The following is a 243,793-nucleotide window of genomic DNA, read 5'->3' as shown; positions in this document are numbered from 1 at the left end:
CCTGTGCAAATCACACAGGATTTACCGCACCGCTGTAGTGTGAACCTAGCCTAATGCAGGCCATAGATGGGTCGAAAATCGGCCGATTTTTCGGCCGAAAATAAAATCGGCCGATTTTCGGATCGTTAGTGGGCGATTTGGTCGGCCGTTTTTCGGTATTTTGGCCGGTTTTTTTTTTCGGTAAAGTTGGAAAAAAATCGGCCGATTTTGCCGATCGGCCGATTTTCGCGGCAATTAGTGGGCAAATCGGCCGATTTTTTACCGATAAAAAATCTGCGCATGAGCAGTGACCTGCAAGAGGAAGACAAAAAGAAGAAAAAGAAGAAGAGGAAGACGATGAAGAAGAGGATGAAGAAGAAGAAGAGGAAGAAGAAGAGGATGAAGAAGAAGAGGATGAGGAAGAAGAAGAAGAGGATGAGGATGAAGAAGAGGATGAGGATGATGAAGAAGAGGATGAGGATGAGGAAGAAGAAGAGGATGAGGATGAGGAAGAAGAAGAGGATGAGGAAGAAGAAGAGGATGAGGATGAAGAAGAAGAAGAAGAGGATGATGAAGAAGAAGAAGAAGAGGATGAAGAAGAGGAAGAGGATGAGGATGAAGAGGATGAAGAAGAGGAAGAGGATGAAGAAGAAGAAGAGGATGAAGAAGAGGAAGAGGATGAAGAAGAAGAAGAGGATGAAGAAGAAGAGGAGGATGAAGAAGAAGAGGAGGATGAAGAAGAAGAGGAGGATGAGGATGAAGAAGAAGAAGAAGAAGAAGAGGATGAGGATGAAGAAGAAGAAGAAGAAGAAGAGGATGAGGATGAGGAAGAAGAAGAAGAGGATGAGGATGAGGAAGAAGAAGAAGAAGAAGAAGAAGAAGAAGAAGAGGATGAGGATGAAGAAGAAGAAGAAGAAGAAGAGGATGAGGATGAAGAAGAAGAAGAGGATGAGGATGAAGAAGAAGAAGAAGAGGATGAGGATGAGGAAGAAGAAGAAGAAGAGGATGAGGATGAGGATGAAGAAGAAGAAGAAGAAGAGGATGAGGATGAAGAAGAAGAAGAAGAGGATGAGGATGAGGATGAAGAAGAAGAAGAAGAAGAGGATGAGGATGAGGATGAAGAAGAAGAAGAAGAAGAAGAAGTAGGATGAAAATAAGAAGAATTCCAGTCCAGCAAAAAGTGTCTCTGCAGAGAGCTCCGCTATTTCTGACAGTTCTCTGACAGTTCCTTGACATTTACAGCGGTTGAAACATTGTATCTATTTGTTTCCGAATAAAAACATCTGTATCCTAAATGGAAACAAATAGATACATTGTTGCAACTTCTATAAATGTCAAGGAACTGTCAGAGAACTGTCAAAGAAATAGCAGAGCTCTCTGCAGGGACACTTTTTGCCGGCTCTAGACGGGTAGAAAATCGGCCGATTTTTTTTACCATTGGTGGTAACGTCGGCCACTTGAACAACCGATTTTTCGTTTTTTAAAAGAAAAATCTGCAGTTTTTCTCCCCATCTATGGCCTGCATTAGGCTAGCTATACATTTTAAGATTTCTCTCGTTTAGCTGAACAGGCTGATGGCAAATTCCCGATTGAAGTTTGTCAAGCCAGGTGGTGTTGGCAGGGCCATACACTGCTCGAATTTCAACTGATGCACAGGAATTGGCCGAAATTTGAGCCGTGTGTGGCCAGCTTTACTGGAACAAGCGGAATGAGGATTATGGAATATCCTTTCTACAAACAATACTCTTTTAATGGTTACAGTGGCAGAAATGGAACTTTGAAAACCTTTGCTGGCTGAGAAATAAAACCGAAAGCAATTTTATAACAATAATCAGTTGTAAATATAATTTTTTCACAAAACCATTTCTAAGGCAGTGAATATAACATTCACTCAACTTTCTCTGCAGGTGATTCTTCCTGGTGCATGTGTTTGACATGACTGTGATTGAATGTTTGGTGAGAGTCACATTCACTGCTTTATAAATATTTCCTGGGACAAAAGAGATCATAATTACTTTTTGTCATAAATATATAAATACATCATCAATTGCAATGTTTTTGTTTACAGATAGGATGTTTAATTATGTAATACAACCTTGCTGAAACCCTAAAATCAAACTTTTTTTTTTTTTGCAGCCTGCAGTTTCCCATAGGAATGCATTGAAAACCAATTAATCCGTTCCAGAGGTCAGAAAAAAGTAAAAAAAAAGTTTTTTATCTGTTCAAAACTCTTTATAAAGTGCACTTTAAAGGCATAAATACTGTACAGGGACATAATTAAAATTTAATTTGTAAATGCATTGAAAACCAATTAATCCATTCGGGAGGTCAGAAAAAGTCTTAGCTGTTCAAAACTCTTTATAAAGTGCACTTTAAAGGCATGAATACTGTACAGGGACATAATTAAAATTTAATTCGTAAATGCATTGAAAACCAATTAATCCATTCGGGAGGTCAGAAAAAAGTCTTATCTGTTCAAAACTCTTTATAAAGTGCACTTTAAAGGCATAGTACTGTACAGGGACATGATTAAAAAAAATTTGTAAATGCATTAAAAACCAATTAATCCCATCGTACTGCGAAAAAAATTTGTAAACCAGTGGATTTTTATTTGTAAACCAAAAATTACGTTAACCGAGGTATACCTGTAAATTGTAGCTGCTTCTTTGCCCATGCAGCGCCAGGAGTTCAATTCCCAGCAGAGACAACACGTGCATGGGGTCTTCTGTGAGGTCTTCTGTGTGTCTATGAATACACCGATCTTCACCCACAATTCTGACTAAATTGGGTTTAAGCTGTCCATACACATATAGATTTGTTTCATTTTTTAGCTGGATGAAAAAAGTCGCACAGATTCTTCATCTATTTCTGCCAAGCTCCTTTGAAATTTCATTTGAAGGATGTTGGACGGTTGGATGTAGACAGAGCCATCCATTGAGTAAAATTGACCTGTTGCCTGATGAACTGGATGCGTATGGACAACTTTAGAATTTTGCGTATTTGTTTTACTGCTGCTGGGACATCAGTAAACATGGAAAAATGTAATGTTTAAAAAGCAACTCAACTTCTGTTAAGAAAAAACATTCCCCTCTGGGTGATCTATGTGCATTTCAATTTTAAGAAACTTTGTTGTAGATTTCTACCTTTTGTTTTTCTGAAGAAATAGCTCTTTGTATCGATGTGCAGAATGAATCTGTATGGGAGTGACTTCATCATTATCTATCAGCTGCTGCACCTGCAGAGCTCTACTGAGGAAAGTGGCAGGGTCTGCATCCCTTTAGGCATTTATTGCCTTTGGGAGTATCTCAATAAAAATGCTATTTTTGTTGCAGGGATGTCCAAACTCTTACTTGTATCATAGTGCAGACTTCTGGGAAAATCAGCAATGCAATTACACTATCAGGAAATGACATTGCTGGGGGGCATTCTGTAAACCATCTGTGTACAGAATGCCTACAGGTTGCCATATTGCTTTGCATTTTAAAGAACATCACAGTGCTGCAGATTAAAAAGGAAATGTCATTTTTAATAACATTCAATCACAATATGACTTGCGTTGCAATTGTATACGTTATATTATTTTTTTTTTTCACTACTTTTTTTCCCACAAAAGTAGGGATACCCTTTAAATCAAACAGCGGAAAATTTAGGTGACATTCATATGGGAAATACATTTTTTTCTATGTCCTCTTGGACTTTATGACAGGTGTGGGAGTCATAGGAGTCATCAGAATTGCATTATGAACACAGTTCAAGTTCAGATCATATGCGTACTCCAGAACTAAGACTGTACTTCCCATATCTGACACCTTGAACTTTGCAAACGGCACAGTTGCCTCTAAAACATATTGGCGTGACTGTAGAATGGTATGTTGTGCCTCTCTGATCTCCTGTGTTCTACTCATTCCTCAGCCTCCTCCCTCCCCTCTTCAGCTTCTACATAGGAATGCTTCCTTTGCTATTGTACAAAGTCTTCCAGTGGGTGTGTGTGACTCACAAATGGAAAGGCAGACTCCAATGAGCATAGACAATCCTCCCTTCTCTCTTGCCCTCCCCATCCAACGTGCACTCCCCAACTCACTTTCCACAACTTTACAGCTATTGGAGACGGGAAGAATGTTCCCTTTCGTCGTTAAAAGCTAACTTTGTCATTTCTTCTGGCCATTTCAATGCTTTGACATAGTGCTTTAGTGGCCGGCAGTATTTTAGACCTGCTGTGATTTGGATTTACAAACCTTCCTGGAGACTTTGACACTCTTCTGTTGTGTTTTGGATTTTGGGGCTTATTTGAGTTCATTGAATACATCCTTTTTTGGAAAGTTGTTGAGGATTTTTATGGATTTTTGTCTTCGATGAGGAGTTAACATTTGCCGAGCTTAAAAAGGGAGAACGGCTGGTCTCCAGGATGGGTTTAACGTTTGGGGTGCTGTTTCTCCTGGGAATTCTCAGGGCTGTGTTGGCACAGAGTGGTGAGTACAAACAAAGCTATTGTGAACTGATTAGAGGACCAGTGACAGCGAGACAGTGCGAAGAATGTACTGTCTGAAACATAGACAGATAAAAAAAGACTGCTTTATGTTCCAAAACTACAACCCCTACCTGTTTCTTGTATGTGGATTTCAGGTTACGAAGCTGTCAGTTGCTCAGGTACAGACAGATATAAACTTTCTACACATGGCAAAATTGGACCACCTTTTCTCAACAATGGGCTATTGGGATGGCCAATCTGACAGATATGGGCAATCCAATCAGATGATGACTTCCAATAGCTTTAGATTAGTTATCTCATATATACAAACCCATACAATCCTCAAAAGATCTTTCATCACTTTGAACAATGGTTGTGTAGCAGGGAAGTGAAATGAAATGTATTAAAACAACCTTTTGTAGAAAAGGTTTGATGACTCATCTTTATAGATAACGTAAATATGTGTGTACATCTCTAGGGTCCATACCATCCTTTGTCAGCCAGGGTTCTTTGGAGCACTTTGGTTCCTCCAGTAGTTGCAAGGGTTCCTTGAGAAATGCCAGACTGATTTCCTGTCTGCACTGACCACTTCTACAATGACCACCAACATAATAGATCACTTCTACACTGAACACAAATGTAAGGGGTCGCTTCTACATTGACCACCAATGTATGGGTCACTTCTCTACTGACCACCAATGTAAGGGGCAATTCTACTCTTACCACCAATTTAAGTGTCACAACAATTTCCACTTTCTTTTCTGGTTATTATTATTATGATTATTTTTATTTATTTAATTGACTAATTAAGTAAACTTAATTTTTTATTATTTTATTTAAGACTCTCTACAGCCTACTGTTGACACTTATGGGACATGAACTGTAGGGCTAATAATGTTAGTGGAGGTTCCTTGATAATGAGACCTAAAACCTATTTCAGGGGTTACTACATGGTAAAAAAAGGTTGAGAAGGGCTGGTCTATACATTTATTTAATGCTTTTCTATTGAAAGAATTTTAGGCATTTCACAGTAAGTAGGGTTGGGCTAGATGATCGAGTCGAACACAAGTTCGACTGGAACATCGGCTGTTCGTATGTTCAGCAAACACACGAATGGTAAGGGCGTTCGGCAGGCTATTCGCCCACCGCGCCCCCCCAATCCACTGCACCCAGACCGTGCATTGTGATTCACCAAAGCAATGCACCTGACCACAGATCAGGTGCAATGCTTTGGCCAATCACAGCACATGATGACATCACAAGGGGGCAGGAAGACCCTGCCCCCTTGTGACGTCATCACAATATTTAAAAATTGTCAGGCTGGTGCAGCTGTCAGATGGCGGGAGCCAACATTGAGGGTGGAGTGTTTTTTTTCTTTTGGGTCGGCGGTGGCGGCGGTCATCGTGAATTGTTCCTGTTCGAAGTTCGCGGTCGAACTTTCGTTAGATTCGAATGTTCAACCACGAACCGAACAGGGGGGTGTTCAGCCCATCACTACCTGTAAGGTGAAATAGAGATGACTTTATTGACAACTAGCAAAGGTCACCTTCTTCGAGTCATGCCTTTTTCTGAAGAAATTGGCTGTGTTCTATCAAAACATTGATTGTCACTTTAAACATCACTATTTCATCTTACAATTTCTGTAAGTACCTCAGATTCCTTCATACCAAAAGTTACACCCAGGATGCTACTATTCAACTTTGTGTCAATGTTATTGCATCTAAGTCAGAGGGGTTTATTTACTAAAACTGGAGAGTACAAAATCTGGTGCAGCTCTGCATAGAAACCAATCAGCTTCCAGGTTTTTTGCCAAAGCTTAATTCAACAAGCTGAAGTTAGAAGCTGATTGGCTACCATGCACAGCTGCACCAGATTCTGAGTGCTCCAGTTTTAGTAAATCTACCCTTTTGTGTTTACATCTAAATATAGTTTAAATTGACTCTGTAGCTAAAAAAGAAAGAAAGAAAGAAAATAAGCTTACTTTTACTTCTATTTTGCCAGAATGTGCCACTAGAGTCCTCAAAATTTCCCAAGCAAATTCCAACTTACTCAGAAAATCAAAATTTGCTCAAGACTCAGCAAGCTGCCCTAGCATGTCGGTGTGTGGGTCTAGGCCATTCAGTTCAAAAGTACTACATTGAGGGATGTCATACACAAATACCTTCATACTTGGAAGTACAGGGTGTCTGTGGAGGCTCTGGTGGCAGATCCTGGTGGCATGGGAGCAAGACAAAGGATAGGGCAGGCATTGTATAGTGTGGGATAAGTTTTTTCTTTAAGGATGGCAAAAGGTATGCAAACTAGAACACTTTGTGCAAGAGCTGTCCTGTGATCAGCAATTGTTCCAGTAAAGACAATCAATGTTCTACCATAAATATGCTGCATCACAAATTGAGATGAATCAGGGAGAAGCACAGTGTTGCCCTTGGCATAGTTCTATGTTTAATAAAACAGGCAGATTTCTCATTGTCTGCCATTCTTGATAAGAAATCTGTCAACCATAGAATAGCCATATATCCACCAATATTTACAAGTGTTATGAGTAATTCAAGCATCTTTTGTGATAATCATCAGCCTGCACTGGACACCAGCATGTGCACTTGAAGCACTTGTTGCCTTGGGCAATTTTCCAGCAGGTTGGGAAATCTGAGACCAGTCTGCAATTGTACTTCTGTTTCCACAGAAAAAAGGGAACATTCACTGTTTGGTTTCAGGATTGTCTCAAGAACAAAAGGTGAATGTTTTACAATGGCCTTGTCAAACCTTGAATTCAACCGAGAATCCTTGGTATTATTTGGTAATGCTGGTGCACAACAAGCTTCATCTGCATAACCTGAACAACCTGGAATAAATCTGCTTGGAAAAACAGGTCAGAATCACTCCTGGACAGGAGTTAGTATATATATATATATATATATATATATATAGGAATTGACAGCTTAAGCACCCCTATACCTCTAACAATTATTGATGGTATACAGGTAGACCTCCCCTCGACAACAGATGTACCCACTAACATGGTACTAATAGTGCTTTATCTCTACGCTTAGGTGAGTTCTCCTTTTCAGTGAGGTTTGTTCTATTTTCTAAAGGGGTAAGGGGAACAATAGTTCCTACAATGATTTTCCAGCTAGGATAACTTCAACCAACCTCTTGGAACCCGCTGTGATATTTACCCGACTTTTACAGTGGCAGGAATGCAGTTTTCTGATTATTCCCTCAACTCTAAAGCAGAAGTAAGGATTGGGCCTGCTTTAAAGAAAATGGGACATTTATAGCCAATCTAACACAAGCTATGCCTGGACAAGTGACATTGATAGGAAGAATAATGATTGCTTTGCCTTATACACAGAGATAAAGGTAAAATATTGTTGCCATTTTCCATGTTGGGGAAATGAGGCTCTTAATACATAGACATTCACTTTATTGAATAATACCATCATCTTAAATATGAAGATTAAGAAAGATTAACAAAGATTTCTCCCTTTCTTCAGCACATCAGAAATCACATCTGATATCACATGGACCTTTACTTTCTCTAAATGCACAGCAATTAGACACCTGATCGACTTATAACTCAAGGACTGCAATTTGATCTTATAGATCAGGGGTCTTCAAACTTTCTAAACAAAGGGCCAGTTTACTGTCCTTCAGGCTTTAGGGGGGCCACACTGTGTCCAATGGGAGTAGAAAATGCCCCAGCATCAGGGGGAGTAAACAGTGCCCCATCATTGGTTTTAATGGGAGCAATAGTGCCCCATCATTGTGGTCAGTGAAAGGAATTGTGTCCCATCACTGGTGTTAGGGGAAGGAATGGTGCCCCATTGTTGGTGTCAGTTGGAGGATTAATATTGCCATATCATCGGTGTCAGTGGGAAGAATAGTGTCCCCTCATTAGTAATAGTGTGAGGAATAGTGTCCCATCATTGATGGCAGTGGGAGGCAAAGTGCCTCATCATTGGTGTCAGTGGAAGCAATACCGTTCCATTATTGGTGTCTGTGAGGGGAATAGTACCCTATCAGTGGTATCAATGGTAGGAATAGTGCCCGTCATTGATATCAGTGGGAGTAATAGTACCCCATAAATGGTGTCACTGGGAAGAATAGTGTCCCTATTATTGGTATCAGTGGCAGGAACAATGCCCCATCATTGGTGTTAGTGGAAGGAATAGTGCCCTATCATTGGTATCAGTTGGAGGAACAATGCCTAATAAGTGGTATCAGTGGGAGGACTAGTGTCCCATCATTGCTGTTAGTGGGTAGAATAGTGCCCCATCATTGGTATCAGTTCGAGGAACAGTGCCTCATAATTGGTATCAGTGGGAGGAATAGTGTCCCATCATTGTATCATTGTTGTTAGTGAGTAGAATAGTGCTCCATCGTTGGTATCAGTGGGGTGGAATCTTTCATATAGACCAAACATCAATACAATATATAGGCAAGTGCATACTTTTATAGACTTTTATAGTTGCACACACAAGTACAGCTTAGAAGCTAATGGTCCATCTGCACATCACATGTGTGGTCACTGGTGCTTTGAAGATTAGATCATAAAAAAGCATGTCATGCAAAAGTGAACACAGCATTTTCAACTGTTTATTGCCTTGCTACTGTTCTTTCATTAATTTGAGTATTAATGTATATATTGCATACAATATTGAACTTTTTGACCGTTTTTTTCTTTGGCGTCTTTATTGTAATTCACAAATATCTAAATATCTTTTGAAGCTTTTTTGTCTGATTTATTACTATTTAAGACAAATTCTAATCTAATTAATTTTCGGTAGTGGCCAAAAGTTAATCCACCTGCCTGCTGTATAGCTCTCTCAGAGGCTTTAATGCTGTGCTCTCTAATAGTTGGTTTCCTTGTACCTCCTTTAAAACCACTTGCCTACTGGGCACTTATACCCCCTTCTTGCCCAGGCTAATTTTCAGCTTTCAGTACTGTTGAACTTTGAATGACAATTGTGTGGTCATGCAACATTGTACCCATATGAAATTTTTTAATTTGTTTTCACACAAATAGAGCTTTCTTTTGGTGGTATTTAATCACTGCTGGGTGTTTTATTTTCTTGTGCTATAAACAAAAAAAGAGCAAAAAATGTTGCAAACAGGTAATTTTTCTCCTTCACTGATGTGCATTGATGAGGCGGCACTGATAGGCAGCACTGATGGGCACTGATAGGTGGCATCGATAGGCAGCACTGATGAGCTAGCACTGATGATGCTGCACTGATAGGCTGCACTGATAGGTGGCACTGATGGGCAGCACTGATGGGCAGCACTGCTGGGTGGCACTGCTGGGTGGCACTGCTGGGCAGCACTGCTAGGCACAGGTGGGTGGCTCTGCAGGGCACAAGTGGGTAGCACTGATGGGTACAGGTGGGCAGCACTGATGGGCACAGGTGGGCGGTACTGCTCATCAGTGCCGATCACTGACAATTTCAGGTTATCAGCAGTACTTTCCTCATGCTGTGACAGCGTGAGGAAAGTGCAGCCGATAACCAGCAACTGTATTTACCCAGCGATCAGCTGTGTCATTGGACACAGATGATCACATGGTTAAAGGCCACTGTGATTGGCCATTTACCTTATCACGTGATCAGTTGTCTGCGTAGGACACAGCGATCACTTGCAGCGATGGGTGCACACCGCTGAGGGCGTGCAGGGGGCGTGTTCTGGAATGACGTCCATGGACATCGTCCCAGAACTAGACAACCGTGCTGTAGCCCTCTTTTGGCTATAGCACGGTAGGGAAAAAGCTAAGCCCCTAAGATGACCCTGTTGTAACTAAAATAAAACAGCAGCACCCTGTAGAAGATGTTGATTCATACTTTGCAGTGAGCTGTGTGTTAAATCACACCTGTCCTGAAAGGCTGTGTTGGATACATGTTTCCCTGCTGTACACTGTGGTTTCTTCTGATAGCCTATGACAGTACAGGGCACAGTATAGATATAGTGGCTGGCAGGAGAAACCACAGATGCTAGATGGTTTTACTCTCCAGAACAGCCATTCTCAACAGGGGTTCCATGGAACCCTTAAGTTCCTTCAGAGTTTGCTAGGGGTTCCTTGAGCTGTGGATGATTGACCTCCTATGTGGTGATGTCTCCATAGTTTCGGTTCTAATGCCACTTGGCAGAGCAAGTAAAATAACACCAATGATTTTTGTGGCCATCTGTAAGGGTGGCATTCTGACCACCATGGTAGGGCGGGCAGACTTCTGATAGACCATTACTGTAAGGGGTATTTTCCAATGACCCCTACAAATTTTTTATTTTTTTTGTCAGGGGTTCATTGAGACCTGAAAATTATTTCAAGGGTTCCTCTGGGGTAAAAAGGTTGCAAAAGGCTACTCTATAAGCTGTAGGCCCCCGTCTGAATGATTCATAATACCATCATTTGACTTTGGAATGGTCAAAGCAGGCACAACAGGCAGTATAGATGGGGTTAGGTTGATGGTGGAGTCATTATGATATACACTCACCAGCCACTTTATTAGGTACACCTTGCTAGTACCGGGTTGGACCCCCTTTTCACTTCACAACTGCCTTAATTCTGCATAGCATAGATTCAAGAAGGTGTTGGAAACATTTCTCAGAGATTTTGGTCCACATTGACATGAGTTACTGCTGCCTTTCCCATTCTCCTCTGATGTCTGACATCAACAAAGCATTTTCATCCACACAACTGCTGCTCACTGGATATTTTCTCTTTTTTGGACCACTCTCTGTAATCCCTAGAGCTGGTTGAGCGTGAAAATCGCAGTAGATCAGCAGTTTTTCAAATACTCAGACCAGCACATCTGGCACCAACAACCATGCCACGTTCAAAGTTACTTAAATCCCCTTTCTTCCGCATTCTGATGCTGGATTTGAACATCAGCAAGTTGTCTTCACCACATCTAGATGCATTGAGTTGCTGCCATGTGATTGGCTGATTAGCAATTTGTGTTACCAAGCAATTGAATATTGAGTACCTAATAAAGTGGCTGGTGAGTGTAGAGTAAAGGAAGGTAACATTATTCAGTTTGTTTGTATCCACACAGAATTGAAATATCAGTTTTTGGCATAGTTGCTCTTTACAGAGCCAGTTACAATATTTAAGATTAACATGGTAGGAGACCAATATTATATAGATGTGCTTCTTGTGCTACTTGCGTTGTGCTGCCCTCTGTGAGCACAGATCATCGTTGCCAAAGAAGCAATCATCCAGAGGTTTCTTATATCTCTTTGGCACAGGTCGCTCCATGAGAGAATTTAGTTCTGCCATCCCAAATATGGACTTTCACTCTTCTTTCTGCATTTAACAGGGAAAATGAAGGTCCTTTACAGCAGTCAAAGTCTGGAACTCAGGTTTATAGATCATGCACACATAGAGACTCTAAGGCTTCATTCACACGGCCGTAAAAATTTTACTGATGTTTTTACACATATGTTTTCTAGGAGAAAAGTTCCTGTGTATGATCAGTAAAATACTTGTGCATAAATGCAGATAAACATGTAAAGAAGCATGTGCATATATAACTTGTTATTATGATCATTTATTTTATGTTTTGATTTAATTTACGCACATACAAATGCGCACACATAAGCATGTAAAGCATATCAATCTCATTTTCTTAAACGTAGATTTTTGGATTCTGTCTTACAGATCTGAACGCAGCTCATGTTTACGCACCTATGAGAATGGCTCCATTGAAAACAATGTGGGTGTGTTCAGATCTGTAACTTGTATGTGCAGATTTTTACTACCCTATGAATGAAGCCTTAAGGCTTCATTCACACGGCTGTAAAAATTTTACTGATGTTATTACACATATGTTTTCCAGTAGAAAAATTCCTGTGTAATGATCAGTAAAACACTTGCGTATAGATGGGTATAAATGTGTAAAGATGCGTACTCATACATAGCTTGTTTTTATTTTCCCCTTTGTTTAGATTTAATGTACTCAAATACAAATGTATATACATCGCATGTTTTTAGATACAGATTTTTGTATTCTATGTTTCGGATTTGAAAGCAGCTCATGTTTTTGCACCTATGTGAATGGCTCCATTGGAAGCAAGTTCAGATCCATAATTAAAAAATATTTGTATGTGCGTATTTTAAGTCCGGGTGAATGAAGCCTAAGCCGGCCATAGATGGTTCGAATTTTGGCTGGTTCAGTAGGGACAAGCAGAGATTTGAACCACCTATGGGCAGGCTGATTGTACCCAATTTGATTGTTGTATGACTTGGGTCCAACCAGCCTGTCAGATTTTTCATGCGATTATTGCCTGTAGCAATAATCTGTGCTTAGCAATGGACATGAGTACTCAGCAGGGGCGGACTGACAACTCATGGGGCCCCCGGACAATAGGAGATCATGGGGCCCCTTTGACCTTGCCCAAACTCAAAAAAGCCTATGAAAAAGGTACCAGGGGCATCTCATGGGGCCCAATACTGACCCCAGGCCCTTGGGTAGTGCCCGAGTTTCCAAATGGTCAGTCCGCCCCTGGTATGCAGACTACAATAACATTGTGGGTCCCAGATATTATGCAGAGCAGATGTCAATTATTTAGCATATATCCCACCAGTAGCAGTCTGGTGAAAAGGAGGAGATTTGTATACCACGGGTAAAAAGAAGGTGCAGTAACAAACATTGGGGGAGATTTACTAAAAGTTTTGCACTCAGAATCTTGTTGAAGCTGTGCATAGTAAACACTCATCTTTTAACGTCAGCTTGTTCAATTAAGCTTTGACAAAAAAAAACTGGAAGCTGATTGGATACTAAGCAGATATGCACCAGATTCTGTGTGCTCCAGTCATATTAAATCTCCCCCATTGTTTCTAAGTCATGATCTACTGAAGATGCTGTCTGTTGCACCAAAAATGTTGTCTGCCCAAAATGTCCCACTGACTGAATGCTATGAATTTCTTTTTGTTCAAAAGCTTGACATGTCACCAAACCTGTCTGTAGATTTAGTCATCACCTTGTCCCTGAAACACTTCACATTACATTCACAGAGACAAGATGATTGATGTGGTTGAAGTCCACTTGGGCACACAGGCTGTCTTCACCTTAAGCTGGCCATACACCAGGAGAATTCCAATTCACAATTTTAGTTATCAAAACATTTGTTTGATTTTCTAATGGTTATGGGGCCAAATCAGCATTTGTTTTTCATTGTAGTTACGATAAAAATTGAATGAGCAGGTGGAAATTTTTTCTCAAATGTACAAAATTCTAACTGTGAATGGAAAAAATGTAGCACTACCCCTTTAGTTGCTGAAGTTTTGGGTCCCGCTATAGTCCTTTACAGCCAGGCAACACACATTTTTCCACAGACTTGCATTCCAGAGACAGTAAACAGTCCTTGAGCTGTTTTTGTTTTTAGTTTTATTAGGGGTGTTGAACTTGGATGGAGCAAGGGGTGTATGGGGTGCCCAAGGAACAGTAAACTGAGAACAACTTCCTGGCAACTGTATACAAGTCAATAATACATAAGTCAAGTGAGCATTTCCAAAATTAGAGCAGCTAGCATAAGGATAAAACCCCTAGATCCTTTAAACCGTATGTAACAAGAATGCAGCGCTAAAAAATCAGTTAAATATAAAGTGATAAGTGGTACATTCAAGCACCAATGATGAGCGCCATAAAGTGACAACAGTGTATCGTCTTATTTAAGATGAATAATGTGACATAAACGTAAACTATAAACGTATGATATAACGTAAATGCAAGTCCAAAGATAATCGTGCTGAAATAAATATCACATAAGTGTATCAATAATCCAGTGTCTAGGGATACAGGTCATTCTCATTGGTAATGCATGGATAATAAGGTGTTCGTGACTTCCATGGTAAGGAAAATGAGGTATGCTTGCACTCACCGGACGCACAATAATATTGCACATGTATGTATTAACCAGAAGGGCACTGGTGCTCATTTAGGAACTGGTAGGAATGAGTCCCTCCACTGGTACTCAACACACCCGGGGAAGGACTCCAGACCTCTCGGTAGGACCCTTACAGCATGCAGGAACTGCTCCTTGGTGTCACTTACACCAGGCATCAAAATGTATCAGCAACGGTAGGTATCCACCTTGAGTAGCTCAGAGAAGAAGCCTCCAAACAAAAAGCTGATATAGTGTAGTAAATTTATTGAGCCAGTAGTGATGTGCTGACAGTAAGTCAGCTATTGCAGCATCAGTAAAAAATATACACATGTGCATTCATGAATGGACAAAATATGGCCGCCAGCATAGCATGTGGCCTCAGCAGTGAGTGATGTCAGCGTGGCAGACTCCTCACTGACGCGTTTCGTGCGAAGGCACGCTATCAAAGGGAACTTTGATCCCTTTGACAACGTGCCTTCGCACGAAACGCGTCAGAGAGGAGCCTGCCGCGCTGACGTCACTCACTGCCGAGGCCACATGCTAGGCTGGCGGCCATCTTTTGTCCATTCATGTATATTTTTTCCTGATGCTGCAATAGCTGACTTGCTGTGAGCACAAGTATGCACTCATAGTAAGCAGCTTGCTATGGGGGCACACAGAGAAGAGGAGAAGCCTGGCGCACCAGCAGGTGAGCCCAAAAGAAGTTTTGGGGCTGTTATGTGCAAAAGCATTGCACAGAACACTTAATATAACAAATTTGGCTTTGCAATCACTTGAACTGTTTAGAAAACAGTCATCTTCTTGGGATTTGATGCACATTTGTTAAGTGGATATTTTTGGATAGAGCAGCGAGCAGTTAGAATCTCTGTCATGTTTTAATTGCTGTGCCCTAGCTGGCCAGGATTTCACACAAAATTATATCAAGTGCCAATAGCTCTCTTAAAGAGACACATAAAGCAATAAAAACACATTTGTATTAGAATAGAGTGGCAAATCTATACGCTTTATGTGATCCCATTGGAAAGATTTTCCCTCTCTTGGAAACAAAGCAATGGGGAAATCTTCCCTATGGAGCCCCAGATAGCAGTTAATACCTAAAATGGGTTCTAACGCTTCACACTCCATACAAAACAAAAAAAAAATGGTTGTCATGGAATTCCACTTTAACTGTTTCAATAACGTTTTTTGGCAAAGATCCTCTTATCCATTAAATATTATGGCACCTTTTAATATTCTCTGGTTTTGATTTTTTTTTTTCAACATCCCTTATAATAAAATAATCATCCCATAGAATGTCCTACTGTAGCAGTACAGAATAGAAAGTACGTTTTCATGGCCAGCTGCTTTCTTTGTACCTGGTTAGCACGCTCTTAGTGGTTAAACTGTAACAAAAGATAGGCATAGTGAGATGTGGGGGGGCCTTTGTCCTTGGAATTGTTTCAACATTGCTAAATATTTTTGGAGAAAAGTATGCTGGAAGATTGGCACAGCTACAAAATGATACATTTGCAGATGCCTCTCGAAATAAAGTTGCCAATATACTGAGGTTCTATTCATACCTTGGCATATGCATATCACTTTTTATGATGTGTGTAAGGGTCCTTTTACATGGGTGTTCTGTTTTTTTCATCACTTCAGTCACGTTTTTTCAAAGAAAACAGTTTACATCCATTTTTCATCAGTTTACATCTGTCATTTGTTTTACTTCCGTTTTCATCCATTTTTCATCCGTTTACATCCATTTACATCTATTTGTCATCCGATTTTGTCCGTTTACATCCATTTTTCATCCGTTTATATCCGTTTTTCATTCATTTCATTTTTTTTATGGAAGAAAAATATGGTTTTCTTCTGTTCAAAAAAACAGATGTTAACTGATACGGACATTAATGGATGTAAACGGATGATCATCCGTTTACATCTGCTAGCCCATGGAAATACATGGGGATCTGTTTTTCATCTGTAGATGGACAGATGAAAAATGGACATACGGAATGCCCATGTGAAAGATGCCTTAGGGTGAGCACGCTAGAATGAACAGTATATGTGCATTGCTATTTATTCTGAATTACACTCCAATGCACATATATAATGTAAAGGAAATATACCTTCCCTTCAGCACATCACAGATGTGAATGCATTGTGAATCGTAGTGTACTGTGTTGCCCCAATATAGTGTAGTCCAGCTGTTCCATTCATAGAATAAATGCATGATCTATGAATGGAGGGGGCAGACCTTTCAATCATTCGTCCATCCTCCATTCATAGATCCTGTTTCATTCATAATAGCTATAGTACGGCTTCTATGAATAGAGCAGCTGGGGAGAAAGGGTGGGCATAATCAGACACTCTTGATGAAAGCCTGTGACAGCACTTTAGCTCTATTAACCCTTGCGTAGATGAGGTGTGAAGGATGGAGGAAAATTTCACAGAAGGGGCATCAGCACAAGGGGCACATCGTGCAATACCAACTGTCCATTGTGCTGATTTTTGTGTTTTTTTAACTTGCACTTAGGCCTTAACACCTGACTGGAAACACATACTGCTTTAGGAGATCCAGCATCCCACAGCTTTCTTCTACTTTCAGCATTAAAAAAGTTTGACAGGGGTGCTAACTCTTCATCACACTGTTGAAAGCCTTGTACACATGATGAGAAAACCAGACAAATGATTGTCCTTTTTTTTTGCATGATAGTCTCATATCTAAAATGAAGAGGTTACTAAAGATATGAAAATTCTCGTAAGACAGAATACAACTTTGGAATTGATGTAATTTATTGTAATGTATTCTTTCATTTCCGAGGATCTTGGTCAGTCGATTTTTTTACAGACGCATATTGTGCTGATTAAATGAAAATTATTTGTTCTGTTATCGCACAAGAAAAATTTTCATGCTTGTCCCTGTAGGATATTTTCACAGGAACTGTTGTGATCGGCTCTCGAAAGCTTTGTACTAATGATCAGATTATCGGGCGATCATTCCAAAAGCAGTATTTTTCACCCATTTTTCTTATCGTGTGTACTAGGCTTTAAGGGAAAAAAAGAAAAGTTTGTGCCTTAGATACATTAATGAATAACAAGTAATATGGTGTTAGTATGGTTTTATTTTTTTAACTACAGTAGTTGTTTATGTCAGATTCATATTGGAGAGCCAGACTATTGCTCTCACACAGAGTCCAGCGGTCCGGCTCTCCAGCATTCTGCTGTCACAGGGCAGCTTATAATACAGTATTGAGCATAAAAACATAGTAAAAAAGTAATAATGCCACATTCTCTACTTTTTGTGCAGCCTGGCAGTATAAAATATAAAATAAGACTTCAATTGGGCTTTCAGGAACTGACCTGATTGTTCAGAAATGACCCTTAGGCAGTCCATTGCACATTGCTATTTGGTTAATGTTCGGAAATCTCTGCATCCTCCATTAGTAGTAGGGGGAACTGGGTTAGAGCATTCCATTCTACTTTATTAACACAGATATTTACAAAGTTGGCTGAAAAAGCCCAACCCACCACATCCCTGCCAACTTTTGTGACCCGCCAGCATAACCATTCATGCTCCATACAAGGGAAGATTGTTCCAAGGTTGCAAGAAAAGTTCATGGCTGTTGAAAGTCTTCACCAATGCATTTCCTTCTGGGATGATCAAAGCAAAGTGCTGCATGTTTTCACCTTGTGATAAATTGTTGAGTTTAGTAATGTTATGAATTTGTCTTTTTTCCTTTGTCCTGTATTCTGTGTCATGTTACAAGCATGTCATGTCACCAAACCAGTTTGTATCTTGTGTCATTTTTCAAAGCTGTGTGATCATTAACAGAACTGGAGCTAAACAGATTGTTAGTTTGGGCGATTGTTACCTCTCTTGAGCAGTGAATTGTTAGGAAAATGGCACACTGTGAAATGGGTGTATGTACACTTTAGTGTCTATTTACAGTAAATATAGCTTTAGGCATTAGATCATCTGAAACAGGGGACTATAGTGTATGTTTAGTGAGCGCACACTATAGGTTAATATTGTAAAAGTCATCTGAAAGTAATTTTTACTGTAACTTTTAAATTTTTCTGTGTTTTCTATACTATATTTTATGTTTGTAGTTCAAATTTCTCTCTAGTGGCTAAACTGTATATTAGTCATGCACTCAGCATCAGTGCTGCATTTCTGCTAATCCACAGTATAAATGGGTATGTTACACTATATTGCCAAAAGTATTGGGACACCCCTCCAAATCATTGGATTCAGATGTTCCAATCACCTCCATGGCCACAGGTGTATAAAATCATCACCTAGGCATGCAGACTGCTTCTACAAACACTTGTGAAAGAATTGGTCGCTCTCAGGAGCTCAATGAATTCAAGCATATTACCATGATAGGTTGACACCTGTGCAATAAGTCCATCTGTGAAATCTCCTTGCTACTAATTATTCCACAGTCAACTGTTAGTGGTAATATAACAAAGTGGAAGCAACTGGGAACAACAAAAATGACAGAGCACAGAAGTCACCAACTGTCTGCAAAGTCATTAACTAAAGACCTCCAAACTTCATATGGCTTTCAGTTTTGCACAACAACAGTGTGTAGAGAGCTTCATGGAATGGGTTTCCATGGCCGAGCAGCTGCATCCAAACCTTATATCACCAAGTGCAATGCAAAGCATCGGATGCAGTGGTGTAAAGCATGCCGCCACTAGACAATAGGGCAGTTGAGAAGTGTTCTCTGGAGTGTCGAATCACACTTCTCTGTCTGGCAATTAGATGGATGTATCTGGGTTTGGTGGTTGCCAGGAGAATAGTACTTGACTGCATTGTGCCAAGTTAAGTAAAGTTTGGTGGAGGGAGGATTATGGTGTGCGGTTGTTTATCAGGGGTTGGGCTTGGCCCCTTAGTTCAAGTAAAGGGAATTCTTAAGGCATCAGCATACCAAGACATTTTGGACAACTTCATGCTCCCAACTTTGTGGGAACAGTTTTGGAATGGCTCCTTCCTGTTCCAACATGACTGCGCACCAGTGCACAAAGCAAGGTCCATAAAGACATGGATGAGCGAGTTTGGGGTGGAGAAACTTGACTGACCTGCACAGAGTCCTGACCTCAACCTGATAAAACACCTTTGGGATGAATTAGAGTGGATACTGCGAGCCAGGCTTTCTCATCCGACATCAGTGCCTGACCTCACAAATGCACTTCTGGAAGAATGGTCAAAATGTCCCATAGACATACTCCTAACCCTTGTGGACAGCCTTCCCAGAAGAGTTGAAGCTGTTATAGCTGCAAAGGGCGGGGCCAACTCAATACTAAATCCTACGAACTAAGACTGGGATGCCATTAAACTTCATGTGTGTATAAAGGCAGACATCCCAATACTTTTGGCAATATAGTGTATTTCCAATTACCTAGGTTAGACTGACAGAGAAAATTTGGCCATATACTGTTCAAATTTCCCTATTGAAACAGACAAAATTCCCTCTGTGGGTGGTCCTATTGGCCCTCTCCCATGCAATATCCTTTGAAAAATCGAATTGACCAGGAGTAAGATTTTCATTCAAACAGTGACTACATCCAACCACCTATCATGCTAATCAAAGAATGGCTGCAGCTCCTGTTTGGATATTCTGATCAGAATTTTCCGAATGCAATAGCTTTAATTGGGAGTTTGGTCCATCTGTGCTGAATATTGTGGATGGAGTAATCTATTAGATTTTTTTCATTTAGCCCATAGGCTGAATGACAAAAGATTAAGGCTATATGGATTACATTACTGTGCATCACTTCAAAGAAGATGTTCAGCCGATATTCTGTATACAATGAGTAAGCATTTATGCACACACCTGCAACAAAAATACAGCATTTTTATCACTAAAGTTTACTTTAGTGCAATTTATTGGAGCTGCTTGCATCCTAGGAATAGAAAAACACTAGGCAGCTTTATTGGGGAACCATCTACATCCTTGCAATGGAAGTATTCTAGGTGGCTTAGTTGAAAATCCATCTGCATCTTAGCAATGGAAGGACAATAGATGGCTTAGTTGAGAAATCTTCTACATCCTAGCAATGGGAGAATGCTAGGTGACTTGTTTTGTAAGTGGTCTGCTTCCTAGACAGCTTTATTGAGAAACCATGTACGGATGCCTGCATCCTAGGAATAGAAGAATGCTAGGCAGCTTCATTGAGCAACCATCTACGTCCTAGCAATGGAAAAATTATAAGTGGCTTAGTTGAGAAGATATCTGCATCCTAGCAATAAGGGATACTAGGTGGGTTTATTTAGAAAACCATTTTTGTCCTAGCAATGGGATGATACTAGGAAGCTTTACTGGAAAGCCATCTGAATTCTAGCAGAAGAAACTAGGCAGCCTTGGTAAGCAGCTGACTGCATCTTAGCAACGGTAGGACACAAAGCAACTTCATTTAGAATCTGTCTGTGTCCTAGCAATGGAAGGTTGCTAGGAGGCTTCATTATGACGTCACCCATGTCCTAGAAATGAAAGGATGCCCGGCAGCTTCACAGGGAATCCATCTGAGTTCTAGCAGTCAAAAGACAATAGGCAGCTTTGGTGAGAAGCAGGGGCGGACTGACCATTTGGAAACACGGGCACTGCCTGAGGGCCCGGGGTCAGTAGGGGGCCCCATGAGATGCCTCTGGTACCTTTTTCATAGGCTTTTTTGAGTTTGGGCAAGGATACAGGGGCCCCATGATCCCCTATTGCCCGGGGGCCCCATGAGTTGTCAGTCCGCCCCTGGTGAGGAGCTTCCTGCATCTTAGCAACAGAAAGACTCTAGGCAATTTAATTGAGAAGCCACCTGCTTCCTAGCAAAGGAAGGATGCTACTAAGTAACTGCATTTGGAAGTTGTCTGAATCCTAGCAATGGAAGGATGCAAAGCAGCTTCACTGGGAAGCCTTCTGCATCTTAGCAGCTGTAGAATGCTAGGCAGCTCCAGTGAGAAGCTGCCTGCCTCCTAGCAATGGAAGGATTGTACATCGACAGATGTTAGTAACATTATTTATATTAAGATAACCAGATTCAAATAGATATGTCTATACAGAACTTTAAAAAAATAATAGTGTGCTTTTGCATCTATGGTCATCTTTAAATCAGAGCACATACCCATAGCTAAGCATTGTTACAAGCGATTAAGATTATCAGTATTTTTTTTCTTAAAGCAGATCTCTGCAGGAGAGAGGCCTTACAAATCATGCAGTGGGTGTGTTTGGAAATAGCTCTACAGAAATGCCCGCAGCGATAAAAGAAGAAAAGAATTAGCGAAGGGCAGGCATGACTAGGCCCAGAGTGGGAAGGAAGACGTGTGAGGGTTAATGATTGTTTAGAGTTGGTAAAGGATAGCTGGGGGATCTGGTTGGTAGAGGAGAGTGTAGGTGGGGTCTCCTGCACTTTAGGGTGGGGTGTTCTGGGGAGGGGCGTCAGTTGGGAGCTGGACGTGGGAGAGAGAGCTTCCCTCCCGCCCGCCCTGTTTGGTGAATGTTGTGTTCCTCCTGGGGGGGGGGGGTTATTTTGGTTCCTGGGTGGTGGTTGGTCTTTGGAGGCGGTTCTCATCTTGGAGGTACAAAATTGTGTGGGACCCATCGTTGGTATGGTGTGCCCGGGAACATTCCCAGTTAACCGAGGTTTAACTGGAAGGTGGTGGTGCTGCACTGCGGACGGTATGGTTGTCTCCGAGCTGGTTGGTTGCGGCTGGAGGCCTAGTGGAATATGGTTGTCCACAGGTGCATTTCGTTTTGGGGGTGCCTTCAAAGACCAACAACAACTCTTTATGTTTTCTGTTATAAGGAATGGTTGATGTGTTTAAACTTGATTTGTTAATAAAAGGCCGTGCTGGCCATTTTACTCCAAAATTGGTGTTGTGTTTTCTGTAAGTATAGTAAGTAAAGGGGATTGGTATGGAAGGGTAAAGGGTAACGGTGGTGTAGTGGGGTCTGGATGAATCTATCTTGGGTGCACTAGTCATGCATCAAATTCAGGGATTCTCAGGTTACAAGGGGATCCAAGAAAGTGAATAAAGCAATATCCTCTCCAAAAAAACTGAAAGACTTTTTGAATCAAAAACTGAAAGACTAAGCAGATTCTCTGTGATCCTTGTAAGCATCTTTAACCACTTGCCTACCAGGCACTTATACCCCCTTCCTTACCAGGCCAATTTTCAGCTTTCAGCGCTGTCGCACTTTGATTGACAATTGCGCAGTCATGCAACATTGTACCCATATGAAATTTTGATCATTTTTTTCTCACAAATAGAGCTTTCTTTTGGTGGTATTTAATCGCCACTGGGTGCTTTACTTTTTGCGCTATAAATTAAAAAAAGTGCAAAAAATTTGAAAAAAAAAAAAGTTTATTTGTTTCTTTTATAAAATTTTTCAAACAGGTATTTTTTCTCCTTCACTGATTTGCGTTGATGAGGCGGCACTGATGGGCACTGATAGGCGGCACTGATGGGCACTGATAGGCAGCACTAAAGGGCACTGATAGGCTGTACTAATGAGGTGGCACGGATAGGCGGCACTGATAGACAGCACTAATTAGGGGTCACGGATAGGCGGCACTGATATGCAGCACTGATAGGCGGCACTGATAGGTGACACTGATGATGGGTACTGATAGACGGCACTGACTGGCATCACTTCTGGGCACTGACTGGCGGCACTGACTGGCACAACCCCTGGGCACTGACTGGTGGCACTGACTGGCAGCACTGCTGGGCTGCACTGGTGGGTGGCACTGGTGGGCAGCACTGGTGGGTGGGCACAGGTGGGTGGCACTGGTGGGCACAGGTGGGTGGCACTGGTGGGTGGGCACAGGTTGGTGGCACTGCTGGGCACATGTAGGTGGCACTTCTGGGCACAGGTAGGTGGCACTGCAGAGTGGCACAGGTGGGGGCACTGCTGGGCACAGGTGGGGGCACTGCTGGGCACAGGTGGGGGCACTGCTGGGAACGGGTGGGCGGGGCTAGTGGGCGCACTGCTGGGCGGAACTTGCGGGTGTCACTGCTGGGCACCGATCATCAGGGCACTGATCATCAGTGCCCTGATGATCGGTGCCGATCCCCGCTCTGACAACTGCCGGTTCTCGGCAGTACTTTCCTCACGATCTGACAGCGTGAGGAAAGTGCAGCCGAGAACCGGCACTTGCATTTCCCTGTGATCAGCGTGTCATTGGACACCGCTGATCACGTGGTAAAAGGCCGGTGGGATCGGCCTTTCACCACATCACGTGATCAGCTGTGTCCGTAGGGCACAGCGATCACGGAGATCGCCGGGTGCGCGCCCCCTGGGGCGCGCAGGAGAGCGCGTTCTGGGAGGACGTCATATGACGTCCACTCAGAACTGGCCAGCCGCGGTGAAGTTAAGAGACCCAGGCACTGGGAAAAAATATTTTATCTAAACATTTCATACAACAGAAGAAGTGTTATACTTACACAGGAGCCTGTGTCCTCTACCTACCTCTTTTGTCTGTCTCAGAGCTACCAAATTTTTAACATTCATCACTTTCAGGAGTTTCGGATGGCCATGTTCTGTGCCGCACATTGGGGTTCCATCACCCAACTCCTACATCATTAAAGAACACAACAGAAATAGAGGAGTATGGAGACACGGCATGCAGCAGGAGACACAGCCATCCAATATTTCTGGAAATGTCAAAGATTCTAGTAAAGGCTGCAGTGCTATATTGGAGCAAAGGTAGGAGAGGTTATAACCTTTCTTCTATCACAGAAACTTTCAGATGGAATTTCGCGACTGATAGGGTCACTTTAAAGTGTTTTCTTTTTAAATATTATAATTGTAGAGGTTTACTCTACCTTATCCCTTTCTCTTGAGTTGGGTTATTGAATAGGTTCATTGACTTTTCTGCAGTGCAGTGGCCTTTGGATAATACAGTTGTGTATTACGGCACAGTAGATTCCTTTTATTAATGAAAACGACTCATTCAGCTGCACAGGCTCTCACACTTTGCATACAGATGGCATTATCACAGAAATCTTAGTCATTTTTGAGTAATGCAAACAAGCTGAATGAGTGTGCTGCCATGGATCTGAGTCATTCTCCCAACATCTCCAGTTCAAAGCTCCTTCAAGGTTTAGGGGAACTCCTAGTCAGTCTAACAAAAAGAGACTTTCAACCTTATAGGGTACTGAGCATTCTGCTTTTCTGTGTAATGGGCCAGAAATCACGGAATAGAGAATGTGAAGAAGAATGTTATATAATCTCTGCAAGATTATTCATTCAGACACTGGAAACTGGACGGAACAATGCTCACTTTTATACACAGCATAATTATTGGTGAGGTCTGACCTAAAGTAGCCATACCTGCTGTTAAAGTGTTTGTAGAGCACAAACGTTTTGTTTAGTTTTGGATGAAGAAGGAAGAATTAGAACCCCTGCAAAATGTTCATTACTATCTGAGTCCCTGTTAGGTATATTCACCCTTTCAATTTGCCCTGTGGATCTTTTTCACCAAGACAGTAAATACTGGAAAATCCAGAATTTAAAGTAGAACTCTAGGAATGAGACTATTTTAACTTACTTGGCCAGCTTGGCTCACACTAATTAACCAGATGCCATCTCGCCAATAGTAAAGCTGTAATTCACCATGGTAGCCCAGGCTGCATACAGTAGGTAATGTCCTGGTGTCCTCCTCCGGCAGGAGCTCAAGCAAACTCCCCTTTGTCCACTAAACATAGCATCGCTCGCTCCCATACCTCCACCACTCAGGTGAAGGTTAACTCAGGTGTAGGCTGCCAATCACAATGCATTGTATTTTGCAAAGAGGCACCGGGTATTGTAATATACTAGGATACCTTGCCTGTATGGGCCATTATATTCATAAGGTGGACTATGCCTTTAAAGCTGTAGAACAAGGTAGAGAATAAAGCTGGCTATAGATGGATTAAAATTCAGCCTGTTCAGCAGGGATCAGCCTCATTTCAATCCATCCATTGTCATTCTAAGGATCAACTCCACCCTAACAGGACTGTGGTAAGTTTTCACCTGATCAGCACACACAGTCAATTGGCTACAATGTGGATCAGTGTATTCTGACAGTGGAAGAGTCCCACTGGCAGGATACAATAGCACAGTGGGTAGGACTTCCCCATCTGCCTTGTAGGTGTGGATGGGGTAATCCATTCAGATTTTTTGATCAGTCCACTTGTTTAAAGATATCACCAGCTTAAAGGCATCCTTAAAGTGGTTGTAAACTTTTACATACTGTATACCGAGTGAAGTGGCTGGCCTAAGATGATACACAGGGATGAAACAAATCCTCCTACTTAACCTTTACCTGTTTAGTTGCAGTCTTCTCTTCTCTATATCCATTCAAAGTTCAGACTTTATAAAGCTTGTCTGAGCTTTCAGAAAACTAGGGGCGGAAAACTGAAATAACACACTGCAGGGCTCAGTGAGTGGTGAGAGCTCTGAGAGCTGATTAGAGGGAATGGACATGTCTTCCCCTTTACACGGTGCAGAGGAAGAGGGCTGAGGCTATTAATCACAGGTTGTGTGCTGGAACTCTATATATCTATGGGCTTCAGTCACCTCCCAGCTATGCATGCACCCATAATCTGAGTATTCTGGGGAAAAAAATCATTAACCAGAATAGATTTTCTTAGGAGATCATTATTATTGCTGATATAAGTTCAGGGATGCAGGCACAAGGCATACTGTAAACATGCACACTTGGCTGGCATTCAGAACATAAAGAATGTCCAGCAATCTGAAATTTTAACCACCTTATATCTATTGGTATGTTGGTATGCAACGTTTACCTGCAGTGAGCTGTATATTTAGGCATAGGTTCATCCAAGGACCATTCATGCCTTACTGTGACCCTGTAGTACAAGAACATCCTCTCTAGAAAACACTCAATGTGTGACAGGGTCAGATCATTACTTTCATGGCATAGCCATTAGCTCAGTTAGGAATTTGCATGCCACAGTTATCAGGTTCAGGCATCAGAAGCTCCCATGTCGCCCTGTCCTTTGTCCAACAAGACCAGTCTGACAAGCCTTGTCCCTTGGGGGGGCTGAAAAGTTATATGTGCACCATATTTTGGACAACTTTTATATATTCTTCTGACAGAGTAGAGATAAGCCAGTGTTGGCGTCTGCATTCTCCCAGTAGAAGATGGGCAGTGCAAAGAAAGACAAAAATAAAACTTTTAACATCATTAGAAAAAATCAGCCTGAAAAAAAAGTACTAACAATGAAACTGACAAAATTGTGCAAGAGATACTTCTTGTTTCTGATTTTTATAGATGTTGTTTTTCTATTTTTTAACCTCAAAATTCCATGTGACTCATTTCCACTAAATTGACTATATATGCAATATTGAGTTTTCTCTGCATAAGCTATATTACCATTGTAAACATTTCAGAGTGAAACGTCTATATTTTATTGTATAGCTGTCATGAAAGACATATAAGGGCTGCCACTACTGTCCTCCTTCTGAAAATGCTATTTACTGGCTGTTTTATTAATTCTCAGGTATGGCCGTTTTTACATAGTTATACTGATCCAATCCATTTCTGGCATTTTTTGTTTACATTCAACAATTAGTATTTTTCGCTAGAAAATTTATCAGAACCCCCAAACATTACATGTTTTTAGGGCATAGTTCCTAGAGAATAAATTGGTGGGTGCTGTAATTTTTAATGTCACGTGGTATTTACGCAGGGGTTTTTCAAATGCAACTTTTTGGAAAATATAAACTTTTTTGAATTTTAATGAAAAAAAAACACAATACATTACCCAATTTATGGTAACATACAAAAGATGATGTTACACCAAGTAAATAGATACGCTTTAATATTTTGCATGCTCATGCAACAGTAACAATCAACAAAAATGTTACTACCCACAGGCAAGGCTTTAAAAACCCTTACAGTGTATCACTTTAGATTTACAGTGGAGGTCTGGTACTAGAATTACTGTCATTGATTCTGCTATGCAGAGCCATACAAAGCAGCATGCTGGAGCTGACAGGGGAGCAGGGGCGGACTGACAACTCATGGGGCCCCCGGGCAATAGGGGATCATGGGGCCCCTGTGTCCTTGCCCAAACTCAAAAAAGCCTATGAAAAAGGTACCAGGGGCATCTCATGGGGCCCCCTACTGACCCCGGGCCCTCGGGCAGTGCCCGAGTTTCCAAATGGTCAGTCCGCCCCTGCAGGGGAGAGATCTGTATTGTTTACATACAGACCTTTCCGCTGTCAGTGATACTCGTCGATCACCGGGTGCTGGTGGGGAATCTCCTGCTGGGACCTGGTGATCGACAGCTGTAGCCGCCAATGTACTGGATAAAAAGAAAACAAACAGAGGGTGCACCGGCCTAGTGCATTACCTTACAAAAACATTTATTGAAATAATAAAAATAGGTAGCATACTCACAAATGACATAAATATAAAAGGCACATCATAAAGAACAGCACTGTCCAATCCACACTACATGTCCATCCGCAATGGGAACCCTGGACTTCCAACAGGCTAACACATTTCAAGGACTTGCCTCTTCCTCAGAGCCCTTTTACGGTAATGCACTGACCGCTGCGCCCTCTGTTTGTTTTCTTTATATCCAGTGCATTTGGACTACCCCGGTCCATTGAGGGCAGCAAGGAGTGCACATACCAGGACATCCGGGATGTAGCCATAGCCCAAGTTGAGTCCATCCCCAACCGCAGGAGTAATTTTTCGGATCCGCCAATGTAGCATACCCAGAAATACAAAATCACATATATATTCATGATTTTGCACAGCCCTGCCATCCTGTAGCAGTAGTTCTGCTATAGGGTGGTCAGGATGCTGTTAAAGTACACGTAAACCCTAACAATGAACCTCTAGTGATTGTAAAGCATAGTTTTTTTTTCAAATTAAAATAACAAACATGTTACTTACCTGGTTTGTGCAATGGTTTTGCATAGAGCAGCCCCGATCTTCCTCTTCTGGGGTCTCCCGCCAATGCTCCAGGCTCCTCATCTCCTCTCTGTGCCCCCATAGGAAGCGGCTTGTTATAGTGACACACGTGTGGCTCGCTTCCGAGCCATGCTGCCTGTGTACATTAACACAGACATGTGGCTCAGCCTTGCCAGCTCCCCCCTCGCACCATTTGATTGGCAGCAGGATCTCTGACAAACTCAGGTAAGTGGGGGTTTTTTGTTGGGGGGGGGGTAATAGTTGGTGGGGTGTTTTTTACCTTAATACAGGTAATGCATTAGGATGAAAAAAAAACACCCTGTCTTTACAACCACTTTTTCTTTTTTTTTTGCTTTTTGGACTGTTAATTATACCAAACTGTTATATGGGTTCTATAAGTTCAAAGCGGTAACTGTTGATCCTGACGGAAATCTTGTGTTGATAACCTCCTATGTTCTCTGTTCTTGCTGACTGTTATGAGTTAGCGTTGTTCCAAGTTCTCTTCTCATCAATACCCCTCACCCTATGTTATAGAGATGAGCAGAGGTGGAGGTGTTTTGTAGTTCTAGCACACTTGCTGTACTATGGTGACAACGCTGCTTCTTCAAAGAAACAGTGCAGCAACTGAACATTGTTGCCTTAGGACAGGAAGTTTGCTACTGGAAGGATTAAAAGGTTAAAATAAACAAAAAAAAAGACTAAAAATTGAAAGCTAATGCAGACACCACATCTAAGGACCAATAATTACATAGCATTATTATTATACAGGATTTATACAGTGCAAACAGTTTATGCAGCACTTTACAACATAAGAGCAGACAGTTAAATTACAATATAAATTAGTACAGGAGGGATCAGAGGGTCCTGCTCATTATAAATACAATATGTTACATTTTTGTTCTTGGAAAGTATATAGAATAAATATATATTACATCCATTTCCAGGTGGAATTTATGTGAGGCCTCCCTAATATCCAGTAACGGACCCTTGTTCTATACCAGGGTCTCTCAACTCGGGTTCCTCCAGAGGTTGTTAGGGGTTTCTTGAGCAATGAGCAATTTCTGCCTCAAGTTCCCACTGACACCACTGATCTTTTTTTTAATTCAAATTCTTTATTTATACAAATAAAGTAGCCAACAAAGCAGTGCAGGACAACACAGCAGCAACATTTTAGATAAGGTTAATGATCATGCAATAAGAGGACAGACAATGTATGTACACAGAACACAAAGTGCAAAAGTACAAAATGAATGTCATATAACAGATGCCAGAAAGAACAGTGTCTTCAAATGTGAAGAGGTCCATTTAATGAAAAGAACAAACCTAGGGGTGGGGAGAATATCCTATGCATCAGCTATGTGCCGCAGGTCATTGGAATTAGAGCACCCCTAAAGGGAGAGTGATAATCAGAGATGTCACCAAACTACCATACTGCCAGTTACCAGACACAGTACATGCTCAGTTGGATACCCAGTTTTCAGGGAAGGAGAAGAGAAACTTGGAAGAACAAGAAGAGTACAGAAAAGGGCGTAGAGAAGGAAAGAAAAAGAGATAAAAAAAGGGGGGTAGCAATAGGAGGGGGAGTGCTATGCATGGGTGCGTGTGTTAAAATGAAGGGCAGAAAGAGGTCAATCACTAGAAGAAGTTTACAGTAGGGCCTTGCCCTCATCAGAGTAGGACTAAATCTTCCAACTTGTTGCTGTCCTCAACCTTGTTGAGTCACAATGAGATGCAAGGGAGGTTTGGATCCTTCCATCGTAGAGTGATGTAGGCTTTGGCAGCATTAAACAAGTGATGGAGGACCAATTTCTTGTAGGTCTTAACAGGATGTTAGAGCAATGGAAGAGGAAGAAGGAAAAATTGTATGAGACCGGGAAATCCGTGAATTGTCGACTGAGTCTTCAAACCTCTTTCCAGTAATGGCCAAATTTCGGGCAAGACCAAGAGTTGTACAATAGCATCCCCCATTCCTCTTCCCAATGGCCAAAAGTGTAAGGAGCTTTCTTCTCACTAACCATCACACTAATGTATCACACGTTGTATCACTAATGTATCACTCGGTTCCCCGAGACAAGAAAGTTATTTCATAGGTTCCTCTGTGTTGAAAAGATTGAGAGAGGTTGCTCTATACATGTATAACAATCAAAACTTTTCCAAAGTCATTATCTATATAATGATAAGATTACACCATATTGTATAGTAGTAGAGCATATCTGTGCTGATAATCATGACTCTGTTCAATGTATTAACAAGATAATAACAGCCTATTGAATGTCCCAACAAACACGCTGCTTTGTCACACAATGAAAAGTCTTTGCATTTGTTGTGCTCATAGTAATCTTTCCTAAGGTAGAATTGTGTGGAAATTAATAGACAATCAGCTCGCAGTGTATGTTGAATGAGTCAGTAGGTCTTTGGCAAGGCGCACACAGCCAGTACATGAGGAAAGCCATTCATTATGGCAGAGAAAAGAGTGATTCAACTACACAGAGTTATTGGTCAAAGGCTTCGGCTGTCTTCACAAAGTTACTCCAGGACAATGACATCTCTACACACAATGTCCTCACAGGGAGCCTGCTGTTAGAAGTTCATATGAGTGCAAGACAAAAGGACATGAATAGAAACATTCCGAATACGGTAAACCCAAGTCTTGCTGAGGAAATGCTAATGTTCAGCTCAGTGGGTACTGATTTATTATTGGAAATTTTTATCTTTGAGGGAAACGGTTTAGGATTAATTTTCCTTTGCTTAAGCATTTTTACATTTATATATTTTTAAACTAATGTATGAGCCACTGTACATCTCTGTGCTGCTTATATATAATTTTTGCTTTAAAATAAATACACAAAATAAAGTTGATCTAAATGCAATTACTAAAATTTCATATAAGCACTAGCATTTTAATGTCATTTCAAAAGTTTATTTTTTTTATCTGAAATCTTACAAAAATCAAATAATAAGTGTATTCTATGCCCTCCCTAACTATACCCACTATGATAGCTGTTGTAGTAATAGCACTGAAGATATTAAAGTAGCTCTAAAGGCAGAACATTTGGATAGGGTAAGTCAGGGCTATAACTCATTTCAGCTTGTTTTTTTGCCATGTGTGTCCCATTGGGGAGATTTCCCTCCCCAGGGAAAACAGGAAGAGAGAGGAAATCCCTCCAAAATAATGGAATCCCTGGTTGTCGCCAAGGCCACCAGAACTAGAGTCCCCATTATAATATTTCCCCTTTATTCCTATTCTGGGGACAACTCTAAATTTGGGATTTCTTTTACTTCCAATGATAATTGTAAACAGGATAAGCAGTGAGGGTGAATCTCCCTAATGAGGACACAGACCATAATAAAAACCTGACAGGGGTTCTAATGCTTCTCCACACTACCCAAAACTAGAAAAAAAAAGTTTTGCCTTTAGTCATACTTTAATTAAGTATTGTGTTTGCAATTACGCATTACCCAGACATCCCACACAATATAAATAACTACAATAACTAATATAAAATAATTAAATAGCGAATAATATATATAAAAATGAATTCATTTTGTGCTATTTAAATGTTATTTATTCATTTAATTTATTTTTTAGTTATGTTTATTGTATTTATTTATTTTATTTCATATTAGTTATATTTATTGTATTTATTTATATTATTTAAAATGGAGTTCCACTCAAAAGCGGAAGCTCTGCTTTTTTGCCTCCCCCCCCCTTCATTGCCATATTTGGCACCTTTTGGGGGGGAGTGGATACCTGTTTTTGACAAGTACCCGCTCCCACTTCCGGCTCAGTTTGCCACGGCGAAGTGAGCTGGACGTTCAGCCCCCTCCTCCCTCCCGCAGGCTCCTGGGAACTTTCACAGGTCCCAGAAGACTGCCGGACCAATTAGGAGGCACAGTGCGACTCACGCATGCGCAGTGGACACCAGGCTGTGAAGATGCAAGCTGTCACAGCCTAGTGACCACAGTTGAGATGCTAGCGCTGTGAATGAGAGGAGGAGAGAAGGGACAGCAAGGGAAAGAACATCACTGGACCCTGGTACAGGTAAGTGTGTGTTTATTAAAAGTCAGCAGCTACAGTTTTTGTAGCTGCTGACTTTTAGTAAACACAAAAATGGCTGGAAATCCGCTTTGAGGTTTATGGTTTCTGGGTAGCAAAGTAATTCCATGCACAATACCTTATTGAAATAAACCCTGGTGGCTCAGCCATGAGGTTCCTTTCAGGCATTCCCTGTTAAAAGGTAACAACTGTCCCTAAGTTGTGCTCCTACATTGTCACCCTGTCACATGGAGACTAAAAACAGCCAGTTGTAAAAATGGTGAAAAAAGTATTTTATGAGAAAAAAGGCAATTGGTTATGATACAGAGAGATTTAGCAAATTAAACGTCACCCAGATACAGGGGCGGACTGACCATTTGGAAACTCGGGCACTGCCCGAGGGCCCGGGGTCAGTAGGGGGCCCCTTGAGATGCCCCTGGTACCTTTTTCATAGGCTTTTTTGAGTTTGAGCAAGAACACAGGGGCCCCATGATCCCCTATTGCCCAGGGGCCCCATGAGTTGTCAGTCCGCCCCTGCCCAGATAGAGTTTAGCTTTACTAGTTCAAGTTGTACAGATGACACAGGATTTACAGAGCATAATGGCATTTCTAAACAGAGAGGACAGCAGGAGCTCTCTTTTGATTGCATGTATTTTGTGAAAGGCAGATGCCAGCCTGTAGCATGAGGAGTCCCCTTTCAACTAGTTCTCCCAGTTTTAGTGGTGCAGCCTCCTGTTGTTCATATAAGGTAGGAGCAAGGTAATTAAGGGAGATGAGGTCAAAGTGTGGGGGTCAATAGGAGAGTGGGAGAACTGAACAAGGCAAAATGTGGACCATGGAGCTCCCACTTGCTTTCCTTTACCACCTTTTGGAAAAATTCTGCATATCATTGACTGTCCATTCATGTAATAAACTATGCAAAAAACCCCCCAAAAAGTAAATGTTTTTTTCTGAAAGTGTCTATGTGATTTATTTGGTGAAGCTATCAGCACAGGTAGGCCAAGCTTGACTTGGCGGGTGTCTATACAGTAGGATAATGCTTAAGGCCACATACACATGTAAAGTTTTTTTTTTCAACCCAGTGGACTGAACGAAAAAAACTGAGAGACTGCTGTACCAACACAAGCATTGCTGGTGTGGCAATCTCCCCCTCTGTGCTTTTGTGTTCTGAAATGGGAACTGACACCATCACCCCCCCACCATTGCTTGCCAGCACTGATCAGATGCTGGATTTCCAGCAGGTTCCTTCAACCAAAGCCGGTTATTAGACCAGCTTCTTTTGGAAAGACAGCTGTACAAACTATCCAAATGTCGTCCGGGTTCTGTTGAATTGGCCTATATTTTGGTTGATAGTCAACCCGTGTGTACCCAGCCTAAGGCTAGCTACACATAAAACCAATGTTAGTGCGGCGATCTCCCCCACTGTGCTTTTGTGTTCTGACAGGGTGACTCCCCTCCCCACCAGAACAAACTGATCAGCACTGGCAACTATTGGCTGCCAGCAGCGTTGAATGCTGGTTTGATCTGCCATCACTGAAAACTTTAACTACGGGTCTCAGTGCAGGAACCAGCTTAACAATCTAAAGTAAAAGGGCATTACAAGGCGGCTGGCAGAAGGGTTAGAATATGAATATGTCCTGGTTGCTGTTGAACTCCCCCCCACAACATTATATGAGCGAGCACTGGCATCACCATTCCACTCTCCTCACCTCGAGAGACTTTAATTTTGTAACATGTTGCTTTGCACATATAAATCATATAATATTTGTTTGAAATGTTGAACTGGAGAAAAATGCATACATTTTGTGTCTCAGGGGAGAATCCCCTAATAACATTGCCTAACCATCTATCCACCAAACAGTTCATTGACATCCAGATAGTATTTTGGTAGAACTACATGGGCCAATACAGTAAATCTAACTATTAATTTCTGAATTATAGATATCTATTTTACAACGAGTCCACTCAACGTCACCTCCTCACTTGGGAAGGATATTGTTCTTCGGTGCACTGTAAGTGGAGAAAGGGAGCCTCCAGATGTGGAATGGCTGAGGGATGGAGTAACTTTGGCCTATGCCGACACTAACCAGATCCAGGTGCCAGAAGATGATGACAAATGGCTGGTCATCAGTGAACTGAGGTAAGTGGAACTCTTAACACCAGAGTTGGGTCAGTCATCCTGGTGAAAATCTGGTGATGAGTGAATAGAGGCCATCTTTGTGGTTAAGCAACCTGTCATTCTTCTAAAACACTCTGCATGTCTAATAATAAACTGCCATTCTTGGAATTTGGAAGAACCTTCATTACATTAAAAATAATCTATGTGTGTTTATAGACTGCTCTTTTTTGGCAACAATTAACATAGGCATATCGTTTTAGGGGTTCACTTGGTGTTTGAGAAATTATATAGGATGCCATTGATACTTGATCTGACATTGATACTAAACATGCCAATACTAGTTGCCTAGCTGTCATACTAAGCCTTTTTGCTTCTGCATTTTCAGTCGATTAAGGACTTCAGTCGATTAAGGGCTTTACTCATCTAAATATCTGTACCATGTCAGTGACACAGAAGACAATGAAACCATTAGGCCAATGCAAAAGCTAGGTAAATAGCATCTTCATAATTTGGCCAGAAATGGAAACTTCTGATCTCATGGCTTTAATACTATTTGAGGCACAGACACACAGCCAATAAAGTCAAAACTCCTGATTAGCATATTTACTTTGTTCAATGACTCTAAAATAATCAAAGCTAGTGGAGCACATGGCTGTCAAGCAGCTAGCATTTTTAAAATGCCGGAACGACTGCCTGTGTTTTGATCTCCAATCAGGCTTCCTTTAAACCACTGGTCTCCAAACTGTGGCGCGGATGTGGCCTTTATCTGTTTCGTAGTGCAGTATTCCACCAAGTGCCACCAATGATGGGCATGATTCCCCCTTCAGACAACATCAATGGGGCCATATTCTTCCCATTGATACCAACAATGGAGCACTATACTTCCCATTAATAGGGCATTGATGCAGCGACATTTTCTACTCCCACTGGCTACAGTCTTGTCCAGTAAACTGGCCCTTTGCTTAGAAAGTTTGGAGACCCCTGCTTTAAAGTGTTTCTAAACCCAAAAAACTAAATTTAATATATGGCAGCTCTTCAGGCTTTAGATGTGAGGGCTGCAATAGTTTCTTTCTTTGTAGGCTTTTTTTTCCTTTATTTTCACCTTGTGATCCTGCCAGTAACACACTTTCTGTCCTAGGGTGACAACACTTATATGGACTGTTCCTGGATTAGAAGTGTTGTCACCCTAGGACAGAAAGTATGTTAGTACTACAGAATACCTCTCCCTTTCCCCATCTCCATTACATAGATATCTTTTAAACCCTGCTTATATACAGTAAATCAAAATCAGATAACCACAACCATATCAACTTTAAAAAAAACAAAAAAAACAAGAAGGCTATGGGTAATTTAAGGATATCTATTTAAATATATAAAAACATGTGAAAATCATCTTTGAAGTCTTTTTATTTCCTGGGTGAAAAGGTCGAGTATCAGAAATATCATTCAATATCTTGTTAGGGCAACTATCCTAGTGACTGGCACATAGCATGCTATAAATATCAACCTGACCAGTCACCACGATTAGCTGTATGTTATGTGGAAATTCTATAATCTGGAACTGGAATGCAAGTATTAACATATCTAAGCGTGGGGAATTTCAGTTCTGTAAACATAAATGGTTTGAGTAAGATGTTGGGACTTGGATTTCAGAGAAAGAAAAGGACACGAGGTCAGAGCAGAATGTGGAAGGAAAATTAAGTAAGCCTATGTGAAGCAATGGGAATAGCTGAGTCTGGGCTGGTCCTGCCATACACTTTTGACCCTATCATTCCGTTCTATTCATATGCCTAAACCCGAACTGTTCAGCTTTTATATTTCCTTCCACGTTGATGGTCATACAACCCAAGCACAACAATATTACTGTACTCCCAAGCTGCACTGCAGATATGTCTGTGCTAGCACACTCCATGTTTTTATTGTCTTAGGCCCCTCACATGGAGTGGACTCTGTTTGGATCAGCAGGGGATCTGCTCACAGATCTGCTGCTGATTGGAACAGAGTGGGCGGATGACAGGTCCATGTCCGCTGAGTTTATGCAGAGTGGACATGGACAGAGACTTCTCTGCCCTATGGGTGCTCGGGCAGGGTCATCTTAATAGCATCATGGGCCCCTGGGCAAAGTAATGCACTGGGGCCCCTACCATCCTGCCCCAATTTACGCACTCACTCTCAAGAATGAAAGTATAAATAGTTGATACAATTAAACATATATGTATTAGTATTTTCAACAAAATTGATTTTAAACAATAAGAAAACATGCCATAAATCAAAGACCAATCACCACAAAGGGCACAGTATGGGGTGGGGGGGGGTTAAGGGGGAACACTACTGGGATCAGGAGGGCACAGTACAGGTTTTGGGACAATGCTCAGGCCATCCCAGGACAGATTAGTAAAAAGCATGACTGTCCCGGAAAACTTGGGAAAGTTGGCAAGTATGATGTAATGCAAGATTATCATGGGGCTCTCATGAACTTGGGGCCCCTGAGCAGTGCCCAGGGGTGCCCATGCATTAAGACAGCCCTGTGGTCAGGTCGAAATGGACTCTTCTGTCCATTTACGCCCTACTGCCCTCTGACCCGATCCACCTAGATGGAGGGGACGGATCCCTTTGCATTTTTTTAATGGACTGGATCTGATTGCAGGTAGGTGTAAACAGACAAAAGTCAGTTTACACCCGCTGGTCCTTAGGGATACACAGGCAATCTAATCAGGTCCAGCAATCTAATCAGGCAATCTGATCAGATGGTCTATGTATCCCTATGGATCCCTTGTGTCCGTTTACACCTGCCTACCTTCAATCCAATCCGGTCTGCTAAAATGAAACAGAAGCTGATCTGTCCCCCTCTGTCTAGGCAGATCGGAGGGCAGTCAGGTGTAAATGGAATCCATTTACATCCAACTCCATCCAGTGAGCTCTGTCCGTGTTTGCTCTGCATAAACTGAGTGGACATGGACCTGTGATCTGCCCACTGTGCTCTGATCAGCAGGGGATATGTACGTGGATCTGCTGATCTGAATGGAATCTGCCCCATGTGAAAGGGGCCTTAATATGGTCAGAGGTTTGACTATCACTTTGATGTACCGTGGGCTTCCATGGTCAGATAATCCTGTGACTTTATTGGATGTAGCATGGCTCTCATTAAGACCCAAAGTCACCAACTACTACCTCCTTCCAAAATCAACTACTGTTCATGTGCAAACACTTATTCATTTTGAAAATATATCTTTTTTTACCCACCCTTTAAGACCTCAAAAGGGGGTTTCACCTCAAAAGGGGGACCAACATCTAGCATATATGGACTTCCAAGTTCCAGAGGACCCTTGTGAAACTGATCCCACATTGATCCAGCCATACCAGCAAAGTCTCTAGCAACAAAATTTTTGGAGAAATTGGTCTGATTTGAATATTGCTTTATGAAAAAGTTCCAGTTTTCCTAAGATGAAAGATTAAATAAAATTATAAAATCACACATTTCTTAATGAAACCTTTTCCAGGCTGTAAATCCTTGAGACTAAGCACCACAATGCAAATAATGGAACTCCAGATGTCTTCATGTACTGTTTGACAGCAAAGTCAGCCTCTCAGGACTCCCCAAACTCTCTGATATGCACATCTTGACTTTCTCTTAAAAAGTCAAAGATTGTTCTGCTCCCTCTTTTTTCTGAAAATCTGTTGTTTTTTCAAAGTCAAGGTTGACCTCCACATTAAACAGTGGGGATGGATGAATCCCCCTGCTGGGCTATAGTATTCTAACAGCCCAAAGTGGAGGCTGTCAGAATGACCATCTAATTGTAGGTAGCTTCCATTCATGAAAAATTTTCAGTTCAATTATCAACTTTTGCTGAATGGAGCTGGTAGGGTCACCCACTAAGAGAATTTTGGCCAGTTCATCAGGAACTGGCCAAAATACACCCAGTGTATGGCCAGAGGTGTGGGGTCCTCCCCTACATCCGGGTCCCCATCAGTTCCCACTTGCATCAGGGTTCCCATTAGAGTCTCCTTTAAAGCAGGGTCTCCATCAGAGTCCCCTCTTACATTAGGGTCACTATCAGAATCCCTTTTATATCAGGGTCCTTATGAGATTCCCCCTTACATCAGGATCCGCACCAGAGTCACACTTATAGCAGGGTCCCCATCAGAGTCCCCTTTATATTAGGTCAAAGCAGAGATCATAGGCAGCCTCAGTTGACCTGAATCCTCAATCTCTGCATATTGAGAATATGTCACTGAGCCTAGCCATGGGCTGGATAAAATCTTTTAGCGGGCTGGATGTGGACCATGGGCCATAGTTTGGAAACACCAGCTTTAGAGAGTTTATAGTGCAAAAAGGGGTACGTTAAAACTCCCCCTATTTCTGTTGATAGACTTATTGGCTGCTTGCCACCACTCTAATTGCCTTTGTAATCCTCCTATTGTGATTGTTTTTTTTCATAAAACTGATTGTCACTGTTTTCTTTCCTAAAATGTATAAAGAATTCTGAATTTATTGAAATTTTATTTTTATGAGCAGTTTACTGCATTTAAAATTTTTTGTACAGTAATCATACTATAATAGGCTTCTATCAGTGGCAACCCTCTCCCATAAAAGTAGCAAAGTCTCTGAGTGCATTTGGTTCTTCTCTTCTTGCTCGCGTCCCTGGTTGGCCCTCATATTCTTTTATTGTTAGTTTAAGAGCTAAACTACATTTGCAATTTTAATCTCACGATTCAGAGATTTTTGGTAATGACCTCATCTGCAGCACATTGAGTTCCATGTGTTGTTAATTAAATGTTTGCTAAAAACAGGTTTAATCTCTCAGTAGTGAGAGATTAATAACTCTTCTAGTTTTGCCTTTATGCTAAATGACCTGCTATATACGGGCATCATGTTGTAGTGTCACTCTTTATTTTTGTTACTGCTTTTTTTTCTTGTTTTTTTTAAATAAGCTCCCTCTTTTAATGTGCCGGTTGATTTTTAGGGCAGCACTTCACAGACAATGCTCCTCTGTATTAGCCTAATCTCCAAGTAAATTGGGGTTTCATGTGTTTGCAAAGAGCACATGAAAACCGTAGAGCGCCATTTTTCAGCAGTGATAAAGTTTCATGTCTGTGTGGTCACTGACCTTTTCAGACTACCCTCTTCTAGTCTCTATACTGATTCCTCCATTGTATTATAAAAAAAAAAATCTATGTTTATATAACACATTTTCATTTTATTGAAGCTATTTAATTTGTTCTTTTTCAGCATTCACTCTCTTTCGCTGTCAGACGCAGGCTGGTATCAATGTTCTGTCTCTGATGAGGAAAATACAGTGCTGTCTGATGCAGCATTTTTGCAACTAGAAGGTAAGATAGGACCTGGGGTCTGTTTAAAGTACAATAAAAGGCTCCTGTACGACAGTCTAAACAAGAGCCAAATCCAGTTACTCTGTGATGCACAAGCCTTAAAATGTGAGCAAATAATTTCCTTTACCTCCCTTGACTGAGCCAAATTCTTCTTCATGTCCTTTTATGTCTTACATGCTCACCCTTCCAGACACTGCTACCCACATTGGGAGGGTTTTAGAATCAAAGGGAGTTCTGCCAATCATGAAAGCAGTTGGTGGGAATAGGGGTGGCCAGATGCCAATTGGCAAACTGCAGGTTTGTGAGCGGTGACAATGCTGAAAACTATCCCCATAACATTTTTTTCATCCTACTGTAGTACAAGACACAGCCTACATGAAATATTAATCTCTGCTCTGAATTCAAGAGCAGTGCAGCATTGTTGCCACTTCATTACCAGAATCAACAGTTGTTTTTGGGAATTTGCAGGAGGCGAATAGAAAACTGTTAGAGCACATGTACTTCCAGTTATGGGTTCAGCACATATTATATTTTCAATGGGATAACCATACTTTTACTTTAATCTGAAGCCAGTGGACCCAACACTGGGCCTAATATATGACAGTGTCTTAAATTGGAGGTAGACCCATCAATCTACCAGTTTCCCAAAACAGTTACATTGAAGACATGCCATGAATGATAACTGTCACAGTTGCCTGTGCTGTCAACTGAACTGAATGAATTTGGTGGATCAAATGTGCAGCATGGCAACTGCAGATCAAATAAAGGCTAAGATGGCAGCTTCCTTGGTTGTAAAAGGATAATGAAAGTTTAGTTTCACTTTAAGGAAGAACTGACTATTGTATTTCCCTAATCTGCTGAACACACGTTAGCCTGTATGGGTTAGTGTACCACAACACACCACAGCAGTGTGAATCTAGCCTTAGGAAGAGCCTGGAAACATGAAAAGGCTATTCTGTTTGGTTAACCTGGTGGGTTCAATTGTCTATTTTACTCAAACAGTATTACTTCTTGTAATGCCACTACAGATAGTTTGCATGTATTCTCCAATAATAAGTGTTGGACTGCTAGGCAAAGCTTGTACTGTATTAAAAACACACGCATTATAAAAAAGATTCCTATGCACTGAAAAAAATTTGAGTCTTCAATTGAACTTTAACTTGATGCGAAATCAAGGACACAGGAAAAGAAGAGAAATCTTTCTATGGGGATACTTGTTCTGGTGACAATTGTATAAGAGGGGATTTCCCATAATTTGGAAAAGTTTCCTTCTACTTCCTGTTGTGGCCACTGGGTGGGAAGAGAGGAGAACTCTCCGGTACAAAAAAACCTGATAGGGATATTAACCATTTCCCAATCTATTACATTGAATACATAGAGGAGGTGCAACTGTATATGTAATATTTGACTATACTTGTTTTAATGTTACATTTAAAGTAACATTGGATGTTTTATACGTGATGCTGGATGGGACTACAACTGCACTTCATTTTATGAATTTTAGAGAATGATCATAACTATCTCTTGATCTCTTAAAAAATCATCTGAATAAAGTGATGTAATGCTTTACTATGTTTGTACTGAATTTTGTTGTAAAATTGGCTGTCCTGCAACTCTTAGGCCTCATGAACACTGGGCGTTTAGTCCCAGTGCGCGAGGCTCTGGTGTTTAGGGTGAGTGGTATGAATATTTAGGGCACCCTAAATATCCTATTTAATGACCTTTGAATAGTATCGGCTATGTTTTGTATTGAGATAGAAAGAGCTTAGGTAATAGAAAGAGAGACTGATTGGGAAATAATAGTCTGAAGAAATAAATTTTAATTTATATGGTCTTTAGTTAATGATGTTATCCAACTACAGCATTTACATTGTTTTAAAAATGAGATATTTGTTTTAAAGAATTATGTGTCTGTGTAATAATATTATCACAATTTGTTTCAATCAGGTTTACCGATCTTCAGTGATGAACCAGAAGACATGCATTTCTACTCCGATCTCCACTTTAATCTGAGCTGTGATGCTCATGGACCTCCTGACCCTGTACGGGTAATATGGCTGCAGGATGGTGTGCCCCTGAACTCCTTGGCTGATGAGCTGGCACTTACACCTTCATTGCTTCAAGTAAGAGGTAAGAAGCCTGAAAAACAAGTCTGATCATAGGTGTAATAAAATGAGGTGGACAGAAATTCAAAGTCTATCTAGTTGTGCATAGGAGTAATACAGTCTTGCATTGGGTTACTAACTGACTACTGTAGAAAGCTTGGAGTTGAATGAAATGCATATTTGGACAATGTAATTTTATTAAATATGCAAGCTTTTAGGACCCAGTTGGTTCATATCATCAGGCTTCATACAATTCTGAAAATTATTCTGAAACTCACATATTTAGACAGTGAGTTCTCTTCCCTTTTTAAGTGCATGTGCATGAATATGTAGTTTATGGAACCCTTTTCAGAATTGAAGCTCGAGGAATGGATCTGTGAAGAGTTCACAGGTTCACAAAAGGAAGTTTGTTTTTACTTGGGTGGGTTGCAGACTGTCTGAAAGCCTCCGAAGGGATGCAGAGAGCTCAGCATGTTCCTTGTTTAGCAAAGGTGATAACCCTTGGAAGGGCAAAGGTGCAGGGTCTAAGGAACTACCTGGTCTTCACCAGAGCTCCTGATGGTGGAGATGTGATTGGCTTCTTATGACTCCCAGGTTGCGGCCATCTGACTTATCCAAACAATCAGGCTACTGGAGACAAAGTATGATTAGGTAGGGACCAGTCTTTTGAAAGCACAGGGATTCGCAGAACACAGGCAGCAGTAGAAGGGGTCACTGGGACAGGGTACAATTTGGAGTGAACGGGGTCACACTGGAGGCAGGTTGCTGTGCACTGAATCACAAGGTGGCACTGGAAGCAGGTTAGAATGCACTTGAACACACAAAGTCAAGGAGAACAGGCTGGGATGCTGTGAGTCACAGGAGGTCACTGAAATCAGGTTGCAAACAGAACTGCACAGGGTCCCACTAGAGTAAATTTTAAGCAGGGGCACATGAGATCACTGAAGCAGGGAGCAAAGTGGAGTGCACAGAACCACAGAGGAGCTTGAAGGACACAGAGAACATTGGAGGCCACTGGAGGCACACGGGAGCTGGGTACAGGCTGAATAGACCTTTGGAACACTGGAGGTCACCAAGATAACACTAGGAGGATCTGAGAAGTCACTTGGAAACACAGGGAGTTTGGCTGCAAGTGTATGAATGAGTTGCTCGAAAGCTAGCCCTTTAGGACAGCACCCTACTGTGAATAGCTTTGGTGCTGGTGTAAGCAGGAAGCAATCGGTCATACACAGAGGGTAAGACCTGGCGCTGGAGCATGGAACAAGAGTGTGAGAGAACCCAGTGGGTCCTTGCATTTCTAATAACTTAAGTTAGCCAATAAACAATATCACTCAAACTCCAAACTTTCTGGTTGTGTATAGAAAATAATATGAGTACTTTAAGCTTTAGGATCATAACAAATATTTTCCATTTTAAGAAAACAGTGAAATAATGGATTTATTTTTGGTGATAGTGTTGAAGATTCTCTGAGTATTCACAAAGCATGAAAGTCGATAGTGTGTTAAGGTCTGATAGCTTGCCATCATTCCATTTAGCCTTGCAGGAACATGTCATGCCATTTAAATAGACAATAGCAAACTAATTAGTGATCTCACATACACTGGCTTACAACAGATTTGCTTCAAGCAACGTATTGTCAAGAGGAACTGTGAGCGCTCAACAATTGTGTTATTGTTACGTATGTGGAAAGGAAATGTTGTTTTAACATGTCTTAATTATTATGATATATATTTGAGGTTATAAAGTCATTTCCCCTGCTACGTCTGCAATTTTTTACTGTAAGGTAACAAACACACATCAAATGCTTTGGTTACTGACAATGAAATCTTTATTTTTTAAATATGCACATTCTACAGAATTTCTTGTTATTTCAGTATATTCCAGTATGAGTCATTACTTAGAGTAGAGCTCCAGCTTTCTCTATAGTTTAGGGTAGATTTGGTAAGATTAGGACTGCCAGGTCTTTACAGCTTGCATGGGTGTGCCAAGCCATAGGGCTGCCAGACATCTTTCAATAAGCAGGCTTCTAACTATATTGTACACAAAATTAAAATCTAGGATTAACCACCAATCTGGAGTCTTCTTGCAATGTATATTCCAAGCCCACTTTTGACAGACCCTTTATTGCAAAAAATAATGATTCCTTTATTGCAAAATTATATCTGGACCAATCCCTAGGAGTGTTGCTCTCATCATTTTATTCTCTAAAAGTTTATTCTCCCAGGGGCCCCTTTGGGGCTCTTCCAAGTAATAGAGAGCTCACACACTATGGCAAATATTTGATTTATTTAGATTTATTTAGATTCCTGGTTTAAAATTCTTGGTTTTTACTGCCATCTGTGCAACAGGAATGTTTCTCTCCAGTACAGATGAAATTTGAGAGATTTAGATGGAGGAAAAAGTGACCCATGTAATCCCAAATAGTGGCTGGATGTAAGTGGATGTGTATCTGCCTACCTCCGGTTAGGTCAGTAAAATGCAAACTAATTGAGTTCAGCCAGACATATCTGAACAGATCCAAATGTGTGCAGATACAGTAAATTTAAAAAGTATTCATACCCCTTGAAATTTTCCACATTTTGTCATGTTACAAACAAAAATGTAAATGTATTTTCTTGGGATTTTATGTGATAGACCAACACAAAGTGGCACATAATTGTGAAGTGGAAGAAAAATGATAAATGGTTTTCAACATTATTTACAAATAAACATCTGAAAAGTGTGGCGTGCATTTGTATTCAGCTTCCCCAAGAGTCAATACTTTATACAACCCCCTTTCACTGCAATTACAGCTGCAATTCTTTTTGGGGATGTCTCTACCAGCTTTGTACATCTAGGGAGTGAAATGTTTGCTCATTCTTCTTTGCAAAATAGCTCAAGCTCTGTCAGATTGGATGGAGAGCATCTGTGAACAGCAATTTTAAAGTCTTGCCACAGATTCTCAATTGGATTTAGGTCTGGACTTTGATTGGCCCATTCTAACAAATAAATATGCTTTGATCTAAACCATTCAATTCTATCTCTGGCTGTATGTTTCGGGTCGTTGCCCTGCTGGAAGGTGAACCTCCACCCCAGTCTCAAGTCTTTTGCAGACTCTAACAGGTTTTCTTCTAAGATTGCCCTGTATTTGGCTCCATCCATCTTCCCATCAACTCTGACCAGTTTTTCTGTCCCTGCTGAAAAAAAGCATCCCCACAACATGATGCTGCCACCACTATGTTTCACGGTGGGGATGGTATGCTCAGGATGATGTGCAGTGTTAGTTTTCTGCCACAGATAGTGTTTTGCTTTTAAGCCAAAAAGTTCAATTTTGGTCTCATCTGACCAGAGCACCTTCTTCCACATGTTTGCTGTGTCCCCCACATTGCTTCTTGCAAAATGCAAATGGGACTCCTTATGGCTTTCTTTCAATAATGGCTTTCTTCTTGCCACTCTTCCATAAAGGCCAGATTTGTGAACTAATTATTGTACTGTGAACAGATTCTCCCACCTGAGCTGTGGATCTCTGCAGCTCCTCCAGAGTTACCATGGGCCTCTTGGCTGCTTCTCTGATTAATGATCTCCTTGTCTGGCCTGTCAGTTTAGGTGGATGGCATTGGCCTTGTCTTGGTAGGTTTGCAGTTGTGCCATACTCTTTCCATTTTCAGATGATGGATTGAACAGTGTTCCGTGAGATGTTCAAAGCTTGGGATATTTTTTTACAACCTAACCCTGCTTTAAACTTCTCCACAACTTTATCCCTGACCTGCTTGGTGTGTTTCTTGATCTTCATGACAAAATATGGAAAATTTCAAGGGGTATGAATACTTTTTTCAAGGCACTGTATTGGTGGATTCACAACCACTTACATCTGGCCACTCATAAAGATACATTGCAGTCTGTTTTGGATTGGTGTAATCACAGGTCAGATATGGACTACTACCCATGTAAAATAGACTTTAGAAAGATTTTATTGCTTCCTGATCTTGTAAAGGGGCAATAGTGAGTGGAAGTATCCCCAGTGGGGACAACAATAACCTGACAGAGGTTTTGACCCTTCTCAATTGTCAATGGCTTTGGGTTTATGTTGATGGCCAAATGTGCCTGGCCAAATTGAGATAATTCACACCTTAATAATAGGTGTATGTGACCTGTAGTAGTCCTCCTTCTAAGCTGCTTCAACCTGCTTCAAACTGCTTTTGCATATCAGTTGACAGTTCTGACATAAACAAAAGGTCATTCTTAAAGGGAGACGCAGATTTGGTTGATTGGTGAATTCACCTACACTCTGCTCTCTCCTTCTATCAGCATTCTGCTGTCAGTATTGATTGGATCCTACTGGAGATCCACCCACTCCAAGCCTACATGCTGCAGTACAGGTGATCGCAGGAGGCTGATATCAAGGCAAATCCATGTATTTACTCTAGTTTCACCTAATATGCCTCTACATTTGTGGTTATGACCTTATACAACTTCATTCATATGTGGTTTTATATATGCTTGAAGTTCAGCTTTAAAGTATTTTTTAGTTTTGGATATAGTAGGCTGAGTACACACTTATAAAGAAGAAAAATTTGATGCTTTCGATAGTCGATTCTGACTGTTCGGACAAAAGAAAAACTAAGGTGCAAGATAGAAAATTTTTATCGTATGTGAACACAACGTTCGATTTTCATTCAATGTGTACAGTAATCGTACAGAAATAATGGAACAGAGAAAATTGTACATGATCAGAAGCAAAGAATGACCTAGAAGAAAAGGGCAATATAGAAATCATACACAATAAAAAGTTAACACCATTATCAGGTACATCATAATATGCACCTTTGTGGAAAATCAGATTATCTCATTTTCTCATAGTTTGTACCCAATCTAGCCCCTGTTAGATTTTTTTTTATCTGTATCCCATTAGGGAGATTTTCCCTTTAGGGCTTGTGAGTTTAGGAGCTTTTAGCATTTTTTTTGCCAAAGCCCCTGAACTCAACTCAGTAAAAGCCTGTATGTCACACATAGGCTTTTACCAGAGTATAGGAGCAGCAGAATTAAGGGGCAGGTAAACGTCCCTCTGCTGAATGCAGAAGAATTGCGTTCAGGAGAGGAACGTTTTGGCCAAAAAATGCCAAAAGTGGCAAAAACACTTGTAAACGCACCTAAGCACTAGCAGATTATTTTTTTATATGTCAAGTACTCTGGTCAATGAAATGAATAAGCGTATGAGCACAGATAAATAGTACTGCAATTACTTGCATTTTTGCCACATTTAGCTTTTTTGCCACATTTAGCATTTTTCTGCTGCCAGTAGACTTAACGTTTCTGGCAGTTCCAGTGTACATATATAGCCTTACTCTCCAAAGAAAGGGAAGTCCTCTCTCTGACAGTTGTCACTGAAACAAGTATCCTTTTAAGAAGATTTCCTTTCTGTTCCTATTCTGGTGACAACGTAAAATTTCATCTTTTCCCTCACGTAAAGTTCTAGTAGCAGTGATTACTAGGACAAAGAAGGCACTTTCCTAATCTATCCAAAACTATTTGGCTTTGAATATAATTGAAAGCTTATATTCATCTTTTCACATTTTCTGTCTGTGATCCATTTGTCTTGCACTCTTCATGTTCTCAGATATAAATCCTGCACTTGTATTTGGCTCCAAGTCTCCAAAATTAGTGAATTGATCCTTTATTGTGCACTATAATACCTGTTCCAGTAAAAAAGGCTCCTACCTGTTATGGCTTTTAGGACTTCAGAAGTCATGGGCTCCCACTTGGGTTATTTTCAAGTCTGTCACTGCCTTGATTGCCTCTTTAGATTTTTCTATATCTATGTTATTTTCCTTATGCATAACGTACTTAAAAGAATGATATAATTTCTACTTGGGTTTGTAAGTGCCAGATCTAGCGCAGGTAAAGACAAGAACAGCCAAAGAGATTGCAATAATGGAGTTCCCCTGAGTTCTATGAAGGCTTTGCATTACTCAACTCTCCTTTTTCACCCTAAGTTGAAAAAGTTCTATTTCATTTCAGTAATACATGAAACATTATCCCCTAAGTGCCCTGACAGAGGCCTGTGGAAAGGGTCCATAAGACTTCAACAACACAGAAGGCAGAATCATTTTGGCAGATTCTTTGAGCATCTTAGTGATGTAATACTCTGGTTAACATTGATCAGCTGGAATTATCTAACTGACTGAGGCCATCACTTTCCTGGGGGATTTACTAAATCATGACCTGCTGGCAGTCATTCTACAGGGCTGAGATCTAGAGAGATGCTAACAATTAGGATGGTCAGGGAGGACAGGAGAGCGAGCCTTTTATTCTCCTCTCTTGTTACTTCTTCCATGTCGTGACTGCCTTCCAGGGACTTTTCCATCTTATCCTATTCTTAGAGCTCGTATTTCTTTGACTGTTTTTTTGGGGAAATTCACGATTTCCACTGACATCTGTCTCCAGGGAATAAGAAAAGCAGAAAAAAAGCAGAAAATCTGCAGAGCTGGCAAGTTGGTGGGAGTGAAAACCCAAAATGTAAACCAAAAGCACATTGTCTGTACAGAGGATGAGACACGTTAATGTACTCTAAATCTTTTTATTTACTGGGACTTTACCTTGTTTGTTATGGTGATGAGCAGTTTGTACCATTAACAAGAACGCCTGAGTCTTTCCAGAGTTTATTAATAAATGCAATGTTTACTGGGACAGACCATTGTCTAACAAGCAACCAGCAAATAATTACAAATACGCAAATTCTTGTTCCAAGGAAGAACAATGGAGCAGTAATTAATAGCAGCCATTTAGAAATCAGCTTTTGATTTTTTATGAATTTGCTAAAAACTGCATTACTAATTGGTATGATTGTCTGTATGTATGAGGTAATAAGACAACAACAAAACAAATGCCGTCTGTGCAGTACAAAAGATTAAAGCTGAACTCCAGAAATTATTTGCACTGTATACTTACATTACCACTTCAGTGGGCACTCTCTTGGCACCACTCAGAGAATGCCCCTTTTTTTTAGGATAAGTTCACCTTTTAGAAAAAAAAAAAGAGCTCTGTCTCCTGTAGTCCTGTCTGCCACCGACAGGACAGAGCTCCCTTGAGAGCCAATCCCGTTTGCAGAACCAGCCATATTCTTTGTGAGGAGACCCCATGGGAGCAGGCTGTATCCATTGAGTGGGGATCCCCCATGAGTGATAACAGCGCCAGGGAATAAGGATCAATCGGACCTGATCTGACCAGACCTATCTGGATGACATCTGGATGACCAGAGGCTACTACTATTTATGCGCATTTGAATTGCGTATCTGGTGAGTGCGCAATCTCATTATTTATCACCAAGATCCACGGTCCATATCACTGGACACCCTGAGATCATCTGAAATCTCATCAGCACTTCTTCTCTCTGGACTTTTAATGGAGTCAACACCCTTTAGCACCTTTGACCACCATCTAGTGGCCTCTGTATTTGCACCTTGTCACTTCATATATGCATTAGTGTCATTGTTGAGTTTAGTAGCGCTGCACCCCCTCTTTGTATACATTTATTGTTTTTGTCTGCAAGAGCCTGTAAATCATTGCACCAGCAGTCAGCAGATTGCTGGTGCCATTCAGATCTCCTGCAAAGCTGTCAGAATAATGAACTACCACGGCGCTTCATTGAGGACTGCAAGCTGACAACTGCTAAGGCTGTCTGGGCCAGGAGTCTCTTATTCACAGATAAATGTTTTTTTTTTTTTATTTGACAGCTAGCGATGGGGGAGAAGATCCTCACTACTTGTCAAAACGGGGATCGGGGGGGAGTGGGGGCCGGTCTGATCGTAGCATGTTACATCCTGAATATGGGTGTAACATGTAACATGTTGAGAAAGGTGAACTTATCCTTTAAATGACTACAAGGCATCCTGTGATTGGGCGAGGAGGAGATCGTGATGTCATCTCCCCTCCTCTCCACTTTGTCCACTCAGAGGATTAAAAATAATGAAAAAATACAAGGCATTCTATTAGTGCCTGTTCACATATATGCAGATTGGATGCGGTTTGAACTGTGAAATAACATTGCTTCCTATGGTGCCTGTTCATATATGTCCTGTGCACTGGCAGTGTGGATTCAGTGTGGATTCAGTGCAGATTGAAAAAGAGTCATGTCTGATTTCTGAGCAGTGTGGTTCAGTTCAGGTGCAGATTACAGGCTATTGACTTCTGTGGGAACTGTTTCTGAACTGCACATGTCATCAGTTATGAACAGGTTAAAATCCTGACCTGAACCTGAACTAAACTTGTCCTGAAGCTAATGTAAACCTGGCCTGAACTGCTGAATAACTGCTGTATCAATTAGTTGTGAAACCTGAGCTTCAATCCTCACCAAACATGTGTGCGTCAGCAGTTAATGTGCCTGGTGAGCATCCCCTGTGGTCAGTGTGCAGTGGAGCAGCTGCTTGCATAGAACCCCGAAGATAGTAGTTATTACTGTAGTAGCCCTGAATACTATAGTGATTTCTCACTTCCCAACGATCCATCAGGTATGAGTAAAACATATTTACATTGTATAGTGTCTTGGAAATTCGCTTTAACGAATTTCTCCTTACCGTGAGTACTCGCAGTTGGATGCGCAGAAATCCCCCATAAAGCTGTGCGAATCTCGCTTACCACGACTGCAGCCAAACTACACGATTCCTGCCCATCCAAATACTTTGGTTCTGTTGAATTTGTGGGTGATTGGAGCTCCGTTACCCCAGAATGATCACACGACACTCTAAGGCTGGTTGCAACTCACATAAGGGCCGGCTTTAGGCTCAGCTCTCTGTTTTTATTAAAAATACACACATGCCCCCCACATGAATAAAGTCAAACCCTCCCACCGAACAATACAATGGGGATTGCCTATACAGAGGATATACATTCCAATTGGAGCATAGCCTTTGCTATTATCTATCACTGGTCCTCCCCCATGAGTCTTCTGAGGTCAGCAGACTTCCTCCCCTTCCCCCCTATGAGCCATCTGAGGTCATATTTCCTGTCCTACTAGCTTCTATTGGTATGTAAAATTCTCTGCACAAGCACTCCCTAAAAATATCAGTCTGTAGATTAAGAAGTCACCATCAACGATGTACTCCGATTCTTTCCTTAAAGAATGGACTGACATCCTCACTCAATGCTCCATGAACCTCATGAAACTCATCTTATATGAAGAAAAATCATTAGTTGAAGTGAATCAGAATATAACACGACTGAAGGAATTGGTTGCACAATATCGTTCCCTCACTACATATGAAGACCTCAACCAGGAACTCATGTCTAATATTAAAAATCTTGAGATGGAAATAATGGAAATGAAGAGGTCAAAATATCTACAGGACCTGAAGGATTATGAGGAAGGTACTGTGTATTTAAATGAAAATAGAAAGTTTCCACAGTCTATACTGAAAAAAAGACCAGGATCATCATTAGACAAAAGGGTTCATTTCAGCTCACCTGAGGCCTCAGATATTCAATCTGAATTCTTGGATACAGCTGAGTTAAGGTCTCCCAACCCTTTTAGGAGTTCAGTGGAATCATTTTCCAGATCCACCGAGACAGCATCCCCAAATAATGTCCAAGCAACAACTACAAAAAGGAAAAAAAGGACAAGACAGGAGAGGGCATGTCGACAAAACAGGGTACAGATAATATCCGGAACGCACAAAGAAGACCAAGGAATATGTACTAGTAATGTTGTTAATCTATCATCTGCACCATTGTCTGATCATGAACTCTCCCTTTGGTCTAAAGGACTATCTTTTGCTCCGACTCACCAGTTTAATGTCTTTTCCACTTTGTTAGATATCAATCAGTTTGTTAGAACCCTCATGCTGAGGAAACATTTCAGTAACGAACCGATCAATACGGGCATTGTACCACATACTGTGCAATCTGAAAATCGTTAATCCTTTTCTTTTGAAGACTTATTCATGGTTTTGGTCTTGGTCAGCCTTCAATCTGAGACTGGTATGGGTCAATGTGGGAAATAGTAAAGCTCAGTCACTATTGGCGATAAAATAGTGAGGTTGTAGACTCGTTTCAAAACATCTTAGAGACAGAACTAAATAAACTGAAAGAGTCTTCCAGACTGCAAAACCGTTCTAACAAATAATTTAAGTAAGTAGGAATTTTTGGCTTTGAAGAATCTGAAAACTAGAACTGAAATCATTTTTCGCCAGGCAGACAAAGGGGGTTCTGCAGTAGTCCTTGACATGAATAGCTACAGATTGGAGGATCTTAGGCAGTTAAATGACGAAAACACATAACATGTACTCAATATTAACCCCACCTCCTTTTTCGAACAGAAGATGCGGCATCTTCTGGATGAAGGAAAAATGATGGACTTTTGATGGCTGAGAATCCAATCACTCCCATCTTCCATCACCTCCCAAAAATACACAACATACCTCTATCCAGGGACATCCTTTAGAGGCAGAGACCCTACTGGAAAGGCTTAGAGAATAGGTTGATGAACATTTTCAACCCTTAGTTACTCATCTACCAGGATATTTGAGGGACACTGGTCATCTCCTAGCACATACACGTGAGATAGAGTGAACTGTAGATGTTAACGCATTGTATTTGAGTACACCACATCAGTTAGCCTTGTTAGCTATCACACATCATTTGACACATTATAGCAACTATAGTTTGCAACTATGTGAGTTTTTATGCATGACACTGGAATTTTTGCTCAAACACATTTTTTTAATGTTCAACTAAATATTACATCCAATGCCAATGGGCATCAATGGGAGCCAAGTTCTCCCCCTCACTAGCAAACTTGCATATGGAATGTTGAGAGGAGACATTTTTATTCTCCCATAATAATGTGTATAGATCGCTATAGATCACTTCGTACTGTTGTTTCATTGACAATCTGATTCTGGTGTGGACGGGTACAGCTTTGGAGATGGAAGAATTTATTGCATATCTAAATAACAATCATCTTAATTTGGAATTTACCTATAACCATTATCCGAAAATTATTGATTATTTAGATTTGACTCTAACAGGACATGTGGAGACTGGTAATGTTACTACTAAAACCCTTAGAAAACAATGTGCGGGTAACTCTCTACTACTTGCCGCCAGCTGTCACCTGATCCACACCATTAAAGCATTACCTATAGGTGAATTTGTCAGGGTGAAAAGAAATTGCTCCACGCATTCTGATTTCCTTAGGGAATGTGACATAGTTTCAGATAGATTAAAGGAGCAGGGTATAGTGAGCATTTGGTAGATCAGGGGAAGACTGCAGCCCTAGAGAAAGATCAGGACAATCTGATCAACAAATGTTTAAAGACCTACATATCCAATAAATCTAGATCAAACCAAAAGGTTCTTTTCTAACTACATATTCCGTGAAGTATAATCAGATTGTCAATATTGTTAAAAGATGTTTACTGATCTTATATGCTGACAAGGCTTTATATGATATTCTAAATCATTGCTGTAACTTTTACTGAAGAAGGGCCCCTTCTCTGGGTGCCTTATTATCACCTAGCTTATTTTGTTCGAGAGCCTCTTGCCAACATAGTGAATGGTTGAGAACTAAGGGTTCTTATCCGTGTAGTGCCAATATGTTCAGACAATGCAAAAGACATAGGAAAAGCACCACAATCAACCTTTTTTTGCACTGGGATAATATATCCTTTGAAAGGCTACTCCAATTGGAACTCTAAAAATGGTTGTTTATATCTTGGAATATAGTGCCTGTTGTCCTCAATACATGGGGTGCACTATTCACCCACTACGTGTTAGAATATCAGAACACTATAATGACACCAACAACTTACAGTACATGCCAAAAATATCTCTAATGTCACTAAACATTTTAGGGAGGAACATGGTGGAAACCTTGACTCTTTTTCCTTTTTTCAGTCTCGAACAGATAAGAAAGCCTATAAGAGGGGGTGATGTATATCGCATACAGCTCCAGAGCAAGGTGTAGTGGATCCACACGCTTAACACCAGGGCCCTCTCTGGCTTCAACAATAGGATCCATCCTATTATCTTTACATCTAGGATCCATCCTATTGTCAACCATTCATGCCAACCATCTTTTGAAATAATTAACGAAAAATGTTTTTTACATGTTCTAATATATTTTTCCAAAGGTTGTCTAGTCTGCATATTTGTGATGTATACATCTTTGATGAGAATAAGGATATTGTACAGTCTGTAAGGTCAATGATTAATGCTTAAGATCAGTATTTTATTGAGGGTTAGGGACTGATGTGAATGTACAATATATATGTACCTTGGGCCATAGACAATCCAGCATACGGTTATGCCTGTATACTTGTGTCAGTGACGAAACTGGTCACGAAAATGGTGAATGCTTTTATATGTTTTTACATAATAAATCAGTTGATGTTTTTTCTGTATGGAAGCTCCCCTCTTCTTTTTTCCTCTTGAGTGAATGAAAGATACTATTGCCTAGAAAAGTCTGAGATAGTAGGACTATGGCACTGTAGAGTGTTACTCCCAGAGCAATGTGCTTTTTAGCTGGATTATGATCTGACAGCATATCGCTCTGGTGAGTTCATTCAATTCATTTGGTGGTGGAACAGCACAGTTTAGTGGTGTTAAGAAGACCTAAGAAGTTTATTTTGTGCTGGTGGACTGTATTTTTAAAAATTATTTTGCACTTTAGTTGGATATTATTGCACCTTATGTGAGTTGTTATTACTTTGCACAATGTAATGGGATGTTATATGATACTGATATTTTGTTATATGTGTATATATTGCACTTTATTTGTATTTGCATTTTAATTTGCCTTATTGATATATGATATAGTAGGGCATGTTAGATGGTACTAGGGATTTTTTTCTGCATATACTTGAATAGTAGAGATAACTGAATAGCATTTGCACTTTATACTAGTGAATGTTTACCACACTTTTTATATGGTTTGAGTGCAGGGAATCCCTGGAGTATATTATAGACTCAGTTGCACATTTTTGTATGGAGGTAAGTGATTGGTTGCATTGTTGGATGTGGTTTTAGAGAAGGTCAGCGCTGTTCCATAATTTGACAGAGGTAGAGGTGCCTACAGTAAACTTACCTAATATTTAATGTCCTGAGTGCCCTTGAAACCAAGGCACTTAATTTTCAAATGGCAGCTTCCACCTCCAAAGTCTTTACCATGACACTTTCCCTTCTTTATCTTGCATCTCTTAGTGAATGCTCTGAGCCCCTATATCCAACAAACGCAGTAGTAATCTCCTATCATGTTTAGGAAGATCATTTAATAAATGTGCAGGAACCTATACAAAGTTTGTGGACACCCCGTTGAAATGATTGAGTTCAGGTATACAAAACCAGGTCCTCAAACACATGATTTGATGAGTTTCGTGTGGAGAAACTCAATTGGCCTGCACATATCCCTAACCTCAACGCTGCTGTACACCTTTGGAATGAACTGTAATGCTGAATGAGAGCCAAGTCTTCTCATCCAACATCAATACGTGACTTCACAAGTGTTCTTTTGGCTGAATGAGCACAAACTCACACAGACACATGGCAAAATATAGTGGAAAGCCTTCCCAGAAGAATGGAGACTGTTATATATAAAAGTTGGACCAACTCCATATTAATGTCAATGATTTTGGAATGGGATGTGCATCCAAATCATATAGGTGTGATAGTCAGGTGTCCTCAAAGGTTTGCTCAAATAGTGTAACTGGATGTGGGTCACCAGATGACAAAAGCTGGAGATCTATATTAAATTTATTATCTTACCACCACAAATTGTTCTGGCCAGTGTCAGCCCTTTTAATGGCAGACAGACCAACAATATTATATAAGAGTGTAGGTAAAGGGATGCTGGGAGTTCTCCTCTTTCTGTGACGTAACTGATCTGACCTCAAGGCAGCTGTGTTGTTGTCTTCTTTGCTCGGCCTCGGGAAGGGAGGAGGGTAAACCAAGGTCTAATCAATTCAAGATGCTCCAGTTTCTCGTTGACACATCTGGCAGAAAGCAGAGAATCTGGTGCCCAGCTGATGGGAGGATTGTGTCTCAGTTACTGGGATTGTATGTTACGAGCCCTATGTCCAGTACAGGTGATAAGATGGGTGTGAGTGATGCCGGCCTCCCTTCCCTTTGTGCCTTCCCTCTGCCTCTTGCCTTTCTGTATCTCTTCTCTCCATCACTCTGCACTCCCTGCATCCATCTTCAGTCATTGTCTGATCCACATTCCTCTCTCTGTGGTATTTTCCCTTTTCTCAATCTCACGCTCTTCGGGCAAAGTTATTATTAAAAGCATTTCCTCCCAGCTAAAAATACATACAGACAATTGTTGTTTATTATGAAAAAAGTAAAAACACTCACATTAACTTGAAATATTCCACATGGCAATAATTAATGTAACAATGCATAAGACAGACAATATGCACATACCACAACAGCACTATAGTGACAGATTTATTTATGGAGGAGCTCCTGACAAATATGAAAAAACTTATTTAATACAGTTATGTATTAAAAATGATTAAGTGTATTTTTTTTTTTTTAAAAGAGGATGTCTAAATTGTTTTTTATTACCGGGTTCCATTCCCCATGGGATAAAGTCTCATTTTGTATGTGTTGTGGAATGCTAGCTTTGTGGTCAGACAGAACAAACTCCCCCCTCCCCATGGCCATCAGACACCGCAGCTGGCAAGGAGATGGCTGCCTTGGCAGTGGGCACTAATTTTTAACCTCCCTAGCGGTATTCCCGAGTGTAGCTTGGGGTAAAGTTTTTAGTACCAAAAGCGGTAACCCCGAGCTACACTCGGGCATACCATGCAGCGTTGCTCTGGGATCCCTGCAGCGCTTCCCTTGTCCTTCGCTCCCACGATGCATCCTCTGTAGCGTCCCCGGCCATCTCCTCCGGCCGACGCCGGCATCCGTGTTCCGGTCCCTGTGACGTCGGGACGTACGGACGCCGGAACCGGCGGCAAATTTGAAATTTTTTTAAAAATGTCATTTTTTAAAAAATGATTATTACATAGTAAAACATTGCTGTTTCAAAACATTTCACATACATTTTGTCCCTACTGCTTTGCCTGTCCCCTGTCTGCATTTTGACTGTTCTTTCTGCCTGGAAACTTAGAAAAGTCCATGGCATCCAAAAAGCGTCCCTTTTTGTCAAAAGCGGTTTTAGACCGGCTAGAGAACAGCGATAGTAAATCAGAACTGAGAAGCAGAATTGAGTGATAATGATTCGTGGGGAAATTCGTCATCAGACACTGAAAATGATTTTGCGACTTTGCTCAGTAATGTGCGAACTTGGCGCTATATTTAAAATTTCATTGTTTTTGGTTTGATTATATTATTTAATTAAATGTATTATTATATTATTATTTTTTATGATTATTTATTCAATTATAATTTTGATTTTGTGTTTCAAGTTTTAGCATATCCGGAATGTTTACTAGACTCTTGTTCGGACAGATTTCAGTGAGTTATTCCTAAATTACATCCTACAATAAAAAAAAAAAATATTTCCATGCAAAAAAAATGGTATTGCTTTCAGCACCAAAAATCTGAAATAATCATACCGCCAGGGAGGTTAAGCTCCAAAAATTTGCTCAAAACAAGCGCCTGCAAGAGGAATGCAGTGGGAGAGTGAGCATGTCAGCCTCCTGTCCTTCATTCCTCTTGCCATGCTTGTCTCAGGCATGTGCTTGGAGCCAGTGTTAAGCGCTAGCTATCAAAGCAGCCATCTCCTTGTTAGCTGAGTTGTTGGATAGCTATGGGAGGAGAGGAAGTCCTATCTGACCACATAGCTAGCCATCCACAGCACATAGAAATTTGGTACAACGTGCTACAAAATATAAAAAATAAAACAATATTTTTGACTTTTTGCTATTAAACATGTCCAGTAAAAAAAAGTTAAAAATCAAATTTCGTCATAACTTTAGGCCAAAATGTATTCTGCTCCATGTCTTTGCTAAAGAACATCCCAATACATGTAAAGTAATTGGTTTACGTGAACGTTATAGCGTTTACAAATGGCGGTATAGATACTGGAATTTTTTTTTTTACATGTAATGGCAGCAATCAGCGACTTATAGCAAGACTGCAGAACTGTGGCGGACATTCTGACACTGGGGGGAACTGATTTGGTGTCACTGACATCCCCAGTGACACCAATACAGTGATCAGTGCTAATAAAAAGCACTGACACTGTACTAATGGCACTGGGCAGGAAGAGGTTAACATGTGGGTCAATCAAAGGGTTAACTGTGTGCTGTGTATGTTTTACTACGTGTTCTGTGTGTGTGTGCTTCAATGTAAGCACACTACTTTGTATGGCTCTGTATGCTATGCAGAGCCATACAAAGCAGTGTGCAGGAGCTGACAGTGGAGAGATCTGTGTTGTTTATAGACATGTTTCTCCCCTGTCGGAGAAACTGGGCGAGTAATCACTGGCTGGGACCCGGTGTTTGACAGTCGAGTCTGCGAATGGTGGCGAGCACCTCCTACCCGGAACTGCAAAATCATGTGTGTATATATACAGTATATATATGTGTGATTTTGTACATCTGTGCCACCCTGTAGCAGTATTTCTGCTATAGGGCGACGCAGAACCGGTTAAATTACACAGAGGCGGACTCTATTTACTAAATAGGTGAATTCTGAAGGCAATTGGTTCCACTAGATTTTAGTTAGGGGTATCAGATTAAAGGGGGCTGAATACAAATGCACACCACACTTTTCAGATATAATTTGTATTATTTTATTTATTTGTAAAATAATTTAAAAAGGGAAGTAAAAATAAAAACCTAAAATAATTTGTTAATTTGTCAGTTTGTGAGGGCATCTCTTGTGCAAAGCCCTCTTCAAATCACCCCACAGATTTTCGATCAAATTCAGGTCTGGGCTCTGGCTGGGCCGTCTCAAAACTTTAATCTTCTGCTGGTGAAGCCATTCCTTTGTTGATTAGAATGTATGCTTTGGGTCGTTGTCATGCTGAAAGATGAAGTTCCTCTTCATGTTCAGATTTCTAGTAGAAGCCTGAAGGTTTTGTGCCAATATTGACTGGTATTTGGAACTGTTCATAATTCCCTCTACCTTGACTAAGGCCCCAGTTCCAGCTGAAGAAAAACAGCTCCAAAGCATGATGCTGCCACCACCATGCTTCACTGTGGATATGGTGTTCTTTTGGTGATGTGCAATGTTGTTTTTGTGCCAAACATATCTTTTGGAAATATGGCCAAAAAGTTCAACCTGCTTTTCATCAGACCAGAACACATTTTCTCACATGCTTTTGAGAGACTTCAAATGTGTTTATGCAAAATTGAGCCAGGCTTGGATGTTTTTTTTTTGTAAAAAAAAGGCTTCCATCTTACCACTCTACCCCATAGCCCAGACATATGAAGAATACGGGAGATTGTCACATATACCACACAGCCAGTACTTGCCAGATATTCCTGCAGCTCCTTTAATGTTCCTGTAGGCCTCTTGGCAGCCACCCTGAAATAGGAATCCTGGGGCAGTTATTATGGCACCAACTTAAAAAGGGAAAATGGTAAGGATTAAAGAACAGAGAAGCTGCATACTCAGTAAGTGATTCAATTAGCTGGTAAAATTGCTTTAGAAGACTGAGGGTTTAATATAACTTTAAAGAGAAACTGAACTGGAAGGCTGAGGGCAAAAGACTAGGCACTAGTTTTACCTGTGGTCTCTTGCAGCTCATCTTTTCCCATTACTGATTTACCATACCGTGTTCTGCACTGTGTCTGTGTGTCAGAGCGGCCATCTTCGTAAAGGAAGGGTTTTGCTTCCTGATTACAGAGCCTCCAGAAATGAGAACAGTGAATAGTACAGCAGTAAAATCACCGAACATCGCTCCAAATCTAAGTCTAGCAATCAGAGGCAACAGTGCCATAGGCCTCACAATGCTAGTCTAAGCATCCTCACATACCAGTGCTCTTCTTTTTCTAAGTGGGAAACCCAGATAAAGGTACATTTTTCAGAGAATTGTTTGGAACAATTAACATTTTGCTGTAACTTAGCAAATCTTTTCTTTTTGAGTTGAGGTGCACTTTAACTTGTAGAGCTTGGCTAATGATGGAATTCTGAATAGGTTTATTACTTCACTGGCTAATGACCTAATTTCTATTTATAGTGTTTGACCTGGGGTGAAAGAATAGTAATACGTGTCCTATAATTATGTCATCCAGTACTGAAGGACCAGCGCTGTTTTTCACAGTTTAATATATTGGAGTTTTGAAAGAAGGGCTGCGTGTTGCTATTGACAAGCAATCAGATGCTTACCTTTTTAAATAAATATAATTAGTTTAATTCTGTATTTTTTCTAGTAGTATAGTATAATATAAATAGTATATTAATATAAAAGAAAGCACTGTGCAAAGTACTTAGCACTGTTGCCTAGTAGCGCTGGTGTCCTGACTTTAACAACCAACAAAGATACTTTCTGCATTGAGTTTTCTATGTCCTTGTTTGGTTTGCATGGTTTTCCTCCAATAATCCAAAATGTAATGTGAACCTGACCAGGCCCAAACCATTGCTAAAGTAATGACAGTTCCCTCTGGTGTCTGCAAAAACATATGTTAGTCTTACAATCTTTCCTTGTTGCCTTGGATCCTGGGTCCAGGCTTGAAGATCCTAGACCTTGACTTCTGCCCAATAGTGATGAGCTTGGGTTTGGTTCAAAACCAAGTCTGACCAAACCCAAAAGTTAGCTGTCATTGCTGGGCCAGTGAGATGTGAGCAGGAGATTCCCCTTCCCACAGCTGATGAACACAAAGGGGGTGAGGATGCTTGTGACCTCATTGATCTAATAAGGGCATATGGCTGTAGGCAGGCACAGGCTGCACTATAACCTCCATCCTGAAGGTGCGATTGTGCCATCTCTTCAAGTTGGTAGGAGTCCAATGAGGAGGAAATGTCTCCTATCTTGGGCTCCAGATGGCCACCTTGGGGTGGATGGTGACCCGGTTGGATATCGAAATCCCACAAGATTTGAGCAGGTGATCTTCATTTGAGGTGCACACAGTGAGGCAGTAGGCAGGAAAAAAGCTCTGTTTGGTAGGGAAAGCTTAGGAACAGATTGGATATAGGTTATGGACAAATATGGATGTAAAGGTTTCCTTTCCAGGGTGTCCATGCTGCTCTTTTCCTGGACAGATTGCTTTGGGGCATCTTATACTACAGTAGCCTGGTGTAATCTAGCAGCAGTTAACCTTGACACCACCTCTCAATGGAGCACTTTTCCGGCACAGGGAAATAATAAGTGAAACTGGTATCATTCAGGAGTAAAGTCTATCTCATTACAAGTAAACAGTGTTTCTCACAGCTTCTGTGGTGCCAAGACTTTAATTGACTGTTGTGCCTTGTGGTTGACTATTGAATTTGTTAATCTCTTATCATTAAAAAACTGTGTCAGGCCACCCTGTGTCTTGGTTCTTCCATTAGTCTTGTACACCACCTAGATGACCTACATGGCCATATTAGGTCAATGTCATTGACCTGATATGGCTGTGTGGTCATCTTAGGTCAATGACATTACAAGCATCACTGCCCCTGTGGCAGCTGCAGGATGGAGAATCTTCCGCTTGCAGCTCATTGGTCCAGCAATGATTGCTAGCTTTCTGGTTCCTACTGATCAACTTAAGATTGAACCACACACTATCTGGCACTACATCCGTTCCCCCCATCAAACTCTTGGGCATCTACAGTTTACTTATTTTCTTCCATTTAACAGCCTAATGATGGGGTGGTGCATAATACTGACTTGAGCAGAAGTCAGGGGCCAAAAGTGTTACCCTGTCCTTGGGTCTAAGGAACTCCACAAGAATATGAGGATTTATTTCAAAACTAAAATGGGGGACGAAAAGGTACCCACACCTCAGCACTGTTGCTACCAAATTTAAAGCCAGATCAGGATGAGTTTAACTGTCTTCTACCCAAACTTTGGCAGGGATGGATGTAATTGTTTTTTGTTCTCTATAAAGCCCTCTAGAAAAGTGTCACTGCCACATAAATTAATAAATTAAACAAGAGAAAGGTAAGAAAGACTTGGCATGTTGGTTTTATTGATACTCATTATTTGTTGCACTTTAGGCCTCAGCAATCAAAGATTTATGCTTGTGATTCTTTTATGCTGCAACAGTTAATAACAGAATGAGAATTATGCAATAAAGTATTAATAAAAAAGAAAGGACCAGTGTTGATAACTGTCTCGGTATATAGGGAACATAACTAGGTGACTATGCCACACCAAGCGAACATAACAAGCACTGTCAATTGTCAGAAAAACTAATTGAAGATTTTCCAACTTGTTTAGAGCTAATGCTAAGAAAAAAGCAGACTTCATATTTTGTGCATGCTCTGTTTCTCTCCCGAGGATGCTAAGAGCTGTGCTGTGCATGGCTGCTAGCTACTGTCAGGTTAGAGGGATTAAGTTACAAAATAGCAAGGAGCAAGCAGAACAAAACAGTTATGTAAAGGTGAAAAGTAACAGAATTAAAAATAGAAAAAAGAAATAATGTCAAAGGTAGAAATTCTCAGAAAAGAAAACTTTATGCAGCTGGAAATATATAGGCTACAGATGCTGACCTCCTTTCTAAGTCTCTGAGCTACACCAAGAATGCAGCCAAAGAAAAATTCCTGATCTGTATACCTTTCTAGGTACTTCACTCGAAAAGTAATGAAGTCATTGGATAACTAAGACAATCAGGCAACTAGCAGCTTAATAAGAAGGTCAGATATTGAATGCCATTGAAAAAAATCATAGCCAGGCATCTAGAAGTTTCATAAGGAGGTCAGCGATTGAAGTAATCGGATATGACTCGCAGCCAGATAACTAGAAGTTTGATAAGGTGGCCAGCTATCGGATAAGACTAGGCAACTAGCAGCTTCATAAGGTCAGCTTTTGGAACCATTGGGTAAGGATGACAGTCAGGCAACTAACAGTTTTGAATGAAGGTCACCTATTGAAAGCCATTGGATAAGACTCGAAGCCAGAAACTAGAACGTTGATAAGGAGGGCAGCTATTTAGGCTATTGGATAAGACTCGCAACTAGGCAACTAGCAGTTTCATAAGGAGGTCAGCTTTTGGAGGCATTGGATAAGGATGACAGTCAGGTGACAAGTAGTTTCATAAGCAGTCCAGATATTGAAGCCATTGGATAAGAATCACAACTAGGAAACTAGCTCTTTATACAGAGGTCAGTTTTTGAAGCCTACATCTTTTCGGCTCAGGTTTCCTTTAAGGTTTTCTTCTATGCATGTCTGGTCCTCCCCATTCCTCGCTGTGGAGGCTGATACAGCCGGTGACGTACTAGTAGTTTGTCTTTGAATGTTTAAGCTATTAGATCATATTTAATGGAACAGTTAGACTTGCCCTCCTAGTGAAAGATTTGGAAGCGATATTTCTTCCCCAAGGAGACCTTATATTTTCATGGCAAGCCAAAACTAATATTCATTCAGAGAGCAGGGCAGGGATGGGTGCTATCTGTGCCAACCTCCCACTCATAACAATGTACAGGAGAGAGTAACTGGCCCCAAGGCTCCAATGTTCCTAGAAGATGATATGGATATATTTTGTGATCTCAGTGCTGTTGTGATTGTTTGAGTTTTCTGCACATGTTCATGTTTCTCTGGCTGATTATAATATATATATATATATATATATATATATATATATATATATATACACCAAAGGAAGTGTTTTTTTATATCTGTTTGATATGTGCAAAAAAATGTCTGTTGAACCTGCCACAAGTCTTCTAAACTGCAATGTACATGTGCTGCACTGTTATCAGTTAGCATGGTTCCCAGTTCTCTCTATGGAACACTTTCCCCTTTGTTATGGAGAAGAACAGATGAGAAGCTTTTTTGCAGTCCTAACACACTTTCTGTCCTAGAATGACATTACTGCTCCTGCATAAGTATAGTACGGAGGGAGCACCTTGTCAGACTAGGATGTGAAGGTGTTAGTATAAAACAATTTAAACTAGAATAGCTGGACTCAATGCTCAGCTTTCTTCAAATACAGTTTGACAGTGGTTCTAAACTAATGCAGCCAGCACATCCATGGACCAGTAAGTTGCAATACACTTCATTTTTGTTCTTTGCTTTAAATGAGCTTGATGGGATGAATATGAGTGTATATTTTGGAATTATTCCTATATGTGTGTGGTGACCCTTTTATGTTCTTGGTTCTAAAGGCCTATAAAATAAGCATTTTTGGAGGTTTAAAGAACAAAGGGATTATGGTCCAAATGGGGACTTCCTTTGATGAATTGGATAGTTGGGAGTTTGCGATATTGATCACAATGCAGTATTTTAAAAGATTCATTCTCTTCTCTCTAGGTCTGAATAAATCATCCTTATTTTCCTGTGAAGCGCATAATAGAAAGGGTGTGACCACATCCAGGACTGCAACAATTAAAGGTATACTATATAGGCTAATGGAAGATTGTACAATGTACCATACTGTATAAATTGTTCACTGGTTGATAATTCACCTAATGGGGGACAAAATAGACTTGGTATTGTACAGTGTGTGGCTCTGTGGGATTGAGATTAATTATTGTATAGAGTGTCACAGAGGACTCAGTTGCTAGATTATACCATGTGTGAGTGTGGGACTGGATCCTTTACTGTACACTCTCTGGGGGTAGGTGGTAGCATTAGATCATATATTGTGGTGAAATTTTGTCATGTTCCGTATTGTACTGTCTGGATGGGTAGGTGGTGGTGGTGTTAGATCCTAAACTTTACAGTTTGGGTGGAGGTGAAGTTGTGCCATGTCCCTTATTGCACATTGTGGGTATGTAGGGGTTAGGTTAGATTAAGTTGTGTTGCTTATTGCACAGTGTGGGAGGGTGGGGGTTAAGTTGGGTGATGTCCCTTATTAAATAGGGGGGTGAGTAGGTGGTGATGTTAGATCCTCTATCATACAGTGTGGATGGAGGTGAAGTTGGGTCATGTCCCTTTTTGTACAGTTTGGCTGGGTAGGTGGCGATTAGAGATGAGCGAATCGAACCTGGCGAAGTGGAATTCGTTTCGAATATCAGGAAAAATTCGATTTGCATCGAATCCGAATTTTAGCAAACTTCGGGTGCACGAATCGAATTTTTCCCGATCAGCCGGCAAAAGTGTCACTGCAGAGAGCTCCGCTATTTCTGACAGTTCTGACAGTTCATTTACAGCGGTTGAAACATTGTATCTATTTGTTTCCATTTAGGATACAGATGTTTTTATTCGGAAATAAATAGATACAATGTTTCAACCGCTGTAAATGTGAAGGAACTGTCAGAGAACTGTCAGAAATAGCGGAGCTCTCTGCAGATACACTTTTTGCTGTACTGGAATACTTCTTTTCATTCTTCTTCTTCTTTTCATTCTTCTTCTTCTTCTTTTCATTCTTCTTTTCATTCTTCTCCTTCTTCTTTTCATTCTTCTTCTTCTTCTTTTCATTCTTCTTTTCATTCTTCTTCTTCTTCTTTTCATTCTTCTTCTTCTTCTTTTCATTCTTCTTTTCATTCTTCTTCTTCTTCTTCTTTTCATTCTTCTTCTTCTTCTTCTTTTCATTCTTCTTCTTCTTTTCATTCTTCTTCTTTTCATTCTTCTTTTCATTCTTCTTCTTCTTCTTTTCATTCTTCTTCTTTTCATTCTTCTTTTCATTCTTCTTCTTCTTCTTTTCATTCTTCTTCTTCTTTTCATTCTTCTTTTCATTCTTCTTCTTCTTCTTTTCATTCTTCTTATTCTTCTTTTCATTCTTCTTCTTCTTTTCATTCTTCTTCTTCTTTTCATTCTTCTTTTCATTCTTCTTTTCATTCTTCTTCTCATTCTTCTTTTCATTCTTCTTCTCATTCTTCTTTTCATTCTTCTTCTTCTTCTTTTCATTCTTCTTTTCATTCTTCTCATTCTTCTTTTCATTCTTCTTCTCATTCTTCTTTTCATTCTTCTTCTTCTTCTTTTCATTCTTCTTCTTCTTCTTTTCATTCTTCTTCTTCTTTTCATTCTTCTTCTTCTTCTTTTCATTCTTCTTTTCATTCTTCTTCTTCTTCTTTTCATTCTTCTTCTTTTCATTCTTCTTTTCATTCTTCTTCTTCTTTTCATTCTTCTTCTTCTTCTTCTTCTTTTCATTCTTCTTTTCATTCTTCTTCTTCTTCTTTTCATTCTTCTTTTCATTCTTCTTCTTCTTCTTTTCATTCTTCTTCTTCTTCTTTTCATTCTTCTTCTTTTCATTCTTCTTCTTCTTCTTTTCATTCTTCTTTTCATTCTTCTCATTCTTCTTTTCATTCTTCTTCTTTTCATTCTTCTTTTCATTCTTCTTCTTCTTCTTTTCATTCTTCTTCTTCTTCTTTTCATTCTTCTTCTTCTTCTTTTCATTCTTCTTCTTCTTCTTTTCATTCTTCTTTTCATTCTTCTTCTTCTTCTTTTCATTCTTCTTCTTCTTCTTTTCATTCTTCTTTTCATTCTTCTTCTTTTCATCCTTCTTCTTCTTCTTTTCATTCTTCTTTTCATTCTTCTTCTTTTCATTCTTCTTCTTCTTCTTTTCATTCTTCTTTTCATTCTTCTTCTTCTTCTTCTTTTCATTCTTCTTCTTCTTCTTTTCATTCTTCTTTTCCTTCTTCTTCTTCTTTTCATTCTTCTTCTTTTCATTCTTCTTCTCATTCTTCTTTTCATTCTTCTTCTCATTCTTCTTTTCATTCTTCTTCTTCTTCTTTTCATTCTTCTTCTTCTTCTTTTCATTCTTCTTCTTCTTTTCATTCTTCTTTTCATTCTTCTTCTTCTTCTTTTCATTCTTCTTCTTCTTCTTTTCATTCTTCTTTTCATTCTTCTCATTCTTCTTTTCATTCTTCTTTTCATTCTTCTTCTCATTCTTCTTTTCATTCTTCTTCTTCTTCTTTTCATTCTTCCTCTTCTTCTTTTCATTCTTCTTTTCATTCTTCTTCTTCTTCTTTTCATTCTTCTTCTTCTTCTTTTCATTCTTCTTTTCATTCTTCTTCTTCTTCTTCTTCTTCTTCGTCGTGCCCCGTGACTGCCCAAATGAGTGAGGTGTGCGGTGATTCTAAGATCGACGGCACTCATCTGCATGTCATACTGACTGACAGTATTATTTCTCTTCCCCAGCAGACTCCAAGGGCATTTAAATTAAAGGTACAGTGTTCTGCACTAATATAAAGGCTCTCTGAAGCCTAGAAACCCTTTTAAATTCGCGGCGAATAAATTTGCATCGAATCGAATTTCTCCAGCAAATTCGGCGAATCAGCCGAATCGAATTTTTGAATAATTCGCTCATCTCTAGTGGCGATGTTAGATTCTGTATTGTACAAAGTGGGTGGAGGTAAAGTTGGTTCGTGTCCTGAATTATACGCTGAGTGTGGGTAGGTGGTGGTGTTAAAATCTATATTATACAGTGCAGATGGATGTAGGTGAAATTGGGTCATGTTCCATATTACACAGTGTGGGAGGCTGGGTGTTAAGTTAGGTCATGCCCCTTATTATATAGGTGGGTGGATAGGTGGTGATGTTAGATCCTATATTGTACAGTGTGGGTGGAGGTGAAATTGGGTCATGTCCCCTATTGTACAGTTTGGCTGGGTAGGTGGTGATGTTAGATTCTGTATTGTACAATGTGGCTGGGGGTAAAGTTGGTTTGTGTTCTGTATTATACACTGTGTGTTGGTAGGTATATACAATATATTATACAGTGTGGATAGATGTAGGTGAAGTTGGGTCATGTTCCATATTGTACAGTGTGGGCAGGTATGGGTGGGTGAGAATAAAGTTTTGTTATGTAATATATTATACACTAAGGATGGGTAGCTGGTGGCCTTAGATCCTATATTGTACAATGTTGGTGGATGGCATGAATTTGGGTCATGTCCCGTATTGTACACTCTGGGTGGAATGAAGTCAGGTCATGTCCTGTATTGTACAGTGTGAGTGGGTAAGTGGTGGCATTACATGCTGTACTCTACAGTGTGGGTGGGTGGTGTGAAGTTGGGTATATCTCTTATTGTACAGTGTGGGTAGGTGGCGTTAGATTCTAAATTGTACAGGGTAAGTGGTGGCGTTAGGTCCTGTATTATACAGTGTAGGTGGGTAGGTGTTGGTGAGAGACCCAATATTGTACAGAGTGGTTGGGGGTGATGTTTGGTATATCATTTATTGTGCAGTGTGGGTGGGTAGGTAGTGGTGTTAGATCCTATATTGTACAGTGTGGGCAGGGGTGAAGTTGGGTTATATCCGTTATTGTACAGCATGGGTGGGTAGTTGGTGGCATTAGATCCTATATTGTACAGTGTGGGTGGGTAGGTGATAGTGTTATGTAATGTAATGTCATGTAAAGTACACAGTGGTTGTGGGTGAAGTTGGGTCTGATCCTGTATTGAATAGCAGGGGGATCAGATCCTTGATTTTATCAGGTGTTTTAAGCTACCCTCACTCTTTCAGAAGCTAAAAGTTAAGCTTGCCCAAGAGTTGGGCATTTAATGATAGGCTGGCTCTCACTGTACCTCTGTACCTTGCTTGTATCCTAATACAGCCCAGAGTGTACAGATGAGATTCTGGACCTTACATTATGGAAGGAGATGAATCAGGGGTCCAGCTATGGTGGACACACTAAGCCCTTTGTATGAAGGGTTACACAGTAAGTTGCTGGTATAAAGACCATTTCATGAACCCACGACCTGCAGCTTCACGCTAATCATTCCCACCTGTCGGCAGGGCTGGTGACACATCTCTGTGGAAGATTCTTGTAGGAAGAATGTGGCTGATTCATTTGTTTAGATCCACCCTGGTCTGACAAAGTGCCCACTAACTCCGTTGGCATCTACGGGAGGACAGGAAACGGGGGCCAGCCTCCTGTTAACTTCTACATATCTGCCGTGATTCATTGTATCACAATTTCCTCTCAATAAGGATTTGTCTCAAACCATAATACGCTCCTTCCCCACCTGCTGTCTCTTAGCTTTGAAATATATTTGTATAACTGAACCAGCAGAAAAACAGGATTGACTTTACTGGCTACAGTGTCAAATATTTTAACACCAGTCAGCAGAGAAGAATCTATCAAAAATGTGACCTTGGCAAATTGTATTAAATAATTCATAATCAGAACAATGTGTGGGTGTGTCTCACTATCTGGATATATTAGATGTTAGGGCCAAACTCAATTTTTAATAAAACCTTCCATTTTCCATCTGTGTGGACACGGGTCTTTCTAACAATGTGGCGCAACGTGTGGCAAATATTGCAAAAATATTAAACATTTTCATAGAGATAGGTGACAAGTGAAACGTGAAGGATGCCATTAGGATCTTCTGAAAATGCTGATCTACTGCCGGACCTCCCTCTTTCCAAGCCTCAAGCCAGCTGCAAATCCCCTAACCTCCCACAGTACCTCCTAGCTCCTATAGTTCCCCCCAACCTCCCATAGAAGTTCAGAGTCCCCCTCAGTCTCCCACAGTACCCACAGAGCCTCAGAGAGCACTCAGCACCACAGTGCCCCTTAGGTTGCTACAGAGCCTCCACCCCTCCTTCCTCCATAGTTCCCCTAATCTCCCACAGTTACCCCCAGCTCCCTCAAAAACCTCATCCGCTATAGGGCCAAAAAGTCTGCTATAGAGATCCCTAACTCTCCCCATTACCCTCCTCAGAGTGACACCCAGCATCCTGTAGTGCCCCATAGCTTGCTGTAGAGCCTCCAGTCCCTCATAGTTTGCCCAGTTTCAAACAGTGTCCCCACACTCCCCAGAGCCCTACACTACCCCACAGGCACCCCCATCTCCCCCAAGCAACCTCAGTTACTGTAGGGCCACAAAGTCTGTTGTAAAGTCCCCTAACTGCCTCCAGAGCACCCCCCTCCACACCATGACACCCTGCAGTGTCCGCTAACCTGCTGTAGAGACTCCGATGCCTCCATAGATCACCCCCATAGATCGTCCAATTTCTAACAATGTTCCCCTTCCCCCCAGGGCCCTGCAAGTTCCCCACAGTTACCCCCGGAAACCTCATCCCCTACCAGGCCACAAAGTTTGCTTCAGAGTTCCCTAACTCCCTATAGAACTTATATCCCCCACAGTGACACCCAACCCCATCTAGATTCTTCCAGCATTTCAATACATACTTTGTATTCCCATACTTTTATAGTGGGAGTATAAACTTTTCAGGAAGAATTGGCCCTGGTCTCAATATGGCTGAGAACCACTGACCTAGAACAAATATTCAGATAAGGGCATCTGACCTTCCTCTGACTTTCCTAATCTAGATACTTGTTCCAGGTTAGCGGCTATTGAGAGGTTTGGATGGGTCAGTTAAGGATGTCAGCAATAGCAGCCCCCCATAAGTCTACTTTAACTCAGTTGTTTGCAGTAAAATGATTTGTGATTGGCCAAGTTGGGTTAATAAGCGTGGAGGCTAATTAATTAAAACTCCTGTAAAAATGGGTGCTGTTGCCTAAAAAGTTTCAGTAAAATGAAATGTGGCACCTGATTGGCTGTTATGGGCAAAAACTACACCTTTTGCTTAGTTCCTTTTTCTATTAGCCACATTGTTCTTAGAATTGTTTTATCGAACTGATAAGATTGTGTTGCACCAGTAAAGTTGATTTTGTTAGTGATGTCTCAGTGTTACTAAGTAATTAAACGTATGTCTGCTAATTCCAGTTCTACCAAGGAAACCAGTGGACCTACAACTGGTGACACGGAGTACAACAGAATTGGAGATATCTTGGCTTCCTGGAGAGAGTGGAGCCCACCAGGTGTACGTGTGTACTGTGCAGGTAGGAGCATGATGCTATAGATGCTATATAGCTCTTATATATATTAACATGCAATTAATTCATTGTTAGTATGTTTAAAGTATTCCAGGTATAGATATTTTTACATGGACCAATATAACTATGTACAGTGCTGGGACAAGATCAACCAGCACCCAGGGCAAAGATGCCAAACTACGCCCCTCATCCCCCATTCATGATGTGCAAGCTTGTCATTCACTTATCAAAAAATTAGAAAATGATTGCGCCCAGGTCAGCTGTCCCTCCTGCCCATCGCTTGTCCGGGCCCTGACTATGCACATGCCATAGGTCTGGGATCCCTCTAGAAGCTGGAAACCATTGTGGAAAGCACAGCTACTCCAGTGATCTCCACTATCTTCTGTGTCCCATGCCAAGAGGCTGCCCTGAACACAGGAGAATTTTCTGATTGGATAAGGAGGAAAGTGTGATGTCACCACCGCCCCACCTCTCCACCTCATCCAATCAGAGAAGGCTTTGCATTATTTGAGAAGATGCAGAGCAAACTCTGAATGGAGTCCATGCTTACAATGCAGCAGGGCACCCACTCGGCACAGAACCTGGCAGCTAGTGGACACCTCTGGAATAGTGGTGCCTACTACATGTATTTCCTATTTCTAGACTGATTCCACTGGTATGGTATGTACATAGGTACATAAAAAAAATCCATATCTGAAATTCTTCTTTAGATTTGCGAGAGAAATAATAGAAAAATAGTGCAGCGCTCAAACCAAGGTAAAATATAATATATCAGATGGCATATATATATAATTGAACGTGACCCACACAGCCGTACCTCTTATATAAATAAATGGGCTGGTGGTGACATAATCTCAAGCAACTTATTCATGCACTATAGTGACTATAAACATAATGCAGTAAATAGTGTCCATGTGCATAAAATTCCATGCAGGTGAAAACTGTAAGTGCCAATCCTCAAATAGGTGAAGTGCCCCCTCACCTTCCTGCCCAGGCCCCTAGGGACCAATGAGCCTTTTGATATATGGTGGGTCTTGGGTAGATCCTTCAGATGGTGGATCCCTCGGGAAGTAATGGTGGGACTCTCCTCCTCTAATCTCCTATACCAGAGCGTTGGTGGTATCGAAGGTACCCCTCCCACACGGTCATCAATAAGGAGAGAGAACTTATATAGTGTAAAATCGCTTTATTATATGAGTGATAAAACCAAAAAACTACTCACACATTCAATCGTAAAAAACGAGCCTTCACACCACTCAAAGGGTGTACTGCATTAAGGAACTGGGAGCACCAAGATGGCGCCCACGCCGGATATGACGTCAGAACGTTCGTGTAAGCTCCTCCCACTGGCGTATCTACGCGTTACGTCACTTCAATCACGTGACTTCATCAGGATATATATTTAGATTTGCAACTTTCATTAAAATAATACCTGGTGATCCTGTCCTTGATCAGGCACTTCCTGTTATAGGGGTGATGTCTTCCAATTGTGCTTCTGTGTTGTCACCCTGCCATAAAGACCTCAGATGCAGACAACACGTGGACATATCAACACACATTACATAGGCATGGCATGGTTTACTGTTGCCACCTGTCCTGAGAAATGGTGAGCAGCCATCGCTGCAGTAAATAAAGACAGGAAATAGCTGCAAAGAGGCTGCAGGAGACCAGCAGGGGTGGACTGACCATTTAGCCCCTCGGGCACTACCAGAGGGCCCAGGGTCAGTAGGGGGCCCTATGAGATGCCCCTGGTAGCTTTCATAGGCTTTTTTGGGTGTGGTTTGAGTGTGGGCGAGGACACAGGGGCCCCATGATTTCCTATTGCCCGGGGGCCGCATGAGTTGTCTGTCCGCCCCTGACCAGCAGCATTTACATATAACAAAGTATGAAAATAACTCTTTTATTAAATAAATAAAAACATGTCAATTGTTTATGATACAGAGTGCTTTAGCATTGTAACCTTCATTCAGTTAAAGCACTGGTGTCAAACTGGTGGCCCTCCAGCTGTTGCCAAACTACAAGTCCCATGAGGCATTGCAGGATTGACAGTTACAAGCATGACTCCCAAAGGCAGAGGCATGATGGGACTTGTAGTTTCATAACAGCTGGAGGGACGCCAGTTTGACACCCCTGAGTTAAAGTGTTACTAAACCCAGGACCCTGCATTCACTATATCTGGTCTCCCAGGACACTGCATTCACTATATCTGGTCTCCCAGGACCCTGCATTCACTATATCCGGTCTCCCACAGTACACAGGACACGGAAATGCAATTATTTTAGTACATATAAACTGCTAAATTCCTTTTCTCATCTGCAGTACAGAGCAGTCTTGTGACTTCTATTAGTGTTCAGCAGAGCACTGGTAAGGCTTGTAGGAGTTTTCTTTCTGCTCTAGGATGCAAAACCCCTGACCTCTGTCTGGACAGTGCTGATTGGTCATGTGCTGATCACATGCACTCTCCCCCCCAAAAGAAAAACCTCTCTAGCAATACACACCAAACTGAGCATGTGCAGAATGGCTGCAGTTCAGATATGGACATTTGAACATTTGAACAAGAGGAGGGGTAGAGAAGACAGGATCAAACAGCCTTTTTACACATTGCAGAGGATTAACCCCTTAGGTGCCACAGTGAGTATAACAAGCATGCTTTACCACATATAAAGACTGATTTTACTGTTGTGGGTTTAGTATCACTTTAAGGTTTGCTTACACGTGTGTTGTCTGTCATTTTAGCTCCAAAAAGTTTTCAAATGCTAAAAAGTAACATCACATTTAAAAGTAATGTATTACACCTAAAAAGTAATAGTAAGTTACCATCATCCAGCACCCAATCATAGTCATTACACAACCCCTAAAGGACAGTTTCCTATAAGGGTTGTGTAATGACTATGACAGGACACATTCCAGCAGTTGAGGGATGTTGGAGTTCAGCACTTCTGCTGTTTCATCCTCTATTGGGCCTTGCATCAATCATAAGAAGCACATTGGAGGAAGCCATTGAATATAATGGCTCTGTAGTATGGGAAATATCCAACCTCCCAAACTCGAGTCTTCATATATTTTATTATCGTTATTATCATTCATAAAATGAAAATCATAGTATTGCCTTTTTTATTTTGTTTTTGTTCTGAACTAAAATTCTCAAATTAATTAAAACAATTTGTTGATATTTTATCTGTTTGACTACTGTTCTAATGATTGTGACACATTGGGGCTGATTTACTAAATCTGGTGCCGCTCTACATAGAAACCAATCAGCTTCCAGGTTTTATTGTCAAAGCTTAATTGAACAAACAGAAGTTAGAAGCTGATTGGCTACCATGGACAACTGCACCAGATTTTGCATGCTCTCGTTTTAGTAAATCAATCCCATTATATCTAAACTCAGATACAAAAATATAATATATTGTAGCTTGCAGGTCCTTAGATGTGGAGGCTGCATTAGTTTTCTTTTCTTTTTCAGCCTTTTTTCCTTTATTGTCACCCAGCGATCCTGCCAGCAACCAACTTTCTGTCCTAGTGTGACAATTCTCACTCATTGGACTGAATCTGTAAAGGAGCAGCTTTGTCACCCTAGGGAAGGACTACAGAACACCTCCCCCTCAACTCATCTTCATGCCCTGGGGAAAGGTATTCTGTAATCCACAGAGGTAGCTGGAAACAGTGCAAACTGATAAGAGCGCACGGCAAGTCATCAGCTTGCTAGATTCATGGCAGGATCAACTGGTATTTTTAGCACTAGTTGAAAAAATACCAAAAAAGTTAACAAAAATGTCAAATGTGTATTTAACCCCTTGCCCTCCTGAGGATTTACCCTCCTTCCTGACCAGGCCATTTGTTGCGTTACAGTGCTGCGTTACTTTAACTGACAATTGCGTGGTCATGCAACGCTGCACCCAAACGAAATGTACGTCCTTTTTTTCCCACGAATTGAGCTTTCTTTTGGTGGTATTTGATCACCTGTGCATTTTTTATTTTTATAAAAAAAAGGCCAACAATTGTGAGAAAAAACAATATTTTTGACTTTTTGCTATTAAACATGTCCAGTAGAAACATACAAATATTAAAAAAATCTAATTTTGTCATACATTTAGGCCAAAATGTATTCTGCTACATGTCTTTGCTAAAAAAAAAAAATCCCAATAAGTGTAAATGAATTGGTTTACATGAAATTTTGTGGAATTTGTTTTTTTACAAGTAAATGGTGGTGATCAGCGACTTATAGCAGGACTGCGGCAGGCATTCTGGCACTGGGGGGAACTGACTTGGTGTCACTGACATTGCCAGTGACACCAATACAGTGATCAGTGCTGATACTGACACTGCACTAATGGCACTGGGCAGGAAGGGGTTAACATGAGGGGCGATCAAAGGGTTAACTGTGTGCTGTGTGTGTTTTACTGGGGGGCAGTGGGTTGGTGGTTCACTGTAAGCACACTGCTCTGGGTGGCTGTGCTGTCGCGAATGACAGCGTGGGTAGGGCACGCGCGTGCATGCCTCGCGCTCGCCCCCTACCTGGAAATACAAGATCCCATATATATATATATATATATATATATGATTTTGCGCACCCCTGCCACCCTGTAGCAGTATTGCTGCTACAGGGCAGCAGAGAAGCAGTTAAAACACCAAAAGGGAGCAAACAAGGAAATTGTTGGGATTTACAAAGTAAATCTAGGGTCACAGCATACACTTTCATTTTATAACATCAGCATTGTGATAACAATACAAACAATAGTTATAATTCACTATGCTATATAAACTTACTTGAAAATCTTTTTTCATGTTCTGATTGCTGCCTGTCTGCTGCCATCTCGTTCCATAAATTCATGTATTCCCTGCATGCTTTGTAGTTGCGTCTCAATTTCTAAGGACTACGTGCCCCACGGTACCTTGCTGCCTGCAAGCAGTGATTCCTGTACTGACTTTGCTTCCTGAAACTCCTCCTATCAGCTCCTCTGTAGTTCAGAATTCAGAAAGCAGGCTTTGTGAAATGTGTGACACAACAGTGCCTACTTACAGGGTATAGTGAGTACATGTGTAGCACCATCCTAGTTTAGCTAGAGGGAGCTAGACTCCAATGGTTAGACAAGGGCTGAGCAGCCCAGATGTCCTAGCCAGAGAGGGGTCAAATTGTGGTCAGGGCTGAGAGACTCTGCAGGCCAGCCCCTTTGGAATTTCACCCTGCTCTGGGGCTTTTGGAGGAAGGCTCCAGAAGCAGTGGGTGGACCTGAGGAGTGGCTGGATGTACTCTTGAGGGGTCCTAGCCAATCCTTAGCAAGAGGTTGGCAAGGGGCTGGACACCCTTAAAAGAGCCTGCTTAGTTGGAGGAGAGTAGAAGGAGAGTTCGGGTGGAAAATGTGAGGCTGAGAGCAGGAGGCTGTGAGGAGCCTACCTGCAGGCCTGGAGCTTGAAAGGAGGAAAACTCAGAGCTCATCGGCCCCCTGAGAGAGGATCACCTGTATGGCAGGGAAGGAGCTGCCCAGCTGATAGGCCTGGTAGCAGCCACCAACACACAAGCTGTACAGGAGAGGATCTGAGTGAGTACACCTAAAAGCACACTGGTGGAAAACTAAATTAGTCACCTACCAGTGACTGTGCATCTTTTAAAGTGGCAGGAACTGGATCCCCTGTTCAGGAACAGATTGCTGGGTGAAGAGGAGAAGTTCATCTAGGTTCTGGGGGGATACACTAAGGAGACACTGGCTAGCTCTCCAACAGAGACTGTGCTGCAGAGGAGGATTGTGAATAGTTCTATGGCGTTGTCCTCAGTTATCGGTATCCTTGGGCATCCTGTACACCCCAGACCTTATCCCAATTTAAATCCCTCAAAGACTGATTTCTGACTGTGGATGCAAGACTGTGTGAAGATGCGTGATGCCCAGCTGTGCAGGGCTATAGGGGGACCCAAATCGTCTAGCGACTCCTAAGGGGTTAGTGCTACACATGTTACACAACTTAAAGAAGTAAAAGCGTGGAGGCTCTTCGCAAAATAAGTTTACAAACCTCAAGATCGTTCATTGGAAATATGAATGAATATCAACAGCACTCTACTTTGCCCCTCTTACAGTATTTTTTTTAATAATCAATGAATTTACTGTATACAGCAATGTCTCCACCCAACAAGCAACCTTACTTGACGCGTTTCACTACTCCTGGCTTGCTCAAAAGGATGGGGGATATTTTCAATGCAGATTGGAGATGGGCTATAATGGCCAGAACTCAGGTTGTCCCTGTACAAGGGAGACCAGTCTTGAGCGGAGCTATGGATCTGTGTGTGTTTCTGGTTCGAGATCCTTCAGATTAATAGAAGTAGGCTAGAAATAATTGAAATACAGTGTGGAAATTAATATAGGATTTTACATTTTGACCATAGATACACTTTAACTTTTTCCAGATCCTCCTAAATCTGGAGTATACTGTAGTTCTAGGCTAGTGACAGTTTAATGGGTCAATACTTCCTAGGAATAGAGTTCACTAATTCCAGCGAGTGACCTCCCATTAAAATTCATAACCTTTGCCTTTTCTATTTCACACATCTGTACTGAGTATCTGCTTGCCACATAATGGGAGGTAATGGCATTGTCACATTCCTTGAGACACATTTCTGGAGAGCAGTGAGGGATAATATTGGTCATATATGGGACATCATTACTCACTGGTAACAATGGTGTCTGCTGAGTGTTCCGGAATACCTTTAGGTGATCTGTCTTTTATCACAATCCATGCAATGTGTAGAGGAGGGTGATGACATAGCAGCATGCTGGCATTTTTAGTAAGTAGTGGTGGAATGAGTGTGATGAGTGTAGCCTGAAGGATCTTTACATACCAATACAAACCTGGAGTAGGGCAATTTTTTAGATACATCAATTCATTCATTTTAGTTGCTAATGTAACACTACCCTCTCGAGGGCCGATTAATTTGTTTTTGCTTCCCCTATGCTCTGCATAGCCAGGAAACACACATTTTCCACACTTACATACTTGTAGTCAGTAAACAGTCATTGAGCTGGTTTTAATTTTTTTTTTATTAAGGGGTTAAAAACTTGGATGGGGTCTAGGGGTATATGGGATGCCCAAGGAACAGCAACTGGAGGACAGTATGTGAATACTTATGTAAAAATCTTATAGGAAGATTTTTGTGGAAATAAATAGGCTGGTGATAAGGTCTTCTTGGGACAATAACATTAAACACACCTTGGGAGTGTCATCTACAGCTCTGTATCTACAGCTCACGGAAAATTAGCCTTACCCCATTGGGAAGCATGCCCATACATTGACAGTCACTAGAAAGAATCTTAACCTTACAGACAGCTAAAAAGATATTTGGTGTCAGTGGGAACCTATCTGAGAAGTAGAAATTGCTCATTGCCCAAGGAACCTCTGGTAACCCTGGTTGAGTACGGGTGTTCTAGATGAAGATGAACATTGTCAAGCAGCACCCTTCAAGAGCTCATCTGTATGGTTTTGGCAGTTTTGTGGCAACCAAAAAACGATATTTAAGCACAAAAGTTCTCTTCTCTGGTGATTTTGCAGATGGGTTACAATATGGTAATCGAATACTACTGGCCTTCTGTGGGATATGTGCTTGATGTAGCAATTTTGAGCTAATGACCTATAGTTCTGTTGTGTTTTTTATCCTATCTGGGTACAATAGGGAAGCCTCAAAAGACCTGCCATGTTTTTATTTTTGTGTATACCCCTGATATATAGATTCACCCTCTCCTGGTCAATATCATCACCAAAAAAAGAATTCATAAGAAATAAACCATTTTAAGGCTGTCATAAGTATAGCTGAGAGGATATCTTCCAAATAGGACAGCTGTTCAGGTGACAACTGTATAAATGGGATTTCCATTCACTTTGGAGAGATTTTCTCTCACTTCCTGTTGTGACTCTGGGATAGGAAGTGAATAAAACTCCACCAAATGTCCACAGACAGATAAAAAACACACAGAGGTTCTAAGCCCTACCTAATCTATTCCTAAAACGTACAAAACATTCTAGCTTCAGTTCTACTTTAACTTGCCTATGTATAGAAGTATAAGTGATGAGCTGACCATATTCTGCGAAGTTGTTGACTTCATAGGGCCATAGGTCCTCAGTGGGTAAACAGACAATGAAAGAGGAAATGCTTATTGCTGAATGCAACTTCTTACTTCTGCATTCATTCAGGACATGTATAGAAACGAAACTATTTCTGGATATTGTTTTTAAGAAAACTCTTTGTGTAATAGGTAACACAAGTGCTTTCTGATTAGGGTCACTTAAGGTGGAACATTTAGATTAGACTATAAAGAATTAGCAAATTTGCATTACAGTCATATCAAGTGGACAGGTCATGTAGGTTATAGATGTAATGTCTGGTTTAAATACAAGAAAGTGTACATCAACAAAAATAAAAATGAGACAGAGCTACAAACACCTGCGTGTTTAAAAATCAATCTAAACAGATAAATATATATAAGTGTTGCACTAACAAAAATGTGAAATAACATAGAGCTATATATACTCATAAATGTGATGATTATTGACAAAAACAAGTTCAAAACACGGTGGAGAAATAAAGTCCAATCTAAATTAATCTGTATAGTCTATAAACAATGGTCCAGTGTTCAAGATCTAAAAGGTCCTTGTGTAACGTGAAAAATCCACCAGTGCAGAAACTTGCAGACCCCTTTGGTTATGGGCTCACCTCACAGATGGACCCCTTAAATGGGTGAATAGAGCTGGAACAATAGGTTCCTCCCGTGCATTTCATCACCCCTGATGTCACAGTGAAATGCAGAGGACGGAGCTTATTGTTCCTGGAAAGAGTTGTTATATGGCAGGTCTCTAGCTTCCACTGCCCCTTGCATAGTGTGGTTTACCAGTTAAGCTTTTTGGGACCGGAGGAGATATTTATTTTTATCAATAAAATTTGCCTGTACAGTAAACACTATGAAGTGTTTTTTTGAGTGGGGTGTTTGACAACTGCTCCTGAGGCTTGGTTATCCTTGCCTTTTATGGTCCTGGGTCCACAACAATAAAAGAGAAAAGAGAGTGTGATCAGAGATTTACCCAGCTGCAACAAAATTGTAAGTGGTCAATTCATATTGGAGGAGTAATATTTGATGGTGCTCGGTATACAGAGAAACAGCAAGGAAACAGCAGCAGTAGCAAAGTAGATGAAGGTAGAACAGAGGTGGTGTAAGAGGGGCTGTGGGAAGTGGTGAGTCTAAATCTAAAATTTAAATTGACTTACAATGTTAAAAGGAACTTTTGGGGGGATCACCTAGTGGGCCTAGAAGGGGTAGAAGAAACGGTTCAAGAAAGAAAAGTGGTATAAAGAGACCCAAGGGAGGAAATTGGAAAAGGGACAAACTGGAGAGCTAAGTGCTAATATTTCTACAGTATATGCCAAATAAAAGAAATAAGAATACTCACAGTGAACTATAACCCCAATCTATTCTGTGGAAGTAACCTTCTGTCCTTTGAATTAAAAAGACAGATATATTATATGAACATTATGAAGAGTAAATCTGCAAAAGGGGAAAGGACCAAAACATCCAAAATAAGTACAAGTACAATTAAGAAATATATGCCCCCACAAGAGAAAAGTCCAGAGGGTCAAACCCCAGAGAGACAACGTGGAGCAAGTGGAAGACGGGAGACAGAAAATGTTATCGGTGACCGCTCTAGATTGTCCTTGGGAGTATCCAATCTAAGTCAAATTGAAGAAACTGTAGATATGGAAAAGGAATTGGTTATAGAAATTGCTGAAGAACAAGAGAAAAGTTCACAAATGCCTACTAAAACTGAAATAGCAGAAATGTTTGTGAGATTAGAACGCTCCATAAAAAAAACGAGATGGTGGTAATACATAAGGATCTGGGGCAAGTCCTATCACGAGTAGAAGAAACGGAGGGAAAACTGGATAAACATGGCCAAGTAATAACCAATTTGGAAAAACAAATGGAGGACATGCAAAAGGAACAAATAAAGCTGCTATATAAACTGGAAGATCAAGAGAACAGAGATAGAGGGAATAACCTGAGGATATGGGGTTTGCCCGAGACATCACAAGGAGATTTGATGGAGATAATGAGGAAAGTGTTTCACACAATGATGGATAGATCAGTAACAGATCGATTGAAAATTGACAAAGCACACAGAATTGGAAGACCCCAGTGAAAGGTGAGTGAACATCCCAGAGATGTGATTGTGCGATTTCATTATTACAAAGATAAAGTAGATCTATGGAAGAAGTTAAGAAGGATGCCAGCCATAAAATATGAAGAAATTAATTTACAAATCTTTGCTGATATAACACCAGAGACAATGGCTAGAAGGAGAACTTTGAAACCATTACTGGAACAGATGAGAAAACAAAACGTACGATATACAGTTGCAAGAAAAAGTATGTGAACTCCTTGGGATTACGTGGAGTTTTGCATGAATTGGGCATAAAATGTGCTCTGAACGTCATCTAAGTCACAACAATAGAAGAACACAGTCTGCTGAACAGAATACTACACAAACATTAGATGTTGCCATGGTTTAATTGCACATAACATATAAACATTCACAGTGCAGGGAGGAAAAAGTATGTGAACCTTTGGATTTAATTACTGGTTGACCCTCCTTTGGCAGCAATAACCTCAACCAAACGTTTCCTGTAGTTGCAGATCAGACCTGCACAACGATCTGGAGTAATTTTGGACCACTCCTCTTCACAAAACTGTTTCAATGTAGCAATATTCTTGGGATGTCTGGCGTGAATCGTTCTCTTAAGGTCATGCCACAGCATTTCAATCGGGTTGAGGTCAGGACTCTGACTGAGCCACTCCAGAAGGAGTATTCTGTGCTGTTGCAGCCATTGTTTTGTTGAATTACTTGTATGCTTTGGGTCATTGTCCTGTTGCATCACCCATCCTCTGCGGAGCTTCAGTTGGCGGACAGATGGTTGTTTGTTTTCCTGCAAAATGTCTTGATAAACTCTGGAATTCATTTTCGCATCAATGACAACAATCCGTCCAGGCCCTGAGGCAGCAAAGCAGCCCTAAACCATGATGCTCCCTCCGCCATGTTTTACAGTGGGGATGAGGTTTTGATGTTGGTGTGCTGTGCCTTTTTTTCTCCACACATAGTGTTGCGTGTTCTTCCCAAACAACTCAATCTTGGTTTCATCTGTCCACAGTATATTTTGCCAGTAGTGCTGTGGAACATCCAGGTGCTCTTTTGCAAGCTTCAAACGTGCTGCAATATTCTTTTTGGACAGCAATGGCTTCCTCCGTGGTGTCCTCCCATGTACTCTATTCTTGTTTAATGTCTTCCTTATTGTAGATGTGTCAACAAAAATGTTAGCATGTGCCAGAGATTTCTATAGGTCTTTAGCTGACACTCTGGGATTCTTCTTTACCTCATGCAGCATTCTGCGCTGTGCTCTTGCAGTCATTTTTACAGGACAACCACGCCTAGGGAGAGTAGCAACAGTGCTAAACTTTCTCCATTTGTAGACAGTCTGTCTTACCGTGGACACATGAACATCAAGGCTTTTGGAGATACTTTTGTAACCCTTTCCAGCTTCATGCAAGTCAACAATTCTTGATGGTAGGTCTTCTGAGAGCTCTTTTCTGCGAGGCATGGTTCACATCAGACAGTGCTTCTTGAAACCAGTAAACCCAAAACAGGTGTGTGTTTTTTAAGGGCAGGACAGCTGTCAGCAACACATCCAATATCATCACACTGATTGGAGTCAAGGTTGGCTCACTCCTGGCTCCAATTAGCTCTGGGAGAAGTCATTAAGCTAGGGTCTCACATACTTTTTCCTCCCTGCACTGTGAATGTTTGCATGTTATGTGCAATTAAACCATGGCAACATCTAATGTTTGTGTAGTATTATGTTCAGCAGACTGTGTTCTTCTATTGTTGTGACTTAGATGACGTTCACAGCACATTTTATGCCCAATTCATGCAAAACTCCACGTAATCCCAAGGGGTTCACATACTTTTTCTTGCAACTGTAGCTGGGGGTTTCCAGCATGTTTATTTGGATGGAAAAACGGTCACCCTGCAAGATTGAGGTTCCCAGAAGAACTATGGTACTTTTGCGAGAGACTAGAACTACAGATAATAGACATTCCAGGATGGGAAGAAGGGGTAAAGGAAAATATGGGAATAGAAAAAGAGAGATGGCAGTTAGTCCCCAAAAAGAGAACTCATCAAAGATAAAATAAGAGGGGCAGAGGAGGAATTGCGTGGTGACTTCTTTTTTTTCTCCTCCTCTCTCTTCTTCCTTCTCCTAGGCAGGTTAAGAATTTTAGAAGACAGGCGGGGAACGGGAGGTCACACATGTATCTGGATTCACGACCCAGGGATTGGGGACACGGGTCTGGTTGGGTGTATGTGGTCAGAGTTTCACCCCAGATTGGAATCGATAGTGGGACTAGGACCACAAATGATTCAAAGACAAGACATGGGCCAAGGGGTTGCTAGGGGGATGGGAGTTGGGTTGGGAGAAGGTGGAGGGAATGGTATGGGCGGGAGAAGGGAAGGGATAGGGGATATGGATTATGGTGGAGATATCTTTGTGTTCCTGATGATAAATATCTGTACTTCCTTCGGGACGAATATAGTAGGAGAAAAAGGAAAATATAGGAAATGGAAGAGGTTAGTTTTATGACCTGTAATGTAAAGGGATTGAATACCCCGGTGAATTCTTAGAAAATTACAACGTTCTATTGAAGTAGTGTTTTTACAAGAGACTCATTTATCTCAGGAAACAAATGTTAAGTTATACTCTAATTATTATCCAACCTGGTATTATGCAGATTCACCAACTAAATGCGCTAAATTGGTATAGCAAAGAATTTAAGATTTAATATCGAGGATAGGTGGGTGGATCCTGAAGGTCGATTTCTGTTTTTGAGGAAGAGATTACAGGAAATGGAATGTGCATTATCAAATATTTATTGTTCTAATAAAAATCTAATGGCTTATCTGAAGAATACACTAAGAAAGCTTTTGGATTTTAAGAAGGGCAAACTAATTGTGGCAGGAGATTTTAATTTTTGCATGGACCCCCAGGTGGATACATCGTCACATGCGCAGCAAGATGGAGGTAAATGTATAAAATCTATCCCAAAAATGCTATATCAGTGTCAACTCATGGATTCCTGGAGAATTAAACACTCCAGAGAAAGAGATTATACATTCTATTCCCCTGCACATGCAATGTACTCTGGGTTAGATTATATGATGATAGAACATAGACTCTTGGGGGTTTATTTACTAAAGTTGGAGAGTCCAAAATCAGACTCCCTTCTGCATAGAAACCAATCAGCTTCTAACCTCAGCTTGTTCAATGAAGCTTTGGCAATGAAACCTGGAAGCTGATTGGTTTCTATGCAAAAGGGAGTCTGATTTTGGACTCTCCAGCTTTAGTAAATAAACCCCTTGGAGTCTCTGGTTAAAGTAGATATAGAGGTTACATCAATATCAGATCATACACCTGTCCACAATGAAGTTACAATAGGGAAGAGAACATACCAAGATAAATATGTGGAAATTGAATGAGATGCTCCTCTAGGATCATGAGACGGAAGTGAGAATAAAAAAAGAAATAGCAAAATTCTTTAAAGCAAATGAGAAAGTTTCAATTGCTACAGTGTTGGAAGCGCATAAGGCATAAATCAGGGGAATTCTGATTGCAATAGGATTGGAAAAAAAGAAAGAACAGCAGAAGAAAATAAACACGTTAATAGGGGAATTATATGAACTAGAACAATCACATAAAGAGAACAGTAAAAGATATTCAGCAGAAAATAATTAAAAAAAGAGATGAACTAAACAACTTAATGGAACAAGAAACGAGGAGAATATATAATATGATGGCAAGAGAAAGATATCAGTGGGGGAATAGACCTGGTAAATATTTAATGAGAACATTGAGAAATAAGAAATCGAGGAACTTTATAGAGAAAATGAAAGATGATAATGGAGAATTGGTATATTCAACCACTGATATCGCTAATGTATTTCAAAAATACTACAGGAAGTTATGCGATGTAAAACTGAAAAACCTAAAAGAAGGGGATGTAGAAAGAACTAGAAAAAGACAGATGCATTTAAAGGAGGCGGGATTACCGAGATTGGGAGAAGAAAATTTGGCATTTTTAGAAAAACCAATAACACAGGAAGAAATTCAAGGGGCACTGAAGAGTACAGTCGCAGGGAGGAGCCCTGCACCAGACGGTTATACAGTGAGATAATATAGGAAATTTAAATAACAATTAGTTCCTAAATTGAGTGTATATATGAACGCACTAGGAGATGAGATGGAAATGAGGGAGGAGTCATTACAAGCACACATTATGGAATGGATTCATTTAAATCAAGTGGAGTTTATCCCTGGGAGAGAAGGAAGAGATATTGGGTTAAGAGGAGACACACTGGATGGAACTCTGCATGTGTAAACAATGCAAAGCTATGTCCTGTCAGTGGGGATGTGCTGGATTTTGTTTCCCTGAAAAGCAGGGAATAAAATCCAGCACATCCCTTAGTGAAAGCAGCACACTGTACACACAAAAACACTGGTTAGGCACACAGTTAACCCTTTTATCACCCTAGATGTTTAACCCCTACCCAGCCAGTGTCATTAGTACAGTTACAGTGTATATTTTTAGCACTGATCACTGTATAAGTGTCACTGGTTCTCACAAAGTGTCAGTTAGTGTCAGAGTGCCCACTGCAATATTGCAGCCCTGCTATAAGTCACTGATCACCGCCATTACTAGTGTATGAAATAAATAAAAATTCCAGTATATATACACCATAGTTTGTAGATGCTATGACTTTTGTGTAAACCAATTAATATACACTTGGGATTTTTGTTTTACGAAAAATATGTAGCACAATACATATTGGTCTAAATTTATGAAGAAATTTTATTTTTTAAATTTTTTTCATTGGATATGTTTTATAACAGAAAGTAAAAAAAAAAATTTTCCCCAAAATTGTTGGTCTTTTTTTGTTTATAGCGCAAAAAAAAACCCCAGTAGTGATCAAATACCACCAAACGAAAGCTCTATTTGTAGGAAAAAATGACATAAATTTGCTGAATAGCAAAAAAATGGCCTGGTTATGAAGGGGGGTAAATCTTCCGGAAGTCAACTGGATAATTCTTGTATGTAGATTTCTCCAAGGCACAAAAACAGGAAAACATTATAGGCTCTTACACGTGGACGCTTCAAAACACCATGTTTTTAGACATTTGTGCTTTTTTTATGATCTAAATGCAGTCCATTGTTTTTATTGGGCCTGTAGACACAGACACGTAAACTTTTGCTGAATATAGATCAGTTTTGGAGAATTCGGAATTCCACTTCTAAGTTTTGATTTCCTTTCCTCTCGTGTTTCCTCATTTGCTGAACCACTGAGGTTTCTCTGGGACTTTTCTTTGTTACAGCAATTTATCAGAGCACCGGATGAGGAAGAGTGAAAACAATTACTTTTGTATTCTAATAACAGGGAGTAGTCAGAAAAATGTTGTGATCTAATACATAATATACAAAATGAATGATAAAATATGAGTTAAAAGGGCATATTTACAGTGTATGTGCCCCTAGGTGTTAACCCATTCCCAGCCAGTGTCATAAGTACAGTGACAGTGTATAGTATTATCATTGATCACTGTATTAGTGTCATTGGAGATGTCAGTGTCAGTCAGTTTCCACCCAGTGTCAGTTAGTGTTAGATAGCCCACCACACTATCACAGTCCCACTGCCATTACTAGCACACAAAAATAAATAAATAAATTAATAAAAATTCCAGTATTCCGTCATTTGTATATGCTAAACCTTTCACACAAACCAATCAATATACATGTATTGGGATTTTTTGTACCAAATCAAAATACAAGTTGGCCAAATTTTATGAAGAAATTAGATGTTTTTATTGGATATGTTTTATAGTAGAAAGTTAACATTTGTTTTTCAAGATTTTTGGTCTTTTTTCATTTATATAATAAAAAATAAAAAACCCAGAGGTGTTCGAATACCACCAAAAGAGAGCTATATTTGTGTGAAAACTAAATAAATTAATACATTTGTGTACAGTATTGCATGAGAGCTGAAATTACACTCTGCAGAGCTCAGGGAGAAGAGCTCTAAAAGAGCTGACTGGAGGGAAGAGACAAACCCCCCTCCACACAGCTCACAGGAACAGAGCTGAGGCTGTCAATCTGCTGGAGGTCCCTCCCCTGTGAGAAGTGATTCATTCAGATATCAGAGAAACCAGCAGACAGAAATGACATTTAGTGCTCTGGATTGAGCCGAGTACACACTATAGAGGGCTATGCTTTGTTCATATTTCATGTCTGAGGTTTACAACCACTTTAATATGTATATTTGAAGTACTCATCAATAAACAAATATGCAACCTCAAAGAATATTGCTATCTTCTTCAAAAAAGTATAAAACATCTTTTGTACAGAATTGTTTGTGGCATGTATCTAACTGTCAGTTTTATTTCTTTAGGCTACTACACCTCACAAAAATCTTGGTCTAGTGCCCCATCACAAGATCTATAACCAGAACATAAATGTACCCCCTTATAGCCATGTGATCAGCGGCCTGGCTCCCTACACAATATATGATGTCCGCGTGGCCTGTCTGAACAGTGAAGGGGTGTCCCACTGGACAGAATGGGTTGCTATGGAAACTATGGAAGGAGGTATGAAGGTGTGGCCTATGCTGAAATACTGTATACTGGATATATGCAGGGGACGTCAAAGCATCTATGATGCTTTTCTAGTGGTATTGACCTTTTAAAACATCCTGAGCCAAATTCATTACAACAGTTCCAGTAACAGTTCCAACACACATGACAGATTCAATTTTATAATGTGTTGTTTTGGCTGCAACAAATAAAAAATAAATACCACTAATTCATAGATAACAAAATTGGAGGTAATTAAGACCAACTTAAAATTGGACAGGCAGAGCTTTGGGGGGTGGGGGAAGGTGTTCTGTTGTTTATTTTATTGTGTTTTGTATTTGCTTCTCTGGTTGCTAGAATGCAGGCAGCCAGCTTCCTAGAAACCAGTAAAGCACTGAGCAAACTGTTGGTGCTATATAAATCCTGTGTAATAATAATAACCAGTGAGGCAGAGTGAGTCTAATAGCTGCTTTGAAATCCACCCCCTGCCAATCACGAGGCAGGTGGACCTGATAGGAAGCTAGTCCCTCAGAATCCCTATCAATTCCTGGGGAGTTGTGCCCGGAAGGTGGAGAAGGAGCCCATATGTAGCCTGAGGCTTGGCAGCAGAGTGAAGGGTTTCTGGGTGCAGTCCTTCAGGAGGAGACCCCTAGGGCAGAGAGACAGGGAGGAAGCCAGAGGAGCTTTTGAAGACATTGAGGTCCTAGCTAGGCTTAGCTGGGTGTCCTACCAAAGAGAGCTGGGTCCAGAAATTTAGCAGAGCCATATAAGAGTTGGTGGGAGGAAGAAGTGACTGGGGGGGGGTCTAACCCCCCAAGCAAGTGCAGTGCAGCCAGGAGTTGTGCACGCAGCCAAGAGCATGCAATACTGCTTAGAAGTTTGCCAAGTACATCCAGGAGTTGTGCAAGACAGCCTTCAGTTTTGCACAAAGCATCCAAGCAGTCCTCAAGGTGTTCTACAGTTTTGGAGTATCTCATGCTCCCTTCTCTATCCAAGTTACTGTTCTAATAAAAGCCCTAAATGAAACCCCTAAACTGTTCTTTGAACCAGAGGAAGAATGCTAAATATGCCGTGTATGCTGTGAGTGGGGGAAAAAGGCCCAAAATAGTAGCGGCTCCTGTGGGGGTAGTGCTACATATAAATGGAGGACTGAACTGGTGGATTATGGCTGCAGGGTTATGGGAGGATGCAGAGGACTTTAGATTTCAACTAAGAAAGCAGCCAACAGCACAAAGGATACTGTGCATTGAATTTAAATACCGTCGCTTGTGCTGATTTTTTATTTTTTTGTTTTACCCAAACCTATATTTTAAATATGATTTTCATTGGTTTCACAGCTTATTTTAAGCTCAGCGACTTTATTAGTTTTACAGCTGCTTCTGTAAGTGTACCATCTTGCCTGTGTACCATGTCGACATTCTTTCCAAGTATCTCTGTGTCGACTAGTTCTTTCTTTTTACAGCCTCTGTTTCAAGCATCATGTAATTCTGTTTTCTCTGTGTCTGTGTTTCTCCTGGCAGAGGAAGGAAAGCAACTGAACCTTTCAGAGGGGCTCCTATTCAGCTCGGGCCCCCAGGTTAATTAGTATACAAGACACAAGCATTTCTGTCTGTGTCAGCACCCTTGCCACAATTCCGGCAGTGGTGGGCCCAGCGTCTCTCCACTTCTCCTTCTGATATGTCCATTTATTTCACTTCACTTTTTTTTTTTAACCACTTGCCTTTGTTCTGAATCTCTTTGCCTTTCCACAGCTCCAGAGTTTTCATTACGTGACCAGAAAGTAAAATGTAAATGAGTGAATATTAGGATACACAATGCAGGGAATTCCATAAAAAGGTCTCGGGGAGTTGAAGAGGGTTTAACACCCCCTTGTAAAGTTTGGCTGGAGTCTTTGGCCAAGGCAGGATTCCCCACCTGTTGTGCTTAAGTATATTTCAATGTGCAATAGGGACATGTGCTAAGTTTAGCAGCCCACCTAATTACAATATATGTCAACCTCATAGTTGGCAGATTCACAGGGTGGTTTTGGCTTTCACGATGATACATGTGAATTTTAAGGCACGGTTTATTTGATAAGGCAGTGCAAAGGGTAATGCTAAATATGTAAAGTGCACAAACTCACAGCAATCAATCAGATTGAAAAAGTAGTCATATAAGGGGAAGTTGAAATTTGATTGGCTGCTATGCATTATTAAACAAGCTGAAACATTTGCAGAGATGGTGCCAGTGGGATTGCAGATGACATCTTCTAACCCAGATAAAAATGAGGTTGTTATATGTGGCACAGAGGCCTCCTTCACATGCGTGATTAGATGTATTCAGTGGATTCCAGCTACAAGAATCCGCTGATTTTCTGGGATGGGATCACAGGTGTGTGCAAACAGTTTTGGCCACCCAGTCGGTACAAAGCAATGACTGGCTGAGCAGTGCCTTTGGAGCCATCACACTTTGCCTGTGTGCACACAAACCGTTATTATATGTCCAACTCTTGGTCACCTGCTTGAAAAAGGGGTCCTGCACGGCCCCCAAATTTTGCTATTTAATGCTGTGATGTGATCGCTTTTGAACACAATTTCAAAGATCCTTGGTGTGCTGGTGACATATCCCTTAATTCTGTGTCAATACTGGTCCCCAGCTGGTAGTCGTCACAGCACCCACTCACCTTGCAGCCATTGCAAGGAATGTGTGCATTGGGAATATTTCACTAGGTGTTGAACCGTGGACGCATCTGTCCCTAACCACAGGTAAACCGCTCATTGTGCAGATACATGTGGATAGTGAGAGTTTATTTCTGCCCCTCATTGATTGTTACAGGCTGAGCAGCTGCAGCTGTTCGCATGTACCTGTGGTCCCAACCACAGGAATCTGCTGATTCTTGCCACTGGAATTCTCTGTATGCACCTAATCATCCATGTGAAGGTGGCCAAACACTGTTTTTCTTTAGTTTTTGTATGATGCCAGCTTAAACATGTTGAGTGTATTCCAAAAAAAAAATTATGATGTCTAGGAGTGGGAAATCCCCATGTGACCTGTCCAACTGTTCTTTAATGTAGTTAGAAATGCTCTTTGATTGAATGCTATAAATAATAAAGCCACATTGTGCGTGAGTTGATTGTTGGCAATTACAATCTAGGTATAAAATAAGAGACTAATGATGTTTATAGGTGTTAATTGGTAGCCTCCTGCTCCAGCCATGTCTTTGAGGCACCAGATGACATTTCCAGCTACAGGATAGTAGTAATCAGACAGGCTAGAAAACATTGATCTGTAAAGTCTAATTTGTCCTCAGAGATATTGCAGCACATCTCTTCATCCCCTGTCCATAGCCTATACCTGAATGGTAACATTGGTCATAAGGGACCAGGCAAATGGAATAGATGCTTGAGCGAGGTCAGATTATACTTACTAGCTTAGAAACTAGCCATAGATAGGCAGATATCTGCCCAACCTCTCAAGTGTCAGGATCCGTGTTTATTTGGATTTCCACCAGAGACCAGTGCAACACACATGATCCAACTCTTTATTTCCTGTTCTCAATGAGAATACAGGATCAGTCTCAGTGTACAGAGGATTTGCAACAAGTTGAACAGTCTCCATCTGTGAAAAGAAGCACTTCTAACATTGTGGCTCACTCTGTACTTGAATAGAAGAAACATTTTGGGGATTTACCCGTCTGCCCGTGAATCTAACTAATGTAGCTGTCATGGTCAGGGGTCAGCCTCAGAGACCAGTAGCTACAGCATTAGAGGGTCCCCCACCTTCCAGCAGGATAGGTATTGTAAGCAGGGCACCCTGGCGGAGGACACAGACTCACCTGAGGTGCAGAGTATAAGTACTAACCAGTGTTCACCAGCACTCCTGATGGTGGAGATGGGTTTTGCTGCATGTTAATGCTAGGTTGCGATCCTCAGGATTACCTCACCAAGAGCTGGACAAGCCGGGGTCCAGTAGTAGATATAGCAGGTAGGGATCAAGCAGAAGGATAATCAGTAAATACGCCAAGTGTCAGTAATAAATAGTTGCAAGTTTGGGATCAAGCAGAAGTAGTCGAAGAACAAGCCAAAGGTCAACAACGAGTGGTAGTGGAGATACAGACAGCAGCAAGATCCATTAATAGGAGACTTTTGTTCCCCCTGTAGTTCCATCTGGTCCACCTGAAAATGTCACAGCAATAAAGAATGACACTGTTACCCTTGTGACGTGGAGGGAGCCGAGACCACCACTGAATGGTGTATTGAGAGGGTACAAGCTGGCATACCAATCCAAGGACCAACCAGAGGTATGAACTGAGTATCAGTACTGTCCTGTGTGTGTACCTGACTTGTGCTACTATACCTGGCTACTTGTTTACCTAACCTGCACATAATATTCTGTTTTAGGTTGTGATGGATGCTGGGCTTAACAGTGAGGTGATCTTGGAGATTGTATATCCAGTCCACAATCTGACAGTGAGGGTTTCTGCCTACACAGTTGCTGGTGATGGCCCATGGAGTGATCCTGTTATTGCCACTTTCAAAAATGATGGTAAATATTAACTGTAGAAGATTGGTCTATGATCATTTTATGCTTAACAGAGTTTTATGTATTACTTTTTTTTTTTGCAGATTCTTATTCTCCTCAAGGTGAGGAACAGAGCAAGCTTGGAGTTGTGCATCTGTGTAGGCTTTAATGTTGCATCTATCTTTGTCACTGTGTCTTGCTGCCGAGGGTAGGATGGACCTCTTTTATCTGTGTCACCCTGCAATTGATGATTTAGACTCCATGCCTCATAGTTCCCTTCTGTCTGTGTCACCCTCCAGTGGGAGGGCCAGTCTCCATGTCTCCTAGCTTTCTTCTGTCTGTGTCAACCTCTATTGGGGGGGCAGAGTCCATCTGCCAAAGCGAGATCCCATTCATGTCACCCTGCAATCGGTAGGATATACTCCATTTCTCATTGTTTCTTTCTGTTTATCACACTGTCATGAAAGAATAAACTTTGTCTTTTATAGCTCTTTGTATCTGTGTTAGCCTTCAAAGAATGACACATATCTCATATCCCTTGACTCATTAAATGTTTATCTTTCCACACAGCAGTCAGAGATATGGCATCCTCTCTTTTCTCCTGGCACTGGTGGTACGTGGTTCTGGTAGTTGCTGTGGCAATATTTGGTGCTATCATGCTTGCTATCTTCCTGGCTCGGCTTCGAAGGAAGGAAACACGATATGGGTAAGTGCTAAAGCTCCTGGGTATACATGCTCGAAGGACATTTGACTGAAATTCATATTCATGACGGTGTTTCTGGGTATCTACAGAGAGGCCTTTGAACCAACTGTAGAACAAGGAGAACTCGTGGTCCGATACCGAGTGAAGAAGTCATACAGCCGACGAACCACAGAAGCTACCTGTAAGTTAGTCATATATCTCCATCTAAAATGTTACTGCCAAGTAATCCCAGAGGGTGCAAAACAGGGTATTATCCGAAGGCATGTATTTTCTGTGGGTGGTTGCCTACAATATACAGGAATAACTCTTGAGGTAAGGTTCAGTATCAATAAGGAGGACTGGATTAACCCAAAAAAAAGACACCTATGCTTCATGGGTTTATTTGTTGTGCCTCCACCACTGCCTGACCAGTCATAAGCCCTCCACTTTTTAGAGAGTATGCTTTACTAATGGAAGTGGCTCTATATACTCAGTAAAGTGTTGCTTAAAGCGGTTATAAAGGCTCAAGGTTTTTTACCTTCATACATTCTATGCATGAAGGTAAAAACCTTCTATTTACAGCTGTGCCCCCAGCCCCCTCAATACTTACCTGAGCCCCATCCAAATCCAGTGGTGTGTATGACAGCCTCGGCTGTTCCAGGTCTCTGCCTCCTCATTGGCTGAGACACAGTCGGTGCCAAGCCGTCGATCCATGTGTGAATGGACACATTGAGCAGTGGGTGCCCCCATAGCAAGTTGCTTGCACCCGACAGAAAGGAGGAGCCAAGAGAGTCTGCGGGGGACCCGAGACCCGAGAAAACCACTGCACACAGCAAGTAAGTATAGACATGTTTATTATTTTACAAACAAAAAAAATAAACCTTTAGTATCACTTTAATATGTCAGCACTATTCATATGTTTGACTAAAAATTTCTGGCAGGCTCCTTCAACATAATTAAATCAGGCATTCAACTTTTATCAACTTTTATCAGTCAGAGAGGGTCAGGCAGGGCCACCCACTGAGGGAATTTTGGCTAGCTGGCTCATTGTATGGCCAGCTTAAGGTTAACTTTGAGCTTGCACAGGGATATTTCTTCAGCTTGTGGGTGAAACCTGGACCAGAGGGATGCAGGGAGGCAATAGCAGATAACTCGTGGTTCTTTAAGGTAGGGGCTTTTAGTTATGAAGGTCTAAAAGGGCAGACAGGTTAATTTTTTTTCTCAAACTCTATTTTAAATATCTGCAATTTACATTATAATACATCAACAAAATAGGAATACAGAGTACTAACAAGTAAAGGAATAAGAGGTAAATTAACAAACATGGAAATCCACTCTTGTATTCCATTGTGTAAACAGTGGATGTTCCATGGGATGAGTTTTATTTGGCTTATTGTTCTACTGCTAAAGTTTTAGAGCACATAAGCATTGCAAGATGTAAGATTTTTAGTGCCCAAGAATGGCATTCACCTTTAGGAGTTGTTTAATTTGAGAAAAAATGTTCAACCTTCTTCTTTGATTTTTAGCTATCCAAAGTCAAAACCAATTGTTTGTTTGAACCCATTAATTGACATAAAACCAAGTTAACATTCACAAAACAACAAATTCCAAACAAATCTCTACAGGTCTATAGCTGGATAGGTAGATAATTCTGTCTTTCAACTTCTACCCCAAGTTCCAATATATATTAAGTGTCATAAAACCAAGGTAATGTTCAGAAATCAACAAATTCCAAGCAAATCTCTACAGGTCTAAGACCAGATAAGTAGATAATTCTGTCTTTCAACTTCTACCCCAAGTTTCAATATGTAACAAGTAGTCCATTTTGCTCCTGGGCCTTCATAAATGGGCATCTACGGATTAAGTAAAATGGTAAAGGTGAGTAAAAAAAGGTGGATGAAATTAAAAATGGGTGGGGACAAGGAATAAGGGCATGGGGTGCTGGGTAGGAAGGAAAGACACAAACCTCAAAATGGGGGTTACAATTTGTCCCCGATCCCTCTGCTAACCTCTTTCTCACAGGTTAATTTTAAATATGGTTAGCTTTCTCTAACCATAGCAGTAACGATTAATTGAAGGAAGGTCATATGGTAAGCTGTATACCGATAGTACAGGGCTGAAATTTTATGTACTATGTACATCCATAATGGGTGGAAAATGGGTGGGGGCAAAGAATAAGGGCATGGGTTGCTGGGTACGAAGGAAAGACACAGGGCTCAAGATGGGGGTTATAATTTTTCCCCAATCCCTCTGCCCACCTTCGCTTTCCCTAATCATAGCAGTTTATTTTATTTGTATTATTATTTATTTATTACAGGTACTTATACCTGTACTTACACAGCGCTATACATATATTGTACATTGACATCAGTGACCCTCAAGGGGTGTACAATCTAAGATCCCTAACTTATATTCATATACTAGGGCCAATTTAGACAGGAGACAATTAATCTACAATTACAATTGATTGAAGTAAGGTGAGATGGTAAGTTGTGTAACAGTAGTACAGGGCTGAAACTTTATGGACAACGTATGTCCTTGCTGATTGCTGAGTTTCCAATTACTTCTGCACTGGCGTGTAGCCTAAATACCTTCAAGGATGAAGTCAGCTAGTTACAGATTAGCCTCCAAATAGTCAAAAAAACACTGAGTACATTTTGTTTATTTCTAACAAAATGAATTTCAAAATTGAGCTATTTTGAGCTATGAATATTTTATGGCTGCTGACTGCTCTTGGTCATTGCAGATGTGAAGATATGCCAGTGAGTGTATTTGGAGGAGAAGGACTGAAGTATGGAGAAGGTAGCTGTGGGATAGGTGGGGTGCCCAGTGGACCAAATTCATGTACAAAAAATTTGGAGGAGTCTGCAGGGAATCTGTCTGCACTCGGGCCATTTGGCTGAACATCAGGAAATTCCTGCTCATGTTTTGTGTTTAATAGAAATGGGACAGAGACAGCTCCATAGTTACTGAGCAAACCTCCTCCCGTCTATGGTCACCCCATTACTCCAGTGAACATCTGTTGTGGCTTCTGAAAAGCCAGAAAACTGGTTTTCTAGGAATTAAATACTGTAAATCAAGAAGCAATTGAGGTTTAGTGCATAAACAGAAATCAGTTTTGCTATAGTCATTTTCCAGATGTTACAGAGAAACTGAGAAGGTATAACTACTCTAGATCAGAGGTGTGCAGAGACGGGTATAACTAACCTCCTATGTACCCTGATGTCAAATATCAATCAGAACATCCCCACTTCACCTTATTAATGGGCAATGCCATCCAAAACTAAATGGATATGTGTACATTGTAAATGATGCGTCATTGGATTGATTTACTGAAGGCAAATAGATTTTCACTTTACAAGGTAAGTTGCACTTTACAAGGGAATTTTCCCAAGTGGTAAATGAATAAGGTAAAGCTCTGCTGACTTCCATCATCCAATCATGTCTTAGCAACAAAAATACAGTTTTGTTCCATACATGTGATTGGGTAATAGACAACCTTGTTCAGAGTAAAATTTCACCAAATTCACTGAGCTTTTGGGAAAATTCCTTTGCTGCTGTATGTTGTGTTCCATTACAAATATTGGCCCCATCTCTCTCATCAAAGCAGAGATCATGGTTCTTGTTTGGAGAATATTGCTGTCCTAAACTGATAAAGTGGTGTCTGTACTTACAAGGTAATTCTGCAAAAGTAAAGACTCCTCTTTTTCGGCAAACGTGCCTGGGAGAATGTTGCTTGGATGTTGCTTCAAAATATGAAGTGCTTCTGGAAACAAATTTTATCAATTAATAACTTGTTATTTGCATTATTTTACATAAATTTGAGAAAAATCAAGCCAGGTTTCAGTTGAAGAGTTGGGATACTAAAGTGGGTAACCACTATAAGGCTATAGTCCAGGCCAGGCTCTTATATGAAAGCATTGCACCCCTATGCCACATTTCATTTGAGATATATATTTATTTTTGAAAATGTTTCTTTGATAAAACGCAGTCTTTTGTTCCTCTACTGGAATATCTGTTGTCAGGTTATAACAACTAAACATTAACTGTCTGTTTAACCTTTAGTGAACCGGCTTGGAATTAGTGATGACCTGAAAGAGAAGCTCCGGGATGTTATGGTGGACCGGCACAAACTCACTCTTGGAAAAACCCTTGGAGAAGGTTGGTAAAGCCACTAATAAGAAATGTTCTCATCATCACCTGAAATGTGTGTAAAGCAATTAGGAATGTCTTGAGTTTTTCAAAAACATGTACCATATGGACAGTGCTATGGCATTGGTTGTATGACCAGCCACCATAGACAACCTTGTTCAGAGTTTATTTAAAAAAAATGATCAGCCCTTCTATCTTTATATATCCATTCCAGGAAGACTATTAACATAACTTTAAGGTAACCATTTAGTATAGGTCTGTGTCTAACTATACTCTTGATGTATAATATAATAGATGAATAACATTTGAAAAATCTTTCTTTATACTGGATCTATATGTGTGCAAAATGGGGCAAAAGTTGAAGCTTTCTTATCTTGTTTATATGGTAACTAGAGCAGTTCAATATTAGCCCCTGTAGGGGCTTTGTGAGAGGTCAAGCATGAATACCGACATCTCTTTAGGTGATACCTGAGCCCTAGGGTTTACCTTTTGGATATTGGAGTAAATTATAATGAGAATACATTCTACTTTTAATCTGATAGTTTTACTTTTTGTTCACAGCTAACCATTTAATATAGGGCACACTCATGGTACCAGATATTCAGAGCATTGTGGGCTTTGGAATGAGAGAACACAGCAGAAGCTGTTTTCCTTCAGGCTGTCTCTCATTGAAAATGAAGCAGTAATTTTACCTGATTCTGCGCAGCCACAGTGCTGCAAGACCAGTCACCACAGCCTGGTAGGTGTGTAGGAATGAAGGAAGTGTGGCCGTTCCCCTTGGGAGATGTGTCTTCTGTACTAGCCCAGCATTATACCTTTTATATAGAGGGAGGAGGACCTAATGTTGGTTTTCAGTCTGCACCAGGCGAACAGGATGCAGCAATAAATGGAGACACTCCCTTTGGGGGCCTGGGGGAAGGAAGCCATGAGTTCTGGGGCCTGGAAAGGACACTACGGGAGCTCTGTTTAGTGAGAGGCACTACAGCACCCCCTTCTGTTTAGCTATGGGACTTTTGCTATTATAACCAGGGTGAGGACATCTCTTTTGTACCTTTCTGCCACTGTTTGGGAACTGTTCATGCCATGTACATTGGTTTGCAATAACAGCCTGTGCAACTATTTGCAATTCTCCTGTTATTTAAATAATGTTCAAAGAAAAGCAACAAAAGTCCTCTTCCTTGTGTAAGCCCTAGAGTGCAAGAATTGTGATACAGTAGGTTCAGCCTATTTTGAGAAGAAGTGAAAATATGTGTATTTGTGCAAACCTGATCGGCTAAGGAGCAAGTGGTGATTAGGGAAAAGGAATCACTCTCCTGGCAGCGACAGCTAATTCCCTCATGGAACACACCCCAGCTAACTCTGGCCCTGTGTGACATGGACTCCACTGGTTCGGTCAGAATCCCGGAGCTCTACTTTGAACCATGTTAACCACCTCCCTTCTGGCCGTTGTTTATAAACGGCCGGACGGTGGCAGTGCAGAGTCGGGTGGCCATTTATAAACGGCCTCCCCGCACCCTGCTTGTGCGCGCTCCCTGGACATAGTGAAACACTGATCGTCGGACCAGACCTCTGTACGAGGTCCTGATCATGTGATCACTGATTGGCTAATCAGTGATCACATACAGAGTAGTAAGCAAGATGTCACTTGTCATTGCTTACTACGTGTCAAATCTGTGAATAATCACAGAGGTCACATGGTACAAGGCTATTCACAACAGCCTTGTATCATGTGACAAGCTGTGACTAATCACAGCTCACTCAGTAGTTCTCAATGGCTGCAAGAATGCAGACAGAGAGAAAGAGAAATGATTGCTTTTACATCCTATATGGGTGTAAAAGCAATCAGTGTAATAAAAAAAATCTTCATCACCCCCCACAAGTAGTACAGTGTCACCATGGTGACACTGTACTGCTAGGGTGACAGTATGTAAAAAAAATAATAATATTGATAATATAAAAAAAAAAAATAAAAATGTAAAAAAAATGTTTAAAAATGATCATTTTTGGTTATAAACTAATTTATATAAATTAAATTTTGGCCAAGATTTATTATGAAATATTATTTATTTGCAAAATTTTATAAGAAAAACCCTTTTTTTCCAAAATTTTTGGACTTTTTCATTTGCATAGTAAAAAAAAAATCCCAGTGGTGAATAAATACCACCAAAATAAAGCTTTATCTGTCTCAAAAAAATGGTAAAAAATTCATATGGGTACAGTGTTGCATGACCGCGCAATTGTCATTCAAAGTGTGATAACGCTGAAAGCTGAAAATTGCCCTGGACAGGAAGAGAGTAAAAGTGTCCGGACAGGAAGTGGTTAAATTAAAGGCTTGGGTAAGAAGTTCTCTGGGTGTATAGGGTTAATTTGGACTACGGTCAGGAGGATGTGGAAATATTGTTTCAGACAAGCATCCATGCATATGATGTCTGCATGGGCCTGGGCAGTGAATACTGTGGGAGCAGTCCTGGAAGTCCTGTTTGTAGGTGGGGCTCAGGGGCATAGATAAGGGGGGGGGGGGGTCAGGAGGGTCTGAATTCCCCCAGAGGAGAGTTTCCAACCATCCCTGCAGCCCTCAAAATTTCCACTCGCCCTTCCACCCACCCCTCCCTTCCTTCCTTCCTTCCTCCCATCCACCCCTTCCTTCCTTTTAACCACCCACCAACCCCTCCCTTCCTTCCTCCCACCATTCCTTCCTTCCACCCACCCCTCCCTCCCTCCCTTCCTTTTACCCACTCCTACCTTCCTTCCAACCCTCCCTCCCTTCATTCCAACCACTCCTTCCTTCCACCCACCTTTCCTTATTTCCACCCACCCACCCTTCCCTTCCTTCCACCAACCCCTTCCTTCCCTCCACCTGCCCCTCCCTCCCTTCCTTCCATCCACCTCTTCCTTCCTTACACCCACCCTTCCTACCCTACACCCACCCCTTCCTTCCTTCCACCCCTTGCTTCCTTCCATCTCTCCCTTCCTTCCTTCCACCCACCCCTCCCTCTCTTCCATCCACCCTTCTTTCCTCCACCCACCCCTTCCCTCCATCCACCCACCCTTCCTTCCTTCCACCCACCCTTCCCTTCCTTCCTTCCTTCCTTCCTTCAAGGGAGAGAAGTCGGTGTGTGTGGGGAGCAGTAAAAATGCAGCTGCGAGCTAAACCCCCCCCCCCCAGAAAAAAAAATTATCTACAGCCCTGGTGGGGCTCCAACTATGCTCTGATAGTCAGATGCCACTGACAGCATCAAGACCAACACAGGGCCTGTAGACCTGCATTGGGTGAGTCCACCACTAGAGCATAGGGGAGCACTGCCTGCCAGGGGAGGAGAGGATCAGTTAAGTAAAACTGCTTTTCCCATCCCCTGGACCTAAATGAGCATTTAACCCTTGCAGTGCATGGGCAACTCCATTGCAAAAGGTGCTTTTTTACTTTTCCTGGTATTGGACTTATAATTTTCATAATTGCATTACAGAGAAAAGTAAACTTTTGCCTTTTTTTTTGCATAATGAACAAAGAAAATATACAGTATACAGAACAATACACATTCTTCATAGTCCCTAGAGCAACTTGTTCGACTGAAGAGTTAAAGTAATCTCTACAGAGTCTGGCCTGTAGCATTTCAGACTTCCTCTAGGAATTGACATTGACTTTGAATTTAATGAGATGAGTCCCTCCTGTCTGTTGCAGTGTGTTTTCCTATGTGTGGGAACAGTCACACAGTAACACGAGCCTTGCAAGCTCCATTTCCGTTCTCTGTCTTATCCTACACAGTCTGGAAAAGCAATCGGAAAACAGTCCTTGTTCTAATGGCTTCCTCTGTCCCTCTCCAGGGAGTGTGGACTCCAAGCAAGCCTGGCCCTCTTATTCCTGCAGGGCAGCTTGTTAACCCAAGGCCTGCTGACTTTTTATGTATGCCAAGAAAGGAAGGAAGGACAGCTACTGTAACTCTGTTATGTGTATCAGCCTCAGCTAACATGAATCTGCACCATATGCATTAGACATCAGGGATGTTTGGTGCCTGTAAAGAGTATTGGCCCCTCAGGGCCAATTTATAGCAATATAATCTGAGACTGAGAGTAAAATAAAAATGTGTTTTAAAGGGAATTGTGTTTTTTTTTATTACATATATGTATTGTGATATGGGGGTTGGCTAACACAATGTGGTAGATGTGTTAGTGAAACATGTCAGTTCAAAGGCATGGCTGCTCACTTTCAGGCCTGGTTCACACCTATGCATTTTTTAGTGCATTTTGCTTTCTTTTTTTTGGCAATAGGAAAGTATTGGCTTTGATGCCACTTTGATGCCACTTTGGATGGGTGCCACGTTGATGTAACTTTTTTTTTTTTGCTAATACTTAAGTATGACAGTTATGTTCATGTAGTGCAACTCTGATGTGACTTTAATCTCTGGCACTCAGGTAGCATCAAAGTAGCATCAAGGTCATATCCAAGTCGCACCCATCCAAAGTTGAATCAAAGTCACATCCAAGTTGCACCCATCCAAAGTCACTTCCAAGTCGCACCCATCCAAAGTTGAATCAAAGTCACATCCAAGTTTCACCCATCCAAAGTCACATCCAAGTCGCACCCATCCAAAGTTGAATCAAAGTCACATCCAAGTTGCACCCATCCAAAGTCACTTCCAAGTCACACCCATCCAAAGTTGCATCTAAGTTACACCCATCTAAAGTTACATTAAAGTTGCAACCATCAAAACTTGCATGAAAGTCGCACCCATCCAAAGTTGCATCAAAGTGGCATCAAACTCAATACTTTCACCAGCAAAAAAAAAATAAAATGCAAAAAGCCATAAAAAAAAGTGTGTTCGAAAACACAAAACAGACTGAAGAATGTGCTAGAAAAAAATGCATCAATCACAACATGCAGAGCTCTAAACCTATGGTAATTAGAAAGGACACCATTGACACAATGGTTGCCCACGCGGGGAAATCGGCTTCTCACAGTAACAGTCAACTAAAAATGCTAGCCCACCTGGCTACTCTGTGGCAGCACAGCTGCTATTAGAAGTGGTCCCTCAGACCACCATCTCTTTAGTCTCTCTAAATAGCCTCTAAATAGGGTTCTCCAATCCCCTCAAGCTTGATCACTCCTCCGGAGACCTCCAGAATCCCTCCAGCCCCCTTGACCTGCTAGCCGCCTCAGCTATCTCAGTCTCCCATACCCTCTCTTGGTCTCCCAGCTGTCCCAACCTTCCCAGTTCTCAGGTAGGAATTCACCCTCATAAGGGATGCAGTCTCCAGCGTATACATCCAGATCTGTTGACAGGGCTCTGTGTCCAAATGGCAGCAACTGCCCTGAGCTATCATCTGATGTGGCTCATAATAAGAGTGTACACTTGGACATACATACAACTTGCAGAACTTAAATAAAACCTGCTCACAGGAATGAAGGTTCTGTTCCATCAAAGTTTCTTTGGAACCTTCAAACTCCAGGCCCTGATCCAGGATTACCAATCCCAGAGAAAATTTTAAACACAGTTTCTCTGCTCAAAAACACATGAAGGAACTTCTCAAACTGCAAATGTGAGAATTCTGTGTCATTTTTCAAGCATTACCTAAATTTGCAGGGCCTCACACTGTTACAGTATGTAAAGAAATGTGACTGGTGTACTCTCTTGCCAGTCATATAATATATACCTGTGGCAACAAGAAGGGTGGAGATGAAGGCCTCATTCACAAAGATGTACCGGTCTGTACACCCATGCATAGGGTCGTTTACACCTAAGTGGGATACACAGGTACAGCCTTGTGCAGGCAGCCTGTCCAAAGAAATGACAGATGCACAGACTTGCGCAGGTCTTCAAGTTCATTCCATAGTATACATCTGTGTGGATCCGATGCAAGGATTAGAACGCTGTCTGTCTATGTTTCGATTTGTGCTTTGGATCCGTAGGTACATACCCTGGGGTGCATTTGGAGATCTGTGCACCCAGCCTCCTGTCATCGATTTTAAACATGCTGCCTGCACAGGGCTGCACCAAACATCCATGCATCTCATGCAGGTGAAGACAGCCCTTTGCACAGGTGTATGGATCGGTACACCCTTTGAAGGAGGCCCAACTCCCACACATATGTGCCCATGACAGATTATTAATATTATTATTATACAGTGTTTATATAGCGCCAAAGGGTTTGCTCAGCGCTGTACATTAGCGAGGGGGACGCTTATCTGCTGACTTCGGTCTCTGTTTATGATCAGGAGCAAGCAAGATGAGCTCCCAACCATCAGTCCACTGTGAGAGCCAATCACAGTAATCAAGTGATCAGGAGGTCCTGCTCCCTCCAACCTTAAGACCCAGTTAAAGGACCACCAGGAGATGGCAGGAAGGAGATAAGGTATATCCAATCACATTAAAGTGGTAGTAAACTCTTTTTTTGTTTGTACCTACAGTAGGTAAATTCAATATCTCCTAAATGTGCACCATGTAGGAGATATGCTAGTGAGCAGCAGCCGGTGATGTCACCGACGCATGCACTCTGAAGGAACAGCATCAGAGCTGTGAGCCACCACTGAGACTCCCAGTCAAGAGGCCACAGCCCACGAACCCTGAAGGAAGACTGGGTGAAGCCTCCTCTGAGGTGACAGCATGCCGCTAGAGGGCTTCACTTAAAGGAAATCTTTCATAATGTGCTAGTATGCAATGCATACTAGCACATTATAACTTTGCCTTGCAAGGAGAGGTTTTTTTTTCCTCATGTTTACTACCGCTTTAACAATAATGTATTATATTTCAACCTACCTGTGCTTAGTTGTGGTGGTTGCCTTAGTTTTCTTTTTGAAGATTAGTACAGAAAATGCCTGTTGGTCTGGCCAGTAATCCAGTGTCTTTGTGACCTCCTGGGCACTGGATTGAAATCTCAGACAATGTTATTGGATTTCCCAGTTTTCTAATGTGAACTGATTCTCTCTGCCTCTGCTGCACTCTTATCAGTTATCATTGCTTTGAGCTCTCTCTGCAAACTACACATTTCCCCATGTTATAGAAATAAGAAGAGGGATAGGTGTTCTGAAGACCAAAACACTCTTCTAGGCTGTCAATGTTCTTCTCCATATAGTGAGTGAGTGTTGTCACCCTAGAACAGGAAGTGTGTTACTGGCAGGATCACCAGGTGAAAATAAAGGGGGAAAAAGCCTAACAAAAGAAAACGAATGCAACCACCCCATTCAAGAACTGGTAAGCTGTAATACATTAGACTTCTTGAACTAAGATACACTTAAAAGCTCCAGGCGCTGATTTGTTTTGCATAGTTACATTGCTTACATTAGTTACTGCTTTCACTTTGCATTCCAGGTTTGCAGATCTGTGGTCCTGGATTCAGGGCTGAATCTACAGTATATGTTTGAGGTTTACATGTCATCTAAATCTTATCATGGCATTTCTCACAATAAATATTCTGATGTTTGTAAGTGTTATAGGTCAAATTGTAAACTCCACTGGTGCAGAAGCTGATAAAAACAGTTTCGTATATTTTGTGAAGGACAGGAAATATGTCTCCACAATGCTAGCAAACTGAGAATTTCTGTTCGAATGTGAGTTGCTTTTAGTAGGGCAATTGAATTTGAAAAGGGTATTTGGTAGGTTCACAAGACTACTGTGTATTTCGGAGGTACTTTGTGGTCCAATTATATAAAGAAAATTTATTTTATTCCTCAGGAGAGTTTGGTTCGGTCATGGAGGGTCAACTAAACCAAGATGACTACATCCTCAAGGTGGCTGTGAAGACTATGAAAAGTAAGTGTTTATGGCTGCATGAGTCACCCGATAGTAGGAGGGGAAGATTCTATCTCTCATAGCTTCCTTCTGTCTATGGCCCCATGCACACTGGGCATTTAGCCCCAGTACACGAGGCTGTGACATTTAGGTGCAGTTGGAAGATATAGGTGCACCATCCAGCCCCAATGACAGCAGCACGTAAAATTCTATGAGAGGCTGATGGCTACTGAGGCTGGTTTGGGATGAACAGTGCCCTGTGTGGTACTTACATTTAGTGCAGCCTGCATCTAGGGGTAATTGCCCAGAAAGCAGACTGCTTGTATAGAGTTTGACAGGCTACTGGCAGTGGGGCTGGATGGTGCACCTGTACCTGCCATCCACATCCAAAGGCCAGAGCTCATGCACCAGGGCTAAATTCCCAGAGTGCATGAGGCCTATTATGCCTTGAAGTGGGAGGGAAAGACTCCATGGGGTTGATTTCTTAAAAGCAAATAGGTTATTCAGCTTGCAAGGGAAGTTGCACTTTTCAGTTGAATTTTCCCCAGAGCTCAGTAAATGTGGAATGAAAAATGGAAATTCACCACATTCACCACGTTCTGTAGAAAATTCCCTTGCAATGCACCTTCCCTTACAAAGTGAACAATCTATTTGTCTTTAGTAAGTCAATCCCCATGTCTCTTAGCTTCCCATGGTCCATGTCACACGGTGGTAAGAGGAACAGGCTCCCTCTCAATTTCTCTGTCTGCCTCGCCCTACAGTGGGAGAGATAGACACCGGGTCTCATAGCTTTCCTTTCTCTACAACACTCTGCAGTGGAAAGGAGTGGGAGACCCTTTGCCTGAGATTCAATAAAAGCTCACAAACCAGACTTTATGCGTATTGGGTTGCAAAAATAATTCTAGAAGTTATTCATTAATCCTTTTCTTATCAAGTTTCCTGAGAATTTTCACACTAATGTTCTTAGGATGGTTCACAAAAAATTCTACTAGTATATGGCCAGCTTTATGCAGATTTGCTGACTGGAATATAGTCACTTGGCAAAAAGGTTGACAGTCTATTAAGACTACTTTAACATTCCATGATTTCACACCTAATGCAGGTATAGGTCTCATGGTTTCCTCTTTCTGTGCATCTCTATACTGTAAACAATGCCACTTGTATTTAACGTGGGCTTTTTGATCTCGCCTTACAGTTGCCATCTGCACCCGCACTGAGATGGAAGACTTTTTAAGTGAAGCTGTCTGTATGAAGGAATTTGATCACCCCAACGTCATGCGTCTCATTGGTGAGTGGTGTGGTGCTGAGCCATAACACACTTTCACATCTATAGGAGCATGCATAAAAACATTAATAGGTGAAATCAGAAAATGACCAAATCATTCATGGAATTGGCCCCCTTTTTAATTTTTTTTAAGTGTTATGAGTATAGATTTATGTTGGTCCCAAGCATGTTTATTTAACTTGCTGTTGACTGATTCACTACCTGCTGGATGTCTATTGCAAACATCGAAATTACTCTTTCGGTAAAAAAAAAAACTTATTAAGATTAGTTTTGAGCTTTCCTCTGTCTAGTCTGAGGTAATGTTCCCATGTTTTTGATCTTAGTTTCATCTTGAATATACTAACCCACTGAACCTGATTCACACTCCTCATGCATTTAAATTTTTTGGGCATGTCTCCTCTTTCCTTTCTTTTCTCCAAACTGTACATGTGAAATTTCTCCTGATACGCTTTATCCCTCAGACCTTTCACCATTTTTGTTGCCCATCTGTAGACTTGTTCTATCTTATCAATATCTCTTAGTAAATGAGGTCTCCAGGACTGGACACAGTATTCTAAATGATGTCTAGCTAAAGATTATGTAAAGCAGTCAGGACCTTCTTAGACTTTCTTGTGATCCCTCTAGTGATAACTAAAGATCTATATAGGGGAATCAGGACCTCCTTCCTCCTGTTGGTGACCTCTCTAGGATCTCTCTAATGATAACTAAAGATCTATATAGAGGAATCAGGACCTTGTTTTTTCTGTTGGTGATCCCTCTCTTTATATGTAAGGATCTACTGTATAGAGAGGAAGCAAGTTCTCCTTCCTCCTGTTAATGATCCCTCTAGTGATAACTAAAGGTTTATGTAGGGGAATCAGGACCTTCTTCCTCCTGTTGGTGATCCCTCTATTGATAAAAAAGGATCTATATAAAGGAATCAGGTTCTCCTTCCTCCTGTTAATGATCCCTATAGTTATAATAAAGATCTATATAGAGGAATCAGGACCTTCTTCCTCCTGCTGGTGACCTCACTAGTGATAGCTAGAAATTCATATAGAATAATCAAGACCTTCTTTCTCCTGTTGGTAATCACTCTAGTGATAACTAAAGATCTGTATAAAGGAATCAGAACCTCCTTCCTCCTGATGATGATCTTTCTAGTGATAACTAAAGATCTATATAGAGGAATCAGGACCTCCCTCCTTCTGTTGGTGACCCCTCTGGGACCTCTCTAGTGATCACTAAATATCTATTTCGGGGAGTCAGGACCTCCTTTCCCCTGCTGGTGATCACTCTAGTGATACACCTTAGGATTCTATTCACTTTTCCCAGTTCTTTTTACTCTCTAGTTCTGGAAAACACTGTATTCTTTCGGAAATGCCAAATCATGTTCTATGTTACAGACACCTTCAGGAATATCAACCCTATTGCAAATCTTTGTGTCATCAGCTTAAAGCTTAAAGACATACCCTACCCACCAAACCTTGAAAATACTCCATTATGGCCACTGGATAGAGCTGAGAAGAATACTTATTTCCTATGATAGCCATGACCATCTGGCAGCCATAATTTGGTATTTCCCTCATTCACTCATTCGATCTGCAGAGAATATAGCCTGCGAACATTCGTACAGAATGAATTTGCAGGCAATTTCATGGACAAATAGCTATACAATTTTTTTTATAAATACACCACATAATTTCAGCTGCTTGTATCTCTAAATTTCCAAGTCATATTAACTGTATATTTACTAAAGGTAACTTCTGTTTTTTTATTATCTTCTCAATTTGAATTGCCCAGATTTGTGACAGCTTTTGTTTGAGTATTTTAGTGCATTAAATAGAGATCTAAGTTCCATTTAGCAGTTACAGATAAGCACCGAAAATAATGTCATGCAGAATATGACAACCTAAATGTAAAATATCAGATAGCTATATCCAAGACAGAAATCTTTATTGGATGCCAAAACAGATAGCAAATCTCACTGACTTATAGTAGAGAAAATGAGTCACAATTATGCATATTCTGGAGTCTTCACATTTGTAAAGGACTGTAATTTTCACAGGCGAGGACAGATGACTTCACTGATCTGTATGTTCCCTGAGATAAATTTCCAGGAACGCTGTGTACTGTGATAGTACAAAAGCAACAAAAATCTATTTTTATTACTCTTATATCAACGGAAAATGGTAAAAAGAAAGTTTAGTATTTATTGCCATAATCCCATTCTGGTAAATGTTTGCCTTGCAGCTTCACTTGGGAAGGCTGTGACAAGGTGGTGTCACTTACATAATAACTTCCAGTGTTATGTCTTATTACATATGATACTTGATTAAAATTGGAGCATTGCTTAAAATGGTATTAAAGGAATATTAACATGTGGGGCGATCAAAGGGTTAACTGTGTGCTGTTTTACTGTGGGCTGGGCTTTCCACTGTAGGCACACTGCTTTGTATGGCTCTGCTATGCAGAGCCATGCAAATAAGTGTGCAGGAGCTGGCAGGGGAGAGAAATGTATTGTTTACATACAGTTTTCTCCCTCCATCTGTAATGTTCCGTGATCACCGGGTGCCGGCGAGTAATCACAGCCAGGAAATGATTGACAGCCGAGGTCGCGAATAGAGGAACTTACCCGGAAATACCTATGCAATGCTATAGGTATACGGGAAAGCGGTTAAAGCGGTAGTGATTTTTAGCTTAACACATTGAGCACAATAAAATATTCATCCCATAGTAAATTATTTGTTAAAATTCGTATCCCAGCACTTTCAGGTTACAGTGCTCAATGCTGCTTCAACTGTTCTCTCGGCGCTGCTTCTTTGAACTTCCAGTCTTTATTGGAAAACGTTAAAGTGGAACTAAACTGTCTCAATCACTATTAACTAACTTTGATTACTATGTTGCTAGCATTAGTTAATAGATAGGAAGGTACATTATATTTACTTGTTTTAAACTTTTTTTTTACATTTCTTCAGTTGCTTCCTGGATTCTGGCCTAGGCTAAAATGATGTCATACATCCCAGGAATCTTTATGGGCAATTCTTTTCTTTCATCTGGAGGAGGGGTTTTCTCAGCTAAGCACTCCCTTCAGCCTGCATGCCTGAGCTAAGGGCAGATGGATCCCAGGAAGTAAATGCTACACGAATAATCTGCCCTTACTCAATATTTTGCTTTGAATATTAAAAATAAAATAAATAGTTTTGTGGTGCTCAGATATAATTTAGTTCCACTTCTTTTACAAAGAATTTTATTATAGAATAGGTAACAGCAGAGAATCAGTCGAAAACAGATGCATTGACCGACAGGAATAAAACATACAGGGTATTCGATGAGTAATACACATGAAAAGACATGAAAATAAACTGCGTACACAAGTGCCGTATATATATATATAAAAAACAAAAAGTTACAAAAATGGTAGACATTTAGAGACCAATGACATATTAAACTCTAAGAAAAAATTGTCAGTATATCAGCATACAGAAGGTGGGGAAGATGGGATATGGAGCCTCTCTGAATGCAGAGAAAGCAAATAGGTACTCCTCACGCAGGGCTCTCGAAGGAGTCCAGCATATGGATATAGTACTGCTGGTACGGCACTCATAGCAGAAATCACAATCAGCACAAATAGCATAAAAACAGACTAAACAAAAGGAAAGAGATGAACGAAGAGAATGGAGACAAAACAAGAAAAGACAAAGAAAGGGGCTCCAGGGGGACCGCAGCAGAAAAAAAAGAAAAAGAAACTGATATGTAAATTTTATATCGACAAAAGCGACTGGTCAAATCTCGAAGGTTGAGCTATATCAAGCCAGGGATGCCATGCCTGCAGAAATTTTGTGTGGGTGTCTAACAGTATAGCTGTCAGCTTTTCGTTAACCATTATAAAGTTCATCCGGTTTTTGACAGTTTCGAAGCTGAGGAGGGGAGTCTTCCAAGCCCTCGCGATCGTCAGCTTGGTGGCCATGAATAGGTGCGATGCCAGCTGCCGTTCGGGATGAAGTAGGCCCATTAATGGTTTAAATAAAAGCGCTTCTTATGGGTTGCGCTTAATGTCTGTGTGAAACATAGTGCGGAGAAGGGCATAAACTCTGATCCACAGTCTGGAAACCTTGGGTCAAGTCCACCAAATATGGACCATAGTGCCCATTTGTTGACAACCCTGAAAGCAAGTCTGGGAATATCTGGGGATAAAACAAGCCAAACAAGCAGGCGTGTAATACCATCTATAAAGAACCTTATAGGCATTTTCTAGAATAATAACATTCCTAGAACATTTAGATAATGCTTGGGTCATGGTCCGCCAATCCTGCTGATCTAGAGTGCCCCCGAGTTCTGACTGCCAACGCTGATGATAAGAATGGACCGGAGGCGTTCTATAAGAAATAATGGAGGAGTAGACCAGGGAGATTAAGCCCGAAGCATGGGGTCTATGTCTACATTGACTTTCAAAGGGGGTCAAACCTGTAGGGACCTGAATGTGCCTGTATTAATGTATTGATCAAGTGGAGAAGTTGAAGGTAGCCAAAATGTTCATGCAATGGCGTAGAGTTTCAAAGGTGAGTATCCGAGTGGGAGAGAGCATGGTATGTACATCATGGAAGCCATTTGCTTGCCACCAAGTAAACTGTCCAGGATAGTCACGACCTGGGGGGAATAATGGGTTATGTAGCAAAAGTAGTAACTTTAAATGGCAGAAATGAGGCCAGCGGAATATTTAATAGAATCCCAAAGATGAAGCGTTAGCGTCAGCGTCGGACTAAGGGATGAAAGTCGATGAGTGGAAGGAAGCCACGGCAAAGAGAGTGGTGTCGGGTGGGAGTCCATCAAGTCTACAGTAGCCCACAAGGGAAAATGGTGAGATGCATGGAGATGGGCTAAGGGGGCAATATTGGCCACCAGATAGTAGCACTGAAGATTTGGGACAGATAACCCACTCTCGGTCTTACGAGCAAATAAGTAGTTCCACTTCAACAGTGTACAGTGCAGTCTTCCACCAGTCTGTTAGCTTTGAGAAGGGAGTAGGAGGAGGGTGAGCAAAGGAGGTGTCTTTTCATCCTAGGCTATGGGGCTGTGTGTTTCTATTGATTCACAGTGTTGGGAGTATTAACTCTAGTCCTTGCATGCAAGCTGGTTCCATAGGATACTTAAAGAGAAAGGAGCAACCCTAAAACAGAAACCCTGGGACAATAATCATGGCAGCCCAGTAGCCTGGGATGGAAAGGCACTCCCCTGTCCCTCTCTTCTCCTCCCCCTTCATTCTCCAAAATTACAAACTGAATGGTGACTGCACTGTCCACTGTTAAGTTTTTCCTGTGAAGACTGGAAGTTCAGAGAAGCAGTACTGAGAGAGAAAAAGCCAGCAGCATAGAAAGTTGTAAATAGCAAGTGCTGAGGTGAGCATTGTTAACAAAGTTTACTGGGGAATGTTTATTTTTTTGTGCTCAATGTTAAACTGAAAAAATGTTGAGGGTTTAATACTACTTTAAAGTGTTACTGGCAGTGCTCCTGCCTGAAAGCGGACCTTAACCCCCTAAACAGAAAAATGTTTGGTTCATGTAGCATTGCCATAAAAGTTATTTCAATGTTCTGGGTTTCCACTGGCATAGCCCTGGACTCACAGGTGCACCCTGGAAAGTTTATATCACAGATGCCTTCCAGGAAAAGTTCACCTGATGTCTTGCATGTGTTATGGAGATCTGGGCGGCTTGCTGTTAAACAATAACAGGTCGCCCTATAGTGTGGGGCACTTTCGCCAGATCACCTATGACAAATGGGTCATACAAGATCTGGCATTGCTTGTTATTTCTCAATAACATGCCACCCCAGATCTCCTACAGCTCAAGGACAAGATCAGGAGGTCTTTGGTTGATATGCACAAAACAAAGAAAACAAAGCTATCCAACGATGATTAAAATGGCAGTATGGGATACAAAGACACCTAAATCCAATTGCCATAAAATATATTGATGTTCATCATCCAAAAACAGGGTGGGAGGTGTTAACGTTGTAGAACCATCCTGTTCTAGTCACATAATCCCATCTTTGGTATAAGGAAGTCTGCATGCGTGTCAATTTCCCAATTTACATGGCTAAAGTTGTGAATTGTTATTAATCACTGGAGTGGATATGTTAAAATAGCATTATATATGGAAGACAGACTTTGGAAGGCAGTAAAGTGCACATTATGGACAAAGAGGACAACTAGTTCACAAGAGGTGCGAAAGAGGCCATCTACGTCAAACTGGAACAACCATTTGTTGGGTGAAGACCATCCACACCAACTGCCTTCTGCATATACTGTAATACTGATTTAAAATCTCAACCCTGGCAATTAGACAACAGTTCATACCTTCAGCAAATGTAAAATGAGGAATTAATATCCAGGCTTCTTGAAACCAAAGATTGGATTATGTAACTGGGCAAGGATAGGTATTCCCATCCTTTTCTTAGGCAACCAGCATCTACACATTTTATGGTGATCAGATTGAGGTATTGGTGTGTAGATATAAATGTTGGGATATCTACATGGCACTGAATGGAACAGAGGAATTAGCTTGGAGAAGCTATGCAACATCTTCAACATTGCAGAACAAGTTCAGGTGAAAGTCTACTAATGGCTTTAGATACACTATATTGCCGAAAGTATTGGGCCAGCTATCCAAATCATTGGATTCAGGTGTTCCAATCACCTCCATGGCAACAGGTGTATAAAATCAAGCACCTAAGCATGCTGACTGCTTCTACAAACATTTGTGAAAGAATGGGTCGCTCTCAGGAGCTCATCGAATTTAAGCGTGGTACCGTGATAGGTTGCGATCTGTGCAATAAGTCCATGTGTGAAATTTCCTTGCTATTATATAGTCCACGGTCAACTGTTAGTGGTATTATAGCAAAGTGGAAGCAACTGGGAAAGACAGCAACTCAAAATGACAGAGCGGGGTCAGCGCATGCTGAAGTGCACAGTGAGCCAACTGTCTGCAGAGTCATTACTTACAGACCTTCCAACTTCATGTGGCCTTCAGATTAGCACAACAGCAGTGCATAGAGAGCTCATGGAATGGGTTTCCATGGCTGAGCAGCTGCATCCAAGCCTTACATCACCAAGTGCAATGCAAAGTGTCGGATGCAGTGGTGTAAAGCACCACTGGATTCTAGTGCAGTGGCGATGCTCTCTAGAGTGATGAATTGCACTTCTCTACCTGGTAATCAGATGGACATGTCTGGGTTTGGCGTTGGCCAGGGGAACGGTACTTTCCTGACTGCATTGTGCCAAGTGTAAAGTTTGGTGGAGAGGGGATTATGGTGTGGGGTTGTTTTTCAGAGGCTGGCCTTGGCCCCTTAGTTACAGTGAAGGGAACTCTTAAGGCATACCAAGACATTTTGGACAATTTCATGCTCCCAACTTTGTAGGAACAGTTTGGGGATGGCCCCTTCTGGTTCCAACATGACTGCACACCAATGCACAAAGCAAGGTCCATAAAGACATGGATGAGTGAGTTTGGGGTGGAGGAACTTGACTGACCTGTACAGAGTCCTGACTTCAACCCGATAGAACACCTTTAGGAGCAGTGACTGCAAGCCAGGCTTTCTCGTCTGACTTTAAAGCCTAACCTCACAAATGTGCTTCTAGAAGAATGGTTGAACATTCCCATAGACACACTACTTAACCTTATGGACAGCCTTCCCAGAAATGTTGAAGTTATTATAGCTGCAAAGGGTGGGCCAACTCAATATTGAGCTCAATGGACTAAGACTGAGATTCCAGTAAAGCTCATGTGTGTTTAAAGGTAGACGTCCAAATATTTTTGTCAATACAGTGTATATTTTAACCAATGCCTTCACTTTTTTTGAACTTATAGACCTCCTTCCAATGAACACAACTTCACCACCCTTACTGGCCATCTCACTCAGTAACATTGCCTGGTCTGGTGAATTACTAAGCTGCTTTCCTGTTATTTATTTAACTTCACAAAAGTTCACAAAAGCACCGCAGATATCACTACTTCTGGGAACTGATAGGGTCCATTCCTGAACATATTTCTTCATCACTCAATGTGGTTGATTTCATTGATAAACTTTTAGATACCTTACTTCTATCTACAAAAATAGCTTCCAGTCTCAGAATTGTTTTTCCATGGCACAAAATGACTTCCCACCAGGGGCGGACTGACAACTCATGGGGCAATAGGGGATCATGGGGCCCCTGTGTCCTTGCCCACACTCAAAAAAGCCAATAAAAAAGGGGCATTTCATGGAGCCCCCTACTGACCCCGGGCCCTTGGGCAGCGCCCGAGTGCTCGAATGGTCAGTCCGCCCCTGCTTCCCACACTGCACATAGGTTATCAGCCCAATTTAAATCCAACATGTTCAGATAATAAAAACAACTGTTTTTTATCTTGTTATCTTTTAACGTGACTAAAAGTTATGGTAAATGATTATGCATAGGAACGTGTGGTAAGATTTGTGGTAACACAAAGCTCTACAAAATGTCTAAACCACTGATGTATGATTCATTTTGGGATTCTGGGTTAGGGTGGGGGGGAGGTAAGGACCTAGAAAATTGTGTCTTTTGTTGCCATCTAGAGACAGAAGTTGTGTACTATGCCTGCTGCTATATTTCATCATCTATCAGAGGATTTAGCCCAGTCCACCCTCCTTCTCAATGCAATCTATCATTTACTACAGCAGATCCCCAGATTCTACTGAAATATGTTTCTCTGGTTAAAACCATCTGATTTTGGGTGGGTCTGCATTACCACAGTGTTTTTCAGTCTGAGCCAGGATGTGTTTTTATTACAACATAATTTTACGCATGTAATGTACCCATCCCTGTACAAAATGATTAGTAATAAAGTGATGAATACGCTATAAAACAGCTGTGCTATATCATGTAAAAAAAGGAGTAAATAAACGGCTCAAATGTTTAAAAACAATTGATAAAACTCTTTAAGATTTTTACAAAACAGTGAATGTGCTTCTTATACAAATCAACTCATTTCATACTTTAGGATTTATTTGTTATATATGTTTAACAATATTTTTGATACCTTATGGAGGTTATTTATTAAAACTGGAGAGTTCAAAATCTGGTGCAGCGCTACAGAGAAACCAATCAGCTTCAAGGTTTTATTGTCAAAGTTTGATTGAACAAGCTGAAATTAGAAGCTGATTGGCTACCATGCACAGCTGCATCAGATTCTGAGTCTCCTATATGTAATATGAAAACCTAAGGCTAGGTTCACATCTGTGCAGGTGGTGCCACTGCGGATCCGCATGAAAATTCGTGCAGCCGCACCACCCGCACAGAGGAATGTGGACCCGCAGGCGGGTGCCATTAGTTCTAATGGCACGCCGCCCGCACTGGAAATCACAACTGTACTGGGAACCGAGGTTCCCATGTGGGCTGCGGTTTCCAAAGACTTGCAGACTTCTTCCCTGCATGCTACAGGGCACAGGAGTCCATTCAAATGAATGGGCTCTCGTGCCCTCGCAAAACGCGGCCCGCACTGCCGCATATATGTGAACCTGGGGTAAGGTACATAGAAAGTTTGGTTTTAAAAATTCTCCTCCTCTTGGCAGCAGGGTTTTGGCAGGAAAAACACCTGACGAATAGTTTAGGTGCGTTTACAGGCATCAAGAGCTTGGGTGTTAATTAATTTCATTGGCCACAATAATCATTTTTTTAATCAATGCTCAAGCATGGAGTGTTTAGACGCGTTTACACGTGTCAAGAATTTTTTCTGCCAAAATGCTGCTGCTCCAGGATGCACTGGCCCTGGGGGTTTTTTTCTGCCTGTAAACACCCCTGCCACTAAAAGCTGCTAAAAGTCTATGTGTGCATGGACACATAAAATAACATGGAGGGGCGTTTGGAAGCAGTACAACAAAAAACCAAAAACCGCATGACTCTCCTAAAAGTGGATGCAAAAACGCTCTGTGTGCATGAGGCCTAAGAATAAAATCTTGTTTTTCTATTTTATTATTATTATGTTATTATTTATTTATCCTGCAAGAAATCTAGCGAGCCGATAGCTTGCTCTGCTCTTTGCCTGTGCTGCAAATAAAGCTCTAGCAGTGTTACCAGCTTTGCTTAGTTCATCTCTGCAAACTACAGAACACCTCCTGCAATGGTATATATAAGAGAAGAGGGGGATGTGTTCTGTAATCTGAACACACTTCATGTCCAAGGGTGACAATGTTGCTCTTCCACTGATACAGTACAGTGACTGAGAGTAGGGAAGTAGGTGTATAACTAGCTGGATCACTAGATGAAAATAAAGAGAAAAAAGTCTGAAAATAGAAAGCTAATGCAGCCACCACATCTAAGGACTGGTAAACTGAAGTATTTTTTATTTTAGTTTTTGGTTTTAGATACACTTCAGGGCAGGACAGTATGTTTATCAACTTTGTAAACTGCATGACTGCACCATAGATAGGCTTGTCCACTCCTACTTCCACCATTACCGATCCATACCACTCCCCACCCCTTAACCAAATAAACTTTACAAAAAACATGACACCATTTGGAGTAAAATGGCCAACATGGCCTTTTATTAACAACTTCACATTTTAAATACATCAACCGTTCCTTATAACGGAAACCAAAGAATTGTTGTTGGTCTTCGAAGGCACCCCCAAACGATCCAAAATGCACCTGCGGACAACCCTATACACTAGGCCTCCAGCCGCAACCAACCAGCTCGGAGACAACCATACCGTCCGCAGTGCAGCACCACCACCTTCCAGTTAAACCTTGGTTAACTGGGAATGTCCACCGGGCCCCCATACCACCGATGGGTCCCACACCATTGTTTTACCTTCCAAGATGAGAACCGCCTCCAAAGACCAACAACTGCCTGCGAACCAACATAACACCCCCTTTTTTTTTTTTTCTTTTCCTTCCCCCCGGGAGGGACCCAATACCCAACCAAACAGGGAGGGTGGGAGGGAAGCTCTGGTCCTTCCTCACGTCCAGCTCCACTGACGCCCCCTCCACAGAACCCCCCACCCTAAGGTGCCACAGACCCCTCCTACACTCCACCTCTGCCAACCAGATAATCCCACAATCAACTCCCAACCCCTGGAGCTAACTGTAACTCTTTCCGTTCCCCTTCACCACTCTGGGCCTAGTCATGCATGCTCTGCGCTATTTTCATTCTTCCTTATCCGCTACGGGCATTTCTTTATTTGCTCTTCTTCATAATGCTTGCACCAGCTTTATGAGTGTCTATTGTAGTAAGAAAAGTTTATGTTTTGCTTGCTGACATTGGCACAGCAAAGTAAAGCTGTCTACACATGCCTGCAATGGACTATAAGCAGACACAATTATTTGTCAGAAGTACTCAAAAGGCAACAGGCAGATTTATCACACTAGGCAGGACATGCACTTTTAGGTCAGTTATGAAAGTATAAAAGTGTTAAAACAGAGACTGTTTGTTGATCTCTGCTCCTGTCTGTCTTGTCGTCACAGGTGTGTGTCTGCAGAATACGGAGAATGAGGGTTACCCGTCACCAGTGGTCATTCTGCCATTCATGAAACATGGAGATCTGCACAGCTTTCTGCTATACTCACGGCTGGGTGATGCCCCATTGGTAGGTATATGGTCTGACACCTCCCTTTGGACTTATAGGACTCTGTGTATAGCCTGAGATTGGTATTCAAAGGGGCTTCACAAAGATGTAGGCATTCATTTAGATCAGGGGTCTCCACATTTTCTAAACAAAGGGCTAGTTTACCGGCCTTCAGACTTTAGGGAGCTAGACTGTGGCCAGTGGGAGTAGAGAATGTTCTGGTGTCAGAGGGAGTAAACAATGCCCCATCTTTGGTATTTGGGGGAGGAATAGTGCCCCATCATTGGTGTCAGTGTGAGGAATAGTGCCCCATCATTGGTCGTAATGGGAGGAATACTGCCCCATCATTGTTATCAGTGGGAGGCATAGAGCCCCATCATTGGTATCAATGGGAGGCATAATGCCCAATCACTGCTATCAGTGGAAGGCATAGTGCCCCATTATTTGTATCAGTGGGAGAAATAGTGCCCCATTATTTGTATCAGTGGGAGGAAAAGTGCCCTGTCATTGGTGTCAGTGGGAGGAATAGTGCCCCATCACTGGTATCAGTGTGAAGCATAGTACCCCATCATTGGTATCAGTGGGAGGAATAGTGCCCCATTATTGGTATCAGTGGGAGGAAAAGTGCCACGTCAATGGTGTCTGTTGGAGGAATAGTGCTCCATCTTTGGTCTCTGTGAGAGAAATAGTGCCCCACTGTTGCTGTCAGTTGGGGGAATAATGCCCTAAGGGCCAGATAAAAGCAAGCAAAGGGCCACATCTGACCCCTGGGCCACAGTTTGGAGACCGCTGATTTAAAGGATGTAGGCATTAAATTAAACACAGGTGTTGCTTTAACCAACTTTATGCCGAGTTCTTAGGACAACCTCTTTATAAACATAATGGTCTTATTAAATAAAGAAACATATTTACAGTATATATATGTATATATATGCTGCATGCCTATACTGACACCATCTTACTTATCATTTAACAGTTCCTTCCAACACAGACGCTGGTGAAGTTCATGACTGATATAGCTAGTGGCATGGAGTACCTGAGCAGCAAGAACTTCATCCATAGAGACCTGGCGGCCAGAAACTGCATGTAAGGACCAAGAGAGGGAAGGAATGTTTGTTCTGGCCACCTGTTCTATGCTGGGACTAGATTGTTTCTTTGAATGTTACCAAACTGCCTGAAATAAGAACAGTTTTTTCTGTTGCCTGGCAAAATATTGACTTCCTTTCATTCCTCAACCATTGTCCATTCTGAGTTTAACTCTAATTGGTTTATATATTACATGTTATTTTTTAGCATTGATAGATGGGGCCCAGAGGTATTTCAACCCAGCATAGTAGACTAACACAGGCATGGAAATACTGTCAGAGCCATCAGACCCATCAGCCCTTACAGAAATTTCCATTTTCCCAGTGTGTTCCTGTAGGCCAGGCTTGTTATCCAAGATTCTGCCCTACTTTTCTTACATGGCTCTCAGCACAGAAATCTCAACCACCTTTAAAGCTCACCTTCTTTTCCTCCGTACATACTGTATGCGTTAGTTGGCAAGAGGTTACCTTGTTCCTGCTACATTGTTTATAATGGTTTGATTTTCTCCACTGTACACTCTTGATTTGTTGGGTCTTTACAATTTCTCTTTTCTTAATTTCACTTCTCATCCATCACCCATTAAGAGCTTTATTTTACTTTGCTGCTAAAAATACAGGTTGCCCATAAACAGTGGAGTCAGGCATTTTGCAAGCCAAAGTAGAATCAGCCTATCAAATTCTTAAGATTCATGGATCCTCTACATTACATATATTTTACTACTGACCTCCAACTTCTCATATGTCTTTTACATCATTTCTCATTATTCATGTTGCCTCCACCCAGGTTGAACGAGAACATGAATGTCTGTGTGGCAGACTTCGGCTTGTCCAAGAAAATTTACAATGGAGATTATTACCGCCAAGGCCGGATTGCCAAAATGCCAGTCAAATGGATTGCCATAGAAAGTCTAGCAGACCGTGTCTACACCACCAAGAGTGATGTGGTGAGTACCAAATCCTACTGATAGAATAAGGGCCTGGGTCTTTGCAAGGACAATGTGATAGACAATATTGGGCAGTCTGTAGTCCTAGTTTTAGTTTGGGATAGATTTGGAAAGAGTTAGGATTTGTCAGATCTTTATTTCTTACTGTGATCCACCTTTCTCAACCTTTTTACATCAGAGGAACCTTTGAAAAATGTTCAGGTCTTAAGGAACCCCTGCTAAAGTTAAATATCTAGGGTCAGAGGAAAGAATGCCCTTTATTATAGTGGCTAGTAGGAATAATACTCCCCCCTCCCCCCTTACAGTGGTGGATAGAATGCCACCTTTACTGACATCTAAAAAGTTTATTGGAGTCATGTTACTGGCTCTGCCAGGTGGTTTTGGTTCTGAAACTAATACAGAAACCATCAAGTGGAAGGTCGGTCAGCTACAGCTCATACAAAGACAGCAAAATAAAAATGTTATAAAGTACAAACTGAAAATTGAAAAGTGAAAATTGATTAGAACCTCTGTCAGGTTTTTTATTGTGGTCTACATCTGAGGTTCCTCTCTATATGTCTCCTTTCGGGAGATCTTTTATTTCTGTTCCCAATGACTGATGCACCAAGACAAAGGGTAAGTCTTACCAAAAAGTGAAAATCTTACCAAGAGAGACACTGACAAGAAAAATAAGTTTTACATTTTCCCCATTCTATATGCTTGAGGTGATTGTAGCCATATTAGTGCATTTGCGGCAGAAACAATTGAGTACTGTCCGTGATACTTTTTTTATTTGCACTAACAAACAATTTTGAGGACAAGCTTTCGTGGAGTGTCCCCTTCTTCAGGTCAAAGCAGTACTGCTTTGACCTGAAGAAGGGGACACTCCCCAAAAGCTTGTCCTCAAAATTGTTTGTTAGTGCAAATAAAAAAAGTATCACGGACAGTACTCAATTGTTTCTGCCCCATTCTATATGAACTAAAACCCTTGGTTGGTTGGTTATGGTGCTGTAGTTAGAAACAATGAGATGAATTCAAGTACTGCTTGCAATTTATATCCACCTATCAGGCAATGTAGGGCTTCCTTAACAATTGTTCTGACTGTTGGAAGCATTCTTTATCACCAGTATAGATTTTCCATTGTGTAGTAAAAGGGATAAACAAAACCACAAATACAGAACTAAAACACACCCATGCATGGATTCAGAAAGAAGAAAATTTCATATCCCAGAGGGTCAGAGATGTGCAAAAAAATAGACAAATGTCTCATCAGCCATGGTTCAGCAAGAATTTTGCCCGTCTCTGGCTGACCTAAGTATGTGATGATGTCATGGAATCTGGAACTCTTCAACTTAAGTGGAAAGAGAAATAAACATGACTCCTCCAGCCAATCAGATATACTTGTGAAATGTATAATATTTCCAAAATTGCTGCATTTATCAGTGAGATCATATGATTTCAGATTGCACAAGATTTTTATAGCTGCTTCTTGTTATTTTAACACCAGTACAGCGGGTCCTCAATTACCTTCAAGATTGGGTTCCAAGAGTCACATGAACTTCAACTTTTGCCTAAAGTATTACTAAACCCAGGACCCTGCATTCACTATATCTGGTCTCCCACAGTACACAGAAATTACATTATTTTGCTAAATATAAACTGCTAAATACCTTTTCTCATCAGCAGTATATATCAGTCTTACAGCTTCTATCAGTGTTTGGCCAAGCTCTGGTTAAAGCATGTAGGAGGAGTTTTCATTATGCTATGACTGTCCTATGAAGCTGCATAACCCCTGACCCTCTGTCCGGACAGTGCTGATTGACCCTGTGCTGATTACGCCCTCCCAAAGAAAAAAATACTCTCTAGCAATAAGCACTAAACTGAGCATGTGCAGAGTGTCTCCTATAGCTCTGTATTATCAGTAGATGGATTGGGGAAAGTAGAAGAAAGGGAGGATCAGGAAAGACAGGATTAAACAGCCTTTTTACACAATGTGGAGGATTAACCCCTTAGGCTCCACAGTGAGTATAACAAGCATGCTTTACTGCATAAACTGACTGATTTTACTGTTGTGGGTTTAGTGACACATTAATACAAAATAGTTTTTTTTAGTGAAACAGTTGTAATGACTTGCCTTACTTATACTATATTGAATTGAAACAGGTTCACTTTATAATGTTCGCTTCACGAGTTCCTTACCCCCACCTTCCCACTGATCCCCTGCCCATGTGCACCTTTCCCTTTTTTGCTAATCTCAAACAAATCAGAGGTGGCTGTCACATTTTCTTTAATGGATTTTGTACAGACACACACTGGAAGTCTTTAGCTGCCTTGTAAAGGTGATGTCTAATCTTCTGGAATGAAGTCAACGCTTTAAATGGGCCATGATGCCCAAGGCCTGTAGGAGGGGGTCAAGATCATATGGCACTTTTATTGACATTATGGGGAGCCTGTCCTACCAGTTGGTAACAGTTTAATCACAGTTTTGGGGCACTAATGAAGCATGCCCCAGAGCAAGACAGCATTGTATATACGTAGCAACTGGGCATTATGGCCCACTTGCCCTGCTGCCACACATACATGCATATTGCTGTCGTTATGGGATTAAGGAAGAAATGAGCCTGATCTATGTTAGTGCATTGCTCTACATGTCCCATGGTTGGGAAACTCAGATAGTTTAGAGTTAGGGACCATACTTATCAGAGGAATCTTGATGCGGCAGTCCGGCTTCTACATGTATTTGTATTTATAAGGTGTGACATTTTAATTCCCTGAATGTGTAGCACTATGGTGGTGAGTCACACAATCATTCGCACTTGAGCGTGTTCTGACATGTTCTAACTTGCACTCGCCTGGGTCGTAGACCAGTTGAATAAGTCTTTACCAAGTAGTAGAAGAAATACCATGCATGTGCATTGCGCGATTTACCATCAAAGTTTATGCAAAAATTGGGAAAAGTGTGAGTGAAACTTTAGCTCTGTTACAACAGTTATCTGGTGAACATTCCATGAAGAAATCAGTGTTTTTGAATGGCATGATGGCATAGGCGGTTTAAGATAGAGCCAAAAGACGTCCACGATGACACAAAAAGTGGGCAGCTAAAAACGCAAAGTACAGATTCAGATTTGGAAAATGCAAAGGTTACAAGAATCTGATTGAAGGAAAAGACCAGAACTCTGGCCTGACAGGTGGCCCAGAAATGTATTTCGAAACTTGAACAACCACCCTTTTCCCCTGCAACTTTTGGCTGTTTCCAAAATGTAAAAAATGACTTAAAAGGACACAGATGATGACACATTCCGGAAAATGAATTCCAGGAATGTTTCCGTCAGTGGCACAGTCATCTAGAAAAAGTCATCACTTCACAAGGAAACTACTTTGAAGATGACAACAGCTGATAGTGTATAGGTAAGCAAACCTGTTTTTGGTTTTACAGTACATTCAGGGAATTAAATTGTCACACCTTGTATGCAACTAAAAAGTTTGCTTTTGACTTTTTTTCTATATTGCCCTACCCATGTGCACCTTTCAATAACAAGAAGTTAAAGGTTTTTTTCTTAACTCCCAGGAGGGGGGGGGAAGTAAAAGTGAGTATCTGTAATTGGAGGAGATTCCATTAATGTGAACTGGACGGGCAAAGCACTGATTGACTTCATTAAACCATGGTTATGGTCACCCCTGGCTTATAGTTATAGTTTGCCCCAACCCCTCTGTCACTCTTCAGGTAAAGAATATGAGGATAGGAGGAATAAAACATAAATATACTGAAGGTCATCATCATTTTGTATGCTAGCAACATATTTTAGAATGTGGACATTTGAAACGTGTAAATGGAAACCCTTTTTGAAGTGACTGACCTGCATGTCTTCTTTTTAGTGGTCCTTTGGTGTCACCATGTGGGAGATTGCCACAAGGGGTCAAACTCCTTATCCTGGGGTAGAGAACAGTGAAATTTATGATTACTTAAGACAAGGGAACCGGCTGAAGCAACCTCCGGATTGCCTGGATGGATTGTAAGTAATGTATTGCTGTACTATTCGCAATTCTGAAATTTAACCCATACACTGGTCAAAATTGTGGCAGTTTTGGAAGCATTTCATCAACTTTCCACCAAAAAATTGATCAAGTGGAATTAAATGGTCCTTGTAACTTTTTTTTCTGGTAACTAATCAAGAAGTCAAACGTTCATAATTGCTATGGAAATTAATACAATCCACTGGTCATCTTTTGACAAGCTTTCAAGTGGCAGTCAAAAGGTATTTTTGTATCAATTTCGACCCTGATTTTGATATTTTGGTTACTCAGAATTGGTAAATGAATGAAGAGATTGGTAGTAGAATGCGAGGGACCATTCAGTTCCATGTAACTGCTTTACTTTTAAGTTTGCTGCAAAATTGCCAAGTGCATGGCTGGTGCAAGGGGCAGCATTACTTTTGAACTTGAAAAGAACTTTGGAGTATTTATTAAAAATGATGTTATACAGTAAGTTGAAGCCATTGTTCACAGTAAAATGGGTGGGTAAACATTGGAAGATTCCCATATCCACACAAGCGATGTGGATTCAGGAATCTTCCCACTGCGCTATTGTATTCGAACAGCAGGGAGTCCCACCTCATCAGAGTACACTGATCAGCACTGCAGCCACCAGCACCTCTTTCTTAAACACAAGGATCAAAATTGGACCGGTTCCTTCTGAAGTGGACGAATTTCAATACTTGTATACCCAGCCTGGGATCAAACGATTTCTATAGGCACACTTTTCTGCTTATTACACTTTTTACAAATTTTATTAGGCCTTGTTCACACAGGGCGTACAATACCCTATGACCATACAGTAAAAGTGGCAGTTAGACCCTGTTCACATGGGGTGTACCAAAGCACGCCCATGGAAGGTCATGTTTACCCACAAGGGGATGCACAGGTGTTCCATGCATCCCCACGCTGGCAGTCCTATTTATATCTCTTGGGGCACAGTGGCTGCATGGATACAGCCGCTTTGTCCCAATATGGTATCTGTGTGGATGCAGGTGCGTGGCCGTGCACTCACACAGTGCTCATTAGGGGATGCACACCTGCACCAATATGGATGTTAAATTGGGAGCATCGGCTGTATCACAATTGACATCAATGGGGCTGCCTGAATGGGGATGCACAAAACACCAGTGTATCCTTGTGTCGCTAAACACGACCCTCCACAGGCGTACGCTTTAGTACTCTCCATTTGAACAGGGCTTAACTGCCACTTTTGTTGGACATCTTGGTTTGATAAAGGAAGCTAAAAAATAACAGACTTTATGTATGGATCAACAAGTTAATGTACAGGAAATAAAAAAAAACAAACAAAAGCAATGCAGCCATCAAATTTAGAGATTGGTGAGCTGCAACAGAATACATTTTTTGGGTTTAGATACACGAGGAAAAAGCAAGCATGTACTAAAGTCAGCAGAAAATGAAAGTTGTTTATTTGCACGTGGGTCAGAAAGTATTGAAGCCTTTAGAGCAATATAGCTCCCAAGCAATTCGCATTTCCACAAGCAAAAATCAGTAATGGCAGCATATTTTCAGCATAGGCTTCCTCTGAGAAAGAATACTTACAATGTTAATACATTAAAAAAAAATAAGGTTCGGTTGGATGTCCTGTTACTGCCACCCAGTGGGCATAAGGGATACTACATTTGTTATGGAGCTATGTGGGTCTGACAGCTCCTGTGGCTGGATGGGGCTGGGCGGTGCATCTAGCGCACTGGTGTCAAACTGGCAGCCCTCCAGCTGTTGCCAAACTACAAGTCCCATGAGGCATTGCAAGATTGATAGTTACAAGCATGACTCCCAAAGACAGAGGCATGATGGGACTTGTAGTTTCACAGCAGCTGGAGGGCCGCCAGTTTGACACCCCTGAATTATTACTGTATGTTTAGGGCAGTATGTGCCCACAGATGAATGCCCAGAAGGCAAGCAGTCTGCATTTTAGACATTCATTCCTGGGTGTATACTGACCTAAACGGAAACACAGCTGAGTGCATAAGCTAGCTCTGTCCAGCTGCAGCAGCTGAGAGATTGTCTTAGAGCTTGATAGGGTGCTGGCATTGGGACTGGACAGCACATCCGTGCACTCCACCCTTGGCTAAAATCTGAAATCTCATACACTGAGGCTAAACATCTTGATCGACGTGTATCAGGAGTATAACTACGAAACACGGAGCCCCTAAGCATGGAACCACCCGCCTCAATCCTCGTTCCCAACTAACTCTCTCTGTAGCAGCTGCCAGTGTCAGCATGTCACTGATCTTAATATGAAGTATGCCTGAGACAAGGAGACGCAGCAGGAGAGCAGGCAGCATAGTTAGTCTACTTGTTGGTGGGAGGTGGGCATCCAAGATGACCCCCAACGTGAACTGACCTTCTGGGCAATATGAAGCTTTTGCCCATGACTCTGCCCAATATGTGGATGGTGGTTGGAGACCAAACCCCCTCCTCAACCTCCTGGCTGCTTGACTTCACCCCCCCTCGAGAGATTTCCTGATGTTGGCCTCACCTCACTCAGGGTCTACAGCAAGGTGACATCAGCAGGACTCTTTTGAATCTCTTCAGAGTAGCATTGTGACCAAATAAGGCACACTGAGGCTGAATGTAGTTTAATTTCTTTTGCTGTAGAACATCAAGCAATGATATGGCTCTTTCGGGTTGCAGACCCCGACACAGTTCCATAGGCAGCATGTAAGGAACATTTGATATTAGGCCCTGCCAGAGGCTGCTGGTGTCTTCTGCCAAAGGGCACTCACCCCCTATAGTTCTTCTCCCCTTCTCTTCCAGTGATAGGTAGGGAAGGAACCAACTCCCGGGGTCTTCCTCTGAACTTTAACTGTCCCACTGGAGCTCTCCTTCTCTCTCAGGGCTACAGTGGGAAACTCAAGGGCACCCTGTCCTCCCCCCAGAGTTGGAAGGGCAGAAGCACAGCAACTAGATATTGCTTCTTCCACTTGCTCTCCAGTTTGACCCACCTCCCTCCCTAAATCCGGCTAGACTCCCAACCTTCTCCCAGGGGGAAGAGGCACCTTAAAGGGTACCTACTCTACCACCTACTGTACATGCTAGGACCTAGTGCTTTGGATAAAAGTTCTAGTTGTAGTAGCAACACTGGTAATAACAAAAATTAATGTTCTTGCGCACGGTTACTCTGTAACCATAATCCAAAGTTCTTTAAACTCTAGTTTCTTCTTTTATGCATTAGTCATATGCAAATGCCTTTTACTGCACAGAAGGGGACCTGTGGCTAGCAACAATCCTGAGGTCTGACTAAAGCACTTCTAAACTGGAAATTTGAAAAAAAAAATTCTTAACCGTCTGCGTAATGGGGACCCCATCCTACCCCAGGCCCTATAACAGCCGCATGAACTGCTATTGCTCTTGTTACTCCACTGAGTCGTAGACATTTATGGTAATTAGGATAGCTTGTATGTGTAATTGCTTGCTATTGAGTATCTTTAATACAGTACAAGCAGAGATTGTACAATAGGAACAACTAATGCTGCAGTGTACTGGCACATTAACTACTGTATCACATGGGCACAGTCTGTGGTACTTGTGTATAATCAACATATCATACAATTATTATAAGTAATTATATACAGTATACTGTCAAACCAAACATATATCGAACATTGGGACATTTGAGGTGCCAAAAAGAGATATACATGAACAAATTTATTCTGACTTTTTTTGTGACTTTTATATGTTTAGTTCATGTATATCACTTTTTGAAATTATATTGGGATGTTGGTGCCATTGATTTCTCCTCTGTCTCATATATATAACAACATATATACAGTATACTTAAACACAGGGTATTCTATCCACTATATCTCTTGGATACATGGTCTCTGAGAGTAATCCCTATGGTTTAATGGTAATAATTTTGGTGCCATTAATAGGAACAATACCTGTGGCAATAATGGCAATAGTCAAATGGCATTGATAGAAATAATCCACTGATAAGAATAATGCATGTGAAATTGATAGAAATAATATTGATGGCATTGAATGGCATAATCCTGTGGCCTTGGTAGAAATAATCCCTGTGTCATTGATTTGAATAATACATGTGGCAGTCATAGGAACAATCACTGTGGCAATCCGGAGTTATGAAACTTTAATATAGATGTACAATACATGTTTTGTAATAATTCTTCATCTAGATTTGTCTTAGATGTCTAAAGTGACAACTCAATTACCTATACACCTATGTTGGAAATTCTATAGACATCCCAGTTGATGAATGCCCACGATATTCCAGTATGCGATTGTCATGTTTGTTTTTAAAGACTGACAGCTATGCCATAATTGATATCAGATGGGTCAGATCAACAAGTGCCATCTGCTGTGGGTCAGAGCCAGCTGATGAAATTTTCCATTCCTGGTCTGAAAGTCATTAGACCGCATCCTGTTCTCTTGCTGGGAAGAAGCTGACAAAAGTTTGCCGACATTATTTTTTTGAAATCCAGGCCACATGTTTACTAGTAGTGAGTGGGTATATTGATACTGTGGTTTTATCCACAATAAAGTTTGTTGTCGTAAATTTCCTGATGTTATCCATAGTGAATCACCCAAAGCCACAGTGTCAAAGCTTCCTATGGTTGGCAGTGGTCTGAACATAGTAGACTAAATGTACTTTGAAAAACAAACTTGTGGTTGCACCTGCTGGATCCAATGACAATCTTTAGTCCTGACCTAGTTCAAGAATTAGCCTCATTGAGTTTCTGAGCACATCAAAACAGAACCTCTGACAGGATTTTATCTCTGTCCACATCCCTGTTGAGAAGATTCTCCTTTTGAGGTTCTGAGACAGTATACCAAATAAAAATTGCAAGATGACAGTTATAACCAGAGTATGCACATTAGGAATAATGGAGAACACCTGTTTTGTTGGCAGCTATCAAGGATGGGGTTTACCCTCTCTTTGGGAAGAGTTTCTCCCGCTTGCAGTCATGGCTTGTGTGGGGCACTTTCCCAAATATAGATTGAGACTTAAATAAAGACTTGAAAGGTTTAACCTTTCCCTTGGTTTCTAATATGTCTTGGAAACACAAGTGGTGAGATCTTCCATCATAGCTCCCAGCTTTGTTACCACCCACCTCTGACTTTTCAGTGTTCACATCTCTTTGGGATGTTCCCACTCTTTCTGTTGTATTTTTCATAATATAAAATACCAATTCAACAGAGAAAGCTCTCATTGAGGCTATATCAGGTATGCAGACCAAGGAACTCAAGCAAAGATATCTCACAAATAAAGTCTGCAACAATTATTTGAAAAAACGGGTAAACATTCAGCAAACTCCCGTTTAGGGTGCACTAATTTAAGGAACCTAGCAGAATGTTGCATCAATGTTTTTCATTTCTCTTATTCACTTACTATTGCTATGTACATTTAATAGAATAACTAGTCAAATATCATCTGATGTGAACAGTGCTGTTGTTTTTCCTCAAGGTATGAATTAATGTCCAGCTGTTGGCAGTTGAATTCTAAAGACCGTCCCACATTTGAGACCCTTCACAGGGAATTGGAGAAAATCCTCAAGAATTTACCCCCAGCCAAAGATCCTGATGAGATTCTCTATGTCAACATGGAAGAGCCTTATTCTTCTTCCTTCACTGACGAAGGGGAACTTGGAGCCGTTGGTGGTTTGGATGCAAAGGATTTTGGAGATGACATTTTCTCAAAGCCTAGTTCAGTCACTGCAGAGATTCACCAGCCTGAGAACACCAATCGGTATGTTATGTGCCCAGGACATGAAGCCACCCGCTTGCTTACAACAATGGATCATGCACGCTATAGTTCAACTGTGGAAGAAGGGACATTGGAAGAGTTGTTGGCTGGTCAAGGATTCAGATAATAAACTGAAACCTGAAAAAGTCTATTTTTACAAGACTCAGAATATTGACGTTATGTTTCTAACATTTTCATGGAGTTTTAGCCTTGTCATAGAGTACTTACTTTTTAACCAGCCATCCTCATTCCACAGAGGTATTACGTAGCAAAACGTCTCACTGGTCTTCCAACTATAGTCTCTTTATGCAATCACTGTTGTTAAAAAAGGAAATATATTACCTTAGTGCTTTCTGCGGACAGAGACTTGCGACCAAAGACCAAGTGTGACATCTAAGCAGCCATGATGGTGCTCTTACGAGAACTCTTTATAATTTGGTACGTACAACCATGTAAGGGAATATATATTAATGCTGAAATGATTAAGAGACTCACGCATTCCTATAACTTAGTGTTTCACAATTCCAGGACTGAAACAAAACAGGTACAGAACATTACAAGCTCCAGCACACTAAGATGAACTGAATATCTTCTTAATGGAGCTTCCAATTTGTTGATCCAAATGGGTCTACCAATTCAAAGCTGAATTTAATTGAAATATTTTTTTTAAAGGCACTTCATTGTTGTACTATTAGTCTTGTGTAGTCTTCCAGTTTCCATTAAATTGTTTTGAAGAAGGCAATTTGAGAATTGGTTGAAAGGCCATTAGTTCAACTATTACTTACAGTGACTTGGTTAAAAGAAACATGACTCCTTCCGATATTTCACAAAATTGTTTAAATAGTTAAACACATCTGCTTATAGAAACTTTCTACCTTCACTTCCTCAAGGCTGAACAATGGATACTGGAAATCTGAGTTTTCTGAATTGAGTCCTTTCACTGTGTGTGCCTTGTAAATATGTCAGTTGGGGGGTAATTATCGGGGCAAGTAAATATGTGGCTATCAGAAAACATCCAGACTGATCTCTGTTCTTACATTGACATTGATCATATATACACAGTTAGCCACATAATCTCTGTAGACCACAAATAATCTTAAAGACCTAGTAGGATATACACAGAGGTGTGTCACTTTCCTAGATGACTTCTTTGAGCACAGTATTAATCAGTATTATGATCACAATCTACACTGAGAAAGACATTGCACTATTTGTTTACTCTCTACCATGGCAATAAACTAATGCAGTCAGAGAATGATATTTAAGAAAAGGGATCTATTTTTGTATTGCTTTTACTGTTGGTGGAACGGATTTAATGTTTTTCTCCCTCTGTCTGTCACTCTGCAGTGGGAGGGACAAACTCCGTATCACATATCTCCCATGGTGTTACTCTATATTGGGATGAACAGACTCAAAGGGGTTTATTTACTAAAGCTTGAGAGTGCAAAATCAGGCTCACTTCTACATAGAAACCAATCAGCTTCTAAACTCAGCTTGTTCAGTTAAGCTTTGGCAATAAAACCTGGAAGCTAATTGGTTTCTGTGCAAAAGTGAGCTTGATTTTGCACTCTCCAGCTTTAGTAATTAAACCTCTGTTTCATAATTCTTGTCTATGCCACTTTAGAGCAGAAGACAGAGATTACCTTTCTCTATCTATGTCTCCTTGGTTTGGGAGGAACCATATTTTTTTTTTAATGCTTGTATTCTGTTTCCACATTTTGTATGAGAGTTACACAAGTGAAACCAGCTAAATGACACTGCCATATACCCAGAATCCCTTTGGCTTTCAACCTTCTTGTTCCTTTTTTTATTTCATTAGTCCTTACAGCCAGGATTATAACTTCTACAGCAGTTATTGGCCACATGTAGGCCTTCAGCTATGGAGAAACCTATAATTCCAGAAACTCATTTTAGTGAGTAGTCACAGGTTACCCAAATAACAAGCACATTCATTAAACTTTTAATAAGGTTGATTTGTTAAACCTGGAACAAAGGAAAGTGTTCATCCCATGTCAACTAAATTACTTCCTAATAGATAAACATACAAATCAGCCCCTGATGCACTCATGCCTGAATGGCTACATCCAAATATGTCCAAAGCTCAAAACCTCCACCTCTTTTTGTCCAGAAATCTGAAACAGTATTGAAGTATGACTACAAATTCGGTGTGTCCTCTTGCAGTATTCATTATAAAATGGGAGAGGAAAGTCCTCATGTCGCTGAATAGAGCACTATGACTGTTAGCTAGTACAATTTACGCTTTACCATCCTCGCTTTCAGATTGCCACTTGCTATTAATGACAATTCCACCAAAACTGATATTTAAGTTTGGGTGAGCACCAGTGGGTTTGAAAGCCCACTATCATCTGATATCTCTGAGGACTCTAATGGTAATATTTCTTGGTTGCTTGTTTCTGCATTTAAGGTGTATTTGTTTATTTTCTGTTATGGAGAATCCATTGGGGAACTTAACATCCATATTTTACTTTGAAGTGATTATGGTATGTGGACAAACTTGGAATCCTGGTGGGGTATGTATCTAATAGAGTCCCTGAAAGTTAAAAATACCAGCATGTGATTCTCCAACAACGATGGGAACTAAAATAGTGGCTATTAGTGGAGTTGGCCATTGCCATAGTACCATCCTCAATTACTTTTTGTGTTTGCCACAGGAACGTACAGTAAGAGAAGGAGGCATCTTAGAAAATGGGCCTTGTGTAATAGTGGAGGAAGGGACAAGTGTAGGACCAATCAGATTCTTAGCCTTAGTTTACTAACCTGCACTAGAAAAACGGCATGCAAAATCTATAGGTGTTAAGAACACTTCAATTCTCAATATCTCCAAGTTTACACCATACAGACTAGTGCTTGGTCCTGTGATGCTACAGATCACTAGTCAGTTGGCTGCATATTGTTATTATTTTTTTCAGCTGTCAAATGCTTGTGTGCACACAATGCAACACTGTTAAGAGCCAGTCCACCAAAACCTGATATTTAAGATATTGATGGACTTTTGGGCTGAATCACTCACTGGCTACTTATGGTTCTCAGGAACTCGTTAGCAAAGTGTTGTTTCCTGCTACATTATCCTCCAAATGATAATACAACATAAAAATCTTAAAGGGAGCAGTTATGTCCACAGCAGATGGACAAAGCTGGAAAATCAAGTACAGAAATCTTATCAATGGTGTCTAAAAATATAACAGCCAGAAGGCGTACGCCCACCAGAATCCTTCCATAACTGAATTGTGTGGGCTAACTGACAGTATGAATAATGGCATGAGTGCAATTTGATTAATTGTTACCACGTTAATGAAAATATATATGTGCAGTGAAACCTCTTTTTGGGACAAAGTGACATATGTTACAGATAAAATTATCCGTAAATAGAAAATTTTGTTACTTTTTTACGAGCAGTTTTGTTATAATGTACTGTATATACCTATTTTTTGTATAATAAATGAAATGCAACATATATATTTCTGTACACTTAGAAAAGCTTAAAATGGTCAAATAAATGCTTATTTTTCATCAGTTTAAGTTAGTCTTGGACTTTATTAAAAGGCCTACTATAGAGAAAAAAAAGTTGTCTGGTAACTGTATGAGAATACCGTATTTTTCGCTCCATAAGACGCACCTGATCATAAGACACACCTAGATTTTAGAGACAGAAAACAGGAAAAAAATATTCTAAACCAATGGACTGCAGACATAGTACAGGAGATGACCAGAGACTGCGGACACAGTACAGGGGATGACCAGAGACTGCAGACACAGTACAGGAGATGACCAGAGACTGCGGACATAGTACAGGGGATGACCAGAGACTGCGGACATAGTACAGGAGATGACCAGAAACTTTGGACATAGTACAGGAGATAACCAGAGACTGCGGACACAGTACAGGGGATGACGAGACTGCGGACACAGTACAGAGGATGACCAGAGACTGCAGACACAGTACAGGAGATGACCAGAGACTGCACACACAGTACAGGAGATGACCAGAGACTGAAGACACAGTACAGGGGATGACCAGAGACTGCGGCCACAGTACAGGAGATGACCAGAGACTGCTGACACAGTACAGGAGATGACCAGAGACTGCGGACACAGTACAGGAGATGACCAGAGACTGCGGACACAGTACGGGAGATGGCCAGAGACTGCGGACACAGTACAGGAGATGACCAGAGACTGCGAACACAGTACGGGAGATGACCAGAGACTGCGAACGCAGTACAGGAGATGACCAGAGACTGCGGACACAGTACAGGAGATGACCAGAGACTGCGGACACAGTATAGGAGATGACCAGAGACTGCGGACACAGTACAGGAGATGATCAGAGACTGCGGACATAGTACAGGAGATGGTCAGACTGCAGACATAGTACAGGAGATGACCAGAGACTGCAGACAGTATAGGGGATGACCAGAGACTGCGGACACAGTACAGGAGATGACCAGAGACTGGGGACACAGTACAGGAGATGACCAGAGGCTGTGGACACAGTACAGGAGATGACCAAAGACTGCGGACATAGTGCAAGAGATGACCAGAGACTGCGGACATAGTACAGGAGATGACCAGAGACTGCAGACATAGTACAGGAGATGACCAGAGACTGCATAGTACAGGAGATGACCAGAGACTGCGGACAGCACAGGAGATGACCAAAGACTGCAGACAGTACAGGAGATGACTGCTGACCTTTGGGGAGGGGGGGGAGCGGGTACCTGAATTTGACAGGTACCCGCTCTTACTTCCGCGGAGTTGTTCTTTGGTTAGTGTCCGCTCTGCAGTGGGACCTTACCTGTTCTTCTATCCAGCGCCGCGCTGTCTTCCCGGCTTCTGTAGTGGGGCGCTCGGCTTGACAGCTGGGTGCCCAATGCGCATGAGCAAGAAGCACTGCGCTTTGTGATTGGTCTGGCGGCTTCTGAGACCTGTCATGTGTCCCAGGTGCCGCCTTACCATTCACAAAGAGCACTGCTTCTCGCGCATGCGCACTGGGCACCCGGCTGTCAAGCTGAGCGCCCACACTACAGAAGCCGGGAAGACAGCGCGGCGCTGGATAGAGGAACAGGTAAGGTCCCGCTGCAGAGCTGAGTGGCCGGCCCTGTATTCTGACACGGCGGCGGTGGAAATACCGGACCGGTCGCTCCATATATTGGGGGGAAAAAAGTGCGTCTTATGGAGTGAAAAATACGGTAATTCCTGTAAGGTTGGTATTCGAAATATGAAGCCCTTCTATTAATTATACACACCCAGGGCTTTCTTTCTCAGAAAATAGGTGCAGGAACTCAACCATGACACCCCTTAAAACCTTCCGCCCCCACACACACCCCCTCCAAACCGAATCAAATAGTGGCGTAATCAAATTTCTCTAACAGTGGGAGGGTCTTAAAGGGGCATTAAATCCAAGGAGTGAATTACAGGTCAAGTGCAGACTTTGGGGAGCTACACGCAGAGTGCAGAGTTCGGGGGGGTGCTACAAACATAGTGCAGAGTTCAGGGGTTCTCTGCATACAGAGTGCAGAGTTCAGCCTTCTTCCACAGGTGCTTACCTTTTGTATACCCCATTCACATCTCACTTTCACCCCTCTTCAGCTCTGACCTCTGCATGTGAACCCCCTCCCTCCCCTTAAAATCTCCCATATTTCTTACTTTTGTTGCCGAAGCACCCAGCCGGCTCTAGTACCTCTTCGCACACTGCAGGTGGTTCCACCTCTCTAACTTGCAGGGAGATCATCCAGTGGGGGTGTTGGCATTCACACTGCACCCTGGGCACCTGCTCTCCCTTGTACCCATCCTGCACTCAGCGGGAGCAGCTCAGGGTTCAGATCTGTGGGAGCCGTTGGTAGACAAGCTGTCACTTGTGAATACTTGTGTAACTATTTTAATATACTTCTTAAGGCTAGGTTAACACTACTGTATTGCGGTGCTATCCACGATTTTCATGGGCACAGCAGCTCATTCTTTTGAATAGACTTCTGTGTCTTCTGAAATGCAGAGAAAAGGTCCCTGCAGCATTTTAGAAATTTCTGCCTGCACAGGAACTGCAAGTGCAGTGCAGTTCCCAGTGTGGGAGAGTTTTTTTTTTTGCTTGTGGCTCGTGCAATATGATATTAGAATCAATGGCACCTGTACGTATCCCCTGCATTTCAATGTGTGTGTGGTTGTGACTGTGGTACCACGTGTGGTCCCGCAGCGGAAATCACCAGCGCAGGTGTGAACCTAGGGTAAATTGTTTATTATTGCTTTTCCAAATATTCATCCTTCAGCTTTGGTGTGCCAGAGGGTGTGGCATTGTTGAAAAGGTCATTGACATCCGGAGTTAGAGGACCCAAACATCAGCAGCTTCTTCAGAGGTAAGCGGTACATTATGTAGCACTACCCAATTAAGAGTCTCTGAGTTTTGGGTCCCCCTACAATCCTACACAGCCAGGCAATACACATTTTCCTCAGACCTTGCACACTTGAGACAGTAAACAGTCCTTAAGCTTGTTTTTTTAGTTTTATTAAGGGGTATTGAACTTGGATGGGGTTGAGGGGTGTATGGGATGTCCAAGGAACTGTGAACATGAGGACAAATCTCCTTAGCAACTATGTACACGCCCATAGACAAACAGTCTCTCCTTGAAGAGTTCTCCAGCCCTTCTGGTGTACAACCTCAGACTCCAGATGAAATCTACCCTTCACCCAGCTGCCTAAGGGAATCCCTGGGCAATGGGACCCAGAAGCTGCCACTTCAATGAAACCATCCCATATGAGGTGCAAGTTGGGTTCTCCACATGACTTCTCTATCCTCTTATCTGGCCCAGGGGGTGCAGGATTACTCACTCAGTCCTCTCCTGTAAGCTTATTGGGTTAGTGGTTGACTTCAGGCCTTATGCTGGGCTGGCTCCTTCCCTGCTTCCCAGGCTGTCCTCTCTCAGAAGATGGTTGAAGCTGAGAGATACGCCTTCCAAGATCTTGCCTGCTGGTGGGCCCCTCCCTGGGCCCCCTTCCAGGCTTCACAGGCTTACAAATTATCTTCCACCTGACACTGACCACTTCCTGGTCAGGCTCTCTCATACTTAAGGGCTGTCCTTACCCCATGCCAAGCCTCCTGCTTGGGGATTGGTCAGAATCCTTTGAGTATGCAGATTAGCCCCTCCTCACCCCCACCCACTGCCTTCTAGAAACTTCTCAAGCTTCTAGAGCAGGAGAAAGTATCAGGGAACTGATTTGCAGAGCCCTCAGCCCAGACCCAGCGTAACCTGGCTGACTTATCCCAAGCTGACTCATACCAGGCTGGTATCCAGCCTCTAACTGAAAAACCTTTGGTAGCTTCCCCTGGCTAACTAGAGGGACGCTACAATTAGATTTTTGACACCAGCACATCATCCTGATCGCAAGTCTAAACACCACATGGCTACCTTGAACATAGCTTTAAAACCATTTAATCTGTCTCTAGGTTGTTCTGAGATATACCAATCTGAATCTGCATGAAGCTTATAATGCATAGTATCAGAAGGAATCATTTTTATCTCCCTAGGACAAATAGTTTGGATCTATGATACATGAAAACATAATCCCTCTGATCTTTGGAAAATGGCAAAAGATTGCAGAAAGTCTGGAGCCTCAGTATGTAAAGCTGCTTTTGCTGTTGGAAGGTCTGTAGGATTCTAATAAAGGCTCGTGAGGTGACAGTTTTAACTTTATCTACAGCAACAAGCCTACAGATCCTGTCAGAGACTTGAGTTTACAGTCCTGAGCTGTCTTTTCAAATTCTAAATTATGAACATTTGTTGAAACTATTGACCAATGAGTTAATAATATATTATCTAAATTAAAAAATATAATCACACTTCTATATTTTAATGTCACAAATTACTTGCAGGAGAGGATCCCAAGACCTCATTGTAACTGTATTTAACCCACAATATTCATGTACAACTTCCAGGGATTTGGAGGGGTAGAACATCCCCCTTAAAGCCTGTCCAATTTCCACGTCCTCACCACCAGCACCCTCATCCTCTTCTTTATCTTCATATCTTCACTTTCTCTTGCTGACTCTCAGGGATGGGTCAAAGGATTTTACTAGTCCCCAGACTAGCCAATGGCTCCCACTTTCTGTCTCAGCCAATGAGGATGCAGAGACCCAGGACAGCTCAGGCTGTCATGCACATCGCTGGATCTCAATGGGGCTCAGGTAAGTATTGAGGGGGCTGGGGGCACTGCTGCACACAGAAGGTTTTTTGCCTTCATGCATAAAATGCATGAAGGTAAAAAAACTTTCAGCCTTTACAACCACTTTAAGGGGGGCCATGTTATAATACCTCCAGGTCCACCAGGACCTCTGCCAGGGCTTCCACTGCTGTTTGCAGTATCCTTGCAAGTACTTTCAATGGCAGTCATATAATCTCTGCCATAACATCCAATGGTGCTCACAGAATCCTTCCCAGGACTTCCAGTTCTCCTTGAAATGACACTTGGTGTGTTTTCTGACTCAGATTTAAGCATCAGCCCTGGGATTGGCTGGTGTTGTGTTTTTTAACCAGCAACACTGCTTTGTGCAAAAAATCTATAATATAATACTGACTCCTTGTTTCATTACTGACCCAAATTAATCTGATTACTCTCTCACCTGCCAGTTATCCAGACCTTAATTTCACCATACTCACCATACTCTCGTCTGCTGCTTGCCTACAACCTTTGCCTGGAACTGGCCACTCTCTTGCCTGTCACCTGCCCATCACCTCTGTGTAGATCTAACTACCCAATTGGCTAGTGTTTAGTGTACAGCCTCCACACTGTAGCCTTCTTGTCCTTGCTAACCCCTTGGCGCAGCTATTTTGCGGGCTGAGACCTAGTACCAGAATCATCAAAACACATCTCCACTATCAGGAACTCTGATGAAAACTGGCTGATACTTTGATTCTGTACCTCAGGTGAGCCCACATCACCTGCCAGGAGGTGCATTTTCATAGTGAACAACAGAAATCTGCAACCAATTAACCCTCTCCAGAGGAGGTGGCTGTCTGAAAATGAAATGGCTCAGCTCCAAAATTATCCATATTGAAGCACAAATAGGAATACACCTCTGAGGGGCAAGGGGGGATGCCCCAGTGTGGAGAAGGCAAACACCATCTCAAAAGTGGCCATAAGAGGCAATTTTCCATCCCTGTACTGGGGCTGTAAAGATATCGGCTATTGCCAGAGAGACTGCCCCAAATGTACTCACAAAAAACTAAAATGCCCCACTGCAAGGAGTCAAACAGTGGAGTGACAAAGTGGAATGGCTAGAACCAAAGATATGGTGTTTAACTGTCATGTTGTGCATGGATCCTTCGACAGCAAAAGATTGAGTGTCTCTTCGATACTGGCTCCAAGTCACTACCCTGCCAAAACCATTGTTCCAATGATACTTTCTTAAGAAGAAGGTGAGCCCAGACATGTCATGGATCTATTTGACAACCACCAATGAGCTCCCCATAGAAAATGTGAGGATTACATGGATGAAAGTAGAACAGTGGGTGCAAGACCCTGGCCAGAAGGATGTAGTGGGTGATCACAGGTGATAGGCATGAATGTCATCCAGGTTCTAAGGTTTGAGATGCTGAAGGGGCACTCTGCTCACTAAGGAAGTCATGCAACTGCTGCACACTTTGGAAGTACCCACACTTTGGAAGTACTGGAGGGCCCTGGTGCACTCTCTGTAAACATCTAGGGAAAATCTTGCATTGTCAGTGTTCCGTCTGGAACAGGGGTTGTGGTACCACCTAATAAAGAGCTCCTACTCCTCAGGAATCTCTGCAGTCACCATGGACTGCACTGTTCTTGTGGAACTCTTGCCATCAGAAGTCACTAGGACCCTTATGGTTGTCCAGCAAGGTACAATACTAGTTAGAATCTGTAAAGTCAAGATTTTGAGCGTTACATGTACTTTTCTATGTGGCAAGAGTGAATATGACTCAGTGGTTAGCAGGCATAAATCAAGAGTGGGCAGGAGAGCAAATACTACCATGCCTACTGCTGACCACCCACTCAGAAGCAGTAAGGTGACTACTGGAGAAGTGGTCAGAGGTATTCTCACTAGGGATCATGATATGCGCTGTACCAATAGGATTGAACCATGAAGAGCCCCCATCCAGGAGTGATATTGCAACATACATCCACACCTTCCGGCACCACAGAGCTCGACTGGCATTTGCCATTGTACACTAGAATTGTCAAGTTGGCCACTGGCACCCTGTGATTTTCACAGATGAGAGCAGGTTCACCCAGAGCACATTGACAGATGTGAAAGAGTCTGTAGAAGCCGTGGAAAACGTTATGTTGTCTGTAACAGCAATCAGCATGACCGTTTTGGTGGTGGGTCAGTGATGGTCTGGGGAGGCATAACCATGGAGGGACGCGCAGACCTCTACAGGCTAGACAATTGCACCCTGACTGCCATTAGCTATTGGGATGAAATCCTTGAACTCATTGTCAGATGTTACGCTGGTGCAGTGGGTCCTGAGTTCCTCCTGGTGCACAACAATACCCAGCCTCATGTGGCAAGAGTATGCAGGCAGTTCCTGGAGGATGAAGGAATTTGTACCATTGAATGGCCCCCACGCTCGCCTGACCTAAATCCAATAGAACACCTCTGGAATATCATGTTTCGGTCCGTCTGACGCCGCCAGGTTGCACCTCAGACTGTCCAGGAGCTCAGTGATGTCCTGGTCCAGATCTTGGAGGAAACACCCCAGGACACCATCCGTCATCTCATTAGGAGCATGCCCTGACCTTGTCAATCATGCCTACAAGCACGTGGGGCCATACAAACTACTAAGTACCGTTTTGAGTTGCTGCAATTAAATTTCAGCAAAATGGACTAGCCTGCTGCATCATTTTTTTACTTTGATTTTCCAATTCAGTCCTCTGTAGGTTGATCATTTTCATTTCCATCAAACGATGGGGCATCCTTATGTTCCTAACACATTACCCAGTCCATATCAGTACAGATAGCCATGAGATATGATGTGTTTTCAAAGTGTTCCTTTAATTTTTCTGAGCAGTGTAACTATTAAATACCTCTGCCTCCATGCAGATTCATATTTACAATTTATGTTTTAGAAACAAACTTATTGTAACCAGGAACAGACACATGAGAGTTGTACTACTCCCGCTGTTGCCTATTAACAGTTGATCGGATTCATGTGGGTGTCAGAAGACTGTAACTGGATCAAAACAGTGCAGGTAAAACGTATTTTATTCTTGCTGTAGATCTAAACTATTAACAGAGCTTGCAATATTTTGTGCTCTTCTGGCATTCAGTGTCAGTGAGGCCCCGTATGTGCTCACATGGAGGGTGAATCAAAACTAGCCCCATAGACCACCTGTACTGCTTATCCCATTCCCTATGCTGCATGTGAGCAAGATGGGGATGCTCCTACCAAAAAAATATATAGAAAGAATATAAAAGAAAGATAACTTGTACTAAATTGTATCTTCAAAAATCAATGTGCAAAGTATACGATACTTACAGCGGCACTCACTGTATCCACACACCAAAATACAGAAATTAGACTAAGGAATAAATGTGTTGCCCTCATTGGTTTTACTTGGATCCAGCCTACATGGCCCTCTATGTAGAATATCACAGCTACCTCCATTGCCCCAGTGAAAATGTCTGTTGGGATGAAACATGTAGGTTGGAGTTACAGTGATGACGTCATTGTGCCTACTGGGATGCTAGATGCTATGCATATTTTATGCTGTTAACCTTCTTTTCTATGTGAGCAGATGCCTAATTTTCAATAAATTCACTTTTATTAATGCACTATGAGCAATTCCCTTTCTCTTGCATGTGGTTTTTTGCTGTGATTGACTCCAGGAGTGTGTTGGTGTGATTCAGTTTGGGATGGTGGCTTAAGGAGCAAGAAGTGGCAGTATTAGTGGATAGTGATGGGCTGCATGTTCGATTCAAATGTAAGTTCAACTCAAATATCGTCCGTTTGTGTGTTTTTGGCGAACAGACGAATGATAAGGGCATTCGGCGGACTGTTCATCTGCCACGCCCCACAATGCACTGCGTTCTCATAGTGCATTGTGATTAGCCAAAGCACTGCACCTGACCATAGGTCAGGTGTGATGCTTTGGACAATCACAACACAATTGGACAGAGCTAGTGGTAACATCATTGCCAGCTCCGCCCAATTGTTTACATCTGACCTGCAAATGTCAGAGTGTGGTGAGTGTTCGGCAGGTGCGGACAGGTCAGTGGGCGTCGGGTTTTTTAATTTTGGTGAGTCGGAGTCGTTGTGACAACACTGGACGCTGTTGTTGATGGTGGATTACAGTGGTGGAACCATTTTTTTTTTAAATAAAGGACTTGTCAAAGACTTTTGTTTTGTTTTTTGTTCAATAAAGGATTTTACCAAAAGACTACTTATTCACAAGGGGGGGGCATCAGGGTTCCCCCTTATTTAAAGGGGTACCCTGATGAGAATGAGCTCCCTGCCCGCAGACTCTTCCCCACAACCCTGGCCCGGTGGTTGTGGGGAAGAAGCCCTTTCCAATGCCGAGGGCACATGGCCTGGTAAGCCGCTAGGGATAGGGGGGTGGTTGTGCTTGTTCGGTCCTCTCCTCCTGACCTGCAAGGCCTGTGCTCTGATCAAGGGTGTGGGGTCTTCCCTAGTTCCCTTAATGTGGGGTCTTCCCTAGTCTTCCTACCAGACCTAAAGGCTCTGGTAGGGATTGGGGTGGGGGACCCCACGATGTTGTTTTTCTTTCTTTTTTATATATATATAAAAATGTAATTTAAAAAAAAAAGTGTCAGTCCTGCTGCAACAGATTCTATACATTGTACAGATGTTCAACCTTGCAGATAGTGTAAGGGGATCCCCCCCCCGACATGATAGTTAAAGGAATTTCCTTTATTTTTATTTTTTTACTTTACGCAATGAAAAATGACTGCCACCTTAAAAATGGTACTTTTTGAATTTTTTTTTCACTGATTCATGTCCCTCAGGGCAGTTTCCAAGTCCCCATACCCCTTTTATGGCCAATAGCTTGCATATAAGCCTTCAAAATGGGCACTTTTGAATTTACAAATTCGAGTCCCATAGACTTTCATTAAGTTCGAAGTTCACTGTCGAACATTCATTAGGTTCGAATGTTCGACCGTAAACCAAACATGGGTGTATTCAGCCCATCACTATTAGTGGAGGCTTACTTCCCACACTTCCATCCAATAAATTAAGCTGGCGAATTGAGGCCGAAGGCAATTGGCGACCCATTCATCAGTAGTGGGATTTCATGCTAAAGTGCTGTCAGACCTTTTGTCCAGTGTTCTAGGCTTTTTGGTAAGAGGCTTTGATATCCCACCTGGTTGTGTGCACAGCGGTGAGGATTGGAGGCATGGGATCTCTGTGGCTGTAGTGGATGCACTAGGGAGCACCCTGATTTTCACTATATTTGGTTGTTTATTTTTCATGAACTTTTGGATTATTTAGTCACATTATTTATCAGATTCCACTTTATGTAATGTGGATTTTTAAAATTATTTATAATTCCTTATTTATGATTTGGGGCTGTTTTATATACATATGAACTTTAATGAGTTATGTATGACTTAACATTTATCACTTCTTGACAGCACAACACATTTATTTAGTCTAATATAGAAACAGTACACAGGCAGTCTAGAGTGATATACAACATATATATTTATTATTATACACAAAAAAATATCCAATTTGTACAGTATAATGTTCCTGCATTCAGAATGGCTTTTGTTGGGAAAAAAAATGTTTTCAGTGTTTTGACAGACAATAGAAACAAAGTACAGTAGACCTTTTCACATTACTTTTGAAACTCACAAGATTTAATAGCCCTAGAGTCTACACCTTCAGAAAACAAGATGGCAGTAGTAGCTTCCATATTTCTGTCCTCATAGGTTTACTAAAAAAAGATTTGATCAGCTAGGGCTTTCACTTCCAGGCAAATCACTCCAAGGCATTCATCTTCCAAAGATTTGTGGAACCGCAAGTCAATTGACATGTTCACGTTGATTTGCTACTTTTTTTTTTTTTACATTGGAATCATGTTTGACTCAGATATCATCTGCCTAAATCCAAGTAAGGGTTTTAGGAAGACTTACATTTTACTTCCTTAATGGAAAATTTTCTGTAGGTTTTTCTTGTGGCTTGAAGGCAAGATCATAGGTAACCAAATACCCATCATTGTACATATAGAGCTTGTAATCATTAGGGTTGTAGCTCAGACTCTGTACATTTTCCATCATCTTGTCAAGGACAATGCTGATTTGGCCCTCCTTGCTTGTGTTGGTGTCATACATATAGAAAATTTCTTCCTTTCGGGTATTGAGGGTTCTAGTTGCATACAGGACCCCACAAATCATGAAAGCGTTGGTGACAGCGGGTTTATACTGGGCAGTAGACCAAGATCTCTCTACGGTTAGAGTGGTTGAGTTAAGTTTACCTATGACCATGTTTCCAGAATTCTGTTCTGTAGAGTAGATGACCCAAAGACCATCTTCATCACTAGCAAGGTCAATGTCTTGCCAAATAGATGATGCGTAGGAGAAGCGATTGTTGAAGGTGGCATCTGTGAGCGTCTTCCTCTCCAAAGCACCAGTGTCTACTTTGTATTTGCAGATGTCCCTGGTGTTGTAGCAGTTGTAATACATGGAGTTGTTGAAGAGGATCACACCACCACCTTGACCACAGCCAGAATAGTCGATATTGTTGTAGGCCAGATTCTTGGTAAGGATCTTATCTGTAGGTTTCTTGTACAGCAAGAGATCATCATAAGTGGGGGAGAATCGTAAGATATTCATTGTACGACCATCTGTGGTTAGAGGGGCCACCCAGTGTATATCTTGATCACCACCTACAAAAGAGTCCTTTCCCCAACCTCCAAATTTGTAGTTGAATCCTTGCCAGTTCAACTGCACCACAAATGGCTTGCTGATGTTTTTAAGACCACCATGATCGCAGGTACCTGTGGATTTAAAAGGAAATACATTTATTTAAACTAGATTTAATCAATAATTTCATATATTTAGATGCCCTAAGATTAAATAGTACATATCTCATAAGAGTTATTTTTTAGGAAAATAAGGTAACAAATTAAATCATAGAAAAGGCTAAATGATGTGAATTAAAAAGAAATGAAGACCTTCAAATTTGAAAGATTATATAATCAATTTTTAGGAGATTAAAGCAAGAGTTCCCAAACTTTCTAAACAAAGAGCCAGTTGATTGTCCTGCAGACCTTAGAGAGACTAAACAGTGGACAGGGAAAGTAGGAACGCTCCAGTGTTAGCAGTAGCAATGCAACAATGCTCTAGCCTCAGTGGTCAGTGGGAGTTAAAAAAATATATCAGGGTTTGTGAGCTAGCTATTTATTTAAATTGGTAAAGCACCTGGAAATGTATGCCCCATTGTTAGTATCAGTGGGAGTGATTGCACCCCATCATATGGTAGCAGTGGGAGGAAAATGCTGCATCATTGGTATTAGTGGGAGTTTTAAATACCCATTGCTGGTATCATTTACAAGGAATACTGTCCCATCATTGATGTCAGTTGAAGAAATAGTGCCCCATTGCTTGTCACAAATCTGCAGCTTTTCTACTTATCTGTCACTTCTATTCCTAAAGACCAGCAGCCATACAGGGTTCTGGTGTTACCTGCTATCCCACAGGACTTGTGTTCAAGAGTGGTATTTACCTGCTGATTCAGTTATCTACATGCCCAGCCCAATCCAGCTAGGCTATCTCCCCCATTTTATTTAAGTTGTGCCCATTCCCTCAGGCAATGCCTGAGCAACAGATAATGTTTCCAGCACTATGTCCCCCAGTGTTTCCAAGTGTCCCTTACTTTAGGAGAAAGTTTCTGAGGAAACCCCAAGATTTCTAGTGTCCCTGAATCCCTGAGAAATTCCGAGTGACCCAGGGATTCTTAGTGTTCCTAAAGCTGGACCGCCTTTGTTTCTAGACTTTGCAGTGTCTTCCAGAACCTCCTATCAAAGTTATTTCTGTATCCCCAGTGTTCCCAGTGTCATTCAGCCTGTCCCCAATGACTTTCTGTGTTTGTGCCAGCAACCTGTATCCTTGCACCTGTTGTCAGGGCCAGTGCTTCCACTAGGCAAACTAGGCGGCCGCTTAGGGCGCACTGCCACCTAAGGGCGCCTGGGCTCAGCACAGGCCGGCACTCTGTGTGGAACGCTACCACGTCATGAATGATCTTCCAGCTGAGGGGAGGGGCAGCAGAGGGGAGGAAGAAAGGACAGAGGAAGAGGCCGGGTGACTGGGGCCAGTGTAGCAGCTGATCTGCTGCTCCTTCTAGTGTTCCTCTGAGACTCAGTCCCTTACTGCAAGCTGGCTGGTGGCTGCTGATGATCACTGTGTTGTTCCAGCCCTTCTCTTCCCATTTGTCAGCGGAGGTGGAGCTGAGTCTGCAGAGGAAGGTAATGTCTGACTCTGATGTCTCGTGTCTCTGTGAGTGGGACCCGGCCGGCCATGCATCATATGTGCAATGTGTCAGTGAGTGATGACATCATCACGATCCCAAATCCTGCTCTTCTAGTACCTGCTTGGCCTGCTGATCTGTGTCAGTGTTGGTGGTGTTTGTGTCGGATCTGTCACTGTGTGGGATCGCTCAGTTCAGGTGTTCTCTGTGTGTGTGGGCTGGGCTGCTTGCTGTCACAACATTTTATCTCCCCCCACTGCCTGGGGAATTCCAGCCTGGGATCTGTCAAAGTGTGGATCCATCATCTTCCACTCACTGCAACTGTCACTCTGCCACTGCCAGCCACAGATACAGTCCATCTGTGACACTGATTTTGTCTTTAATACTGGTGCTGGTGGCATCTTATTGGCACTTCTTTTTGAAAATTAAAAGAAATTTAGCAACTTCATGTTTTGCTGATTTAATAATTTTTAATGTAAATTATTGGTGGTGCAAGTAGCTGATCTTGCCTAGGATGCAAAATAGTCTAGCAGAGGCCCTGCCTGTTTCTATCCTCTGGGCATTCCATTATAATTTTGCCTTTGTTTCCCTTGTGTATTCCTTTCAGCTTTCAGCCTTCCTACACCTCCATGATCCCCAGTGAGTTTCAGCCTGCCTTTCATTATCAGAACATTTGTTTTCAACCTGCTTCAGCGTCTTCCTAGTTATTCCCATCTGTCTCTGTGCATTAATACTCAGTCCTAGTGATTATGAGTATCTCTTTGTACTACCATCCACTCCCAGTGCCTGTATGTGTTTCCATGGACTCATTCTATCTTGGGCTGTAGTCATTCTTTTAGTTCTCAGTAGCTGCCGGCTTGGGTGAGTGAGAGGGCCGCGACATGAAAAATTGTCTGCGGCACAATCCATATCAAACTTCATGAACTCTGGAGAAGACAAGGCAGATTCTTAGACTCTGTGCCTCTGTCCTTCCAAGGACCCTCAGATAAACTGTATGTTCAGGCTTGCTGGGTTCTTCACCATTGATACCAATGGGTATCTTCTCTGTCCTTGTCTCTACTGTATCCTGTCTACTTGCATTCTATGGGACCCCTGTGCACCCTCATTTTCCTTATACATACCATTACACCTGCGTTCCTGTAAGCCCCGCAACCCACTACTGTTAGATATCCCTTATTCTTTTCTCCCTTTGAGCCCAGCACCCCTGTGCTGTAAGTGTCTCTTATTAGAACTCCAGCCTGCCTGTAAGACCAACACCCTGTTTCTGTACTATACTGCTGCCATTACTGTCCAATATTTTCCAAGCTTTCCCAGATCCTTGTCTTTTGTGCTTCTCTGTACCTGGTCAGCTGTACCCTCCCATGAAGGGTCCAAGATCCCCAACCATATGTAACATTGCTGGCGTCAGTGGAAGAAATAGTGCCTCAGGAGCTGGTTAAAGGCAAGCAAGAGGCAAGCAAGAGGGCTGGCTCAGTCCCCTGGGACAGCAAGACTGTTAACAAAAGTTTAAACTGTACCTTAATCCACGCGCAAACATTTTATAATATGTAGCTTACATGTCCCCAAATGTGGTAGCTGCATTAGTTTTCGTTTCTCAATTTTACCCTTTATTTTTTCTGGTGATCTGGCCATTAACATACTTCCTGTCTTAGGATGACAATGCTTACTCACTGTACTGTATTTATTGAGGAGCAGTGTTGTCACCCTAGGACAGGAAGTATGTTAGGACTACAGAATGCATTACCCTTTGCTCTCCATAACTTGTAGGGTGGGGGGAGAGTACTCTGCAGTCCACAGAGGTAATGTGGGCAAGGCTGATAAGAGTCCTTGGGTTTTCCGATTACTATAGGCACTGTGTCGTTAGCTCACTACAGGAAAATACAAGCTCACGAGATTTCTGGCAGCATCAACAAATGTTTTTCAAATGATTTAACAGAGAGCACAAAATGCTTTCAATTGTATGATTAAGGCCTCATATACACATGAACTCACCTAGTCATTAAACTCTCCTGGCTGCAGAAAATGCTAAACATAACAAAAACTTGTGTAAACAAGGTACCTTGTTTAACTGCATTTACCTGCGTTTAGCCACATTTGGATGTTCATTCATTACATTGGCCAGAGTATTTTCCATTGACATGGATACATGCCCAAGCACTAAATGCAGGTAGCGTTTAGGCGTGTTTAGCCGCATTTAGATGTGTTTTTGCCACGTTTAGCGTTTTGTGGCCAAAACGTTCCTCTCCTGAACGGGATTATTCTGTGTTCGGAGAAGGAACCTTTAACTGCCCCTAAACTCTGCTGCTCCCAAACTTTGGTAATAGCCTATGTGTACATGGACACATAGGTTTTTATTGAGTTGAGTTCAGGGGCTTTGGCAAAAAAAATGCCAAAAGCTCCTAAACTCATGGTTAGGAGCAGCAGTGTACATGAGGCCTAACAAACCAAAAGGGAGTAAATTAGGGAAGTTCATTGTTAGGGTTTATATCTACATTGAGGTACATACTAGCCAAATAGATATTAGTTTATTCAAGTCAGATAAGTAAAATATTAATTATGAAGGTTATTAAAATGTTCAGTGTCTTAAGCTGCTGACTTACCGTAACTGACTGGTGGAGGTGGAGCTGGAACACCTTGGTGTTTCTCGCACTCTTCCAGTTTCTTACGCAGAGCAGCAATTTCCCGCCTTACGGCCAAGACATTGTTCTTGTCGTATGACTCCAGCTGGTTCACCATAACTGAGATGTTGTGGATCTGGAAGAAGAAAGAAGAGGGATATATTAAAGTAAAGTTAAATTTAAAACAGCACAGAGGATAGAAGAACATTAGAGGAAGAAGGAATGGACCAAAAAAGGGTGAAAGGAACATATTTAGAGAATTTAAAAGACATCGACAATGCCAAAAATGCTTCTACTTAGTGGAAAGTGAACTGAAAAATAAACATGGGATTTGTATTTACATGGTGTAGGGCAATGCAGTAGGTTAATCTGACAGCCTATATCCCCCCACCACTGCTTATGCTTGTCTTCCATTTACTCCACTGCATGCTACTCTGCTTGACCTCTAGAGAGAAACAGATTCCAGTTCTTGTGGGTATGGGGAAGAACTGACTCTTCCCTTCCCCCAATGGGTGCTTGAACAGGCAACGGCTGGGCCCAAGCACTGTAACGTAGGGCAGGCAGAGTCCTTGGCCCAGTATGACCGCCAACGTAGAGTTTACATTCAAAGATGAGTTAAAGTAGTGGGGAAAGCAGGGGGATCCTAGTCACTGCATGGCTCAGTGACCACATTGGGAAATCTCAAAGGAAACACAGACAGTAATATAATCCAGACAGATGTTCTGACCTTTCCCTACCCGAAACAAAAAAAAAAGTTGGGCTTTAACAAGATAACGATTTTATTTTTCAAAGATGAACTGTAGCTGAAAAAACATAACAATTGTTAGCGTACCTCTACAAAGAGTGATTCCACCAAGGTGTTGGACCCATTGATGGACGCCTTAAGCTTGATCACCAAAGACTCCATTTCTCTGATCTCCAGTTTAAGTAACTCGAAGTCCAGTTCGGTATAGGAGATACCACCCAGTTCAACGATCTCCACACGCCGAGTTAGGTTCTTCAGCTTTAGTATGTACTCATTCAATGTGACTTGATAATTTTGTATCTAGGGACAAAAAAATAGTTTTTGCTCATAGAACTGAAGATAGCAACTTTAAAAAGAGTGGACAATCAGTTTTATTAAAGTGTCATTAAAGTGAATTTTTTTCTATGTGCATATTTATGTACAAATGAATTCTCCACCTCTGTGCTAAACCTCTTCATGGTGAATCTTTTCTATGAACCCAATGCCGTCTGGCCATCTGGTGCCCAGAGCGAAAATGCCTGTTCCATGTACCCAATTCCGGGACCAGGCCATCTAGTGCCCAGGGCGCAGATGTCAGACTACACCCTGGTGGGAAGTTGAGTAGTAGGGTCTGGGATGCATCACACTACACTGAAAAATAAGTAACATTTTATCCTGCAATATAGTGGGGAACTACAAGTGACAGAAAAAAAATGTCCTAGCTTTGCTGTGGGGAATAAATGCCCCTGTGTTGATGGTGTCACTGTAAGGGTCCATTCGCATTGCCTTCACACTAAACCCCAGCAGTTTAGTGTGCGGTAGCTCTCCTTCCCAGCTGCAGTGAGCTGGCAATAGGGGGCAGTGTGATGTGCATTTCAGCACATCACACAGTTCACTTTTTTTTCTTTTTCAACTTTATTTGAAGTGCACAAAGCGACACTTCATTCATGTCACTGCACAGAAGTGTGGTGTGGCGCTGCTGTAAAGTGACATGCAATCCCTTCTTGTATGCTGCAATAAAATGTAGCATGCCTGCTTTTTATTGCAGCTCACTGCACCTCACCTCTGGGCTGGGTTGCATTGGGAACACGACACATAGAAAGCAACTGTTTTCTGGATGTCCTAGTGGTGACCTGCATTCATCCAGTGCGGTAAAATGCAGGTCACTGCACTATGTGTGAAAAGAGCTTTAGGTAGAAAAGCACCTGCATCTGTTGTGTCACTGTGGAAAAAGGACCCTGCATCAGTGGTATCATTGAAAGAACAAGATGTCCCTGCAATTATGTCACTGGAGGAAGTAAAATTGTCCCTTCATCCATCAAAGGTGATGTGCATCTGTACTATTAAGATCTGGATTTCAATTTGTTCCTACCAGCTGTACACATATATGCAGTGGCTAGGCGGTGGGCTTTAATGCCGAGTGGGTGCATATAAACGTTCATGGGGAATGTTTGTTCTGTGCTGAGAGTGCACTCTATGCTGCATTATGTGGCACTATGTGTAACTGCATAATAAACAAACTTTTAAGTCAAAAATGATCTTATTTGCTCTCAGCTCTTACTTTGGTGATCTCCTGATTGACACTGATACTCAGTTTCTGGTTGGATATCTCTAGAGCTTCCAGACGATCTGCTGGGAATGTATTGTCGGGAAGGATGACAGAGCATTGGCATACTTCTTGTTCATTCATTGTGCCTGTGCTGTTTATCTGTACAGGAAAATGTAAGTAATGAGTAAGTAAAAAATATTCACACGGATTGTTATTTTTTTCTTAAAGTGGTTGTTAACCCTTAAATATACCCAGTGAAGTGATTGGCCTCAGGTGATACACAGAGATGAAGCAAATCATCCTACATAAGTTGTACCTGTTTATCTTCAGTTATCTCTTCTCTACTTCCATTCAAAGTCCAGAATTTAGAAACTTGTCTGAGAGTTCAGAAAAATGGGGGTGAACTGACATTACACACTGCACAGCTCAGTGAGAACTCTAAGAGCTGATTGGAGGGAAGAGACACACTGCCTTTCACACAGCTCACCGAAAGTGAGCTGAGGCTGTCAATCTCTTGGAGGTCCCTCTCCTGTCACCATTTTTCTCTTGGTGTCAGGTAAACACAGGAAATTACACTTAGTGCTCCAAATTGAGAAATGTACACGCTATAGAGGGATATGCTTTGCTCATATTTCATATGTGAGGTTTACAGCCACTTTGAAGCCAATGGCAACATCGCCAAAATCCGCACGTTCCTAACTCCAGAAACCACTAAACAGCTCATCCACTCCCTCATCATATCACGACTCGACTACTGCAACTCCCTCCTCACTGGCCTGCCTCGCCGCTGGCTATCCCCGCTTCAGTCCATCCTGAATACGGCTGCCAGACTCATTCACCTTTCCAACCGCTCTGTCTCCACCACCCCCCTCTGCCAATCCCTCCACTGGCTTCCGATTGCGCAACGGATCAAATTCAATTTTACTTTGCTTTGGAGAAGATGCTGTGTTCTAGTTGGATTCCCAATTATTTGCAAAGGAAAAAAATTAAAAAACAGTTTTTTGCTTGTATATAATGGAACAATTTTAATGAAGACAACGTCACCCTATTTACCAAGCCAAAGCAAATTTAACTTTGTAAAGTGTACATTTACTTTCCTAAGTGAAGTCTTTACTCCTTTAGTAAAGCACTCCAACCTCTTGTGGGTATTTTAACCAGAAACCTATGCTATACATTTTAAATGCAGCAAAATCAAGATGAAATAATTGTCTACCACTGTCTAATTGCCAGAGCCTGGGGTTGTTTTAGAATAGGTACGCTTTAATGCAGTTTTATAATAGTTATCACTTTTTTGAATTATACACTAATACTAAATTAAAAGCAATCTTACCATAAATCTAAATTGTTCAAATTTGGAGAAAGATATTAGTATGCATTTGATGTAATGTAATTTTAATTTTAGATATACTAGTTGTTTTATGTATGATGAAGTAAAACCCGAAGAGTTCTAAATTTCAGGGCTTATCCGGTAAAACTAAAGGATATCTGGATTAGGTAAAGCTTCTATATGTGACTATAGTGCTATAGTTATTAATAACTAAATTGTTATATAGCTAATGTAAATTTTATTGCAATAATATAAAAAAAATCAAAAGAATATAACTAAGAGGATATAATGCACCTACAAAATGTAATTGCATTAAACACGTATATATTCCAACAGGTATGTGAATTAACATCAGTCAATAATATTTCTGGTTGGAAGGATGTTGGGTTTCAGTGTTCTGCAGTGGAGCTTTAAAGGTCAGGTATATTTGTGAAACTTAATCCTATTCATTATCATATGCTTGCAGTGATTTCCTGAAGCAGCAAAAAAGTCTGTCAAAAAACATGTGTCGTTTCCCTACAATATGGCAAACTGGGGGCTTTCTGTTCAACTTTGTTATACAGTATCCCCATAAATCTAATTTCCTGTTACTTTGCCCTGACAGGAATCAACATTTAACCATTCCTTGCAATAAAAGTTTCATTTTTGAAGAAATAGGGTTATTTACTAAAATTGCATGGTGCAAAATCTGGTGCAGCTCTGCATAGAAACCAATCAGCTTCCGGGATTTATTGTCAAAGCGTATTTGAACAAGCTGAAGTTAGGAGCTGATTGGCTACCATGCACAGCTACACCAGATTCTGAGTGCTCCAGTTTTAGTAAATCTCCTCCATAGTCTACATTTCTCTTTTAAAGATGCACTGCAGCTTTTCTATATAGAACACTCAGATTAAAGCAAGTGTTAAAGGGAGTATTGAAACAAACTTTCCAGGAAAAAAAAATCTGAATTTGCAAAAAATCGCTATGCATACAGGTGTAGATTTACTGAAACTGGAGCACTCAGAATCTGGTACATCTGTGCATTGTAGCCAATCAGCTTCAAAATTCAGCTTGTTCAGTTAAGCTTTGACAATAAGTCCTGGAAGCTGATTGGTTTCTATGCCAAGCTGCCCCAGATTTTGCACTCTCCAGCTTTAGTAAATCACTGTCACAGTGTACCTATATAGGATTATTTCAACAAAACAAGCGTTTGGTTACAGAAAGCTTTTGGTTACACTTTAAATGCCCATTTGTCTCTAGCAAATGATAAAATAGCCTTTTTCCTGCATTTGCATTTTAATACACTCGTCAGAACGCAAAACAATGGATGTGGGCAACACAGTGGCTAAATGCCTGGCAGTACTAGGGTCGCTGGTTCAAATCCCAACCACGGCATCACCTGCCTGGAGTTTGCATGTTCTCCCTGTGACTGTGTGGGTTTCCTCCGGGTACTCCGGTTTCCTCCCACACTCCAAAGACATGCTGGTAGGTTAATTGGCTCCTGTCTAAAATTGTCCCTAGTATGTGTATGTCTGAATGTGAGTTAGGGACTTTAGATTGTACGCCCCTTGAGGGTTAGGGACTGATGTGAATGTACAATATATGTATGTAAAGCGCTGCATAAATTATTGGTGCTATATAAGTACCTGAAATAAATAAATGTGTCAGAGGAAAACGTTACCCAATGAGGCCATTCACATCTATGTGCAGCATTGCAAAAAATATGACTTGCTGTTTGTGTACCATAAGGCCATTAGAAGTCTACGAAAACTCATTTTCACTGGCCAAACCAAAAACACAAAAAAAAACAAATATTATTGCAAATGCACCACAAATCAATGTGCTACAGACATTAGAAATGCACTTAAAAAAATGAAAAAAAGGCAGGCATGGATAGATGTGTACCTGGCCTACAAGTCAGTCCATCTCAAAGCAATATTTCATAGTTATAGTCTGTTGAGGTCCACTACCTAGTGGATACCAGATCTCGTATCTCATGGGGGTTCTCCAGCAATAAGATCTCCATGCCGTAGTTCCTAGATTTGTTCCTGCCCTCCTCAGATCAATTATGAATGAGACAATGAGGTTGATTTGCTAATACTGGAGAGTGCAAAATCTGGTGCAACCGTGCATAGACACCAATCAGCTTCCAGGTTTTTGTCAGGCTTTAACTGAACAAGTTGAAGTTAGAAGCTGATTGGCCACCATGCACAACTGCACCAAATTTTACACTCTCCAGTTTTAATTAACTCCAATGAAAATGTAATCTACTTAGAATTCTATGGCAGGTGTGCAGAACCAGAAACTTAAATACAGAACTATAAAACTATTAGATAGTTTAAATACCAAGATTTGAAATATGACTTTTGATTGGGCTGACCCTTTGTGTATTTCAGAAGTCTATAATGGAACAAAACAGATAGGAGGTTATTTGCTAAAAGTGGAGGGTGCAAAATCTAGTGCAGCTCTTCATGAAAACCAATCTGCTTCCAGGTTTTATTGTCAAAGCTTAATTAAACATGCTGAAGTTAGAAGCTAATTGGCAACCATGCACAACTGCACCAGATTTTGAGTGCTCCAGTTTTAGTAAATCCCCCATAAAGACTGTTAGAAAGCTATAGTGAGTCTTTAGGTTGGGGCAGAGATGCTGGATACTCACCAGGTAGACTGCATGACCCTGCAGAAAGCCCACAGCGAAGATCAGGAGTGAAAACATCTTGTCACTTTCTTGGTCCTGGCTGTTCCTGTCTTGTGCTGGGACACTGCCAGCTCTATTTATGAGGACAATTTAGGGAGGAGTGACCACTAGGAATTTCCACATTCCCTTATACATCACCCCCCATCCCATTGTTCCTTTCAAAGACACACACCCTGTTTTGTGCCTAACACTTGAGAAATCACTGTGTTGACATAGGTGTAGTAATGTCCTTCTAAATCTGCATATGAAATATCCTTGCAGTAAAGGAATTTAAAATGCTGCCTTAAGCCATAAAATGTCTGGGAATTGTTACTGATTGTTTCCTGGAACTCAGCCTCAGAGGGGAAGCATGTAAAAATACAGATAACGGGGACATGTAAATGGAGGAAAAACATAAAGAGATGTAAAGAGACATCCCCAGGGAGGATAACCCCATTAAAAATAAGTAGATGTAGCTTCAGAGAATTGCCTTGATTGCTTTTTTTTTTTTTTACCTATACAAAGTTTGGAGCACAAACATTCAGCATGAACAATTCTTTTATATGTGTTATACAGCTGTCATCATACCTAAAAAAAAAATCACACCCAAATGACATTAGTTATCAGAATTTAGATTTCATTGTTAAAAAACAAACCTCCTATACTCCTCTTCTTTATAATATTTAAAGGGAAGTTTGAGAATTAAAAAAAAAATAAACTTACATACTAACCTAGGAGAATGCAGCATCAGCCCAGTGCAGCATCTGTCCCTCGCTGCTATTAAGAATGAGAACTCAGTAATTAAAGACCGCTGATCGCTATATATAGATATACAGTATATGTAAAATATTGTTTAGGTTTTTTGAATAGATAAATAAGTCCAAATAGGAGAAGTTCACTGTTAGGGTTTACATACACTTTAATTGGCAGTTTCATGATGCAGTAGTCACTTTTAGTATTTTAAGGTGGATTGGGTGACAACCTAATACTTATTATGTATTTTATAGCAAATAGTGATTGAACAAGGATGGGAACCATAGTGTGATCACTCTTGTATTCCTATTGCTGTGGCATCAGAAATCTGCACAATGCCCCCCACCCCACCCATCTTTTCATAAAGAATATTATGGTAACTCTGTGAGACCCAGCTCCATTAAAAAAACAAACAAAACACAGTTTGCACTAGGTACAATAGTTGTACCTAATAAACGGCCACTGAGTGATTAAGACAGCTTTAAAAGGTCTTGTTGGAAGCAGATCTCTACTGGAAATTTCCAGATTTCAGGACTGATGTTTTTTTCTTTGATGTCTGGTGATTATTGCAGCTCAGTAGGAGAGCACTGAAGATAATGGAAAGTGGCTTTGCTTGCGTAAGCCGTGTACCGGGGTGGGCTCCCCACGATACAGTGAAGTCACGAACGAGGAAGGCAACCCCAACACCAGCTTTTGCCACAACAGAATTTTACTTAGATGTGGCAAATAAACACAACCACAAATGCTGGGAACATACAATAAATTTACATCCACCCAGCCCAAAGGCTGAGACCCTTGTGCTGCACAGCATGGCGCCTTCTGATGGATGAAGGTAGAAAGTGTAGTAATTTACCTACTGGCGGGCACTAATAAGCTGCCACACCTTACCTGTTATTACCCTAAAAGCGCAGGAATCAGTGTATGGGTGTACGGTATGGGCTAGCCTGCGGTGCAGCACAACAGCTTACAATCTTACACAAATCTACAGTATTCCCTCTCCCATAACTTGTCCTGTAGCACATGCCTGAGTATTCCTTCTGAGCAAAATGCCAGTCTAGCTTGAGTTTGTAGGATTTTATCAGCTCTCCAATGTGAAATGTCACTTTAAGTTGTGGAGTCCTTCCAATAATCAGTAACAACACTTGTGGCCTGACACAAACAGAGACCCTAACTAACTAACTATAGGCCTGGACTCAGTCTCAAGGTGCCAACACTGAAATGAGGTGCGTGCATGATCTTACCAAACAGTGTAGGCTATGTTTGGAACACGTGTACTCCTTTGATATAATAAGGAGAAATTTTATTCATCCTCACTTGGTTGCTGACTTTATCTAAATGGAAGGATTCTTGTGTTGCAGGGTTGAGACCACAAGTCAGGCATGGTGAGTGGAAGCAGAAACCCAAGCATGATTGGATTGCAGTGCCATTGCCGTGCATGTGCGTTTGGATGCCTTCCTTCTAAGCGCCTGGTCATTCCTTGTCTTCTGTAATCCCTGAACAAGAATAAGAATGAAGATTGGGTTGTCTAATGTCATGTGGTGCATTCTTGATTTAGGCCAGTGATTCGGAATATATTGAAACCAGGAATCTAGACTTTTCAAAAGATTACTGAGGTGGTAATCTAATATTTTCCACAGAATAGGTTTTCAAGCCTAGTTTCAACTTATTTAAAGGATAGGTTCACCTTTCAGAACATGTTACACCCATATTCAGGGTGTAACATGTAACATGTTATGATCAGACTTGTCCCTGCTTTCACAGCTAGTGGGGGATCTTTTCCATATTCCCCCCCCCCCGCCCAGCTGCATCACTCATTCATTGTGAAGGAGAAACTGCAAGTACCAACAGCCTTAGGGGATGTCGGTTTGTAGTTCTCAATGAACTGCTGTAGAGCACCATGGTAGGTCATTGAGTCTTCCTGTCAGTATATCTGCTTGCCTGAACCAGGGGCGGACTGACCATTTGGAAACTCGGGCAATGCCCGAGGGCCCGGGGTCAGTAGGGGGCCCCATGAGATGCCCCTGGTACCTTTTTCATAGGCTTTTTTGAGTTTGGGCAAGGACACAGGGGCCCCATGATCCCCTATTGCCTGGGGTCCCCATGAGTTGTCAGTCTGCCCCTGGCCCGAACATCCCATATGGGCAAGCAGATATACTAACAGGTCTGCAGGAGACTTGCATGGCACCAGTAATCTGCTGATCTCTGGTGCAATGCTTTACGGGCTCCAGAAACAAAAAATAATAAATGCACATGGTAGGTGCCATGGGTCACCAGGTATATTACTACCTCTATTGGAGAAACCTGCCTGTATGATTTTTTTTTAGGGAACTCACAAGGTATCTGTGAATCCTTCCAGAGCTTAAAGCGGAGTTCCAGCCATTTTTCTGTTTATTAAATGTCAGCAGCTACAAAAACTGTAGCTGCTGACTTTTAATAAACACACACTCACCTGTCCCGGGGTCCAGCAATGTACTCACCCACGCTGTCCCTTCTCTCCTTCTGTCCTCCATGGCGCTGGCATCTCTACTGTGGGCACCAGGCTGTGACAGCTTGCGGCTTCACAGCCTGGTGCCCACTGCGCATGCACGAGTCGTGCCACGCCTCCTGATTGGTACGAAAGTCTCCTGGGACCTGTAAAAGTTCCCAGTAGACTGCGGGATCAAGGAGGGGGCTGAACTTCCAGTTCACTTCGCCGCAGCGAACTGAGTTGGAAGTGGAAGCGAGTACCTGTCAAAACCAAGTACCCACTCTCCCCTCCCCCCCAAAAAGGTGCCAAATATAACAGTGGAGGGGGGGACGAGGCAAATAAGTGAAGCTTCCGCTTTTGAGTGGAACTCCGCTTTAAGTAGTTAAAAAGACCAACTTAAAAAACATTGCAGGTAAAAAACAGAAAGGTATTTTTAGGTGCTTATTTGCAGTGTTTTTCCAATTCATAATATATGTTTTATTCACTTGCCATGTGCTATTGAACTAGTTAATTCTCTAGCACAGTTCCCTCCCTCCTTGCACATAATAGCACTCTCCTTTTCCAGGAGTGTCTAGTTGTATGTACTGTATGTGCTGTTCCAGCTCTTCTACCCTTCCCGTCACCTGCCTACATATTCTTTTAAGTAGTTGCCAAGGAAGAAGCTCTGAATGCGCTGAGGTTGCTGACATCACATAAAAGATGGTGGCACCAAGCAGCAGTCTCAAGGTTTTGGACAGCTACACAAGGGAAGCTTTTACAGGTAAATAACATGCATAAAATATGTTAAATGCACACTGAACTCTCTCAATGAGCATTTAATTAAACTTTACATGCATGGATTCTCAACTCTGGGTTCTTTCCCCGCTTCTAAGGGATGTCCCTGTTTCGTGGAGTGCTGCCAAACTGGAGCCAGCGTGCCCAGTGATTATTTCAGGATGAAACAAAAATGCAGTAGCACATTAGACAGTTGACTTGTCCAAGCATGTGAGTTCATACCATAAAAGCTACCCCTTGAGCAGAAACAGGGACAAGAATATTGCCTTCCTGCTCCTGTGTCTGCCTGTCGAGTAGCTTTGCCGTATTTTATATGATCATACACTCTTGGACAAGTCAACTGTCTGATGTGCTGCCGCATTTCCATTCCATCCAAAGTGAAAAGGCTGCTTTGCCCTGAGCTTCAACTTATCTTTTGAGCATAATAGTAATATATTCCAAACAACTGAAGTTATGATAATGTATTGGGCCTTTACTGGGTTTAATCATCCAGACTTTTTGGAACTAGGAAATTTAGATATATGTAGCACCCTCCTGGGTAGCTAGGGGGAGCCCTAGCTGCTAGCGAGGAGGGCTGAGTAGCAGCCTTGGTGTGATAGACAGGTGGATCAAACTTAGGTTAGAGCTGAGAGGCTCTGCAGACCAGCTCCCTGGGATTTTCCCTTGCTCTAGAATTTTGGAGAAAAATCTAGAAGCGGTGGGCGGAGGCGAGGAGTGGCTGGACTGTACTCTTAGAGGATCCTGCCAATGCCCAACAGGAGGCTTGACTTGGGGCCAGGGCAGTCTTTAAACGTAACTGAGTTTGCTCAGCAAGGGAAGAGTTGGAAGAGAATTTGGGTGGAAGATGAGGAAGTGAGGCTGGAGAGCAGAAGCCTGGGAGGGGGCCCAGATTGGAGAGGGGATCACCTCCAGGCAGGAATCTTGGAAGGAAGAAAGCTTGGGACTTCACCAACCCCCTGAGAGAGGACCATCTGTGTGGCAGGGAAGGACCGGCTGAGCTAGAAGGCCTGATAGCAGCCACTAAGTGAGTAAATCTGCACTCCCTGGGCCAGAGAGGGGACTCTGGTAGGAAATCAGATTAGTGACTACCCGGGACTGTCTTGCTTTGAAGTGACAGGTACTGGATCCTCTGTCCAGGGATTCACCCAGTACACCTGGATGAAGAGAGGATTCATCTGGGGTCTGGGGCAGTACTATAAGAGATGCTGGCTAGCTCTCCAGAAGAGTTTTTTGCTGTAAAGACTTATACATGGTTGCTAAGGAGTTTGTCCTCTGTTGCTATTACCCTTGGGCATCCCATACACCCATTACCCTATCCAATTCTAAATCCCCTAATAAAATCACAAAAAACAAGCTCAAGCACTGGTTACTGTCTCCTGGATACAAGTCTGTATGGAAGATGCACGTTGCCTGACTGTGCAGGACCCAAACGTCAGCAATGCCTATATATATATATGTATATGTGTAGCACTACCACCTTAGGAGTTGCTACACCCCAGGGGGTGTAGGACTACTCACTCTTCCTCTCCTGTGAGTTTGTTGGGTTGGTGGCTGACTTCAGGCCTTCTGCTGGGCTGGCTCCTTCCCTACTGCACACGTCGTCCTCTCTCAAGGGACTCCTGAGGTTGAGAGATCCTCCTTTTCAGCAACTCTGCCTGGAGGTAGGCACATTCCCACTGGGCCCCTTCCCAGGCTCCCGCATCTCAGTCTTTCACTTCATCTTCCACCCAAGCTTTCCTGCTGCTTAGAAGGCTCAGTAATACTTAAGGGCTGTCCTGACCCCATGCCAGATCTCCTGCATGGGGATTTGTCAAGATCCCTTATGTATGCAAATCATCCCCTCCTCACCCCACCCTCTGAGTTCTGAAGACTTCTTCAAGCTTCTAGATCACAGGGAAGTATCAGGGAACTAATCTGCAGAGCCCTCAGCCCTGACCTAAATTTGACCCTGCTGACTCATGCCCAGGCTGCTACCAAGCCTTTCTATCTAAAAAAAAGTAACTAGCTCTCCCTGGCTATGTAGAGGGTTGCTACATATGCCGGAGGGCCTTTTTATGAGCCTATGATCACAGATAGGTGGTTTAGACTGCTGGCAGAGCATGTAGGTCTGGACAAGGGGGCTATGGGAGAATGGTGAGAAAGGGGAGGATATAATGAAAATGAGCGGAGCTAATGGCACAGTAGAAACCCTGGAATGAGGAAAGTTAATAAAGATTATTTTCGGTCAGAAGTTGAGGGAAGGGGTCAAAGACCTATAGGGATGAGTTTCAGGGGAGACATAAGTAAGGATGTGTCCCCCAGTTTTTAAATATACTGTATTTTTAGTATCAGCAGGTTATTGTACAATGTTATACATCAATGACAACAGAAGGTTTAGTGTTAAATTGATGCATTGACTAACTCAGTAGACTGAATTTGCAAGCAATAGACAAGTTTTTTGGAGAAAAATGTCATTTTCAGAGATTTAGATGTATACGAATCTCCAAATGGACATAGTAGCAAATGTCAACAAATCCGAAAAAAAAGTTATAACAAATGTTTCATTCTGATGATGCCACATGATGCGATAGTTTGATCCCATGGGGAAATGAATTCAGTTTGTGAACTCTTTCAATAATTCGTATTTGGATAACGAATGGCTCCATATTTCGTTCCATTCTTTAATCCGGATGCACATGACGCCAGTCGATATATTGTATCGATATTGTATCAGCTCATACCATTTCTCTTGATAATTGATCTAGCATCAGAAAATATTGAATCCTCCCAATTAGTTGTTGAATATATTGCAATCTTTTGGAAAAACTGCCAAATTTTTTCGAATCCACCTGGACCAACTAATATATCAAGCAAATGCTGAAGATACAAAACGAATTCCAAAAACAATTGGTTCCACATAACAAATATGACAAAACAGAATTCTTTAATAAACCAATGCATCCGCAGCAAAACAATACGAAAATTTCCGCTGTGCACATGTCTAGTAAGCAACTCAAAACATTGCACTTTCAATCTATTTAGTTACTATCACTTTTATGTTAAAGGTTAATTGTATTATTATAACTGTAGATGTTATGTTTTAGAGCTGACACGCTAATTCTAATGCTGTCAATTTTTTTAAATATTTTGAAATGTGCTTACCCATTATTAATCAGACCCTAGGCACACTTAAAAATACACAATTTAAAAATATTGGAAAAAATATAAGTAAAACGCCAAAAAAAAGCTATACAATAGACACAATAACACTTCATTTATGATATATTGGGCTTTGGTATGTATATTTACACTGCAGCCATTCATTGATTAATTATACTTTCATTGATCTGAAACAATATCACCACCTTTGTAAGACCTTGAAAAGACTAAACCAGTTTGATCTAGATCTGAGACAAGAAAAGTTGGATAGAGCGTTAGTGTGAAAACAACAGCCAATAAACTATTAACTCTACCGCAAATAAGAATAGACATGAAAACTGATGGAACAGGAAACATTGACTACGTTTTTATTACCATTGGTAGTAATTTGTTTTAAATAGTTTCAATGGAGATGATTTACATTGAGATAAGAGGACAGCCTGGACCTAGGGGTTCTTAGTAATTATTTTTTAGAAAATGAGTTGTCTGGATTCTCCCTTATGCAGGCCATAGACAGGTCGTTTATCGACCGATTTTTCGTCCACACGAAAAATCGGCCGATATTCATGCCGTTAGTGGGGTCTGCCCATCGGCTGTTTGCTTTTATTGGTCATGCTGGAAAATCCACGAAAAACGGCCGTTTTTTGTGGACGATGGTGGCAGCATCGGCGCCGACCGATTTTTCATTTATCGGACAACAATTCGGCCGATAAACAGCCCGTCTATGGCCTGCCTTCGGCTAGCCATGCCTATTAAGGAACTCAAATCCCCCATCCATGTTAAACAGTGTGGATGAAGGAATCTCCCCTGTTGTCTACTGTATTCAGACAGCATCAACATCGTTGACTCTGTCTGATTGGATACAGTCACCGTTCATTGACTATATCAGATTGGATGCAGTCACCATTTGGCTGACAAGTTTTCAGCTACTTCCTTAATTTTTCATTTGAGCTTTGTTGAGCTTGGTGCTACCAACAAAGTCTCCCATAGCTTGGATTTCAGCAGAATTAGCAGGAATTGTCAGAAACTAGAGCTCCACATGGCCAGCTTTACCTTACTGAATGTGATGAAAATTCACTTTGCAAAGAACACCCAATTACGTGCAAGGAATACCAAAAAAAACCCCACTGTTTTTGCTTGTACATACTTGGATGATGGAAGTCAGCAGAGATTCGCCTCATTCTCTAAGTTAAGGGAAAATTCCCTTGCAAAGTGAACAGCCTATTTTTCAAGATATACCCAATAAACCTTGTATATGAGCACAAGGGGGGTGCCTCCTTTGCCTCCCTCTAACACAATAGCCCTGTGAGAGAATTCCCCCTTCAATACTGACTGTGCTGATGAGGGAATCAAGTAATCTACATTTTTGTAATGCATTTACAAATATATGTAAAAATATATGTTAAAATGACTTTTTTATATGTAAAAAAAATCTGAAGAATACATTAAAAAAAATATATTTTAAAAAATATATATATTTTAAATATATTCTTCAGATTTATAAAAAAAAAATTTTAACATATATTTTTACATATATTTGTAAATGCATTCCAAAAATGTAGATTTGTAGATTAAGGCGTTTGAACATACAGTATATATATATATATATATATATATATTCAAATATATTTTGAAATATATTGCATATGACCAAAATTGTAGCATTTCAAATATATGTCAATATATTTGGGAACAATATTTTTTAAATATATTTCAAATATACATTTCTTCCATATAGGTACTATTTTCTGTAACACATGGTATTGCAATATTGTGAATTATGGTGAGCTGCAGTGGACAGGGGTTACAATATCTGTCGGCAAAAAAAAAAAAAAATCTGTAGTTCCATTCAGGATAATTTACCTTAATTATTGACATGGTGACTGTCACCAGAACGGAAAGTGGGGGAAAATCTTTCCAAAAAGGGATATAATGGCAAATGAAAAAAGATAGTTGGACAACATAGTAATCTCAGTAGTTGTATTTACACCATAATATTGTATACAGAAACCTTGTGTTGAAAGAGGACCTGATCAAACAACTTGTCGCCTGGGGCTATTAAGGTAAACACACTTAGCAGGCCGTTTTTGTGTGCCAAACAAAGCTTGAGACATTCACAAAGGTAATTGGCTTCTGCTATTTCTACCCTGCAGACAGGGTATACAATAGTACATTACAAGCTTGGTCCACTTTCCAGGAAAAAAAGCCATAAGCATAATAGTCATTTAACACCTGTGTACATGCAATAGTAAATACGGCTTGCGAGGGCAACCTTTCCCCAAGAATTTGGAGCTCAAGGACTACTTTAAAAAATTTTCAATATTCAAATTTCAGTTTTGGATAGAGGTGAAATTACTCTATTCATCTCCATTTCTCTGCTATTAGTTCTGTTGGCCCTCTACTCAACTTTCTTACCTAATCAGTATCCACTCAGGGATGCTGGATAGAAATGTAATTGTTCAAGCACTATATTTGTACCTATATGAATAACCACTTTGTTTTTTTTAGTTTTCCTCCATATGATATACTGTAGGGGCCTGTCTAGACTACCCATCACTTAAGCCGATCATAAATGGATCAAAATTTGGCTGGTTCAGCAGGGACTGAGAGGAATTCAGTCCATGTATGGGCACCCTTGTTGTACACAAATTGATCTATTGATCGACTTGTGTACAACCAGCTTGTCAGGGTTTTTCCTGAATGATCAATGCCACTGGCTATAGCAACACTGACCATTGTACTCTGAAGGAAAGGAAGACTCTCCACGGCAGAATCCAATAGCACAACGGGATGATTCCTTCATCCACATCGAACGCGTGGATACGGAAATCAGCTCTTTTTTTGTTCAACCCACTTGTTGAACGAAGAAAAAAAAACACGTATGGGCTGCCTTAGTTGGCTGATCTTCAGGTGTATGACAAGTTTTAGTTCTTAATCTTGTAGCACGATTAGCATATTATACAGTTTTCCAGTTTTCCAAAAAATTACATTTAGACAATTGATAGACATTTTCAGCCACTTCTTTTAAAAACATGTTTATGTGTTTGGTCACTAATGGCAGGAATTATGCCTTGCACTAATTCTGGAAGTTTTTACACAGAGTTTAAATTGGATTTGTGCATTGAAAAATGTTGTCACATTTGAGATTAACTTAATGCAGCTATATAGATGTAGTACCCCCCCCCCCCAGCTAGGATGCTAACACTTTGAGGTAAATTTAGGTTTTTGGCTTCCCTGCAACCAGTGGGGTGAAGTTTGATTGCTTTTGGATGTTCTGGGTTCTGCCGGTTGCAGGCTCTGCTGCTTTTCCCAGGATTCTGGCAGGTTCCAGAATTTAGTGGGTGGAGGCAGACCCTCACCTGCATTTTCACACAGCCTCAGCCAGTCCCTGGCAAGAAGAATAGGAGGGCTGAGGTGTGTATACACAGACAGGGCCTGGAAAAGCAGGGTCCATTGGGCTTATAGCTGCCATTTAGAAGAAGCTTATCTGGGTCCCAGCTACAGCTACAGCTAGGGGACCCATGTCTAGAGTTCCTGAAAAGCATTGCAGGTAGTCTGTAGAGGATCTGACCTGGAGGCATCCAGTACAGAGGATGGCTGGTACTTCAAGAAAGCACTGAAGTACACAGGGTACAGTGAGTACAAGCCTAAGAGATCCCAGAGACTGCCCTTGCTATCTTGATGGAGAGTTCACTCAAGTTTACACCTGGTTTTACCTTCGTAATGGGGTTCCCATGAGTTCTAGTTTGTTAGACACTAAATACAAGGGAGGTGGCTTCCCCCCACAAAGAGACAGTCTAGTTATAGGTGTCCTCCATCATCTAGTTTAGATAAACTAGATAATGGAGGATTTGACAGACTGTAAACTACTATCTGTTTAGTTGCCATGTGCCTCACAAGAATTGGAACCTGGGATAAATCAGCCAGTCTGGTTTGGGTCTGTGCCACACAGAAAGTCACATTGTAATACTACAGATTTCTCAATGGCAAGCATTTTCTGAGTATTATGCAAAAAGCAAGCATAAAGAAAAAGATGATTCTAGAAAGTCTTTATGAATAATAAGACAAAAAATGAGAAGCTGAACTTACTTAATTTTCCCAAAATATCCAAACATGCGGCCAGAACAGGAACTGATGATCTGAACATGACACTATATGCATGTAAACTGCCCACAATTTTTAGATGAACCCAAAGTTATCCAGAAAAACCGGAACGACCAGCAGAAGTAAAAATTGTGAAATGAATACAAAAAGAAAAAAGTGAATGGGTGGGTAAGACAATTCATGCGGTTGTTTTGACACCGACAGCCAAAAATGCATGGTCTGCAGACCACTTTAGCCCCATCACAGATGACGGTTGTTAGGGTCCTCCTTACATCATTGAAATCTTAGCACAAAATTGGACATTAGTTAACATAACTGGGTAAGGAGGAAGCTATAAAGGTAGCATGTATCTAAATCTACCTCTCCTCTGAAGCCTGATCTGCAGTAGCACTTTGGAGACATTTGACAGTCAGCAAGGAGGCAATGTGACATCTCTTCACCGCCTGTTTTAAGCCCATTATTTCTGAAAAACTTGCTACAACCATGTGCAATGCATGCGGTTGAGGGTTTTTTGTGGCACTTACCTGCTCACCTGAATGTGACGTATAGATTTTGTTGTGATGCTTCACTTTACAGCATATAAACACCCCATTTTAAAGGGGCACAAAAACATGGCTCATCCATGCATTTTTAGCGCCCTCCTACCGCACTTTTAAATTTAGCCTTAATGTAAATGACCCAGCCACCCAGTTTCAGAAGTGTCAGCATGTGCAATATTAGAGCATACGAAAATGGCTGGCACCGCCTTGTTCATGCCAATTAACGACTTTTGGACTATTGGTCCCTTTGAAAAACATCCTTTTTAAGATGCTGTGTTTATTGTGTAGTCTTGGAGTAAACCCGTTTAAGGTGACCCCTGGAGTAGATACCTTTGGTGCAAGCTCGCATGTTTGCTATATCTTCAGAGCTTCCAGGGTTTTCCATGGTTGCTATTTGTATCAGCTTTTCTAGCCCAAGGCCATCTATCTGATTTGGAAGATAATGGGAAGATGGAAGGAGGCAGGTCAAATATTAAACCTCATAGCTCTAGTTAATGTTTGCATAGTGGATCGCCTGAGTTTTGGGGACATCGGGGTACTCTAGAAATAAAGCAAGCTTGCAAGCAGCTACCTGAAAGCATCTACTTTACTGTGACTTGTGGCAACCTTACAGGGTAAGATTTGTCCACAGATCTATTTTATCCAACAACTCCAGGCAACAAGTAACATTTAACCTGCTAAGGCTATTTAGGACCACTGCAAGTGAATCAAAAGACTTTACTGAACAGAACTACAAACCTTTTGGCAGATTGAACTGTTCACATATGTGTATATCACCTCTGTTTTGCTGCTTGACCAGAGTTTAGTAGTCTTTGATAGAGTAGGAAAAAGTCAAAACTGCTGTAGGGTTTTTGTTGCTGTCTGTGTTCTTGTTGGAACAGAAAAAAAAGGGTTTCGGCTCTTTTAGCCTTTCCTTATACTAATGGGGGCCTCTTAACCCTTACAGAGAGAAGGAGCCTTGATTGATGGAGGTATGGCTGGGACTTGGGTGTGGTTACACACATTATGTAAAGTGGCTATTAATGATTGGATACGTGACACAAGGTGATAGGTCCTGAGCTCACTTATGCAGGCCATAGACAGGTCATTTATCGTCCGAATTTTTGTCCGCACAAAAAATCGGCCGATATTCACGCTATTAGTGGGGCCAGCTCGTTGGCTGTTTTTTGTGGATCTTCTCTTTTATTTATATCGGTCATGCTGGAAAATCCACGAAAAACGGCCATTTTCATGGACATTGGTGGCAGCATCGGTGCAAGCAACGACTGATTTTCCGTTTATCGGCTGACAATTCGGCCGATAAACGGCCCATCTATGGCCAGCCTTACAGTGCCCTGAAAAAGTATTCATACCCCTTGACATTTTCCACATTTTGGAAGGAAAATGATAAATGTTTTTCAAAATGTTTTACAAATAAAAATCTGAAAAGTGTGGCGTGCATTTGTATTCAGCCTTCAGAAGTCACCTAATTAGTAAATAGAGTCCACCTGTGTGTAATTTAATCTCAGTATCAATACAGCTGTTCTGTGAAGCTCTCGGAGGTTTGTTAGCGAACATTAGTGAACAAACAGCATCATGAAGACCAAGGAACACACCAGACAGGTCAAGAATAAAGTTGTGGAGACGTTTAAAGCAGGGTTAGGTTATAAAAAGATATCCCCAGCTTTGAATATCCCATGGAACACTGTAAACCTACCAAGACATGGCTGTCCACCTAAACTTACAGGCCGGGCAAGGAGAGCATTAATCAGAGAAGCAGCCAAGAGGCCCATGGTAACTCTGGAGGAGCTGCAGAGATCCACAGCTCAGGTGGGAGAATCTGTCCACAGGGCAACTATTAGTCGTGCACTCCACAAACCTGGCCTTTACAGAAGAGTGGCAAGAAGAAAGCCATTGTTGAAAGAAAGCCATAAGAAGTCTTGTTTGCAGTTTGTAAGAAGCCATGTGAGGGACACAGCAAACATGTGGAAGAAGGTGCTCTGGTCAGATGAGACCAAAATTGAAACTTTTGGCCTAAAAGCAAAATGCTATATGTGGCAGAAAACTAACACTGCATATCACATCACCCTGAACACACCATCCCCACCGCGAAACATGGTGGTGGCAGCATCATGTTGTGGGGATGCTTTTCTTCAGCAGGAACAGGGAAGCTGGTCAGAGTTGATGGGAAGATGGATGGAGCCAAATACACAGCAATCTTAGAAGAAAACCTGCTAGAGAATGCAAAAGACTTAAGACTGGGGTGGAGGTTCACCTTCCAGCAGGACAATGACCCTAAACATACAACCAAAGCTACAATGCAATGGTTTAGATCAAAGCATATTAATGTGTTAGAATGGCCCAGTCAAAGTCCAGACCTAAACCCAATTGAGAATCTGTAGCAAGACTTGAAAGATGCTCTCCATCCAATCTGACAGAGCTTGAGTTATTTTGCAAAGAAGAATGGGCAGAAGTTTCACTCGCTAGATGTGCAAAGCTGGTAGAGACATCCCCAAAAAGACTTGCAGCTGTAATTGCAGCAAAAGGTGGTTCTACAAAGTATTGACTAAAGGGGGGCGGAATGCATGCCACACTTTTCAGATAATTATTTGGAAAAAATGTTGAAAACTATTTAGCATTGTCCTTCCACTTCACAATTATGTGTCACTTTGTGTTGGTGTATCACATAAAATCCCAATAAAATACATTTATGTTTTAGGTTCTTGGAAAATTTCAAGAGGTGTGAATACTTTTTCAAGGCACTGTAAAAGTCTTTTCTGAGGTAAAATTTTGCCTTTTGAGGAACTCCAACTGGAAGAGCTGTCTACCTTTCGCCCTAGATGTGGTCTGTCACAGCTTTATCACCATTTTTTTGGACCTTGCCAGTTAAAGTTGCTGTAATGGGCTATGCCCCTGGACTGGAGGTTGGAACTAGTTAATGTTTGTCCAGCATTCTGGAAAGGACAGGCCCCCTTTTGACTTGGTTATCCTAATGTTAAAATGTTCTCACAGTTGTTGTAACTGGCAGTGGTTAAAATGGCTTATCTTAGAAAATGGTGTGTTTTAAATTCTTAAATAAAGCTGTTGTATTTCCCCTTTTCCAACTAAATGGTTCTATGTGTGCTTTATTTATGCGGGCAAGCTTACTTATCTATTAGTTGGGATTCAGGCCTATGGTCCTCAGCAGTCATGCAAACAAAAGTGTTTTAATTTGTAATTTTATCTCTTTAGTGAATTTTTGCTCACTTTCTGTTCGGGTGACAATATTGACTGACTAATGTGATTTGTTCCCTGGAATTGCTTTATTAGGCTTTTGGTTATGAGATAGATGTACAGTGCATCCAGAAAGTATTCACAGCGCTTACCTTTTGCCACATTTTGTTATGTTACAGCTTTATTCCAAAATGGATTAAATTAAATTTTTTCCTCAACATTCTACAAACAATACCCCATAATGACTATGTGAAAGAAGTTTGGTTTTAAATCTTTGCAATTTATTAAAAATAAAAAATGAAAAAAAAAACACATGTAAATAAGTATTCACAGCCTTTGCCATAACACTCAAAATTGAGCTCTGGTGTATCCTGTTCCTACTGATCATCCTTGAGATGTTTCCACAACTTGATTGGAGTCCACCTGTGGGAAATTCAGTTGATTGGACATGATTAGGAAAGGCATAAACCTGTCTATATAAGGTCCCACAGTTAACAGTACATGTCGGAGCACAAACCAAGCCATGAAGTCCAAGGAATTGTCCATAGACCTCTGAGATAGGATTGTATCAAGGCACAGATCTGGGGAAAGGTACAGAAACATTTCTGCAGCATTGAAGGTCCCAATGAGCACAGTGGCCTCCATCATCTGTAAATGGAAGAAGTTTGGAACCACCAGAAATCTTCCTAGAGTGAGCTGCCCAGCCAAAATGAGCGATCGAGGGAGAAGTCTGAAAGAGCTCCAACGTTTCTCTGTGGAGAGAGGAGAACCTTTCAGAAGAACAACCATCTCTGCAGCACTCCACCAATCAGGCCTGTATGGTAGAGTGGTCAGACAGAAGCCACTCCTCAGTAAAAGGTAAATGGCAGCCTGCCTGGAGTTTGCCAGAAGGCACCTGAGGGACTCTCAGACCATGAGAAACAAAACTGGTGGCAGCATCATGCTGTGGGGATGTTTTTCAGCGGCAGGAACTGGGAGACTAGTTTTGGCCTTTTGGCTAAGATCAAGTGTAGTATCTGTTCTTTTCAGTGTCCAGTAAGGGTGCTCCACCATTATTCCTGCTTGCGGGGATGTTTGGTTGTAGAGTACCCCTGCTGGTAGGATGGGGGTCCTGATGGTTAATACAGGGCGGAACAGAAACCGAGGTGCCCACAGGAAGTTGGGGCCCGGGAGTAATTCCCCCCAGCAACGCCAGAGGGGCCCAGTTCCTCCTGATTTGAACGGATCTACCTTGTCTGGCCATGGTTTTTTTCCTCACGGATGGTAGGGCGTGGGTCCTCGGGCCTACCCTGAAGTCTAGGGGGAGGATGTGTGGCCTTTTGGTTCCTTCCTCCCCTGTCCCTAGGGGGTTTCTTTTCAGGAGAGCCCCCTTACCAAGTACTTGGTGGCTGGCTTAGGCTAGCAACAAGGAAAGGAGTCCGCCAGGCCTTTTGGCTAGGTGGACCACATGGGAACCTTAGTCTCTGTCAGGAGCTTCGTGCCCCGGAGGATCAGGGTAGAGGTCCTACCCCTTTGGGGGTGGACAAAGCACACCCCTAAGTGCATTTTTTTGTGTTGGTTTTGCACTAGCACAGTTTTTGTTCACTTACGGGTTTTTCGTTTTTCGCACTTCCGCGGCCTTCAAAGAAAAAAAAAACTAGTCAGGATCAAAGGAAAGATGAATGCAGCAATGTACAGAGACATCCTTGATGAAATCCTGTTCCAGAGTGCTCTGGACCTTAAACTGGGGCGACGGTTCATCTTTCAACAGGACAATGACCCTAAGCACACAGCCCACATAACAAAGGAGTGGCTACAGGCCAACTCTGTGAATGTCTTGGAGTGGCCCAGCTAGAGCCCAGACTTAAACCTGATTCAACATCTCTGGAGAGATTTGAAAATGGCTGTGCACCCATGCTCCCCATCCAACCTGAAGGAGCTTGAGAGGTACTGCAAAGAAGAATGGGAGAAATTGCTCAGAAATAGGTGTGCCAAACTTGTAGCATCGTACTCAGAATGACCTGAGGCTGTAATTGGTGCTAAAGGGGCTTCAACAGAGTATTGAGCAAAGGCTGTGAATACTTATGTACATGTGGTTTTTTTTATTTTTTATTTTTAATAAATTGCAAAGATTTCAAAACTAACTTCTTTCACATTGTCAATATGGGGTATTGTTTGTAGAATGTTGAGGAAAAAAATGTATTTAATCAATTTCGAAATAAGGCTGCAACATAAAATGTGGCAAAAGTTAAGCGCTGTGAATATTTTCTGCATGCACTGTATGTACCATAGGTATCAAACCTCCTTGTAAACAATATCCTGGTGCAAAGCATGTATGGAAAATTGTATTAAATGATTTTTGATGAAAATACATAATGGACTGGCACTGGCATATCTTGCCACATAAATGCTGTAACTGATTCTGTAATCTCTAGCAGACCTGTACATACTGTAACAGGAAGCTGTGGTTTACTAGTCTTGTCATTGTGGCAGCATTATCTAATCTGTGTTTGCTAATACTGACTGGTATGTCTTATTTCTTAAGAATATTTCCATGTGTGATGAAACCTCTTCAATGGAACCCAATAGTTATGCTAGTATATTCAGTACATCTAAAGGAATATAATGAAATAATATATAAAGCACCTACAGTCAGGTCCATAAATATTGGGACATCGACACAATTCTAACATTTTTGGCTCTATACACCACCACAATGGATTTGAAATGAAATGAACAAGATGTGCTTTAACTGCAGACTGTCAGCTTTAATTTGAGGGTATTAACATCCAAAGCAGGTGAACGGTGTAGGAATTACAACAGTTTGCATATGTGCCTCCCACCAAAAGTAATGGGACAATTGGCTTCTCAGCTGTTCCATGGCCAGGTGTGTGTTATTCCCTCATTATCCCAATTACAATGAGCAGATAAAAGGTCCAGAGTTCATTTCAAGTGTGCTATTTGCATTTGGAATCTGTTGCTGTCAACTCTCAAGATGAGATCCAAAGAGCTGTCACTATCAGTGAAGCAAGCCATCATTAGGCTGAAAAAACAAAACAAACCCATCAGAGAGATAGCAAAAACATTAGGCGTGGCCAAAACAACTGTTTGGAACATTCTTAAAAATAAGGAATACACCGGTGAGCTCAACAACACCAAAAGACCCGGAAGACCACGGAAAACAACTGTGGTGGATGACCGAAGAATTCTTTCCCTGGTGAAGAAAACACCATTCACAACAGTTGGCCAGATCAAGAACACTCTCCAGGAGGTAGGTGTATGTGTGTCAAAGTCAACAATCAAGAGAAGACTTCACCAGAGTGAACACAGAGGGTTCACCACAAGATGTAAACCATTGGTGAGCCTCAAAAACAGGAAGGCCAGATTAGAGTTTGCCAAACTACATCTAAAAAAGCCTTCACAGTTCTGGAACAACATCCTATGGACAGACGAGACCAAGATCAACTTGTACCAGAGTGATGGGAAGAGAAGAGTATGGAGAAGGAAAGGAACTGCTCATGATTCTAAGCATACCACCTCATCAGTGAAGCATGGTGGTGGTAGTGTCATGGCGTGGGCATGTATGGCTGCCAATGGAACTGGTTCTCTTGTATTTATTGATGATGTGACTGCTGACAAAAGCAGCAGGATGAATTCTGAAGTGTTTCGGGCAATATTATCTGCTCATATTCAGCCAAATGCTTCACAATTCATTGGACGCCGCTTCACAGTGCAGATGGACAGTGACCCAAAGCATACTGCAAAAGCAACCAAAGAGTTTTTTAAGGGAAAGAAGTGGAATGTTATTCAATGGCCAAGTCAATCACCTGACCTGAATCCGATTGAGCATGCATTTCACTTGCTGAAGACAAAACTGAAGGGAAAATGCCCCAAGAACAAGCAGGAACTGAAGACAGTTGCAGTAGAGGCCTGGCAGAGCATCACCAGGGATGAAACCCAACGTCTGGTGATGTCTATGTGTTCCAGACTTCAGGCTGTAATTGACTGCAAAGGATTTGCAACCAAGTATTAAAAAGTGAAAGTTTGATTTATGATTATTATTCTGTCCCATTACTTTTGGTTCCTTAACAACTGGGAGGCACATATGCAAACTGTTGTAATTCCTACACTGTTCACCTGATTTGGATGTAAATACCCTCAAATTAAAGCTGACAGTCTGCAGTTAAAGCACATCTTGTTCATTTCATTTCAAATCCATTGTGGTGGTGTATTGAGCCAAAAATGTTAGAATTGTATCGATGTCCCAATATTTATGGACCTGACTGTATATGTAGCGCTACCCCCTCAGGGGCTGCTTGATAATGGTTGTCCCCAGTGGTTGCCCTGGCCTTACAAGCCTCCAAACCTCTGACATTCTGGGTTCAGACATAGTTCAACAGTATAGTTTAATAATGCAAGAGACACAATTCTTAATTAACACCTCTATATTAAACTTATTCAAAAGAGTAGGCTACAGGAAAAATGGGTTTAGCATATACAACTCCAATTAACACATAAAAGCAGAACACTGGTAAAATAGAAATAATCAATTAGCAACAGATTACACAGTCATGACTAGTAAGCTTCAACCATTTAAAAGCAACACCAGCAGACTACTGCCACCGCAATGGGGAACATAGATAATTATGTAAATATATACTCCTCTATAAATAGATAAAAGAACACCAATTTTAATAGCAATGGCCCTAAAAAAGAATAGGTCCCTTTAACTAGAGATTTCAATGTGAGTCTTGTGATGTTTAACGCTCCTGATGTGGCGGTATCCGTTGTCTTCTGCTAGCAATGGTGGGGCCCTTAAACATTATTGAATACTGGTAATTCAATTAAATTAAACAGATAGGTTGTGGTAATGCTCAAAGCAAAGATCTCCTGGCAGGGCCATGGATAAAGGGGTACCACCAGTCCTCCTGTACAGAGCCCAAGCCAGCAGGGGGTCCCATTAAGCTGAGTGAATCGGATGTGGGCAGGGAGGGCGATCAGCACAACGGGAAGGCAATTACTGGAACCGGTCCCCTGTATGGCTCTTTCTGCAGCAGATGAAAGCTGGGTTCTTCTTATCTCCCTCCTGTTGGCTTTCAGCTGCTGCAGAGAGAGCCATACACAGGATTGGTTCCAGTAATTGCCGCCAATTGCACCTGATCACCCTCCCTGTGCATCATATGTTTCTCCCTGCTGCCCTGGCCCCCCTACGTGCCCCTACCCCCGCAGTGCTGCCGCAATCCATCTTCTCCTTCCCACCGGCAGCTGCAAGCACACAATAAGATCCTTCAGGATGGAGAGTGTGGAAAGGGTTCGGTAAATATATCACATTTGCCAGCCCCTTCCTTTCCTAAATGAACAAAATGAGTGATCGGTACCTATCACTCACTGTGTTCATTCATAACTGTATTTTTTTTGGGGGGGGGGCTGTCAAGTTGGCTGTATGGGCTCCATGGTTTCTAGCAGCAGCCCTGTCTCCTGGTACTGAGGTGTAAAGGTGTCTACATGCAGTGTCTCTGTAGTGATGGCAGAAAGAGGTTGGGCATTCGCCCACTCACCAATCTTATGGATAGCACAGCCTCCTAGGAACAGAGTTCTTACCCAGGTTCTTGGCTGATTACAGGGATGTGCAGAGGTACCACCTGATGGCCTGTCAGCACGATGAGCAGAGATGTATGTGTGAAGATCAGACAATGACAGTCCTAATGCAGAGATGCTGGTGTGATCCCGGTGTGGCGATTGGCGTCACTGCTGAGCTGAAGTGATGTGCAGAGTCAGTACAGTCTGTTGTACTGGATGGAGTTGCTGGGTCTCCAGAGCTCCTGTTTGGTGGTAGCCAGAGGCTAGAGCATGAGTGGAGGCAGAAACCATTCAGTGTGGGCCTTGTGCATTGGTGGAAGGTCCATGGAGTCAAATGCCTCCTGGTCATCCACAGGCTTTCTGGAGCAATCACCAGTTATTACACAGGGTCTGATAGCTGGAGGGTGCACTGGAGATCATCAAAAAAGTCCATGGTTACCAGCTCGAAAGGCTCGGAGGTGGTGATTCCGATGTTGCATGCCTGATGGTAAGGTATCTTGTCCTGTTGAGCTGATCCCACTACTTCAGTATTGCCCAAGCAACAGATGACAACTTCTGGCAGTCTCGGGATGTAGGCGTGTATTGACATCAGAGATAGCACTGTACCTGCATCAAGTCCGGGTCCTTTTACTGAATCAGTGTCCATGCCTCTTGACTGCAGAGTTCAGCGACATTTGCCTGCCTCTTTGATGGCACATGCGACAGCTGGTGGAGGCAGAACAGGGGCGACCTCTATGTCCTCTTGGCTAGAATGCACATCATCTCCAGGGTACTCCACCAGGCACGGGACAGAGCATTGGCATTCCTGTTAAGCTTCCCTGGCCGGTAGTGGATCTTGAGCTTAAACCACGCCAGGCGTGTGGCTCATCTTTGTTCTATTCAGGGGCGGACTGACCATTCGAGCACTCGGGCTCTCCCCAAGGGCCCGGGGTCAGTGGGGGGCCCCTGGTACCTTTTTTATAGGCATTTTTGGGTGTGCTTTGAGTGTGGGCAAGGACACAGGGGCCCCATGATTCCCTATTGCCTGGGGGCCCCATGAGTTGTCAGTCCGCCCTTGGTTCTATTGCTCCCAACTTGGCTGTGTCCAGGTAGGCCAGGGGACTTTTATCGATGAAGACTTCTATATCAACTCCAGTGAGGTACTCTGCGAATTTCCTGGTGATAGTCCAGACCAGGGCGAGCAACTTGAGTTTAAAATAGCTGTAGTTATGAGGGTTCTTTTCTGTAGGTGACTAACTGCAGCTGGCGTAGGCAGTCACCCTCTCCTAGCCATCCTGCACCTAAGCCAGGATGGTCCCCAGCCCCTGGAGGCTTTCATCTGTATACACCTGGAAGAGCTAGTATAGTCAGCAAAGGCCAGTAACAGTGCGGAAGTCAGTTTCTCTTTTAGTGTTTCAAAGGCCTGATTTGCTGCCATATACAGATTAGTAAACCTGATACCTTGTCCTATATAAATCACAAATCATTGTTTTTATTATATATATATATATATATATATATATATATATATATATATAATGATTACAATAACAGGAGGAATGGGGAAGAGTTTGTGGATGGTCCCTCCCTGTTCCAACATGACTGCTCACCAGTGCACAAAATAAGGTCCATAAAGACATGGATGAGCAAGTTTGGGGTGGAGGAACTTGACTGGCCTGCACAGAGTCCTGACCTCAACCTGATAGAATACCTTTGGGATGAATTAGAGCAGAGACTGTGAGCCAGGCCTTCTCGTCGGACATCCGTGCCTGACCTCACACATGTGCTTCTGGAAGAATGGTCATGTTTTCCTGCCCACAGTAAACGTGCTGACACTGGGGACCCGAAGACCAGCAAAGACCCCTGGACAGGTAAGTGTCCTTTTATTAAAAGTCAGCAGCTACAGTATTTGAAGACACTGACTTTCAATTCTTTTTTCAAACAGGGCAAGGAACCTCTTCAACTCAGTTTTGTAATTTCTAAGTCAGTGTGTTTTGCTTTACTCTGGGCTGAACTATGCTATCATGATGATGTGACGTACTCTACATCCAAAAATCCACACTGAGTACTAGTGATCTACTTTAGGTAAACCCAACAGGTTTCTGCCATCAGCTCACAATTTCGCAGTCTGTGAAGAATGCTTTATCTATTTGTAATCTGAAACGGAATTAGGTTAGGTATGTTTTGTTGAGTAGGCTTTGTCAGGTCAAACAGGTGAGCTGTTTATGCAGTTTTAGATATGATAGGATCATGTATAAAAGCTAAAAGTAGCTTAAACTGTTTAAACAGTGTAAAAGTAAGCTGTGTTTTGTAATAAGCAAAGTTCCCATTATAATGTTCATCTTCCCAGCAGATATAACGTAGAGATGAGATCTTGTATAGGTGGAAGGTTATGTCCATTGATTGCACAATCTAGGTGAGTGCAGAACAAGTACAGGACAAATGACAACAGTGTTAGTCACTGTTTATCTTGGCCTTTCTGTAGCAGAACTTTAAAAAGTAACTCCACTTTTGTGGGAAAATAAAGAACAAAATAAATATATATATATTAAAAAAAATGTACATATATATACATATATATGTGTATATATATATATATATATATATATATATATATATATATATAATATATATATATATATACATATATATATATATTTTTTTTATATATATATTTATTTTGCTCTTTATTTTCCCACAAAAGTGGAGTTACTTTTTAAAGTTCTGCTACAGAAAGGCCAAGATAAACAGTGACTAACACTGTTGTCATTTGTCCTGTACTGAATAATTACCTCGACTGGTGTAGTGGTAATTTTTACTCCCCCAATAACCACAAATCCCTCCCATTCACCTTACACCCCAATAACAAATGACACAGTTTTTATGGTGGATTGATGTATCTTTTGTGTAAATGTATATATCAGCTACAGCTTCAAAAGATAACAAACCATAGACATTGATGTCTAAAACATCAATTACCAAAAAACAATCCCTGTTTTTGGCTGATCTGAGACTTTACAAGCCAAAAAAAACTGCTTAATTCTACCAAAACCACATAAACCTTTTTATGCTTGAAGCCAATACTGCCCCCAACCACTTATTCTGGTTCCAGAGCTTACCAGGGCTTCAGCCTTTCCAAAAACCTGCAATAAATGTTAAAACAGAACTGACATATCTAAAAAGACAACATTTTTCATTCCCCTTGGTGTTAGTGGGACTGATAAGCTGACCAGTTTTTGTGCTCATTCTAGTCCTCCTCAATAACCTTTAAGCTCCACCACTCCACCAGCCTTTTTCCTGCGATCTCAGTCAGCCAAGGAACATCGCATACTGTGACAGTAATACCTACTACAGGAATAATTTACAATCCAGAGCACATACAAGGAAAAACCATGAGCATACAAACAAATGTGAAAATCAGAAGACAAATAGAAAGGCAAAATTGTTGTTTATTTATCTATTTATTTTATTTTTTGCACCAAAGGAAAATACAGTCAAGTAGAAAACATGTACAAATGCACACGCACAAGTGAATGACAAATAAACAGAACAAGTGAAGAAAAAGGGGAAAGGGCGGGTGGGGACCTTCTTCTCGCTGTTCTAGCATAGCAGAGCAATACAAAGCAATGCGCTTACACAGTAAAACACACACATATCACACATAGTGAAACAACACAGTTAACCCTTTGATCGCCCCAGATGTTAACTCCTTCCTGCCCAGTGTCATTAGTACAGTGTCAGTGCTTTTTATTAGCACTGATCACTGTATTAGTGTCACTGTTGATGTCAGTGACAGTTACTCAGTTCCCCCAGTGTCAGAATGCCCACCACAGTCCCAGTATAAGTCAGTGATCGCCGCCATTACTAGATATATAAAAAAAAAACAATTCCAGTATACAGTATATACTGCCATTTGTAGATGCTATAACTTTCATGTAAACTAATGTATTTACACGTATTGGGATTTTTTAGCAAAGACAAGTAGTAGAATACATTTTGGCCTAAATTTATGCCGAAATCTGATTTTTAAATTATTTTTACTGGATATGTTTAATAGCAAAAAGTCAAAAATATTGTTGTTTTCTCAATATTCTCAGTCTTTTTTTGTTTATCACGCAAAAAGTAAAAAGCGATCAAATACCACCTAAAGAAAGCTATATTTGTGGGAGAAAAAGGACATATATTTCATTTGGGTGCAGCGTTGCATGTCCATGCAATTGTCAATTAAAATAACAAAGTGCAGTATCGCAAACAATGGCATGGTCAGGAAGGCGGGAAATCCTCTGGAGCACAAGCAGGTAAAATATAAATTTTTTTTAGTAAACATGTACACACTTATTGCTGTTCCATTACATGCATGTATTCCATCAGTGTGTACATTACATATCCTTTGATATGTATTCTCTAACCATCAGTCCTAGTACATATACAGTGAGGAACAGAAGTATTTGAACACCCTGCGATTTTGCGATCTGTCAGGTTTCGCGGCTGTTGCTGAGCAACACGGAGTTTCAGCTCCCTCCAAAGATGTTCTATTGGATTTAGGTCTGGAGACTGGCTAGGCCACTCCAGAACCTTGATATGCTTCTTACAGAGCCAAACACAACGAGTGAATTTTAGACCAAAAAGTTCTACTTTGGTCTCATCTGACCACATGACTTTCTCCCATGCCTCGTCTGGATCATCCAGATGGTCATTGGCAAACTTCAGACGGGCCTGGACATGTGATGACTTGAGCAGGGGAACCTTCCATGCAATGCATGATTTGAAACCATGACGGTATAGTGTTCTACCGACAGTGAACTTTGAAACTGTGGTCCCAGCTCTCTTCATGTCATTGACCAGCTCCTCCCTTGTAGTTCTGGGCTGATTCCTCACCTTTCTTATCATCAGTGATACCCCACTAGGTGAGATCTTGCATGGAGCCCCAGTCTGAGAGAAACTGACAGTTGTCTTTAGCCTCTTCCATTTTCTAACAATTGCTCCAACAGTTGATCTATTTTCACCAAGCTGCTTGGCAATTGCCCCATAGCCCTTTCCAGCCTTGTGGAGGTCCACAATTTTGTCTCTGGTGTCTTTTGACAGCTCTTTGGTCTTGCCCATGGTAGTAGTTGGTGTCTGACTGACTGTGGGTTGGACAGGTGTCTTTAAAGAGCTCAGACAGGTGCTACTAAGTTAGATTAATGAGTGGAGTAGAGGTGGACTTTTTAAAGGCACAGTAACAGGCCTTTGAGAGCCAGAATTCTTGCTGTTTCTTAGGTGTTCAAATACTTATGTTCAGCAGTGCAAGACAAATACATTCTTTAAAAACAAACAATGTGATTTCCTGAATTTTTTTTTAAATTCTGTCTCTCAGAGTGGGAATGCACCTACAATGTGAATTTCAGACCCCTCCATGATTTCTAAGTGGGATAACTTGCAAAATCACAGGGTGTTCAAATACTTCTGTTCCTCACTGTACAACTAGACTTAATCCAACTCAATACTGTATCAACCCTTGTCATGTCAGTTGATGGAGGAACATCTGGACGCATTTTCCAGGCCAACTGGCCATCTTCACAACCACAGAGGTAATCGTTTGTAATCGTAAGTCTTGATCTGAGAATGTGAACCGCAATATGCACCAACCTTGTACATCTACTATATACAACATTTTCACTTTGTATAACAATGGTGTTAACAATGGTGTTACTAAAAACCTTTTAAGTCACATCCAGATCGGCAACTGCACCTCAATGCAACAAGCATCAAGCCAAAAGAGGGAGGAAAGGGAGGGAAAAAGCCAAAAGGTAGGAGCAGACTATATTTTTAGCACAACAATTATTTTTCTTTACTTGCAGTATTTACAAAAGAATAAAATATAGTGAAATGTGCATGTATTATATATATATATTAGCATAGGTCAAGGTAAAGATACACTCTAAAAAATAATGTTTTGGCTCAACAAAAAAAATTAACGCAACAGTTTGCATCAAGCTTTTTAAGTTATGACAATGTCTGGTAAAATTAAGTTGAAGCAACAAACTACATTGCATTGAGGTAATTAGCTTTTCTGATAGAAATGAATGCATTTTTATTTACCGCCAACTTAATTACTGGCATTATAAACACATGTTTTTAAGTTGAGTACTTAAACATATTAAGTTAATTCAAATAGTTTTTCCAGTTTTTATAAGAAACCTTCAAGTCACGTGGACTTAATTGCTACAATTATGAGCAAGTTTTTTAAAGTTAAAAAGCAGTTAAAAATCAAGTTGATCCAAATTGATTTTCTGTATTAGTTTTTAGCTTTTTTTTTTTATGCTAGCTTTCAAAAATGAATTAATCAGTTTAGGCTTACACTAGAATGTGTTGCAGAAACCCCGCAATCTGTGTGCATTTCGCGCACCGCATTCAAATCGCACTACCCTTGCAGTCTGCAGTGGATGTCAGTGTTGCAAACACAGTGCATTTGCCGGCACCAGATTGCATGGTACAAAACAAAACATGCAATCTGGTTGCACTGTGGTTCAAAAATTGGTGCATGCATGTCTTTGGTGCGATGTGGTGTTATTTGAGCTCATTCAAAATGAATGGGCTCAAATTGCATTACACTGAACCACATGTGAATTGCACAGGAATGTGTTGCAGTTCCTTTGTGATTCACATGCACTTCATTGTGTGAACCAAGGCCCAACAATCCAATTGTTAAACAATTGACATTTTTTGCACACCAAAATCAAATCCTAAAAGTTGTACTGATGAATGAGTAAGCACTTTGCATTAAGATTTTTTTAATATTGTCTGTCTGGTGCAGAAACTGTTTCTCTACAAGACCTTTGCTATATTGTGCAAAAAATTGTGGCAATATAGTGAAGCTATTGGAGGATATTGAAAGTTGATATTTTGTGAGCTTTCTTACAATTTGCTATATTCTTTCCGCATTACCCTGCGACAACCATTTTGTGAACTGAAATAAAAGTGAAAAATGTCATCTGAGTATGACTGTGCTATGGAACACATACGTTCTTCAGAGAATACTGTACTTGAGACCCATTACTTTAGCACTGGCTTTCAGTCCATCAAGTTCAAGGAACAGTTTTTGAAACAATTGAGACTTGATTTGTGTTAAGTGAATGGGGGTGCAGACTTGCAATGCAGCTCTCAATGTAGAGCAAAATTAAGTTACCAAGTCAAATTTATTAAGGTACCTGAACTTAAATTTCATTGTACAACAATGAATGCAGAAATGTAACTGTACATGACACACAATATTAAGTTGATGTAATTTCCAACATTATCATTTCAACACAACTCATGAAAGTAGGTTTTTAAATGAAAAAGTTTATTTAAACCAATAAATTAGGATTTTTATCTTGGAAATACACATTTAATTAAGTGGTGGTAACAGGTCGCTTGAGTTATTTTTTAGAGTGTATATACTGTATATATATATATATATATATATATATATATATATACACACACACACACATGTCTGTGTGTGTATGTGTATATATATATATGTGTGTGTATCTTTACCTTGACCTATGCTTTAATTTTCAGCAGCGATCATAGGTTACAGTCATACAGCACAAAGTGCCATCTCGTGGTTGTATCTTTTTCTGCAGCTCGGTGAACATTAGCTATCATCATGTGTTGCATAGTCCCATCTACTGGCTGTATAGCAGTATGCATCTGAACATGGCTAAAGTCATAGAGTGAGCGCTGCAATCTGTTAGTTGTTCATTAGTTTTCTGGCTATATGGACACTGATTACAACCACACAACTCCAGATGTACAGTTGGTTTTCACTTGCTTGCAGTCAGGCTGCTTGTGCTTAGTCTGTGGAATCAATTGCATTCTATAAGATCTGTGGTGCAGCATGTCATTTAAAAGTAAATTAAACTTGTGTATATTAAGGGTTCTTTCACACAGGCATTGAAAATAGGCAGTTGTGATTTTTTTTTTCACTGCTTCCTGACCACCTATCAACACCACTTGAAATTGCCAAAATGGGGAGCCGATGGAGGTGTTCACACTGCAACGTTAATGTTGTCTGATGTTGCGACGAGGCAAAAATATATTGCTGCTTGCAGAGTTCAGCAGGCATTGATGATTTGCAATCGCATCCATTCACTTCTACTGAAGTGTATTTGGCGTTCAAGTTTAAGAAGCTTGAGTTTAACTTTAAAGCTGGGGAAGAAACAGTAGCTGGTGTGGATTTGTGGAGAGGGCAGAACATTACTCCCACAGTACACAGAAGATGGAAGTGCAATTATTTTAGTAAATATAAACTGCCAAATACCTTTTCTCATCAGCAGTTAGAGCAGTCTTGTGACTTCTATCAGTGTCCAGCCTAGCACTAGCTAAAGCTTGTAGGAGGCGTTTTCTTTCTGCTCTAGGAGGATGCAAAACTGCTGACCTCTGTCTGGGCAGTGCTGATTGGCCCTGTGCTAATCACATGTACTCTCCCAAGGAAAACCAAAACCTCTCTAGCAATACACACCAAACTGAGCATGTGCATGCCTACGGTTCAGTCTGGAGATAAGAGGTGGTCACTTGAAAAAGGGGAGTAACAGAGAAGAAAGGATCGAACAGCCTTTTTACACAATGCAGAGGATTAACCCCTTAGGTTGCACAGTGAGTATAACAAGCATGCTTTACTGCATATACAGACTGATTTTACTGTTGTGGGTTTAGAAACACGTTAATGCCCAGTTTGCATGAGGGCTAAATGCCACCAAAAGTAGACTCTTTCTGTATCAAGAAAAATATGTAAAATTAATTTGGGTACAAAGTTGCATGACCAAGTAATTGTTAATCAAAGTATATTGATGCTGAAAATGGAAAAATGGACAGAAAGGGAGTTAAACATGTCAGTCTTCAAGTATGTAAATCTAAACCAGGAGAGTTAATTTGGAAACTTATCATACATATAATTGGGGTTAAAACTGGTAAGTGACAAGCAATTCTGTTTTCAACTTGTTATACTGTATACGGAATCCTGTACTCAGAAACACATATTTGCTTTGTACTACTTAAAATGGTTGTAAAGACTCAAGGTTTTTACCTTCATGCATTCATTCTATGTGTAGCACTACCCTCATAAGGGCCGCTGGATTTGTTTTGGGTCCCCCTATGTCTGCACAGCCAGACAACATGCATGTTCCATATTTTGCAAACTTGTCAGTAAACAGTCCTTAAGCTGGTTTTTATTGTTTTTTTTATTAAGGGGTTAACAGCTTGGATGGGGCCTAAGGGTATATGGGATGCCAAAGGAACTGAAAAACTTGAGGACAAACTTCTTAGCAACAAAAACTGTACAAAAATTTGGATCAGAAAGATAGCTCTTTAAGGAGCTCGGATGAATCCTTCTCTTCACCTAGCTGCACTGAGGGTATCACTGGGCAAGGGGCCCCAAGAGCTAGCATTGAAGTAGTCCCAGTTGAGAACTAGTTGGGCCTTGCATCTGACTGCCCTTTCCCGTTTTCCAGCCCAGGGGGTGTAGGAGTACTCACTGTGTGTTGGTGGCTGCCTTCAGGCCTTACGCTGGGCTGGCTCCTTCCCTGCTGCACAGGCTGTCTTCCCTAGGAGAACAGTGGAGATCCTCCTTTCCAGCAACTTGCCTGTAGGTAGCTCCCCATCCCAGGTTCTACATTCCAGCCTTCCCTTCAGTCCATCTTCCACCCAACACTGCACACTGCTGTACAGGCTCTGCCATATTTAAGGGTTGTCCTTGGTCACCTCGCTGGCCTCCTGCCAGGGGGTTGGTGAAGATCCCTTGAACATGCAGATCTAGGCCCCCTCTTCCAGAAAGTTCTCAGTGTTTCTGGAAGGGTGGGAGGGCTCCAGAAGCCCTGACCTGTACAGCCACCCAGCCTGTCCTGAGTTGAACACACTCCACCTCACTCCCAGACTGACTAATCCCAGGCTGCTACCAAGCCTCTGTCTAACAAAAACAACTAAGCCTATCTAGCTAAACGCAGAGGGTGCTACATATGCATGAAGGTAAAAAACCATCTGTGTGCAGCAGCAGCCCCCAGACCCCCAATATCTACATATGCCCCATCTTGATCTAGTGATGTGCACCTGGCTGTCTCGGGTCTCTCCCTCCTCATTGGCTGAGACAGCAGCAAGAGCCATTGGCTCTCAATCACAGCCAGTGAGCCAAAGAGCAGAGAGTGGGGGCAGGGCCAGCTGTGGCTCTGTGTGTGAATAGACACAAAGAGCAGCATCTTGGGAGTGAGCCTGCTCAGGTGCCCCCATAGCAAGCTGGAGGGAGGGGCTTTAATACTATAATTTAGTACTGCTAGGCATTTTTACAAAGAAAAGAAAATTCTGGCAGTGCTAGACTTATTTTCCAGGGTTGCTAATAATATTTATTATAGGATCCAAAATGAATGACACTAATGGATGAGAAACACAATTGGCCAACTGAACGAGATAAGCATTTTAATGAATATATTGTTATACAGTCATTCATGAAAATTTACATTAGCCAAAATCAAACACAAATTAGGTAATCCATCCAAAATAAATACTTTGCCTGTGATATTCAAGTCTAATATTTAGCTGAACTATAAAATAATGTTGAACACAAGGTGGTCTAGCCCAGGATCCTACCCAACTGGTGACCGGATAATGAAGAGGAAGCAGTATGCTTAGATAGATATTACTATATTACAGAGGAAACCAGTGCAGCTCTGATTGGCTCAGAGTGCTGACCCTTCTACTCCCAGGCTAAGTGGTGTCCTTCAAGGGACTACCGATACCAAGTCCAAGCTTTCTATAAAAATACATTTGATGAATGCATAACATTAAACAAATTAGACATTTAAAATGACTGGAGAAAGTGAGAGAGTGTGTAACATTTCTAGGGAGAGTTCCTAGGGGTTCATTTATAATAGAAAGCATATCTCTATCTACTCTGTGGTATGCATTGCTAGGTTATTCTGTTATTCTAGTTATTCAGCCTGCAGAAAATCTCTATGATTGGAGGGGATCCTGTCTAGTCACATGACCAGGCTCACCCCTTATGTTTTTTTACTCCTTCATTTTGATAGTGCTCCAATGGTTTTGGAGCTCTAAAGCCAGCAAAGTTATGGCCACATTCATAAAGCATAAGTCTGTGCTTTACAAATGTACCTTTTTTAGGAAGGAATTAGACTACTGTTTTTTAAAAGCACCCCTTAAAGTTTCTCTTTCGAGAGAGATTTAAAGAACACTGCATACTCGGTTTCATAGGCTTCACTCATCACATATAGCTTGTGATCATTGGGGTTGTAGGATAAACTTTGAATGTTGTCAGTCATCTTGTCCATCGAGATGCTTATTCTAGCCTCTTTTTCAGTGTTGGTGTCATACATGTAAAATATCTCTTCCTGTCGAGTGTTGGTAACTCGTGTGGCATACATGGTCCCACAAGCCATAAAAGCATTGGACATACTAGGTTTGTAGACTGTGGTGGTCCATGTTTTTATTAGTTCAAGAGTACTGGAATTCAGCTTTCCAATAACCATATTTCCTTGAGCTTCTTCTGTTGAAAAAAGAACCCAAAGGCCATTTTCATCACTGGCCATGTCTATGTCTTGATACTGAGAAAAAGAGTAGGGGAATCTATTGTTGTAGGCTGCATTTGGGAGGGTCTTACGCTCTAACTTGTTTGTGACCATGTTATGCTTGCAGATGTCTCTACTATTGTAGCAATTATAATACAATGAATTGTTATACAATATCATTCCAGCTCCATTGCCAGAATCAGATGCAGTTTTATCTTGGTAGTTTTTGTACAGCAGGAGGTCATCATAGGAGTTGTATAGCCGTACACTACTGAAATAATTCAGTGCATTGTTTTCAAGCATCGACGCCCAGTATCCTTTTTCAGTTGATCCAAAAAATGAATCTTTGCCCCATCCACCAGCTTTGTAGCCAGATCCTCTCCAGTTCAGCTGGACCACAAGTGGCTTGCTAATATTCATGATCCCACCATGTTCACAGGAGCCTGCAAGTTGGAACATCAGTATGTTAGCTGTGCATATGTTGTTTATTGTGTTGTCATAAATTGTCCAAACATATTTAAAATTGTTTTCCTACCATAAGACATAATCCCCCTTACCATGACATCAAAGACTCAACACTGAGTCTTTCCTGATAATAAACATGAAGCTATAGAAAACACTGATAATAACATTAGGGGTATAGAACTAAATATATAATGTGTAATTGTCCTGTATGCATTATTAAAAAACATAACTTTATTTAAATCTGCTCTGGTCATCACAAAGACCAATGTATGGCCTATAGCCAGGGCTAGTGTTAGACTATTTTGCACCTTGGCAAGGCTAGCTACTTGCACCCCCCAAAAAAAAACTTCACCTGTAGTTCTACTTCACCCCTCCTAGTACACATCCTCTTTGCCCTCAAATTTTCCCCCTTGCACAAATCATCTCCCCCAAATCCCCCTTCCTAATATAAATCCCCCCTCCTAACACAAATCAACCCCCCATCCCCATCTCTTATCACAAATCCCCCCCAATCCCCTCTCCTAGTATAAATTCCCCCACAAATCCCTCTACTAACACAACCCCCCGCATCCCACCACCTAGTACAAATCCTCCCCCAGTCCTCCCTCCTAGCACAATTCCCCAAATCCCCTTTCCTAGCACAAATCCTCCCCAATTCTCCCTCCTAACACAAATCACCCCCATTCCCTCCCTTAACACAAATTCCCCCAATCCCCTTACACAACCCCTCCCCAATCTCCCCTCCTAACAAAATTTCCCCATCCAATCCCCCTCCTAACACTATTGCCCTCCTCCCAGCACCAATCCTCTTCCTTCAATCCCTCCACGTAGGACAAATTCCCCCAAATCCCTCCTCTAGATAAAATCCCTCCAAATTATCCTTCCCAGCATAAAATCCTCCCACTTTACCCAAATTCCCCCTCCCCCCAAACCTCCCTCCCACTCCTAGCACATATCCCCCCATTCCTTCTCCTAGCACAAATCCCCCCCCCATCATCCCCATTACTCTTCTCAGCGTAAATAGCCCCCATCCCCCCTCCTGCACAAACCTTTCATCTCAGCACAAATGATTGTTACCCCCCCTTTCATTGTGTACAGTTCCTCTGACCTGTAAGTTCCCCCCCTTCCGAGATAACAGGCAACCATGTAGAGGTGCAGGTTGTGTTCTCACTCCTGTCAGTGGAGCAATCCGTACAGCAGATTGCAAGAGTACAATCCCAACGCACATGTTCCTGCGTGTGGCTGTGTGTATAAGTGGGTGCTGCAGCAACCATCAGCTGGAACCGAACAGAATCAGCAAGGGAGAATGTCACCAGCACACCGAGGATTACCAATATGGGTCCAAAAGTTTTAATGAATGATCACATAGTTACAGCAAGGCAATGTTTCAGAGTCACGCAGGACCACTTCATCGGGCATGTGACTGAAGGAAGACCGAGGGCTGGGCCCACAGATTCAGAGGGTACACGATGCCACACAGACACAGACAGTGGTTCTTTTAAAACAATTACGTTTACTGAACAGTTATAGTGATCATGTAGTTGAGCATACGTAAACAGAATGATAACAGCGCATAACCATACAGTAAGAATAATACTGTCTAACACTAACCCCGTACTTGCGGACTTTTCCCCAATGTCCAGAAAGCAGCCTGGCTGCGCCTGAATGTTCCTGAGCAAGATATAACATTGGGGTGCACCCTAAGTATTGCGCAATACTATTTGTAATCCAAAGGAAAGTGAAGTGTGTCTCTTGTAACTTTCTGGTATATCCAAAATGTCACTGACCACGTGTGGTGCGATGTGCTGCGGCAAAGCCGCACTTACGGTTCCCTGGCAGGCTCTTGGTGCTTTCTCCTGATCCACTCCGGAACCGGACCATACAGTCACTTGTTTCCTGGTCTCGTTGTGAATCTTCCTTAGGTGCCCTCGCCAGATTCCACTGTGAGCCGTAAATCCTCTTCCAGGCCCCACACAGGTTCTCCAGATGTCCTCAGCATCCAACAGCCAGACCCAGCCTTCACTTCCTCCTCAGCACAGGAACTCCTCCCCTTCCCATAGAGTTTGTGATGCAGTAAGTCATTTCTTAATTGCAGCCTCAAACCTGCATTTACAATTCACTATGACCCTTCTGAGGGTCCTACTCGGCCCCTAAATTAGTATTCATTAAACTTTATAGGGTAAATAAGCATTTATCTTGTCTTAGCAAAAGTCACTACAAAATCGATTCTTGTACTTTGCTGCCATCTACTGACCAAAGAGCATATTGCAGTTTAACATTACACACCAGTATTAAATCCATGCGTCACACCCTTACATGACGAAGGAACATGGCTGATGAAGGGGTCCCTCGAGACTCCAAAATGTTGCCTTGCTGTAACTATGTGATCATTCATTAAAACTTTTGGACCCACATTGGTGATCCTCGGTGTGCTGGTGACATTCTCCCTTCCATACAGCAGATGACACAGGATTACTCCTGAATTGGGCTTGAAACAGTTTGATTGCCACGCCCCCTATCATCTCCAATGACTGCTCATCTCTCGGCAGTAGGTAGCCAGGGAATGAATCAAACACTAAACATGTTGATGTAAGAGCAATCCTGTGTCATCTGTCGCTCCACTGACAGGAGAGGAGAGCACAGCCCGCATCTCCTGGCTCTCTCCTGTCATTTCTCCTTTGCAGGCTTCACTGCTCCAGATTACTCTCCCCTTGTCCTAGCTGTGAGTGTGGGGGTGGCTGAAGGCACTCATCCACGGAAAGAGCAGCCTGGGGGTAAACAACTAAAATCTGTAGGTGTGTAGCCCACTGTATTGGACATAAGGATGATGAGAAATAGGCCACCTCCAGAGTGTAGGAGCGTAGGAGAGCTGTTGGATCTGGGAAGTAAAACTGCTTTTCCCATCCCCTAGACCTAAAAGAGCATTTAACCCTTGTAGTGTGGGGAGGAAATTTACTTTGCAAACAAAAAAAAACAACCTCCGAGCTCAAGAAAAATGTTCCGGTAATAGTGAAGCACCGATCTTTTGCTACTTCACTATTTGTAAGACTTTGCAGCCCCTGAGGACTGGGGAGATAGAGGGTGCACCAGCCTTGCACATTACCTTTGTGATAACATTTATTGATGTGTTAAAAGAGATTTATACTCACAAACAGCATAAAATTGTAAAGCCCATCAATATCCAGTGACCTGCATGATCTGGTCCAGTGCGTGAGTCCCAAACAAACTAGATCATATCATAAAGGTAATGCACACAGCTAGTGCGCCCTCGGTTCTTGTCTTTTCAGGAAATTTACTTTTTCTGGAGCTAGGCTTTAAGCACGAATTTGTCAAAAACAAAAGTGCTGAGTGCTTTTACATTTTAAATGTTTAAATAAAAGTTGTTTTTATAAAATTTGCTACAATGGTTACACGTACAGTATAAGGAACCTCTACATTCCTTCAAACACATATTGGAGTTGATTTACTAAAATTGGAAAGTGCAAATCCTGGTACAGCTTTGCATAGAAACCAATCGGCTTCCAGGTTTTTTGTCAAAGCTTGATTGAACAAGCTGAAGTTAGAAGTTGATTGGTAACCATGCACAGTTTTACCAGATTTTGCACTCTCCAATTTTAGTAAATCAACCCAGTTGTGTTCCCTGGAAACCCTGAAATCCAGGGGACTCTAATATGCAAAGTTAAGAGAGAAGTATGGCCAAAGCTTTTTTTTAGTCATACTTTTCTTCTGGATCACAGGAGTTAACCTACTTTTGCACTCCTGCAAGACAAAGTTGGTTAACATCTGGCTATTGTCACTATCAGGTGTAAACAGACAGGCAGTCTGTTTATATCCGACTGTCCATAGAGGAGAGCAGAAAGCATTTGTATCTGCTCTGCATAAGCGGAGTGGACATGGACCAGCCATCTGCCTGCTCAGCAGTGATCAGTGGACAGATCTCCTGCTGAGCAAGTGGACTCCTGGCAGAGACCAACCTGTATCAAAGAGGCTAAGAAAATACAGTAGAGCACTGGTCAGCAACCTTTTGCAAATAAACTTCTTTTTTTGAAAGCATCAGACCACTAGCTTGAAACTGAAGGATAGCAATCCACAGTCTTGGTTTTCAGTGTTTGCACTCACAGTTGCATTGCTAATGGCAAGTTAAACTCATTAAATATTGTACACAGCCCTACATCATCACATAAAGAGCTTAGAATAGCTCTAATATTTGTACCCCTAGACCTCAGTTCAGACCCAATTTCTGCAATTCAGACCTTAGATCAACCCCAGTTTCTAATCTTTATGACATTTAGATCTAAGATCACCCAGGAATCATATAAGAAAACTGTTGCTACAGATGGTCTCCTGAGGAAGTCACGTGACATGACGTAACGCGTAGGGTGGGCCGATGTCGTCAAGCCGCTAAACTGGAAGTTTACGAGCTGCCATCCTGGATTTTCCTGAATGAATTGGATTCGTATTGTGACAGGCGTTTTTACTGTGGTGTCACAGCAGGACACTTTTAAATGTGAGTGCACTTAGTTATTTTAAATAAATTATAGAACATTTGAGTACTACACTATGGCAAGAGTTTCTGTTTTCATATGCGGAGGATATGTGGGATAAAGAGGAGACAAGACCATCTGCAGCAGAATGAAGAGGAGATTGGAGCTAATATTACATTACACCTACCCAGGTTAAAAGGGAAAGGTGCTATTTGTCCTATGCAATTTGGGTCATATAAGGAGGTGAGAGTATATATGTATGTCTCTGGTGGAGGAGCACCTTTAAGAATATATGTGGACACAAGGAAAAAGGAGCACCTGTTTGGCACAAAGTTATATATGCGTGGATAAAATCACATATGAAGGACTATAAATTGTGGTCATTGTATTCACAAGTGTTTAAAATCACGTTTTTTGATGTACCTAGGAGATTGTGTATAGTATATAGAGATATTCAACTCTCTACTCTCTCCACCCCCACCTCCGCTCAGCACCTCACTCACTGCCCTTGAGATTGCCAATCACTTCAAAAACGAGATTGACACAATTCGCAAGGACATTGCCGCAACTCACACGCCCTCTCAACCCTTCCCCTCTCACACAGCTACCCCCTTATCCCCCCTCCCCCTCGACATAACCCGCAGGGGCTTCGTCGCTGCTCAAACTCTCTCCAACCCCCGTCACCCTCACTCAGCTACCCCCTCATCACCCCTCTCCCACGGCCCCACCACTGCTCTGACCTCCTCTTCCACCCCACCCTACATTCCTCATACTGAAGCTCCCCCAACACTCCGCACCTTTGACCTTACTACCATCGAGGAAGTCTCCAAGATCCTCTCTGATGCCCGCCTCACCACCTGCCCCTCGACCCTATCCCCTCACAACTCCTACGACCTCCTTCCCCCTCCATCCTACGCTCCCTCACCCACATCTTCAATCTCTCCCTCTCCTCCGGCACTTTCCCCTCCCCTCTGAAACATGCACACATCACCCCCATACTTAAAAAACCCTCCCTGGACCCTAATGACCCAAACAACCTCAGACCCATCTCCCTGCTCCCATTTACATCTAAACTCCTCGAGCGCCTAGTCTACACCCGCCTATGCTCTCACCTCAACGACAACAACCTCCTCGATCCCCTACAGTCCGGCTTCCGGCCCTACACTCCACCGAAGCTGCCTTACTCAAACTCTCCAACGACCTGCTAACCGCCAAAGCTAATGGCCACTATTCAGTGCTCCTACTCCTTGACCTCTCTGCGGCCTTCGACACAGTCGACCACCCACTCCTCCTCAAAAAACTACACTCCCTCAGCCTCAGAGATTCTGCTCTCTCCTGGCTCTCATCCTACCTGTCACAACGCTCCTTCCTATAATGCTACCACCTCCCCCTCACTCCCCCTCTCTGTTGGGGTCCCTCAAGGCTCTGTCCTCGGGCCCCTTCTCTTCTCCATCTATACCTCCTCCCTTGGCCAACTCATACACTCTCACGGCTTCAACTACCACCTCTATGCGACGACACACAAATCTATCTCCCAGCCCCCCACCTCACCCCCTTGGTCTCAGCCCGAATCACACACCTACTGAGCGACATATCAGACTGGATGTCACTCCACTTCCTTAAATTGAACCTCTCCAAAACCGAGTTTCTTGTCTTCCCCCCAGCCCGGACACCACCCCCCATTGACTTCTCCGTCACATCCAACAACGCTACCATCAAACCCGCCCTGCAGGCCAGAGTACTTGGTGTCATTCTGGACTCTAACCTATCCTTTCAACCCCAAGTCCAATCTTTAACAAACTCGTGCAGACTCCACCTGCGCAACATCGCCAAAATACGCATGTTCCTAACCCCAGAAACCACTAAACAGCTCATCCACTCCCTCATCATATCACAACTCGACTACTGCAACTCCCTCCTCACTGGCCTGCCTCGCCGCTGGCTATCCCTGCTTCAGTCGATCCTGAATACGGCTGCCAGACTCATTCACCTTTCCAACCGCTCTGTCTCCGCCACCCCCCTCTGCCAATCCCTCCACTGGCTTCCGATTACACAACGGATCAAATTCAAAATCCTAACGCTGTCGTACAAAGCTGTCCACCATACTGTCCCGAACTACATCACTGACCTAATATCCAAGTACCGCCCAGCACGCACACTCCGCTCCTCACAAGACCTCCTTCTCTCTAGTTCCCTGGTCTCCTCCTCCCATGCCCGCCTCCAGGACTTCTCCAGGGTGTCACCCATCCTCTGGAACTCCCTGCCCCAACCCATCAGATTATCACCTACTCTCCTCTCCTTTAGGCGCACCCTGAAAACCCATCTCTTCAGGGAAGCCTACCCCACCCCCTGCTAACTTGCCGACCTCCTCCACTCTTCCTACCACTCCATCCCCCACAGCTATCTCCTCCTGTGCCACCATCCCCTCCCTCCTAGATTGTAAGCTCGAAAGAGCAGGGCCCTCAATCCCCTCATGTTTTGCATTGTATTGGTATTGTTCTGTCACATGTTCTGTCCCCCTTTGTAATGTACAGTGCTGAGCGAACTATTGGCGCTTTATAAATACTGTATAATAATAATAATAATAATATATGCGTGGCACTAACATTTACCACTAAATGGTCTTGTGTTTATTTCCTGGTGCTAATTCACAGCGGAGTTAAAGGTTTCTATATTTGTGTTCTTATAAGTGCTTGCAGTAACTTTCATTCAACCAGGTGTATGAGAGGGGCTGATGGAGTTCTTGGAGTTTAGGAGCAGAACAGAGAACCCTCATTACCAAGCGGCTCCAATGCGGTTAGCTCTACATACATAAACAGATGTAAATTAAATATGATTTGTTTCCCATTCCTTTCTTTTTTCATAAATTAGTGTACCACCATGTTCAATCATGCTGACTGGCTGGGGGGGGGGGGGCCAGCATGAGAATGTCCTCAGTTAACGGCTGTTTTCAATGAGGTCAAGGAGGTGGATGCACCAGGTTTGGTTACTGACAGCCTACAGAACTGTGAATTACAGACAATGTCTTGGTGTGCAAGCAGAGAAGGCTTCATGCGCCCACCTGTGCACTCATGTTGGGGGTTGCCAACCTCTGAAATAGAGGATAACGTGTTAATAGAAGCCTATAGCTCCACCTGCTGGCAATCCTACAACACGTTACCTTTACATTTGTACTGATGTTCTGTGTGTGCATTGAATTCTATTGTGAGTTCATACTCTGTGCGAAGATAGAACCAAGTGGCTGTAGGGTGAGATGAGCTGCACAGCTGATATTTTGCAGGTAAGGTAAGTATTAGACAGTATACGTGACTTGGAGCCCTACAAAAAATATGTAACTATTCAGTGGAGTTCAGATTGGGAAAGGTAGAAGCAGCATAAGGAGCCAATTGGGTATACTCATGTGCTAACTAGGTGCTTATTGATAACAGGAGGGAGCAGAATGCCAAAGAGTTAAGTGGGTCTACTGCTTTTCCTTCACTGTCCAATTATAGGCTGGTGGTGGGATGCTGAGGAAGACCTGTTTTACTTATAGTACTTGCAGTAGAGAACAGTCAGATATTTAGGCTGGTTCTATTGTCTGGATGCACTTTGTAAATCCCAAGCAAAAAAATACAGAAATACAAATTCTTTGACAGATAAAATAGCTCTTGTATATCCTTGTATTTAGCTGTCTGCCTGGACTTCAGTTTCCAAGAACAGCACCTGGTAAACACCAAACTTACCATACTCCACTTGAAAAGGTGACTGCTGTGTCTGATTATGCTTACATTCCTCTAAACGTCTTTGTAAGGAAGCAATTTCCCTTCGGACTGCCAAGACATTGTTTTTATCATAGTTTTCCAGTTGGTTCACCGTGACAGAGATGTTGTGAACCTAAGATTATAGAAAAAGATAAACTGATTTACAACAGACAGGTAAAAAAAAAAAATCACAAAGTTCCCTCTTATTCCGTATGGGTCCTATGGGCTCCTGAATGCCCTCCAATCACAGAAGCGAACCAATGAGATTTATTATTTATTTTTATAAATGGCGGCGTGGGAATTTCTGAAAGCTTTCTATGCTGCCCTTTATATTACATGATTTATCCTAAAGAATAGACTTCAGTGATTTTTAAAGTCATCATGACAGGAAGCAAGGGAAGATCTCCAACAGCGAAACAGGCTGTAATAAAAGGTCTAAACCTTATGGACTCTATCTAAAATTAAAAAATTTTAAAAAATACTAATAGTAGTGGGAGTCTTAATTTTATGGACCCCACCAAGGGATCATTTTTATTTTTGCCACAGCACATCACACCCCCATCCTGCTGCCCCAACACCCCCAGAGCCATTGGTGGTAAAATTGCTAAAGGTAGGTGATTACTGGAACCGATCCCCTGTATGGCTTTCTCTGCAGCATATGAAAGCTGGCTTCTTATCTTCTCCTTTCCGCTAGCTTTCAGCTGCTGCAGAGAAAGCCATACAGGGGATCGGTTCCAGTAATTGCCCCTCCACCACACCTATCACCCTCTCTGTGTACCATAAGTTTTCCTCTGTTGCCCAGCCTCCCCCCATGTGCCCCACTCCTGCAGCTCTGCCAGCTTCTCTCCTCTCCCTCCCATCGGCAGCTGCAGGCACACAATAGGATCCTTCAGTATAGAGAGCAGGGGAAGAGTTAGGTAAAGATGTTGCATTTACCAGCCCCTTCCATTCCTGTATGAACACAGCTTCATAACTGAAGCATAGTAAACTGTGTGTTTTGTTTTTTGTTTTTTTTGGGGGGGGGGGGGGGGTGCTGTCAGGCTGGCTGTATTGGGAACCTTGGGCCCTGACTGCAGCAGCGTGGTGTATGGTATGGAACACTTCCATATCAATGGCTCTTTAATTCTGAATATAGAAGAAAGATCACCTACCTCTGCATACAGTGCTTCCACTTTCTCATTAGACCCATTCAGTGAAGCTCGGAGCTCCTGCACTATGGCCTCCATTTGTGTGATCTCTGTCTTTATCAGTTCAAACTCAAGTTCAGTGTAGGCAACTCTTCCCATCTGCATGATCTGCACTCTTCTTGTCAAGTTCTTCAACATTTCAATGTGCACATCTATTTTTCTTTGGTAGGCTTGAAGCTGGCAAATTCAGGATGAATTGTGGAAGTGAAACAAAAGTGTGTGGTTGACAAGTTAGCCAATTCTGAACTGATATGTCCTGTTTTGTTGCACATAAATGAACTTAATCAACATCAAATTCCTATATTCTGTGAGTGGCTCCAACAGTTTCTCCAGTTGCTCCAGCCTCAGCTGCCACTATTATATAGCCAAGTAATAGAGTCTCACTCTCCTTTCTGCATCCTCTGTAGTGTAAGTGTAAGTGAATGAAGTGAGAATCCAGATGTAAATGTGAGACCTGAGATATGGCTGCTGCAGCAGGAAGACAGTGGTGGGACCTCACATGCATTAATTTTTCTCATATACTCCTAACTTTTTTTTTTAATTTTGGATAGAGTGAGAGTTATAGCCTATGTCCTGTTTTTTGGGGGGATCAGTGTCTCATAGGAAAGATTTCTCTTAACTTCCTGTCCCGTAGCCAAACAGGAAGTGAGAGCAAATCCCTCCAAAATGAGGGAAACCCAGGGTGTCACCAGGGTCATCAGAACTAGTGTCGCCTTTGCAAGACGTCCCTATAATTACCAGTGTCAACCCAAATTTGGGAGTTTCTTTTTCATTCCCTTTCAATGATAATGGTAGACAGGACAAATAGAGACAGTGAACTTCCCTAACGGGGACACAGACAGCAATAAAAACTGTCAGGTGTTCTAATCCCTCTCCATTCTATCAAAAATGTTAAAAAAAAATTTAAATTACACTTGTAATTAAACATGGAAATAAAACCAAAGTGAAACAGTAGCTTGCCTTCCACTCGTTCCATTGGCATCATCCTTTCCTCCTTATTTTTTATGATCTTTATTTTTATTTAACTGGTGATCCTACCAATTTCTTGTATTCTGATCCTAGGGTGATAGTGCTGCCTGAACAGCACCATAAGCAACAGTCGTGTTTATAACCCAGGATGTGTGCTCCTTTTGGACTCAAAGCCAATGGACAGCACACCAACATGTACAGCTTAGAATACACAGGGATAGCAAGGCATTATGAGCTGTTCACATCATCACTAGACATGTGTGGTTTGCTTTGTTCCCAGTTGAAATTCGTACTAAATTTTCATTTTGAGATTGCAATGTATCCAAATTTCTGAATTACAATAGTAAGGAATTTAAATGAAACCGAAATAACAAAATTAAATTTTGTCCAAAATATCGAATTATCCAAATTAAAACTGAATTCAAATAGAATTTGAATCGTATTCAAAATTAATTCAAAAACAAATTTGAAATGTAAACATACTATATTGCAGACTATTGCTGATTTCCTTCAAAAACTGTGTGTATTATAATATAGCCATCTACCGAAATTCGAATTTCAAAAAGAATAGAATAGAATAAAACAGAAAAGAATAGAAAATAAAAGACTAGAATAGAAAAAAAAAAATAGAATACAAAAGAAATAATATAGCTGTCTTCTAAAATTAGAATTTTAAAATTCGAATAGAATTTAATAAAATAGGAAGAATTCCCGCTTCCGCAAAGATGTGAACGGGGCTTGACAGCTGAGTGTCTCCATTCATTCCCTCCTATGTACTTGTATAAAGATGGCCATACACAATCTGATTGTATCATCTATCTACAATTTACTTTAGATTTTCCAGAGCTATGGAATAGGAGGACCCACTTATCTATCCAATCAGGCAGGCCCTTGCACTACATAGTTGATGGTAGATTTAAAGGAGATTTTACAATCAGGTTGTATAGTGTAGGTGAACTTTACAGAACCCAGAACACAATTCTTCTGTTTTCAATACTACAGCTGTATCCATATAGGCTGTTATCAGTTCACTCAGCACTTTCTGCCAAATGAATGATCTATACAAGATGACAGTTAAGGTGGAAAAATAAAATTCGATGTCTGTGTATTTAGTGAGAACATTGATCACTGATTGATTGCATTTCATTTAATATTCATGCACCTGGAAGTGGGTAGGAGGTAGGAGGGTAGATAATGCAGGGAGTGCTAATCAGGTCAGCTGCTCAACTTCTTCCTGTGCCATGACCCAAAGTCTCTCCCGGGAGTAAGGCACAAGTAATAGAGAAGGTTTTTGGACAGCCATCTGGACAGCAAGATAAGGGTGTGCAGAAAAAATGGAAAGATTTTGAATTTCTACAAAAAAAGTAGATTAATGCTATATTGGTACATAGGGGAGCTGAAATTTGGGGGGAAAAAAAAGGTGAACGAAGGTGAACTTATCCTTTAAAACTTTCTGTTTTATTATAAATATTTTGGGAATATAATTGAAAATTACTTTTTAATGTAAAACATTTTAGTGTGAAAAATGATTCTCTGATGCAAAAACACTAGGTATGATATAGTCATTCCTTTTTTTGTGATTAGATCTGAGCTACCGATATTGATTGATAACATATTGTGAGCTGCAGATATAACTTTTAGCAAGGGTTCCCTGGGACCTGAAAATAATTTCAAGTGTTTCTTTGGGGTAAAAAAGGTTGAGAAAGGCTGGTATAGATAGTTCAATAAAACAAGATCTGTATCTAAAAATATGGATCATATATATATATATACAGGTATATATTTACGTGTGTTTCTATCTGTACCTGTGTGATCTCCTTTTGGAAGCTAAGACTTAGGTTATAGTTGGACTTTTCAAGGATTTCCATTCTGTCTGCTGGGAAGATGATGTCTGGAACATTGACAGAGCAGTAACAGATGCTTTCATTATTCAGATGCCCAACCACCGGACTATCCTAGAGAGTCAAAAAAGAATTATGCACCAATGGTAAAAATGTCTGCATTTCACAGCTGTGACACTTTCTCACCTCCTATCTGCTTATTGTACTGTTAGAGAACAATATTTGTGCCCACTCCGATCTTGACTAAAAGATTCGTCAACCTTGGTCCTTAAACTTTTACAATAAAGACAAACTGCATGACATGGGTTTAAATGGCCACAGCAGACCTTTTATTGACAAACGAATAAATAACATCAATTAAAACAATTTTAACAATGCAACAAGGAAAGGGGTCTTAGGGTGTCCTTAAGGTACACTTTATCACTGTAACCTCCCATGTCCTCAGCTGCACCCTGACCGGCCTCGAAGACGTTATGACCTCACATATTCTTACATTTTCCCCCGGGGGACCTAGTTCCAGGGATAACCACCAATAACTAACCAGGTGGAAGCAACATACCCTAGATGGGTCCCCAATCTGTAAAAATATAGTTACACACTGACCCCCAAAAACCCCATGACCCTCTAAACTGCTGTGACAATGTTCCCTATTTTAGTTTCCTGTAGGTTTGGTACAATTATTTGCCTATAAATGTGCACCCACAAAATCGTATCCTACAACCCCAAGAACACCAGGCACCCAGAATTTAGGGCGGGAGGGAAGTTTCCTCTCTCCAAAACTTTCCGGAATGAATACCCATTATCCTTTGCAGGAACCACCCTTGCGGCTCTGCCCTGCCCATCCAACCTTAGGCCTCCAATCAGGTAAGAACTACACCCCTTCACCACTAAACGATCCAGATTTTAACCTCTCTCTGAACTGTAGTTGTGCTGACCCTCCGTTCATTCTCTGTCTCTGGGTCGCACTTTCTCCCACTTCTAAGCCCACATAGATATTTCTACCTCATTACGGCCTTATTTAATTTTTCCTGTAGCATATGGGAACTATGAAAATCGATTTCAGGTATCTAAGCTAAGTGAACTAAAATGCAATAACAGTGATTTTTAACTAAATTAAACCACATCAGCTCCAGCGATGTACCTGTACATCAGTGGAGTGTGAGCTGTAATACCGGGATGATGCCTGTAGCTGCAGGCATCATCCCGGTGCCATTATTCACAGCCGACAGTTGGCTCTCTTGTATTAGCAATTGGAGCAGCTAACTAAACACTCTATCCCTCTTACAAGCAGCGGGAGGGGATGTCCTGCACTCCTACCACCTACAGTGGCTTTAACAGAATATCCCATCGCACCAAGAATCCAGATCGACCAGCCAGTGCTACCGCTGGCTGGTCACAAAGCCGAACTAAGACTGGATCGGCTTTGTTCGGTTCTGTTAAATAGTAACCCGGAAGTGATGACCTAACATTACTTCCAGTTTACTTGGAAATACACGGCACCATTTTTAAAAAAGAAAACCATTCAATCACACCGATCTTGCTTTCATGGGCAGGGGAGGGATTTGGGGTCTTATTGACCCCAGATCCCGCCATAAAAAGTACCTGTCACCTGTCAACTGCCTATTGCTGTCACAAGGGATGTTTACATGAAAAGTGATCAAAATTTTTTTTTGAAAGTGACAGTGTAACAAATAAATACATAATTAAAAAAAATGAAAGTGCCACTGTCCCTCCATGCTTGTGCACAAAGTCGAACTCATGCATTGGTCTCTCGCACACACAAACTACAATACAGTACACACATATGAGGTATCACTGCGAACGTCAGCTCATGGGCTATAATTCTAGCCCTCTGTAAATCTAAAATGGTAACCTGTAAAGGCTTTTAAAGCATCACCTATGGATAGCAAAATTTACGTCGTTTGTCGCTGTTGTAGGGGTGTGCGCAATTTTAAAGCAAGACATGTTTGGTATGTACTGTATTTACTCAGTGTAACGTTATCTTTTATATTTTACAAAAACGTATGTATTGTGTTTTTTTGGACATTAAAATTCAAAAGGTGGATTTTTTTCCTCCAAAAACATTCAGTTTGGAAAACCGCTGTGCAAATACTGTGTGGCATAAAAAAAATTGCAAAGCCTACCAATTTATTCTCTAGGACTTTTGCTTTACAAAAAATATCTAATGTTTGGGAGTTCTGAGACAATTTCTAGCAAAAAATACTGATTTTGTATATGTAAATAAAAAGCACCAGAAAAGGCTTGATCTTCAAGTGGTTAAAGAATACATAAGTGAATTATGAGGTATTTTCATATATTTCCTAGAAGTTCTCATTTAAAGCCGACCTAAAGTACTCTATTTTCTAGAAATTAGGACTGGGACATGTTTTCCTGAGTCAAACTGGGATCCCATTCTAGATCCATGCTTCAACCTGGTTTGCTTACTGGGACATTTGAGTTTTAGACCCTCTTGTTTTGGTTGTAGGTCAGGATTCTGCCTCCCATTATTCAGAATTTTCTCTACTGCCCGTCAAACACCCCCAAGAGGGGGCAGAGTGGCTTCCCTAGCCTGAAGCAATTATAGTGTAATAACCAAGGTAAACAACATTTTTTCTAGAACCAAATTGTGATATGTCAAGCAATGAGTCATTATACATAAGCTATACATAGATCCAATGTGTTTAAACCTTCTATCCCATGTTTTCTTCCTTTTTGAAAACATTAAAAGAATTTATTTAAAAAGAATAGTCCCTGAATGAAAAAAAAAAAAAAAAAAAAAAAAAAAATATATATATATATATATATATATATATATATATATATATATATATATATACACTATATTGCCATCAGAAGAACTTTAATGACATCCCAGTCTTAGTCCGTAGGGTTCAGTATTGAGTTGGCCCACCCTTTGCAGATATAACAGCTTCAACTCTTCTGGGAAGGCTGTCCACAAGGTTTAGGAATGTGTCTATGGGAATGTTTGACCATTCTTCCAGAAGCGCATTTGTGAGGTCAGGCACTGATGTCAGACGAATGTGCCTGGCTTGCAGTCTCGACTCTAATTTATCACAGAGATGTTCTGTCGGGTTGAGGTCATGGCTCTGTGCAGGCCAGTCAAGTTCCTCCACCCCAAACTTGCTCATCCATGTCTTTATGGACCTTGCATTGTGCACTGGTCTGCAGTCATGTTGGAACAGGAAGGGGCCATCTCCAAATTGTTCCCACAAAGTTTGGAGCATGAAATTGTCCAAAATGTCTTGGTATGCTGACACCTTAAGAGTTCCCTTCACTGGAACTAAGGGACCAAGCCCAACCCCTGAAAAACAACCCCACACCATAATCTTCCCCACCAAACCTTACACTTGGCACAATGCAGTCAGACAAGTACCGTCCTCCTGGTAACTACGAAACCCAGACACGTCCATCATATTGCCAGACAGAATTCATCACTCCAGAGAACAGGTCTCCACTGCTCTAGAGTCCAGTGGTGGCATGCTTTACACTACTGCATACGCTTTGCATTGCACTTGGTGATGTAAGGCTTAGGTGCAGCTGCTCAGCCATGGAAATCCATTCCATGAAGCTCTCTACGCACTGTTGTTGTGCTAATCTGAAGGCCACACAAAGTTTGGAGGTCTTTAGCTATTGACTCTGCACACAGTTGGCGACGTCTGCACACTGTGCACTTCAGCATGCACTGACCCCGCTCTGTCATTTTACGTGGCCTACCACTTCATGGCTGAGTTTCTGTTGTTCCCAGTTGCTTCCACTTTGTTAAAATACCACTGACAGTTGGCCGTGGAATATTTAGTAGCAAGGAAATTTCACAGATGGACTTATTGCACAGGTGACAACCTATCACAGTACCAACAAATGTTTTTAGAAGCAGTCTGCATGCCTAGGTGCTTGATTTTATACACCTGTGGCCATGGAGGTGATTGGAACACCTGAATCCAATGATTTGGAGGGGTGTCCCAATACTTTTGACAATATAGTATATATATACATTTTTTTATAATATACAGTTAGAAATTGTGAAATGTTGCCATTGATATTGAGAATATGACCGATCATGCCAAAAAACTGTTTTTTATTTAAGGATAGTGATCTTATGCAGCCAATTATAATCACATAGCTGTTTGTCTCCTTTTTAAATTATAATAATAACAGAAATCACTCAAATGTCCCTGGTCAAAAAGTTTACATTCCCTGGAATGTTTGGCCATGGTGACAAGGTGACACACACAGGTTAAAATGGGAATTAAAGGTTAATTTCCCACATCTGTGGCTTTCTAAGTACAGTAACAATTAGTGTGTGTATAGTTAGTGTGAGTTAACTCTCACATGGATGCATTGAGCAGGCTAGATACTGAGGCATGTGAAGCAGAAGAGAAATGTCAAAATATCTGCATAACAAGGTAACTTTATATAGATAGAAAAGGATATAAAAAGATATCCAAAGCCTTGAATATGCCAGTCAGTACTGTTCAATCCATTATTAAGAAATGGAAAATATAGGGATAACTTCATACCAAGCCAAAGTCAGGCAGACCAAGAAAGATTGCAGCCACAAGTGTCAGAAGAATTGTTCGGGATACAATTAAAACTCACAGGTAACCTCAAGAGAATTACAGGCTGCTATGGAAAAAGATGGTGTGGTTGTTTCAAGGAGCACAATACAATGATACTTGAACAAAAATAAGCTGCATGGTTGGGTTGCTGGAGAGAAACCTTTACTGTGCCAATGCCACAAAAAAGCCATTACAATATGCCCAACAATACCTTGACATGCTTCACCAGGCATGTTATAATATTTTCTAACTGCTGTACAGTTTCCTGTAACCATGATGTTGCCATCAAACAAGTGATTATTCACTCATTGGATAGTTCAGTCCAAAGTTTCAATCAAGTTGATCAGCTAGAAAGGTAACAAAAATACTTTTGTGCTGTCTATTAAGTTAACTCTCAGTTCTGGGAATCCTATGTCATATATTAATTGTTTGTTCGTGTTATATATGATACAGTTTATCAGTTTAAAAGCATGAAAAATAAAAAACAAAACAGATGTGACCCAAAGCCATTATAATCTCCCTTTGACATTGTACATACCGCCAATGCTTCCCAAGTCCAACTTATCCCAAGAGCCAGCAGCAGTAGGACCAGCATCTTGTTCCTGCAACTGCCTTGAGTGTGGACGCTAAGTTTTATATATACTGTATAACCCTTATGGAGGAGGTGTAGCAAGCAGTTGTCTTGAAAAATCTGTTGTTGGCACGCCCAAAGTTCTTGGAGCTATTTACTTTATAACTACACACTATGAGTTAATAATATATTCAAGAGTTAGCAGGTGCTCTTTAACAATAATTCCTTTTTTTTGTGTAAATAGGTTTTGTATTTAATAATGTTAGAGTTTTAGTTAAGTACAGTGATTAAAGATTTAGTCATTCTTTCAAATTTCATTAATTTCAGTTATCATGATTTAGCTAAGATTTAATGCATTTAGTGCCATTATTTAATTGAAGTAATTAACCTATTACCAATGCATTACCAATGGCAAACACCAATATGTACATTTTTTTTTCTTCCATGGACTAAAAACCCATAAGTGAACAAAAAACGTGCACTAGCCAAAAGGCCTGGCAGACCCCTTTCCTTTTGGTTAGCCAAAGCCGACCACCAAGTACTAGGTCAGGGAGCTCTCCCGAAGAGAGAGAGGAAGAAACCTAATGGCTAGAGATGAGCGAATCGAACCAGGCGAACCGGAATTCGATACGAATTTCAGAAAATTTTCGATTCGCGGCGAATCCGAAATTTTGCCTACTTCGGGTGCGCGAATCGAAATTTTCCCGATCAGCCGGCAAAAGTGTCCCTGCAGAGAGCTCCGCTATTTCTGACATTTCTAAGACAGTTCCTTCACATGTACAGCGGTTGAAACATTGTATCTATTAGTTTCCATTTAGGATACAGATGTTTCAACCGCTGTACATGTGAAGGAGCTGTCAGAGAACTGTCAGAAATAGAGGAACTCTGCACATACACTTTTTGCCGGTTTGGAATTCTTATTTTCATCCTACTTCTTCTTCTTCTTCATCCTCATCCTCAGAAGAAGAAGAGGATGAGGATGAAGATGAAGAAGAAGAAGAAGAAGAAGTAGGATGAAAATAAGAATAATTCCAAGCCGGCAAAAAGTGTATGTGCAGAGTTCCTCTATTTCTGACAGTTCTCTGACAGCTTCTTCACATGTACAGCGGTTGGAACATCTGTATCCTAAATGGAAACTAATAGATACAAATTGTATCTATTAGTTTCCATTTAGGATACAGATGTTTCAACCGCTGTACATGTGAAGGAGCTGTCAGAGAACTGTCAGAAATAGAGGAACTCTGCACATACACTTTTTGCCGGCTTGGAATTATTCTTATTTTCATCCTACTTCTTCTTCTTCTTCTTCTTCTTCTTCTTCTTCTTCTTCTTCATCCTCATCCTCTTCTTCTTCAGAGGATGAGGATGAGGATGATGAAGAAGAAGAAGAAGTAGGATGAAAATAAGATTAATTCCAAGCCGGCAAAAAGTGTATCTGCAGCGCTCCTCTAAGTGTATTTGCAGAATGTCATTTATGGAAAAAAATAGATACAATGTTTCAACCGCTGTATGGAGTGAGTGTCCCAGAACTGTCAGAAATAGACTATTTCTGACAGTTCTGGGACATTCACTCCATACAGCGGTTTCAACTATTTTCACTCCATACAGCGGTTTCAACCCAATACGGATGGGAACTTGGAAAACACTTCACTTGGAAAACACTTCACTGCAATTGCCCAGCTCTTACCATTGAAAATACTATGTGTTATAGTTGTGGATGAGGAACTTTCTGTGGCAGTGATGGCAGTACTGGTACTGCTGCCTGTAATTATACTGCCGTTGGTTGTAGGGATAGAATCCTAAAACAGCCTGGGACTATTGGGTGGCCAGTACTCCTTGGTCTTAACCCTGCCAGCTGCAAGTTCCATGCCTGGCCTTTGTAATTTAATGCGTGGACTGCTAAGCTGACTACTACTGCTTGCTCTCCTGCTGCTGTTACCTCCGGTGGAAAACTTCCCCTTGACCAGAGCTAAGAGTACTTAGTAGTAGCTATGGACGTGGTAGTAGCTGATGAAGAGTGTGAAATGGGAAACATGCTGCTTGTTGTTTTTTCAATTTCCAAGGATGGTGGACTGGTGGTGCCGCTGATTGTTGCTGTCACAGTGACACTCACTAGCACCAGGAGCACTGGTGGACAAGGCAAGTGTGTGCGGAGTCATTCACTTGGGTGATCCCTCCTTTATTCAAAAGAAATAAGTGCCTTTACCTGCCTGCCCTCACACACAGAACAGTGAGACAATGGGACACTAGCTAGATTGTAGAGACAGTCTACCTATATGTGAGAGTTTCACTCTAGAACAAAAAATTCTCTAGAAAAAAAACTCAGTCTCACAAACTGTCACTAATCTCCCTCCCTGCCTGGAATACAAAGCTCTCTGGCAAATATGAAATTATAACACTGTGTTGTTAACACAATTATTTATTACACAGCCTTACAGCCAAGGAGCCTGACTGAGGGCACTCTGTCTGTGTGACAACACCTTGTCTGGAGCATTGCCTTCTATACATCCCTGCTAGTCCAACCCACCAAGAGAAATGGGATGAGCTGATTAGACATCGACTGGTGCCATGTGAATCCGAATGAACCAAATCGCATATGGTTATCTGTCAGCATGTGGGTGCACGCGACTATAAATAGATTAAAAGTTGTAAGGCTTCAACTGGGTTTCAGTTATTGTTTTTAAACACTAAAGCATAAGGTGTTAAAAGTCAGCTTTGTCAACTTAAGTAGTTCTACAACAAATGTCTCCTGATGTAGCTGTCAGGGATCCTACAGCGGTAGCCTCTAGCGCTCCACAGACCGGATTCTCCCAAGGCGCGGAATCTAAGTCCCTACCTGCTTGTTCACCAGCGCCCCTGATGGTGGGGATGGACTTGGAGCAGGCCGAGACCAGGTCGCGGCCCCTGAGTTCACCCAGCTGTGGTAGAAGCACCGTTGGAGGTGTATAGCAGGTGAGAGTCTGATGTGAGGAGGTCACAAGAGCAGCGTCAGGCAGGCCGGGTCGGTAACAGTGGTGGCGGCGTGGTACAAAATCAGCAGGCAGAGGAATAAACAGGTCACAAGCCGGGTTCGTTAACAGGTGATCAGAACGTGCAGGGTTAAGCAGGAGAATGGTCAGACAAGCCAAGGATCAGAACAGGAGACAGACAGCAAATCAGGATCAGGCAGGGTCGGCAACAAGACAATCTACTAAACAGGAACTTCAGGAAACAGGTAAGACCATATACGTCACTAGAGCATTGCAAGAGCTGGGTTTAAATAGCCCACCCAACTCCTGACAGGCACTCCTAGGTCCTAGTGCCTGCCCGGCGCAGTCATTGGTGACAGGCGCGCCTGGGTCCTAGTGCCTGCCTGCCTGTATGTCTTGTCAGGATTCTACGCATGTGCAGATTCGATCGCCGCGGTGATCTTCCCATTCCCTGACAGTAGCTGTGAACTTCACTACTCATAACTCTCTGTATATAGGGGAAGAGAAACTTTTCCTGGGCAAGGTGCAGAAGCTCGGGCAGTCCAGAGTAGGGATCTTGAGAATGAGGATCTGCAATGTGGGGTTTCTGCACATACCATCTGCCACCATACTGTAAGCCTCTTGTGTGCAGGGACCTAGATCAGTGCAGACCTATTGCTGGGGTGTCTGTGCCAACGCCAGGGACCAAAGGACTGAGACACCGAGAGTTCTCCTGTTGTGCTGCAGCCAAAGGTGACCTGTTGCCACACGTGCCTATGGTTATGGAGTGCCAGTGAGGAACCAATCATGAGGACTGGAACTTCTAGAATAGCTCACTGCCAGGCATATGGGACCTGGCCTGTCACCTGTCAGGTGTGGCGAGCAGAAACACAACACTTTACCCCTTGCTACACACATAGTAAATGTAACAGAAACTGCTTTTTACCTGTAGGTCATTTCATTACACACTCTTAAAGGGATTGCTCAATGTGCACCACCTCACAGAAAGGACCCACCTAAAGCTGGCTAACACTAATGTTTAGATGCCAGGTATTTTGCAATCACCTCCAGGGGTACCCCTTTGTCAGGAACAAATAGGTCCACATGCTATTGGTGCTGTATACATACTGTAGTGTGCACACAAGAACCTATTATTCTTTTGGGGTTAGTAGGGGATGATACTTTGGCCCTGGTTGCACCAGTTACAACTTGGTTGAACATTGCTATAGTTTACTTTACCTAGCAGCATCTCTGAATCTGGTAATTTGCTTGTTGAATGATTTATGCGTTTTTTAACTGCATTGTCTTAGCACATCTATTTAATTTACCACCAGTTGCTTGTGGCCTATTTCTGCTTAACGTCATAGAGTTACTAAGTTACTCAGGTGTGTACAGCCTCCAACCTACAACCAGCTATGTCAGTGCGGACCGAGCAGCTATAAGAATCATGGCAGAACAGAGAACCCACCAGCAGCTCCTGCGGAGGTAGGCACTACATGATCTATTTAGTAATTATATGATCACCGAAACTAAAGCTCTGTTAGACTTCAAGCACTGAAGTTAAAACCCTAGCATTACTGTCAGTTTACCTGGTTGAGTTTACTTAAGGCTCAGAGGACATATTTTGAGATGGCTAGCATGGGCTTGAACATATACAGAACCTCTGATTAGACATGTGCGGTTAGTTTTGTTATGAATTCTGACTCAATTTTTGTTGTTCAGAGATTCAAATGTATCCGAATCTCTAAACCAGAGTAGTAACGACTTTCAGCGAATCTGGGAAAATTGTAATGAGAACAACTAATTTATTCATATTCATTTGTTTCATTCACTTGCGACTTCAGAGGGCTTTGTAAGTTTAATAATATGTTCCACACTCTGAATTGTTATGATTGGCCAAAACAAAAGCCTCAAGCAGGCTCCAAGCAAGTTGCAAGCAAGTCATATCAAAGTGGCAAGCTAGCTGCATCTAAGTGGCAAACAAGTTCCATTGAAGTGGCAAGCAAATCGCATCGAAGTCGCAAGCAAGTTGCCAAAATAACACAATGATAGTCAACTTATGGGTTAGTGTTCGCTTTACCTAGTACAGCATCTCTGAATCTGTTAATGTACCTGTTGGATGATTTATGCATTAACTGCATTGCATTAGTACAGCTATTTAATCTACCACAGGTTGCTTGTGGCCTAATTCTGAGTGATAGCATACTAACCCTAAGTTACTCAAGTGTGCGCAACCTCCAATCTACAACCAGGTGTGCCAGTGGGGACCAAGCAGCTATAAGAATCGTGGCAGAACAGAGAACCCACCATTTCAATATTTCCATAGGCAGAAATTTGACACAGAGTATTAAAACCGAACTAAGACCATCTTAAAAAATATTCATATTGCTCCCCACCAAAAGCAATTGTAGCTTGTGTTTAAAAATAAAGTTTCTCACATTGATGCTCACCTTAATCTGTGGACCTCTAACAGCTATGCTGCTTCCTGATACCATGATATCCAATTCCGAACTAATTAGGAGGCAACAAACAAGCTCAGTCCCAAGACAGGCATGCAGAGCAGCTCTAGTGAACCTAGGGTTGCCACCTCATCCCTTTAAAACTGAACACATATTAATTACACAGGTTCTGAGGCTAATGTAATGCAGAAAAGGCACCAAGTGAGTTTAATTACCACCCTAATCAGCCAGAGAACCTGTGTGGACCAGTTGTTACAGATTGAGCAATTGAGTAAGTAATAAAACAAATTACAAGGATTCTCAGGGTACCACCATGAGCTGGCGTTAGAGTGCATCCTCTTGCCTAGAGAGCTTTGCATACATCCTACTCTTGGTAGTACCCTACAGGTCGCACTGGCAACATTTCGAAGTTCATCAGTCTCCCTACTTCCTTCACCTTTGATCCCCATACTGGGCAACCCTAATTTTACTCCTGGCCTTCACAATGGGCAATTACACTGCCTTAAAACCCAAGGCTACACCCTTCTGTTGGACTTTCTAATCTCAGTGGGGACATTGATCTCTACTGACCTCACTAGTCTTACGACCCTTCTTTGGACTTCTGGGGTGGACTTAAACTACGCTATTTCAACTTCTGCCTAGAGAAAAAAAATTCTCCATTTTTCCCAAAAGTTGTCTATTGCCACCAGGGTTCAGGAGAATATCTACAAAACCCTCAGTAGATGGTACAGGGTCCCTGCCCTTCTTCATCGCATACAGTCAGGTCCATAAATATTGGGACATCGATACAATTCTAACATTTTTGGCTCCATACACCACCACAATGGATTTAAAATGAAACGAACAAGATGTGCTTTAACTGCAGACTGTTATCTTTAATTTGAGGGTATTTACATCCAAATCAGGTGAACAGTGTAGGAATTACAACAGTTTGCATATGTGCCTCCCACTTGTTAAGGGCCCAAAAGTAATGGGACAATTGGCTTCTCAGCTGTTCCATGGCCAGGTGTGTGTTATTCCCTCATTATCCCAATTACAATGAGCAGATAAAAGGTCCAGAGTTCATTTCAAGTGTGCTATTTGCATTTGGAATCTGTTGCTGTCAACTGTCAAGATGAGATCCAAAGAGCTGTCACTATCAGTGAAGCAAGCCATCATTAGGCTGAAAAAACAAAACAAACCCATCAGAGAGATAGCAAAAACATTAGGCGTGGCCAAAACAACTGTTTGGAACATTCTTAAAAAGAAGGAATGCACCGGTGAGCTCAGCAACACCAAAAGACCCGGAAAACAACTGTGGTGGATGACCGAAGAATTCTTTCCCTGGTGAAGAAAACACCCTTCACAACAGTTGGCCAGATCAAGAACACTCTCCAGGAGGTAGGTGTATGTGTGTCAAAGTCAACAATCAAGAGAAGACTTCACCAGAGTGAATACACATGATGTAAACCATTGATGAGCCTCAAAAACAGGAAGGCCAGATTAGAGTTTGCCAAACGACATCTAAAAAAGCCTTCACAGTTCTGGAACAACATCCTATGGACAGATGAGACCAAGATCAGCTTGTACCAGAGTGATGGGAGGAGAAGAGTATGGAGAAGGAAAGGAACTGCTCATGATCCTAAGCATACCACCTCATCAGTGAAGCATGGTGGTGGTAGTGTCATGGCGTGGGCATGTATGGCTGCCAATGAAACTGGTTCTCTTGTATTTATTGATGATGTGACTGCTGACAAAAGCAGCAAGATGAATTCTGAAGTGTTTCGGGCCATATTATCTGCTCATATTCAGCCAAATGCTTCAGAACTCATTGGATGCCGCTTCACAGTGCAGATGGAAAATGACCCAAAGCATACTGCAAAAGCAACCAAAGAGTTTTTTAAGGGAAAGAAGTGGAATGTTATGCAATGGCCAAGTCAATCACCTGACCTGAATCCGATTGAGCATGCATTTCACTTGCTGAAGACAAAACTGAAGGGAAAATGCCCCAAGAACAAGCAGGAACTGAAGACAGTTGCAGTAGAGGCCTGGCAGAGCATCACCAGGGATGAAACCCAGCGTCTGGTGATGTCTATGCATTCCAGACTTCAGGCTGTAATTGACTGGAAAGGATTTGCAACCAAGTATTAAAAAGTGAAAGTTTGATTTATGATTATTATTCTGTCCCATTACTTTTGGTCCATTAACAAGTGGGAGGCACATATGCAAACTGTTGTAATTCCTACACCGTTCACCTGATTTGGATGTAAATTAAAGCTGACAGTCTGCAGTTAAAGCACATCTTGTTCCTTTCATTTCAAATTATTGTGGTGGTGTATAGGCCAAAAATTTTAGAATTGTGTCGATGTCCCAATATTTATGGACCTGACTGTATCTTCTCAGATCCCCGCCTCCTGTTGGCACTGTGGTGCAGAAGGTGGGACCATACATTTTTTTGAAATGTCTGCAAATCTGGTCGTTTTGGAATGATGAAACGCTGTCATTAAACAACTCACTGCTGTTGATCTGCATGATAACCTGGCGGCATGTCTGTTGCAGTTAACAGAGAGACCTGTCAAGAAGTATAAAATCCCTCTCACGATGCAACTCTTAAATGCTGCTAAGACCTGTATTCCGCTGTGCTGGAGAGATGCTGTCCCTCCTACAAAAGCTCTCTGGTTTGCTAAAGTCAATGACCTCAAGGACATGAAGGACCTTAGAGCCACACTGTGCAATACTGAGGTGTTGTATACTGAAACTTGGAGACCCTGGAACTATTTTATGTACACTGACACCTACTTTAATGAGCTGACCACCTCCTTGTAAACCCTTGCCTTACCTTGTGTGACTGTGTGTACCCTTTTGACCCCTTTTTACCCCCCCCCCCCGCTCATCTTCTCCCCCCCTTCAATCTGTCACCTCTCTTCCCTCTCTATTCAGTACTTTTGTGATACACTTCCAAATACACCCAAATTATCTCCAAAAATTCACGTAATCAAATTAAAACCCACATAATCAAATAAAGTGATGAACATATCAAAAATTTAATAATATTAAGCCCCCAAAAAATATATATATAAATAAAAATGAAATATACAAAAATAGTCAAAATACAAAATAAATAAAAATGTCCAAGTCCCAAAAAATTCCTTTATACGTCCAGTGAAGCAAAACGATTCCAAATACTCCTTGATATCCTCAAAGAAAAGAAAAATTCATAGTGTAATACCCTAAATTATGAGTATATATACTTCACTCTGTGCAAAACTCAAATCGCATCAAATCAGTGCAAAACCAATAAAAATAAAAAATATAAATAAACGTGAAAAATCGTGATCACTCCAACCACAAGTGAATAGTGATACTAAGTACCAATGCCCTTAATACTCCAGTCAAAAATTGATGCTAAATACCATTACCCTCTTTCAATATATTCAGGCATACACTGATATAAAGAAAAGGTATTTCTCCATCCTTCTTATCCAGGGGTGTTCCTCATATAAACAAAGAAAGGCTCTTTCAGGCAGATTCCATAAAAGGAACAAAATTTTAATCCACACTTACATATAAAAAAGAGATGTCCAGCTCCCAGCATTGAACATTGCAATCTCAGGTTGAAAACCAATTGTTTCCAACCGACAAAATGGCCGCGGCGACACTTCCGGTTAGCGTGCGTGCGTGATGACGTCACTCCCCTAACGCGTTTCGTCACTTCCGGACTTCATCTGAAGGGATCCCTTCAGATGAAGTCCGGAAGTGACGAAACGCGTTAGAGAGTGACGTCATCACGCACGCACGCTAACCGGAAGTGTCGCCGCGGCCATTTTGTCGGTTGGAAACAATTGGTTTTCAACCTGAGATTGCAATGTTCAATGCTGGGAGCTGGACATCTCTTTTTTATATGTAAGTGTGGATTAAAATTTTGTTCCTTTTATGGAATCTGCCTGAAAGAGCCTTTCTTTGTTTATATGAGGAACACCCCTGGATAAGAAGGATGGAGAAATACCTTTTCTTTATATCAGTGTATGCCTGAATATATTGAAAGAGGGTAATGGTATTTAGCATCAATTTTTGGCTGGAGTATTAAGGGCATTGGTACCTAGTATCACTATTCACTTGTTGGAGTGATCACGATTTTTCACGTTTATTTATATTTTTTATTTTTATTGGTTTTGCACTGATTTGATGTGATTTGAGTTTTGCACAGAGTGAAGTATATATACTCATAATTTAGGGTATTACACTATGAATTTTTCTTTTCTTTGAGGATATCAAGGAGTATTTGGAATCGTTTTGCTTCACTGGACGTATAAAGGAATTTTTTGGGACTTGGACATTTTTATTTATTTTGTATTTTGACTATTTTTGTATATTTCATTTTTATTTATATATATATTTTTTGGGGGCTTAATATTATTCAATTTTTGATATGTTCATCACTTTATTTGATTATGTGGGTTTTAATTTGATTACGTGAATTTTTGGAGATAATTTGGGTGTATTTGGAAGTGTATCACAAAAGTACTGAATAGATTATATACTTTCTAGGGAGGAAGTAGTGTTTTGTGGTTAGGTAGTTTTTTAGGAGTTTTTGATTGATTCTCTTCCCTCTCTACTCATCGTTTCTCTTCCCTTTTTCCTTCTCCCCCCCCCCCATCCTTTAGCTGTTTTTCTAGAGGCTGATGGCCCCTTATATGGCAATCTAAGACAATGCTTTATCATGGTCTTTTGATCGGTGTCTCCAGCCCCCCACCTTTTCTTTCCCATTCCCTGGTATAGCTAGCTTTGCTCCACCAAATAGTAAGCACCAAACAGTTGATGTGTCTAGTTGCTTCTGAAGCGACTTCCACCTTTTTTTTATGTAGTGCCCTCCTAGGTAGCTAAGGGTAGCTAGCTCAGGTTTTCCAGCTAGGAAGACTGGACTGAGATAGAGAGGGTTTATGTTAGGTCAGGGCTGAGAGGCTCTGCAGGTCAGTTCCTTGACACCTCCTCCTGCTGTAGAATCTTGGAGAAGATTCAATAAGCAGTGGGTGGTAGTGGAGAGTGTCTAGCCTGCACACTTAGGGGACCTTGGCCAATCCCCAAGCAGGAGGCTTGGCATGGGACCAGGGCAGCCTTTAAATGTGCTAGAGTCTGCTCAGCAGCAGGAGAGTTCGGGTGGAAGATGAAGTGAGAAGGCTGAGGAGCAGGAGCCTGGGAGGGGACCCAGTTGGGAAGGAGCTCACCTCCAGGCAGTGGTGATGGAAAGTAGAAAGCTCAGGATTTCATCAACCCCCAGAGCGAGGACCACCTGTGCAGCAGGGATTGAGCGGCCCAGCAGAAGACCTAGAGTGTAATGTGATTTCTACCTAATTAATATGCAGTCTAAAATTACTGAAAACATTTTATATTAATAATCTGGTGAAATATATGTGATTGTGTTCAACTCACATCAGTGTGCATTCCCACACTAAGTAAGCAAAACTTGAAAAAGATACAATGCGGCGCTCCCTAAACATGCCTACTTCAATATAATAAACATGATGATCAGTGCTCTTGTGGCGTCCGACACCCAGCTCCTCCCACGCATTACGCCACACCCCTCGTGCCTTCATCAGGGATGGGAGTCACGCTTGCATGAAGGTGTTCAACCAAGATATAATTAAGCATGTAGTGGGAGAAGATGCATGTCTTGCACCAATGAGGATTTGTTTGGTTTCGTAAGGACTTTCACAGATTGACTGGATGAAAAAACTTGTAACTTATTGGTCACAACACATTTTGTGAACACACATTTTATATATTATATTGTACTTAGGTTGTGCTTTTGTTTGATTTTAGCAACCAGCACATGCATTTATGTTTCATGCATTTTAGATCATCACGTTTATTATAATGAAGTAGGGATGCTAAGGGAGCGCCGCATTGTAACTATCCAGCAGAAGACCTGAGAGCTTCTACCAACCCACCAGCTCTAAGGCAAAGAACTGAGTGAGTAATCCTACACCCCCTGGGCCAGTTAAAGGGGAAAGAAGCACTCTAGTGGGAACCTGGATTAGCTCCTTGCCTGGGACTGGTTCACATTAAAGTGGCAGGCACTCGTTCCCTGTCTAGGGATACCTTCGGAGAGCTGGTTAGAGGAAGATTATCTAGGGTCCGGGGTGGTACACCAGGAGAGGCTGGAGAGCTCTCCAAGCAGAGGATTTTTGTCTAAAAGACTCGTACATAGTTCCAGGAAGTTGTCCTCAGTTGCAGTTCCCTTGGGCATCCCATACACCCTTTACCCCATCCAAGTTCACCCCCTTAATAAAATTAAAAAAAAACAAGCTCAAGGACTGGTTACTGTCTCCTGGATGCAAGTCTGTGAGGAATGCGTGTTACCTGGCTGTGCAGGAGTATAGGGGAATCCAAATCTTTAGCGACTCCTAATGGGATAGTGCTACATTTATGTAGGTTCTCTTCAGACATCATTAATTATGCAACAAATGTAAGTATAGTTCTTTGCAATATCTTGATATTGGACTGCTTTGTCTGTTATCTGGTTCCTTAATTACTGCTTGGGCAGTTTTTGTCTGTTTTCTTCAGTCGAGAATGTACTGACACTGTGTCTTTAGGTATCTGGTCAGTGTTTGTATCTCTTTTGACCTCTGCAGATTAAAATATAGGAATTACTAAAGAAAAAAAAAAGGACAGAAGTTTAATTTTTCTGCAGCAAATGCATGAACAAAATATATGCACGTGCTAGCTACTTTGTTCATCCTATTTTGGATTAAAGTTTGCATTTTACCCTTAAAGTGACACTAAAATATATCCTTATTCTCCAAAAGTAATCCACACACATCCACTACATGAAATTGTTTCATACTGTGTTTTTATGCCTCCTTGTAATGTCCTCCATAAGATCTCGAACGTCTCCTTTTCTCTCCTCTCTTTTGTTTGTTTGGAACAAAAAGTGCACATTAATTGTGGTCCTGTACATTGCTCTATGCACACTACACATCCCTTAGTCCAGTGTTTCTTAACCTTTTTCAAGGCAGCCAAGGCACCTTTTAAAATTAAGGACAGTCCTGAGGCACCCCATTCTAAAATGTGAAAAACTATTCTAATAGTTTTATATAACGCAGCAACATCCACACATGTAGGACACCCAACATTAGAGGTGATTTATTCTTCCCCCTGTCTTCCACCTGTACTGTGTAGTATTCCAGTGTTTCTCTTCTCCCTCAGTTTTTCTCCATCCCTGAGCTAATATGACCCCAGCACTGCCGGAGAGGGGCAGAGGAGGGTCAAACTAGGATGCTGTGCAGGCAGCTGACATCCTCCATATCAACTAATGATGTCATTGGTTGTCAGGACACTGGTGGCTAGAAGGTCGTAATGGTGTACAATGAAAACCCGTGGCTTTGTCTAACTAAAACGCAGGCTTGTTCCACCTGCTGGCTTGTATACAAGTTTGGGGAAATTTGTAGACATCTTGCCAAGGCACCCCTGAAAAAATCTCAAGGCACCCCATGGTGCCTGGGCACCCTGGTTGAGAAAGGCTGCCTTAGCCTATAGACCATCTCAGGAGTGAGCAAGAGAGGATGGCAATATTCCTACATACAATGGGATCATGGACAATGAATGTAGCCACCCTCTAATAGGAAGTCGGATCACAGCAGCAAATGAAGGAATTTGGAGATCTAGAGGAGGCTGACAGCAATAGAAAGGATGCTTCTGAGTTGACATAATTGAAAAGCATTTTTTTAAATCAGTTTAGTGTCCCTTTAGTTTCTCAGTTAAAATATTATCATATGAGAGGAACCAAACTAAGTGACCTGTGGTTACAATGAAGGTGACCCAAATGCATATAAATGAAATGACAAAGAACAGCAAGTTGGCATTGTCCATCACTTAACGACAAATATATGTCTTTATGAAGATGAAGTTGCATCATAATGCTTTCAAACATTTCCCTTTGATCATGAAGCAAGGATTGAGAACACAAAGGTGGAGAAACATGAGGACAATAAGGACTCTGAAGAGAAAGGAACATTCTCAACTGCCCTTTGGTAATCTATGCATAAGTACACAGTATATTACTCTTCCCAGCTGATGTTTGTCTTGCGGCTGGATTAATTACGACATTGTTCTTGCTATTAAATTATGTACATAAGGAACACTTTAGGAACAAAAAATGAGACACAGGAAACAAAAATAAGGAAATGTATTTACCCACTTTTACTGTTACAAAGTAGATAGTAGATATGATCTGCTAATACCTTAACCATTTAAGGACTGTCCTATAGCAGGTACACTGCTACTGGGCGGCTGCACTGTGCAAAATCACACAGTTAACCCTTTGAGCGGCCCAGATGTTAACCCCTTCCTGTCCAGTGTTATTAGTACAGTGTCAGTGCTTTTTATTAGCACTGATCACTCTATTAGTGTCACTGGAGATGTCAGTGGCAGTTAGTCAGTTCCCACCTAGTGTCAGAGTGCCCGCCTCAGTTCCGCAGTTCTGCTATAAATCGCTGATTACCGCAATTACTATTCCAGTATATAAACATCCATTTGTAGATGCTATAACTTTCATGTAAACCAATTAATATACACTTACTGGGATTTTTTTTTTACCAAAGACATGTATCAGAATACATTTTGGCCTACATTTATGACATTTTTTTATTGGATATGTTTTATAGCAGAAAGTCAAAAATATTGTGTTTTTTTTTTTCAAAACTGTCAGTCTTTTTTGTTTATAGCACAAAAAATGAAATATGCAGAGGTGATTAAATACCGCTAAAAGAAAGCTCTGTTTGTGGGAAACAAATTACAAAAATGTATTTTATGTACAGTGTTGCATGACTATTCAATTGTCAGTTAGAGTCACGCAGTGTCATATCACAAAAATGGCCTGGTCATGAAAGTGGGTAAATCTTCCGGAGGGCAAGTGGTTAAAGTCCAAGTGAAGTCCCACAACATTTTATCACTTCATATTCCTATGCCCACTGAATGTTGTGATTTGCAACATTTTTTTTTTTTGGAAATGCTCTAAAATTCTCTTCTTAGTGAAATTAATGCTTCTTGTTCTCACACTCCAGTGCTCTGTGCTGGCAAAGCTGGGTACCAGCAACACCCTTCAGCACAAATGTCCTCACACAAACTTGTAATGCATAGACAGATAGGAGATGCATCTGCTACTGAGCGCTGATTACTGAATGTCATGGATCTAAAGCTGACCGTAGATGATACCATGGGTTGCAGGAAAAAAAAATTTCTTGATTCCCCCATCCACACTGTTGGTGTTAATGAGGGAATCCCTCCTGCGGAGCTATTATGTTCTCCCACAGGGGGGAATCCCTGCGGGGAGAACACAATGGGGGTTATGTTCTAAAACTGAAGAGTGCAAAATCTGGTGCAGCTCTGCATAGAAACCAGTTTCCAGGTTTTATTGCTAAAGCTTAATTGAACAAGCTGAAGTTAGAAGCTGATTTGTTACTATGCACAGCTGCAACAGATTCTGAGTGCACCAGCTAGAGCCACTGGCAATAATCACATGAAAAATCCAACAGTCTGGTGGTATCCAAGTCGTAAAACAATTGAATTGTATACAATCAGCCTGCCCATAGATGTTTCGAACCATCTATGGTCGGCTTAAGTCTGGTGGAGAGTTGAAGAGTTTTACACAATCTCTACCTGCTCAAGGTTCTCAGAACAAGCAAAATAAATGGCCAGATTTGGCTTGTTTGCCAGTCAGAACCTCTGACTTCTGGGGCAGCCAGAAGGGATTCATTTAGTGGCAGAATCACTACCACCACTAAATGATTGACTTCCTGGCCAGTACTTCAGATTTTTTCACATAGTAAATGAACCAGTGGGCATTCTGGATGATGTCGTTGATCAAAAATGGTCATGTCCATATTTGAACGATGACATCAACTGCTGCCTTTTTCATTGAGAGTTTGTCATGGTGTCATTCATTGTGATGGATGATGGATCACTGGGTGACATGATTAATGACATATTCACATTTTTCTTCTTTTTTTGTGTGTGCATAGGTAACATGTAGAACTATGTATACTTTATCATTCACACAGTGGGGATGGATATCTTGGGGGCTTCTTTATTTTACAGATTAAAGTTTCCAATCATTCCCCTTGCAAACCCCCAAATCCACCAGGCCAGGGATGTGGGGATAAGGCCTTTGTCCCCATCCACATGGGGTCACTTATCAAGAGTCTCTCCAAAATCCATAACTGACCCTTATCCTAGATAAGATACTTTTAGCCAACCCTACCTCAGCTATTATCACTTGTTGATTTGTTGGCATTTAGTTGCAATGTACCATGTTGATAGCATGTGACCTGATATGTTTTTAGGAGAAGGGAAGGCTTATGTTCAGTGCCCCTCTCTCCTTGCTTGCCAAGCTGCATGCCTAGATAAGGGTCTGGTATGGATTTTTAGGAGTAGGGTAACTGCGGGATATTCCAATAACTCTTAGTAGCAATTTGAGGACACTGAACTCTCTTTTTTTGAACTATGAGCTAAGTCCTTGTACAAGTGAATGGTGGACTGAGCTTAGTAGCAACTTGAGGATATACAGTATCTCACAGAAGTGTCTACACCCCTCACATTTTTGTAAATATTTTATTATATCTTTTCATGTGACAACACTGAAGAAATGACACTTTGCTACAATGTAAAGTAGTGAGTGTACAGCTTGTATAACAGTGTAAATTTGCTGTCCCCTCAAAATAACTCGACACACAGTCATTAATGTCTAAACCACTGGCAACCAAAGTGAGTACACCCCTAAGTGACAATGTCCAAATTGGGCCCAAAGTGTCAATATTTTGTGTGGCCACCATTATTTTCCAGTACTTCCTTAACCCTCTTGGACATGGAGTTCACCAGAGCTTCACAGGTTGCCACTGGAGTCCTCTTCCACTCCTCCATGACGACATCACGGAGCTGGTGGATGTTAGAGACCTTGCGCTCCTCCACCTTCCATTTGAGGATGCCCCACAGATGCTCAATAGGGTTTAGGTCTGGAGACATGATTGGCCAGTCTATCACCTTTACCCTCAGCTTCTTTAGTAAGGCAGTGGTCGTCTTGGAGATAAAGAGTTGCCCTATAACATAAACCTAAAAAACAGGTATTGCTCACCTCTGAACAGGTTACAGTTAAACTGCTTTTACCCTAGTATTGACTTTATCATAATACGAAAGTTGCCAACTGTCCTCTATTTGTATTTCCTGATTATGTAAGCCTTAATGCTTAATTAAATAAAGATTAAGAGTGCATTGTGAAAAGAAGGATGCGCTGACAGGTAAAGAACCTCGGAAACAATGAGATAAGTATATAAAAATATCAACCCTTGACATGTGATGCAAATTACACTGTTTGTCTTCTATAGTGTTTGACTTGTGCGTGTATTAATGATGCTGGTTTACTGCCAAGTTGTATACAACTTCTAAGGTCATTTAAATCTTTGTGTTATGGTAACGTACGTTACATGTGTATCTGTATTGTGGTTGAAATCATTTTGATTGGCACCCCAAAACGCTAAGGCAATGCACATGCATTTCAGTGGGCTGCAATGCACGGCAACACATCATAATGCGTTTTGATGCGTTGACAGACCATTATTTTCAATAGACTGCCTTAATGCAACACATGTTAATGTACAACATGACGATCGTTACCACACCACAAAAATGCCAACAATTAATAAACATGTTAAAGAGTTAGAGCATATATACCATTTAGTTCTTATACATAGTTTTATATAGTTAGGTTCCCTATTGGGGTTGTTGATTTACAGCATGCCTGTATATTAAAGGTACTTCATTGCATTGAATCACAATTGATATGCATACCTCTGAACTTTTTGAAATGAGGAAGAGGGACACTTTTCTTAGTAGATTGTAAGCTCCAAGGATCAGGGCCCTCAAATCCCTCTTGTATTGAACTGTATTGTTACTGTATTGTCTCCCACTATAATGTAAAGTGCTGAGCAAACCATTGACGCTATATAAATCCTGTATAATAATAATAGTAGAAAGTATGTAGACAAAGGACATACCCCAGTTACAAGGACCATGAAGAATTAATGCACAAAACATGAATGCTTAAACCCACCGAGTGCTTTTTCACCACTTTTTTCCAAAATAGCAAATGCAAAGGTTTAAAGGTTGCATTAAAGTTTTACTGCAGAATAACCCTTTGGGGTTGTTAAATGGTACATTTTTTAAATATGTCCATCCATCAGACCAAAAAGAGACATTGAGAAGAGTAACAGAGGGATCTGGTGCAAAAAGTGGGACAGTCGATCTAAATGAGAGACAGTTTGGAGCTATAGATATACCTTAGAACACCTGCAAGTGCCTCAGATTCCTTCCTTGCTCTGAAAATTGAGTTACTGTACTCTGCTGTTAGCCAGCATTTCTTTGACAGCTTAAAATACAGTATATTAAAGGAGAAATACAGGTTTGTTCTGCACTCCTGTGACCCCTTTAAGCTGACAGCAGGCTGAAGTCCGCTATCGGCTGATGTCACTTAGCTAGTCCAGGCTGGGGAAAGATCCTGACTTTAAAGTTGGGATCCATCCCAGAGTCTGGAGCAGCACCTGGCTCAGTCTCTCCAGCAATCTGCTGAGAGCCTGAGCCAGCTGCTCCCTCCCACTCCTCCTCCTCAGCCCAGTGCTTTGGGAAGGGGGGGGGGAGCAGAGCGCACAGCGGTGATTATCAGTGTATCTGCTTAAAGCGGCTGAGAGAACTCAGTGATCAGAGGTCATATGATTGCTGAATTCTCACACTTAGAACCGTCGGGGGACAGATGCAGCATCGGACCTATGCTGCATCCACCTAGGTATGATTTAAAAAAAAAATTCCCATACTTCTCTTTTCAAATGGGTAACGTGTTCCAAATATGGAACTCCAAATATTGCACCCAACCCAGGATATTTCCTCTGTAATTGACAGGACCTTATTAGGGAGCCAACCTTGCCACTGTTTTAACTTTTAAGTGCTTCTCCATCTTGCAGTTAGCAAATTGTGACCCATTTTTCTCAGAGGGCTTCATGATAGCAAAATAATGATTTTCATCTGAAGGTCAACAATTCTGCTTGACACTAGCTCCAAGTTCACCTCACTGCTCTTTCCTAGAACTCAATAGTCTATGAAATTGCCTTCACTCCTTGGCCTCAACCTCTTCTCCACAGTTGCCTGTAAAATCAGTTGCCCTCTATAGTGCCACAAGAGTAATTGAAGTCCACACAATTGGATATCACAAAATATATGGATATGTGAATAGTACATCAGAAAATGTGTCATCGACAAGTGCATTCTTTCTAGACACCGCAGTCTGGAACCCAGGGACTTCACTTTGATAACTCCATTTGGGAACAGACTCAACTGGTAATAGCAGGAGTAAATCAAGTGTAGCACCCTCCTAGATAGGTGCTAGGTTATGTAAATTTAGTTCTAGCTTACTGTACTTGGTGTGGCTGCATGTGATTAGTTAGGCTTGTTCTGTGTTTGACTGGCTGCAGGGTTAACTGGAAGATAGTGGGCTGGAAAAGTCAAATAAACAGCTAAATATTTATGCAACCATGACCAATGCCTGAGCATAGTTGCCCAGGTGGTGGTTGGCAATGTGCATAAATACTCTGAGACCTGGAACAGAAGTGTGTTGTCCCTGAGGAGAAGATCACAGCCTAGGGGAGCTGCTTGCCCCCTAGCCAATACTGCCATGTGTCTGCGATTCATTGAGGCCTTAGCTGGGTGGGCTAGCTGGATGCCTGCTTTGCTGAAAGTGCTTGAGATGAAGGGATTTTTGTCTGTTGATCTAGTCTGGTATCACTGGGAGAAAGGAAGATATTGGAAGGAGGCAACCAATTATCCAAGGACCTTCGTGAGTACAGATTGGTGTGAGGGATCCTTCAGACTTGTACTATAGAGTCAGATCTGTTCAAAGAGGACATACTGTCTGGTGTCCTGAAGAGCTCAGTCTAATTCCCATTTAAAAGGACTCAGATTTATATCCTCAAGTTGCTACAGAAAGCTCAGTACACCATAGAACCTAGCTCATAGTTCTAAAGAAGAGAGTTCAGTGTCCTCAAATTGCTACTAAGAGTTACTGAAGTATCCAACAGTTACCCTACTCCTATCCATGTTCAAGTTCTACAATAAAGCATCAGAAAAGCATACCCCTAGACTGTTAATTGAGCTAAAGGAGTGACCGTGTTCCTTGCTGTGGGGCAATTACAGGAAAAGACCTATAAGACCTTTAATATTGCAAGCTCATATGGGAGTACTGCTACACATTCTTGAGACAGGGACACGCAGGAACAGTCCATGCAAGTTTGTCCTACACTAGGCAGCAAAGGAACACCATTTGCAAAAGGGCTTCATACAGGATAGACAGTAATATCATTTACTTTAGAAACATTTCAGGGCTGGTTACCTGTTTATTGCCCCATGGTTTCCAAATAAGAGGACAAATACAGCCCAGTATTTCACTATAGGGTAGATTTATTAAAACTGGGGCACTCTTAATCTGGTGCAGCTGTGTATGGTAGCCAATCAGCTTCTAACTTCAGCTTGTTGCACCTGCACAGTCAATCTCCATAGACTTCTATGGGTGTATCTTTCAAATCCCTCCTGCATCAGGAGATAGTCCTTTAGACTTTCTTTTTGGTTTGGGAGCTTTACATATTCATTGTTAAACAGGTGATCCCTCCAATAAAGATTATATTTGTAGAGTTCCTCCTCCCATTTTGTTGTTTGTTGACATGTATACTTATCTATTCACGGCTCAGAGCAGGGAGGGTAACATTGATAGGTGATTAATCACAGAGCAGTGAGTATGCACAGGAGTACCACACTGGAATAAAAGGTTCAAGTGAAAGCTGCCTCAAAATTCCCACTTCATCAGGGCTTACAATAAGAATAATAAACGATAGACTTTAAACGTTGGTAGATTATCAGAATGTAAAGGAAGTTTAACTTCTTCACGCCAGCCGAACGCAAATGTGCAGCCTCCCAGCATCTGGGCCTAGATGCCGAGCGGCCGCACATTTGCGTTCTATTAAAAAAGAACATATGTGCTGAGAAAGCGTGCTCTGCGCGCTCCCGCACAAATGTCCGGTACCTACGGAAAGGTCCTGATCTCCTCTTTCGATCGAGACCTTTCCTGATCATGTGACCACCGTGACGGCGTGTCACGGTGGTCACATGATCCTAAACCCCGCCTCCCGGCTTCTGAAACCCTTAAAGGGCCGGGAGGCGCCGGCGCGAAGGGGTTATTGTATTCCGTATTGTATTCAGTACTGTTTGAAGTCCATCTCTATTTTTAACAAAAGACAGTGAAGAGATATACCAAAACTGGTGCAATCAGAATCTGGTGCAGATGTGCATGGTAGCCAATCAGCTTCTAACTGCAGCTTGTTCAATTAAGCTTTGGCAATAAAACCTGGAAGCCATTTGGTTTCTATGCAGAATTGCACCAGATCTTGCACTCTCCAGTTTTAGTAAATAACCCTTATTAGGATTGCACTGTTATAATTTGAAAAAAAAACAAAAAACCCCAGATGAATGTTTACTGGTATTGGTGTGCAAGAGTCTAAGAGTTGAGTACCTGCTACTGTTTGTCTGGCAACCCAAAACATATTCTGAACACGGCATCACCTATTGTAACAGAAGATTCGAATACTGAACTATGTTGAAAAGTTCCTGAATGTTGTTTAATAGGAGCTGCCATTTGTGGAAAATTCCCCTTTAACGATTTTTCCAGGGTTCAGCCATGTAGAATACTATGGTTGTGCAGAACAAGATCCTGGAACCCTGTGTGAACGCATTTAAATAGCAATTCAAATTCCCCATCATATGAGGAAAATGCATTCCAAACTCTAATTCAACAGCTCTATCAAGGAGCTGAAGGAAAGCGCAAGCTTAGAAAATGATGGTGGAAATATAAGCCCCGCAGAAGACAAGATTTCAATGGCCCTTCACTTGAAGAATTTTCATAAAGTGTTCCTGTTGCTTAGTCCAGGTTTACTGTAACTGCTTCCTGGAAAAAAAGTAGTGATCTACATTTTTGTAATGTGTTCAATGTAACCTGTATGTTGTGCAAAAATGGCAGTTTGTATTTCAAAGGCCCATACTATGGTCCACTAGTAAAAAGAAAAACAGCTAAAGTAATTTCTTTATCTGGAATGTTTATATAACATTTAATTAAAAAACATTTTACATAACCCAACTTTTTTTAAAACTACGGTACTTTTATAGGTCATCATAATGTTTTAAAGTAAAATGAAAGCCACATGTTTCTAATAGGCAATGTATGAACCTCGTGCACCATTTCTAGTTTTATGTGTATATTTATAAATAATTATGTTTATTTTATTGTGCTCTTATTAGACACATTTGTCATGCTTGGGTATTGACACTTGGGTTACTTCCTCGAACCTGCTGTCCATCTTATCAGATGATGTTCTGATTTGTGATTCTTGGCAAATGAAGCTTTATTTCTGTTTGATTTTCCCACAGGTAACTTGCGTGGGAAACTACAGTAGTTGTTTTTATTTAAAAAAGGATGACATCAATGCAGTCTGAATCGCTCACGCTTTCTAGAATCGGTTGATATTTAGTAAGTGAACCTTGGTTCCATTGGACCTCTTTTAGAAAAGAAGTTGGAATAAGAAATGAGGGCTCTTCTCTATAGATTTAGGGACCTATTTGTATGGAAGGTGAATAATGACATTCTGTGATCATTCGGCCCTATTAAATTACACCTAAACCCAAGAGCAAAAATTTATTGTATATTACCTTACCAGTACTTAGATGTAGTCGCTGCATTAGCTTACTTTTTTAGGATAAGTACATTTCTGCAAGTACAGAAGTATCAGTATCTTTCTAACTTCCTGTGCACCAAACTGAAATCTCAAACAGTGTTAACAGCTTTACAATCTTCTGTGAACATTAATGCCCCTCTTCTCTAAGTAATGGGGGGGGGGGTGTTTTATAGTCCTCCATAGATGCAGGAGTGAACATTATCAGCTTATGTTTGTCTCATCTCTGTAACTGGTACATTTTACTGGAGAGCTTGTTCGTTTGGAAAACAACAGACTTACTGGCCGGATCACCAGGTGAAAATAGAAGGAAGGAAGGAAGCCTAAAAAAGAAAATGAACAGAACCGTTATGTCTAAGAATTGGAAAGCTGCAAAACAATAAATGCTTGCTTTTGGGTTTAATACCTGTTAGAATTTCTAATAATAAAAATGTATATTTTGATAATTTTTATAGTTTTGATCTAAGGGACCAGATTTCAAATAGGCCAAGTTTAACTTTCCCAAGAGACAGAAGCGGATTCAATGTAAGTTGTGGACAAGTTAAAGACAAAGAACCTCTAGTCTCTGAACATAGGGGTTTCTAGTATTCACATAACATCTGTAACCAAAGAGAAACTAACCAATATTTACCATGACCTTCAGGTCTCATAAATGTGTATTGTGAAGAGACATCGTATGTTTGCCCAGGTGAAGGAGATTTTCTATAATAGCCTTTACTGTTCACTAAAATAAAAGACAACCAAAAAACCAACATGTGAGAAAACTTTTTGCAAGGAGCTTGAAACGAAAAAAAAAAAGGGAATATATTTCAGGAGTGTATAAAATAAAACTTTGGACATTGTAGAAACAGACTGAAAACCATAGAGTATTAAGAACTCTTGTCAATATATATATATATATATATATATATATATATATATATATCATAATATATTGTTTTTGGGTTTGTTGTATTCATTATCAATATTGCTCAAAGTATGTGTGTTGTACTGTAGCCATACTCAAGTAGTGGCTTAAGTATGCAAATAATTTTTTTCTCTATGTGTATCATCAATATTTAATTATGGACTGATATATTTGAATCTCCACTTCTTAAGAGTTTAAAAAAAAAACATTTAAAGGCTACTACCACAATTAGTAAAATGCCAGCCTCTTAATGACATTTTATGTTTGTATGTAAAATCACATAATCTTAAAACAACATAGTGCAGCGCTTAGCAAGGTGAAAAAGTCAATAGAGTAATATTCGAGCATCCACAGTGATTCCCTGGAGAAATGCGAATTCCCACAACCTCCACTCTGTCAAATAACAGAAATGCGCACTCACCAGAAACGCATGGAATATGCGCATGTGTGATCATGCATCACAGGCAATGGGTACGTCAGAGGTTAGGTAGCTAGGCATCTCCCTCAGGGTGGGTCATCACAGACTTTTTAATCCGGTCCAGGGGTCCCCTTAAGGTCAGCCAGGTGCTCCATACAAAAAACCTCCTCTCAGGATGGCAAAGTGCTTTCTCTGTGGGGATGATAGCTCCAAGCAGGAGCCCCAGAAAACAGATGCCAGAGATAGTGTAGTATTTCCAGAAAAGTAATCTTTATTCATATAAACAGGTCAGTGTGCATACTAAACATCTGGTGAAAACAAACATATGCAGCAGTACTGACCCCAGTAATGATGACCGCCGGGCTTCCTCGTGGCTCCGGCGGTGGAATGACGTCACGCTCTGCACAGCTCCTCCTTAGGCCTTTCGTGCTACAGGCACATCATCAGAGGGGAGGCTGTACAGAAGCGTGACCGACGTCTGTGCCAAAAATAGGGAAATCGGCACATGCGCAGTTAGCCGTGTCCATTTTCCCGAAGAAAGCGGGTACTGCGCATGCGCGAGCACGGCAGCGCCATTTTGCCGTGGATCCGCGATCTATCACATAGCAGGGAGGAGACAGAGAGGTCTCCTTACACAGATCCCTAGTACCGATTACGGACAATGCCACAGACCTTAGGGAATTGCTGCAAGTGCTATATCCATAAATAAAGTGATAGTGCAAAAATTACTAACAGTGACCGTGCGCATAATAGTCTATGGGGTACAAAGATCCCCTCAGTGGGTGGCATAAAATTGTAATAACGGACCACGGCAAGATGAAGGCTTATAAATATATAGATATCACAAGATTAAATTGAGTCATAAAAAGACTTGAATAAAAGCACACATAAAATAAAGAGATAAAACTTAGCAGTAAATAGCATATACGGTATCGTACTGCCAGACCATATCAAGGTGAGTATTATAAATATAAATGTCCCCAGAACACATGATGAAAAAGTATAGAGCAAACAGAATAAAAAGAGATAAAAAGCCAAAAAGGCTCTAAAAACAAATCCTAGAAGATTTTAAAATCTTTTAAAATTAACATGATCCTTCCTCTACCCGCATTGGGAGGTAAAAACGGGGCAGAAAGACAGCATATAATAATACTATGAGATAATCGATCAGGGTGGATAAATGGTCAAGAAATTCAATGCAGGGTTATAAAAATGTCATACTCATGGAGAACATACCCCACGTACTGAGGGTAAGGAAAAACGTTAAGAACACAACCCAATATAAGATATAAAATAATCAATATTATGTATCAAGGAAAGTAACAAAATAATAAAATAATATAATAAATGAAGGGAACATAAAGACAAATCTTATCAACTGTTAGCAATATAGCAGTTAACGTCTACCTCAATATTATGGCCCAAAGGGTGTAAGGTTTGGAGCTCAAACACCCATTTCGTTTCGGCTTGGGAAACTGCCCTTGTCTTATTGACACCCCTCCAATGATTACCGATCACATCAATACCAATGAATTTTAACGAAGATGGATCATTATTGTGGTGAAGGCGGTAGTGATTTGATAATGAGTGTTCCCTGAACCCCTTCTTAATGTTTGAAACATGTTCACGTAACCGGTGGCGTAAACGCCTTGTTGTCCTGCAAGGAGCTTGAAACCAAAAAAAAAAAGGGAATATATTTCAGGAGTGTATAAAATAAAACTTTGGACATTGTAGAAACAGACTGAAAACCATAGAGTATTAAGAACTCTTGTCAATATATATATATATATATCATAATATATTGTTTTTGGGTTTGTTGTATTCATTATCAATATTGCTCAAAGTATGTGTGTTGTACTGTAGCCATACTCAAGTAGTGGCTTAAGTATGCAAATAATTTTTTTCTCTATGTGTATCATCAATATTTAATTATGGACTGATATATTTGAATCTCCACTTCTTAAGAGTTTAAAAAAAAAAAACATTTAAAGGCTACTACCACAATTAGTAAAATGCCAGCCTCTTAATGACATTTTATGTTTGTATGTAAAATCACATAGTTGAATTTTTTATAGTAGAAGTTTCATTTATTCTATAACTTGAATGCTTGAATAAACGAACCCCCCACTAAGAAATAAGGTTACACCTTCTGGGCCACCCTCTGAGCGTGTTTTATTGGTGTATTGTCTGCCACTAAATATAATAGCAAGTCAGGTAGACAGGAGACACTTCATCATCAACACACTTGAAGATCACAATCACATTTCATCATCTGAAAGGGGGTACACTTCACTGAAGCGAGGGCACACAGCTTCAACTAAGCTATACATCATTTTGGGAAGACAAACTTATCCCATTAACTGGCAGCCATCTTATGAGAGTCTGGCCAGAAATAATTTTAACATATAGAGTGATCAAGGGGTTAAATGTGTGCATAACTATGTGTAATGTGTGTAAAGTGCGTTGCTTTTACTAAGTTTCTCATCTCTGCTTTATCATTAGTACAGTGACAGTGATTTCTGTATTAATGCCAATGGTGATGTGAGTGGCAGTTAGTCAGTTTCCCCCAGCATCAGTTAGTGTCAGATTGCCCACCACACTATCGAAGTCCCGTTATAAGTTGCTGATCATCTGTGGTGGTGGTGTGATCATTTGTGGTGATCAAATACCACCAAAAGAAAGCTGTATTTATGTGAAAAGAATTATATAAATTTTGTTTGGTTACAGTGTTGCATGACTGCACAATTATCAGTTAAAGTAGCACAGTGCGGTATAGGAAGAAAATGGCCTGGTCATGAAACATTTAAAATCTGGAGCTCAAGTGGTTAAAAACTCCACCCGCTGGTGGAAGGGTAACTTTAGATTTTCTGTTTGCAATTATTTTATGCTAGCTGATTTGCTACCCCATTAGATATTTTAACCACCCCAAAATTTGGTCATGTTAATTTGAGGTATTGCCATAACTTTAGATGAACTTCAGCTGGTAATTTGACGGCAGCGAGTTCACAGGTTAGTCAAATGCAGATTATTATCTGCCAAATGTAATAAAAAGTTAGGATATCTACAAAAGGGGGAATTCAATATTGAATTCAAATATATATACAGTATATATATATATATATATATATATATATATATATATTTATATATAAAATTTATTTTCACAATCAGTCTATACTTACACCGATCTTGTCGTGTTATTCAAAGAATTTCTGCATAGGCAAAAAAATTCAGAAATAATTAAATCAGTTAAATTATTTTTTCATTGGAGGCACTGTGGTTCATCAATTGATTAAATGATCAATTTAGTTGACTAAATTAATCATTTAGGCATTCCCTTACATATACAGTGAGGAAAAAAAAAAAGAAATAGCATTTTAATGTAGCAATTAGTCCATAGGTATCAAGGGATGGAGTAGAAGGCAGACTGAAAGCTGAACTCCAGACACATTTTTAATATATTTTATTTGTTATTATTTCACTTACTTATGTAGTGTGGCTTTGTGTCCTTTCCTGCAGTAAGCATATAAAATTATTTGATATATCCCTGTGGAAGTATACCTGCCGCTGTACTTCTGGTCTCTCCTCCAACCCAACTCTATAGTTGTGTCTCCATCCACTGTGTTTTCTTTTTCATTAAAAAAACCCCAATTGTGATGATTCTGGCTGTGCTTTAACTGTATCAGTTGCCACACCTTCATGCCCCTTATGTACAAGAAGAAGAGTTTTTACATTTTAACTATGAGCACATTACTTTATCAAAACATATTCCTTAAGATAAAGAAAATCCATATTTTCCCCAAACAAATACGATTTTCTTTTAACAATATTGTCTTTCAACTTTTTTTCTATGCCTACTATAGACAAAGATGTAACAAAACAAAAAGATACACCTTTTCATAATTTGACCAGCGTTTGTTTTAAAACAACTTGCGTTTTTACAAGATAAGAAGTGTATATTTTAATCTATAATTTGTTTTATTTATGATGACACTTAGACCTCATGCAAACTGAGTTTAAAAAAAAGGTTTTTTTTCAACCTGTTGGGTAGGTGCAGTATGGTGTTATGGGCAGTAAGCACAGAGTCCCAATTTGCCAAAAATGATGTACTATAGCAACAGTTCAACTGTACAAACCAATGGAGAGGCTTGCTGGACAATTACACCAGCACAGCATAGAGACAGCCATATGTAAACTCAGAGCTGCTGACAGCATCGGCCACAAGGAGCGGAGTGTGTCCTGGCAAGTCCGAACCAAAAGGTAAGCTTCCTCAGAAAGTAGATTTAGTCCCTGCTCTTTTCTTACTCCACTGGAACCTCTCCCTAACACTAGTGCTGTCTCTAACAGTTGGCTAACCTGTCCTTCCACTAGCCACTCGCATAAAGCGTGCCAATTCCAGGGGTCAGAGTTTTAAATAGACTCTGCCAGACCTCAGATGGCTGCCAGGATCACATGGAGCAAGAACATCCAATCAGATTACTGCCCCAAGTGACTGAGGAAATCATAGAGAAATAAAGTTTCTTTCAATTTCCTCACCCATCTGCATTGCCACTGTAGTTGAGAATACAGACTGCACCGGCCTACACTCCCCCTCTCTTTGACAGATGCTGGCCTCTTTTATATTTTGTGTTCTTCACCAACATCTAGATGTTGGATATGATTCTCCAATGATTTGGAGAAGATTATGATGTCATCAAGATAGACTAACACAGTCTCAAAATTGAAATCTTCCAAACACCTTTTCATCAGCCACTGAAACTTACTAGGAGCATTAGTCAGTCCAAAGGGCATACGGTTAAATTTAAATAGTCCCAAGAGTATGATAAAGGCAGTCTTTTTTTCGGTCTTGTTCCCTTACTGGGACTTGCCAGTAGCCACTCACCAGGTCAACCATAGAAAAAAATTTAGATAAGCCCAGTGCCCTGTTCCTTCACCCTAGGAAATGGGTAAGCATCCCAGTGGGTGCAAGCATTTAACTTGTTAAAGTCCACACAGAATGACAGGGTCCTATCTTTTTTTCTCACCAAGACAATAGGAGCAACTCATGGGCTGCGGATCTATCGGATGACCTCAATCTGTAGCATGTTATGGATCAGGTCCTTGACATCAATGAGCCAGGGGAATGTGGTGGTATCGCTCCTGAATGGGTGGAGCTTCCCCTGTATGGATTGTCTGGTCTATTGCCTTGGTGCAACCGTAATCCTCAGGGCTGGTTGCAGAGACCAGCAGGTATTTCTCTAGTAGCTGATGAAGGAGACACTTTTGTGGCAAGGGATAGTCTTGAAAGCTGATAACCAACTGTTCCAGCAGCATCTGTATTCTTCTTCATTCAGGGAGATCAAGGTGGCCTGCAACAGGGCACAAACTCCACTCCTGGCTGGGCCCTGGAGGTGCATTGGCTGGACACCATGAAGAGGCCTGCAATGGTAGTATACTTGGGAAGTAGGATTGGGGAAGTTCCCAAGTTGATAAGCTGGACTAGCACCAATCTTTTGTAGACCTTGGACAAGGTGAGGCTGTCAAACACTATCCCGGTACCCCTATGTCCTTGCGAGGCTCTACCATTACTGTGGCCCCTTGCAGATTCTTGTGAGCCTTGATGAGCAGGGACTAGACTACCTCTTAAAAGGGAACCAGGAGAAACTTTTGTCTGAGGGGTGTGTGGACAACCTCCACCTGTTCAGACTGTTTCCTAACTCACTGATAGAACTTGAGAGCTTGGACCACATTAGGCCAGGCAGCTTGCAGACCATAGACCTATGCACACCAGCTTGCATGCTAAAACGTGGCCAGCAAGTGAGATAAGTTCAAGTCCTGCAAAACGTTCATGCCCAAGACATTGGATGCTGCTGAGCATACTGAGCAGTGAATCACCATGACCCCCACCTATTCCACCACCAGGTCTTCTATTTGTATCTTGACCCAAGTGATACCTTCCACCAAGATAGGCAGGTTGTTGGCCACCTTTAGGGACAGCCAGGAGGAGTCCAACTGGTCTTGAGTTCCGAACAGCTTGGCATGGAGGTCATATTCCATGACAGCAACTTCAGACTCCATGGTCGTTGACTAGGGCATTGACCACTGGACTTGGTGCGATCATGACTTCTGGTCTCATGGGACCTTGGATTGACGGTCCAGGGGGTTGTCCCTTAGCCCTGGGAGCCCCTAGTTTAACAGCGGCCTATGGGGGCTTTTATATTCAGGTCTGCCACAATTCCTGGCTACATGACCAAAATGGGTCACACTGCCAGCACTACCGGTCTTCATCTGGGTCCCTCTATAGCTGAATCTCGCCATTGGAGAGGTGGGTAAGCTCTTGTTTTAATGTGGACATCTCTTGCTTCATGAATGCCATATTCTGGGTGAGCTCTCTTAGAACCATTTGTATAGCTGACAGGGAAGATGGGGACAAGGCTTCCTTCCTCAAGGGTAGTTCATGCTTTTTTATCACCGATTACGCACCTTCCTATTCCCGCACCACCGCCTCCACTACAGTATCATTGAAAGAGAGGGAGGGTTACGCTTTAATTCATTACTGCAGGGCTCTCCTGACAGGCCCAGTCTTCATTCCCACCACAAACTTGTCCCTCAGTAGTCTGTCAGTTATGGCACAGCTACGTACATTCTTCTTTTCTAGGCGTTTCCACAGATTCTGGAGGTCTACTGCAAAGTGGGTGAGGCTTTCATCTGCAAACCTCCACCTTGACTTTGATACTTTCACATTCTCTCCAAACAGGTCCTTCAGGTTGGCCCAGGAGTACTTCGGTAGCACCATTACCATTTGATAGGCATCATCCTACAGGGAGGTTACAGCCAAAAATTGCTGGATTAATTCAGGTAGGACATCACTGAAGGCCTTAGTGTAAATTGCAAGGTCTGCCACTGCTTGTTAGCCATAGTTGGTGTGCTATGTTTTTTTTATATAATATTGAATAAATTAAAAGCAAAACAAAAAAAATATGCAAAATACTGTATTTATTTTTTATCATCAAGTTAGCAAAACATTTTATCAACAATTGTTGGCTTTTACCTGATGGGGTTCTTTCCCACAATTATCTTGGGGCCATCACATTAACAGTTGTCTGATATAACATCAGCAATGCCTTCCAAATCTGAAGTCTGTGCTACTTTTAATTGAGAGCCCTTACAAATTTGTCATAGTTTTGGAAAAGAATCAAAATACCATCCTTACACAATATGACAGTTAAGGGGTGTGGGTATATCTGACTATATATAGGTGTAGTGGTTGAGGACTCAGTACAGAAGACAAGAACATCATCATGTTCCCACTGATTATATTATTCCTTAGAATTTACCAAAATCAGGCTGCCAGTCTGGTAAGTTATTTTGGGTATCCCCAAAGTAAGGTTAGAAGGAGGGTCTAATTGTTATAGTGACAATGATATGTTGTTTGTCTGCAAAATTTATTATCTAAATTAGCAGAATTTCATGTTACTTTTGAATGAGATGTTGCCATTCAGTCAATAGTTCTTGCAGGACAAAGTCAGGGTTCCAACATTCTAGGTATATCTTGGCAGCTTTGGAAATGGGGCTAAAAGTATGAATCTATTTTTATTAACTATTATTTATTATCTATTAGGAGTATGAAGGATACCATTGCTGACTTTCTTTGTGAAAATAATAGTTTCCTAGGCGAAATTATAATGCTCCAATACATTCATTACTTTCAAGATCATTAACCTTGAACAAGTATGCAGATTGGGAGTTGTGAGATTCAAAATTTTCATGTTTTCTGGGGTAAATTCCTCAGAAAGTATTGAAGCCATTAGATAAGCATGGCAGATAGGCAGCTAATATTGTCAAGAACTCAGCAAGACAGCCTACAGTCCCTTGAAAAATTATTCATACCCCTTAAAATTTCAACATTTTGCCATGTTACAACCAAAAACGTAAATGTATTTTATTGGTATTTTAAGTGATAGACCAACACAAAGTGGCACATAATTGTGAAGTAAAAGGAAAATGATAAATCTATCATTCATTCACATTCATAATTGTGAAGTAAAAGGAAAATGATAAATCTCTGAATCCTTCAGAGCGCATATGCCAGTGACATCACCAGCTGCTGAGAGAATAGATATTTCCTAAATGGTACACGTTTAAGAGATATTTACCATACTTATAGGTAAGCCTTAGTATAGGCTTACCTACTGTATAAGTAAAATTCAACCAATGGAGCTTACTCCCACTTTAATACAAGTTTTCTTTAAAGAGCATCTGCAAAGCGGGAACAAAAAATGTATAACAAACTTTACCAACAATAGATGGATAGATGATTTTGACTACGTTTAATTTAGTAACTCTGAATACTTTAAAATATTTGATGACGTAAAATTTTTGGTCTGTGTTTTTTCTTTTCTATCTTCAGCTTTTCCAAAACCTAAAAGTTTTGTCCTTTAACAGATTCAGAACTCCACTGGATCTCTGGATACATATGGGGTCTGTCATTGCTCCATCATCCACCCAGATTCCACCTTCCCAGTGGATCGAATGGAGAGCTTGGAAATAGCAAATCGTAACCTGACCATATCTATCAGTGAAGAAATCACTAAGGTAGACAATGACAACTTCATATATTCACATGGTTGTGGGTTTTACACTGACAACGGAAGAAGTTCTTTCTCATTTATGCTAAATAAAATGTTTTCTTTATGAAAGTGTGTGAATGCCAGTTGCAAATATAAATATACTGTACGTATTCAATTTTTGACACTGTAGCCTTGTAGCATTTGGAACATGCATTCAGTTCCAGGCACCAGAGCCACCCTGTTTGATAGAAAATATGAGGGTAATTTACTAAAGGAAAATAGCCTGTTCACTTTGCAAGGTAAATTTCCACAGACCTTAGAGAATGAGGTGAAGATCTGCTGACTTCCATTATCTAATCCCATGCAGGCAAAAATGGGAAATCTTTGAAAAGCAAAATTTCACCACATTTACTAAGCTCTGGGAAAAGTTCCCTTGCAAAGTGAATCTTCCCTTGCAAAGTGAACAGCCTATTTCTCTTTAGTAAATAAAGCCATATATGGTCTCTCCCTCTGTTTGTTTGTGGTTTTCCTTTGAGTGAACTAATCCAGAAACATACTAGATTTTGACCAAACTGGCCTTTGCATGGATGTCTGAACAAGAGCGTGTACCACTAACCTCTTGCAGCTGATTTTGGGTCCCCCTATTTCCTGCAGAGCCAGGCAACAAGAAACAGTCCATGGGCTTGGTTTTTAGAATTTATTAGGGAATTCAACTTGGATAGGGTAAAGGGGCTATCGGATGCCCAACTTGATTAACGAACAACAAAATGAGGACAGTTTCCTTCTGTAGCATAACTGCAAAAATGGCAGATATTTGACTGCATTCCAGCCAGAACCATGACAGGTTTTAGTAAAGTAACCCCCTCTTGGTCCTCTTAGTGAACAAAATACCAGCCCACTTGGCTATAGTATCTGATCCCAGGACAAGGAATTGGGAAAGAACTAGACTGTCCTCTGCAGACTTGCTAAGAACTTGCATCTAGCAGACTTCTCCCTTCTAGGCCTGGGGGGTGTAGAGATGCTCTCACTGTCCTTGTCCTGCAACTGTGGATAGAACTGCTTTCAGGCCTATCGTTGGACTGGTTCTTTTCCAGGCTATACAGGCTGTCCTTCCCCAGTGGTCTGCAGGCCAATGGAGCTTCCTCATTCATCTCTTCAGCTTTCCTCCTTCCTCTAACCTCTGGCCTGGAGGCAGAACCCCCCTTCGCCAGGGCCACCTTCTAGGCTACACAGCAGCACTTCATTCCTCCGTCTTCCACCGACTCCCCTGCTGGCCAGGCTCTGTCATATTTATGGGCCGGTCTGCCACATGGCCAGGCCTCCTGCCTGGGATTGGTCAGACTCCCATAAATATGCAAATCAGCCCCTCCTCACCTCCACTTATTGACTTCTATAAGCTTCTCCAAGCTTCTAGAGCAGGGGTAGGTACCAGGGGACTGAACGGTAGAGCCCTCCAGCTTAACCTGAAGTAATCGTCCATCTAAACCCAGGCTTCTAGCAAGCCTGTAACTACACTCAACAAACTATCTACACTAGAGGGTGCTTGTGTTTGGAACATTACACTTTAAACTTCTTTAGGGGCAGATGCAGATATGAATAGTTTAGCATTTCCTAAAACCGCTGTGGAATAAGTGAAATATTCACAAATAATAAAGTAAATATGTAAAATGTGTTTATAGATCCACAACTATGAGAGCACAGTGAATGTCTACATGGAGCAATTGAAGAACTTAACCAGACGTGTGGAGACAATGGAGAACGGCGGTCTCTCTTACTCTGAGCTGGACTTCGAGCTCATCAAGCTGGAGATCAAAGAGATGGAGAACATCATACTGCAGCTGAGAACCTCATTAAATGGCTCAAATGTAATTGTGGAGACTCTCTATCAGGAGGTGAGAAAAATAATGCTTACAATAATTAACAGAAATATTTAAACATATCTTGTGAGCTGCTGTGATATCCCTACCGTGATATCTATACTGGTAAGAAGCTTCCACCCAAATTACACAAAAAAAAATTCTCCTTAAATGGTGTTGAGCTTCCCCTTTTTTCCTAAAATGTGTCTTGCAACCTCAGTCTCAATGTCAAAATATATTAAAACCAATATAAAATACAATGCAATGTCAACATTTTTACTAAATTCTCTCTAAATTTAATCCTTTATATCAATCCTTCCGTGACTTGCTCCTCTCTTTTCACCAAAAACAGTGCTCATATGTCCTCGACACTCCTGTCACACCACCAATTGTGCCCTCACCTGGTCTCCTTGACCTTACATATATTCTAGGGTCAAAATGACCTTGTGTCCCTCTGTTGGAATTATAATAATTCCATGGTCTCATTGGTAACTTTTCCTGGTGATGGTCTCCCTCTCTGGGCTCTGTATATATCTCAAATCCTCCTCCAGTGCCCCTTTAAGACACCCTTCAGACCATTTTTTCTTATGCATACTGAGCAGTGGAGAGCTGTGGAAGGTGTCATAAAGGGGCAGTGCAACATAGTGTAACCATCAAATTAACAGCATATTTAACATGCAAATAGATACTGAACTAAAGTAAATGACACACAGTGTAGGTGTAGGTGGACACGATAGCAATGTTTTGCAATGAATGTACTGTATTGTTCACCCTTACCTGGTAGATTTGAAACTTTTTTATTTTTTTAAATATTTTATTGTGACTCCAACCCCCTCCCCACCCTCTATTCTTAGGGAGTCTTGTGAAATTTTCAGTTAGAGAAACAATCTGAAATCAAACAGCTTTAGTTGAACTCTGTTTAGAGTTTATTATTCTTTAGAAAATGCTCTGTGACACCAATGCTATAGTTGTACCCATATTAAATGACTATTTGCAATAAAGATTTTATACTGTATAAATAATGGAAAAAGTATAAATAAAGATGACCCAAAACAGTAAAGTTTATTTTCATCTTCATGATCAAATGAATTAACAAATGCAGTTGAGAAGATCATTCTACCAGCTTTATTTTTTTTTCTTTCATAGATCCACAACATTTCTATCATGGTGAGTCAGCTAGAGGTCTATGATAAGAACAATGTCCTGGTGATCAGACGGGAGATTGCAGAGTTACAGAAACGGTTGGAAGAATGTCAGCAAAACAATTCTAAACCAAATGTGCTGTCGCTTCCTCAAGCACACTACGGTAGGTCATAATAATGTGTACAGCTTAATTACAGTAACGCACTCTTAAGATATACTGGGGTTGATTTACTAAAACCTGAGAGTGCCAAATCTGATGCAGTTCTGCAGAGAAACCAATCAGCTTGCAGTTTTTTTTTTTGGCAAAGCTTAACTGAACAAGCTAAAGTTAGTAGCTGATTGGCTACCATGCATATCTGCACCAGATTCTGATTGCACCAGTTTTGGTATATCTCCCCCACTGTCTTTTGTTAAAAGTAGAGATGGACTTCAAACAGTACAGAATACATTACAGAATACATTAAACTTCCTTTATATTCTGATAATCTACCAACTTTTAAAGTCTATCATTTATTATTCTGATAGAAAGCCCTGATGAAGTGGGCATTTTGAAGCCCTACAATGCATTGGCTAGATGTACAGCATTCACGTGAACCTTTTATTTAGTAAACCCTGATGAAGGGGGCATTTTGAGGCCCTACAATGCATTGCGTAGATGTACAGCTTTCACTTGAACCTTTTATTCCAGTGTGGTACTCCTGTGCATACTCTGCTCTGTGATTAATCACCTATCAATGTTGCCCTCCCTGCTGGAGCTGTGAATAGATAAGCATACATGTCAACAAACAACAAAATGGGAGGAGGAACTCTACAAATAAAATCCCTATTGGGGGGATCACATGTTGAACAATGACTATGTAAAGCTCCCAAACCAAAAGGAAAGACTAAAGGACTATCTCCTGATGCAGGAAGGACTTGAAAGATACACCCATAGAAGTCTATGGAGATTGACTGACTGTGCAGATGCAACAGCGGGTAAAAAGATTGTGGCCAGAGCCTCTTTAGATTTCTGCTGCCAACCAATTCAGGAAAGCATGCTTCTGGAGTAGGGAAATGGGGGCATTACTTTAGGTATTGGGAAGAAAAAGATAACTAAGTTCTAATGCAGTTTTCCATAAACCACAGCAGCAGAAGAAATTCACTATATTGCCAAAAGTATTGGTCGGCCTGCCTTTACATGCACTTGAACTTTAATGGCATCTCAGTCTTAGTCCGTAAGGGTTCAACATTGAAATGGCCCATCCTTTGCAGCTATAACAGCTACAACTCTTTTGGGAAGGCTGTCCACAAGGTTCAGGAGTGTGTCTATGGGAATGTTTGACCATTCTTCCAGAAGCGCATTTGTGAGGTCAGGCACTGATGTCGGACAAGAAGGCCTGGCTCGCAGTCTCCGCTCTAATTCATCCAAAAGGTGTTCTATTGGGTTGAGGTCAGGACTCTGTGCAGGCCAGTCAGCATGGTTCCTCATTGCAGGGAACACATCTCTACTGCTCTAGAGTCCAGTGGTGGTGTGCTTTACACTACTGCATCCGAAGCGATTGCGCTTAGTGATGTAAGGCTTGGATGCAGCTGCTCGACCATGGAAACCCATTCCATACAACGCTCTACACACTGTTTTTGTGTTAGTCTCAAGGCCACATGAAGTTTGGAGGTCTTTAGCTACTGATTCCTTAGAGAGTTGACAACGTGTGTGCACTGTGCACTTCAGCAGGAGCTGACCCCGCTGTCATTTTACATGGTCTACCACTTCGTGGCTGGGTTGCTGTTGTTCCCAGTTGCTTCCACTTTGTTATAATACCACTAACAGTTGGCTATGGAGTATTTAGTAGCAGGGAAATTTCATGGATGGATTTATTGCACAGGTGGCAACCTATCACAGTACCACACTTGATTTCACTGAGCTCCTGAAAGCAACCCATTCTTTCACAAATGTTTGTAGAAGCAGTCGGCATGCCTAGGTGATGATTTTATACACCTGTGGCCATGGAGGTGATTGGAACACCTAAATCCAATGATTTGGAGGGCTGGCCCAATACTTTTGGCAATATAGGTGTCCATTTATGACACAGAGAATAGCTGCGATTCACAGGATCGCAGCTATTCTCTGGTCATTCACAGTTTATGACACTCAGGAGATCAGCGGAGAACATGTTTAGCCCTTCACTGGAGATCTGTGTTCTCCCTCCAGATTCTCCAGCCCAGAGCTGGAGAATCAGAGGACCCGCAAACTAAGCAGCGATAATTTACCTCTGCTGATTGAGTGCTTTCTCAATCTATCTATCCATTCAGTCGTATCCGACCCTTGGCGATTGCATGGACCGTCACTCGTAAGCGACTTTTTCCATGAATTCTTTTAGCAATTATTTTACAGGGTAGGTTGCCAGGTCTTTCCCCAACCCCTACCATGCAGGAAATCCCACATGGCCAGGGATGAAGCTTTCTCAATAACAGAGTAGAAACACAAAATCCAACAGAGAGTGTAGGCCCCCTAATTATAGCCACAAAGTGCCCACATTCAGGAACTCAGATATCTCACCAATAAAGACCCTTAGCTGCTTTGGCGTTACAAAGCGCCTGTTAGAGATCTTTCAGGCTGAAAAGTGCAGGGGGACGTCCCACTTTTTGCCAGTTGGTAGAGCTTTATAAGATTTCTGTTTTATTATGCAATTTTTGGAGTTAAGACTGATTTTTACTTTCAGATGTTTATATTAGAATACTCCATCCTTATTTTACAATCACTTTTTATGTTGCACAGGTACTTGTGACCATGGACACATTGTGAATATCAGTAAACCATATGTAGTGCAGCAGAATTTGAATGGCGCAAACTACAAATCAGGAGGATGGGGAAAAGACTCATTATTGGGAGCTGATCAGACCACTTTCTGGGTTTCCCCACTCAATACTGATAGACGCTTGATGAATTTTGTATACAGCTATCCTTCTTACAATGACCTCCTGCTCTATAAACACACTGTGTCTAAAAGCCTTAGCAGTTCTAGTTTTGGGCAAGGTGCTGGAATGATTATGTACAACAACACAATGTATTATAATTGCCACAATTCCAATAATCTCTGCAAATACAACATGAAAACTAATGCAGTGGAGCGATTGGCACTAAGAGATGCAACTTACACCAACCGCTTCTCCTATTTATCCACACCTTGGCAGGACATTGATCTTGCTGCCGATGAAAAGGGTCTTTGGGTCATTTATGCTACTGAACAAAAGGGTGGGAACATACTTATTAGCAAACTTGATGCTAACACTTTGGAAGTAAAGCAAACCTGGTCCACCTCACTTTACAAGCCAGGTGTCACCAATGCTTTCATGGTCTGTGGGGTCTTATATGCTACAAGAATATACAGAACAAAAATGGAGGAGATCTTCTACATATATGACACCAAAACTGGTAAGGAAGAGAATCTAAGCATTCCCATTGAGAAAATGATGGACACAATGCATAGCATGTCCTACAACCCAAATGACCACAAACTCTACACGTACACTGATGGCTTCCTGTTCACCTATGACCTCAATTTCTTGCCATAAAAATAAAACATAAGAAAGAAATTTCTGAGCCAGTGTGCCCTATTATTGAATAGAATAGCTAGCTTAAAATAATCTTATAGAGAGCTAACCAAGTAAATAATTCACCACTGACCTTTCTTTAATAAAATTAGCAAAATGCAATATATGAAAGCAACCCAACATATATATTATATTACTCTTCTAGCTGATCTAAACTGATAAAAGTTGATTACAATTAGTTGATTTGGGTCCCTGCTTGGGGTACCTTCCATTGGGTTAAAATTCAGTGTTGCAGTTCCCAACCTCCCAAATGGGACCACGAGACTCCACAATTAGTGGATAGGAGCCCCCAGCTATTCAAAAAATTCACAGACTATTGCATTCTTTTGGTACAAACCTTTTCTTCAGTTCCATAGCAACTAAAATGTGGGTTCTAGATAAAAGGCAAGTTAACATTAAAAAAAGTTTGAGCATTAATGTTCTAATTCACCAATCTGAGTAACCACAAAGTTCCAATAAAATATGGAAATACAAAAATGAACACAAAATGGTTAACTCATTAAGCTATAACACATAAGTATTACTCTGGGCATAATCAAAACTTACATATATGATGCAGTATTTCACCAGAATTAACACAGCAGTTTTTGACTTATACAAGTCCCTTCTGTAGTTTACTGTAGTTTTATTACCTATTGATCCTGCCAGCAGATCACATATGTTTCCTCTTACTGTAATAGAGTGACAACACTGTTCTTTCTTAAGTGAAATCATGCAGCAGCCTTGTCACCCTGTGGACAGGGTAATCTTAGATGGATATGCAGCTTTAAACTGGATTTCCAGCAGTATTAAAGTGTAACTAAAGGCAAAATGTTTTTCTTTAGTTTTCGATAGGGTGGAGAGAGATTAGAACCCCTGTCAGGTTTTTAATTGCTGTCTGTTGCCTCATTAGGGGATGTTTACCCTCTCTATTTATCATGGTTATCATGGTTACCAATATCACAGAAAGTAAAAGAAAATCCAAAATTTTG

At 41.3% G+C, this 243,793-nt stretch overlaps 4 protein-coding genes and 1 pseudogene across 5 annotated transcripts; 3 read left to right on the top strand and 2 right to left on the bottom strand.

Moving 5' to 3' along the window:
* The first annotated feature begins 3,992 nt into the window (after positions 1 to 3,992).
* On the top strand, positions 3,993 to 132,479 carry AXL (AXL receptor tyrosine kinase). 2 transcript variants are annotated; one of them, XM_089684266.1, is made up of 20 exons: positions 3,993 to 4,448; positions 34,215 to 34,413; positions 39,623 to 39,723; positions 41,671 to 41,853; positions 64,147 to 64,227; positions 70,458 to 70,573; positions 87,089 to 87,284; positions 91,409 to 91,548; positions 91,649 to 91,793; positions 91,874 to 91,891; positions 92,343 to 92,475; positions 92,562 to 92,653; positions 96,517 to 96,612; positions 104,271 to 104,348; positions 105,523 to 105,615; positions 117,068 to 117,189; positions 118,145 to 118,254; positions 119,038 to 119,197; positions 123,053 to 123,189; positions 128,661 to 132,479. In XM_089684266.1, the coding sequence occupies exons 1-20, from the start codon at positions 4,385 to 4,387 to the stop codon at positions 129,064 to 129,066; spliced, it is 2,670 nt and encodes an 889-aa protein (XP_089540392.1). In that variant the 5' UTR covers positions 3,993 to 4,384; the 3' UTR covers positions 129,067 to 132,479. The 2 variants fall into 2 exon arrangements, with proteins under 2 accessions (XP_089540392.1, XP_089540391.1); XM_089684265.1 differs by having other exon boundaries at positions 92,340 to 92,475.
* Positions 132,480 to 142,621: 10,142 nt separating this feature from the next.
* On the bottom strand, positions 142,622 to 154,408 carry LOC149456977 (olfactomedin-4-like). The gene is made up of 5 exons (XM_089684264.1): positions 154,262 to 154,408; positions 150,309 to 150,455; positions 148,856 to 149,068; positions 148,006 to 148,159; positions 142,622 to 143,936 (listed from the first exon to the last, which is right to left on the bottom strand). Exons 1-5 carry the CDS (start codon positions 154,316 to 154,318, stop codon positions 143,077 to 143,079), a joined length of 1,431 nt encoding a protein of 476 aa, XP_089540390.1. The 5' UTR covers positions 154,319 to 154,408; the 3' UTR covers positions 142,622 to 143,076.
* Positions 154,409 to 170,222: 15,814 nt separating this feature from the next.
* Positions 170,223 to 170,340, top strand: LOC149456976 (U2 spliceosomal RNA; annotated as a pseudogene).
* A 14,861-nt stretch (positions 170,341 to 185,201) lies between these two features.
* LOC149456975 (olfactomedin-4-like) lies at positions 185,202 to 199,119 on the bottom strand. Its single transcript, XM_089684220.1, has 4 exons — positions 198,975 to 199,119; positions 196,165 to 196,377; positions 194,996 to 195,146; positions 185,202 to 186,767 (listed from the first exon to the last, which is right to left on the bottom strand). The coding sequence occupies exons 1-4, from the start codon at positions 199,035 to 199,037 to the stop codon at positions 185,956 to 185,958; spliced, it is 1,239 nt and encodes a 412-aa protein (XP_089540346.1). The 5' UTR covers positions 199,038 to 199,119; the 3' UTR covers positions 185,202 to 185,955.
* Positions 199,120 to 234,963: 35,844 nt separating this feature from the next.
* LOC149456974 (olfactomedin-4-like) lies at positions 234,964 to 242,783 on the top strand. Its single transcript, XM_089684219.1, has 5 exons — positions 234,964 to 235,020; positions 236,108 to 236,257; positions 237,912 to 238,124; positions 239,235 to 239,394; positions 241,987 to 242,783. The coding sequence occupies exons 1-5, from the start codon at positions 234,964 to 234,966 to the stop codon at positions 242,781 to 242,783; spliced, it is 1,377 nt and encodes a 458-aa protein (XP_089540345.1).
* The last annotated feature ends 1,010 nt before the right edge of the window (positions 242,784 to 243,793 follow it).

This window comes from Staurois parvus, unplaced genomic scaffold (assembly GCF_062004578.1).
Source record: "Staurois parvus isolate SC_StPar_1 unplaced genomic scaffold, SC_StPar_1.0 ptg000340l, whole genome shotgun sequence".
Taxonomy (NCBI): Eukaryota; Metazoa; Chordata; class Amphibia; order Anura; family Ranidae; genus Staurois; species Staurois parvus.
The sequence above is the reverse complement of the archived record's forward strand: the minus strand, read 5'-3'. Positions and strand labels throughout refer to the sequence as shown.

Coding starts and splice junctions, on each gene's coding strand:
- LOC149456975 (XM_089684220.1), bottom strand. CDS start 199,037: ATGGAAATCCTTGAAAAGTCCAACTATAACCTAAGTCTTAGCTTCCAA. Junction 196,378..198,974: donor TCCAAAAGGAGATCACACAG/GTACAGATAGAA, acceptor TGAATTTGCCAG/CTTCAAGCCTACCAAAGAAA. Junction 186,768..194,995: donor ACCTTTTCAAGTGGAGTATG/GTAAGTTTGGTG, acceptor TCCAACTTGCAG/GCTCCTGTGAACATGGTGGG.
- LOC149456977 (XM_089684264.1), bottom strand. CDS start 154,318: ATGTTTTCACTCCTGATCTTCGCTGTGGGCTTTCTGCAGGGTCATGCA. Junction 149,069..150,308: donor TCAATCAGGAGATCACCAAA/GTAAGAGCTGAG, acceptor TTTTGTCCCTAG/ATACAAAATTATCAAGTCAC. Junction 143,937..148,005: donor ACCTCCACCAGTCAGTTACG/GTAAGTCAGCAG, acceptor TTAAATCCACAG/GTACCTGCGATCATGGTGGT.
- LOC149456974 (XM_089684219.1), top strand. CDS start 234,964: ATGTTCCCACTGATTATATTATTCCTTAGAATTTACCAAAATCAGGCT. Junction 235,021..236,107: donor AAAATCAGGCTGCCAGTCTG/GTAAGTTATTTT, acceptor GTCCTTTAACAG/ATTCAGAACTCCACTGGATC. Junction 238,125..239,234: donor TGGAGACTCTCTATCAGGAG/GTGAGAAAAATA, acceptor TTTCTTTCATAG/ATCCACAACATTTCTATCAT.
- AXL (XM_089684265.1), top strand. CDS start 4,385: ATGGGTTTAACGTTTGGGGTGCTGTTTCTCCTGGGAATTCTCAGGGCT. Junction 64,228..70,457: donor CAGGACTGCAACAATTAAAG/GTATACTATATA, acceptor TGCTAATTCCAG/TTCTACCAAGGAAACCAGTG. Junction 117,190..118,144: donor GGCTGGGTGATGCCCCATTG/GTAGGTATATGG, acceptor ATCATTTAACAG/TTCCTTCCAACACAGACGCT.